Source organism: Bos mutus, chromosome 1 (genome assembly GCF_027580195.1).
Source record: "Bos mutus isolate GX-2022 chromosome 1, NWIPB_WYAK_1.1, whole genome shotgun sequence".
Taxonomy (NCBI): domain Eukaryota; kingdom Metazoa; phylum Chordata; class Mammalia; order Artiodactyla; family Bovidae; genus Bos; species Bos mutus.
Window position 1 is genome coordinate 138,014,328 of NC_091617.1, and position 259,315 is coordinate 138,273,642.

At 40.9% G+C, this 259,315-nt stretch overlaps 5 protein-coding genes and 1 pseudogene across 7 annotated transcripts; 2 read left to right on the forward strand and 4 right to left on the reverse strand.

Annotated features, from left to right (window-relative positions):
* Positions 1-20,447: 20,447 nt before the first annotated feature.
* On the reverse strand, positions 20,448-33,044 carry PSMG1 (proteasome assembly chaperone 1). Its single transcript, XM_005908614.2, has 7 exons — positions 32,867-33,044; positions 31,427-31,533; positions 30,208-30,359; positions 27,960-28,022; positions 25,162-25,360; positions 23,983-24,119; positions 20,448-20,654 (listed from the first exon to the last, which is right to left on the reverse strand). The coding sequence occupies exons 1-7, from the start codon at positions 32,998-33,000 to the stop codon at positions 20,580-20,582; spliced, it is 867 nt and encodes a 288-aa protein (XP_005908676.1). The 5' UTR covers positions 33,001-33,044; the 3' UTR covers positions 20,448-20,579.
* A 479-nt stretch (positions 33,045-33,523) lies between these two features.
* On the reverse strand, positions 33,524-156,380 carry BRWD1 (bromodomain and WD repeat domain containing 1). Of its 2 annotated transcripts, XM_070376321.1 has the most exons (42): positions 156,197-156,380; positions 156,027-156,085; positions 155,860-155,889; positions 155,642-155,701; positions 137,149-137,299; positions 135,010-135,108; positions 134,370-134,530; positions 132,902-133,123; positions 128,610-128,710; positions 120,958-121,028; positions 119,126-119,226; positions 118,288-118,328; positions 116,636-116,734; positions 113,627-113,777; positions 113,269-113,403; positions 109,452-109,580; positions 109,052-109,277; positions 104,542-104,727; positions 98,110-98,293; positions 94,884-94,977; positions 90,214-90,345; positions 87,202-87,296; positions 84,440-84,629; positions 82,363-82,488; positions 82,167-82,274; positions 77,623-77,747; positions 76,891-76,973; positions 75,103-75,214; positions 74,088-74,149; positions 71,671-71,826; positions 71,329-71,449; positions 69,732-69,857; positions 67,317-67,389; positions 66,197-66,238; positions 64,064-64,210; positions 62,982-63,134; positions 56,329-56,495; positions 52,224-52,450; positions 50,694-50,861; positions 48,009-48,902; positions 46,124-47,047; positions 33,525-36,734 (listed from the first exon to the last, which is right to left on the reverse strand). In XM_070376321.1, exons 1-42 carry the CDS (start codon positions 156,243-156,245, stop codon positions 36,343-36,345), a joined length of 6,972 nt encoding a protein of 2,323 aa, XP_070232422.1. In that variant the 5' UTR covers positions 156,246-156,380; the 3' UTR covers positions 33,525-36,342. The 2 variants fall into 2 exon arrangements, with proteins under 2 accessions (XP_070232433.1, XP_070232422.1); XM_070376332.1 differs by lacking the exons at positions 155,860-155,889; positions 156,027-156,085; positions 156,197-156,380 and adding an exon at positions 150,038-150,084 and having other exon boundaries at positions 33,524-36,734.
* Positions 100,927-102,573, forward strand: LOC102264634 (large ribosomal subunit protein uL1 pseudogene; annotated as a pseudogene).
* Positions 156,381-199,601: 43,221 nt separating the features above from the next.
* HMGN1 (high mobility group nucleosome binding domain 1) lies at positions 199,602-206,435 on the reverse strand. Its single transcript, XM_070376359.1, has 6 exons — positions 206,160-206,435; positions 205,797-205,829; positions 205,682-205,711; positions 205,549-205,599; positions 202,456-202,584; positions 199,602-200,750 (listed from the first exon to the last, which is right to left on the reverse strand). The coding sequence occupies exons 1-6, from the start codon at positions 206,418-206,420 to the stop codon at positions 200,703-200,705; spliced, it is 552 nt and encodes a 183-aa protein (XP_070232460.1). The 5' UTR covers positions 206,421-206,435; the 3' UTR covers positions 199,602-200,702.
* Positions 206,436-216,349: 9,914 nt separating this feature from the next.
* LOC102265377 (histone-lysine N-methyltransferase SETMAR) lies at positions 216,350-231,382 on the reverse strand. The gene is made up of 4 exons (XM_070363177.1): positions 231,371-231,382; positions 229,365-229,910; positions 229,056-229,088; positions 216,350-217,464 (listed from the first exon to the last, which is right to left on the reverse strand). Exons 1-4 carry the CDS (start codon positions 231,380-231,382, stop codon positions 216,448-216,450), a joined length of 1,608 nt encoding a protein of 535 aa, XP_070219278.1. The 3' UTR covers positions 216,350-216,447.
* An 8,981-nt stretch (positions 231,383-240,363) lies between these two features.
* Positions 240,364-255,373, forward strand: GET1 (guided entry of tail-anchored proteins factor 1). Of its 2 annotated transcripts, XM_070376370.1 has the most exons (6): positions 240,364-240,547; positions 247,396-247,476; positions 248,385-248,550; positions 249,555-249,622; positions 252,637-252,751; positions 254,468-255,373. In XM_070376370.1, exons 1-6 carry the CDS (start codon positions 240,371-240,373, stop codon positions 254,539-254,541), a joined length of 681 nt encoding a protein of 226 aa, XP_070232471.1. In that variant the 5' UTR covers positions 240,364-240,370; the 3' UTR covers positions 254,542-255,373. The 2 variants fall into 2 exon arrangements, with proteins under 2 accessions (XP_070232471.1, XP_005908682.2); XM_005908620.3 differs by lacking the exon at positions 247,396-247,476 and having other exon boundaries at positions 240,367-240,547.
* Positions 255,374-259,315: the final 3,942 nt, after the last annotated feature.

Sequence of the window (259,315 nt, forward strand, 5' to 3'; positions counted from 1 at the left end):
TACTGTATGTTCTCATCTTCATGGGGTATCAAAAAGGCCAAACCCCCAAAAATAGCAAGTAAAATGGTGGTTTCCAGGGACTGGGGTTGGGAGAAACAGGAAATGTTGGTCAGAGAGTACAAACTCCCAGCTTCAAGGTGAATACACTCCGGGATCAAATCGACACACAGTGACTACAATTAACAATACTGTGCTACATACTTGAAAGTTGCTAAGAAGGTAGATCTCAAGTGTTCTCACTACAAAAGAAAAGTGTCAGGACTTCCCTGGTGGTCAGTGGCTAAGACTTCATGCTCCCACTGCGGAGGCCCGAGGTCCCATCCAGGGACAGAGAACTAGATGCCGCATGCCACAACTAAGACTTGGAGCAGACAGATAGATAGACAGTTTTTTAAAAAGCTTTTTAAGTGTAAGGGGGTCTTCCCTGGTGGTCCAGTGGCTAGTGATCCACCTTCTAGTGTAGGGGGAGTAGGTTCAGTCCCTGATCAGGGACCTAAGATCCCACATGACTCAAGGCCAAAAAACCAAAACAAAAACAGAAGCAATGTTGTAACAAATTCAATAAAGATGTCAAAATTGGTCCACATCAAAAAAAAAAATCTTAAATAAAAGGGTAAGGGGAAAGAGGGGAAAAGGACTTTTTTTAAAAAAACATATAAAAACGTATAATAAGTGAGGAGATAGATGGGTTAGGTAGCCATTTTTGTGGTAATCATTTGCAATATCTACATGTATAAATCACACTGTAACCTTGAACTTGTACATGTTGTATGTCAATGATACCTCAGTAAAGCTGAAGGAAAATAAAAGTAGTGGATGAAAGCTTAAAAGAATATTAAATAAAACATAAGTTTAGTCCAAGGCATTTTTAAAGTCAGATAAGATTGCTAGGGGGACTCTTGGGGCAGAGTTTATTGTTTGACTGAGGTGTTCATGAGAACGTGTCTACTGGGGCTGTAGGTTTAGGATCTGTGTACTTTCTGTACAGAGGAAGTGGGGGCTATTATGGCCACTCAGGCTTCAAGTCTCATTCTTTACACCCAGTGGCTAAAAAAGGACTTTAACTTAAAGTCAGACTTGCACGTGGTGAAAAGGCAGCATCTGTTCTAAGGCCTGAGGTTTTGGATCCTAGACTCTCCCCCCATGTGCCCCTGATATGCCTTACATTACAACTTCTCTGGTGGATCAGATGGTAAAGAATCTGCCTGCAATGCAGGAGACTGGGGTTCAATCCCTGGGTCGGGAAGATCCCCTGGGAAAGTATATGGCTATCCACCCCAGTATTCTTGCCTGGAGAATTCCATGGACTGACGCAAGCTACAGTCCATGGCATCGCAAAGAGTTGGACACGACTGAGGGACTTACATACACACCACATGTCTGGCTTTGCCTAATTAAAATTTTGCCTAATTGAAACAGCTGGATTTGTGTGACAGCTGCATGTGACAATTAGGGACAAACCCTCACACCCCCCCAACCAGGGAGGGGGGGAACACTAAAAGTGAAAAACGAAGGTGAAATTCGCTCAGTCCGCTCGTGTCTGACTCTTTGCAACTCCATAGATTATACGGTCCATGGAATTTTCCAGGCCAGAATACTGGAGTGGGTAGCCTTTTCCTTCTCCAAGGGATCTTCCCAACCAGGGATCAAACCCAGGTCTCCCACATTGCAGGCAGATTCTGTACCAGCTGAGCCACCAGGGAAGCCCAAGAATACTGGAGTGGGTAGCCTATCCCTTCCCCAGGGGACCTTCCCAACCCAGGAATCGAACCAGGGTCTCCTGCACTGCAGACGGATTCTTTACCAACTGAGCTATCAGGGAAGCCCAAAAGTGAAAAATAGACTTTTCTAATAAAGTCAGATTTTAAACACCTATTTATACAAAAATCTTTTTAATGAGATATACATACAAAAAACATTCTAACACACTGACTTTATAAAGTGATTGAAAAGTACATAATTTGTGGATTGGGCAGCTGCGTGCCTTGGTTCTCCTCTCACTTCATGAGCACGAAAAATGAGGTCAGGAAATCCAGAGCCTGAGCTCTACCTGGGAAGTCCTCAGCATCACAGGTGAGCCCCTGGCTGCCTGCTGGCTTCCTCTGTCATCAGCCAGTAGGAGAAAGACCTGCTTTAATTGTCTACAATGAGCCAAGCTCCTAGTACTCCAGATGTGTTGAATGCTCGTAACAATTCTCTAAGGTGAGTGCTAAGCTTACCTTAGTGATGCTCAGCCCCCAGCATCTGAGAGTAGTACTGCAAGTGCCCCGGAGAGCATGGTCCTCCCTCTGTAGGAACTACAATATCAACACATTTAATGAACACCAGCATCAATTGTGCGATAGGTAACTGTCTCCAGGTACCTGTCTGGAGATGTAGGAAAACGCTCAGACAACATGACAAGTACCCTCATGCTTGTGGATGCTTCAAGCCTGCTGCTTTCAACCAGCTAGGAGGGAGACCAGGGGTCTTTGGAACCTGGATGGAGGTGGTGGAGCCCAGAGAGTGGGTGCAAGCACCCTCTTCCTCGTCTGTGTCCTGCCAGAGCCCAGGTTTCCAAAAAAGCAGAAAGATGCCACAGAAAAAGGCTTTTGCACAGGACTAACTAATATTTTGGACGCCATGGACCACCAGGCTCCTCTGTTTCTGGGATTTCCCAGGCAAGAATACTGGAGTGGGTTGCCATTTCCTTCTCCAGGAGATCTTCCTGACCCAGGGATTGAACCCAGGTCTCTGCGTCTCCTGCATTCGCAGGTGGATTCTTTACCGCTGAGTAACCAGGAAAGCTCAACTAAACCCAAGTGTAAATCCTGACTCTGGCACATGCTAGTTGGTGACAGACAAGTTACTTCTCTGATCTGCATTTTTCTCAATCATGAAAATGAGGAAATGCTTACCTTAGAGAAATGTTACGAGGATTCAATACATCTGGAATACCAGGAGCTCAGCTCATTGTAGACAGTTAAAGCAGGTCTTTCTCCTACTGGCTGATGACAGAGGAAGCCAAAAGACAGACACAACCAGCCAGCTTTCCTGAGCGTCCCAAAACCCCTTGGAGATCTTTCTACCCTGGAGACCGCTCCCCTCCAAACCCAGTCCACATCCCTAGAGCAATTCCTGCCTGCCTGCCTGCTTTCTGAAATCCTGGAAATGTTCTGTATTTCCACCGTGCAAAAACCACATGGAGCCACTGAGCCCGGGGGATGTGACCAGAGCGATGGAGGAACTGATCTCTCCAATCCCTTCATTTCACAGTAAAGAGCCACATATGACCAGTGGCTTCTGTGCAGAACGCTAAGTCTTTATAAGCTCCAAGAGACCCACTTAGTTGCTGGAATGGTCAGATGAACTCCAAGTAAGGGTACCCCAGCATTGATTAAGCAGCTCTTGCATCTGACATCTGCATGAATTGCTGGATTCCAGGACTGGGATTACAAACATCAGATAAGTATTTATTTTTGCACTTTCATAAAGAAAGTCGTCCTGATTAGACATAAAACCCAAGCCCTAGTAGAGCCGTTTTGATTCATTGGGTAAGTTTGTCTAAAATATGTTTTGTTTCTCTCTTCATTGTTTCATACCCCACATGTCCACCACACATTTGCACATAAGTGCATGCAAAACCTCACACACTTAGCACTTTGATATCCCAGCCTCCTTCTCCATCTGCTGTTCAGCTGGTGGCCAAGGCAGGGAGCTGGGGTCCTGAAAGTTCCAACCGGGCTCCCCAAGAAAAGCTGGGGAGGGTGTGTTTACTCTGCCTCCTCCTTCAACCCCAGCACCACCTTCCAAGACTGGCCTGGGGCAGAAGGTGCTTCCTGGGAATCAGAGTAACTACAATAAATAGATTTCTAACTTATTTCCATTGTCATCAAAGAAAATACTATATTTGATGCTGTTTAGTTGCTAAGTCGTGTCTTTGTGACCCCATGGACTGTAGCCCACCAGAATCCTCTGTCCATGGTATTTCTCAGGCATGACTGCTGGAGTGGGTTGCCATTTCCTTCTCCAGGGGATCTTCCTGACCCAGTTACCGAACCTGCGTCTCCTGCTTGACAGGCTTTACCACTGAGTCATCTGGGAAGCCCATGATAGTAATCGTTTATTTTGTAAACATCCCCTGTACATTTGAAAACAAAGAGTATTCTGCTGTTGTTGGATGAAGGGTTCTGCAGGTGTCAATTAGGTCAAGGTTTTTGAGAGTGCTGTTACGTTTTCTATTCTTGCTGATTTTACACCTGCTTGTTCTATTGCTGAGAAAGAGTATTAAAACTTTCAACTCTAATTATTGGTATTTCTATTTCTCATTTCAGTTCTGTCAGTTTTTACTTTATGTATTTTGGAGGTCTCTTTTAGGTACAAATAGATTCATAATATTTATTTATTACTGCTGTATGACACTTTCATCGTTATGAAATAGTCTTCTTTGTCTCTAGTAATGTACATTTTCTTAAAGACTCTTTTATCCGGCATTAATAAAAACCACTCCTCTTCCTTATGATTATTGTTTATATGTTTGCATCAGGTACATTTTGTCATCCTCTTACTTCAACCTTTTGGTGTCTTTGAACTTAAAGTGATCTCTTGCAGACAACATCTCTCTCTTTTTCCCAGTTTGACAATTTCTGTCTTTTGCCTGGAATTTTTAGTTCATTCCCATGGTAATGTCCGCCTTTTGCTATTTTTTTTTCCTATTTGTCTCATCTTTCTCTCTCTCTTCTTTCTTTCTTTATTTGGCTGTGCTAGGTTTTAGTTGCGGCTCGTGGGATCTTTGATCTTTGTTTCAGTATGCAGGTTCTTTAGTTTTGGCGTGTGGGCTCCAGTTCTCCAACCAGGGATCAAACTTGGGGTCCCTGCATTGGGAGCATGGAGCCTCAGCCAATGGACCACTGGGGAAGTCCCTTCTCTCTCTTTTTAATGCCTGTTACTATTGCACTATGAAGTTAAACAAACATGTGTTAGTATTTTGTTTTAACTCTTATACTGACTTTTTAGCTGTATTTCTTTGCATTGTTTTGCATTTTATGTAACTTTTACAGTATACATTTTTTATTATCACAATCTATTTCAAGTTAACACTGACTTACTTCAAATACAGTTCATATAGAAATTTTACATTTTTGTAGCTCCATTCCTTTTGTGATGTTTCTGTGCTATTGAGTGTATATATATGTGTGTGTGGTTGTGTGTGTGTGTGTTTATATGTTAAAGCCCAATAAAGTGGAATTAGAGTTTTTGCTTTAGATATTTCTTATTTTAAAGTGAGAGGAATACAGTATACTAACGCATATATATGGAATTTAGAAAGATGGTAACAATAACCCTGTGTACGAGACAGCAAAAGAGACACTGATGTATAGATCAGTCTTATGGACTCTGTGGGAGAGGGAGAGGGAGGGGAGATTTGGGAGAATGGCATTGAAACATGTATAATATCATGTATGAAATGAGTCGCCAGTCCAGGATCGATGCATGTTACTGGATGCTTGGGGCTGGTGCACTGGGATGACCCAGACGGAGGGTATGGGGAGGGAGGAGGGAGGAGGGTTCAAGATGGGGAACACAGGTATACCTGTGGCGGATTCATTTTGATATTTGGCAAAACTAATACAATATTGTAAAGTTTAAAAATTAAAAAAATAAATAAATAGAGAGGAAACAAAGAAACAATTTACATATACATATATTCTTCACATTTCCATTTTGAGTATTCTGTCCTTCTCGTATCTGTGTTACTATCCAGGTTACCATCTGATATTTCTCTTTAGCAGTTCTTTTAGCACAGGTCTGCTAGCAACAAATTCTCTCAGTTTTAATTTTAAAGTTTTTTTTTCTCTCTCTCTCTTAATCTAGAAATGACTTTACTTTTTGTCTTCAGTCTTGAAAGATAGTTTTGTTGGTTAGAGCTTTCTGTTTTCTTTTAGCACTTTGAAAATGTCATTAAGTGGAAAAGGAAAGCACTAAAAAGAATAGGAAGCCACTGTTCTTTCACTGAAAATGCAGTAAATCCACAAAGTATCTTAGGCTGTCAGTGTCTTCTGGCTTTTATTATTTCTATGAAAAGTTAACAATAAATCATATTGTTGTTCCCCATGTATAATGTAAATTTTTCTTTTCCTCTCTTAAAAATTACTTTTTTACTTCTGGCTTTTGGCAGTTTGATCATGAAGTATTTTCTTTTTGTTCTTTGGATCAAATAATTTCCATCATTCTATCAAATTCAGGGATTCTTCCTTCTCACATTTCAAATAAACTCGTGCCATGAATTTTTCATTTCAGTTTAGGGGCTTCCCAGGTGGCACCAGTGACCTGAAATGATTCTTTAATAATCTTGCCAGTTTTGTACTTATTTTCTACAGAGGAAAATCACTTGATTTTCTTTCACCATCATTACCAGAAATAGCTCCAAGATTTTATCCTAAATAGAACAGGAAGTTACTAAAAGGACTCAAGCTACAAAATGATAGAAATCAGCTTTGTATTCTTAAGTGCACATTCTGACTGTTGTATGGGAAATTCGCTGGTGGAAGCAAGTTCCAATCAGGATGTATTTAGGGACAAGTCACAAGAAACACAACACATTCAGCTAAAACAATGAAAGTAATTTTGTTGTTATTGTTCAGTTGGTAAGTTGTGTCTAACTCTTTGTGATCCCATGGGCTGTAGCATGTCAGCTTTCCTATCCTTCACCATATCCTGGAGTTTGCTCAAATTCATGTCCATTGAGTTGGTGATGCCATCCAACCATCTCATCCTCTCACCTCCTCCTCCTGCCCTTCATCTTGCCCAATATCAGGGTCTGTTCCAGTGAGTCATCTCTTCACATCAAGTGACCAAAGTATTGGAGCTTCAGCATCAGTCCTTTCAATGAATATTCAGGGTTGATTTTTCTTTAGGATAGACTGGTTTGGTCTCCTTGCAGTCCAAGGGACTCTCAAGAGTATTCTCCACAGTTCAGAAGCGTCAGTTGTTCAACACTCATTCTTCTTTATGGTCCAACTCTCACATCCGTACATGACTACTGGAAAAACCATAGTTTTGACTATACGGAACTTTGTTGGCAACAAAGTGATTTGTTAGCATATAACCAGAAGTAGGACAATGCAGTTGGAGCCAGATACTCATGATGTCTTTAGAATGGTAGTTCTGTTTCTCTGGGATGCCCCCCTGGTCTGTCTTAAGCAGTCACGGTAGTAAGGTATGTGTCAGGAGCCTCCAGGTTCATATTTCTCCATTTATATCCAAGAAGAAGAATCTTCTCTTTCCTCAGTCATTGAGCCAGAGCACTGGGCTTTTCTCTGGTTGGGTCCATATGCTCACTGCTAGACTAATGACCGTGACCAAAGAGTTCAATGTGCAAATGGCTCTGACTGATCGGGATTGATCCCACCCAGACCACATACCTGGGAATTTCTGGATCTCAGTAGAAAGAGGGGAGGGTTAAGTGGAGGCTGAGGAGGCTCCAGGGTGCCGGAGGGGAGAAGCCCTGGTGCTGTTCTTCATTACCAGTGCACTAGTCAGTGTTGCACGAGTGTTGTTGCTGTTGTTCAGTCACAGGCACGCAAACAGTGTCTGACTGTTTGCGACCCCGTGGACCACAGCCCGCCAGGCTCCTCTGTCCATGAGATTATCTTGGCAGGAATACTGGAGTGGGTTGCCATTTTCTTCTCCAGGGGATCTTCCAAACGTGGAGATCAACCCCCCATTACAAAATCCTGCATTACAGGCAGATTCTTTACCACTGAACCACCAAGGAAGCCCCATTAGTCTGCCCCTTGGGCAGTTATAACAAAACACCACAGACTGGGAGACTTAACAAAAAGTTTATTTTCTCACAGCTCTGGAGACCCGAAGTCCAAGATCAAGGTATCAGCAGGGTGCGTTTCTGTGTGACAAGTCTCCTCAGCTTGTAGATGGCCACCTTCTCCCTGTGTTTGTACACAGCATTCCTCTGGGCTTCCATAGTGGCTCAGATGGTAAAGCATCTGCCTGCAATGCAGGAGACCCAGGTTCAATCCCTGGGTAGAGAAGATCCCCTGGAGAAGGAAATGACAACCCACTCTAGTACTTTTGCCTAAAAAATTCAATGGACAGAGGAGCCTGGTGGGCTACAGTCCATGGGGTCACAAAGAGTGGGTCACAAAAAGTCACTGAGTGACTTCACACTCACATTCACTCATGTGGAAAGAGAGACCTCTAGTGTCTCTTCTTCTTCTCCCAAGGATACCAGTCTTTGTGGGTTAGAGCCCACCTCTATGACCTCAGTTCAGTTCAGTTCAGTTGCTCAGTCATATCCAACTCTTTGCAACCCCATGAATTGCAGCACGCCAGGCCTCCCTGTCCATCACCAATTCCCGGAGTTCACTCAGACTCACGTCCATCGAGTCAGTGATGCCATCCAGCCATCTCATCCTCTGTCGTCCCCTTCTCCTCCTGCCCCTAATCCCTCCCAGCATCAGAGTCTTTTCCATGACCTGGGGAGTTCGACCTCATTTAACCTTAATTATCCTCAGAAACTCAATCTTCAAATACAGTCATATTGAGGGTTAAGGCTTCAGTGTACGAATTTGGGGTTGGTGGAGCAGGGACACAATTCAGTTGATGACATCAAACAAGGAGCAAGGCTTTGGACCACCACTGCTCTCCTCCGCTCTGGCCAGTATCACTGCAGAAGATTCCACATGCCATGGAGCAACTAAGCCGAGTGTGGCAACTTCTGAAGCCATGGGGTCACAAAGACGGGACATAATAGGGCTTGTATCCGCTCTCTCTTTGCCATACAAGGATTCAAGGAGCAGATAGCCATCTTCAAGCCAGAAAAAGAGTCTCACCAGGAACGGAGTCAACCAGCAACATGATGTCAGACTTCCCAGACTCCAGAACTTTAAGAAACAAATGTGTGGGTTTTGCTACCATACAACCCAGCAATATCACTTCTAGGCATACATCATGAGGAAACCAAAACTGAAAAAGACTCATGTACCCCTGCAATATTCATTGCAGCACTATTTACAACATCTATGACATGGAAGCAACCTAGACGTTCATCAACAGATGAATGGATAAAGAAGCTGTGATACATATATACTCAGTTCAGTTCAGCTCAGTCACTCAGTCATGTCCGACTCTTTGCAACCCCATGAATCGCAGCACGCCAGGCCTCCCTGTCCATCACCAACTCCCAGAGTTTACCCAAACTCATGTTCATCGAGTCAGTGATGCCATCCAGCCATTTCATCCTGTCGTCCCCTTCTCCTCCTGCCCCCAATCCCTCCCAGCATCAGGGTCTTTCCCAATGAGTCAACTCTTCGCATGAGGTGGCCAAAGTATTGGAGTTTCAGCTTTAGCATCAGTCCTTCCAATGAACACCCAGGACTGATCTCCTATACTACTCAGCCATAAAAATGCATTTGAGTCAATTCATTAGATGAACCCAGAGCCTAGTATACAGAGTGAAGTAAGTCAGAAAGAGAAAAGCAAATATCATATATTAACACATATATATGGGATTTAGAGACATGGTACTGATGAATCTATCTGCAGGGCAGCAGTGGAGACGCAGATATAGAGAACAGATGTGTGGACAAGGACGGGTGGGGGGCAGGAAGGAAAGGGTGAGATGAATGGAGAGAGTAACATGGATGCATAAACAGTAACATATGTAAATAGATAGCCAATGGAAATTTGCTGTGTCACTTAGGGAACTCAGACTGGGGCTCTGTAAGAACCTAGAGTGGGAAAAAGTGGGAGACGGGAGGGAGGGGACATATGTACACTTATGGCTAATTCATGTTGATATATGGCAGAAATCAAATCAATATTGTAAAGCAATCATCCTACAATTAAAAATGAATAAATATTTTTAAAAATAGTGGTTTTTAAACCACTCGGTCTGTGGTAATTTGTTGTGCAGTCTGAGCTAAGACACTCCTCAACACTCCTCCTCCTGTCCCATACAAACCCAGTCCTCAGGGGACAGAAATGTGCCCCCCCGACAGCTGTCCACCTCTCAGGAGCTTCTATGGCTGGAGACCTCTAAACCCATGGAGTCCATTCTCATTACTCTTGTTAGTAATCAGCTCACCACAAACATGGAGTCACGAGTGCTGAACCACTGCCCTAGGGGAGACATGGGCATGTACACTGTAGATACGCATCTCACACGAATCACAGCCTTTCATCCTCAAAACAACTCATCCAGGCAGATCCTAGTTTCTTTATCTTACAAAAGAGAAAACAAACAAAAGCTTCTGAACAAAGGTTCAGAAGCTTTAAGTGAGTTGCCTGACAGAGAATAGGAGTCAAACCGTGTGTGGCATTCTGAGTTCTAAAATGTGAAGGTGTGAGTCGCTCAGTCGTGTCTGAGTCTTTGCGACCCCATGGACTGTAGCCCACCAGGGTCCTGTGTCCATGGGATTCTCCAGGCAAGAATACTGGAGTGGGTTGCCATTTCCTTCTCCAGAATAAATAATGTGGAGGACCATAACAAACTGTAGAAAATTCTTAAAGAGATGCGAATACCAGACCACCTTACCTGCCTCCTGAGAAATCTGTATGCAGGTCAAGAAGCATCAGTTAGAACCAGACACAGAACCACAGACTGGTTCCAAATTAGGAAAGGAATACATCAAGGCTGTATATTGTCACCCTGCTTATTTAACTTATATGCAGAGTACATCATGAGAAATGCTGGACTGGATGAAACACAAGCTGGAATCAAGATTGCCGAGAGAAATATCAATAGCCTCAGATATGCAGATGACACCACCCATATGGCAGAAAGCAAAGAAGAGAGTGAAAAAGTTGGCTTTAAACTCAACATTCAGAAAACTAAGATCATGGCATCTGGTCCCAACACTTCATGGCAAATAGATGGGGAAACAATGGCAACGGTGACAGATTTTATTTTCTTGAGCTCCATTTCTTGAGTCAGATGGTGACTGCAGCCATGAAATTAAAAGATGCTTGCTCCTTGGAAGAAAAGCTATGAACAACATAGACAGCATATTAAAAAGCAGAGACATTACTTTGCCAAAGAAGGTCTATCTAGTCAAAGCTATGGTTTTTCCAGTAGTCATGTATGGATGTGAGAACTGAACCATAAAGAAGGCTGAACGCTGAAGAATTGATGCTTTTGAACTGTGGTGTTGGAGAAGACTCTTGAGAGTCCCTTGGACTGCAAGGAGATCAAACCAGTCCATCCTAAAGGAAATCAATCCTGAATATTCTTTGGAAGGACTGATGCTGAAGCTGAAACTCCAACACTTTGGCCACCTGATGCAAAGAACTGACTCATTGGAAAAGACCCTAATGCTGAGAAAGATTGAAGTCAGGGGAGAAGGGGACAACAGAGAACAAGATGGTTGGATGGCATCACTGATTCAATGGACATGAGTTTAAGCAAGCTCTGGGAGATGGGGAAGAACAGGGAAGCCTGGCATGCTGCAGTCCACGGGGTCACAAAGAGTCGGACACGACTGAGGGACTCAACAACAAGTCATATAAATAAATATTTTTTTAAAAACATCTAAGCAGGGACTTCCTTGGTGGTTCAGTGGCATATCTCAAAGGTGGAGGCATCCTGGGACCCCCTCCACCTCTCCATGGACAAGCCCAGAAGCCAGCCTGGTTGGGCAGCCCTGAAGGCAGGCTTGGTCTTGGCTGGCCAGCTGGCACACAGCACTAGCAGTCAGGTCTATGGCCTGGCCTAGTGGGTGATGCTGTCTGGATCAGGAGTTGAGGCAGCAGGTGGACGAGCTCCACAAGAGTCCCCCTGGCACTTCAGCAGCACCTGGCTGGGCCCCACCGAGCTTGTTGGAGGAACTGAGTGCCCACCAGACAGACATCCAAATCCTGCTTTGCCGTCCACAGCCCAGTTCGGCTGCCAGGTCTCTGGCTGGTCCCTTCACTAAACACCTGCAGACATCCTCAGTCTGACTGTCTCTAAGCTACAGCACACATGGCCTCTAATTCCCTTTCCTCCAGGACTTGAGTCTCAACCCTTGCTCTGTCGGCCCAGCTGCCAACCCATGTTTTCCAAACCTGCCCAGCAGGAAACAGGTGCCTACAGAGACTGCCGAGTTCAGATCTTGGAGGAGCATAAGGGGAACCAGGTCTGGAGCTAAGAGGCACGGCGCATGAGAGCCTGTGATGGAAACCCGGGGGCAGAGCTGAGAGAGACCGAGACTCAACAGCCTGGCCCCATGTCACCCTGGCCTGGCCAAAGGTTGCCATTCCGTGTCCAGGTGCCTCAGCTGTGGCCAAGATGGAGCCGTTGAGGCCAGGAACCCGGTTCTTCTGGACCGTTTCCCTCCCAATGAGGCTGAATCCAGTCTCCAGTGGGTGCAAGTTTCCCTGTCTGCTGGTGGTTCCAGCCGTGAGGCCCAGAACCTCGTATCTCCAGCCCTGGGCAGGGCAGGATGGGCAGGACTAAATCTGCTCCTTAGCAGAGGAAAGTTCTACTCAACTCATCTGTATTGTAAAAGAGGCTCTTCCTAGGTCTACTTCAAGGATATGAAATCGGGGAGGGATGAATTACAAGTTTGATTAACATATGCTTGCCGGGAGCCACCAAGGGAGATCCCACCCATGACAAAGGTCATGCAGAGAAGACCTTCCCTGGACCTGCTCGAGCATCTACCCGGAAACCAAAATCTGTCTATCTACTGTTTACTATGTTATGCCTTTCAACCACTCTTCTGATATTAGCAGGGGGCTATCCCCGACCACCTTTCTCTGGAGAAAATCGACTTAGGGCTCTAAGTTGATAAGTCTCCTGGGCATGAAAGGAATATTTCTATTCTAACCCCTCTGTTGGCATTCTAGCTTGCTTGACAGGCTTTTCCTTACTCTTACAACTAATGCACATGATTGTTCACAACTTCCCAACCATGAAAGGCATGGGAAGCCTAAACATTCTACAAGTCCTAATGGGCACAGAGTGAAAAACTATTAGAACAGTACTGGTAAAGGGCTTCACTATTGGGCCAATGCTTGCTGCCAAGTTCCCATATCCCTTATCCATTGTGCACCTGGGAGTGCGTTAGTTAATGTAGTTGGAATGTAAGAAAAACAAGTAGTAGCCTTGGTATTAACCACATCAGACCTTTGAGCTAATAAGTTCTTTCTTTGTTGTGACCCACTGCACCTTTGCTCCATGAGAATGTAACTCTGTTTAGTACTTTCTGAGGCTGACACAGATTAGAAATATAAAGAAAAAACACTTCAAGGGAAAACAAGTTTTCTGGTTGATCAACCTTTATCAAAAAAGGGTCATAAAATGTCAACAGGCCTCCAGGCCAGAAGATAATGTACAAAGCATAAGACCCTTGTTTAAGGAAAGACATACAGAAAAAAAAATCCTGGTTTCGATAAGGGCAAAACTGCTGGAATGTTTGGGCTGACTCTGCATGACCTTGCATCTTTCATTTCCCTCTATGTACAAGTCAGGGTATAAAAGCTCCTTTTGAAAATAAAGTTACGGGCCTCACTCACTGAAGCTTGGCCTCTCCCTGTCATTCATTCGCCAATGCCGTTCATGTTGAGGGTATCCCTGGACTCTGCTGAGGCTGGTCCCCAGCATATGCTCTTGTTGTTCAGTCGCTAACTCCTGTCTGACTCTTTGTAACTCTATGGACTGCAGTGCACCAGGGTCCCCTGTCCTCCACCATCTCCCAGAGCTTGCTTAAACTCACATCCATTGAGATGAAAATGACATCCAACCATTTCATCCTCTGTTGGCCCCTTCTGCCCTCAATCTTTCCCAGCATCAGAGTCTTTTCCAAAGAGTCAGCTCCTTCAGATGGCCAAAATATTGAAGCTTCCCCTTCAGCATCAGTCCTTCCAATGAATATTCAGGGTTGATTTCCCTTAGGATGGACTGGTTTGATCTCTTTGCAGTCCAAGGGACTCTCAAGAGTCTTCTCCAGCACTACACTTAAAAAGCATCAATTCTTCAGGGCTTAGCCTTCTTTATGTAGACACTACTATCTATAAAATAGACAACCAACAAGACCTTACTGTATAGCACAGGGAACTAGCTCAATATCTTATAATAACATACATTAGAAACGAACCTGGAAAAGAAAGGATATATGTATACATATAATTGAATCACTTTGCTGTACACCTGAAACTAACACAACAGTTGTAAATCACCTATATTTCAATTTAAAAAATATAGAAAACAAAGCAGGGACTTCCCTGGTGGTCCAGTGGTTAAGAATGCACCTTCCAATGCAGGAGCCTGGGTTCGATCGCTGGTGGGGGAACTAAGGTCCCCTATGCTGTGGGCTGTGTCCAAAAATTTAAAAATGAGACACACATAAAACAAAAGAAGGGGACATGAAATGACAAATAGAACCCTGTCTAGGCAGCGCCACGTACACTATGAGGATTTAAGAAGCATTTGTCCCTGTTCCTCTGGTTAATCACAGTAGCTTCTTTTTAGGAGCTTAAGGAATTAAGGTGAAAGGGGAGTGAACGCATTTCCAAATGGCCCCGAGGATGGACAAAGCAGGAGGTTTTAGTTCATTCTGTTTGCCTTTTTCCTAAATAAGCAAGTCTGGTGTTCCTGGCTGGAAGTTATCTTTTCCCAAAAGAAACAACACTGACCTGGCTTCTTTGGAACCCGTCCCTTCCCTCCCTCTCTCTCGGCTCTACTGGTGTGAAAGCCAGGAGGACTCAGATCAACCAGCAGAGATGTGTTAACAGTAGTGAGCCAGCTTTGCCTTTCATCTCCCTTCCTTTGCTTTTCTGAGGCGCTAATGAAGAGCGACATTGCCATGGGGTTTCACGAATCATAAAATATCACTTGCAGATTATGCTGAAACAAGACTTCTATTTGTCGTCATACCGGAGATTATTTAAGCAGCGTCAGATGGTGCTTTCTTAAATAGGTCACCAGATAGGGGCTGGAGATGGTTTTCATGTTCCAAAATCGTTGTGGCGGCTGTATTTAACAGGAGGGGGTGGACAACAGACTGGATCACCAGCAACAAGATAGACTGACGTCAGATGATTATTTCAAAGAACTGCACAGACGTGGGTGACATGTGTGTGCGTGTGTGCCTGCACATGCGTGCTCGTCATGTCTCTTTCCAATTCCACGAACTGTAGCCTGCCAGGCTCCTCTGTCCATGGGATTTCCCAGGCAAGAATACTGGAATGGGTTGATATTTCCTTCTCCAGGGGATCTTCCTGATCCAGGGATCCAACCCAAGTCTCCTACATCTCTTGCATTAGCAGGCAGATTCTTTACCACTGAGCCACCTGAAGTGTGTAAAATGAGTTCCTCCTTTCATCGGAGGCTCTCGGCCAAGCTGTATTCAATCTGAGTTTTTCTTCAACTCTGATTTATCTGGAGAGTCCCAAGGGGAAATCCAAGCTTCATCATGCATCCCGCTTCCCTAAAAAAAACAGGAATACCAGGCCACTCTGGAGGCAGTCAGTACCCCTCTCTATTTTCATCTTTCTCACACTTTCTCCTCTCTGCCCCCTCCAAGGCCCAAATGAAGGTCACGAGACTTGACTACAACTCTGAGAGGTCTCCATTGCATTGGAAAAAGAGAAATCAGAAAGAGAAGTCATCTGTGTGCATTATGCTGTTTATTTTTCTCCGGAAACCACCACCATACACATTCGTGATCCACTGGTATGAATAAAATCACAAATCCTAAACCTTGAAATAATTACTGATCTGTTGTGTGCATACTAAATTGCTTCAGTCATGTCTGACTCTCTGGACCCTATAGACTCTAGCCCACCAGGCTCTTCTGTCCATGGGGATTCTCCAGGCAAGAATACTGGAGTGGGTTGCCATGCCCTCCTCCAGGGGATCCTCCTGACCCAGGGATCGAACCTGCATTTTTTATGTCTCTTGCATCGGCAGGTGGGTTCTTTACCACTAGCGCCAATGGGGAAGCCCCATTGATCAGTTACTCTTTATTAATCTCTGTGCAAAGTGAGGGAATTCAACCAACCACCACACTGAGAAATCCAAACTCGTTTTCCTTGACATGTCAGCAGCAAGAAACTCAAATAAATAATCCTTCCTGCTTCAAGCACCTTCTTGGTAGGCTTGCAGGAAACCATGGTCTCCCAGCTCCATCCTACCTTACTGGGGCCCTTCTGGGTCTCCTGGGGTTTCCCTGACTGGTGACATGGCAGGGCCCCAGGGCTTGTCCCTTGGTCCCTCATACTCATTGCCTGGTGATCTCACCCCACCCCAAAGCACTAAAATGGTCCCTTTGCAGACAATTCCCATCTTTAGCCACCAGCCAGGACCTGTCTTCCAAGCCCCAGGCTGTGTGTCCAATTCAACATCTCCACCTGAGCATCTAGTTGACACCTCAGACTGACACCCAGAACCACCCTGGACTTCTCTCCTTAACCTACAGGCCTCCCTCTGTTCAACTGTTCACAACACAGACCTGTGGTGCATCCTGGCTTCTATAGCCAAGCTGTTAGCAAATACTATTGGTCAGATTGCTCAGTGGCTGGTGGGGCAGTATAGATACAAGGAGTGAATTTTACTGGGAGAGAAGTGTCACATTTCTGCACTTGTTAAGAGCAGAGATGCTAATTCAAGGCTGTTTGTGGGGCAAATGATCTTGGAAAATGGAGATTGGGTCTCCTGGAGCAAAGCACAGAACTGCTTCTTGTCCAGTGAAATAACATTTCCTACAGAGAAAAGGCAGGGCTTTCCCGGTGGCTCAGAGGGTAAAGAATATGCCTGCAATGCAGGAGATACAGGAGATGTGGGTTCCATCCCTGGATTGGGAAGATCCCCTGGAGGAGGAAATGGCAACCCACTCCAATACTCTTGCCTGAAAAATCCCATGGACTGAGAATATGACTCAGCGACAAAGCATGCACACAGAGAAAAGGCAGGTTTGCTTATCATTCGTCATGGAAGTTCCAGGTTCCTTAAATCCAAGGGTCTTCAGCTATGATGCAGACCCACTGCAAGCAAGTATCTACCTGGATAGTTCTGCCTCAGCCTATTGGGACTTGGGGGATGGAAGGCAGGTGAAACTGACACAGACATGAAGCACAGGCTCCTTGCTTGCTCCAATTAAGTCCTGTCTCTAGCCTGAAGTTTCATGTCTATACCAGGCCTAGGGAGATTGTGGCAGACTTACCTGTCAGTTTTCAAGTCAGCAAAATTCCTTCATGGTTCTTGACACTGTGATGTTACAGAGTGGACTATGATTAGATATATAGAAACAACACAATATTTTTAAGGGTGTTGTATTTCAGGCCATCATATTTCTACTAATCAGAAAGCTACAAAGCTGCTAACAAAGGTCATTTCTTTGAGAGTATGCAAGGAAGCAATGAAAAAGAATGCCTTACGAAAGGACGGTGAATGAGGTGGGAGAAGTTCTGCCAGAGAAGAGAAACAGCCTTGTCATGGAACCCTTCCCTTGAGTAGGCGGCGGATGCCAGGCACTAATTTCAAGACTGGTACAACTAGTGCCTACTGTCTGTTCGGTTTCCCGGTGGCACTAGTGGTGGTAAAGAACCCACGTCCAATGCAGGCAACGTAAGAGACACAGGTTTGATCCCCTGGAGGAGAGCACGGCAACCCATTCCAGTATTCTTGCCTGGAGAATCCCATGGACAGAGGAGCCTAGCAGGCTGCAGCCCACAGGGTTGCACAGAATAGGACACAACTGAAGCAACTTAGCTTGCATGCATTATCTGTGTTCTAGTCTCTGTGTTTTCAAAGAGAAGCCTTTCTTGCATATGTGCTGTCCCTGTCTCACCCTCATGCACCACGTGTGTTGAGAACAGACAACTTGTCTTTTTAGTTTGTTGGTGTCTGTAGAAGGTGCAACTTGTCTTTTTAGTTTGTTGGTGTCTGTAGAAGCTGCAACTTGTCTTTTTAGTTTGTTGGTGTCTGTAGAAGGTGCATCTTGACCTGATCTAGGTCACAAGATTCTGGACTTTGAGCCTAATACAGTAACTGGATGACACAATGGGTGTACAAGGACTGGGATGCATGTATGTTGCACGTGGGAGAGGCATGAGTAATTGTGATCAGAGGGCAGACCCAGGCACATCAATTCTATTGATGGCCCGTTTCTCATACTCCTGCCCCTGCCCCGTCTATACCTCTTGGGGGCGCCCCCTCCCACATACTACCTCTGGATGTGACCATGGGGATTACAGCCAACTTGATGCAGTGACTTGAAAAAGCCCTTGCTAGTTTCTGTCCCCTCTTTTGCTCCTCTGTAATCAGTGGGAAATTCTGAGGCACGTCTCAGCATATATCCTGGCTCCTATTGAGAGTCAATTCCTAGGCATGTTGATAAGAAGTCCAGGGTCCCTGAGGAGGAGAAAGGGGTCTGGGGCCCTCAAGGAGGAGATAGGGGTCTGGAATTCTCAAGGAGCAAAGGACAAATGTTGTGTTTTTTTTCCCCCTACATTTCTTAGGAAGAATTATATAACAATAATGTATCCTGCTTGAGGACATGTTTCTTCTTCCTGAAAACCTCCTGACTAATCATTATCTTAAAATGTGTATTATGGGAGTGGGTCTAGTAAGGTCTTTATAACCTTGAGACATTCTTTTGATTCATGGGGTCGCAAAGAGTCGGACACGACTGAGCGACTGAACTGAACTGAACTGAACTGAATAACCAATTAAAAAGTATAAAATTCCCTTGCTAAGACTAGGGATTGGGGCACTCTCCATCCCCCTCTGATGTCTGTATCAGCTTTCTCTGTCCCTTTTTATACTTTAATAAAACTCTGCTACACAAAAGCTCTTGAGTGATGAAGACTGGTCCCTGGCCCCGAGGCTAAATCTTCTTCGGAGATCACGAATCAGACACCATTCACCGTAAGCTATCATGATGCTGGGGGAACAGGAGTGATGGGTGAAGAAAGCTCAACCACACCAATCGAGGCCATCGCAGGATCAGCCAGGCCCCGGCAACTCATGTCACACACCTGACTATGGATGTGGGAGCCGAGAGACCAGTCAATCAGGGACACTCGCCCAATCAGCAGACTCAAGATTGACAGAGAATGCATTAGGTCTCCAAGTTCAAGTGTGAGTATTAGGCTGTAGTATTATAGCTAGTAAACAGGTAAGTTACCATTTTGTTCTCAACTGCATGGCACTTCAGCTTAAAATTCAATAATCTAGCTTTTTATGTCTTCATTCTTAGCACTGATGGGACTCTTTCAATTTACAGAAAGTCTTTCAAAGTCTGTCTTCATATTGGAAGAAACTGTTGTCATTAATTACTGTCTCTGGTCCAGTCCCTTCTCCAGGAACAGGCCATCTTGCATCATCTTTCCATTCCTGTCCTTCTGCATCAAAGGACATACCTCAGCTTAATTCCCAACGTAACAGCTTTGTTTGTATTAAATACTGTAATATACATGCAATAAATAGTACATGTACTTACGTGATGCTGCTGCTAAGTCGTTTCAGTTGTGTCCAACTCTGTGCGACCCCATAGACGGCAGCCCACCAGGCTCCCCTGTCCCTGGGATTCTCCAGGCAAGAACACTGGAGTGGGTTGCCATTTCCTTCTCCAATGAAAGTGAAAAGTGAAAGTGAAGTCACTCAGTCGTGTCCGACTCTTCACGACCCCATGGACTGCAGCCTACCAGGCTCCTCCGTCCATGGGATTTTCCAGGCAAGAGTACTGGAGTGGGGTGCCATTGCCTTCTCTGGTACTTACGTGACATACTGCCTACTACTGACACACAATCCCAATTTTAATTCTAAGGGTAAATTTTGGTTTCTTTCCACATCTTTTACACAGTTCTTAAATTTTCCTTTCAGCTAGCTTCTTTAGCTCATACATTCTCAATCTCTCAGAAAAATCCAAAGTCCCTGAATTTAAAAACAGCCTGATAGGTATGGTTCTGTCAACTCCACCATTTTAAAATTTATCTTTGTGGATGCAGGTTACAGTTTAATGAATGGTCCTGTGCAGCAGTGTGGCTCCTTGGAACTCATCACCTCCTCACATTCTAATGAGAACATTCTCCCGCAGCCAAGCTGGGGACATCAGTACAACAGCAACACTGCAAATAGCCCAGCAAGTGTGGGGAAAGAAGCTACCGTAAGAGATTACTGAAAGTCATGAAATACAAATTTTCTGGTTTCATTTTGAGCAAGTATATAACTTCGATTTTTATCCATAAAACAAAAAAACTGAAGAACTCACAATATAGAACCTTTCCGCATATTAAGACTCACCAATACCAGATCATCAGCTTTCAGGTATCACATAGAATTTTTGCACCAAAGTATATATTTTGCCATATTAGTAACACTTGTTAGCTGTAGCTTTTTAACAATTTAACTATCTTACCTTAAGATAGTCAAATAAGACAAAACCCCCACCTTGTGGATAAAGAGAACCATTTGGCTTATTTCAGGTGTGAATAGAACCACCATAAACAAGGAACAGAAACTACAATGAATTTAAAATAAGTTTATTCTGTTAACACTCTCATAATACCCCCGTGGAAAAAAGTAACTACAAAACAGGGTACGCTGCTGCCCTTAAAGGAATGGATGGGTGATACACGGCACAAAACCATCTTGGGAATCACGTGTAAATGTTACTCTGAATCTCATTTGTTGTCATCAATTTCTTCAGTATCTCTGTGCTCTGGGGAATGTTCTGGAGGGAGAGAAGTTGTTAACATAGTGAGAATTTAGTCAGAACAAGGCACACGTGCCCAGCCAGCCCTACTACTGACACAGAAGCAGAGAGGAAACCGGAAAGGACAGGCCCCACCTCTCACCGCCTCACCTGATGGACGGGACATCTGGTGGGTCCTCTTCAACCCTGCCTGAAGCTCTCTGACAGGACCCCAGGCCTCCAGGAGTCTTGAGCCCTTTGGTCACCTCTTCCACATGTGCTCAGTCCTCTCTGCACCCCAACCAAGGGTCCTCCCAGTCCCCTCAAACGCACCTGAGCCTGCCCACTTCACGCCACACTGCCTCGCTGGGCATGTCTCCTCCACCGGGACCTGCCCATCCCTTGGGTCCAGCTGAAGGGCTCCTTCCCGTGGAGCCTCTCCTCGGTTGACCTCACCCCCTGCCCACCCTGGCTGGCAGCTGGCACCTGGCACAGCAACCACCTGTGCCACCTCCAGGCCATGGACCACCCAGCACCATGTGGTCCACACAGCAGGGACGCAAGAGAATTCCATCTTGTTCCCAACTTGAACTCCATCTTGTTGACCAAATACCACTTCAAGAACAGAAGCTCTGACCTAAGCCAGGACGACTGTATTCAGTCACTAAGAAGACAGTGCTCTTCAAAAAGCCCCTTCATCCTCCCATAAGTCATCATGTTTACAGCAAGAAATGAAAAGGTAAAGAGAAGTTAACTACATTTCCCCTACAAAGGATGTTTTTAGACACTTAAAGTTGACTTAAACTCTACATGACAAATGGTTTACAAGTCTCAGAACAAGTACAGAATATTCTGGGTCACTGGAGCCCTGAGCACTGACCAGCATCACAGAGCCCGTGCAGCCCCTTCATGGAAGCATCTGGACGGCTCTGCTTCTGGTCCTTCACCACTCTCACCGCAGAGCTGACGGCTGCGAGGCAATTTGCCATAAAAGACGGAATAACTGGCTGACGGTCTGGACTTTGCTGCCGATGAAGGACTCTCATTTGTCACTTAAGTCTCAGCCCTCACAATGGTATGCAAGGTGACAAGGAGACCTGGCGTCTTAAAACAGGGGACTCTGACAACTACGGACACCGACATGATAGAAAACACGGTGACAAAACTCAGGGGACCATATGTGAAACAGACAGCCAGCCGGAATTTGCTGTATGGCTCAGGAAACTCAAACAGGGACTCTGTATCAACCTAGAGGGCTGGGATGGGAGGGAGACGGGAGGGAGGCTCCAAAGGGAGGGGATATATGTATACCTATGGCTGATCCATGTTGAGGTTTGACAGAAAACAAAATTCTGTAAAGCAATTATCCTTCAATAAAAAAAATAATAAATTTAAAAAAAAAAAAAAAAGCCAAGGGGAAGTGTGAAACACGGGAGCATGAAGCCAGATTGCACGCTATACAGAAAAGAGCACATCAGTGCAAAGCCTTTGGTGATCTGCAGGTGCAGAGTCGGGTCCACGCTTCCCACAGAATTTAGAATGTCCACCAATGGACCTGTGAGAACGGGCCAAGAACAGACAGTGCAGAACAGGCTTCACCAGACAATAGCAGGCTCAGGTCACACATCCACATCCCAGGCTTGGAAACTGACACCTGTCTTAATAAAGGGAGAAATTCTGGTGAAAAAGACGAGGTGCAATGCTGAAAGGGAAACAAATCAACAAGCCTATACGTCTGTACTACCTACACACACACTATGTTCACGTGGACGTACAACCGAGCAGACTAGTGCTTAAGTACAACCCCCAGAACCTGTGCTTTGCACAGCACTGCCAGGAGGTAGATACATTTTAAATGTATTCAAGTATTTCGTGCTTCATAATAAAGTCTAAGTTTGTTATTCATTTCTCTTGTTTCACTATGTCCTTTTTAATGTCCCTCTTTTATTTTTTCATTATTTTATCTCTCATGGCAAAACTGCCTCTCAGACAATTCAGTACATGGTGGCAACATCTGCATGAACGAGCTCATGGCCATGATGTCTGTGGTGAAGATGCTTGGGTGGCAGTGCCCAGAGTGAAGACAGTGGCCACGGCCCCTGCCCTCAATGAAGTGGGAAGAGTTGATCAGGTTATCACAGACGCAGGCAATGCCACTAGTTACCACATCCTCAGAAAGGGATGCTAAATACAAAATAACTTGCCTGAGAGGTTATCCATGACTCCAGGTAAGCTGAAAGATATACTTCAATTATACTAAGTTAGGACTTCACTCTTACTAATTCAGTAAATGCCTGAGGGCCTTTGACACATCAGACTCATGACGTACTGGGGCTACCACAAGAGAAAACGCTCCCACGTAGGTGACAGTCTAATTTACGAAACCTATGAAATTAGCTGATGCCAACAGAAATTACAAAGGAAGCTGCCCTACTCCTAATGGCCATCCTAGAATAAAACAAGGCTTTCAACCTGGAACAATGCTGTTATTATCTCATCCCCTTAAAGAAGAAGTTCTTCAACAAGAGTCCATACTGTCAGCACATCTCTTAGGGAGAAGATGGGAGTCCCTAGACTATCTGAAATTACTGGCAAAACCTTTCTGTACATGCGGATATGTATTTTTCTGGGAAAAGAGCCCACAGGTACATCCAAACTTAGAACAGGGAACAGATTTAGCCCATCTAGTCCCAATGCAAAATTAAGTCAATAAACGTTATGATAATTTGATCCATACTATGCTCCAAAATGCCTTCTCAAAAATTATACTTTGCAGGAACTTCCCCGGTGGCACAGTGGATAAAAATCTTAACTGTTAACGCGTGGGACGTGGGTTCAATCCCTGGTCGGGGAAGACCCAACATGCCACGGAGCAAGGAAGCCTGTACACCACAACTATGGAGCCTGCGCTCTAGAGCCCATGTTCCATGACAAGAGAAACCTCAGCAAGGAGGAGCCCGAGCACGGGAACAAACTGCAGTCCCAACTTGCCGCAAGTAGACAAAGCCCATCGACAGCAACAAAGACCCAGCACAGCCGAAAATTAATTAATTAATGTAAAAAAAAAATATTACACCTTCCAAATTAATAAGTTACAGAAACTTCTTGAAGAGTAAAACCATCTTCCCACACAGACATCTGGGATTTAAAGCACTGGCCTATCCTGACAAACATGAACAAAATATTCTTGGGGTTTCAGAAGTGTATCTAGAAGAACATGTGATAATCATATGCAAACTCCCAGACCAGCAGCTTTCTCTTTACTTGGGGTGAAAAAGATCTCTATTTGCTACTTAGGTTTCACATTCAATACCACATTTATGTTCGCTACCAAGCTCATTATTAAGTCAATAAAATAAAGCCTTACCTTAACCAAACACTTTAAACTTTTGGAAGAAAGTACAGGCTTAAAAGCTTCGATTGTGATCAGGTCTAATTTCATCACATCAGTGTAACACAAGTACAGAACTGCAGGGATTCTCCATACTTGACAGTAACTCAGAACTATGAATAGACAAGAACAAAATCACTTAGGTTTTCTGTTACACAATTTTAAAGTGCAACACCTCTACCTCATAAAGGCTGCTTTTAAAATAGTCGTCTCTGTTGCCTCTTTTCATCATTTATAGCCATTTTGAATCAATTATAACGCATATTTTCTTTCAAAGACAATTTACTTTCCTAAGTTATCTTTGCTTTACAAGTAAGATACAAGATTATAATTTTGTTAACTGCACTGAAGTAAATTAAATGCAAATAATAAATATATAATGCATAATATAAAACATTTAGCCATTTGTTCTAATAAACTTAACGTTTAAAGTTTAAAAAAAACTTCTATTTATGAACAAATAAGTGAATTATATAACATATTAACCACTAAAAAGTGAGAATCAAAATTTGATATGTCAGGGTATAATTGGTAGTATGAATAAAAAATAAACTATTAAAGTAACTACCAAAATTCAATATCTGAAGCTTCTATTCTAACAATTAAAACACACTTTGCCAACTTTTCATGCATGAACAAATGACATCTAACACTGGTTTGCAGGATAAGTTATCAATGCTAGAAAGAAATGGCAGCTCTGAGTTAAGAGCTAAGAACTCAGAGCTGCTCTCATACAATGAATGTGTGTCTGCAAAGTTTAAACACTGAAACCAAATATAACATGCATGCGTGCTCAGCTGCTCGTCATGTCTGACTCTTTGTGACCCCATGTACTGCAATCTGCCAGGCTCCTCTGTCTATGGAGATCTAAATGCAAGAATACTGGAGTGGGCTGCCATGCCCTCCTCCAGAGAATCTTCCCCACTCAGGGATCAAACCCACTTCTCCTGTACTGGCAGACAGGTTCTTTACTGCTGAGCCATCAGGGAAGCTACAAAATATAACATACCTGCAACTACGGATACTGAGGACTAACACCAACACACTGGTATCAATCACCATTAACACCTCAAAAAGATCTCTACTTGTCCTAGCAACAACTATGAAAAAAGCAGTAACAAGAATAGAAGTGAATGGCATGAACTGCGATACTACCTGCTGCAGGAAGGTCGTGGACAATATTTGGTTGTTCTAGCAGTGAACAAAAAGGAGGCTCTTTGAAATTCTGAGTTTTTAGAGCTTTCAGGAAAGGAGTATGAAGGCTGCTGGTAGATTCTGAAGTTTTATAGTCAGTAACATGGCGACATGTGAGAATAGTGACTTGCATATTCTTCCTTGGACAAGAGCCAAAAACCTAACACAAAATTGATTTCAAATTAAAATAGATACAGATTTTGTGACAGAACAGAAATATCCCTCAAGCTATTTACCTAACACCATTCATATAACAGTGTATACGTATGCTCTGAAGGGCTGGACGTGTCAATGGAAAACAGAGCCCCCGCTCTGCTATCCCCTCACTGGGGTGGGACTGATCTTAATTCTGTCACTTTCTAGCCAGGTGACCTTCTCCAAGTCACTTCCCCCACCTGTGAACTAAGGACAGAGGGAGGTGTGATCTGAAGTCAGAGAAGACAGGAACAAAGGAGGCAGAGCAGCTGCTATAACAGCCAGGGACACCATCACAGGTAAGGGAGTCACTCAACTACAAGCACCTGTTCATTTACGCCCTCCCCGCCATCCGCCGACGATGCCTGTAGGCGATTTTTTTTGTTTTGTTCCAGTGTTTGTTCAGTTTCTAAGAGCACTACTTGCCATCGGTGTTGAGAACAATGTTACACTGAATGGAAGTGACACCCATTCTTTGCTGGAGAAAGTGACATAATTAAGATCCTACCTCAATGGACATGAGTTTGAGTAAACTCCGGGAGTTGGTGATGGACAGGGAGGCCTGGCATGCTGCGATTCATGGGGTCACAAAGAGTCGGACACGACTGAGCGACTGAACTGAACTGAACTGAACCTCTAAGAACGCTCCATTTAGACTAGTGTTGTATTAGCAACAGGAAGTGGTCCTCTCCTTAATGCATGGAATGATGGGTTCAAGAGCACTGTACTGAGGATGCTTCTAAGAACATCACTTGCAAGTTGCACTCATAACAGTGTTACATCAGTGCAAATGATTCTTAAATTCACCTTTAAGTGTATTTCCTTTATAAATCAAGTTTCAACTGCTCAAGGCCTCAATGTCCACCTAAGTTGGTACTTCATGGATTTCTAAGGACTCTTTCAGCTTTTAAAATCTCTGGTAACATAAGAAAAGGGAAGAGGCTATCTTCAAGGGGAAAAATAAGAGCAGATTTTAGATCTCTGCACCTCTTCTGAAAATATTTTATGAAGAAAAGAAAGAAAATGGCTATTTCAAATAGCAAGAGAACTGAAAATTTTAGGTTATGTGCTGTAAATGATTTGTAAGACTTTTAATTATAGCATAGCTTTATAAATAAACACATAACTTAACATCATATACATTTATAAGCAATGTTCCATTTAAGAAATATAACATTATTCACAAGGCCTGATTTATCATCCTCTCTGAATACTTATGTTTTGGAATACTTTGTTTTGGAAATGCATAACTTTACATTTTCTCAAGTCAGAGAGAGAAAAGCTATTCCACAGTACAAAACATCATACATAAATTAATAATATAAATTAATACAGCAGTTTTCTACTCTTCTGAGATCTATTCAAAGTTATGGACTCTGTCCCTACAAAATACACATAGGGACATAAAATAAAATGATATATACAGCCATCAGAACATTCATAGACCATATCAGAGAATCTCTCCTTTAATCAAAACAGCTACCAAAAATTATAAAGTGCATTTTAAGTATGCCAATCTAGTTTAAAACAGGTGTGCACAAAACTTACTTCTAATGAACTTAATTATATCTATATTTAACTGACATTAAATATATATAATAAATAAATTAAATATATATCTATATTTAGCCTAACTTTTAAACTGAAACATTTATAAGATGTATTGAAAAGGTTTATTTCATTAAAAAATAATACACAACTAAGAAAATTATGATTATTCCCTAAAATTGTTCAGTTCAGTTGCTCAGTCGTGTCTGACTCTTTGCGACCCCATGGACTGCAGCACGCCAGGCCTCCCTGTCCATCACCAACTCCCAGAGTTTATTCAAACTCACGGCCATTGAGTCAGTGACGCCATCCAACCATCTCATCCTCTGTCAGCCCCTTCTCCTCCCGCCTTCAATCTTTTCCAATGAGTCAGTTTTGCGCACCAGGTTGTGAAAATATTGGAGTTTCAGCTTCAGCATCAGTCCTTCCAATGAATCAGTTGAGTTCAGTCACTTAGTCGTGTCCGACTCTTTGCGACACCATGAATATTCAGGACTGACTTCCTTTAGGATGGACTGGTTGGATCTCCTAGTTAAATTCTTCACTGAAAAATTTTTTACTGGGCACATACAATTGCTCTATTCTCGCACAAAATGAAGACTCAGTTGATCCATCCTAATGCTAAGAAATATGGCTGCAGCTCTGGTGTGAGTGGCGGCTTCGCGCCAGCCCCGTGAACCCAGGTTATGAGACCAGTTCACAGAGGCCTCCCACCTCGCGGCCCCGCGTTTCCAGGCAGCCTGGGCACCATGGCTGGTTCTCACCCGTGGCTGTGCCCTGCTCTGCCTCACGTGGGTAACTTGTTCAAAAATGTGTTACATTTTCATGACCCATGATCTTCAGCACATGCTGGTTACATTTGCTTGTGTTCTTTTATTCTTCATGTTCTAAAACTCCTATAATATTTATAAGGGAAAAAGCAAATACTTGCCCTACGTCAACATCTGACTACGCAGGCTTACATGTAAAGACACTGAACCCTGATACAGTAGCAACCCCAGATGAGACTCTCTCACCTTTTCCAGCCACTGATATTGCTGATCTTCGGCCACGTAGCAACTGCACTGGCAGAGCATGACCTGAAATCAAATTCCGTGTTTCCCGTCAGGTCAAGCAAGCGTTACACACACCCCACGCTGTCATCACATATGCATCATGTGAATCCCAAAACAACCCTTGGATAACATTTGGTTTGCTTAATCTTGTACCGGCTTATTCATTTTTCTTTAAAGTTTAAAATTTTAAGGATCAAGCCACTACTGGCAAGTAGTATCAGAAGAAAGTGCACACTGACAGCACAACCGTGAGGGCTGGCCAAGGAGATGCTGAAGATGCTGTCAGTAAACACCACCAGAGTCCTCTTTACAAAACTGGGGAGAACACCAGGCCTGCTGCCCTTCTCGGGGTCACATACTGTGAAGACCAAACTCAAAAAACAACAACAAAAAAACCACAAAAACATCAAGTGCTGTGAGAGTCAAGGGTAACAGTCCAGCCACATCTCAGGCCAGCAGTACGCAAGGATGGGGCTGATGTCTGGAAGGTGGCGGTAGTCTAGAAGCCACGTGCTCAAACTGAAAACCTGCCACACAGAGGTGTCAGAGGGTAAGATGACTGATCATCAATGCTCGTGGAACGATAGTATCCATAAAAATCAACCGTGTCCAAATATTGCCAGAAACATTAACACCTAATGATGCAAGTGGGAAAACATGAAGCACAGGGACCTTGCCAGCAGCCCAGTTAGACTGCAGGGGCCACGGGTTCAATCCCTGGCTGGGGAACTGAGATCCCACATGTAATATAGCACAGCCAAAAAAAAAAATTAAGCACAAGAGGACAAAAAGGGGCCCCAAGGTTAGGGAGAAGAACAAGACTAGATACATAATTAGTTATACACACAGGGTCTGAATAGTCAAGACACCCAACAAACCAATGGTAAACCTAAACACAGTAACAGAAAGTTCTCCTGCTTGACCCCCAAGACGTATTCTACAGCGAAAACTTTCCACTAAGGACCAGATGAAGAACAAGCTTAGTTCCCTTACTATTTATGCCCCATAAATATTGGGTGCTTACAAAAACCCTTACGTAACATTTTAATAACGTTGGATTACATGTTACAGAAACAAACTGTAAATATTATAAAAGCAAATTTTATCATTTTCAAGGCTAGCCTTATAGTACTGCAGTTACTGATGTCTTCTACTGTCTGAGCCCCTGCCCCTGGCCTCCGCTCAAGCGTCCAGCACCAGTGGAAGAGCACTGTCAACAAGCAGGCGGGCAGACAGGCATCAGCCGCGGGGCCGCCTCACCAGCCTAACGCGTCTCCCCAGCTGTGCTGCTTTTCCGGAATGGTCCCAAGGACAGAAGATGTGCTCAGGTGCTCAGTCGTGTCCAACTCTCTGCAACCCTATGTACTGTAGCCCGCCAGGCTCCTCTGTCCATGGGATTTCCCAGACAAGAAGACTGGAGTGGGTAGTCATTTCCTCCTCCAGGGCATCTTCCTGACTCAGGGATCGAACCTGCGTCTCCTGCCTTGTTTACTATGGAGCCACCTGGGAAGCCTAGGACCCAAGAACAGGACTAGGACAAATGCGATCCAATAAAATCACTAGGCGTCAGCTGCAGAGCATGTTTTACAGCTTAACAAATCAGGATGAATTAGGAATTCTCTAGGGGTCCAGCAGTTAAGACTTCACACTTCCACTGCAGGGGGACCAGGTTCCATCCCTGGTCAGGGGGAACCAAGATCCCTCAGGCCATGCAGCAGCACAGCCAAAAAAAAAATCAGGATGAATTAGGCAAGGATGAAAGCTCAGTGTCAACAGAATTGCATTCAGAGTGCATAAAGCACTCATCTGCTCAGTGTCAACTGAGTGTCCAGTCTATAGGAATGGGTTTAAAGCTAAATGCCAGGTAGGTTTAGGGCAACAAAGCAGAACCCCTGCTTCCACAGCGTGTATGCATTTTCCCATTTAGATCTGCCAGCTTAAATCATTTTCTGAATGAGGGCAAGGTTTAAGTATCTAATGTTATGGTTTGTTTCTAAAAAAGTTACTTCAGAATTTCTTCAGAAGTTTACCAACACACCGTATTTGCCACATTGATATTATACAAGCAGAAAAATGATTACTACCACTGCCAACAGGCAGAATCCCTCAGCCCAAAAGTAGATATAAAGGAATGTGGAATTCAAATGAACACTACATAAATGACGCCTAAATAACTCCCACTTATACACACAAGCCAGGCGCCACATACCGAAGGATTCGATTTCAGGTGATAAAACACACAAAAAGCCTCTGTGGGGGACAGGTGTGCAGTGTCCGTTGTCCTACACCATTCATTCCAGAGTTTAGCACAACCGACTTCTTCCCAGGCTCCTGAATTCATGACAAATGATGACAAAAACGCTGTGAAAAACAAGGCACATCGGTTAGTGCTGGGCTCCACAAGTTGTATTTTCTATTCAATAAAAAACAAATTCAGTATCTACGGCTGATTCATATTGTTGTTTGGCAGAAACCAACACAACACGGTAAAGCAATTATCCTCCAATTTAAAATAAATGAATTTTTTAAAATCATAAAAAATAAATAAATTCAAGTTGAGAATCCTAGTGCTAAAGAGCCATTGAGAGCATCAACCTTATACACATCATCATTGTGCAGAAAAAGAAACTGAGGCCTCAAGAAGTTAGAGGCCATGCCCTGAGTTTAGAGGATACTGGAGCCAGGAATCAGGAAGACAGGTTTACTGACAGGTCTCACCAAAGTCTCACACTGTAACAACCTTCTGGAAAATTTTAGGCCAGGTGAACTGTAAATAAGTGAGTCAGCTATTATTTACCATGTACTGTTCTACAGGCACTGCTGCTGCTGCTAAGTCGCTTCAGTCGTGTCCGACTCTGTGCGAAGGCACTAGGGGTACCTTACAGGGCAAGGAATTTTCACTGAGTTCCCCAAGGCTCTCCTCTGGGCCTATGAACTCCCTAAAATGATACAGGTTTGTGTACTTTTGTGTGTGTATTCATTATTCCAGCTGAACTCTGCACTGTTCCGACTTTAATCTATCAAATGAATTCATATATATATAAACCTTATATTGCTAGAGTTCTCCTTATGATTTTAAAGGAGTCAGTTAACTCACAAACATACAAAGACCCACTGTAACAAGGGACTGCTGACCCCCTGGCCAGCTGGGCCACAACAGGCCCAGAAGCCCAAGAAAACCTGGATACTAGAAACGGGGTTTCCTTGAAATCATAAGTTCCTAAAGCCAAGAATATTTCCCTTAAATCTTAGTTTTCAAGTTTCTCAAAAAGCGCCACATGAGCAGGGACGGATTTCATTCAGACAGTTATTCTGCTATAACTTCTTCTAAAAAAGTAATATCCATCTGAAATCTGTTATGATGCAAAGAAGTAACTTCAGCTTCTGCTCTTTCAACAAAGCGTGTAGTCTAATGCACTTCCACTTACCTACTGCATTATTCCCTATTGCAATTATAAACTTGGAGCAAGGATGTTTTTCCAGCAGAGAAACTTCCAACGTTGTTTTTGTCTGTCTTCGAAAGAGCCGCACCTCCCTAACAAGAGAAACAAAAAAATGAAAGAAAAGCAATTTAAATGTTGTTGTTCAGTCACTCAGTTGTGTCTGACTCTTTGTGACCCTATGAACTGTATCCCACCCCAGGCTTTCCTGTACTCCACATAATTTAAATGTAATTAGTATCATACTGTGACAAAAAGGTTACCACAGGTATGATTTTGTATTAAGTAGAATGCAAACTTTAATTCTATAAAGAACATAATTATCATTTTAAGGAAGCAACGGATTCAAGCAACAATAATTCATAGGTAAAACCGTTTGTTGCCCAGTTTATGGAGAACTGTAGCAGAGAGATCAGGCTGTCCAGTTGATCCACAGATCAATCTGTCTTAGCAACCCAAACAGTGGACAACTAGGCATAGTGTGTGGTGAGAAACGGCAAGCACCACCTCTGAGGCTTTCTTGCAGCACAACACTGACCAAGCCTCTTAGAAGGAACTTCCCTTTACAGGAAATGCATGTGACAGACACACACCTGAATAAAGGACACCAAGAGGAAGCAATCAGGCCAGTCCAGAGGGTGGGACATCCCACAGGACAATCGGTCTCTCGAAGCGGGTGAGAGAGTTGGGGGCGGCGAGGAAACTGCTCTAAATGCATGGAAGTTCAAGAGATAAAACGTCTAAATCTAAGGTGTGTGCCTTGCCAGGGTTCTGACTTCCTCAAACCCACTGTAAAATGTCGTGTTTGAGACAACTGGATAACTCTGACCATGGACTGGCTATATTACACTGTATCCAAAAAGTTAATATGTAAGAAAATACCTGTATCTTTTGATACGCATTCTGAAAGCTGTAGAGGTGAAAGGCCACGGAGACTGGGACCCACCAAAGGGTGGAGAGAGATAAAATGTGGCAAAATTTTCCTGTTGAATTTATGTGACTGGAGGGGCTTAACGTGCCATTTTACTGTTTTCTCTAATGTCTATGTGTTTGGAAATAACACTTTTTAAAAAAAGGACATATCCATATGCTGCTGACACACGATGCTAACCAAGAAGTGCGGCGGAGAATACAGTTTTTAAGAGTTGTCTTATATCCATGAACCAAACGCACGACAGACTTCAGGGAGGAAGACAGCCCCGCAGCGCTGGAGAACGGATCACGCCCGCAGGAAACCACCGGCACCAACGCTGAAGGAAGCCTTTGAAGACGGCAGGAGCCGACGCCCCACCGAGCACCGAGCCCGCGGGCCGCCTCCACCCGGCACCCCCGCAGCCGTCTTGACCCCCAAAGCAGGGGGCTTGGGGGAGGGCGGAGTAGCCGCAACCTCAAGGCCTGCGCGTCCGCTCCGATGCCCCAGGACCTCACCTCTTCCGCGCCAGCTGTCGCCGGACCTCCCTATCCTCGGGCGTCTCCCTATTCCCCTCTTCTTCCTCCTCCTCCTCCTCCGTCCCGGCTCGGCACGGCGTCCTCACCACCTCCCCGAAGAACGTGGCCGCCATGCTCTCCCTTACTCTTTCCCAGCCTAACTGCGGTGCCACTGAACCGCGCACGCGCCCCGCGCACGCGCCCGAGAGCACCGCCACCCCCCGCCCCCCGCCTCCACAGCACCGCCACACCCCCTGCACCACCCCCGCGCATGCGCCCCGAGTCCTTGCGGCGGTGCAAATCCAGGACCTTTTTCTTTCGCAGCCCGAGCCCGGTGGGGCCGCCGAAAAATCGGGTGACTGCAGGCTAGAGAGGCGAGCCGGGGGGCGGGGTCTCCCGTCCCCGCAGGTAACGGACCAGGCCGACAAGGGGCTCGACCGCCCCCGGCCCAGTCCTTACAGCTCCGGGAAGAGGCCAGCCCGGTTACCTTTCCTTCCTTAACTCCGTTTCCGTTTTCTTCTCCGTTAGGAGTGACAGGGTGAGCTTTGGTTTATTAAGAACCCGGCCTCAAACCGCGACCGCCCCAGGTAGGTGCCGGCCCGGCCCGGCGCGTCCTCGGGACAGTGGACAGAGGGCGGATGGACGGGCAGGAAAAAATACAGTGCTTCGCGGTGTTGTAAAAATGAGCCTTTACTCTGGCAATAGGAATTCACATTTCAAAAGCTGATGATCTGAAAGATTTCATGAGAATGCAAAAATAGTTGCTTCTTTTTTAAAACTTGGCCATCTCTGGTACAAAATTTCGTTTTAAATAGCCTTTCATTAATAAGAAACGTATGTAATTATTTTTGAATTGGTTCTCGTCTTTCATTATTTAACAGCACTAATCCATGCAGGAGAGAAGTGACACTATACCATAGCTTAAGTGAAAATATACAATATTGCAACGGAAAAAAAATCCATTTACCTACATTCAGTTGTGCTGAAACTAGAGGGCATTTGCTTACATTCTGGAACCCTATCAATAAATAGTCACAAAGTTAAGTACTAATATGGGGTCGGGGAAGCCTCTTGAGATTAGAAAAAAATCACAAATCTGTTGCTAGAAACATTTTGCTTTTAGATGTGGAGAAACTGTCACCAAAAGCATTTTCATAAGATCAGTTATTTAGCAATTTTACACATTACTGCAAAATAATATATTGGGTTTTGAAGCAAAATATGAACATTATAGTATAAACAATAAGACTAGCTATCTAGTTCACACTTAGGAAACTGGCTATGTTAGCAAGCTAGAATAGACAAGATTTTAAGATTACATTAACACTCCTGGGCTACAGTTGGGCACCACTTTGTCTTAGTCCTTTTGTTGAATAAAATCACAGCACTTTTACCAGTAAGATCTTCAATTTGATTTCAATTACATTATGAAGAAGTCACTTGTGGAAAGCTGATTGAAAATCATAAATAGGGTAATGATAGTACATTTAGTTATGATTGAAATTCTGCATACATTTCAGAGATTTTTACAAGAATATTAAATTTTAAACAAATGCTTATTTCATGCAGTTACAATAAATTTAGGCCAAGCACTGAAAAAAAGGCAAGTATATGTTCAAATCAAATACTCAACCAGAAAAGGGATTCCATTATGAAAGAAGGCTGATGGTACAATCTCAAGTGCTAACAGAAATTAACCCCACCAGAGAAAATTATAACTTCAAAATGAAATCTTCACGACACTAAAATGGTCAAAAAACAGCATAAAATACTCTTAACTGAGATTTTTAACATTTTCATTTTATGACATTTGTTGAGGACATAGCATATCCCAATAAGAAATTTCTGTGAAATTAAGTGCAAATATGGGACTGGAAATAGGTTTAAACATTTCATTAAAGATCAAAAATCAAACCCCATGCACCTAAAAATATTTGCAGTTTATTAGGAATTCTTCCCTTTCTCACCTGTACTATTAACAAGTTACTGGTATCAGTATTTCAGATGAAAATATACTACAAACAGAGCAAATACAGACTCTGGCTTATGCTAAGAAAAAGAAAGTGACAACAAAAAGCCTTTTTTTAAAGCAGACATGCAACCACAAGTAAATTTCTCAATAAGACACTTTAGTTGATCTGTGTAACAAAAAAATGCATTACATTGTCTTTTAATGAAAAAGGAACATAAACCCTTAGATTGCTGTATTTTACTTTAGATTTACACATGCAAATCATATATTAATATTCACAGATACTTTTAAATGGGAAAACAACTTGCTTAACAGTTCATTTTTCCAATAGCATGTTGCTATGTTAAAAAGATTTGACAGTGCGTTCATTTAATCTGGTGATTTTAATTTCAACAAATACCTACTCACAAACCTCATTGCAAATAAATTCTTTATAGTATCAAGACCAGATTTTCGAATCCTAATGAAGGATTGATATAGCCCAGACATGCTGCCTTTAAAGTCTGTTGTGATGAGACTCTAATAAATTTGCTCAAAATATTGATAAAGTTCTAACGTTTAAGGTGCTATAAAGAAACAAAAGATGTGACAGTATCATCTAAAAATATGACTGTTTCCATCTTTATACTTTTTATTTTCTAACTCATTAAGACTAAGACCTGCCTCATAGTGAGGCACATTTTTGGCATTTCTATAAATGCTGCTACATGAAAGTAAAAATGAGAAAAAGTTGTGATAGTCACATTCATAACTTTCATATAAAAATATATATTCCCTGAATTCGTCATATCAAGTGGTCATCATTCTGTATGAATTGCAGTATTATAAACAAAATAAGAACATTAATGGACTTTTTCTATTTCCAACACGACTTCAGAACTCATTTATCAACATTCCCGTCATGGAATCCCCAGGCCCTTCTAGTTTATGACTTTTGGGGTTGTGAATTATAGGGCGTGGATCTTAGTATTTGCTTCACTCAAATGTCCAATAGGCTCAGTGGCACTCACTCTTGAAATGTGCCTATTTTTTACCTTATTTCAGTAATGACACCACAGTCATGGTGGTCTGAAATGTTATACTGTTAACATAGAACCCTGAAAATTAGCATCAGGTTGAGATTTTGAAATGTTTTCATCCTTTAAGTTTTTGCTACCGGCCCTGTACACTTCCCATTTTCTTCCTCTAAAGAATCAAGAGATTTCTTCAAGGCCCTTCCTTTCAGAAAAGGAATAATCTCATGACAGGGCCATTTGTCTTTTCTTCCCACCTCCCCAACTACAGGCTCCACAATCTACTTCCTCCTCAGAATTCTCTTGTCATATGCATCCGTACAAGGGCTGACTAGGAGGAAGCCCTCCTCCCACTTTGCTCCACTGGGTTATGGCTTTTAGAAAATCCCTCAGAAGGTGCCAACAAGGGGTTAACAACGTTAGAGCTAGGAGCGGAATGCAACTGCCAGTGGCCCCTGGTTTTCAATTCCACTTCTACATTTTCATAGTCACTACTGTGCTTTTTCTTTCCAGGATCTGAAACGCCTTAAAAGGGGCATTTTTCTATTAATATCTTCTAGCTCCTTTTCACTTTCAGAATTTATGGTTGTATCATCCTCTTTATAAACATTGAGTAATTTTTTCTTAGCCGCAGCAGAAGCATTTCGATGGGGCAGTTTTCTGCTGCTCTTCCTAATCCACACATTTTCTGGTCCTGAAATGGTTTCCTTTAGATTACTCATTATCTTTATTTTATTTGCAGCAACAGTAGCACATCTGCGGGGAACTTTCTCAGGTACCATTTTTGCTTTCAGAGTCTCACTAGGCATTGGCACTGCATCCTTCTGATTATGCACACATGTTCTCATTTTTGTATTGGGTTCTCTGTCTCTAGGAACAGATTCTGAAAAATGAAAGTTCATGTAAATGCAAAAATCTTGTACCACAAGATTTTACTACTACATTCCTCAACAATACATTCCTCGACAGTGTTACTACTCACATTGCTAAATGAAAAACCAATGATCATCATCAATGACACTACACGTTTTTGATGCTGATATAACCTTCCACTTCCTTGTCTACAAATCAAAGTCTTGGACAGAAGTTACAGCCCCTTGCACACTTCACTGTCTCTAAGGATAACTGTCCCTTAAAGCAGCAGACTTGTAAGAATAGGGTTAAGTACCCTTCAGGGTCATAAAGTGAAGTCACTCAGTTGTGTCTGACTCTTTGCGACCCCATGGATGTATAGCCTGCCAGGCTCCTCCGTCATAAAGCCACTCACCAAAAAGCACTTTTTAAAAATCTTAATTTTTACAGTAGAACTTTGTAGGTTTTAAATTTTTGGTATCATTTCTAATACTCATATGTTGAATTACTTTAAAATATTCAATAGGATTTCTGAAATAATTTTCCTAGAACCTAAACAAGGAGGAAATGCCATCATGACTATGACGACACAGCATCAGCCCTACTTTAAGGTTTCAGTTCCAACACGTATTTCCTTTAGTCAAAAAAAAAGTTACATGGGTCGCTAGTAGATAAAAAAAAAAGTATATTGGTTTTATACAACTGAAATGTGGTTTTAATCCTAGATTAGTCTTTTTCAATTTCAGGATTTTATATACTTGAAATGATTAAATCCTAGTTTCACTGCTATTCAGATAGTTTCTGAGCTGGTGTATGTGGGGCACAGAGAGGATCAGGCTGAAGCTTCTAAAAGACACGAACTCTACACACACAAGCAGTTGCTGTAAGGAACTAAGGAAGTAGCGCAGGCCGCTGTCAGAACTTGTTCTAGAAACTGAACCTCCTAAGGGGCAATGGAGAACTTCTTTCAAGGAAGTGTTATTGTAGCTGAGAACCAGAAACTGGGACAGGATCCAGCAGCAAAAAGGTAGGACAGAAAGCACTCTGCAGAGGCTAGTCCTTCACTCAGCCTCAGCCAGCAGTTTCGATGGAGCACAGTGGGGTTGTGCAGAGCCGCCATGTGGTGCTTACTTAGGTGGGCTCAAATCATTTTCATTTTTGCCAACATCTGAAAGCCAGGTTTTCACATTTCAAATACAAACTTAACTAGCACTGTTTCTTGGGCACTAGTATTTCTTGATAAAAATGCACCTTAAGTTCATTAGCCCCTGAATGTCAGGCCTTATCTGTTGGCAATCTTGTCTTGCTGCCATTAAGAGCCAAACTATCTAAGACTGTCTTCAAGGGGCACAAGTCTTGCTGGGGGTGAGCGTGTAGGATGCTATCTCAGGTTTCCACTCAGCATTTGCTAAGGACAGTCTGCAGCCACTGAAATAACCACACATCATCTGGGACTCACTTCCTTTTCACTGCTAAGGATAGAAAATAAGGGTTTTCCCAGCCGTCAGCAGTTACTCTGTAGCAGTGAAACTACAAACTACCAGCCTTCTTCGTTTTTCCTTTGTGAAGGGAGACATTTAACTGTGATCAAGGGCAAATGAGTACAGGTGAAAATGACTTCTGTGGATTGACAAGTTCGTTAACAACAGAGAGGGTGATGAGCTAAGCCTTAAAACCTCAAAATTAACTCTTCAGAGTTTACCTTAAATCTATGACATGCATTTCAAAGATGTGCTTTTGTTTCCTCCAAGACCCACGAAAGTTCTCCCATAGTTGGCTAGGAACTACTTTGCTAAAAGCAATTTCCCACAAATGCTTCAGTCCTTTTTACCAAAATTACATGATTCACTTGTTTTTACAGTGAAAATTCCATTTCTAAAGACATAAGTCACAAGGCATTGCAAAAATGGCATTTTAGCGGGCTGAGCTGCTCAGCAGGGCCCCCCATAAGGCGCCCCCCAACCTTGCCTTGGTTGGGCTCTGGAGTCGCTGCACAGGAAGTTGGGGAGTGAACGGAGGAGAGGCTTAAAAGTGGTATTACCATTTCAAAAAATGTTTTCTTAGGAATTTTAAAATTATAAACTACTGTCCTCAAATCAATCCTAGATTCAGAGTGAATCTTCAGCACATTAAGCAAATGCTAGAATATGCAACAACAGATGAATAGTTTTAAAAAATACATGGTAAAATTAAGGTGAAATTTCTACTTTACAGTAAAATGAGGATATGTTATTATCAGTCAACAAACTGCGTCCATTTGCATGTTGGAAAAATATTAAAAATATACAATTAGTTCATTCCCAACATATCCAGTGGATTTGTATATATAAAATCCTACTACACTAAATTTCTGTGAGACAAAATGATTGAAGCTGCAGCAACTAATTCCTTTTCAGTGTTGTGATGAAAGTACTTATACTGACACCTTAGAAACCTAGTAAGTACCAACTCTTAAGACATTTGTAATCCAAAATAAGGGAAAAGATTCTACAGAAGGAACTGTAACTAGTCTGTAAAATGCTTTAAGGAAAGATGAACTATTAGAGGGGAGAGGATACAGGATTAAGTTGTATTGTATAAGGTATTTCCAACTCGATTAAGCTGAAATCTCTAAAGGGTTAAACCATAACATGGGAATGTCATCAAGATAAAAACAATCTGAGGAACACAGAATGACAGTGTGGGGAATTTTTAAAAAAGTAATACATGTAAGTCAGTGTCAATTTTATTACTGAGAACTTGGTAAATTATCAAGTGCTTTATTCTGAGAAAACTAGTTTTTAGAAATATATAGACAGACTAATTCAGGGTTAGAAGTTCAATATATATTTATTAGGGTATAAGCTTAAAATTTTTGGAGGATACTTCTCTAATGATAATGTGAGTGCCATTTAATACTAACTAACCAGCACAACCCCGCAAGTCGTACCATCCCAGGTGGTCTTTGGTCAGCCATGGGTGTTGGAATGGTCACTGAGTGCTTGAGGCATTGTTGCCTTTCATTAAATGACTCCTTATTTGGGTATAATAAAAACTTCGTTAATACAGTGACAATTTACATCTTTAGTAGGGCTCTGTCACAGTTTATTGAGATGACCACTTTAAAATAGAACTCACAGATCACTATGTATTCTAATATGGTCTGTAGTGAATAGAAATCTGGATGTAGACATGCTAGTTTTGATTCAAAGCAACAATCTCTAGTTTCTGAAGGATTATTCATATTCCAATTATGATACTTTGTAACACAAAATTGTAGTCCTAGATCTGAAGTAAACTTTACATCATTGCTATAGAAGCATAAACAATTGTATTCTTATCAGCATTTAAACTGAGAGAATTAGAAACAAATTTGAGAATGGAAAAATATAAGAAAATGTCTGAGTCAAAGTAAAAATAATATACTGGCCTATTTCATATACTTAAGTACAGACAACTATTGGTCACTATGATTGTGGGTAAATCAAACTCCTATAAAGGGAAAACATTTTAGTTGCAAATAGTAACCTCTCTACAGCAAGCCTCTCATCAGAGCAGACTTTGAGATGGCCTTTTTCTTTTCTTCATCGTCTGACCTTCACTGATAGGCAATGACCAAAACTCTGGAAGCAAATAACATTTACTGATATTCCCCACAGTATAAGTCTCCAAATACCCCATAACCTGGAAGTCTCACTAGAGATGGGCTGTAGAAGAGGGTTTTCTGTAACTCGCAGGGTTTAACATTTTTTTTCAGGGGAGATGGTAACACTGAGAAGTCAATGGTATGGCAGTGTCAGGTCAAGAGACTGTTAAATAATTCTGTAACCTAGGGTTGTTCTCCAGTAGTTTGGTCACTTCTGTGGTTGAATAAATGGCCTTAAGTCTTCAATTCACTCAATGATGGGTACACAGAACCTTGATGTGTTTTGCATCTACAGCTAATCTAGCTCCCTATAATTTTATCTCTAGAAACAATTGATAATCATTTTTAATGATTCTCACATGAGTTGTGATGGCTACTGCAACTTTTTCTAAAAATCTAAAAAACCTATGAAGTATGAATTCAGGGATCTTAATCTGCTTAATTTGTTAGGAGATGGATCATTTCAGACTAATGCAGGCAGGATAAGATGATATCAGAAGTAAATACTGGGTTTTTCAATCTGCTTTATTAGTTTACAAATGAAAAGCAATGGGGCCACCGACAGCTAGAAGGCAGCCCCCTTTCAAGCACGTCTCCCTCCAGGCTGACTCACACCAAATGTGGGAGTCCTGCATTCTGCCTGCAGGAGAAGAGATCACAGATGGACACAGGGTGGAGAGCTGCTTAAATCCAGAGATGAAAGAGTTGCAGGGGGAACTAGATGGTGCAGACCTCACACAATCAACCAGCTAGGCGGCTTGTAGTAGTTAAAAAAAAAAAAGCCTTTACTTGTAATTATAATGACTATTAAATTTGTTATATTTTACTACTTCAGTTAGTTGAATAAAAAACGAGTTCCTAGTTGACAATGCAGATTCTGACGTGGTAATGAGCTAATTTTAAAAAGTTAAAAGTACAGATCTCAAATGGAGGCAGAAAACTAAAGATTTGCATTTTTGACAAGCTCCAGTTAAGTGGTTAGAATTTTACAGGTGAACCAAATAAGTATGGATCAAAACTTAGAAAATAAACTTTAACCTATTAAAAATTAAAAATTTCTTTAACATGTAATCACTAATCGAAAAAGGTTAACAACTTCTAAATAATTTTCCTTGTGGAACCAAGGTAGGCTGGCTGCTGCAGTCCACATAGTCTGTGCCATCTCATTCAATTGTCAGACTGCCTCTTTACAGTCTGAATTTCCACTGAAGATTTTAATAAATGATCAAACTTACCTTAAAGTTAACTTAAAAAACTAAAGTATGACAAGACAATATGCTGTAGCACTTATAATTCAACGAAATAATCAGTCTTTACAAACAGTCTGAAGTTACTTACATGCTGCCAGAGACAGAGCCTGGAGTCTGCAGGACTCCAACGCCGAGCACCCTACCCGCCTCCCTCCATCAAATCCACACACAATCCTTGAACAGACACCAAGTAAGAGCCTTGATTTTTTTTTTTTTAACCAAATTAGCAATGTATTAGAAACCAGTTTGGCTTATGAGTGATTGGTAAAAATTTCTCTTAAATTTGAGAATTCCCATGTATCCTTAGGCAACATCTATAATTTTTTAAAAGTTATAAGATTTTCCTTAAACTGTGAGAAAAGACAACACAGCCCTCATCATTATATTTTTTACATTTCAATCCTTTCCATTAAATTCACAATTTGATAATACTAATCTAGTTGGACTAGATTTTTCCACAATGCTTCATTTTCTTCCCTAGCTTTGACAAATATATTTGGTCTGATCTGTATGTTCCCAAATAGAGACAGTCTTATTCTGTTAGGTTGCAATTTTCTTAGGGTTTCTGCTTTATTATTTCCTGATACCCACAGAAGATGAGAGATATAACTTAAATAATTAACAGACAAAAAGTTCTTCTACAATGAAGGTGCTTTGTTACACTCCATCATACTAGAATAACTGAACTGTAATTTCCATACAATGTATGAACTAAAGGATTTGGTGACAACTACAAGATACCTGATAAGGTAAGTATACTGACTTAATACCAATGAGAAGAATGGAGATGGCATTTCAGCTATAAAAAGGGAAGGCAAAAAGACCTTTTCTAGCCATTTAAATATTACTCAAAAAACAAATACAATTGACTAGAAAGGAAAACCAAAAATACTGTATGTACCTTTAACAATGTTCTTGCAATCTGATATACAAAACTTCTCATTTTTTCCCCCCAGGTAACACAAATTAAATTTGTACTGACAGAAGAGATTAATAAAGTCCTTCCATTTCAGTTCTTAATACCATACAGTGAACTTAATAAATTCTGTGTTCTGATTATTCTAAAGAAAAAAGGCTAGAAGAGGGACAAAGGAACACAGTATGGACCCACGTTACTCTAAATAAAAATTTTACTTAAGAGATCATCAGCCAATGGAGTGTGAAGGATTTAGTGATGTATTTTATTCTTATTTTTGGACAGTAGTACCTTCAGGTGCTAAGTTTATTGGTTTATGTCTCCTTTTTCCATTTACCTAAAACATAAACATAAGTTCTTTCACCCCATTTCTTATTATAAAACTAATTTTCTTTTTAGGTACAACTCAACGATTCTTGGAAGAAACTTTTATGTTGTAACACAGAGGTTGTGAGTAAATAAATGCATCATTCTTTTGAGGATTACTAAACTGACAAAGGATCTAATCCCCTAAAATTAGAAAAAAAAAAAAAGGGCACAAGGGAGAATGATTACCCTAGGAATTATCTGAAAATGGAATAAAGTTTTCCTTTTATTCGGAAGTTACTATACATTGTCAATATACCCTTTTTAAATAAGGAGGAAATGGGTGGGGGGAAGCTTTTTAAACTTCACCTATTTTTATGTTTGAAATCTTTTTGTCTTAATATGCTTGGTAAAATTAATCCTTAAAAGGAATCAAAACTCCAATCTAAATAACCTCAAACCTTTTTTTAAACCATAAATGAATAAAATCATAGGACTCTGGACATACACAACCACAGTAGTCTTTTCTTCTTCATATACATCATTTAGTTACTTCAAGTGCAATGGAAAGCTCTAGCACTTACTTCTGGATCAGTTCACATTCCACTTGTAACCTTTTATCTTTTTTCACAGGAAAAATACAAACTGATCCCAAACTTATTAAAGTACATCTGTGCATTAAATCCCTGCTCATTTTGCAAAAAGAGAAATAGAAAAAAAAAAAAAAGGTCAAACATGTTCTAGTGCTCAGTGTAAACATTTTGAACTATTAATTATTTATTAATTTTCCTTAAGGGTACTTAGAAGTGTGTGTCACATATTCAAAGTTAACCTTAGGAATAGCACCATGACCAAAAAAATCCATAAAAATGATTCTCTCTATAATCCCTTAGTTTTATTTCAGAACTTGAGAAGCTACCATTGTCAACCATGTTTTCAAAGTCACCAGGCCAATTCTTACTTGTTGTGTTTTTGGTTTTTTGTCAGATGAAACAAAAATACTGCTTCTACACACAAGGGTCTAACCATTTTGGACAAAATGAAAAATTAGGAACTGGCTGACCAGCCAATCAATTCAGTCCAAAAGTTAAGAACAGTTCTACTGATGAAGCCTAAATGGTTTAAGTATCATTTTACCAAAAGAACTGATGTATTTATGAATATATTCCATATTTGTTTATGGATTTTTTTGGTACCTTTCTGCAGATGATGGTAAACATGGAGTTATAACCCTGAGAATAGATATAAAACAGAGAAGTTTAAGAAGAGTTAAAATAAATTAATGGATATGACATCTATCACCATTTCTCAAAATTAAGGAAGTAAAGAGCATGCCATTAATTTTTTTCGGGCCACTAGTCAAGGACAATTATCCTGACTCAATCTGTCAACAATATAGTTAACTCGAACTTTGAGAAGGAAAGCATCATACTTTTGAAGTGGTGATAGCTCTCTCAACAACCAAAGGAGAGGCAGGCAGACCACCTATCTTACTTGGTAATGTCTAAGAATATCCTTCCCCTTACACCAGAGTAGAAAGAGAAAGAACCTTCTACCATGTCAACTGGAATAGAGAACCAAGAAATACCAACACTTCAGAACATTCTAACACTGATATCAGAGTCTGATGCTTTTCAATGTCTACCACCTTAAGGATACACAGGAGAGAAAAGGGTTAATTTTGTCTGAAACCAAACACAATTAGGGCCAATAAATAACAAAGGGTGGGGGTACTGTAACACACCCTTTAGCTACAAAATATGTAAACCACTTGAGTCAAGTCCATCTTCAGGCACAAACAAGCTAGGAATGGCCACCTACACTGTTTGGAGTAGCACAGCCTATCAAGTAAAAATATTTGGCTCGAAAATAAGTGTACTATGGTATTTGATGATGTGGCAAAAGTCACGCTTTAAGTGAATTTCAAAATTATTTTCCCACAACAGTTTCTTAGATTTATACTAGAGGTCACTAATAAAGATACTTAGTTGCACCAGCAAAGAATGCTTGGGATTGCACATGGCAGCAGGAGACTAAGAGAGATGGAGAATGACAAGGATTTTCCTATATAAATGAGATTTGCAATTGCACTCTTACCAAAACTCTACAATTTAAGAGATGGGGGAACACTACATATAATTTAAATACTCTTTTAGCCCTGTACACTCTATTAAAGAACACACTTTATCTAAATCTAAGGCACACAAACTCTATTTCACAGAGTAAGACTATGGAAGACCAAGATTTTGGTTAAATTCCATAAATGGAAAACAGGAGATCTTGGAAAGACAAATTATACAATATTTTGTTAGTGCACAATTTAAAAGAAAATGCTAGCTATGGTCTGGCCTTAGAGATTTAAAATATACAATCAAACATTTTAAAAAAAATAATTTACCAGCACTTTATGAATTCAAGTTTATAAAATAAAGTAGATGATATTTTCCTTAAAAATAAAGAGAAAAAGAAGACCCAACAGGACTTGGAAAGAAAAACTGGAAACCATTTCAATGAAAATGATAAAATCTGGTAAAATGCAATCTACTCAAGTAGCCAGGGAAAGAAAAAAAGTGGCAGGTACCTTGCCTACTAATTGTGGTTACCGCCCCTTCCCCAATTGTTATGTCAGTATGAACATAATATTTACGAAGAATCTGTAAACAAAGGTCATGTGAAATTTATACTACAATAGGACTGGAATTAGAAACTACCACCTCTTGACGAATTCTGAAAATAACTGTATGACACTTGCTACCATAAAAGTAATGCTTATTGGTTCTGATAACCAGAATGTCTAGTGTTTAACATATTTCAAACTCTTGCTATGTGTAGTTAAATACTGTCAAAAGTAGGTTAGATCTGCCCCCAAAATGAAGCATATTTTGGCACCTGTGCTGATGCTGCTACAAAGGCAAGCAAGTGCAAATAAAAATAACAGTCATGATTTAGTCACATTCATAACTTTTCATAGAAAAATATAAATATATTCCCTGAATTGTAGGACAAAAAATAATTTCAACAGCCAGCTTTCACTATCAATTCCAGTCCATTCCCTCTTTTAAGTGAACTGGTCTTCCCTCAAGGTCATAAGGTGCAATCATCAAAATCTAACACATTTTCTAAGCTCCTATCATCATCCCCATCATGGTATCTCACGGTCCTTCTACCCTGATTTCTCGTCTTTATTTTTGAGCGTCGAAGAACTCTTTTAGATTTTGCATAGTCCACATCCTCCCAGTCATTATCATCCACATTTAACCTAGGACGTTTGCTCTGTCTTGGTCGTCTCATAGTTTTAGATACATTAGCTGTAAAAGTTTTACCTTTTCTAACTACTTTTGCTTTCCCTTTCGTTTTCCTCTTTTTGGTTTTTGAATCATCTGTACAGTCAGCATCTGATTCAGTGGCAGATCCCAAATCTGAGTCAGATTTGGGGCTAGTGTCTGGTCCACACTTTGAACTCCCTGTTGTTTCGGAAGCTTTCACATTTTCCAATTCAGTTTGCAGTCTCTTCCTTTTTACTTCTGTCTCGGCAGCTTCCTGCGAATCCCGCACCACTTTTGTCTTACTGAAAGGAGCCTTCCCATAGGTCCGGAGCCTCCTGCCGTTCCACCTACGTAGCCCATAGTTCAGTTCCTCTTCAAAGTTATTCTCTGCAGTAGCTTTGTGCACCAAAGTTGACTCAGAAGAACATTTTCTACCTATCTCACCCCGTGGAATATGGCTTTTTGAATCTTCCTCCAAAGACACAATCAAGGCATTCTTTGTTTTAGAAGGTGCAACACTGGTTTTGAGACTCCTGGTATGCCTGTTCTTGTGTCCTGAATTCAACACACCTTCAGAGTCTGAGTCTTCATTTAAAGACTGACTGATACTTTTTGCACTACCTTCTGAGTCGGCATCAAGTGGCTGCCCTTCACAGCCACTCTGTTCGTTTGGCACTTCACAGTTTACATCCCCCTCAGAATTGCTATCTATCTTCTGGGCTGGGGCACATGCAATATGGAGGGGCTTTTTCCTTGCATTTTTGCGCCTGGTGCACATGTGGTCTACACGGCCATCTTCCTCATCACTCATCAGCTTGATCCGACTGGCAGCGGTGGTGGCACACCTCCGAGGCACTCTCAGAAGGCCTGGTCTGGCTCTGGATGCTTTCTTAACCACCTTCGAATTGCTGTCTGAGTCACTGGAACAGACCCTTTTCCTGGCAGCTTTCCTGCTCTGTCCATGATTTTGTGATGCAGAATCTAAAAATCAAGCATACTCTTTTAATCTTTACTAGAAGAGTAAGTCTAAAGGAATTAAATGTTCAACGTTTTAAACAACTTAAGTCCAGCATTTCTTCTAACTTCAAAGGAGGATGGCAGTGAATGATGGCTTTTACTACTTTCGAACAGTGACTTTTTCAGCCTCAGCACCATTCACAAGTGTAACATACGCCCATCAATAACACCCCATGCATTTCTATCTATATACACAAGACACTCAACACTACAGTATTTTATTTACCTGAATACAAACTAGTCTCTTCACCACTGCACTAAGGTATGCAAACTAACCACTGTCAGCCTTCCTGAAACTTAAAAAGTTGCATCACACACTACGTTTAATCTTAGCTTTACATGCCTCCCATTCTAGTATTTTTCTCCATTTACCAGGACAATCTCAATTCAGTGATTTATCTTAACTCTCCATACTCGAGTTATTATCAATAAAATGGACATAATAATAATAGTACTTATCTCATAAAAGATATGAAGACTAAACTGGTTCATAAATAAATGTAAAGCATTTAGAAAAAAAATCCTGATGACAAATAGCTTGGGAACTGTTCTGTGAGCTATTATTATTACTACCTACCACATTCCTTTCAATCACCCTTTTCTTTCCTTCCTCTTCTCAAACTATTATCACCAACAGCTTATAAATGCTGGCCTCTGCTTTTCTTGAACCCATAGCCAATACAATATCCCCATTATCAATATAAGAAGTGAAATCTCTATTAAAAATAGCTTTGGCCAAGGCTGCCTGTTACCTGAGCAAAACTAAATGTACTCAACAACCAGTAACAGTACACACAGAGAGAAAAGATGAATGGAGAATGCATGGCATGGAAAGAAAGCAGGGAGCAAAGTAAAATTTCATGGGGAAAAAAAAATATGCTATAAAAAAAAAAAGCAGTGAACCAAGATTAAATGTTTTGATTACCTTTTATAAAACTATTTGGTTTTTCTTTTGCTTTCTTGTCATCATCTGAATCCAAATCAGTTTCAGATACATGATCTGAAAAACACTGGGATCTGGCAGCAGGTTCACATTCCACATTCCCTGAACTCGGGTTCATTTCCATCTTATGACATCTGTCTTGTCCATCTTCTTTGTCAGACTCAGAGTCCTCTGAATCACTGAAGAGCTTTGCTTTTTTAAGGAAAGGAGCATTCTTGCGACCTGTGCTGTATTTCCTACTGCTGTATTTTCTTGTTTCAGAATTTGCTTTCTCCTCTTCCTCTGAAATGCTTTCTGCCTTGAGTTTCAGCAAAGATGTTGATGGGCCAGCAGTTCTGCTATGTCCATTATCTGAATCATGACTTTTAGAGTCTTCCTCAGAAGACGCTATTTTAAGGAATTTTGTTTTAGAAGTTGCTGGAATTTGGGACTTGTAACCATTAGCATGCCAATTTTTCCGGGCTACCCGTAAATCACTTTCTGACTCTGAATCTCCATTTTCAGTATTCTGGGCAGCAAGAGAGTTGGACAATGGTGATAGTTGATCTTTTAGCTCCTCTTCTTCAAGTTCTGACTTCAAGCTCTGGTCATCCTCAGAATTATGTAATAATTTTTTTCTAGCTACAGCAGAAGCATTGCGGTGGGGCAGCTTACGGCCAGAACAGACACTTTCAGAGGTAGAATTCTCCTCTACATCACTCATTAACTTGATTTTATTGGCAGCCACAGCAGCACACTTTCGTAGCACTTTCCGGTTATTTCCAGCTCTCACTTTTACACTTTCACCAGTCGCCAAAGAATTGTTATCTGAGTCACTTAAATAGACTCTCTTCCTAGTGGCTTTTCTGCCACATCCATTTTCTAAAGAAACTGGACCTAAAAATAAAGTAACAGTTAGATTAGAAAGGCCTTCCTTATTCCAACAATTTTAAATGACTTCATTATTTTAGTACTAATGTTCCTTATTCTTTTAATGTCAAAACAGATTACACCTGTCTAAATTTAAAAGTTTAAAGGGTAGAACAGAAGAGAATCCAGAAATAACCCAAGCACAGATGGTCAATTAATTTAAGACAAAGGAACCAAGAATATAAAATGGAAAAGGACAATCTTGTCAATAAATAGTGTTGGGAAACTAGACAAGTCACATGCAAAATAATGAACTAGACTACTATCTTATACCATAAGATATACTATATCTTATTCTGTATCTTATACAAAATTAACTCAAGGTGGATTAAAGAATATAAAGACCTGAAACCACAAAACTACAAGAAAATATAGGCAGAAAGATCCTTGACATTGGTCTTGGCAATGATTTTTTACATCTGATTCCAAAAGCAAAAGCAATGAAAACAAAAACAAACAAGCAGGACTACATCAAACTAAACCGCTTCTGCACAGTAAAGGAAATCATCAACAAAATGAAATGGCAACCCACTGAAAAGGAGAAAATATTTGCAAAAATATATATTTGATCAGGGGTTAATATCCAGAATATACAGAGAACTCATTCAACTCAACAACCCCCCTGCCAAAAAAAAGATCAATTTAAAAATGGGCAGAGAATCTGAATAGGCATTTTTCCATAGAAGACATACAGATGGCCAACAGGCACGTGAAAAGACACTCAGCATCACTGATTATCAGGAAAATGCAAGTCAAAACCAGAATGAAGTACCACTTCACATCTGTTAGAACAGCTATTATCAGAAAGACAAGAAATAACAAGTGTTGGTGAGGATTTGAAAGAAAAGAAAACCCTTGTGCACTGTTGTTGGGAAAACTGGTGTAGCCACAATAGAAAACAATATGGTTGGTCCTCAAAAATTATATGATCCAACAATTCCAATTCTGGCTGTTTACCCAAAGAAAACAAAAACATGAATTTGAAAAGATACATGCAACCCCAATGCTCACTGCAGCATTATTTACAACAGCCGAGATTTGGAAACAACCTAAGTGTTATTTCCATATGGATGAATGGATAAAGAAGATAACAAGCACACATCTATACAAACAGGAATACTATTCAGCCACAAAAAAGAATGGATTCTTGCCATTTGCGACAACATGGATAGACCTTGAGGGCACTATGCGAAGTGAAATAAGTCAGACAGAAAAACAAATACCCTATGTTTAAGTGGAATCTATACTTATATGTGGAATCTACAAAAACTAAACAAAACATGCGCCACCAGAAAACAGACTGGTGGTTGCCAGGGGGAGGGTGGATAGGGAGTGGGTAAAATGGGTGAATGGAGTCTAAAGGTACAAACTTCCAGTTATAAAATAAATAAATCATGGAGACACAATGTACAACATGGCAAGCAGAGTTAATATGGCACTGCATATTTTAAAGTTGCTAAGAGTATATCTTAAAAAGTCTTCATCACAAGAAAAAAGAGAATTTTCTGACTATGCATGGTGGCACATGGTAACTAAACATTCTGTGGTAATCATTCTGTCAAGTACACAAATGTCAAGTCAATTACACTGTACACCTGAAATTAATATATTTTATGTCAATTATGTCTCAAGAGAAAAAAAGCATAAAGGACATGTAATCATGTGCAGATGCGTCAGGTAAATAAAGCATTCAATATTTATTTAGCCTTTGGGTTCTCTTGACACACATTTCTCCCAGTACATTGAGCCTCTTCTCACCAGTTTTTCTCTGTGCAGCTCTGGTCCTGGTCACCCTGAGGTTGCTGCTCCTGGCTAGCCCACTACGGGAGGAGGAGTCTCGAGCTCTTGGACTCTCCTTGCTTTCCTCAGAACTATTTGAAGCTGAAGATGATGAAGAGGTACCTAAAGAATCTTCCATTTCACTTTCTAAGGAAAATGAAGCATCAACAGTTCATTACATATACACTCCTATCTTTACACAGTAAGCAGTTATTTTGTAACAACAGACTAAAGGCAGATTCTTAAAACACTTAGAAGTGAGTATATTTTTAAAAACTTTCAAAGAATAGCTGATAATATTAAAAGGTACATAATCAGCATTTGAGTTTGTTCTCTTATTTCTGAAAGTAACATATTAATACTGATTTAGATTCAGAAAATAAGTTTATATACTGATATTTTATAAACAAGCTTTCATTAAAATTTTAACAAGCTCCACAATAGTGGGGCTTCTTCCTGCTTCTGTTTTGAAACAAGTATTTCCTATAGAAAAGACAGTCACTTCAAGTCCAATATTTTAGCAGGCTTTCAGGTCTCTCTCTAGCAGTTGTTCCTAACAGCATCTTTGTACCACACATGCTTCCAAGCTCAAGAAAGAGCATTTCAACATGCAACACACACACACAAAGGTAGAAAAGGTGTGAGATGAGTAAGATAGGAAACCAAATTTCCTGTTCCTTCACCCAGCATGTCTATCACAAAACAAATATTCCATCAAAATGAGTGGGAACATATTGTTAAAGGACTAAATCGTGCTCCATAATACAACCCAATTCTATGTCAAAGAAGAAAGTGGCTGATAGAGGAATGTGTATGTGCCAACTTCTGCATTCCACGTCCCATCATGCTGACTGTGTTTCCAGATTCTTCTCTTTCCCCATGTATCACTGTCAAACTCATTCATCCTCCTGAGACAAAATTTGTCATGTGATTCCCTCAAAACAAGGGACCTTATTAAGTACTGTAAGGCTTGCCAGTCTCTAACTAAGGCTGCATTCTACTTGTCTGATCCTACTGTTTTAAATCACAACAGTAACCACTATACTATCATGACAAGTCACCGAAATCACTCAGAACAAACTCAAGTATGTACATAACACAACCTCATTCACAGGATGTTCACAGTCTGTGTCAGCTACAGTTATACCACCAAATGTTAATAAAATAAACAGTATTTTTTAGTTTCCAGTCATCAAGCCTTAAACTTACATGATTTAAAGAAATTTTTCCATGTCAAATTTTGTACACAAAGTATGATATTTATATCACATTATTTAAAACCTGAAGGATTCAAATTTGCTTAAAATGTGGCCACACCATTTGCAAAGAACAGCAATTATCAAATATAATTATTCCATGTGTTACTTATGTCTCTTCTGTTAAATTTTACGTTCCTTGAATATCAAGACCATATCTTACTTCTTTATTCTTTCCTCAAAATCCATAGTAACTAGCAGTGTTATAAACTTGAGTGCTCAACAGGTGAACACATAACATTCCATTTCTCACCAGATAATGTAGAACCATTTGTCAGAGTGACAGGTCTATTTCTTCTCATTCTTTCTGATGATGCTGCTGAATCTGAAGAGTCACCAGAAGTAACACCTGAAGAGACACTAGCAGTTGTCTTGTGGCTTGTGGAGTAAGTTGCCCTACTTGAGGTAGGCTGGATAGGAGAACCTACGAACTCAGAAATTACTTTTGTCTGAGATTTTAAACGCTTCTGCTTGGTATTTCTGGTCAAAGATAGGAAAAATACAAAAACATTGAGCAAAACAGAGGATGTCTAAATAACAGTGTATTATTAAAGAATAACTTTATGATCAAGACACTGAAATATTCATTATTAACATCTTACTCAAGCTTGGGTTACTATTATTTTACTTTAAATTTGACATTGTTTTATTCCAAATTTGAGTAATAAACAGATAGTAACAGTATTATAGAAAATCATACTGAACATCTTAGATTGTTTGGATTAAATGCTAAGAAGAGCCAACATTTATGTAATACAGGCATTCATTCATATTATAAAATTTTTAAAGTTGTATGTGTAATGAAATTTGTGATTTTTTATTTATTATTTTTGGCCACATCACTACCTGTGGGATCTCAGTGTCCTGACTAGTGACTGAACCCAGACCATGGCAGTGAAAGCCTGGAGTCCTAAACACTTGGCCACCAGGGAATTCCATATATTAAAGAATGAGATTCTCAATATGACAATATTCCCTCTAGGCTCATTTTTATATATTCCTAAAGACAGTATAGACTTCCCTGTAGCTCAAATGGTAAAGAATCTGCCTATGATGCAGGAGACCAGGGTTTGATCCCTGGGTTTGCAAGTTCCTCTGGAGAAGGGAATGGCAATCCACTCCAGTACTCTTGCCTGGAGAATTCCATGGACAGAGAAGCCTGGCAGGCTACAGTCCATGGGGTCACAAAGAGTTGGAGATGACTGAGAGACTAACACACACACAAAGACAGTATAAAATCAGGAGAAATCAACAAAACCTGAACAGAAAGAACAGAGAGGCAAAAAACAGATCAAGCTAGCTTTTTTTTGAGACCAATATGTTTACATCTAAGTGCCAATTCACCGTATTTGATTCCTGAGCCATGTATTATGGTGAAAAAAAGATGGAAGTTTAAGACAATCTGACTTTAAATTACAGATCTGAGTAATATTCATGTTTTTTAAAGATAATCCTTTAAAACAAAATGATTTGGTTTTGCTTTCCCTTAAAACAAAAAGATAAAGGTGCTTTTACTTTTAGGAGTATCTAAGGCATCTGAGCTTACAGATAACCACACTCAACTATACTTCAATTTTTTGAAGAAAAAAAAACCCAATAATTATTTTAAGCAGTAACTTTATCATAATCAAGAAAATTCAAGTTTTCAAATGTAAATAGACCGTTTTTAAAGGCAAGCAGTTTTCCAGTTTCCATGTGTTAAATGCAATCTGTCAGTTACAAATGGGAGGACAGATGGCTGCAAAATGTAGTATCTTGATTTCCTTTATTTAAAAAACAAAAGGATTTAAAAAGAAAACTCAAGTTTATTATGTCAAAAATTTAACTTCCACTAATATCAACCATGGGCTTCCCCAGCGGCTCAGTGGTAAAGAATCTGCCTACCAATGCAGGATGCATGGGTTAGATTCCTGGGTCAGAAAGATCCCCTGGAGAAGGAAATGGCAACTCACTCCAGTATTTTTCCCTGGGAAATCCCAGGGACAGAAGAGCCTGGCAGGCTACAATCCATAGGCTCGCAAAGACTCAAGACATGACTGAATAACTAAACATTAACTAGAGACTAATATAAGAAGAAATAATTACATGCTTATACCTATCATAAACTTGACTTTTAACAGGAGACAAGGTGGAGTAGCTCAAGAATGAACACATTCTCTTTTTATCCTATCCTTTATGAATAAAAAATGAATGAAGCCTCAGAAACCATTGGGAGACCATTAAAACACATCAGCATATGTATAATGGGAGCCCCAAAGGGCTTCCCTTGTGGTTCAGTTGGTAAAGAATCTGCCTGTAATGCAGGAGGACCTGGGTTCGATCCCTGGGTTGGGAAGATTCCCTGGAGAAGGGAAAGGCTACCCACTCCAGTATTTTGGCCTGCAGAACTCCATGGACTGTATAGTCCATGGGGTCGCCAAAAGTTGAACATGACTGAGCAACTTTCACTTTCACAGGAGACAAAAGGAGCAGAACAAAAATATTTGAAAACATAATGGCTGAAAATCACCCAAATCTGATGAAAACAGTGCACATCCACAAAGTTACACAAATTTCAAGGATAAATTCAAACCCACACCTACAGTCAGCTGCAAAATGAAGACCAAAAAAAAAAAAAATCTTGAAATCAGCAAGATAAAAACTGCCTGTGTACAATGTAAGGAACCTCAATAAGATTAACAGCTGACTTCTCATCAGAAACACTGGAGGTCAGCAGGCAGTAAGATGACATAGTCAAACTGCTAAAAGAGAAACACTGCCAACTGAGAATTCTATATACAGCAAAACTAGTCTTGATAAAAGTGAAATGAAGACATTCCCAGATAAACAAAGATTAAGGGAATTCATTGCTAGCATGTCTGCCTTACAAGATATAGTAAAGGACTTCATTGACTTCCCTGGTGGTCTGGTGGTTAAGAATCTGCCTGCCAATGCAGGGGACATGGGTTCAATCCCTAGTCCCAGGGAAGATCCCAACATGCCTCGGAGCAACTAAGTCCATGTATCACAACTACTGACCCACATGCTGCCCACACGCTGCAACTACTGACGCCCACATGCTCGAGGGCCTATGCTGCACAACAAGAAGCCACGGCTGTGAGAGGCCATGCACCTCACACGGCCCGTGAGGTGTGAGAAGCCCGTGCACCACAAGAGAGCAGCCACCCCGTGCTGCAACTAGAGGAAGCCCACATGCAACAGGGAAGACACAGCACAGCTCAAAAAATAAATAGGGAAGGCCCTGCTGGTCCAGTGGCTAAGACTCCACGCTCCCAATGTAGGGGGCCAGTTTGATCCCTGGTCAGAGAACTAGATCCCAAGTGCCTCAGTTAGAACCCAAACGAGCACAGCCAAATAAAGAAACATAAATAAGTAATTTTTTAAAGAAATATTAAAGGATTTTAGGTTGAAAAGAAATAAAACCAGAGGGTAACTCAAATCCACGAAAAGAAATAAACGACCAGTGAGAAAGGTAATTACATAGGTAAATATATTGCGTTGACCAAAAAGTTTGTTCTGGTTTATCCATTAAGATGTTACAGAAAATCCTGAATGCATCTTTTGGCCAACCCAATGTAACAGTATAAATAATTTGCTTCTTGTTTTCTTAACTGATTTAAAAGACAACTGCATAAAACAACATATAAAAGTATAAACTGTATGAGAGTTAAGGGCACAAATAAGAAGGGGAAAAGAGCTAAACTGGAACAAAATTCTTAAATCTGTGGGAATGAAATAGTATTAACCTGAAGTAGACTGTTTTCAATTTAGATGCATGATGTAATCCCAAAAACAACCATGAGGAAATCCATCAAGGGTATCAGTGCACATTATAAATGTACACGAAAACAACTAAACACTGAAAAACTCAACTTCCACATTTCAACACTTTAAAATATCTATAAATTTGATATTAATGCAAGCTATAGTCATAAATGACAGAATAATTTACTATAAAAAGAGTAACTCCTGCATTTTATATTTCTTCTCTACAAGTAATCTCTAGTGAAAACATATACATTACATCAAACTGGCACTTTCCCTTACACAATCAAATGCTCAATAGCCATAACTAGTAATCATTTTACCCTCTGCATTAAAAAAAATTCTTATGTGAAAGATAAATAATATTTTGAATAATCCTTAATAAGACTTAATTGATATTTCATTAAATGCTTACAAATTTATGTGATTAAAAATCACCGCAATAGCTCTATATGCAGAGAACTCTTTCAACCTATAAAAAGTGACTATTCTTTTCTGTTCTCTAAAATGATCAAGCATTTCTAGCATAATAAAAATCAAGTATCACAACCTGATTTAAAAACTGCATACAGAGACTACAATAACCAATTCACCTGATACTTTTGTTAGCCTGATTGACACGGTTACAATTTTGTCGTCTCTTAAACCTCTGGCTTCTTCGAAGTTTTTCACTGAATTTTTGACCAATTTTAAAATCAGAGGAGATTTTCTTCATTTTTTCTTCAAATAAGGCAGACAATCTCAATGTCATACTGTAAATCTGCAAGGACATGAAAGCAAAACTAGAACTATAAAATCTTATATTTTTACAAATAAATTTGTAATAATCATTGAGGTACTTGTAATCTATTATATCACTGTTCTAGATAATGGCTGGTCCTTATTTTATCTATTTCCCATCCCTTCCCTTCAAGGACACTGAAGTACCAAATACACACCTCTCTGATAAAAAGAAAGTAATTTTAAATAAATCAACCATCTAGAATCTTGGGTTTAGATCTGTATGTCAGTGGTTCTCAGTTGACTTTTCCCACATCTACATGTACAAACGTCCAAAATGCCTCTTTCTTCTAAAGTTATATAAGAAGTTGATTGGTTTTAAGGTTGCTATTTAGGCAGAAGGGCAGTGTCTCCTTGGGATAAGGGAACATAAGCACTTCCACATCAGTCTCTACTTGAAATCTGAATGCCTCTTATGCCACTTAAGATCTAAATTATTGTTAGAAAGAGATGGCTTGCAGCCAGAAGAAGACATTATGCCCTATAACCTTAATTATGTAAGAAAGATTATGTTATAATAACTTTTATAATTAAAAACATCAAATTTTTAAAAGGACAGCAATGCTACTAACTATTGGCACAGCCTATGTATTTACAGGAAGTACTATGCATTCATCTACAATCATTCCTGAAAATAAAATGTAAAAATATTTAACAAAGTTAAATATCAATCACTCTGGTACATGATGGAGGAAGGTGAAGAGACTAACACTGGAGAACCTTTAAAAAGTGTGTAAAATATGTGACTTTCTCATATTTATATATATATACACATATACTGGAGAAGGCAATGGCACCCCACTCCAGTACTCTTGCCTGGAAAATCCCATGGATGGAGGAGTCTGGTGGGCTGCAGTCCATGGGGTCGCTAAGAGTCAGACACAACTGTTCACTTGCATGCACTGGAGAAGGAAATGGCAACCCACTCCAGTGTTCTTGCCTGGAGAATCCCAGGGACGGGGGAGCCTGGTGGGCTGCCGTCTATGGAGTCGCACAGAGTCAGACACGACTGAGCGACTTCCCTTTCACTTTTCACTTGCATGCATTGGAGAAGGAAATGGCAACCCACTCCAGTGTTCTTGCCTGAAGAATCTCAGGGACGGGGGAGCCTGGTGGGCCGCCGTCTATGGGGTCGTGCAGAGTCGGACACGACTGAGGCGACTTAGCAGCACACATATACAGGTATCCCCCACTTTTAAGAAAGGTTTACTTTCTGCCACTTCATTTTTATAAAAGACCTACTTTATTAGTACCTGTGTTCACTAACTCAAAGAAATTCAAAGACTTTCCCTTTTATGAAAAAAGGTGGAGAGAGAGTTCAGCATCTGTTTGCAACAAGCCATTACAGAGGCACAGCGAACCGCAAACAGCAAGAGCAGTGCCACCAAGCTTCTTCCCAGCAACTACTCTCACCATCTCAGCCATGTGTCACCACAGTTGTGATTTTAGTTTTCAAAGTGACATCCCAAACCAGAGAGATACATTTATTGTGGTTGCTGAGCCTGCACTGACACATCATCACCCATAGTCCATTGACAACATTAGGGTTCATTCCTGATGCTAAATATTCTATGGGCTTTGACAAATTTTCCCTTTCGACAGCCTTCTAGTCGGCAAAGTTTCGGCAGGGAGATCAGCTGATACCCCTTTATGGGGGATCCCTTACTTATGATTCTCTATTTCTCTCTTGCTGTCTTTAAAATTCTTTCTCTATGCTTGACTTTTACCATTTCAACTATGCTATGTCTTGGTGTACATCTATTTGTTTGTGATTCATTTTGTTTGGGCAAGTCGCCACAGTTCTGAACTGTGTCTGTGAGCATCTGAGTTTTATCTTGGTGTATTCTGTGCATCTGTCATTAAGATGTGTCCTAAGGTAACTGGTTCTTCACCTCACACCATTTCCCCTTAAAAAAGATTTCATAGGAATGTTCTACCTTCAAATACAGGAGGAAACCTATACACACACACACACATAATGAGTATATGTGAAATCTGTAATCCCTCTTATCTTTGAAATGATCTTTAACAGTTATTTCTAGTATTTTGTATATATATTCAATTTATTCTTTTCCTTCAAACCTGAACTCTAGTGTAGTCACCAAAGTGACTTTGTTCCTCAATTGTATTAAGTTTGAAACCTTTGAGAATCCTGAGTACCAATTTTTCATATATCTGAAAAATTCAGTAATAATTTTTAATATAAAATAAAATCATCTAACAAAACAAGTGCTAAAATTATCAGTTCAACATGAATATGGGCATGTCTAAAAAACCCCCAGTTATCACTATGCACAGTGGTAAATGATAAAAGACTGGTCAGGAATGTACAAGGATACCTGGTTTCAGCACTGCTACTCAACACTGTACTTAAAATTTTACAAGAGCAATTAGAAAAGAAATAAAAATAACTCAGGCTGGAAAGGTACAAGTAAAACTATATCTATTTGCAGATGAAGTGATCCTATGTATAGAAACTATCCAAGATTCTACAAGAAAGCTATCAGTGCTAATAAATTAATCCACCAAAATTACAAGGTATGAGAACAACACACAAGAATCTGCCACCAACAATGAACAAGTACAAAAGGAAATTAAGAAAGCAACTGCATTTCAAATAGCATCTAAAACAAAAAAAAATATCTGGGAATACATTTCACCAAGGAGTGGGGAAAACTCTCCACTGAAAAGTACAAAACTTTGCTGGAAGACATTAGACCTAAATAAATGGAAAGGGATCTGGCATTAAGAGACAGAAAGACTTAGTAGTGTCAAGACACCAATGCAGTCCAAAGCCATCTACACAATGAATGCAATCCCTATGAAAAATTCAACTTTTTTAAAACAGAAATGGAAAAAGTTAATCCTCACATTAATAACGAATTGCACCCCTGAATTGCCAAAATAATCCTGAAAGAGATCAAAGTAAGAGAACCAAAAGTTCCTTTGTTCCAAAACATTCTACTAAAAGTACAGTAAGCAAAACATTTTAGTACTGACATACAAGACAGAGATAAGAGACAGAGACTCATATGTACAAACCAATGAACAGAACTGAGCTCAGATACAAACCAATCTATCTATCTAGCAAATTGATTTTCAAAAAGGGTACTAGGCCATTTAATAGGGGAAGAACAGTCTCTTCAACAGATTGTGCTGTAATACCCAGATTTCTACACACAGAATAAACTGGACCTCTGTCTCACTCCATACACAAACAGTAACTCAAAATGAATCAACAGCTTAAATATAAGAACTAAACCATAGGAACATATGAGGTCAATCTTTATGACGCTCAACTTGGCAATGGATTTATTTTTTTAACTATTTTGACCACTATTTCCAAACATTTGCCTCTATAAATTACTCTTTGATATACATGTATTCTGCAAGTATTCTTTTCCACAGTTAATTCTGTCTATAAAAAATAATTAAAATTGGAATTAATGAGTTAATTGACACTTATTTTTCAAACTGCTCCGTAACAGTGTCATATACTTATAGGCTGTGTGACCCTAAGCAGCAATGGGTTCTTAAATATGAAACCAAAAGCACAGAAACCAAAGGGAAAAAAAAAATTGATTAATAATTTTAATTTTATCAAAATTAAAAACTTCTGTGCATCAAAGGACATTATCAACAAGTAAAAAGACAACCTATAGAATGAGAGAAAATAACTGGAAAACACTTATCTGATAAGGACTTAATATCCAAAATATATTTTATAATTCTTACAAAAAAATAAATAAAATAAAATTACAACAAAAAGACAAAATTCAAATTAAAAACTGGGAAAAGTACTTGGAATATATATTTTGCCAAAGAAGATAAACAAGTGGTCAATATGCACATGAAAAGATTCAACATCATTAGTGTAGTGACTGTACTTTGTTTTCTGTATTCTTGATGCTCTGGCATTTGAAGCCTTGATCCTGGAGACTGCCCCTCCCAGGGATAATTGATAGCAAAGGACTCTTTCACAGGTATACCTCTGATACAGAAATCAATCAATCTAGAGCTCACAAACCTAACCATCTTCTTTATCAAATTCTCATACACCAAGTGAATAATATTCCCCCTACCCAAATCGGAGAAGGCAATGGCACCCCACTCCAGTACTCTTGCCTGGAAAATCCCATGGATGCAGGAGCCTGGTAGGCTGCAGTCCATGGGGTCGCTAAGAGTCAGACACGACTGAGCAACTTCACTTTCACTCTTCACGTTCATGCATTGGAGAAGGAAATGGCAACCCACTCAGTGTTCTTGCCTGGAGAATCCCAGGGACGGGGGAGCCTGGTGGGCCGCTGTCTAAGGGGTCGCACAGAGTCAGACACAACTGAAGCAACTTAGCAGTAGCAGCTACCCAAATCACCCCAGGCTAAGAGTCAGACATCTAGAGACCACACCTACAAATCAAAGCTCCAATTATTGGTACCAGCCAGAACTAGACTGTTTGCTCTGTTCTGTCTTGCTTTCCTGTGAAAATCCCAAAGTAGGCTCTGTCATGCTCTTTCCATCCCTTCCCTCTGCCAACTCTGCCTCCTGATCAACTTTGGTCCATCCCCAAGTGGCCTGAATGTTGTATCACACTTCTCTTCCTAGGGATCTGTGAGCATAAACTCTCTTCATGACAATTCATATCTGCATGTCTTATCATATCTGATAAAAATAAATTCCAGGTACAATTTTTAATAAGTCAAATACAAATCAAAGCTACAATGAGATAATACCTCACACTCACTACGATGCCTATAATTTTTTTTACAAACACAGAAAATAACAAATTTTGGCAAGTGTGTGGAGAAACTGGAATCCTTATACATTGCCAATGGGAATGCAAAATGGTCTAGTCATTATGGAATACAGTTTGGTGGTTCCTGAAAAATATAGAATTACCCTATGAACCAGAAATTCCAGTCTCAGATATATACCTAAGAAAATTGAGAATGAGAACTCTTACAGATTCTTATATTCCCATATTCACTGCAGCATCAGTTACAACCACCAAAAAGTAGAAAACAATTCAAGTGTCCATCAACAGATTAATGAGCCAAATGTCATACACCCATTCACCCCACAAAATGGAACAAAGTTCCAAAACAGGCAACAACATGGATCAATGTTTAATACACTAAGTGAAATAAGCCAGACACCAAAGACAAATTCTGTATGTTTAATTTGTATAAAATATCTAGAATAGGCAAATTCATAGAGATACAGAATGAATGAGAAGCTATCAAGGTCTGAGGAAAGCAAAGAATGTAGAGTTGGTTGCTTACTGGTTATAGAGTTTCTGTTTGGGGTTATGAAAGAGTTTTGAAAATAACTGATGGCTGATCAACACTATGAATGTAATTTACGTCACTGAATTGTATACTTAAAGGTGGTCAAAATGACAAATTTAATGTTATGTATATGTAACCACAATTTTGAAAATTTGGTCACATAATACACCAAAACTCATTAATTGTGCACTTTAAATGGGTGAGCTATATGATGAATCCTCAAACATGTACTTTAAACAAAAGGGAAAAAAAGACATGAATGAAATTTATTTTCTCTCTGGGAGGAAGTCTCACAAATGGTGAATACTGATGAAAACATAAACTGAGAAAAATGTTAAGACTTGAATGTCAAACTGATCCAATAAGCAACCTGGATATTGAAATGTGAAGGTTCTTAAATTAAGATAAGAATTAATAACACGGGTGGAGTCTGATAATAAGTAATGAGGGGAAGTGAAATTAAGATAAAACAATTAATTAGCAGTAACAGTCACTGATGACAGAGAAAATGCTATAGCATCTAGCAAGCACTTTAATTTAAAAATCTTACTCTCAAAGTATTGCTGTTTTTTTAAATGATCCAGCACACTGACTACAAGGACTTCTGAATATTCACTGAGAATATATATACAACTTTGTGTACTTAGTATACTTCAACAAGTTTTGAAAAACTATCCAACATGTAACGTTTTAACAAAAATTTAGGAGTGTCCACAATGCTGTTCTTAACTAATCAGATGCTCACATGGTTCTTCTTCAGATCCAAATTATTAGTATGCATCAGTAGTCCCATCCCCACCTCAGATTTTCCTTTTCTTACTTGTAATATTCGTCCAACCTCTATAACTAAGTTCCCAAAGTTCCCAATCCACTTTTCAAGATTCCTGTATATAAGAGAACAGACTTTTCTCACTATACATCCAATACAAATCTGTTCACTCTTCACAGATCTCCTCACTGGTACCAATCTTCTTTTGTTTATAAAACTTTAGGAAAGATAAACACTGTCACCAGGAACCAATATTTCCACAGCAGATACTTGGGCTGTGGTGAAAGCTCTATTCTCAAGAGTAGTCTTATTATACTCTGTTCTTTCATGTTTCCACCTCTACCAAACAATAGAAAATCATCATCTACATAGATCACACATATTTTTTTTTATAAACCACTTTTAATTTTACCTTTGATCTTTTGTTTGGTGTATATGCTTTTGCATTGCTAAATATCAAACGGATGTCTTTGCAAAATTCCAAAGGGCTGTCATAGTTTCCCGCTTCTAAAGTTTCCCTTACTGTTCCAAAATCCATTGGAGTATCTATAATGTCTCGGTAATCCTAGATTTTAAAAACAATAGTTAGTTCAAAGATTCAATTCCTGTCTTTAGAAATGTAAAAGTGCATCAAATCTCTAAAACATTTAAAATGACAGAAGAGAAAAAGGTTATAAGATCTTAAAAATCATTAATAACTTTTAAAAAGACATTCAAACATACAGATAAGAAATGTAACAAAATTATATATTTGGAATCAGGATATGAAACTGTTATTTCCTTCTATATACTCTACTATATAATTTCTAAGCTTCCTATAGCAAATTTGTGCTTTCTATCTTTTAAAAAGGTCATTTTTTATTTCCCTGTTAGAAAGTGGAGAGTGACACTTAAAAAAAAAAATCTTTATTTGGCTGAGCCAGGTCTTAGTTGCAGCATGCTGGATCTAGTTCCCTGACCAGGGATTGAACCCAGGCCCCTGCACTGGGAACAGGGAGTATTAGCCAGTGCACCACCAGGGAGCTCCCAAAAGAGACACTTTTAACCAATTCATAGTTTTCCCAAGGTTGGGCCTACTAACCCTCCGATAATGAGGGGTAACATTGGTAACTAAGTCTTACCCAAAGTACAAGGTACAATTTCTTGAATTCTATTAATTCAAGAACCTTTAAAACAACTCTTCCACCGCTGACTTAGTGGTAAGAGACAAAGTTAACCTTAAGCCCAGATGTCACTTTTTGGTTGCTGGGTTGCAAGGGGCAGGCGGTGCTGGTTGTTTACTATTTCTTTTTTTGTGGCTATGCCTTGAGGCTTGTGAGATCTCTCTCAGTATCCCAACCAGAGACTAACCTGGGCCATAGCAGTGAAAGCCTGGAATTCTAAGCATTAGGCCACCAGGGAATTCTAGACATCTTACTTTTTCATTTAAACACCTCTACCCTAATCTCTACACCAATAAGAAAAGCACCAAACATTCAAATAATGACAACTTACTGGATATTCAACCAAATCAACAGGTTGTCTAAATGGTTCAGAATCTTCACATTGAAAAATTAAGTTCACTAGTTCCTTACACTGTTTCTTCCAGTTGTTTTCAACATAATTGGTTGTTTTGATGCTCCTTTTTTTCCAATCATGAACCTAAAAATACATTTATAATATTAAACGCTTTCTCAGCCTTGGAAAAGCTGCACTATGATATGGTATGGTATCATAGTCATAAGTTGCTCAGTTGTGTCCAACTCTTTTGCGACCCCATGGACTATAACCTACCAGGCTCCTCCATCCATGGGATTTTCCAGGCAAGAATACTGGAGTGGGTTGCCATTTCCTTCTCCAGATCTTCCCAATCCAGGGATTGAACCCATGTCTCCCGCATTGTAGGCAGACGCTTTACCATCTGAGCCACCAGGGAATGGTATGGTATAGTAATGGTAAAAATCTAACTGAACTGTTGTCTTCTGTACTATGTCAAAATATGTCATTATACGATTTTCTATCTACTTAGGCAAAAGTCCATTAAAAAAAAAAAAACACAATACTGTCATATCTGTTACTCCAAAAGCACATTTTCATTCTACCACTTATCTCCTAAGTTTAAAAAATGTTTCACAGCATATGAAGTACCCACACTGGATAACACAGTAGGCAGAATCATATCTACATCTTGGTCCCAAAAACCTGCGACTGTGGCCAAAGGGACTCCACAGATATGATTAAAGGAATGGCTTTTGAGATAGGGAGGTGGTCCTGGATTATCAGGGTGGGCCCAATGTAATCATAAGGATCTTCATACAAGGGAGGCAGAATGGTCGGAGGCATACTGGGAGATGCTATGCTGCTGACTTGGAAGATGAAAGAAGGGGGCCATGAGACTACAGAAGCTGGAAAATGCAAGGAAATTACTTCTGCCCCAGTTTCCAGAAAGGAACACAACTATGCTGACACCCTGACTTCAGTCCAGTGAGACCCATGCCAAACTTCTAAGCTACAGAACTACAAGCTATTTTTATTGCTTAAGCCACTAGATTTGTAATTTGCTACGCAATCAAAGCAAACACTAAACAGATAACTAAATCCTTAAGTCTGTTTAAAAGTGAAATTATATGAATATGACAATAATTCAAGTCTTAACTTTTCAATGTTATTTGAGGCAACGTATTATGAAAACTGATGTGACAGAAAGCTTAAATTTAAGCAGCATTTGAATGAAATTTAAAATAAGTTAATATTAAGCATTTTCAATTAATAACCTTTACTTTTAATTAACATGTTACATTAGAACTTTTTAAGAACTGCTGATGACACAATTTTAACTTATCCAAAACTTATTTCTCACTTTATTCTCCCCTACCCCTCCAACAAATTTTCATTTTTTTAAAAGGTCCAGTCACCAAATCCTAGTTTTTCCATTAAAAGGTCTCATCTTCTTCCCTTCCCCTCTGTTCCTAGCCAGCACTATCCTTTTTTTTTTTTTTTTTCAAATGGCCACACAGCACGGTGGCTTGTGGCATCTTGGTTCTCTAACCACAGATCGAATCTGAGCCCTCAGCAGTGAAAGCAGAGTCCTAACCACTGGACCACCAGGGAATTCCCAGCCAGAACTATTCTTGACTAGGTTTCCTAACTTTTACTTAAGATTCTTGCAATGAACTCCTAACTTTAATATATTTAGTACCTATTCTCTTTTCCTTCAAAATCTACCGTTTTGGCTATGAAAGTGACTCTACTATAAATTTAAATGAAATCCTTGGTTTTTAATATCATCATAATCTGCTCCCAATATAAAGGCTACATACAACCACTTGGCTTGCTCCAAAATTCAACCCCTACACTAGCCAGGCCAGTGTTCTCAGTACCCACCGACATGCCATACTTTCCTACTTTCTTAAACCCTATACTGTTTGAATTTCCTCTTCTTACTCTCTCATTCTGAGAACACAGTACAAATCCCAACTCTTCCACTAACCCTACCTAGCCATCCACCTTCCAGTGATTTCTCCCATTTCTCTTATAATACAATATCAGTATCAATATCCCTTTTCAAAGACAACCCCTAAAATCTTACATTGATATTAAATCAGAGAATAAGTCAACAACTAAGGTTAATCACGTGGATTAACTTACTCTCCTTCTTCCAGAAGATGTTTTAGGAAGATCACTATCATCCTAGGAATAAAAATCAGAGCACTGTAAGTGGTAAGATTGTCATTAGACAAGCAATAATCTTAACATAAAGTATATCAAAGACTTTTAAGTTCTACAAGGGTTATAACTTGATAACAGAACCTCAAAAGACAGACTATGACATGATCTTCATGGCACTCAGTTCAAGGAACCGACCCTTATTCTTAATAATCCTTTACATTCCCTAATATAAATATGCACTAATTCCAAAATATAGCTATAACAAGTTGTTCTGTGCACGTCCACAGAGGACATGCACAGGATAAAACTTAGAAACACAGTCTCCCACAGATGCTTAGATTATGTTAAGCTACAGGTTTTATCGCCTAAATCGTGTATTAATCATGTATTAGCATACTCATTTATATTCCAATATTAAATTAACAGGAAAATCAGTGAATCACGATAATAGTTTGTGTGGAAACTGACACCACAGAGAATCCTTCCTCCAACTACATACAACAACTTGATTTTGTATGAAGTGAAATTACACACAATACCATGGATATCTGCTTTGTACTTGCACTTCAACACCATCTTGAGTGAAGGACTTTAGGGCACTTAAAACATAGTAATGTTTATTGATTTTTAATTACAATTAAATCCAACTCTCAGATACTGCCTTTCTTTTTTGGCTGCACTATGTGGTTTGCAGAATCTGAACCCAATCAGGGACTGAACCCAGGCCACGGCAGTAAAAGTGCACAGTCCAACCACTGGACTGCCAGGAAATTTGTTCAAATACTGATTTTACCAAAAGTATTTCCAAGGTACTTTTTATATTACATCTTTCTCTACCAAAACTTTGGAAAGAGAACATGTTCCAAACCTAAATTACTTCCCTAGACATTACTTGTTTATTTAGTATCAATTATTGTCTATTACCTCATTGACCATCTAGATAATTTTAAACTGTAGTTTTATCAAGTGCCCTGTTTTCATAGTTCACTGAACTATAGCAAGAATTGATACAGGTAACCAATGTTTTCTACTTCACTCTTCATTCTAAGTCATCATTTGAAATAAACAAAAGCCATTATAAAATTCACAAACTTCATACCAAATCCTCGGCATTTTGCTCATCATTTTCAGAAGTGTTAGAAAGTTCTGAGATATTTATACAGTCTTGATTCCTAAAAGACAATTTTTTACTTTAATATTATGCAAATATAGTTCTTGTTTCTGAATATTTAAACTACTTTAAGATACAAATCCCCAACTATGGAAACAGCTCCCCAACGATGCACACCCAATTAAAAGCAGCAGAATATCAGGTTTTCACTCTATCCTCTGTGGAAACAATTAATCGTACTAGAATACTGAAAGTAATTTTTTTCAATTAAGTATGTATGGAAATTAAGCTGGTAATCCAGAAGTACTGTAAGTATGGCCTCAACTGGATGAATACACAGATGAGTTTTTCTAAGTTATCACCACTGGTAATATTTGTACAGTGAGTATCAGAAAAATGGCTGATTTGAGATAAAAGACAATAGAAACAAAAAAGGAAGTAGAAACTGAAGCAAATTACATCTTGACCTCACTGTAAACACAGCAGCAAAAGGAAGAATGTTAAAATAGGGAATTTATTCACCAGTTTGGAGCCAGATGTTTAAAATCATGTCAGAATTTAAAAATTATCTTCTCTAATTCATAATTCTTTCAAAGAATTTTTATAACTGTGGGGGAAAGCATATAAGATCATACAGCAAAAATCATATGACATTTTAAAGGAAAGAGGCTAGTATGTCCAAAGTCATCCAGAAAGTTGACTAGAACAGACTAGGTTGGGACTAGGATCTCAATTTGCAGGTCAGTTTTAATCCTACTATTTGAAACTGATTTCCAAATGCCAGAAAGTGTGGACTATTCATACAGACACACTTTCACAGGATACAATCCAAAACAGATTAAAACTCAATCTAATCATGAGAAAATATCAGACGACCCAAATTAAACTACATGCTACACCTGACCTGCCTCTTGAGAAACCTGTATGCAGGTCAGGAAGCAACAGTTAGAACTGGACATGGAACAACAGACTGGTTCCAAATAGGAAAAGGAGTACGTCAAGGCTATATATTGTCACCCTGCTCATTTAACTTATATGCAGAGTACATCATGAGAAACGCTGGGCTGGAAGAAGCACAAGCTGGAATCAAGATTGCCAGGAGAAATATCAATAACCTCAGATATGCAGATGACACCACCCTTACGGCAGAAAGTGAAGAGGAACTTAAAAGCCTCTTGATGAAAGTGAAAGAGGAGAGTGAAAAAGCTGGCTTAAACCTAACATTCAGAAAACGAAGATCATGGCATCTGGTCCCATCAAATAGATGGGGAAACAGTGGGAACAGTGTCAGACTTTTATTTTGGGGGGCTCCAAAATCACTGCAGATGGTGACTACAACCATGAAATTAAAGATACTTACTCCTTGGAAGGAAAGTCATGACCAACCTAGACAGCATATTAAAAAGCAGAGACAGTACTTTTCCAACAAAGTTGCATCTAGTCAAGGCTACGGTTTTTCCAGTAGTCATGTACAGATGTGAGAGTTGGACTATAAAGAAAGCTGAGAGCCAAAGAATTGATGCTTTTGAACTGTGGTGTTGGAGAAGACTCTTTGAGAGTCCCTTGGACTGTAAGCAGATCCAACCAGTCCATCCTAAAGGAGAGATCAGTCCTGGGTGTTCATTGGAAGGACTGATGTTGAAGCTGAAACTCCAATACTTTGGCCACCTCATGCAAAGGGCTGACTCATTTGAAAAGACACTGATCCTGGGAAAGATTGAGGGCAGGAGGAGAAGGGAATGACAGAGGATGAGATGGTTGGATGGCATCACCGACAAGATGGACATGGGTTTGGGTAGACTCCAGGAGTTGGTGATGGACAGGGAAGCCTGGCGTGCTGTGGTTCATGGGGTCGCAGAGTCGGACACGACTGAGCGACTGAACTGAACTGAACTAAATAAGGGTACAACATTCATTAAAAAATGATGATGTAATTAAAGAAAGAAAAGACTAGATTAATGGAGACTAAGAAAGAAAAGTCTAGATGAAAGCAAACTATGAAAACCAAAGAGCGAACGAATGCAGTGGGAATTCTGGATTGGATCCTGTACCAGAAAAAGACACTGATGTAATAACTGATGAAATCCAGATAAATTCTGTACTTTAGTCAATAGTATTGTACCAAGGATAATTTCTTAACACTTCATAAGGACACCACAGCTGTATAAGATGTCAACCTAAGGGGAAAACAGGGCAACTCTCTGTAGTATAAAATTATTTCAAAATTTTAAAGAAAGAGAAAAAATTTGACTGTTCAACTTCTTATTCCTTTACCTAAATTATAACCACAGAAGGAGAAATTTAAAGAAATGTCCTTTAATATAACACATTAAAATGCAACAAATTAAAAACACAATATGCAAAGTAACTTTTCCACAACATCTGTAACATGAGGTCACTTACTTGATAAATTTTAAAAGCTGGTCTGTTATCTTCTTAGCTGATCTTGCAATTACACTCTCAGGTTCATTAAATGTTCTGGCATTGTGTTCTATATATCTGACTTCCCAAACTAACGCAGATAGCCTCCTTCAAAGTAAAAAACAAGGAAGTTAGGGTTTAAAAAATGAAAATACAGAAACCAAGTTAAAAAATCCTGCATGTTAAGCCAGTATGATACAGTAAAATAATGCTGTCAACTTCATCACAGTCATAGCAATTATATTAGAAGCTAAACTGCAGAGAATACATTTAAGGACTGAAAATCTTAACAGATCACTTAATCACATCCAGAAAACCAAAAAAGCAACTCTCCCTTTTCACACTGCCTTTAGGAATGTTTGAAGCTATAGACTCAATGAACAAAATATGTTAAGTACCATCAATCCTAAGAAACTCAATCTGACTACAGACTGACAAAGTAGTTTCTGACTAAACCCACGTTTGCAACACTACAGAGGTAAATTAACACCAACAATACGAACTCAAGAAGTCAATATTTTGTAAAGATAATTTTCCCAAAGTTGCTGAATCATACAGAATAAAATACCATAACCTGCTTAAAAAAAAAAATCATTGAGAATAGGAAATTTTATAGTTTTCAGCACTCTAAAAGCCAGAGACAAAAAGTTGATGATTCCAGCAAATTAATTTTCAAAGGTCAAAGTCTAACTATTAGTTCAGTTGCTCAGTCGTGTCTGACTCTGTGACCCCATGGACTGTAGCACGCCAGGCTTCCCTGTCCATCACCAACTCCCGGAGCTTGCTCAAACCCATGTCCTTCGAGTCGGTGATGCCATCAAACCATCTCATCCTCTGTCGTCCCCTTCTCCTCCTGTCTTCAATCTTTCCCAGCATCAGGGTCTTTTCCAAGGAGTCAGTTCTTCACATCAGGTGGCCAAAGGACTGGAGTTTCAGCTTCAACATCAGTCCTTCCAATGAATATTTAGGACTGATTTCCTTAGGATTGACTGGTTTGATCTCCTTGCATTCCAAAGAACTCTCAAGAGTGTTCTCCAACACCGCAGTTCAAAAGCATCAATTCTTCGACACTCAGCTTGCTTTATGGTCCAACTCTCATGTCCATACAAGATTACTGGAAAAACCATACTTTTGACTGGTATGGTTTGTCAGTAAAGTAATGAATGTCTCTGCTTTTCAATATGCTGTCTAGGTTGGTCACAGCTTTTCTTCCAAGGAGCAAGCATCCTTTAATTTCATGGCTGAAGTCACTATCTGCAGTGATTTTGGAGCCCAAGAAAAATTATTAACTAAATTTTATATTTAAATGGAGCAGCTTTTGTAAGAAAAATAGAATACTAAAGACTAAGGAATGAAACGTTGTTACTTTTCCTTGTCCAGGTTCTATCCATACCTACCCATAGGCATCTAACCCTGTCTTACACACAGGGCCAAGAAATGACTATAATGAAAGAAGAGAATGAAATGGAAAATAATGTTAATCAGCCCCCACTCCAGCACTGTCACTGTCAGCCACTACTACCTCTTTTCACTCTAAATGGTATGGCCCAAATTATCTTTAAAGTAGGTTTCTACTCACCTGTAAAATCGATTCACAAGTCTCATTCGAATGGTGTACAGATCAGTTGGGTAAGCCACTACAGTACAGTACTTCGGATATGTACACAGATCAACCGGACCTGCAAAAGCTGCTGCGATATCTGTAAGAGCAGAAGGAAGAACCTTCATCTAAATTCACGACCTCTATGGGATATTTCTTGACAAATCATTCATAAAACAGAGCTACAATCAACACTGCAGGCTTACCCCAAAAGTAACAAATGGAAATTGTAATAAAAGAACATAATCACATTACTGTTTTAAAATACCTCTATGGAAAAGAAATCGTGAAAATCAAACTTTTTCACCGTAAAAAACTTACCAAGATTCAAAAGTTGATCTATACCACTAATAATTCGTTCACATTCTTCATCTCTTGATTTCTGACCCCATTCACCATCTTGGGGTTTGTAAAGCAATTTCTCCAGCTCATCTGAAGTGACAGAAATACTAGCGCCTAATTCTTCAGGTGGATCAACTATGATTTCATTAAAAAAAAAAAAAAGAAAGAAAGAAAGAAAAAAAAAATCAAACCAGAAACCAAACATACACTATATTTTAAATTCAGTTGCCCAAGTTCATAAACAGGATACTAACCAAAGGAAAAAGAAGCTACTTTGTAGCGGACAAACCTGGCCGACTCCACCTAAATCAAATGATTAAAGTTAACATTCCCAGTAATAGGACAAAATGCTATCAGATGCCTCCTACAGAATGTACTGGGAAAGCCACAACATCACTTCCTCTGACACTCCTGCCAAACATGCGAACTCCAGAATTAATCATGGGGGATATCAGACAAACCCAAACTGAGGGATATTCTACAAAGTGGCCAGTGCTCTTCAAAGGCATCATGGCTGTGAAAGATAATGGGAAAATTCAGGGATCACAGACGAAAGGAAACAGAGAAGACATGGTGATGAAACCCAAGCTGTGAAGAAACATCAGAACTATGGTAAAAACCTGGAAAAGGCCAGGAGGATTAGAACTGTTACAAGGGTATTTCCTGATTTTGATGACTGCACTGCACTTATGGAAGATGCTAACATTTAAGAAAGCTGCTGCTGCTAAGTCGCTTCTTACTGTACTTTTTAAACATTTCATTTTGAAATAATTTCCAGCTCAAGAATACTACAAAAAAGAGTGTGCGCATTTTAAAAAGGAACAAGAGGCAATATAAATATTTAGCGAATAGTTTCTTAAAAATTATTTTAAAAGGAGAAAAATGTCAACAAGCCTGGAAGACAAATGTATCACTCTAATAATCTGATAGGTAAAACAATATTTTATTATTACTTAATGCACATTTCCAAGACTGATAATGAAAATGAGCTTTTCTTCATATACCTCCAAATTTATCTTTCTGCCTATTCATGTTGTTTGACAACTCTTCCAAAGGCTTCTTGGCCTCATGAACATGTAAAATCTTTCTATGTGAGTGCTTTCACTAATTTGGCATTGTTTACAAAGAAGTATCTACAACTGGCTGTTAAAAACACGGGCTGATGCCAGACAGCTTAGAATCCTAACTCCTATCCTTTTCAGAGCTGTGCAACTCAGAACCAGTTACTGGAGACTCTCTTGAGTCCACATTCCTTCACCTGTAAAATTAATAACAGAGCATCACTTCAGAGAAAGATTAAATGAATTGATACACATGAAGTTCTTAGCAACAGAGTAAGACCTCAAAAAGGGTTTATTTTATCTAAAGGGTTTATCAAAAAGGGTTTATCTATATATGCATTATACAATGCAAAATTTCATTTCACATTGCTAAGTATTATTTGTTAAGATACTAAGCTCAAAAGAAAATTTAATGAAGAAGTCACTGGTGACTTTCAAGACATAGTTATTTTTTCAAATTTTTCTGGAAAAACTCCTAATTTCCAAAGTAAAGCAAGACGACAGTTGATGGAGATATGTCAGTGAATAAAACATGGAGGAAAAGGGCTTGGCCCCTAAGGCAGACACAAGAACACCACACAGAGCAAAAGTTTCACGTGTCAATAAGTGGAGGTAGACAGACAAAAGTTTTTGCATGTTTTTATGTTCAGTCAACACTAATACAGAAGAAAGGCCTGACAGAGGAGAGATGGAGACAAGAGATATACAGGGCACCCCTTCAGAAAGTTTAACAGGAGTGAAGTTAATTCAGTAGCTAAAATGTTCAAGAAAATGTAAGGAGAGCTGTTTTAAGGTACAAGACACAAATTCAAACTTGAATGGAGATGGGAAAGTTTCATTGTTGGAGGCAGTGAACTCAGTGTCAATACCGGGTCTGAGAGGAGCTCAAACCAGGGGACAGCAGGCACTGCAGAAGAGGCTGCTGTTGGAACAGACACTTACCTCTGACAGGAAAGGAACAGACAAACCCTAGTAAGACAGGAAAGCTGACATAATGCAAGAGACAGAAAAAAGTCAAATTAGACTTTTCTTTAAACAGGGTACTAAAATAAGGATGAGGAAAAGGAAATGGAGGGTTCATGAACGAGGTCAAGAAGAGATAAATACATAGTTACTTGAGAAATGATAGCTGGTGACTAAGGTACAGTCAGAAACAGGCTGGAAACAGGATAAGAAATAAGGAGCCAGGATACACATAATTCTGTTCACTTATTTACTAAAGCTCACAGTTACCATAATAATTCTAATGTTTCTCAAAGATCACAAATGCACTCTATGTACATGAGTAAGATAAAAATACTGAAAACATATTTTCATCATTTAAAAACTACATACCATTGTCAGGTATTGGTTCCATATCCCATGGGCTAAGTTTTTCAATTTCAGTATTGTCCCACCTGTTAAGACCAAAAAAGTTTGGTTAGCCTTTCACAAAGACAATTTCTGGCTAATAACTAGGTATTCACTATTAGAGTAAACAAATGATAGAAAATGCAAAAATTAACCTCACTGTAGCAATGAAATAAGTATTAACAGTGAGTGTTCTTCAGGATACAGTATAATGCATGCATGCATGCATGCTAAGTTGCTTCAGTCGTGTCCAACTCTGCACGACCCTATGGACAGCAGCCCACCAGGCTCCTCTGTCCACAAGATTCTCCAGGTAAGAATACTGGAGTGGGCTGCCATTTCATTCTCCATATAAAGGTATAAAAATGTATGGCAGCTTCAAAAACAGAACGAAAAATCCTGTGTGGCCTGTACCCAGGGTAAGTGAAGAAAGACAGTGTGAAAGCCTTGAATGCCATGCTTCAGAATGTGGACTGTTTCCACAGCCAATGCAAAGACAGCAAAGACTTTTCCTGAACAAGGGAAATGGAGTAATATGTGCTCTTGAACAGTGAAATGATCCTGCAACACTGGGCTGAGGAAATATTGTGCTCAGTCACTCAGTCATGTCCAACTCTTTGCAACCCCATGGAGTCTGCCAGGCTCCTCTATCCATGGGGATTCTCCAGGCAACAATACTGGAGTGGATTGCCATGACCTTCTCCAGGGGATCTTCCCAACCTAGAGATCACACCCACATCTCCTGTGTCTCCTGCACTGGCAGGTAGATTTTTTTACACTGAGTCAGACCTACACAAAAGGCCCCTGGGAAGCAAGGAGAGCCCCTACCAATGAAGGCACTAGCAACAGAGGCATGCTAGAAAGACTCTACAATGTGAGACTGACATAGTAACAAATTCGATGGTGTTATTTTTATTAACCTGAAACACATCAGTGATTTATATCACAACCTGTCACAATGAACAAATTTTGGGAGGACTATTTTCATTGGCATACAGACCTCACAATGTAACACTGGAAATGACTATCAGGGTACTGTGGCTGATATGGCTCTTGACGTAGCACTGTTCCAAACCACCAAGCATCATCAATGATGGAACGGAACCTGTCACCTGTAAGAGACAACCAAATCTGAGATATCAATTTGCTAATAACATTAACAATTTTAATTTTTACAACACCTATGACACAGATAAATCAAATAATATTTTTATCTAAAAATGAGTCATTCCTCTTGTAGAGAATCAAGGTTAAAAAATTTTTTTAATGGAAAAAAAATTGAAATTTATTGAATTTTTGAAAAAATTTATTAAAAAAAATTTATTGAAACAGAATGGGAACTTATAATTTACACATTATGGGGGTTGAAAAGCAGGAATAGCTAGGAACTATCAAGTTCTTTGGGACCTGGCTGTACAATGTTAACTTCCATATATTCCAGTTGTCTGGTTTTTGTTTTGTTTTTGGTGCCTAGATGTTCTTCTTCAAGAAAACGTTCATCTCCTCGGTCCTCAAAATAATCCTGATTACCTGAGTGGACATTACCATTCAACTAGGCTACCAAGAGAAGTCATAAATTCATTTCAAATAGGGACTCAGGGAATTTATCTAAAATTTACCTATTTGTATTGTCTGTAGAAAAAGGATAAAGAAATTAGAAAAACTAATGAGGTCAAGGCAATGGCACCCCACTCCAGTATTCTTGCCTGGCAAATCCCATGGACGGAGGAGCCTGGTAGCCTGCAGTCCATGGGGTCGCTAGGAGTCAGACACGACTGAGTGAATTCACTTTCACTTTTCACTTTCATGCACTGGAGAAGGAAATAGCAACCCACTCCAGTGTTCTTGCCTGGAGAATCCCAGGGATAGGGGAGCCTGGTGGGCTGCCGTCTATGGGGTCACACAAAGTCAGACACCACTGAAGCGACTTAGCAGCAGCAGCAGCATTTATGAATGTGTACATGAACTGACACAGTGGAGGTAGAACAGAGTATTTCATTAAAACTGATAAAAGGAGAATGAGCTGTTCTAGGTGCCTGAAGTCAACCTAATACATGAGTTCCCCAGAAGCACTGCATACTGAACAGCAATACATGCAAAACTGAAACAGCTATGACAGGTGCTGGCCTAATGACAGTCATCAATTACATCCTGAGGAGATTAATGACCACTTAAGTCTAAGCAAGTCAGCCCACTGGCCTGCTTTAAATGGTCACCGCAAAAACAACATTCAAACCACATTCAAATACCCACATTAAAAGCTAGTGCCTACATTTAGGTGATTTTATTTTCTCTGTCCACCTATATAACTCATGGTTATAAAATATCAATTTTATACAAATTTTTAATTTTTTAAAGGAATAGTTTTCTCAAGTCAATCTATTTAAGTCTAGGTTGATATAGTATCAAAGGCAAGATATTCAGGTATACCAGAACACTATCAGTGTAACAGCTGCATCATTTTTCAACTTTCTTATTGTTTTATATCACAGGTAATTTTATGGATTATACTAGTGTCACATAATAGATGGAGATAATGCAGTGTAGACCAGTCAGAAAGGAAATAAAAGGTCTACTCTAGCCTATAATCAAGGAGTAAGAAATCATTCTTCTGAAATGTCACATATCATACTAATCCCTAAGCAAAATATACTTAGCAGTCATTTATATTTCTTTCCAGATTTTACATTTTTCCATCCTCCATAATAAGCAGCACAACTAAAAAATTCATATCAATGAGAGATTAATTTCTCAGGGTATACATAAAATCCAATAAGAACAGACTTACAAGACTGCCAATTCCTCTGTCTTGCTTCATCATAAAACTGACGCAAGACAAGAAAGTCAATAACATCTGGCATGTCATGGTATCTAAACAAAAATAAAAGATTGTTAAATTTCCTTCATAGCAGGTTATAGTCCAGAACAACAATGTCCAAAGAAAATATAATGGGGCCCATATATGTAGTTTTTAATTTTCGACTAGCCTTATTAAAGTAAAAAGAAACCAGTGAAATTAATTTTAAGTGTATTTTATTTAACTCAATATACCCTAAATATTGATTTACCAAATAATTAATACAAAATAATGAAATATTTTACATTCTCCAAGCCTTCAAAATCCAGTGTGTAAACTTACATCATACTCAATTCAAATTAGCAACAGTTCAAGTTTCCAGCAGCCACATCTGGCTGACAGCTACCATACTGGATGGCACAGGTTTAGAAAATTATTCTAACATTTTCTGAAAACAACTGTAGATGCCATCTCCACTACAGGCCAGAATTCTCTACACATTTAAGTGGCATGGAAAATGCAATCGACACACTCCCGCCTAGTTGCCACTGTAGACCCAGGATTTTTACTTCTATGGGTCCCCTCTATCAGAACTGCAGCTTACACCTGTGCTGTCCACCGTGCTCTACTATTTACCCTGCGGCTGAAAGGAAAGGACATGCTAACCAGGCAGGAGGTAAAATCTAAATTTAAGTAACTCCATTTAAAAAATATAACATGTACCTAATAGAGAAAGATTTGTCCATAAGTTTTCCAGTTGCAGGATCTATAAATGCTAGTTTGAGGCAACAAAGTGTCGGGGGTCCAACCTCATATCGTATTCCAACTATTTTGACCAATTCTTGATCCTGTTAACAGATATTTTAAAAAAGAATTACTAGAGCTAATCAAGGAATATAGTAAAGTTGCAGGATATAAAATCAACACACAGAAATCCCTTGCATTCCTATACACTAATAATGAGAAAACAAAAAGAGAAATTAAGGAAACAATTCCATTCACCATCAAACGAAAAGAATAAAATACTTAGGAATATATCTACCTAAAGAAACTAAAGACCTATATATAGAAAACTATAAAACACTGGTGAAAGAAATCAAAGAGGACACTAACAGATGGAGAAATATACCATGTTCATGGATCAGAAGAATCAATATAGTGAAAATGAGTATATTACCCAAAGCAATTTATAGATTCAATTCAATCCCTATCAAGCTACCAATGGTATTTTTCAGAGCTAGAACAAATAATTTCACAATTTGTATGGAAATACAAAAAACCATGAATAGCCAAAGCAATCTTGAGAAAGAAGAATGGAACTGGAGGAATCAACCTGCCTGACTTCAGGCTCTACTACAAAGCCACAGTCATCAAGACAGTATTTACTGGCACAAAGACAGAAATATAGATCAATGGAACAAAATAGAAAGCCCAGAGATAAACCCACACACCTATGGACACCTTATCTTTGACAAAGGAGGCAAGAATATGCAATGGAGAAAAGACAATCTCTTTAACAAGTGGTGCTGGGAAAACTGGTCAATCACTTGTAAAAGAATGAAACTAGAACACGTTCTAACACCATACACAAAAATAAACTCAAAATGGATTAAAGATCTAAATATAAGACCAGAAACTATAAAACTCTTAGAGGAGAACATAGGCAAAACATGCTCCAACATTAATCACAGCAGGATCCTCTATGACCCACCTCCCAGAATATTGGAAATAAAAGCAAAAATAAACAAATGGGACCTAATTAAAATTAAAAGCTTCTGCACAACAAAGGAAACTATAAGCAAGGTGAAAAGACAGCCTTCAGAATGGGAGAAAATAATAGCAAATGAAGCAACTGACAAACAATTAATCTCAAAAATATACAAGCAACTCCAGCAGCTCAATTCCAGAAAAATAACAACCCAATCAAAAAATGGGCCAAAGAACTAAATAGACATTTCTCCAAAGAAGACATACAGATGGCTAACAAACACATGAAAAGATGCTCAACATCACTCATTATCAGAGAAATACAAATCAAAACCACTATGAGGTACCATTTCACACCAGTCAGAATGCCTGCGATCCAAAAGTCTACAAGCAATAAATGCTGGAGAGGGTGTGGAGAAAAGGAAACCCTCTTACACTGTTGGTGGGAATGCAAACTAGTACAGCCACTATGGAGAACAGTGTGGAGATTCCTTAAAAAACTGAAAATAGAACTGCCTTATGACCCAGCAATCCCACTGCTGGGCATACACACCGAGGAAACCAGAACTGAAAGAGAGACGTGTACCCCAATGTTCACCACAGCACTGTTTATAATAGTCAAGACATGGAAGCAACCTAGATGTCCATCAGAAGATGAATGGATAAGAAAGCTGTGGTACATATACACAATGGAGTATTACTCACTCATTAAAAAGAATATATTTGGATCAGTTCTAATGAGGTGGATGAAACTGGAGCCAAGTATACAGAGTGAAGTAAGCCAGAAAGAAAAACACCAACACAGTATACTAACACATATATATGGAATTCAGAAAGATGGTAACGATAACCCTGTATGCGAGACAGCAAAAAAGACACAGATGTATAGAACAGTCTTTTGGACTCTGTGGGAGAGGGAGAGGGTGGGATGATTTGGGAGAATGGCATTGAAACATGTATAATATAAGAAACGAATCACCAGTCCAGGTTTGATACAGGATACAGGATGCTTGGGGCTGGTGCACTGGGATGACCCAGAGGGATGGTATGGGGAGGGAGGTGGGAGGGGGGTTCAGACTGGGAACACGTGTACACCTGTGGCGGATTCATGTTGATGTATGGCAAAACCAATACAATATTGTAAAGTAATTAGCCTCCAATTAAAATAAATAAATTAAAAAAAAAAAAGGATATACGGTTAAAATAAAACAATTCCTCAAGATGATAATTCTCCACATATTCCCAAATTAAGTCAGCTCACAATTCAGGATTTCAAACCAGACGAGGGATTTAATTTATCATTAATTATAGTCATTTTTTTGCTGTATCTTCACATCTTTTTGAAGGTGTATTTAAACATTTTCTAATGTAAGCAATATGCTAATTTTAGGAAAAAACACAACAAAAGTATAAGGAGGAGGACACAAATCACCCATCAGCTCAGTATCTAAAGACAACCACTGTATACGATCGGAACTTCCTTCTCTTTCTACAGACACATTTTCATTTACATAATTTTGTATTATGCAAATCAAAATATACAAGCATTTGGCTTCCTATTCTTCAAAAATTTGATATTAAATTTCAACCTGATACATTGCCATAAATACTTGTTTATATGAAGATCTACTGTGTGTTGTGAGCTGCTCCAGGCAGTTGGGGTAAGTAAGACAGGCAAAAGGAGAGGTTCCTATTGTGAGAGAGCATCCTACTCATTAATGAGCCTTCTACCAATATCTGCTTCCTTAATGCTAACAGTATGAGATCATTCATCCACTTATTCACTACACAAAATGTTATAGTTATAATATGCCAAAGTGCTAAAAGTACAGTTGATTCTCATTATCTGCAACATTCTTATCATTCTACAGGGCCACTTAAAACAGGCAATCAGTGAGTTCACAGTGAATACTGAACCACTGCTCCTGAAGGAAAAACAAGCTCAGGTTGATACAAGTCACAGCATTTCAGTCACCTAATTAATATAGTATCTTGTGTAATGTGAATCTCCGTGTTAAAAAACCTCCTTTAATATATGTGCTGAGTCATTAACACTGGACTCACGGCCAACAGCACTATGACTCATGTCTCAGTGAAGCTACTCTAACACAGACCTTCTACCTAAGGTACATCATCACTTTCTTGTGTTTAGTTACACAAGACAGTACTTGAGCACTATGTTTGGGGACCATTTTAAACAGCAAGTCAAAAAAAAAAACAAAAAAAAACCAGCAAGTCACCACAAAAAAGCACAACAACGTGAAAAAAATTTAATGTGGCAATGAATAAAATGAAAAGAACACTTATTTACAACATGAGAGCTCAAAAGAAGCTCATCTTGTTCACCTCAGCTAAGAAACATGTTAGGTGGGCAGATCAAATTTTTTGCCAAGCTATGCATGTCTGCAAATGACTAGAAAGCATCTTGAATACTGATTCTGGTGTTACAAATAGTATACAGTGAATAGGCAAGTTGCAAATAAAAATTCACGAAAAATGAGAATCAACTGTCCTCAGGTACACAGTAATAAGTAAAAGAGATATACATTTCAAGGTATCTTAAAGCCAACTGCACAGAAGCAGAGTTTTTTCACCTTCTATAGTTAATGAAAGTATTAAAAAATACGAAGTATAAAAAATAAAAATTACCTATAATACTATTCTACATTTAATCACCACTGACATTTGTATTTATTATGGTTGACCCCATGTCTTTAAAATTTTTTTGTAACTAAAACTGTAATTTCACATCCCATTTTTCCTCTTACTGGTGAAAATGTAACGTTCATGTAACAAATACTTTACAACTTTCAGTTACATGGTGGGCTCTACATAGTAGCCAAATATAGAAACATATTGTGATTTGGTTCCTTCAGTATTGTGGGATATTTGGATTTTTTACTAATTTTTGGCTTTTATAAACAATGATACGGAATTACCTTGCTCATAAATTTGTATGCACTTTTGGTTGTTTCCTAAATTACCAAAAGTAAAATCACTGATTTTAAAGGTGTAAATATTTTCAGTTTTAATTCTAATTACCAAGATGCCTTCTAGGGAGCCTGGACTTGTTTCTTGCACCTTTATCACCAAGTTGAATAACTATTAATAAACCAAAACCTTTGCTGCTACTTGTTAGAACATGGTATTTTTCTTTAAATGTTAAAAATACATATACAAAGTACAGGGAAGCTAAAGTTTTTCCTGTACTTTATTATGCATGTCACTGAAACTTTTTTTACCAATTTTTTTGTTTGTTTGCTTTTTGGAGACTTGCACTTCTTTTGAAAATCTGTCCTGGGTACAAGCATTTTAATATTAATGGTAATATAGTCAAGATACCTTCCAGCATTGGTGGACAATGCTTATTGTCCACCAATAAGCATGTCTTCTGACTAGACCTTAATGCTTAGCAGGTTAACAGCAAAAATGTTTTTAAGGTGGAAATTAATGGAAAGATAGTAATATGGTATGCCTCCAGAGTGTTTCTTAAATGGATTTACAAATAACTACATATATATGTGCTAAATGTTTAAGACTTCATAATGCCATCATCTTACCCTAAGATCCATTTTTCTCCATGGCTCCTTGTTAGGGTTCAGTTCATAAATGTTATTTCTTCTGACAGCCTCAATATAAGCTTCATGACCCTGTCGAAAATATATTACCTACAAAAGGGAAACAGACATTTAAAAATAAAAACCTAAGAGTAATTTAATGATCCATATCCATATTTTCAAACTCTGTAACTCTCACCTCATCACCCATTTGAGGAACAAAAGGAGATTTTCGAAGTGTGGTGTCAGTTATCCAAACTGGAGGATGAAATTCATATAAATGTTCCACGTCTGCAAGCTCTGCCTGAGTCATCCTCCGCAAATTCTGCCAAGGGGAAGAGCACAAAGTTTAATAGGATAGAAAGTGGCGGCATGCACTGTTTAATTGAAAACAAAAGACTTTGGCTGTTTTATAAGCATGTCACCTAATGATTAGTTCCTAACAGCACATATATTTGGTTCATACATACACAAGAACATTATCAGTTGTATAAGCATTGTAGATCTACCAAGCACTTTCTCCTGAATCTCTAACAGATTCTTCACAGCACTCACATTACATCCTATGAAATGGGGCTAATTTCCAACTAAACCCTCTTCAACAACCCTCTTCAACACACTAAGCCTGCTTTGCCAAGACTCCCCAGTGAATTCTACCACAGACTAATTATCTCAGGCAGTCTCCTGTGGATTTGAGGTTTTGAGACTGGTAATTTTACATATGATTTCACTTACATGTGCAATTTAAAAGATGACACAAATGCACTTTCATAAAACAGAAACAGATTCACAGGCGTATAACAGACTTGTGGCTGTCAAGGGGAAGGGAGGTGGTAGAGGAATGTGTTGGGAGTCTGGGGTTGGTAGAGGCAAACTATTATATATAGGATGGATAAACAACAGGTCTACTGTAGAGCACAGAGGACTATATTCAATATTCTGTGATAAAATAGAGATAAAAAAGAGACTGGTAATTTTAAAACAGAACCACAAATTCTGATACTCTTCCTTTCCTCTTTAGCAGGTGGAGCCCAAGTCTCCTCGACTGCAGTGTGGGCTCCAACTCCTTTTAACAAAGAGAAAAAAGCATAAGTAACAATGGGCAACTTCTAAGCCTAGGTCATAAAAGGTTTAGCCCTTGTTTAATTTTTGTTCCACTTGCTCTGGGGACAATCTGCTACCAAGTTAAGAAGACACTCAAGCAGCCCTATGGAGAGATCCATGTGGTGAGGAACTGAAGCCACCAGCCAGCCAATCCATGAACAAGCTTCAAAGATCCACCTCTAGTCAAGACTTCACCACACTGTGACCCACGCCAATACGATGACTGCAACCTCATAAGTCAAAAATCAGCTAATCAGTTTCTAAATTCCTGATTCATTAAAACATGAAATAATACATGTTTGTTGTTTCTAAGATAAGTTCCAAGATGATCTGTTATACAGCAAAAGATAACTAATACAAAGACATAGCATCTTTAAATATTCAACAGGAGCACATGTACTATACGTGTAACGAGGTATAGGGATGTTATAATTAGGAGAAAAGTACTAAGACAGAACATGTCAAATGAAAATGGGAAACATGACAATAGCAGACAAAACAAAAAGGCCCTTAAAATGCCTTTAAGTATATTTCTGGTGTTGAAATTGACAGGAGAAAATAAGAGTTATGGTGGGGTTCTAAGCAAAATAGATCTTTCCCTCTGAAGTTATAGATTCAAAAAGGTGTTAAGTGCCAAGTTCAATTCAGAGCAGATTAGATAGTTTTTATAATAAAGAAATGTTTCCAAAAGTAAGTTTGTATTTTACATTTGACTCCTGATGATATATTATCAATCAAAAAAATAATAATGAAGGCTCCAAATTCCCAAACATACCCAATTTCTAAATATGGACAGAAACTATGAAAGTGTGAAAGTGAAGTCGCTCAGTCGTGTCCTACTCTTTGCGACCCCATGGACTGTAGCCTACCAGGCTTCTCCCTCCATGGGATTCTCCAGGCAAGAATACTGGAGTGGGTTGTCATTTCCTTGTGCTATACTGGCTTTTTTTTTCTGCACTGGGTTTTGAACCTAGGTCTTTCTGCCTCCAAAGTCTGTACTTTTAGCTGCTATACTTTGCAGCAGCCTATATATGTTTTGCATGTGTGCATGCTAAATCACTTCAGTTGTGTCTGACTTTGCAACTCTGTGGAATGTAGCCTGGTGGGAGTCAGAACTCCACCATAAATGAAAGTGTAGATAGATGTTATTTTTAAGGGTATACTTTTCGTACCTCTTTTTTAGGCTTATTTTCTTTCTTTCTCTTTCGTCTCCTTTTTGGAGGAGATAAATTCTCAGCAGACATTTCATCCTCTGAACTGCTGCAAAATCGAGTAATTCGTCGACGAGATGATGTTCGTAAAGGAGGCTGCAGGTGGATGCCTGCGTCAGCTGTCCAATCAGAATACCTAGAAGAAGAGTCACTGGAAAAGGAAAAGTTGTAAGTTGTATGGAACCAGAATCTAAGCCTGAATAGCAAATTAATCTACCTTAAGAGAGACAGAGACAACAGGGAGGAAAGAAAAGATCCTAGGAAGATTCAACTACCCTCACCATCAACAAATACTGACATGACCAAAGATCATGAGAAGAGAAAAATCTTCACTGACACTGGAAATTAGAAAAGGATGTAAGCCTGAGTAAATGTTTTTAAGTATAATTTAGATGAGACCTCAAGAAAGACAACATCAAGAGCCAACTAATAATTTCCCCTTCCAAAAATGAAGTGTAGTTATGAAAACAGTAGAGACCAGAAGAGCAGCACTTCCCCTAAACCGCAGGAAGCTCAGAAATGGACTCGAAATGTTAACTGGAATGACAGATCCATCAGTGAGTATACTGAGAAGCACAAGGAAAGCACAGCCACATCAAACAGAAAGCTATAAGTGGGCACAGCTTCTTGCCAAGAAGGGGATTCTCCCTGATATGAGGAAAGATCCCACAGAGGGACTAGTCTCGGCCTACTCTGGAGCAAAAGCAGTCAAATAGGAAACTCAATCTAGAAAACTAGCCCCTGCCACTGCCAGCTTTAGCAAACACAGAAGAGGATAAAGACCTTCTAACTGGGGCCATCATTACCCAACCACATACCTCCCAGGCTCCATAAAACCCATATCCAAAAGCTATTTACTATAAATGTTATTTCTGCATTATCTTTTACGCTATAAAAAGAGCTGTTTTAAAAATCTTAAGAGCATGTGCTTTGTATAATAAAATTCACGATAAGCTGAATTCAAACATAATGAATACAGAGACAGAAAGGCAACGGTGGTAGTTGCCAGGGTAGGTGGGGTGGAGTGATGAATTGCTGTTCAGTGGGTATATGTCTCAGTACTGCAAGATGAAACGAGCTCTGGAGACTGGGTGCACAACACTGTGAATATACTTAACACTACTCAACTCTACAGTTAAAAACAATTACGACGATCAATTTCATGTTCTGTATATTTCCAATCAAAATTAAATAAAAAAGACTGAGCACCAAAGAATTGATGCCTTCGAACTGTGGTGCTAGAGAAGACTCTTTTGAGAGTCTCTTGGACAGCAAAGAGATCAAACCAGTCCAATCCTAAAGGAAATCAACCCTGAATACTGACTGGAAGGACTGATTCCAATACGTTGGCCACCTGATGTGAAGAGCCGACTCACTGGAGAAGACCCTGATGCTGGGAAAGATTGAAGGCAGCAGGAGAAGGGGGTGACAGAGGATGAGATGGTTGGATGGTATCACTGACTAGATGGACATGAGTTTGATAAAACTCCAGGATGTCCATCACCATCGAAGGACAGGGAAGCCTGGGGTGCTGCAGTCCATGTGGTCACAAAAAGTTGGACACGACTGAGTGACTACAACAAACAAAACTAAACAAGTATTCTAGAAATCACTCCAGCTCCTAAGCATAATGGAATAAAAAGAAGACAAGAAAAGAAGCCAGGGGTATGATATAATAGTCTGTAAAGCAAAGTATCAATGGAAATTAAAATACTGAGTCATATTTAGGAGAGGTAATTTTCTAGACATGGTTACAGAAATAATTACGAAGAGAGAATGACGTCTAGGTTTCTGGTCTGAGCATCTGCCAAGAAAGTTGACATTTATCAAGATGAGGAGCAGATACTAACACCTTAAGTCCCATGAATTTGGATACCAAAACTAAACAAAAGCTAGTATGTATGATAAAATAACGTTTATATTTTAAGACAGGACAAGGAAAATTCAACATAAAATTATCTCTGTGTGACCATTTGGGCCTCCCTCCCTAATGAGCAGTGGGCATCAGCATTATATGTTAGCCAGAGCCACTCAAAGACAGGAGTGCCTGCTCAATAGTAAAGATCATTTTTTCTCCTTTCTTCTGACATTAGCAATTTAACTTCTTAAAAGAATAACCTGCTTTCCCAGCTCTGGAGGAGGTCACAGTACTTAGTGCTCACTTTGTACAAGTTGACCTAGACTATGTATCCTTGGTGAAACTTAAAGAAAACAGCAGTATGTCATCCTGATATACCATCTTTTATCTTGAAAATGCACGTGATTGTGCCTTCAGCTTCCAACAGGCCCAACAGTTCTCAGAGCTTCCTGCGAATCTGCCTCCTGGTTTTAATTGTTAGTTTGGCCTGATTGATTAAAATTCCCTTTTTCTTCTTCTTGATTAATTAACTGAATTTCCATCAACATAGGCAATAACTAATAAAAAATTTAACAGTGATTTTACCATTTAGACTTTGGATATTCCTCTTTATGAATGTAGCCCAAGGCTAAATTGATATTCTGAGTACACATATTTACACTTTGGCTCACATGTTTTATAGTTAAATAAAATACCCAAAATATTTTCTATAGAAACAACTGTTAATCTAGGTTTTTTTCTCCTTTTAAATGTATTAAAAACCTGACAGATGGAAGCTCTTAGATCTTGAATGTCACTCAAGTATGATTCCATTCAAGGTTATGACTAAAACGCTTCAAAGTTTAAAACAAGTAAAAACAGGTACCTTGAACTTTCACTGTCACTTTCACTCCTTCTATCACTTTTCCATTCTTCTTCTTCAGAAGAACAAGAACCTTCACTTTGATCACAAGAAGTCTCCTGATTTGTGGAAGGGAGAAAAATAAAAATCTTAATCTCCTATTTTAAACAACACAAGTCAAGAGAAACCACACAGTCCTTCTAACCAGGTAACAAAATATAATTAGGTAAACTTAAAACAAAAAGCAAGTGTCTTTACTACATCCCTTTTCTTATCAAAGAATTAGGCAAGAGAAAATATCTGTGAGACTTAATGCTACTACTATTAGCAAATAAAAACCTGATATAAGAGACCATTCTCTGAGCAAAGTTAATAAGAAGACAATGTAAACATTCTCAGTGTTTCAGACTCAAGCCAGTGTTAAGACGTGGGCAGTAGCATCTCGTGCACTTTCAGTTCTCTAATGACATATGATGTTGAACACCTTTTAGAATGCTTATGTGCTACCTGTATATCTTCTTTAACAAAGTGCCTGTTAGATCTTTTGTCGATTCTTAAATTCAATTATCTTTTTATTGAATTTTAACAATGCAAGTCCTTTATCAGATATGAGTTTTACAAACATCTCCCAGTCTGTGGCTTGTCTTTTCATTCTCCTAACAGTATTTTTCAGGCTTTTCTATTGTCAGGTTTTTCTTTCATGGATCACGGCCCTGGAATTGTATCTAAAATTCATCACACCCAAGGTCATCTAGATTTTTATTACATGTTATCTTTTAGAAATTTTATAATTTTGTATTACATTTACATTAAGTTTATGATAATTTGGAGTTAATTTTTGTGAAACTGTGTCTAGATTTTTTTCTTTTTCTTTTCCATGTGGCTATCCAGTTGTTCCATACCACTTGTTGAAAAGACTATGCTTTGTCCATTGAGTGGTCTTTGCTCCTCTGTCAAATGCTAATTGAGTCTATTTGTACTGGTCTATTTCTGGGTTTCTTATTTTGTTCCACTGATCTATTTGCCTATTCTTTCACCAGTACCATGCTGTCTTAAAAACTGTAGGTTATTTATACTAAGTCTTAAAGTCAGGTAGTAGCTATCAGTCCTGTCCTTTTGTTGCTCTTCAGTATTCTGTTAGTTATTCTAGGTGGGTTTTTTTTTCCCTCCAAACAAACTTCAGAATCTCTTCGCCAATATCCACAAAATTAACTTGCTGGGACTTTAACTGGGACTGTGTTCATCTATAGATGAAGCTGGGAAGAAATAATACCTTAACAAAGATGTGGAACACAGGAACTTTCATTCACTGGTGATCAGAATATAAAATGTAATTCAACCACTATGGGTAACAGATTGGCAATTTCTTACAGAGCTAAAAAGAAGCTGACCACAGAGGAAAATTAAACTCACATTACTAAAAAGGGGTCAATGTGAAAACGCCACATACTTTTTGATCCAACTATATAACATTTTAGAAAATGTTTATGTTCAAAACAGACTTCTAAAAAAATAACAGTAATAATAAGCTATTAAAATATACTACCTGGAAACCACACATTCTGTGAAAAATTTTACATGTTTTATCTCAGTTAACTCTCAAAACACTTCTGTAAACAAAGGCAGGGTGTTAAGACAAAGCTAACAAAACTTAAGTTTCAGAGGCTTTCAATTTATCTTGTCTATCAAGGCCTTGTGCCTTGTGTCTACTTGTAACTCCTGAGTTCTTTTTCTAAAAGATGTCCCTAAGTTTAACAAGATTCAAACCCCCAAAATCCTGGATCTATCCTGCCTGTGAGTTTTATACTGTCAAGTCACTACCTGCCCACTAACTAAATAACAACTGTGGAAAAAGATGTGAAGAAAACTGGAAACTGCATACATCACTGACTGGGACTATAAAATGCAGCCACTTTGGAAAACAGTCTGGCAATTCCTCAAAAGGTTAACTACAAAGTTACTGTATGACCCAGCAAATTGACTACTAGATATAAACCAAAATGGAAATTTATATCCTAACAAAACCCTGTACATAAATGTTGATAAGCAGCAATATTCGCCAGTCAAAAAGTAGAAGCAGAACTTCCCTGGTGATCTAGTGTTTAAGTATCTGCAGGGGATACCAGTTCAATCCCTGGTGCAGGAAGATTTCACATGCCATGGGGCAACTAAGCCATGCACCTACAGCCTGTGCTCCACAACAAGAGAAGCCAGCACAACAAGAATCCCACACACCACAACGAAGAGTAGTCCCCGCTCTCCCCAACGAGAGAAAGCCTGTGCACAGCAGCAAAGAACCAGTACAGCCAAAACTTAATTTTTTTTTTTTTGAAGTAGAAATAATACAAATGCCCACTAGCTGATGAGTGAGTAAACAAACTGCAGTCTATTCCTATAATAGAATATAGGGCAATGAAAAAGAATGAAGTACTAATCCTGCCCTGGAAGCAATGGAATCAGCCCTGAAAGCATTAAGTGAAAAAAGCCAATCACAAGATCATACTGCATGTGTTTATTAAATGAAATGTCCAGAATACAAAAATTAACAGGAATAGAAAGATTAGTGGCGGCGGCCATCCATGGAAGTACTTGCAAATGGGTATACGGTTTCTTCTTAGGTGATTAAAATATTTTGAAATTAAACAGTGGCGGTGACAGCACAATTTTGTTAATATTCTAAAACCACTGGACATTGTACATGGTATGGTACAAAGGTGTTCAAAATTGTTAGAGAAATTCGAAATGTGAAATTTCATCTTAATCTCTAGAGAATACTATTGTCGTTAGTTTAGTCGCTAAGTCATGTCAGACTTTTTGCGGCCCCATGAACTGTAGCCATTTCCCAGACAAGAATACTGCACTCCAGGGGATCTACCTGAACCAGGGATCAAACCCACAAGAAATAATAATAATGATGATAAAAATAAAAAGTAGAATACTGTATTTTTACATAATTTCAAGGTAGATTCAAAGTAAAGAATTAAGACAAATTATTATTCAAGATAATTTTGTATGTTTTAAAGTTATGAAACTCACATGTCTTATGGAGCTTGAAGATTCATTTCCAGAAGACAACTCAAGCCGTCCAAGATTTCTTCTACCATAATTTGGATATTTACGCCTACATGTCCTCTGTCTAGACTGTGACATAAAAGTCACCGAATCAGACTGAAATACAAATGTGCAGATGAGAATAAACACTTAAGTAAGTACAACCTTCAATAAAATATTAATCATTCTATCAAGTCCCTAAAAGATTTAAGGCAAAAATAATAATAGTAAGTTCAAAAAATAAAATATTCTTGAATGGGTATTTTTGCCACATATTGTTAATCAAAATTGGTTGTTTTTTGCTTTTTTGTTTTTAACTTTTAAGATATTTAGACATGGCTAAATTTAATAAGCACATTAGATCAGCATCTTCCAAACTGCATCATATTAATGCATTTACCATAATAACTACAATCCAAAAAAGAAATTACTTTAAAATATTTATCTTAGAAGTGAAAGTATATATTCCTATATTATGATGCAGTAACCAATCTTAAGAAATATATCACTGTGTGAATGCACGGAGAGAAATATCTGAAATGATCCTTAAATAACAATACAACCTATTTTCAGGTTTTAACTTTTTCGATGATTTGTTGTCAGTACTTTTCAGCTGTGCTTGAATTTTTTTAAATACTTTTTAATTAACAAAATAATTAAATAATATTTTTAAATCAGCCAAGTAAAACAGCTAGACTGAAAGAGCAGCAGCTGGGAGTGAAGTGGGGAGGAGCATGCTATTCCTTAAACACCAAAGTCACATATGTGAAAGCACTCCATGAAAGTATATATTCCAAGAACTGATACACAAATCAATTTTCATGTTAGTGTCATCTGTTTATAACCATGAGGGTGTTTTATTAATATATCCTGGCTGATTTTAAAACAACTGCTTTCCTTAATCTGCCAGTACATTTTTTTTTGTTAAAGGAACAATTCCTACTAATGAATTTCATGACTAAGAATACGTAAATCAGATGGACCAAAAAACTACCACTAAGAACAAGAAAATCTGTCAAAATACAATTTTTAAAAAAAGTTTGAGGGCACTATATACCTAGCAAGTCTATGAAGATTTACAAGACTAATACACACAAAAAAGTTATCAGCAATGTAAAAGAACCCTAGATTTTCACTCTGGAAGAGGAAGCTGAAAGATTTAGCAGATAAGCAAAAAACTGACACACTAAATTCTTGAGTTAAGCTAACAAAAATTGCAATCCAGGGTCTCCTATATATAGGTGAGCACCTCAAGCTTCGGCTGTTAACCCAAAGGACTACAATCTAGACTATAAGTAAACTACAGATTAACAGTAATCCCAAGCAACCAGAAGTCCATCCTTGTCTGGGTTAAGGTGATACAAGCTTGAAAGTTGCCCAAGTAGCCTACGAGAAGCAAATCATACGTGCTCTGGGGAGTAAAAACCATCCGAGGCTTCAAATCATCTCTAACCTCTAACATTCAATGAAAAAACACAGGGAACAGGACTTCCCTGGTGGTCCAGCAGTTAAGAAACCCCCTGCCAATGCAGGGGACACAGGTTCAATCCTTGGTCCAGGAAGATTCCACATGCTGCAGGGCAACTACGGCCGTGCACCACAACTACTTGAAGCACACACTAGAGCCTAGGCTCTGCAGCAAGGGAAACCACAACAATGAGAAGCTTGCACACCACAACTAAAGAGTAGCTCCCACTCACCGCAACCAGAGAAAGCCCATGTGCAGCAATGAAGACCCAGAGCAGTCATAAATAAATTAAAAAAACATAGGCAACAAAGAAAATGTAACTGTAAAAAAAATGAGAAAAAAAAATCAATACTGAATGGAAACGTATCAACAGGGGAGTAAGATACTGAAATACTCAAATGGGTTTTTTAAATAACTAGGGCTGATTTTCAAGGAAATAAATAATGAGAACTTCAGAAAATGGAAAATTCTGAACTGAAAAAAATACAATAACTAAAACTAAGAACACAAATTTAATAGGGGATTACACACAGAGAGCTGCAGAGAACTAAATGGAATATATTCAGTCAGAAAAAAAAATTCAGAACAGCAAGAAACAGCCTAGAAACAAAAGAGATAGAAAATAAGAGACAGAAAGTAAAGAATAAAAACATACTATGCAAACACTAGCCAAAAGAAGGCTAGCACAGCTACAATCCTATAAAAGAATCTGAAGAATAAAGCACTACTACAGATAAATTCATAATGATAAAAGGTTCAATTCAGTAGGAAAAAGGAAAATTCTAAATATGTACACATGTACACACCATATGACATAGCTTCAAACTACATAAAAAACAAGCAGAATCAAAGACATCTACAGTGATATTTTAACACACATCTCACCTTATAGTGATATTTTAACACACATCTCACCTTCCTTATAGAAGAGTTCAATCATTTTGAAACCACATGTAGCATTAACTACTACAGCTGAATATACACATATATGATCCAATAATTTTGCTCCAGTGCATATACTCAAAAGAAATATATACACGGATACCAAGAAATATGTACAAAATGTTCAAAGCAGTATTCCTAAGTTATTATTCATAATATGAAAATAATCCAAATGTCCTTTAAGAACAAATTAAACAGCAACATGCTCATTGTGTGAATACTATCCAGTAATGAAAACAACTGAACTGCAACTACTCACAACAAAGATAAATCTCACAAGGTCAAATGCAAGCCAGATACAAAATATTACATATACATACTGTATGATTCCATTAAGATCAGTGTTTCTTATCCTTTTTCACATTATCATTGCCCTATAAGAAACTTGACTTTCTCATTTGCCCCCTCAAAATTGTTATTACCACAGATACCATGTAAGTATTTATGTACTATGTATGTATCCATGATTTGTATACAAATATATTAAGGTTTAAAGTGTTAGCCTTCTTATCCAACAGTGTTTAAAATAGCTAGAAACAAAAAGTTAATTGAAAACTTTAAGGGCTGCATTTGATTTGTAACTGTTTCTTGAATAAATTTTTGATGTAATTTAATTCAAGTGTAAAATATCAAATTACATACCCAAATTAGAAACTTATGAACATATATGCTGTGCTATGCTTGGTCATTCAGTTGTGTCCGACTCTTTGCAACCCCATGGACTGTAGCCTGCCAGGCTCCTCAGTCCATGGGGATTCTCCAGGCAAGAATACTGGAGTGGGTTGACATGACCTCCTCCAGGGGATCTTCTCAACATAGGGATCAAACTCAGGTATCCCGCATTGCAGGTGGATTCTTTACCGTCTGAGCCAGCAGAGAAGCCCAAGAATATTGGAGTGGGTAGCCTACTCCTTCTCCAGGGGCTCTTCCTGACCTAGGAATTGAACTGGGGTCTCCTGAATTGCAGGCAGATTCTTTACCGTCTGAGCCAGCAGGGAAGCCCAAGAATACTTCCAATAGCACAAGCTACAGTGGGTAGCTTATCCCTTCTCCAGGGGATCTTCCCAACCCAGGAATCACATCGGGGTCTCCTGGATTACAGGCAGATTCTTTAACAGCTGAGCTACCAGGGAAGCCCTCTATGAATATATAATAGCACTGTAATCAAATTTTAAAAAATCTTTCATAACTTATTTTTTCAGCAAAAACAATTGAAAAAAATTGATTTCTTAAAAATTGTAGTTAAATATAACTTTAAAGTTTTTTCAAGAGGAAATACCCTAACTAAAGCTGAAGATATACTCATTCAGATAGTCAACATTTTCTTTGAATTTCTTTTAAATTAAATAATAAGATAGAGACAGCTTTTATTGAATTCTCAAAGCCCAAGTCATAAACAAAGGCACTGTTTATGTGGCAGCATCAAGATAGTGAATGTGGCAGCCAGGCACACAGAGGCCATTTCTCATGATACAGATACAAGACTAAATGATCCACTGAAACAGAATACCTTGCAAACACAACCATGTTTCAACACAGTTTTGTAGCACTTATCTTGCATATATTTTGTGTAAATTTCATTAACTTGCTAATGCTTCATATGTGATAGTTATGAAAATCTAAAATGAGCAATTAAACACTAAGGAATAAGATTTTTCTCAAGTGGGTTTGGGCTTTACATGGTTACATACCTAAGATTTTTTACAGGTATGACATCTAAGATTTTTAATAAATGCATGATTTGGAAAACATCAGAAACAAAGCTAACCAGCATCTTTAGAAGTCAAATAGTTGATTACCTTCAGGTGAAAGGAGAAGTGATTGAGAATGGAAACAAAATGCTTTTGATTGGCTCATAATGTTCTAGTGATTATTAAGAGTGTAATCATTTTTTCTTTTTCTTCTTAGACCACGCCATGAGGCATGCAGGATCTTAGTTTCCCGACCAAGGATTGAACCCAGGCCTCCCAGGCCCTCCACACTGGGAATGGGGAGTCTTAACCACTTAACCACCAGGGAAGTCCTGACAATAATTTCCTAGAATCCTTCAGCACTCTCAGCCATTAGGCTACTTACTGTAAGTTTCAAGCCACTTTTCCTAACAGCTGTACAACTTTATGTCTACCATTTAAAATTCCAAACAGAAGACTAATATTACTAATATTCGCATTGACCAAAAAGAAAACTGTAAGTTTCAGTTCAATTTCTAATTTGTTTATTCCTAAGAAAATGGAATTTAGGTTACCTTTTGTGAGAACTGGAGAGTCTTCCTCTTTCTTCCAATTATATAAAGATTTCTTTCTTGTTCACCTTTCTCTATTCTGAAGTCTTCCAACTTCCTACAAATTTAAGTACCCAGTTATATTAGTTACAGATAAAGGATATATATATAGAAAAAAAAATCAGTACGATTCTGGGAATCATAAATTACTTTTTTAATATGGAAATTCCTAAAGTTACAATAAAACTTAAGTCAAACAGTAGTTTGCAAGGAACTTAATATAAACAATATCTTACAGGCAACTAGGAGGTCCTATTTTTCATATCTAACACACAAATATTCATTTATGTTCTGCTTGGCCCTATGAGGACCAATTTGAACAGAATCTCTCACATTAGCTACTCAAAATGTATCTATGATTTTTCAAAATTGCAATTCTATTCTCTAAAGAAAAAATAAGAGCAGAATCCTCCTCCAAACTTAACACTTCTCATTTTGTAATTTCTGGAAACGAGAACAGCAATGTTACTGGTTCTTCTAATCACCTATATTTCACTCACATGACACACAAGAAAATTCATAATGTTGCTGTGACCAATTTCAGAACAAGGGGTCTTTGGCAATGAAGAACATTTTCCTTCTTCACAACTAGAGGGTTCAAGTAACTAAATGTCTTTTTTATCAGATATGAACGTTGTTGAAAACATGGCTTTATGCCTTGTGTGCTCACTTTAAAATTCCACTAGAAAAGTTTCAAAACTGACTTTGTACCCATGCTCTAAGATATAAGTGAACACTGAAATGAGTATAAGCATAAATGATATAAAGACACAAACTGATTTCCAAGGACATCACTGTTTTCTCAAGACACATCTGCAGCCCACACTCATATGACAGCCAAACATCATCCACAGGGGAGTTCTAAGTCAGACTCCCCTTCACAAGTAATCAATTTCACCAGCAGTATGTGTATTTAAGGAACTACCATAAGGTTTTTCACTTGTAGCCAAATGAAACTCCTACCCTATACCTGTACACCTCCCTTTATTTTGACAGTGAACCACTACACACAATTTATTTTCAATCAATAATAAAGCAAAGGAACATTCTAGATCTTCAAAAGTACCAATTTCAACTGTGCGTGATTCCACACCTATGTGAGGTGGTCAGCTAAGAAAAGTAACATTATGAAAGATCACAATATATATATGTGAGTCACTCATTCATTTAGAATGAACATAATTTCTATTTATTGGATTAAGACAAACTATATACCTGAACTTTAGCCCCAAACAGAACCATGCCAGGTCATGCTAAGTCACTACAGTCATGTCCGACTCTTTGTGACCCCATGGACTGTAGCCCGCCAGGCTCCTCTGTCCATGGGATTCTCCAGCCAAGAATACTGGAGTGGGTTGCCATGCCCTCTTCCAAGGGATCTTTCCAACCCAGGGAATTCTGGGACTTCCCTGGTGGCACAATGAATAAGAGTCCTCCTGCCAATGCAGGGGACACCAGGATTTAACCTCTGGTCCAGGAGAATTCCACATGCCTTGGAGCAAATAAGCCCATGCACCAAAACTGTGGTGCCCTAGAGCCTGTGCTCCGCAACAAGAGGAGCCACTGCAATGAGAAGCCTGCACACCACAACGAGTAGCCCCAACTTGTCACAGCTAGAGAAAGCCTGCACACAGCAAGGAAGATACAGCATCACCAAAAATAAATAAAAATATTTTTAAAAAAAACAAAAGAAATGCTTGTTTAAGGAACTGTTCTTCAGGACTTTCATTTCTGATAACTGTGTGCTTCCCTTGATTTTGACAACAAAAAGTATAGCAAAATGACATGATCATGCAACTCAAGACAAATTTTAAGGCTTAACTATAGCATACTACATACATGGTGGTGATTTTCTGTATTTCTTATCCCAATTTCAGGTTTTGCTTTTCACCAGTTTATTGTATACTTACAAACATTCTTAAATTCACTATATAAAACAGAAGTATCATAAAATACTAATCACTGACTCTTCTGGCTAAACACATGAAAACTTACACAAAATTATCTTCAAGGTATTAGTTATTACAAGACACAAACATGACAGAATGCTGAAAGGTTTTAGATACCAACAAAAATAGTATTTGCTGCCTCCATTTTGATAACTTGAAAATCAGTATAGTACAATTCAGTACAAGGAAAATCCTACCATCCATAATATACTTAGGAGCTATCATTTCTCCCTAAAAGAGAATAGGGCTACTTAAGAAGAAAGCCTGATCCTAGGTCTAGGTAAAGAAATTTACAAAATGAACCTGTAACCCTATCATGCCTGACATCAAAGATGATATGCAAGGGTATTACATCATTTCAAAAGGACTCCAGGGCCAACCTGCAGAAGCTCCTCCTGGCCAGAGATGGATAAACTTAAATATCAATAAGGACATTAGAAACAGCTAATCACAGCAGTGTGATTAATACAGTGAAAATACAAACACACACAAACTGGCCACTCTAGGATAGAAAGGAATAAATTTTTATTTTGAAGGCAAATAAAGCAAAATCAACAAGCATCTATCCTATTTTTTGTATACAAACTTTACTACTAGATGATCAAATTGTAGAAGTGGGTAAATTTTTATTTAGAAGTATCCAAGATAATAAAGAACTCAGAGCTGAAATATCACTTTTATAATCTCTAAAGAATTAATGCATCTAGGGTAGTCAGCATCAACACCTGCTACCACCACAAAAAAAAAAAAAAGGAAATTATGTGCCTTCTGATGGAATTTTACCACTTATGAAATAATCTCACAAAAAACTAAAAATACGACATTTGGAACAACTGGAAATTTGAACACTGGCTATTTGGTTCTATTGAATTGTTTGTTTCTTTTTAAGATATGACAATGGCACTTATGGTTTTAAGATAAGGAATTATCTTCAGAAATTACATACTGATAAACTTTTGGACAAAATGGTAAGTCTGAAACATCCTTCAAAATAATATTGAAGGAAGAAAAGGCAGGTGTTTATGAAGATGAAACAAGATGAGTTATGAAAAAATTTACCACAGTAAAAAGTTAGAGAACAATTTTGACATTTTTCTACCACAATTAAAATATATCCCAATCCATTACTAAAATATATGTATATGATTATTTATACCACTAAAAATTTAACTATGTGTAAATAACCATATAGATATATTTTTATAGATATAAACAATATTAATAGATATCCTAAAACAAACCTAAATATGCCTAGTGGTACCTCTGGGACAACCACTCTTCGCTTCCAAGCCTGCAGGTCACGCTCCGTAGCCATCTGACTGCGCGGAGCATTCTGGTGCATCTGACGGACACCTTCCACTTGTCCACTACGACGCAGACCAATATTTGGAGGAGACTGGATGTCTAAGCTTAGTCTTCTAAAACCTAGGAAAAAATTGTAAAGAATGACTGCAAAACAAACGTCAATCTAATATGCATACACATTCCTCCTAATATGATACAAACCAAAATAAAACGATCTACTGAAAAAACTTTGGAAAAAAGAATTAATGTGACTTAGATAAAAATGTAGAATACAGAACATGATTATTAACATCATTTTCCATTTTTACTAGACTTTCTGAATTTTATGTTACAAGCATTTTCTATAATAATATTATACTTGCAGTCCTAAAATCCTTGCCTTCCTCAAAACTGCAAGCTAAAACATTATCTTTCTGGAAAAATCAGCAATGCAAATACATGTCTCAAACTGTGGTGGCTTGATAATAAGAGCTCTAATAACAAAAATTATTTATGACCTAAAGAGATAATCTAAGCCACTCAGGCAGGCAGCCTGCCAGAGACCATTATTAAAAATTCACAAAAATGTGAAGTGGGGATATGCCAGCAGCACCTGAAATGGAGCTAGGGGAGTGGGTAACAGGGCAATGTGGACAACACTGAGCCCTGAGCCTGCGCAGAGCTGGGCAAGCAGACACAGGAGGTGGCAGGGTAACCTCCCAGGAGCTGGAAGTCACAAAGGATGGAGACTACCCTGAGGGGTTGCAGGGCGGAAGCCCAGGCAAGTACTTGTTTCCTTAAAATACAGGGTGAGCACAGGGAACTCTACTCAATGCTCTGTGGTTACCTAGATGGAAAGAAATTCCAAAGAAGAGGGGATATATCTATATGTATAGGTAATTCACTTTGCTGCACAGGAGAAATTAACACAATGTTGTAAAGCAACTATACTCAAAAAAAATTTTTTTTAAGAAAGTTAAAAAAACAAAAACAAGAGTGAAGAGGACTCTGCTACTAACTGGGGGCGATGTACTTTTTGGCCACCTCTAAAAAGCAGAGACATTATTTTGCCAACAAAGGTCCGTCTAGTCAAGGCTATGGTTTTTCCAGTGGTCATGTACGGATGTGAGAGTTGGACTATAAAGAAAGCTGAGCACCAAAGAATTGATGCTTTTGAACTGTGGTGTTGGAGAAGACTCTTGAGAGTCCCTTGGACTGCAAGGAGATCCAACAGCCCATCCTAAAGGAGATGAGTCCTGGGTGTTCATTGGAAGGACTGATGTTGAAGCTGAAACTCCAATACTTTGGAGTTTGGCCACCTCATGCAAAGAGCTGACTCATTTGAAAAGACCTTGATGCTGGGAAAGATTGAGGGCAGGAGGAGAAAGGGACGACAGAGGATGAGATGGTTGGATGGCATCATCGACTCGATGGACATGGGTTTGGGTGGACTCCGGGAGTTGGTGACGGACAGGGAGGCCTGGTATGCTGTGGTTCATGGGGTCACAAAGAGTCAGACACGACTGAGCGACTGAACTGAACTGAACTGATGCCAAGAGCTGACTCATTTGAAAAGACCCTGATGCTGGGAAAGACTGAAGGCAGGAGGAGAAGGGGACGACAGAGGATGAAGTGGTTGGATGGAATCAACAACTCCATGGAGATGAGTTTGAGTAAACTCCAGGAGTTGGTGAATGGACAGGCAGGCCTGGTGTGCTGTGGTCCATGGGATTGCGAAGAGTCAGACACGACTGAGTGACTGAACTGAACTGAAGGAGGCTATTAAATTTTACTTCAAATATACCAGCTCTCCTTGCCTAGGATAAAATTCAAATATGAGTGAATGCAACTTCTGCACTCTTCGACATACAACATTCTGTTTACCGATCAAATGGGAACCAGTCTGTACTGCACAACATACTATACTTCATCTATTAAAAATGACATTAAGTGAGCCTGCTATTAATCCAAAATTTATATTAAAACATACTGATGTTTAAGAAACAATTTTTGCATTTAGAACTAAAAATAAATTCTAAATTTAACTGCCCAAGTCACAGCATTATTCTCCAACAATTTGAAGAAAACATGCACAGGTTACTTATCTCAGGTTACTTTTCATACTTGCTGTTCAAAGTATGAAAAATAACATGAGTGACCATAAACAGACTAATCACAAAGAATGGTTATTCCACACAGTGGAATACTATGAAGCTATAAAAAGGAATGAAGAAGAGTTCTATGAATGGATAGGAGTGATTTCTAGAATATACTGTACAGGAAAAAAGCAAGGTGTGCAGAGGAATGCATACATATCTTGAGTCACTTGCTCTGATGCACTGAGATAAACACAGCAGCAACTATGCAGTGTGTGTGTGTGTGTGTGTGTGTGTGCGTGCGCGCGCGCGCGTGCGCACTTGTGTTATTTTCGTAGTCGTGTCCGACTCTTTGCAACCCCATAGACTGTAGCCCACCAGGACACTCTGTCCATGGGATTCTCCAGGCGAGAACACTGGAGTGGGTTGCCATTTCCTTTTCCAAAAGGAACTATAGAAAGAAAAGAAAGTGAAGTTGCTCAGTTGTGTCCGACTCTTTGCGACCCCATGGACTGTAGCCTACCAGGCTCCTCCATCCATGGAATTTTCCAGGCAGGAGTACTGGAATGCATTACCATCTCCTTCTCCAGTATTCTTGCCTAAAATGTTGAACCTGAATCCAATTATGAGATAATGAGACACATGTAGGGAACTGAGGAAAAATTGAGGGAAAATCTGTGAAATAACAGGCCTGAACTCTCGTAAGTACCAGCACCATAAGGGAACTGTTCTGCTGCTGCTGCTAAGTCGCTTCAGTCATGTCCGACTCTGTGCGACCCCACAGATGGCAGCCCACCAGGCTCCCCGGTCCCTGGGATTCTCCAGGCAAGAACACTGGAGTGGGTTGCCATTTCCTTCTCCAATGTATGAAAGGGAAAAGTGAAAGTGAAGTCGCTCTGTCATGTCCGACTCTTCGAGACCCCATGGTCTGCAGCCTACCAGGCTCCTCCGTCCATGGGATTTTCCAGGCAAGAGTACTGGAGTGGGGTGCCACTGCCTTATCCAGTTCTAAATTAGGAGAAATAATAATTAAGCACACCAACCAAGGCTTGATTAAATCCTAAAATTTTAAAAAGCCCTGAAGGACAATTTTGGAACAAGTGAGGAAATAGGAAGATTGTACATTAGGTAGCAGTATTTTATAGTTTGTATACTGTACAGTATTATAAAGTTTGTTGACCTATGATCACTATATTATGAACATATAAAAATGCTTCTGGTTCTTGGAAGATACAGAATCATGTCTGAAGGGATAAAGTTCACAGTATCTCCAACTTGCTCTAAAATTTAGGAAAAAATTACCAGAGACAGAAATTATTTCAAGTGTATATGAGAACCATACAAGACTTAGTATCATTTCTGTTTGAGATTAGTAAACTCTCAAAAGTACCCAAAAGTCCATCAAGAGAATGAATGAATAAAATCAGATATAGGCATACAATAGAGTACACAAGTCAAAATTAATCCAATGCAATAACTGATTAATCTTAAAAATACAGCATTCTAATGGCAGAAAACGAAGAGGAACTAAAGAGCCTCTTGACAAGGGTGAAAGAGGACAGTGAAAAGCTTGCTTAAAACTTAACATTCAGCTCTTTTCCGGTTATCGTGGCGTAGGGAACTATGAGCAGCAAAGTCTCCCGCGACACCCTCTACGAGGTGGTGTGGGAAGTCCTGCACAGGAACCAGCGCAAGCGCAGAAGGTTTTTGGAGACGGTGGAGCTTCAGATCAGCCTGAAGAACTATGACCCTCAGAAGGACAAATGCTTCTCAGGCACCATCAGGTTTAAGTCCACTCCCCGCCCCAAGTTCTCCGTGTGTGTCTTGGGGGACCAGCAGCATTGTGATGAGGTCAAGGCTGTGGATATCCCCCACATGGACCTCGAGGCGCTGAAAAAACTCAACAAGAATAAAAAACTGGTCAAGAAGCTGGCCAAGAAATACGATGCCTTTTTGGCTTCAGAGTCTCTGATCAAGCAGATCCCCCAAATCCTGGGCCCAGGCCTAATCAAGGCTGCCAAGTTCCCTTCCTTGATGACCCACAATAAGAACATGGTGGCCAAAGTTGATGAAGTGAAGTCCACAATCAAGTTCCAGATGAAGAAGGTGCTGTGTCTGGCAGTGGCTGTTGGCCACGTGAAGATGACAGATGATGAGCTTGTGTACAATATCCACTAAGCTGTCAACTTCCTGGTGTCATTGCTCACGAAAAATTGGCAGACTGTCAGGGCCTTGCACATTAAGAGCACCATGGGCAAGCCCCAGCGTCTGTACTAAGGCACAGCTTAATAAACCATACTAAACCATCAAAAAAAAAAAAAACAACTCAACATTCAAAAAAGTAAGATCATGGCATCCAGTCCCATCACTTCATGGTAAATAGATGGGAAAACAGTGGAAACAGTGACAGATTTTTTTTTTACCTGGGCTCCAAAATCACTGCAGATGGTGACTGCAGCCATGAAATTAAAAGACGCTTCCTCCCTGGAAGAAAAGCCTGACAAACCAATATAGCATATTAAAAAGCAGAGACATCAATTTGCTAACAAAGGTCTGTCTAGTCGAAGCTATATGGTTTTTCCAGTAGTCAGCTATGAATGTGAGAGTTGGATCACAGAGGCAGAGTGCCGAAGAATTGATGCTTTCAAATTGTGGTCCTGGAGAAAACTCTTGAGAGTCCCTTGGACAGCAAGGAGATCAAACCAGTCAATCCTAAAGGAAATCAACCTTGAAAATTCATTGGAAGGACTGTTCCTGAAGCTGAAGTCCCAATACTTTGGCTACCTGATACAAAGACCCAACTCACTGGAAAAGACCCTGATGCTGGGAAAGATTGAGGGCAGGTGGAGAAGGCGACAACAGAGGATGAGATGGTTGGATAGCATCACCAACTCAATGGACATGAATCGTGAGCAAACTCTGGGAGACAAAGGAGAATAGAGAAGACTGGAGTGCTGTAGTCCCTGGAGTCACAAAGAATCAGACACAAAGTTCCCTTTATAAACCTTTTTATAGTTTCAAAACAAAAGCTTTTTATTAATACATTTAAGAATGTCAAGTTTATTTTTAGAATGCAAAGGAAGGATCAACAGAATTGTCATCTTGGGAGAGGGAAATAGAGCAGGACCACATAAAAGATGTGATTATCATGATTTTTTAAAAAAAGAAAAAGAGCATCTGTGAACCAATGATAAGACTATGTCAATAACAAAATTTGAGAGTTTTGTTGCTGTTGTTAAGTATTTACTTATTTACTTGGCTATACCTGGTCTTAGCTGCAGCATGCAGGATCTAGTTCCCTGACCAGGGATCGAACCCAGGCTCCCTGCACTAAGAGCATGGAATCTCAGTCACTCAACTACCAGGGGTTCCAAGAACAAAGTTTTGATAGACCCGATTCTGTGCTGCTAGAAACCAAAACAACTAAATATATAAAAGAAGTAAAACTTAAAGTATAACGCAATAATTTTAAAGAGAATTAATGAAACTTCTTTAACAGTCATTTCAAATAAAAATCTAAAGCTCTCCGAGTTTTCTGGAGTTCAGTGGTTACAACTCTGTCCTTTCACTGCTGAGGACCTGGGTTTGATTCCTCGCCAGGAAATTAGATCCCATTGGTCATGTGGCCAAAATAATAATAATAAAAAATCTAAAGTCTATTAGATGAAAGAGAGCAAGAGTGAAAGGGCAGAAAGAGCTGAAGAAACTGTTCAGAACAGAGCAGGAGCAATAAGAGATAGGAAATTCTATAGCATTTTATGGACTCAAAAAGAGGTTTTAACTTTCCCAGAGTTCAGTTGCATAACAATCATCCATCTCTTCTAGATTATTTCCATTAGTATAATTATTACCACATTCCAGTATTAAGTACTCTGCCCTGAAATTCACTGCAAGCTTTCTGATTCTACAAGAAACATTAGGGCTCTACTCAACTTTTTAAAAGATTACATAAAAAGGAAACCTAATGTTCCTTCAGAAAACACTTTGTTCTCTAATCTTTTTAACTCAAAACAATTTAATATAATTTTGTAAATACTCTTATTTTAGAGCAAAAAGACTTCAACAGCCTTTCAAAGTACCTGAAATTCAAATGCTCATTTCTTAGTCTTTCAACCTTATACCTAATAAAGCTATCCTCCAGACTTCTGCTCAAAGTTGTAAACGTATACTGCTTAGTATACTGCTTTTATACTGATAAGTTTTTCACACTGGATGCAGGGGACAATGACTTGATTTATTTGTCAATTTCAATCTAGCCATGTTAAGGCAAAATACCTCTGCTATATTTCTTACCTCTTCGGGGTGTTTCTTCCCCATTTGAAAGTCCACTTGGAACAGCCTCCTGACCTGCTCCCATTCTCTGATCTTGCTGCTGCTGCAACTGTCTTATCATTCCATCCAGGACACTGCGCTCTGGGCTTCGTTCACCATTATCATTGGTTTGCAGGCTTATAATTTGTTCTATTACCTCTCCATCACCTGCAAATTCAATGAATGAATATCACATCATAATACATACAAAGATGGAAAAAAAACTTTCAACAATTAAAATTACATTAGAAATTGTCAGAAGACTTGTTTTTCAAAAATAATCATTCAAGATAGCCTTTATTTTCACAACTAATTAAGTTAGAGAAAAGACTCAAAACTAACTTTACGGTACTAATTTCCACAAAAACCTCAACAGAGCTTCTGAAATCTGTCAAATTAAGTAGAGGAAAACACATTTCAGCAAAAATCTTGTTTTTCTGTTTCAGATCAATGCCTCTTATTTACACATTTCATTAAAATCTTATTTCCCAAGGTCTCCGACTATAACAGATCAACAAAGAATCAACTGGACTTCACTGTAAACCTCTGAGTTTTCTATGCAACTCCGTCTCTGATGTAGAGTAAAGCACTGGCATTTCTTTAGTCTTAAGAAATAAAAAAGAGTGAGTAACACCTTTTTGGCCTTCAGCAAATGACCACTCCGAACTCCAGCTATAATTCTTCAGATATAAAATCAGATTTTTTTAAGTGTCTTTGCTTCTTTATTTTTCAAACCACCCTTATGGCAGAAAGTGAAGAGGAACTAAAAAGCCTCTTGATGAAAGTGCAAGTGGAGAGTGAAAAAGTTGGCTTAAAGTTCAACATTCAGAAAACGAAGATCATGGCGTCTGGTCCCATCACTTCATGGGAAATAGATGGGGAAACAGTGGAAACAGTGTCAGACTTTATTTTTTTGGCTCAAAAATCACTGCAGATGGTGACTGCAGCCATGAAATTAAAAGACGCTTACTCCTTGGAAGGAAAGTTATGACCAACCTAGATAGCATATTGAAAAGCAGAGACATTACTTTGCCAACAAAGGTCCGTCTAGTCAAGGCTATGGTTTTTCCTGTGGTCATGTATGGATGTGAGAGTTGGACTGTGAAGAAGGCTGAGCGCCGAAGAATTGATGCTTTTGAACTGTGGTGTTGGAGAAGACTCTTGAGAGTCCCTTGGACTGCAAGGACATCCAACCAGTCCATTCTGAAGATCAGCCCTGGGATTTCTTTGGAAGGAATGATGCTGAAGCTGAAACTCCAGTACTTTGGCCACCTCATGCGAAGAGTTGACTCACTGGAAAAGACTCTGATGCTGGGAGGGATTGGGGGCAGGAGGAGAAGGGGATGACAGAGGATGAGATGGCTGGATGGCATCACTGACTTGATGGACGTTTGATTCTGGGTGAACTCCGGGAGTTGGTGATGGACAGGGAGGCCTGGCGTGCTGCGATTCATGGGGTCGCAAAGAGTCGGACACGACTGAGCAACTGAACTGAACTGAACTGAATACATTTTCAGAGATATTTAATACAGTCATACTTATTGTAAATGGAGAAAAAGTGCTGGATAGTTGTGGAGTCTTGAAACGTACTTAAGACACTAACATTTATATACATAAACAATTCCTTACTTGTCCTCCCACCATAAAATACATCTTTGAACACAGAACACAGACCTTCCAACCACACCAACTTATAAGAAACTTCTAACAAATTGAAATGAATAGGGTATTAGGCAAAAAGACTGCAAAGATACACATGTATACATGCATCCACAGTAACACATGAGAAACTGAAAAATGTCATACTATTTCAGGGAAAAAAAGAATACTTCTATCCTACTACATGAGTTAGATTCCCTTGTATCTCAGATAACATCTCCATTTTACTACGGAAATCAATGAAGAACTTAAAAGAGCTAAACAAAAATCACTGAAGCTTTTTTGATGACTCTTAAAAAAAAAAAAAAAAAAGAGCTAAGAAAGCAGAAGTAGAGCCCTAATCTAAAAGGATAAAAAGACTTTCATTAGAACCAGGAGTAACATAACATTCCTAAGATCACAACATGGAACCAAAGGGAAAAGAGCAGAAAAGGAGACTTCCAATCCTCTCCCCTCTCCCCAGAAACCCATTTAACATTTCTCTCCTGGCCCTGGACTTAGACGTAAGCTTGGCAAACACCATTAGGAATGATACTGGTTTCTATCCGGCATAATGCAACCACTATACAAATATTAAAGAAGGCTTCAATGCTACAGTATTCTTTCACTACAAAATACTACAGCACTGGAAAAAATACAAGAAAGAAGGGCTTTCAAATACTGGATAACTGGGACCCCTGAGAGAAGACAATAGAGTCCAGTCTTTGGATTGCTCCAGGTAACAGCATGGAGGCAATTTCCAAGGTGTAGAACAAGGAGAGGGAACCCAAATACCATCCAGAAATCACAATGAGTTGAGAGACAGAGGTCAGGGTCTGGGAGCAAGCGGGAAGACTAAAATATGCAGATTGGTTAGAATTGAAAAGATATGCCATGATAACACTAATTTTAAAAAAACTGGATTATTTACATTAATATGAAACAGTCTTCAAAACAAGAAATACTCTCCCAAGAATAAACAGGGACATTTCATAATGATGAAAGAATTCACAAAGAGCACAATCTGAAATGTGTATTTACATAATAACAGAATTTTAAAACACATAAAGCAAAAACTGATTGAATCAAAGGAAAAAAAATAAGACAAATCCACAGGATAGTTGGATATGTCAGCACTCCTTAAAACAGCCACAAAATGGGAAAAAGCCAAGTGTTCTCCAGCTACTAGTGAATGGAGAAATAATGGTATATCCATGCAATGGTGCATGATCACTAAAAAAAAAAAAAAAAAAGACTGATATCTGCAACAGGAATGAATCTCAAAAGCACCATGCTAAGTTAAAGAAGCCAGACACAACAGACTACATATTGTATGATTTCAATGATATAAAAATACTTTAAAAGGAAAAATTAAAGTGACAACAGTCATTACAAGAGGCCAGGAGAAGGGAGAGGAATAATTCTACACAGGCTCAGGAGAATTTCTGGGGGCACTGGAAATGCTCTGTATTTGGATTGTGGTGGTGGCTTACATAACTCATTTGAACTGCACACTTAAAAGTGGTGAATTTTGCTGTATGTAAAGTATACTTCAATCAAACTAATAAAAAGAATTTGGAAGAGTAAACATATGGTGATTTACATTAATCTTTAACCTTAAAGTTTTAGCAAATCAATCCTCATCCAAACAAAAGTATCTTTTTAAATTTTATTTTTAATTGGAGGATAATTGCTTTACAATGTTGCATTGTTTTCTGCCATACATCAACATGAATCAAGTCATAGGTATACACATCCCCTCCCTCTTGTACCCCCTACCACCTCCCACTTTATTGCAAAGACGTATCTTTTTTCCTTTGCTTAGTACAAGAATATTAGAGAAAAACACTACACTGCTATGAACAAAAACAAAACAAAGCAAAACACCTCTGCCCTTGGCTAGGACAGGCAAAGGACAAGATGGAACTGGAACCTTCTCTGCCAGAAAGTTAGTGTTCCAGGAATGATGGGGACTTGGGAAAGGACACAAAACTCAGCCTAAAGGGTTTTCACAGCCAAATTCAAGGATAACATGAACAACTTAGTAACAACAGTACTGGATTTTAACTCACTATATAATGATCTGGAAGTCCAGACTAAAACTTAATAAATGAGAGAGTAGTAGATGGTCAGCTAATGGTAAAATGAAAAAGCAATGATAGAAGAGTTAGAAAACCATTTCACAACCTTCAGAACAACTACTGATTCAGGCAAGAATTACCAATGGATCCTGAAAGTTATAGGTAAAATTAGAAAAGGAACAGGTTATTTACACAAGTTACTAAATAATTACAAAGAGGAAAAAACCTTCAGAGTGGAGAACTTTGGCAGATACCCAGTGTTCAAAGTCAACACCACCAATAATTGGATGAAACACAGTCACAGGCATCCTGACATGATACTCCAAGAAGACTACATCATTTATGTTGTGCTCTTCAAAAATGCACAACCTGAACTTAATGACAGCTAAATTTAATGTTCAGTCCCAAATTAAAATCTACACCAGGGAGAGAAAAAAACCTGTAACAGGCATTATTAGAATAACAAAATTTGATTACAGGCTATAATAGTATAAATGTTAAATGTTCTATTTTTGATAACTGTTTATGATTACATAAGAAAACATATTTTTTCTTAGAAAATACATACTTAAGTATTTAGTGGTAAATGGACATGAGGCCCAGAACTTAAGTCTCAAGTGGTTCACAACAATGATATCTATCTAGAGATAGAATAATAAAACAAACATTGCAAAATATTAAGGACTGGTAAATCTGAAAGTACAAGAGTTCTCTGTATTATTACTTACATTTTTCAAATTAAAAAAAAATTTTTTTAAAGGTTTAGCACTTACTTGTTGCCACATAGCCTAGTTGTGGAACCAAATGTTCATCTGCAGAATTTTCTCGGCCAGGCACTAATCGCTGATACTTAGTTGGATGAGGGTTTCCGTCTACATCTACCAAGAACGGTGGAGGCATAAGGTGAGGGGCCTGCTGAGTCTGCTCGTCTAAGACGTAATTATTAGAATCCCTAATCAGCGGTCGATAGTCAGTATGGAAGAACATCTGGTCAGGAATCTAGAAATGGAAAGTTTACAGACTGAAATTTTGAGGATTAAACATGTTAAAGAACATAAATATTAACCAGTTAATTTTATTGGAAAGGATAAAAAATCAAATCAATACATCTAACCTATTTTAAAAACATCCTTCTTAACTATTTACATGCTCTAAGAAAGTATGTAAAATGACCTTTTCATATGGCTTGCTGCATCCAAAACCAAATATCAGAAGGTGACCATGAGAATCTGTACAGGCAAAATGCTGTCCATCCTGTGAAAACTTACAATCAAAGACAGCTCCATGTCCTTGTCCTTCAATCTAGGAAACAAAGATGGAAATTTTTATAACCATTTCTATGTAACACCTTTAGTTATTATATAAAATTCTGATTTAAAAATGAATTTTTCATTAAGCACGTCAATATTTTCATAAAGTAAAATTCACTTTAGATATCACTGGCCTAGAAAAAACCTTGATGGATCTTCTGAGAATTAGTTCTCAAAATGATCAAATGAAGGATCATAAACCAACCCCAAGTGAAGGCTTTCTTTACGTCTTATGAGAGAATGAAACCTCCATAAACTTTCTAATACATAACAAAAATCTATTGATTAATAACTTTGGGAAATGATTAAAGATTAATAAAGTTTGTTATTCATGAATTAAAATCAATACTTTTATGGAGTTTAAGCTTTCCACTTAATGACTAACCACCATGCAAAATTTGTAATGCTGCAAGTGTCTCAAGGGTGCATATGTAAATTCTTACACCTGCAACTACCTTACTTCAGACTGCCACAAATTTCTAAGTGTGTTGTGAATGTTGGGCTTCCCTCATAGTTCAGTTGGTAAAGAATCACCTGCAATGCAGGAGACCCTGGTTCGATTCCTGGGTCAGGAAGATCCCCTGTAGAAGGGAAAGGCTATCCACTCCAGTATTCTGGCCTGGAGAATTCCATGGACTGTATAGTCCATGGGGTGGCAGAGTTAGACACAAATGAACAACTTTCACTTTCATGAATGTTGCCTTAAATAAGTAACTTCTAAACTGCTTTATTCTTGTTACTTTAACTCTAAATTCAATTAGTTTAGTATTAACAATTTATAGTTAGATGAGATGTTTCATTAACTCATTAGTACAGAGCTATGCATACTTGCTGTTTCAGCCTATAAATAATAATTAAAATTCAGGACAAGTTAACCTAAATCGGTACTGGAAAAAGGAATCATCCACCCAAACAAAACAGAAGTATTTATTTTCACTGCCAGAACAAACTCTCATACATACCTAAATACCCACTTGAAAAACAATTCACTTCTGCTATACCACACATGAAAGAGTGCCTTTAACAAAATGGGGGGAAATTAAGGTATTAGGATACTTAGGGACCTGCTGAATAAGATAATGCCCCCCTGACCTGAGACTCTCAGTCCAAGTAAAGCAAAGGCAGGTGGGGAGGCAAGAGCCCTGGGCTGGTCAGGCAAAGTTGGTGGCAGTTACTTTGCTACCACACATGTGCAAATAACCTCAGCAAAAGTTAAGGGTACCTACTAAGAAGGAAGTTTCCGAAGTGGGCAAACCTACCTAAGCAGAGCAAGACACACACCGCGTTTTATCTGCTGTCAGAAGAGTCCTACACAATCATTCCTAATAAAACAAAAATAGCCTGCAAATGTATCTGGAGAACACTTCAATGTCACACGATGTTTGTTGTGTTAGTCACTCAGTCGTGTCCGACTCTTTGCAACCCCACAGACTGTAGCCTACCAGGCTCCTCAGTCCATAGGACTTTCCAGGCAAGCGTACTGGAGTGGGTTGCCATTTCCTTCTCCAGGGGATCTTCCCGACCCAGGGATCAAACCCAGGTCTCCCACATTGTAGGCAGACGCTTTACCGTCTGAGCCACACACTATGTTTACTACTTTTTTAATGAAACTCTGTCTTATTAGCTTAAAACCCAAGAATTAGGAGACTCTCGGGTGATCAGTAAAGGTAAGAATTATTCAGCCTACAAGGTCAATTTCTGGTATCTGACTAGAAATAAAACCACCATTGTCCGTTTGAGACTTTTCAGGTTACTCTTTGGCTTAGTGGTTATTTTAGATTATATTCTGTTTAAAGCCTGAATTAATGTAGTCTTCTGTTTTAACAGATTAATTTTAGGATGTTCCTATTGAGTTTTAAAGGACAATTAAGAAGATGGATGTACCTATGAATTTTAAGGCCAAAGAAAAACTAAAGAAGGCTTATTTGTTTTCCAAGGATTCTGAACAGAGATGTAACATTCAGAGATGCCTAATGATGTACTTTATGCTATTTGAATTGTTTTAGTGCATTTAATGTTAGTAAATAAAACACTTTATTTTGGACAGTTAAACTGTCCAATGTAAGCATACTGAAATTAAAATTTTAAAGGTTAAAAAAAAAAAACAGGAAAAACATGGAACATATGGACGAAGATGGTTTTCAATCAAAAGGTCTAAGAAACACTCATCTGTAGGATGCTACTGTACTGCCTCAAAAATTAATTAGCCTTTGAATTGGGTCTCAATATACATAAAGAGTAATTTCAGAAAACCCATCATGTGTGTGTCTCCAAAGTCTTAACAATATATAAGCCCTTTTATACATTCCCCTCAGAATTTATCCCAAGGAAATAATCAGGGATCTACATAAACAGACATGTATATTCAAACTGTTACTGTTGTGCATGTTTTAGAAACTACTTAAATACTCAACAACAGCAAATTAGCTACATAAGTAACATTCTTCTAAGAAAGGCTGAATTTACCATCAAACATACATTTACAAATTCTTAAAAATATTTTAGGGCTTGAAAAGCATTCTTTACATAAAATGAGAAGGGATTACAAAACTGTGTACAAAAGAGTAAAAACAAACAAAAAACTATGTGTAAGAATGCCAACTAATAATTCTATAAAAATGATGCCATCAGAAAATCTTCAATGGATATTGATACCTGTGAAAGTTTAATGAGGAACCAGACATTTACACAGTCTCTGGAAAAAAATCAGTTTAAAAATTACGAAGAAAAGAAACATTTAAAAAATTAGTGCAAAAACTTGGCAGATGTCACCTTAACCAAATACTTATAATTATCACCATATTAATAGTGGATATATATACATCATTAAATATAAACATCATTAGCCTCCTAATACAATGCATGGAGGGCACAATACAATACAATGCATGGAGGGCACATTATCATTTATTTTTTTAATCAAAAAATATACAGGAGTATTACATCATGAAGAAATACCAGACAAAACAAATATCCTGTAATATTACTTGTCTGTAAAAAGGTAAGATATGCAGAGTGAAGGATTACTGATTTTACAAAAGTGGAAATATGTAACTACTTAATATGATGCACGATCCTGAGTTAGTCCAAGAGGTAAACATAACTATAAATGCATTATTAGGACAATTGACAAATTTTTAATGTAAACCAGATTAGATAATGCTACCTTATCAATGTTAAATTTGCTGATTTTTGGTGACTATATTGCAGCTATGTATAAGAAATTCTAAAAATATGCAATAAGATCATAATCTGGTTTTCAAACATTTGTGTGCAAGAAGAAAAAAGCTGAGGAAACAAAAAACGATGTTTGACTCCTGAGAGGACTTAACTGAATAATATTTTTTACTACAGGTATTTTAATAAGTTTAAATAGTGAAAAAGTATGAATTACCATAATTTTGCCAATTTAAACACAAACAGGGACACATTCACAGACACAAAGCTAAATAAATAAACTTTTAAAATCTTCCCCTCATGTGAATTAGTTGTACAGATTTCACTTACATATGTACATTTGTACATATGACTATCAGATATTTATTAGCCTTAAAGTAGCACCATGATCTCTAGAAATACAAACTGCCAAAAACATGCAGATCGGTTTCGGCTACATCTCCTTATCCAAACATTTGAAACAAGTGCAAACAGGTATAGAGACACACACTCCCCCCACTTACCATATTGAAATAATGTTTCATCTTGGTGCCTTTTGTGATATCCCATATGAATATGCTGCCGTCATGTCCTGCAGATAACATAATTCTGGAATCAAAGGGATGTGTCTCCAAAACAAATACTTCATCAGCATGTCCCTTTATTCAACAAAGTCATATAGTTAAGGAGGGTCTGCAAGTTATAAGTTTAAAATTAAAAGCCCATGTTGTCACAGTATCTAAGGGCTTTTAAAAATGCATTAATGACAGTAATTTATACATTAGTATATATACAAATTTCTATTCATTTGATAATATAAAAGTTTTTTTTTAATTTGTTAAAAAAAAAACTTTATTTGTTGTATGTTATAAAACTACCTACCAACAGGTTATGAAGCAGCTGTCCAGTGTAAGAATTCCACACTTTGAGGACATGATCATTCACAGCTGTGACAACAATGCTATCATTCTGATTCCAAGCTATCATTGTTACTTTGGGTTTCATAAACCTTTCCTCTTCCAAAGATAAATCTCTAAGAAAAAAAATACAACATGTGCAGTGCTATATGTGTAGGAGGCTACACAATCTCTCATAGATACAAAAATAGTAAATAATCTAGCTCACGTCCACACCTTATCCACTTCACAGAGTTTATCACATCTGACCCACAAGAGGTTATCTACAAACAGATGAGGGCAAGATCCCAAGGGGGAAGGGATGATCCAGAAACAGTTCAGGGGCTGAACATGGGCAGACTCCAGAACACCACATTATTCATAAAAGCAAAGCTTTTCTCTACATCTAGGATTCCTTTCTCTTGACTACAAGGCCTATTGGTAATATTTTCAACTACTTGGAAGACAGAAAGAAGGTAATTCACCTTCATGCCCTCAATGTCTAGAAAAGTGCCTGACAGACTTTCAGTATGCTGAACTACCTCTTTACACTTCCCTACAGACTATTCCTACGGCTCCCTTGGCAAGAAGAGTCTTATACACACGTCTGCAATGTTTTGTTGCCTTCATGAAAGCAATATGCAGTTTCTGTGTAAAATACAGCAGTCAGTAATATGGGGGAGGGGGGTGGGGGAGAACCTAGCTGTTTCTGAAGTCATAGAGCACATTCTAAGAAATTATAAAATAGACATGTATTTTAAAGAAAACAGCTACAAGAAGGAATGCTATGTAACAGCTACCTGTGTAAGCACAATGGAACACAAATGACTGAATAATTCTAACTAGATTGGTCAGAGGAAGTGTAACACAAGAGACAAAATGGAATACAAGCTAAGATTCCATGCTTCACCTGAATTTACTAACAGATGTGTTGCATTTCATCAAATAGATCAGCCAAGATCAGAACACTAGAACAAATATATCCATCAATTTATACACACAGAAAACACTGCTTTTCAAGATTTGAAAGAGGTAAAACTTTAAATGAGAAAAGAATATTTCTACCCGGAGGGGAAATACAGGAAGAGTTCTCTCCATGAAGACAATATAGCAACAAGAAAACTAAACAGTTCTCAATCTCATTTAAAAGAATTCTGGACCTCCCTGGTGACGCAATAATAAGGCATCCTCCTGTCAATGCAGGACTTGGGTTCAATCCGAGTCCAGGAGGGTTCCACATGCCATCAGGCAACTAAGGCCCGAGGCAGCCAAATAAAATATTTTTAAAATTTTATTCAAGTTTTTACAATGATGTTCCTATTTTGCCTAATAAAGTACAACTGTTCATACGTGAATACAGTTTCAAATTTTCTTCACTGTTATTCATTCATTATTATTCACTTTCACACTAAAATGCTGAATATCCAAATGTAACATCTTTAAGTAATTGTAAAGATATGTTTGTGAACAGGGATTATCAGATTTCTAGTATGTATTCTTTCCATTCTCTACCACAGGTCATTTCACAAAAATAGTAATATCAAATTTATTTTGAAATCCAATACAACTGTTTGAGCCACAGTGGAGAATGAGTTGATTTCTCCTACTATTACTAAAAATAAAGCAGACATGAAGATTTCTAAACAACAGAATGTGTAACATTTCTCAGAAAAAATGCTAAAAACAGTGATATGCCTACTCTACACCAAGTAGACTGGGCTCGCCTCGCAGCTCACTCAGTAAAGAATCTGCCTGCAAAGCAAGAGACCCAGGTTTAACTCCTCAATCGGGAAGATCCCCTGGAGAAGGAAATGGCAACCCACTCCAGTATTCTTGCTTGGGAAATCCCATGGACAGAGGAGCCTGGCAGGCTAGTCCATGGGGTCACAAGAGTCAGACACAACTTAGCAACTAAACCACCACCACCACACCAAGTTCTGCTAGAAATCTGCATATGATTTTCAATTGCCAATAGTACTTAAAGGCAGATAGTTTCATCTCCCAGATGATGAAACACATTGTGATGGTCTCAAAATGATATAGCTATAAAAAGTGTAAGTGGTATTTGAGCAAAGTTCTGACTCCAAAATGCATATTCTTCCCACCACCTATACAGTCTCCCAGTATGTACAAATCCAAAACCACAATGTATTTGAAATTTATAATATCTATCTTGGGAAATACTGAAATTATCTCAAAGCTGCTCAAAATATGTTTGAGACTCTGGAGTGTTGGGGGAGGGGCACAGTTAAGACAAACTTGCCTTCAGTACCATTTTACAAACCAAAATTTTACCACGTAAAATAAAAATATCACTCCCAATGGAGACCAATTTTTAAAAACAGAAACAATAAAATGTATTTCCTTATTTTTTTTTAAACCAGATATAGCTTTTTAAAATATAACTTTTTAAAGATTCATGTCAGTGTGTGGCAAAACCACTACAATTCTGTAAAGTAATTAGCCTCCAATTAAAATAAATTAATTAAAAAATAAAAAATTCTAGATCTTTACATAAGTAAAAAAAAATAAACTAAAAAAAATAATCCAAAAATCGTATCTTCATTTCTGTTTTCCCGGCTTGTAGGATCTTAGCTCCCTGATCAGGGATTGAACCGATGGCCCCTGCAGGGGAAACCTGGAGTCTTAAACACTGGACTGCCAGAGAGGTCCCATCCTATCTTTAGAAAAATAGAAATTTCTGAAAATCTCCACGTTTGACATACTTGAGTTATTTATATATTTAAAGCAGTAGGTGGTTTTAAATGCAACACCTCAGAGGAAGTCAATGCTTTGAACAATGGAATAAATACAGTGTTCTTTTCTACATAAATCTAAGATTGTAATAGGTTTAAGTATCTGTCAGATATGCAGGAAGGAGCCATTCACTTAGATTGGAGGTGGCTCTAGTTCCTGAACAAAGCGAAAAACCAACCAGAGAGACAGACCAAGTACTCAGGATGCATCTACTTAGAAACAAACCATCTCAACTTACCCTGAGATTCTAGTGGCCATATCTAGTAAGATGCTTCTCCATTCTAACTGTTCAAATCTCCAAATTCGTGCTGTTCCATCTCTGCTACCACTTAAGAACCTTAAAATAGAAGAAACAGATCTACTTACATATATGCTACCAAAGGGTACAGTTAAAACCACAAGCAAAAAAATTTTTAATGTAGCTATCTTGCCTGCAGGTAAATCTACAGGTACAAATTCAAAAAAGACAGGGATTTACGGCCTACCTAAAAGGAGAAAAGGAGCTTCCCTTGTGGCTCATCTGGTAAAGAATCCGCCTGCAATGCAGGAGACCTAAGTTCGATCCCTGAGTTGGGAAGATACCCTGCAGAAGGCAAAGGCTATCCACTCCAGTATTCCGGCCTGGAGAATTCTATGGACTGTTATAGTCCATGGGGTTGTAAAGAGTCAGATATGACTGAGTGACTCACTTTCTAAGCTACCTGGTGGCTCAGATGGTAAAGCGTCTGCCTGCAATGCAGGAGACCCAGGTTCGATCCCTGGGTTGGGAACATCCCCTAGAGAAGGAAATGGCAACCCACTCCAGTACCCTTGCCTGGAAAATTTCACGGACGAAGGAGCCTGGTAGGCTACAGTTCATGGGGTCGCAAAGAGTTGGACACGACTGAGCGACTTCACTTCACACGAAAAGGAGAAAATCTGCTTTACTCTGATTTGCCTGGCCCTACTGTAAAGCACATTTCAAACCCAATCACTACCTTGTCAAATAGTTTTGAAAATATATGTACGTAAGTAATAGGGGGCTGCTGCTGCTGCTAAATCGCATCAGTCATGTCTGACTCTGTGTGACCCCATGGACGGCAGCCCAACAGGCTCCTCTGTACCTGGGATTCTCCAGCAAGAGTATTCTCTTGGAGTGGGTTGCCATTTGGGGAAGCACAATTAAAGATGAATGGGAGAATTAGTAAAAGCAAAAGTGCCATTATAAGCATTTAAACTCTAAACTCAATTTCACACTAGTCACTTATGTATAAATAAATCCCTCACTTAAGTGTTAAAAAGAAGAGGTAAGAGGTACCTGAAAAGACACTGGGGACCACAAAAAAGGATATAATTGAAGGGATAATTTTGTTGCAGATTACATCACAGTAATTGATTAGAAAAGATTTAACTATTCAAATAGGCATCCCTGGGTGGCTCAGCTGGTAAAGAATCTGCCTGCAATGTGGGAGACCTGGGTTCAATCCCTGGGTTGAGAAGATCCCCTGGAGAAGCTAATGGCTACCCACTACAGTATTCTGGTCTGGAGAATTCCATGGACTGTACAGCCCATGGGGCTGCAAAAAGTCAGACACAACTGAGCGACTTTCACTTTCACCCAACTACTCAAATGTAAGAAATTCCATTATCCTTACACCTAATTTTCCTATAAATCAAACAGCCAGCAGTGAACTAAAGAACCACTTTTGATATATGAGGCTGCAAAAACTACAATTCTAAAAACTTAATTTGTTTCCTCCCTGACACAGATGCTTTTCCCTCAATTACTACAGTTACTAACAAGGGCCTGCCATATGATATATACCTGGCAAAGTGACACGTAAGCTACACTAATAGGAAGCAAAACACATTTACCTAAAAACACACTCACAAATACAAACTCACACTTACCGATCACCATTGTTACAAAATTGGATACTATCAACTTTATCCTAAAGAAAAAACCAAACACAAAAGTAATCATCTATATAGTTTATAAACAAAGAAAGAGCCCACCCAGTTTTACAGTTAGAAGCACATTTGGTTTAAAGCAAGAGATCTACACTTTTGCTGCTTAATCCTGTCATTCAAACATATATTGTATGTTTAAGAGCAAAGAACCTAACTACATATCAAATCAGACTAAGACACAGCTTTTATCTCAGAGACAGACACATAGGGTTTAAAAAGAAAAAACAGCCTGCTTCTAAAATTAAACCTGTATTTACAATTAATTACATCTACAAAATTAATATGGATAGAAAGTGATAATAAAGTTTAAGTAGCTGAAAACAAGTCGCATTCACTTTGATGATTATGTGCAAAACAAACAAAAATTTCCTTTAAAGTGATTCTGTTTTTTATCAAATAACTTTACAGAACTTCCTTAAGGAGAAAAAGATGACCTGACTGCTGACCAGTACTCCAGAACACTGAGAGTTACCGATCTTTAGTGCACGTTAATAAAATAGCATTCTAATTCCATGAGCTTGGTTAAGATAAACAGGCCCAATTTGAACCTAATCCACCCAAATCAATTGTCATAATCAAATGTACCTGAAGTAGAAATAACCACTGTAAAGCATTTGCACAGTAAGGTTCTGAGCTTATCAGTATCATCTTTCATCTTTAAATGCAATTCCTCCTCCATTTAAGTTGAAAGTAAAATCAATAACAATCTCCGTTATTGAGACTATATACCAACAGGAATATCATAAGTAAATCTTAATTTTAAAACATGAAGACTTACAGTGTGACTTTCAAGTTCTGCGATTTTTTCAGGTGCTTCAAAACCCAAAAAATACATTCTGATTACATGATCAGTACTACCTGTGGCTAGAAACATACCACCTGAAACAAAAATTTTAAGTTTTAAAAATCCAGTTTGTAACAAATGTCTTAACCAAAGTTCTATATTAAGCTCTCTACGCCAAAAGTAAATTCATCTCAATAGATCCATCTCATTATATAAAGAACTTTTAAAAATTAACATAATATATTGTGATATGATTTTTAGGAAGAAATCTGTTTCTGGCTGAACTCCTAAAAACCCTTAGAATTTCCTAAGTGAAATGATACTGGTATCTTGATGTTCATATAACAAACCCATTTCAATCACACCAGAGTTTATGTTAATGAGGTAACTTTTGAAAAGCATCTATGGAAGAGGAACCAACCACGTGATAGAGGTTGGGAAAGAGGGCTGGGAGACAGTTGAATCCATCCTTATGGCCAATGAGTTAATCAACTGTGCCTGTGTGATTAAGCCCCATAAAAAACCCAAAGGGCAAGACTCGGAGAGGTTCCAGGTGGATGAACAGGAGAAGATTAGAGAAGAATAGCAGGACTGGAGAGTCCTCCTTCCCACAGACTTTATCCTAAGCATCTCCTCCATCTAGCTATTCCTGAATTATGTTCTTTCATAATAAACCAAAAATCCACTGAGTAAAAGGACTGCCGTCAGCTGTTCCAGCAAATTAACTAAATCCAGGGAAGAAGTTGTGGGAGCCTCTGACCTACATACAGCCTGTCAGCAGAAGCAAGGTGACAACCGGGTCTGAGGCTGGGGGTGGGCTGGGAATCTTGTAGGACTGAGCCTTTATCCTGTGCAGTCTTCACACTATTCTCTAGGTAGGCAGTGTCAGAATGGAGTTGAAATGTAGGATGCCAAGCTAGTATCAGAGAACTGTTTGGTGGTATTATAGCGGGGCGGGGGTGGGAGTGGGGTACACATCAGATGAGGCTTAATTTTAAAAAGTTAATTCAATCTGGAAATGTTCATTATCTCCCTCTGTCATACTGGTTGTGATAAGGACTAAGATGCTGCCACTCCAAAAATGCATGAAAACAGGTTCTGCTTTCTAAATACCTTTACACTCCTAAGGAGTTCCTGGTGACTTAGATGGTAAAGAATCTGCCTGCAATGTGGGAGACCTGGGTTCAGTCCCCGGGTCAGGTTCCATCACTGGCTCAGGAAGGTCCTCTGGAGAAGGAAATGGCAACCCACTCCAGTACTCTTGCTTGGAAAATCCAATGGACAGAAGAGCCTGGTGAGCTACAGTCCACAGGATCAGAGAGTCAGACACGACTAAGTGACTAACACACACCTAAACATAGCTATGGTATATGAAGTTCACTTGTTTGCATGTTCAGACTTCTATGGGGGAAAATCTTTGACCTCTCCCCCAAACAAAGGTTATCACACAAGTCCACTGTACAAAAAAGAAAAAGAGGAATAATTTCACAAGATGTGTGCAAAACAAACTTAAACTACCAAAAACCAGCAATTCAAAGAAAATCACAATCTTGGCTTATCATACACATGGGGCACATGGCACAGGAACTGCTCATTTGGACACTTTAAGCATCCTTTTTGCCAGTTCTTATATCCCTGGCTCTGATTACTATGAAAAATCGAAGAAAGTCAGCATGGGGAAGGTAAGGAAAACGCTAATTAACATCACAGGTTAAATGTAATGAAATGAACGTAAGACATTCACCATCTATCTGATAAAAGCCATTAGCCATGTGGTTGCTCAAAAAAACTACAAAACTAAGAAAAAAACACTAAAGGTATCTTACCAACACTAAATGAAGAACACAGCATTTGAACACCTGGTCTAGGCTTTTCAGTGAACTTCAGGGGACGTGGACTAGAAAAGAAGAACATGTTGTTTTAAAATACATGTTAACACAGTTTAACATAGTGGAAGTTTCTATAAGCCTCTTATCCTTATTTCATCAGAGGGCAGACAGAATGAAAACCACAATCACAGAAAATCAACCAAACTATCACATGGACCACAGCCTTGTCTAATTCAACGAAACTATTAGCCATGCCATGTAGGGCCACCCAAAACGGACAGGTCATGGTGGACAGTTCTAACAAAATGTGGTCCACTAGAGAAGGGAATGGCAAACCACTTCAGTATTCTTGCCTTGAGAATGCCAAGAATAGTACGAAAAGGCAAAAAGATGTGACACTGAAAATTGAACGCCCCAGGTCGGTAGGTGCTCAATATGCTGCTGAAGAAGAGTGGAGAAATAACTATAAAAAGAATGAAGACACAGAGTCAAAGCGAAAACAACATGCAGTTGTGGATGTGACTGGTGATGGACATAAAGTCTGATGCTGTAAAGAACAATACTGCATAGGAACCTGGAATGTTAGGTCCATGAATCAAGGTAAACTAGAAGTGGTCAAACAGGAGATGGCAAGAGTGAACATCAACATTTTAGGAATCAGTGAACTAAAATGGACTGGAATGGGCGAATTTAATCAGATGACATTTTATCTCCTATTGTGGGCAAGAATCCCTTAGAAGAAATGGAGTAGTCCTCACAGTCACAACTGAAATGCAGTTCTTGGTTGCAATCTCAAAAATGACAGAATGATCTCTGTTTCCAAGGCAAACCATTCAATATCACAGTAATCCAACTCTTTGCCCCAATCACTAATGTTGAAGAAGCTGAACGATTCTACGACAACCTACAAGATCTTATAAAACAAACACCAAAAGAAGAAGTCCTTTTCATCATAGGGGACTGGAATGCAAAAGTAGGAAGTCAAGAGATACCTGCAGTAACAGGCAAATTTGGTCTGCTAAGTCGCTTCAGTCATGTCCGACTCTGTGCAATCCCATAGACGGCAGCCCACCAGGCTCCCCGGTCCCTGGGATTCTCCAGGCAAGAACACTGGAATGAGTTGCCATTGCCTTCTCCGAAATTTGGTCTAGGAGTACAAAATGAAGCAGGGCAAAGCAAACACCCTCTTTCAACAACACAAGAGACAACTCTACATATGGACATCACCATATGGTTAATACCGAAATCAGACTGATTATATTCTTTGCAGCCAAAGATGGAGAAGCTCTATTGCTTCTCAGCCTTTTGGCTAAGATCAGACACAAAGATGGAGAAACTCTATCTAGTCAGCAAAAACAAGACTGGGAGGTGACAGTGGCTCAGATCATGAACTCCTTATCGCAAAATTCAGACTGAAATTGAAAAATGGAAAACCACTAGACCATTCAGGTATGACCTAAATCAAATCCCTTACAATTACACAGTGTGACAAGTGAAAAATAGATTCAAGGGATTAGATCTGATAAAGCGTCAAGAACTATGGACAGAGGTTCGTGACATTGTACAGGAGGTAGGGATCATGACCACCTCCAAGAAAAAGAAATGCAAAAAAGGCAAAATGGTTGTCTGAGGAGGCCTTACAAACAGCTGAGAGAAGAAGAGAAGCTAAAGGCAAAGGAGAAAAGGAAAGATATACCCATTTGAATGCAAAGTTCCAAAGAACAGCAAGGAGAGAGAAGCCTTCCTCAGTGATCAATGCAAAGAAATAGACGAAAACAATAGAATGGGAAAGACTAGCGATCTCTTCAAGAAAATTAGATATCAAGGGAACATTTCCTGCAAAGATGGACACAATAAAGGAGAGAAATGGTATGGACCTAACAAAAGCAGAAGATATTAAGAAGTGACAAGAATACACAGAAGAACTATATGAAAAAGATCTTAATGATCCCAATAACCACAATGGTGTGATCACTCACCTAGAACCAGATATCCTGGAGTCCAAAGTCAAGTGGGCCTTAGGAAGCATCACTATGAACAAAGCTAGTGGAGGTGATGAAATTCCAGCTGAGCTATTTCAAGTCCTAAAAGATGATGCTGTGAAAGTGCTGTACTCAATACGCCAGCAAATTTAGAAAACTCAGCAGTGGCCACAGGATTGGAAAAGGTCAGTTTTCATTCCAATCTCAAAGAAAGGCAATGCCAAAGATTGCTCAAACTACCGCACAATTGCACTCATCTCACACACTAGCAAAGTAATGCTCAAAATTCTCCAAATGAGGCTTCCAGAGTAAGTGAACCAAGAACTTCCAGATGTTCAAACAGGACTTAGAAAAGGCAGAAGAACCAGCAATGAAATTGCAAGCATCCACTGGGTCACAGAAAAAGCAAGAGTTCCAGAAAAACATCTACTTCTGCTCTATTAACGATGCCGAAGCCTTTGATCTGTGGATCACGACGAACTCTGGAAAATTCTTAAAGAGATGGGAATACCAGATCACCTTTCCTGCCTCCTGAGAAATCTGTACGTAGGTCAAGAAACAATAGTTAGAACTGGGCATGAAACAATGGACTGGTTCCAAACTGGGAAAGGAATACGCCAAGTCTGTATATTGTCACCCTGCTTATTTAACTTCCAAGGAGAGGACATCACACGAAATGCCAGGCTGGACGAAGCACAAGCTGGAATCAATATTGCCGGGAGAAAGATCAATAATCTTAGATATGCAGAGGACACCACCCTTATGGCAGAAAGTGAAGAGGAACTAAAGAGCCTCTTGATCCAAGTGAAAGAGGAGAGTGAAAAAGTTGGCTTAAAACTCATTCAGAAAACGAAGATCATGGCATCCAGTCCCATCACTTCATGGCAAAGAGATGGGGAAACAATGGAAACAGTGATAGATTTTATTTTCTTGGGCTCCAAAATCACTGCAGATAGTGACTGAAGCCGTGAAATTAAAAGACACTTGCTCCTTGGAAGAAAAGCTATGGCCAACCTAGACAGCATAATAAAAAGCAGAGACATCACCTTGCCAACAAAGGTCCACCTAGTCAAAGCTATGATTTTTTTCATAGTCATGTATGGATGTGCGAGTTGGACCACAAAGAAAGCTGAGCACCAAAGAATTGATGCTTTTGAACTGTGGTGGTGGAGAAGACTCTTGAGAGTCCCTTGGACTGCAAGGAGATCAAACCAGGTAATCCTAAAGGAAATCAGTCCTGAATATTCATTGGAAGGACTGATGCTGAAGCTGAAATTCCAATACTTTGGCCATCTGATGTGAAGAACTGACTCACTGGGAAAGACCGTGATGCTGGGAAAGACTGAAGGCAGGAAGAGAAGGGGATGACAGAGGATGAGACAGCTGGATGGCATCACCGTCTCAATGGACATGAGTCTGAGCAAGCTCTGGGAGTTGGTGATGAACAGGGAAGCCTGGCATGCTACAGTCCATGGGGTCACCAAGAGTCGGACACGACTGAGTGAGTGAACTGAACTGAACATACTGGCTTTATGCTGAAATCAAAACTGTGATTCAAACATCTCCCCAAAAACAAAAGCCCACAACCAGAGAGCTTCACAGCTGACTGGAGTAGAGCTAATGCCTATCCTTCTGAAACTCTTTCAAAAAATCGCAAAGGAAGGAACACTCCCAAACTCATTATATGAGTCCACCATCATCATGATACCAAAACCAGACAAAGACATCATAAAAAAAGAAAATTACAAGCCAATATCACTGAACATCAACACAAAAATCCTCAACATTAATTCAAGCAAACAGAATTCAACAACACATTAAAAAGATCATACACCATGATCAAGTCGGGTTTATCCCAGAAATGCAAAGATTCTTCAATAAACACAAATCAATCAATGTGATACACCATATTAAATAACTGAAAGATAAAAACCATATGATAATCTCAACAGATGCAGAAAAAGCTCCTGACAAATTCAAAAGCTTGTTTTGCCCATTTATGGGCATAGAAGGAACCTACCTCAACATAATAAAGGCTATATACAACAAACCCACAGCAAACATTATTCTGAATGGTGAAAAACTGAAAGCATTCCCTCTAAGATCAGGAATAAGACAAGGGTACCCACTTTCACCCGGAAAAGGCAATGGCACCCCACTCCAGTATTCTTGCCTAGAAAGTCCCATGGATGGAGGAGCCTAGTGGGCTGCAGTCCATGGGGTCGCTAAGAGTCAGACACGACTGAGCAACTTCACTTTCACTTTTCACTTTCATGCATTGGAGAAGGAAATGGCAACCCACTCCAGTGTTCTTGCCTGGAGAATCCCAGGGATGGGGGAGCCTGGTGGGCTTCCGTCTATGGGGTCACACAGAGTCGGACACGACTGAGGTGACTTAGCAGCAGCAGCAGCAGCCCACTTTCACCACTATTATTCAACACAGATTTGGAGGTCTTAGCTATGGCAATCACAGAAGAAAAAGAAATAAAAGAAATCCAGATTGGAAAAGAAGCAGCAAAACTCGCACTGTTTGAAGATGACATCATACTATACATATAAAATCCTAAAGATGCTATCATGAAATTACAACAGCTAATCAGTGAATTTAGTAATGTTGCAGGATACAAAATCAATACCTAGAAATCACTTGCATTCCCATATGTTAACAATGAAAAACAACAAAGAGAAATTAAGGAATCAATCCCATTTACCACTGCAACAAAAAGAATAAAATACCTAGGATAAAACTTACCTAAGGAGTCAAAAGACCTGTATACAGAAAATTATGAGACTGATAAAAGAAATCAAAGATGACATTAGCACATGGAGAGATATTCCATGCTCCTAGGCTGAAAGAATCGGTATTGTGAAAATGACTGTACTATCAAATGCAATGTAAAGATTCAATGCAATCCCTATCACGTTATCAAAGGCATCTGTCACAGAATTAGGACAAAAAATTTCACAATTCGTATGAAAACACAAAAGACCCCAAACAGCCAAAGCAATCTTGAGAAAGAACAAGGCAGCTGGAGATATCAACCTTCTTGACTTCAGACTATACTACAAAGCTACAGTCATCTGGACAGCATGATAAAAAACAGAAATGTAGGCCAATGGAACAAGATAGAAAGCCCAGAGATCAACCCATGCACCTATGGGCACCTTTTGACAAAGGAAGCAAGAATATACAGTGGGGCAGATAGTCTCTTCAATAAGTGGTGCTGGGAGAAACAGAGAATGAAGAATTGAAAAATGAAAACACTTCCTAACACCATACACAAAGATAAACTCAAAATGGATTAAAGACCTAAAAGTAACATCAGAAACTATAAAACTCTTAGAGGAAAACATAGGCAGAACACCATATGACATAAATCACAGCAAGATCCTCTATGACTCACCTCCTACAGTAATGGAAATAAAAACAGTAAGTGGGACCTAATTAAACGTAAAAGCTTCTGCACAGCAAAGAAAACTGTTAACAAGGTGAAAAAGACAACCCTCAAAATGGGAGAAAATAATAGCAAATGAAACAACTGACAAAGGATTAATTTCCAAAATACATAAGCAGCTCATTCAACTCAATATCAGATAAACAATCCAGTCAAAAAGTGGGAAAAAGACCTAAACAAACGTTTCTCCAAAGAAGACATACAGATGGCTAATAAACACACGAAAAGATACTCAACATTACTCTAAATTATTAGAGAAATCCAAATCAAAACTACAGTGAAATATCACCTCACACTAGTCAGAATGGCCATCATCAAAAAATCCATAAACAATAAATGCTGGAGAGGGTGTGGAGCAAAGGGAACCCTCTAACACTGTTGGTGGAAATGTCAATTGATACAGCCACTGTGGAAGACAGTATGGAAATTCCTTCAAAAAAAAAAAACTAGGACTAAAACTACCATATGACCCAGCAATTCCACTACTAGGCATATACCCTAAGGAAACCAAAAGTGAAAAAGACACATGTACCCCAATGTTCGTTCACTGCAGCACTATTTACAATAGCTAGGTGATGGAAGTCACAACATAGACTGTCCATCAACAGATGAATAGATAAAGCAGCTGTGGTACATACATACAATGGAATATTACTCAGCCATAAAAAGAAACACATTTGAATGAGTTCTAACAAGGCAGATAAACCTAGATCCTATTATACATATGAGTGAAGTTAAGTCAGAAAGAGAAAAACAAATATCACATATTAATGCATGTAATATGGAATCTAAAAAGATGGTGCTGATGAACCTATATGCAGGGCAGCAATGGAGACACAGACACAGAGAACAGACTTATTGACACAGGCTGGGGAGGAGGTAAGAAGAAGGTGGGATGAATGGAGACAGTAGCATGGAAACATATACACTACCATATGTAAAACAGATAGTCAATGGGAATTTGCTGCATGACTCAGGGAACTCAAACCAGGGCTCTGTAAAACCTAGAGGGGTAAGAAGGGATGGGAGGCAGAAGGGAGGTTCAAGAGGGAGGGGACATATATCCGGCTCATTCATGCTGATGTATGGCAGAAAGTTAAAACAATGTTATAAAGCAATTATTCTTCAATTAAGAATAAATTTTTTAAAAAGATAATGGCTTTAATCTAGCATACATAAATGTTGCCATCTTACTTCTATAGTACCTCTTCGTATACCAAATATTTCCACAAACACTGTTATAGGTGGTGGATGTGAGAGGACTGTCTAACCCCCAAACTTACATGGATCCTAGTACACAGAAAGAGCAAGCCCACTAACCACTGTTCTGTAACTGAGGTGATTAAAGCTCACAGAGTGTAACAGAACCCATTATCAAGGCCGCAGAACAGGCTGTAAAACCACCAGATGATAGCATGCTCTAACAGAAAGAGAGCGCAAGCTGCATATCAAACATTAAATTTTTAGTAGCCACATCATAAGTAAAAAGATAAAATTAGTTTTAATCCATTTAACACAATATATCCAAAATACCACAACAATGTTAATAAAATTTTAATGAGAACTTTAATTGCTTTCATAGTATATCCTTTAACTCTTCCGTAGCATATTGGACACTTATAATACATCTCAATTTGAAAAGTTTTCATCAAAAATACTTGATCTGTACTGAGATTTCATGAAACTTCTAGTTGAAAAACTAATTCACATACTCAAGTTGTTTAAAATACGCTTAAAAGTTCTATAAGTACTGAATCATATCCATTAAAAACTTAATAATTCGATTCCTCAATTGCACCAGCCACAACCAAAGTGCTCAATAGAGATGTGTGGTTAGTGAGTACCACGTTGGGCAGTGTAGGGCTATAATCCAGGTCTGATTCTTAAATAATTCCTGCCTAAATTTCTGCCTATGCATATAATTATATATATTTCTAACATTTTTCAAAATGTTTCACATACTATCACTTTTCAAAAACATGTGACCACTAAGAGAGAACAGCTCTGCCCCTTTAACATACCCAAATATCTAAATGGTACAGTGTAAACAGCAGTCAATAAGGTACATGCACTGTATGTATCAAAAATTACGTTTAAAAGTAAAAAGGCAATCACAATACATAATTTCTCTTTATAATCAGATTTCATTTTTAGACTAAACTGTAACATCACGAAAAAAGAAAAAACTTACTACACAATTACAGTCACTTACCTGAATTTCAGGGATTCTAAATCCCACTGCCAAAAACAAACAGTCCCATCAGCACCAGTGGAGACCATGTATCTTTGCGAGCCTTTGGCCATGGGGCTAAACTAAAAAGGAATAAAAACATTTACACATCAGTTTCCTGAGCTGGCACTAACATTACAGTTTAAGTTTTTCAAAGTTAATTTCAATTGACACTTTGAGTAACACACAGGAAATCCAAAATACAGGTGATGCTATAGTGAGAACTCCTAACCAATAAAAAAAAACAAAACAAAATGAAAGTCTATCTCTAATTTATAAATGTAATGTGATCTCAATAAAAGTTTATTTTGGAAACTAATAAGAACGGTCAGAAAAACTTTCATTAAGAGAAAGTAAAGATCTAGTCCTGTTGATATGAGACCTACCACAAAGCCTCAATAATTAAAACTATGGGGCACAGTACGTACATTATGACAGAAAGACCAACGGAAAACTGTGAAGTCCAAACTGGACCCTAATACACAAGACATACAACAAAGGAGCCATCTCAGTCAGATGGGGAAAAAATGGACCATAAATGCATAAATGGTACAGGACAACTATGCAACAATCTGGGGGAAAATGGATCCATTCTTGAGACTATAAAGCAGGATAAATTCCAAGTGATCAACATTTTAAATATTTAAATAACAAAACCATAGAAGTATTATAACAAAAGAATTATACTGTAACTTCAGAATAGGGTTAACACTTGTGTTTAATAAAGTACCAACTGTGTTACACAAACAAGCTAGAGAAAGGAAGATCCTTTTGGTCCAGAAACATCCAAGACAGCTTAAAAGACACAGAGGGAATTGTAAGGAAAACAAGAAAAACACACTTAGCAAAGGAGTAAGATAAACAAAACTACCAAAGTGAGAGGGAATGTGGTATGTGATAGCAACAGAAAGATCTATACTAACACTGAAGTTACCTTGGAATACATGAGCTCTTATTACTGTCAGTTTAATTCTATATATAATCTAAAACCCTAGAAATGATATTTGTTGCAGGTGGTCAATGTTTATTTCCATTTACCCATACACATTTTCTTTCAATTCTTCATTCCTTCTTATTACTCCAAGCCTGGGATCACATTCCTTCTCTGACTGAAGAATACTATTTCAAATTCCCCTTAGTGCTGTCCCATCAATAAAAAAACTCTGAGTCTGACTGAATATGTGTTTACTGCACTTCAGTGGATTTTCAGTAGGTTCAGAATTCTTGACCTGCAGTCATTTCCTATCAGCACTCTCAGAAAAGCACTCCTTTGTCTATGAACCTCCACTGCTTCTACTGAGAAGCTGGCCATCAGTCTTGCTCCTTTTGTTATTTTCCCCTCTGATTCTTTAAGATTTCTCTTTGTTTTTGGTTTTAAAACTAAATGTGATGTTCAACAGTTGTAGTTTTCTGTATATTTACTCTGTTCAGGAACCTTAGCATTTCTTCAATCTGTGGCTTTATTTCTTTAGTGTATTCTGCAAACTTCTCAGCTATTATCACTACAAACACAGCTTTTGCTTCATTCTCTCCTTCAGGAATTCCAGTTACACGTATGGTACATATATATGTATACACATGTGGAATCTTTTCAGCATTTCCTCTTTATTAACTAACCTATTTTGGTACATTCTAAACTCTTCACTCTGTGCTTCCATCTGTTTATTTTCTCTGGCCTCATTGCTAACTCATTAACTCTCTCTTTGACTTCCTTAGTAGAATTTAGTCTGCTGTTAAAACCATCTACTGAACTACTAAATTCAGTTGTACATGTCAGTTCTCAAATTTCCTTTTTACTAATTCTAGTTCTCTGATGAAATTTCATCAGTAGCTGAATTTACTATGCATGGATATTTCCAAGATATATCCTCCCCAACCCTACAAGTCTGTCAAAATTTCTGCTAAGCTTCTCAGTCACCTATGAAACTGCTGTTGCTAAGTCGCTTTAGTCGTGTCCGATTCTGTGCGACCCCAAAGACGGCAGCCCACCAGGCTCCCCTGTCCCTGGGATTCTCCAGGCAAGAACACTGGAGTGGGTTGCCATTTCCTTCTCCAATGCATGAAAGTGAAAAGTGAAAATGAAGTCGCTCAGTCGTGTCCGACTCTTAGCGACCCCATGGACTGCAGCCTTCCAGGCTCCTCTGTCCATGGGATTTTCCAGACAAGAGTACTAGAGTGGGCTGCCAACTGCTAAATGCCTTCAAATTCAAGGTTCCTCGCTCTGGGCTTTCCATATCTTGGCTACATAATTTCTCACTATGTTAGTACTTTGTGGAATGGAATGGAAATGAAAACAGTGACAGACTTTACTTTCTTGGGCTCCAAAATCACTGCAGATGGTAACTGCAGCCATGAAATTAAGACACTTGCTCCTTGGAAGAAAAGCTATGACCAACCTAGAAAGCATATTAAAAAGCAGAGACATTAACTTTGCCAACAAAGTTGGCATCTAGTCAAAGCTATGGTTTTTCCCGTAGTCATGTATGGATGTGTGAGTTGGACCACAAAGAAAGCTGAGCACCAAAGAATTGATCCTTTTGAAATGTGGTATTGAAGAAGACTCTTGAGAGTCCCTTGGACTGCAAGGAGATCAAACCAGTCAATCCTAAAGAAAATCAGTCCCGAATATTGGACTGATGCTGAAGCTGAAACTCCAATACTTTGGCCACCTGAGGCGAAGAACTGACTTAGAAAAGACTCTGATGCTGGTAAAGATTGAAGGCAGGAGGAGAAGGGGACGACAGAGGATGAGATGGCTGGATGGCATCACCAACTTGACAAATACAACTTTGAGCAAACTCCAGGAGTTGGTGATGAAGAGAAGCCTGGCATGCTGCAGTCCATGAGGTCACAAGGAATCGGACACAACTGAGCAACTGAACTGATTAGTACTCTGGATACTTTTTCACCTTCATCCAACTTTTCTATTAATAGTTTCCACCTAAGCATTATGTCTCTTACTCCTCAACATCTTGATGCTGCTGCTGCTGCTGCTAAGTCGCGTCAGTTGTGTCCGACTCTGTGCAACCACATAGACGGCAGCCCACCAGGCTGCTCCGTCCCTGGAATTCTCCAGGCAAGAACACTGGAGTGGGTTGCCATTTCCTCCTCCAATTGTTACTTGATACTCAAGGTTCTAACTCTAACCCAGTTAGTCTAATACTAACACTATTGAGAATGTAAGCAATCTGTGTTTTAAAGAAAGCCTCCAAGTGACTCTCATACGCATTAAATAAAACTACTACTCCAGATCCAACAACCAACTTACAAGAAACACAAAGAAACACGTTAATCTATTCTACAAGGAAGCAAATGGTACCCAAACTGTGGGAACTTTATAGACCCAATTTCCTCAACAAAGAAACTGCACAAAAATTGGACTAGATGGTGAAACTTGTTGTAAAATTCTTTTAATGTATAGCAACCAATTGTAAGATATTGACTTTGGTTCCTAATTCAAACAAACTAAATAAAATAATGCTATTTATGAAAGAGTCGTGACTGACTCTTTGCGACCCCACAGACTATACAGTCCATGGAATTCTCCAGGCCAGAATACTGGAGTGGGTAGCCTTTCCCTTCTCCGGGGATCTTCCCAACCCAGGGATTGAACCCAGGACTCCCACACTGCAGGCAGATTCTTTACCAGCTGAGCCACCAGGGAAGTCCATTTATGAAACTATTTGAAATTTGAACATCAACAAACAAGTGTGATGATAATGTTTTTGGTTGTGTTTTTAATAAAACACAGTAGACATACTGAAGCATTTACAGATGAAATGATATGAAATCTAGCATTTGCTTTAGGTACAAGGCGAAATAGATGAAGAACTGGCCAGGGATGATGGACACATAAAGGCTCATCGTACTATTTTGTCTACCATCTATACGGTTCAAAAAAATTAATGTCCGCAATAAAGAAAAAAATATAGTTCAGCCAATTTAATCAACTTATCAAAATCCACAAATTTTAAAGGAGAAAAATTATTAACCTGTCACCATGAGTGTATGTATAATTGCCACTCACTCAGTTCAACTGTAAACCTAAAGGAAATAGTAAGTCATCCCAGTAAAGCTCTTAACTACATTAGGTATCTATTACATTACCCTTCCAAGATTCATGGAACTATGATTAATTATATTTTTCCTGATTACTAAATTTAAAATAGATCATGTAATTACTAAACATCTCACTATTTCTCATCTCCAAAGATAATGACCATTTAAATGAAAAGGAGACAGTCCACAAATGTGCACACTAAAGTGGGTTTTACCTGTAAAGATGTAATTGACCCCGTGTGTCCTTGGAGCACAGCAACTGGAGCACAGGTTCTCAGGCACCACACTCTAATTATTTTATCACAGCTCCCTGCAGCAATCATTGTATTCTCATAGTTTACTGCCATATCTGAAATTTCTGCAGAATGACCTCTTAACGTGGACAATAGGCGGCCATTGTGTGTTGACCAAATCTTCACCAAACAATCATCTGAACCCTAAGAAAAAATATACCCCAAGATAAAATGTTAATACAGCAAGTCTTATATTTCATTAAAAAAATACCATCCACTTGTCACACAAATTAAATGTCTATATCTCCTCCTCTCTTTCCAACTGTCGAATACCCTGTAAATTATGAATCTGATGGCCAAGAACACTTACAATGTTTTTTTTCCTTCAAATCAAATAATAAAAAAGATACATTCTTGCAGTTTTCATTTCTATGGCTTAGACCTATTATAAATACTATTTTCTCCAAATTCTCTGCCATGTAATAAGTCCAACTAAAAGTCCAAGGCTCATCCATTTCAGTTAACAAAGTTAAATGTTTGTTTAGTTCACATTAAGTTAAATAACTTGGTAAGTATTAGTTAGGACAGTTCTGTTTCACAATGGCAATTGTGGCAATTCCAAAAACAAAAAATAATGGGACTAAAGCCCTCATTTTAAATAACTAAGCAACAGAATCTCAAATTTATAGTACCATCCAGTATCCATCCATCCAGAAAATATCTGAATATCAACTGTGAATCTCAACAACAGAAAAATGAAATCTAAACTTCTTATCCATCCTAACTTCCCTTAAAACACTGAAAGTGAAGTCGCTCAGTTGTGTCCAACTCTTTGTGACCCCATGGACTGTAGGCCACCAGGCTCCTCCATCCATGGGATTTCCCAGGCCAGAATCCTGGAGTGGGTTGCCATTTCCTTCATCAGGGGATCTTCCCGACCCAGGGATAGAACCTGGGTCTCCTGCATTGCAGGCAGACGCTTTAACCTCTGAGCCACCAGGGAAGCCCAAATTCCAAAAATTTACATGTAGTTTTACAATAATTATAAAATAATCTTTCAGTGTTAATCAATTTCCCCAGATCATGAGTAATCAATGTGAATATGAATCACCTGTAGACATCTGGATTTTGAGGGGAGAGGGTCTTTCTGATTAGGGGATTTTTTGGATTGTTTTTGGTTAATACACACTAGAACCTAATTCAGTAGGTCTAGAATGAGCTGGAGGTGATCCACCAACACCATACAAGGCCTGATTATCTGCTTCAGAATTACAGGGGATACTTAATAAAAATGCAAATAAAAATGCAAAAATGCACAGACCCCACACCAGACCAAGTCAAAATTTCTGAGAAAGGGAAAAGACATATTTAATTAAGCTTTCCTAGATAATCATGAGGCACACGAAAGTGCTCCAGATGATACCAAATTGACTTTAAAATGGTAACTCACTGTAAAGATTCTATGTCCTGTCCTATCAAATGCTACACAGTAAACAGCAGACAGATGTCCGAGAATCCTCCTGTGCATTTTTATGTGCTGATACATAGCTCCTGGAAATGCTGTGCTAAAAGTGGAACACCCTGTGAGCTGTTTTCCTCGATGGATCTCCACTAGGAAATAAAAACATGAAAATGGTTAAGGGGAAGCCAGTATGTGAGAAGCTAAGAAAAACTCCAAAACAATTTCTAGAGGGCCACAAAAATTAACACTTGAGAAATCCTAATGATGAAGTTTCTTCCCAATTCTGTTCTATTATAAGCACTGCTGCTGCTGCTGCTAAGTCGCTTCAGTCATGTCCGACTCTGTGCGACCCCATGGACTGCAGCCTACCAGGCTCCTCCATCCATGGATTTTCCAGGCAAAAGTACTGGAGTGGGGTGCCATTGCCTTCTCCGACTATAAGCACTAGTACAGATTTATTAAATAAGATTGTTCTTCATTACCTTTTATTACTTTTAGTAATAATTTTAGGAAAGCAATTATCTGAAACATTACCAGCACCTCCTTTAAAGTTTTAATACAGCAGTTACAAAATTGGTCAAGAAATTAAGAAATTATTTTGGGCAACTGAAAAGTCAACCTCACTTACCAAGATTTGGTGGGGAACCATAATTCACCGGCATTTCAGGAGGTCTTCCTCTATGAAGAGCAGCAAAGGCAGAGCCCTTCCAAACTGTGTGCCTGCAGTCTTTAAAATGAATTTTAGATACACATAAAATCTTGAAAGTTAACCCCAAGAAAGATTTTATAGAATACTTACGTATATTGTAATAAACTGTTTATTAAAAGGTTTACCAACTAATATACTTTAACAGAAAAGCCCTAGAGGTTTATTAGACTATTTCTGAAGGAAAAAAAAAAATTTAAGACATCTCAGATACAACAACAACAACTAACATTTGTGTAGCACTTTACAATTTACAAAGTGCTTTCCACATACATTATCTCATTGAATCCTCACAACAACCCTGTGAGGTAGGTATTATCGCCAATTTACAAGTGAGGTAACTGAGGCTCAAAGGTTCCAGGACCTTTAAAGAGATCCACTGCAAATACTTGTCAAGATGGACCATAAAACCAAATCTTTTGACTCCAAGTCCTACTCAATGCCAAATGGATTTTTATTTTTCATCACAGAATTACACCATACAATCATTAGTGATAAAGGTCTTACTCGCAACTGATCCAATTTTCCCATAATGGACATTTTTGTAAGGAAATTTTTTTTTCATTTATATGAAAATCCTTGACTTATTTAAATGTTACTGAGTTTAAAATTAATGCTGGCCAATATTACCATGACTTTAATCTCCTTAGTATTGACAAATGGCTTTCCTCTTGTTTTAGGATCATAGACAATCCTTTACACAAGAGCACATGTAGGACCTGTGAGTCTGAACACTTAATTCTGAAGTCCTATCCCTCTTAGCAAATACACAAAGAAAACTGTCTAACCCCCTCTAGAGGAGATAGCAGCAGAGCACAGAGTATGCTGTGCTAGAAATTAGCTTCTGCAGAACTGGAGGAGGAAGGGAAGAAAGGAATTATATAAACCTCCACTGAGCCTCGGGTGCCCCAAACTAACAGGCATATCATGTTTTACAGGAATGAATTCATTACCACTATCATTATCAGTTACAAGGCATCCTCTCATGTCACTAGTACAAACAGAGAAATATAGTCCCTACCCTAGGACAGCTTGCTGAAAAGCTTCTTCTACAGTCTGCCAGTTCTAAAGCAGTGCTCATCACAGAACAACATTGAGCTTGACACAAGTAAAGAAAACAGAAGAAAACAGGCTACCCAAGCAACTACTATATAACAACCTAAAATAGAATAATTACAAGGTGAGTAGAACACAGAAAAAGGAGGAATATGAACAGTTTCCTGATTCGAGCCACAGTGTGGCGTGACTACATAGAGCACTGCAAAACAACTAAAGCTGACAAACCAGTCTGGCATGGAACCAAGAGGAAGGGTTGCTCTTTCTCAGTCAAACTTTATACTGGTGGAGCCATCTAAGAGGCAGCATCACAACAGCAACAGATCTTAAAAATAATCATGAGGGATGAATGTGACGGATACTCAGGATCAGAAGAGCCAACATTCTTGCCCATTAGCGGTTAAGCCACGTTGTATACATAGATTGTATCACATACATATACTCAGTCTAAGTGATTTATACCAAGCTAACAGAAAAACAGCAATTCCAAACATTTTGCTACCACACAATTTCGCAAAAAATTAAATTGGTGGAAAAAGAACCATGCAATTGTACATTTTTGGTACTCATTTTCAAAATGCTACCAAATTTAGAAAATCACTTCCCCTTATAACAAAGGGCTTGCAGAATCTAAATATCAAATGAAATACTTCTAGCATTTAAAGAGTTTATTAGACACATACAATTACATTCAATGAAGTTATAAGTGAGCTACAAAATGGAAAATTAAGAACTCACATTGATAAAACCTCAAACACATCTCAGAATAAATTCAAGCTTTTGAGCTTAACATCTGTACCTTTATCATTTTTTAAATGCAGAAGGACCCATTAAACACTGACGTAATAGAAATCAATGCCTAGGCTAAATGCAGAGAATTTTATAGTCCACAGCATGGTTTTTAGTTACATATCACCTTTCTTCCACAATGCTTACATTACTTCACAATTATAGTAATTATTAAGCTAGTAATACAAAGCAGAACACTTCTTCAAATTAAGGTACCTTTTGCTGTACGTAGCAAAGACTGCCTTCCTGCCCCAAGTAAAGAAGTGACTCTTGAAATGCTGGGTGGGATCTCTTTATCCAGCATGGGACCGATGCGTTGGCAGATTTGCAACAGATGGTCAGGAGCCACATGCTTATTGGACAAGACCTGATTGGAGAGCAAGTTTTGAAAACAACATTTTTTACAAGAGTTTCAAAAAACAAATACTTAGGGACAAGTTTGACGAAATATGTGAGAAACATATACAAAGAAAACTACAAAATGCTGCTCAGACAAATTAAAAAACAAAATAAGCAGTAAATTAATCTACAGATTCAAAGGCATCCCAACCAAAATCCCAGTAGGCTTTTTTTGTTGTCGTTAGAAATTGAAAATTTTATTCTAAAATGTATAGCAAACAGCTTAGAAAAGCCAAAACAGCTTTGAAAAAAAGCAAAGTTGAGAACTAACCACCTGATTTCAGGACCTGTTATATAAGAACTGATTTTTAGCAAAGGTGCAAAAAAGATAAATCTTTTCAAAATTGGTGTCAAAACAAGGGAATATCCATTTGTCTAAATAATTATAATAATAATGAAAGTGAAAGTGTTAGTTGCTCAGTCATGTCCAACTCTTTCCAACCCCAGAGTTTGTAGCCCACCAGGCTCCACTGTTCATGGAATTCTCCAAGCAAGAATACTGTGGTAGCCATTCCCTTCTCCAGGGGATCTTCCCAAACCAGGGATCAAACCTGGGTCTTCGCATTGGAGGCAGATTCTTTACCATCTGAATCACCAGGTAATTAACTTTAATATGTACATGACACCATAAACAAAAATTATCTCAAGATACATCATAGATCTAAATGTTATCATCTAAAACTTTAAAATCTATAAAAGAAAACTTTAGAGAAAAATCTTTATGACCTGACATTAGGCAAAGATTTCTAAAATGACACCAAAAACAAAATCCACAAAAGAACAGATCAATAAAGTATACTTCACCAAAACAACTTCAGTAGGTATTGTTAAGAGGATGAAAAGACAACCATAGGCTGAAAGAAAATACTGGCAAAGTATGTATCTGATAAAGGACTCATATCCAGAATACATAAAGAACTATCAAGACAATAAATTTTTAAAAACCTAATTTTTAAGAATGATTTGACTAGACACCTCACCAAAGAAGACATACAGATGGCAAACAAACACATGAAAAGATGCTCAACATCACTGGTAACAGATGAAATACAAATTAAAACCATAATGAGATATCACTACACATCTACTAAAAAAGCTAAAATCTAAAAAACTGACCAGACCAAGATCACAAGAATGTAGAGAAACTGCTGGTAGAAAGGGAAAACAGTACAATCACTTTGGAAAACAGTGAGGTAGTGTCTTTAATAGTAACACATACCTAACCATTTTATCCAGCTGTAATACTCATAGGTGTTTACACAAGAAAAAAGGAAGCGTATGTTCACATAAAGGTTTGCACATGAATGTTCTTGAACAGCTTTCTTCTCAAGAGCCCGGAAGTAAACACAATTCAAACGTCTATTAACAGGTGAATGACTAGACACATTACTGTGTCTGTACAATGGAATACTACTCAGCAATAAGGAAATTTAGTAACACAAATTAATGGGTGAATCTCAAAATAACTGTGGAAAGAAGCCAGAAAAAGAGCACATCCTATATGATTCCATTTATATAAAACTCCAGAAAATGCAAATTAACTTATAGTTACAGAAAGCAAGTCACAGGTTACTGGGGGCTGGGAGAGCAGCAGGAGGAATTATGAAGAGGAAACCTTTGAGTGTAAGAGGGATGTTCACTATGATGATGGGTTCATGGTGTAACACATCTAAATCTATCACTCAAACATTTTATATGCAGTTTATTCTGTCAATTATATCTAAAAAAAAAAAAAACCTAATGTTACCTGATATAATTTGGCATAAATTTTAACACTTCATCCCATGGGCTCCTCAATCGCATTGAGGAAGTTCTGACAAAACATCACTGTCAGGACTGTCCCAACATTCAAGACACACAGTATCTCTGCTCCCTTCCATTAATACCAAAAATATTCCCCATGCCATTCTGATACCAACAATGCTCCACATTATTTCCAAATTCCTTGAGAAACCCCATTCCAAAAAAATTTGAAACCAAGTTCTATTAATAAATCTCTTTTGGCTCTGAATCATGAATTCAAATGTAAAATAAACTTGGATTCAATATAAAGTTTTTGTTCATAAACCCTGGTGACATCTTTAATTTTCCAACCTGACTTAACGTTTCCCACCATAATAGATGTTCCAAGGCAAAACTCAAAAGATATTATCAGAGCTCAGTCAGACCTCAAAAAAGCATTCACTTTTTTGAGTGCCAAGATATCACTTGGCACTCTGCTGCAAAGTGTCAGTATGTAAAAGTTCAAGAACTGTTGCAGATAATTAGCTCATCATAAGAGTGGAGAGGAAGACAGGAGAACTAGAAGGTAATTCCAACAGGATCAAGAAAATCAAAGATCTAAGACTTTGTCAGTAAAGAAAACCTGAAAACAAAACCCCTATTAAAGCAATTGTATTGAGTGACCTGAACAACATAAGGATTAAATATCCTATGGATTAAATATATAAGATAAATGACTTTGGGAAATGGCAACATGACTTCCATAACGTGGAAAATCACACTTCTCTAATAGTTCTCTTTGAGTTTTCCACTATTTAGGTGGATGTGTGTGTCAGTCTCTCAGTCCCGTCCAGCTACTTGTGATCCCATGGTCTGCAGACCACCAGGCTCCTCTGTCCATGGGATTTTCCAGGCAAGAATACTGGAGTGAGTTGCCATTTCCTTCTCCAAGGAATCTTCCTGACCCAAAAATCAAACCCAGTCTTCTGCATTGCAAGTCGATTCTTTACCTTCTGAGCCACCAGGGTAGCCCATTAGGTACACAGAGAACTCTTAACTATATACACAACCAACTCTATCTGAGTTGAATGGAGACTTGTTTTGAAGATCAGCTATAAAAGCTATGGATAAAAAAAAAACTCTCCAGAGAAAAGGTATGGATAGAAAATTTTAAACAGATTGTTTCCCAGTGGTAGAATCTTATTTTCTCTCAAGTGATATGGAAAGAGAGCTTTACAAACATGCAATAAAAGACTGCCTGTATTGAAGCAGCAATAAAACTGATCATTAAAATAATAGGAAGCTTCAACACAGATAAATGGATCTAGATAAAGTCCTTATAGGAATACAGATTCCATATGACAGCTATTAATTCCCATGAAGAGAATTACAGATTCTCTGCATTTTTTCTGAGGATTCTAATGTAACCAAATCTAAATAATAATAATGATAAAAATCAGAGATCTGGGGTGGGGGGGACATCCTATTCTTGTACAAAATAAGATGTATCTGAAAAATAATATGGTCCTAGTACCAATATAGACCAAAAAAAGAAAAAGAAAAACCAGTCCTGAACTTTAAAAAATATCATTTTGACAAAAATTAATATAAGTAATAAATAGGTAATTTTCCTTTAATATTTTCAAGTCCTAGATAGGAGCATTAGTAACAGTTTCTAACAAGAGCTTCAATCAGTATGTCAGTTATACAAGGCTCTCAGGAGTCAGGCCAGAAGCTAAATCCTTTCAGTGGCCAAACAGCCAATCCCTCGACCCTCTAGTTCACTGTAGCCATATTCAGTTTCAGGAAGTTTATCAGCCACAACCCTAGAATCACTGTGTCATTATCACCAAGTTCTGGTCATAGTGATCATGAGCCCCTTTCAAGCCCTGGGTGGCAGTTACAGAAAGTGGGTGTAGAGTCTAGATAACCTAATTGGAAAATTATGGGGGAAAATAGCTTGTTCTATAAAGTTTGGGATGCTGTAATCTAACCAGGATCTAAAATGAATATTTAATATCTTAAAGATGTACCTGTCTGACCTTTACCTTTCCCTCAAAGTATCTTAAACTACATCTAGAAATTTTGCAATGGAAAATGTGTAAGTGTTAAACTACCATAACTCCTGTAACAATGAAAATTACAGTACAACAATGAAACACAAGAAGTGACAGAAAGCACTGCCTTTTACACAAAATACAAAATTTGGTGTCTTCCTTAAGAAATTCTCCTCAGCTTCTGATGACAGACGTTCTTTATTTAAAATGTGCAAATTTAGTATCAATGGCAAAATATTCCCCTAAGAAATAAGAGGAAAAAAGAGCTTAACAGTATAGACAAAAGACCTACACAGAGAAATGTTCTAGTGCTGGTGTGAGATCTTCATGTAAAAGCACTTTAATGCGTTTTAATTACAGAAAGTTAACTAGCTCTAGCTTCTCAGAGCAATGACTGCTTGCTTACCCAACAGCCATCACCTCCCCACTTCAGCATTACCTCACTTTTCCAGTTTCTTTCATAACCAAGAGACCACATGATCTAGTTCTGGCCAATGAAACTGAGAAGAAATCTCCTGAGGCAAGGGAACATTCCTGGAAAAATTCTCCTCCCTAATAAAATAGTCACAGGAAGAAAGAATTCTTCCCTCCCAGCATTTCTAGGGTATGATGGCAAGAACTGCAAAAAACCATCCAGCAACGTAAAAACTAAGAGTCTGAAGTAAAAAGACCAAAACGGCAAGGCTGCCAAAGAAGAAAGGCAAAGACTGACTCTAGTGACGCCATTAGACCCCTGCATCAATTCTATTTATAGACATTTAAGAAACCATTGTCGATCTTCATTGTTACTTAAGCCACTGCTTCTCAGCAAATGTATTGATCAGATAAGACTATTGTGCCACATGCAATCTCACCAATCCTAACAGCATGTTTCCCAATCTGAGTATCTGTAACAAAGTAACCCACCAACCATCTCAATCAAGCCAGGCTTGCCTAGAAAATGCTATTAATGCTGACTGCTATGTTAAACCGGAGAAGGCAATGGCACCCCACTCCAGTACTCTTGCCTGGAGAATCCCATGGATGGAGGAGCCTGGAAGGCTGCAGTCCATAGGGTCGCTGAGGGTCGGACACAACTGAGCGACTTCACTTTCACTTTTCACTTTCATGCATCGGAGAAGGAAATGGCAACCCACTCTAGTACTCTTGCCTGGAGAATCCCAGGGACAGGGGAGCCTGGTGGGCTTCCGTCTACGGGTCACAAAGAGTCACGACTGAAGTGACTTAGCAGCAGCAGCAGCAGCTATGTTAAACAGAGATACAGCCTTAGCTAACATTTCTATGCAGTTCTATTAATACCATTTTCATCCTCCCTTAGCAAAACAATGATCCCCCTTTCTAGACCATTTCAGCTTTTTCAAATTACAAACTATTCAGGAGAAAAAAAAAATCTAACATTTCTGATATTGTCTGCTTGTTTGGGATAGAACCCTGGCCCTGGCAGTGAAAGTCCTACCCACTGGACTGTCAGGGAATTCCCATAAGATTTCTGATTTTGTTGATAAGAGAGTTCTCTTGCTGTTTCTAGACCTAGCATCAGATCATCTGACAAGAGTAAAATACAGAAAGCAAAATTCTCAGGAATTTTATCCATAAATCAGCTGACTTCTGAAGCATCTTGAGATTTGTGTGCATCAGTCTCCTCTGACTCTGTGCAACCCCATGAACTGTAGCTTGCCAGGCTCCTCTGTCCATGGGATTCTCCAGGCAAGAATACTGGAGCAAGTAGCCAAGCCCTCGTCCAGGAGATCTTCCCAACCCAGGGACTGAACTAGCGTCCCTTAAGTCTCCTGCATTAGCAGGTGGGTTCTTTAACACTAGTGCCAGCAACATCTGGGAAGCCCCATCTTGAGATTTCTGCTATATCAAATCAAAATAACAGAATTTTCTAAGCTGAGTATGACCAAAACATGGATTTATTAAAGTCTGAATTCTATATGGAACTTAATGAAGAGATAAATATTCTCCCCCCCAAAAAACTTCATTTTTTAAAAATGTTTAACAAGATGTAGCATTGGGTTGGCCAAAAAGTTCACTCATTTTCCCAGTTACGATGGATCTAGTAGCACTTAGTTGTCTTACCTTCATTCGAAGTAATTTTGTTAAGATTGTCTTGTGACAGTTGTCATATCAGCATGCATTAAAAAAAAAAAAAACTTACTGAAATTGGTGAATTTTTGTGTAGCCATTTTAAAATTGAAGATAGGGGAAAAAGCAACATTTTCAGCATATTATGCTTTATTATTTCAAGAAAAGTAAAAACCCAACACAAAAGACTTGTGCAGTTTATGGAGAAGGTGCTGTGACTGATCCCAAATGTGTCAAAAGTGGTTTGTGAAGTTTTGTGCTGGAGGTTTCTCACTGGATGATGCTCCATGGTCAGGCAGACCAGCTGAAGTTGATAGCGATCAAAGTGAGACACTGAGAATAATTATACCATGAGGGAGTCAGCCAACATACTGAAAATATCCAAATCAAGACTTCCCCGGTAGCACAGTGGAAAAGAATCTGCCTGCCAATGCAGGGGATATGGCTTTGATCCCTGGTCCAGGAAGATTTCACATGCTGTGGAGCAAGTAAGCCCATGAGCCACAACTTCTGAGCTTGCACTCTAGAGCCTCAACTATTGAACCTGGGTGCCACAACTATTGAAGCCCAAGCACCTAGATCCTGTGCTCTGCAACAAGAAAAGCCACCTCAATAAAAAGCCTGCATACCACAGTGAAGATCAGCCTCCACTCACCACAACTAGAGCAAGTCCTAGAGTAGCAATGAAGACCCAGTACAACCAAAATTAAATAAATAAAAATTTAAAATATCCAAATCAAGTGCTGAAAATCATTTGCACCCAGTTGGTCATGTTCATTGCTTTCATATTTGGGTGCCACAAAAGCTAAGCAAAGAAAACCTTCTTGACTGCATTTCTGCATGCGAATCCCTACTTAAACATATGAAAACCGTTGTTTTTTAAAGCAAATTGTGACAAGCGATGAAAAGCGGATATTTTGCAATCATGTGAAATGGAAGAGATTACGGGGCAAGCAAAATGAACCACCACCAACCTCATCAAAGGCTGGTCTTCACCTAAAGAAGGTGATGCTGTGTAAATGGTGAGACTGGAAGGGAGTCCTCTATTATGAGCTCCTTCCAGAAAACCTAATGATTAGTTCTGATTAGACCAACTGAAAGCAGTATTCAATGAAAAACATCTGGAATTAGACAACAAAAAAATGAATCATCTTCCATCACGATAAAACAAGACCCATGTTTCTTTGATGACCAGACAAAAACTGTTATAGCTTGGCTGGGAAGCTCTGATTGGTCTGCTATATTCAGACACTGCATCTTTGGATGATCTTTTCAAAATTCTCTTAATGAAAAAAAAAAATTCAATTCCCTGGAAGACTATAAAAGGCCCCTGGAATAGTTCTTTGCTCAAAAAGATTAAAAAAAAAAAAATCAAGGAAGATGGAACTATGAAGTTGCCTGAAAAAAGATAGAAGGTAGTGGAACAAAATGGTGACAATGCTCAATAAAGTTCTCAATGAAAACGAAAAACCATGTCTTATTTTTACTTAAAAACCAAAGGCAATTTTTGGCCAAACCAATAAAACAGAAGAGACCGGCACATTTTTTTTTTGGCCACACAGCTTGTAGAATCTTAGTTCCCCAACCAGAGATCCAACCTGTGACCCTTACAGTGAAGCGCAGAGTCCTCATCACTGGACAACCAGGGAACTCCCAATACAGGTGCACTTTTAAACGCATGAATTTTACAAAAGCTACAGCCTACAGAAGATATGAAATAATAAAAGTTCTTGGTCAAATAATTTCAGTCACATGTACATAGTAAAGACCATAGATTTCAACATTAAGGCAAAACATCTCCTAGTCAGTCTGAGCTCATTATTTCACCCAGAAGTCTGTACCTATTTCAAATGATCAAAAGAAATAAAACCTATTCATATTAGCTACATCTTTAAAACAAATTCATAAAATACAATACAAACATAAATCAAGAGTTTACAGAGTCATATAAAAGAAATGTAGTTGATGGAAATTTAAAGGTTCAGCTGCTAAGCCCAGAAATGTCTGAAATACTAGGTAAATGCAATTAAACACTCAAAAGGGAAATATTAATTCCCAAATAAAAAGCCAGAAAGGACCTATGGCTTCACAGCTGTTGGTTAAATTACAGTTCAGAGCCAATTCCCTAGTATGTAATGATCACCTTCATTAAAACAGTACAGAATGCCACAGGAACAGAAAGAGATCATGGAGGAAAGTCAGAAAGAACTTAGAAAATAATGATGACTGTGTTCTCTACAAAGATGACTCAGATGGTACTCGTTAACTGACTGACAAACTGGAAAAGGCTAGACTCAAATATATCATATTAACCAAATGCTAAAATACACTCTACATAAAGACATTAAAAAAGAAATTATAAATGCCATAGGAAAAAATATAAATGGATATATAATACTGCCTTTATAATTTTATTGTACAGAAAGGCTTTAAGGACAACCATAAAGGCAAAATAAAGATTAAGAGATGCAAAATATTAAAAATCTTGAACCACCAAAAGAAAGAAAAACCCCAAAGAAAACTAAAAAGCAACCTGAAAACTGGAAAAAGGAATTCAGAACAAGTGACAGACTAAAGAATAACCTATATATATATATGTGAGTGATATATATTATATATCCATTTATATTTTTTTCTTATATATGGAGAATACTTACAAAACAGTAAGACAGTAGTAGAAAAGCAGATAAAAGATATAAAAAGGCAATTCAAAAAAGATGATTACCAACAGCCAATAAACTCACTTCTTTTAAAAAAATCCTAGACATTTAACTACTGGGTCAGAGATTAGGCAGGTTTTTAAGGCTGACGGTGACCACGCTTTCTTCTGATCTTCACATAGCTGGCTCCTTTTCATCCTTCAGGTCAAATGTTATCCCATCAAAAAAAGGTTTCCCTCACCATTCCTTAAATATCAGGTTCTCCTTTCACCCTCCCTTCCCAATCCCCATCACCAGTCTTAATTTGTATTACAGTAACTGGACTGCTGCTCCTGGTCAGTTACACCCCAAGGGGCCAGCTCCAATAACGTAGGAGCGTTGTCCATCTCCTCCAGACTGGTATCCCCGGAACTCTGAACATTGCAGATACTTATTGATTGCATAAATGCACCACGCATTACTGAATGAACAGTCAACATACAAAGTGCAGCATACAGCCCAAATAAACATAACCTCATCCAAGTTACTTGTCTCTTCCAAGTTCATTTCAAACAGGAAATCATGATATATGTAAGGTAACAGGGTTGCTGAGAAAACTAAGAGAGAAAACGCAAAGGTTAAAGCTCTTCTGTGCAGTACCTGGCAAAAAATGCTTCGAACCTTAACCATGAGTACTATTTTATCCATCAAATTAACAGAGATAAAAAAGGTTATGTGGCTATGAAATCAGTGTATTACTGCATACAATAGTCGAAAGTTTAAACAGGAACAAACCTAAGGAGAACAAATCAAACATTATAAAATATAAACCATTTTGTGAAGTGAAAGTCACTCAGTCATATCTCTTTGTGATCCCATGTACTATACAGTCCATGGAATTATCCAGGCCAGAATACTGGAGTGGGTAGCCTTTCCCTTCTCCAGGGGATCTTCCCAACCCAGGGATCAAACCCAGGTCTCCCACATTGCAGGTGGACTCTCTATCAGCGGAGCCATCAGGGAAGTCAGTAAACCATTTTACTCAATGATTAAATTTCTAGAAATTTATTACAAGGGACAATTATGTACATAGATAAATAAATACATAGATATATAGATCTCAATTTGATATTCACAGAATCACTAATAGAAAAACCTGGAAACCAAACGTCCAAGAAGCAAATAGTTAGGTAAAATTTTCCAGAGAAATGGCAAGGAATTAATTTTTTTTACCCCAGTTTTGTTAGATTATATGCATAAAGAAAAATAAACACTTCTCATTTTAGTGATTTTTTTCATTTTCTCTTTGCTTTTGCATTTTCTAAATATTCTACAATGAAAGTAAGCAAGCTTTAACATTAGGCCAATTTTTAGTCACAGTTCACACAGAAAAGCTAATGAACTAATTACATACCAGTTTGTAAATACCTATAGAAAGGTCACTACCAATATCTTCAAATATTTACATAAAAGTAAGGGCAAATTTTAAGGCTTTAAATTGAGGCTCTACCACAACATCTTTCTCAGGCAAAGGTCTCTCCATCTAGAATCTGGCCTCAAGTAAACCAATGATAATTTAACTAACAGATACCAGAAAAAAGGGGGTCAGGGACTCTCCAGATCCACAGGAAATACGGTTAACAGTTCTAACTCTACATCTAGCTAGTTATGGGAAAGCTGGACAAAGTACTCACTAGGACTTCAGATTCCACATTAACAAAAATAACAAGAGGAAATAATGTATATTTACAATGTACATGTCTAAGTATTTAAAGGTTTTGACTAATTCATTACATTAATAACAGCTAATACTTACACAGTAATTATTATCTGACACTGTTATAAGAACTTTGTATACACTAGCTTATTACACCTCCCAACTAATTCTCACCTTAAAAATGAGAACAAGCTGGGACTTCCCTGGTGGTCCAGAGGCTAAGAATCCGCCTACCAATGCAGGGGACATGGGTTTGATCCCTGGTCTGGGAATATTCCACATGCTTCCAAACAATGAAGCCTGTGCGCAACAACTACTGAGCCTGCATGCCTACAATTCATGTCCTGCAACAAGAGAAGCCACCTCAATGAGAAGCCCAAGCACCACACCAAAGGCCTTATTCAGCAACGAAGACCCAGTGCAACCAAAAATTATTTTTTTTTAGGCGAGAACAAGCTGGATTATCTTTAAAATAACTTTTATCACTATCTCCCCTTCACAGAGCTAAGGAAACAAATCTAAGTTAACTACACCCCAGAAACTGATAAGCCCTTCTGTGAATAGAAAACAAGACTTCAGCTGTTTTCATCCCTAGCAGACAGGCAGGAAGAACTGACACCAACAAGAAAAAGAAAAAATATGCCAAACCTTTAAACAGCTGCCTGCAGACTCGCACAAGTGATGAGAATGCTAAGGAGCTTCCTCAGAGTAAGTGGCACCCACTCCCATTCCCTTCCATAGGCCTTCACCAACTACACAGAGCCAAAAACTGGATGCAGAGCAGCTGGGAGAGAAACCTCCTAAGGGTAGGGATAGTTCAAGGTAGAAAGCCAACGGCTGGACTGGAGAACAAAGAGAACTCTTCATCAAACAAAAAGTAGGCAGCTGGAATATAAAACAGTATACGATCTTACGAAGTCGGAAAGCTGGTAACTGGCCCATAAAGTATGACCTCCCAAGAATCTCACTAGGGCCCAAATTTCAAAATCGGCTGAAAAAGTCTTAATCCCACCCTCAAAAAATGTGAGCCAGTTATTAAATGAATACAATTAAAGTCACACAAAAGGTCAGAGATGATCAGATACAAATTAGATTGACCCAACCCCACACTAATAGTTTGGGGGGTGGGGCGGGGGGTGAGAAGCACATTTTTTTTTTTTTTTTGGACCAGATCTGAAAGCATGTGGGATCTTAGTTCCCCAACCAGGGATCAAACTCTTGCCCTATGCAATGGAAACACAGACTCTTAACCAGTGGACCACCAGGAAAGTCCAAGTACCTTCTTTACGGAGACTGACAGACTAAACTACTCTTAATATAAAAAGGCCCACTATACGTCAAAAGATGATGAAAAACACAACAAAACAAAACATGAGAGGTCAAGAGAGGGAGTGGCCAACAGCAGCAGACCTAGAGCTGGCCAAGATGTTGGAAAACGTTCAGCCATTATCTCCTCAAAATACTTACTCTGCCCCGTGCTTCCATCCTTTCTACATGGGACTTTTAAGCTATTCATTGAACTACTTGATATCCTACAGGTTTAAGAAGCTCAGAGAACCTTTAAGTGCCAAAAAAATCCACCTAGGCACATGTGGTAGGCAGTTTCTGACATGGACTCCAATATCTCCACCTTCTGATACTCACAGACTTGAGTCCCCTCCCCATGAGTAGCTTATTTCTAACCAAAGAGCACTAACACTGGGTAACATATCCATTACTCGCTTACAAAAGAGCGTGACTTCCGTCTTGCCTGCAGGCTACGCCTTGTCAGCTTTCATCTTCCGACAATGCAAGTTGCTAGGTTGGAGAGATTAGTATGCAGCTGAGGGCAGCCAAGAGCCAACCAGGAATCGAGTCAAGGCTCTCAGCCCAACAGTCAACTCCGCGGACTGAACCAGCCAAAAAACATGTGAATGTGGAAGCAGTTCCTTCCACAGTCAAGCCTTCAGTGGAAACGCCAGCTCTGGCCAACACTTTGAGTGCAACCTTGAGACGGAGACAGAGGAATCAGCTCAGTTGTGCCTGGATTTCTGACAAACTGTGAGAGAGTAAATCTGTGGGAATTCCCTGGTGGTCCAGTGGTTAAGACTCAGTGCTTCCAATGCAGGGGGCATGGGTTCCTTCCCTGGTCGGGCAAATAAGATCCCACATTCTGTGTGGCATGGCCAAATAGAAATAAATAAATAGATAAATAAATTAATAAATTTGTGCTGTTTTAATTCACTAAGTTTCAGATAATTTGTTATACAGTGATAATGACTATAGTATATCACATAAACCTTCTGAAAATTAAAGACAAAATGAAAATCTTGAAAAGCAATCATAGTGAAAAACATTATATTGGGACTTCCCTGGTGGTCCAGTGGTTAAGAATTCACCTTACAATGCAGGGGACGCCGGCTCAAATGCCTCAAAGCAACTAAGCCCCGGTGTCACAACTAAGACTCAACACAGCCAAATTAATTAATTAAACACACACACACCTTAAAAGAAGAAACAGTAAGACCGATGGCTTTTCAATACTAATGTGCTGAAAGAAAAAAAACAGAACTAAGCAACCAGAATTTCACAGCTTAAAAAAAAATGCATTTAATAAAATCAAAACAAGTTTTCAAACCAAAAAGGAAAACTAAAATCATTGTCAACAAACTTTCATTAAAAGAAATATCAAAATAAGTTGTGGAGACCAAAGAAAAAAGTAGCACAGCCAAGGCTAAGTGGCTGAGACAGCAGCACCACTACCATAATTTGGCACTAAGCTAGAGAGACTGACTGCCATTGTCCATCCTACTCTGTGGTCATCCATAAGGGTAAAAACCAAGTATCATAAGCCCACATATTAGAGCTCACATAGACTGTATTTTGTTATTTCACAAAACACTACAAATATAAATTAGGTGAAGGGGAAGTCTACACAATATGACTTAAATGTCCCATCAATGTTATCACTCATAAATACTACTGATTACTACTGTGTGCCCAGCACAGCAAAATCATTTTTTTCAGTATTTTTACAACACTTTTTATTGTTATACAGACTAAAGAACTGAGGTAGAGATTAAATAATTCGCCTGAGATTACATGTATCAAAGCTATGGTTTTTACAGTAGTCATGTATGGATGTGAGAGTTGGACCATAAAGAAAGCTGAGCACCGAAGAATTAATGCTTTCGAACTGTAGTGCTGAAAAAGACTCTTGAGAGTCCCTTGGACTGCAAGGAGATCAAGCCAGTCAATCCTAAAGGAAATCAACCCTGAATATTCATTGGAAGGACTGGTGCTGAAGCTCCAATACCTTGGCCACCTGATGCAAAGAGCCTACTCACTGGAAAAGATCATGATGCTGGCAAAGATTGAGGGCAGGAGAAAAAGCAGACAAGAGAGGATGAAATGGTTGGATAGCATCACTCACTCAGTGGACAAGAACTTGAGCAAACTCCAGGAGACACTGGAGGACAGGGAAGGCTGGAATGTTGCAGTTCATGGGGTCGCAAAGAGTCAGACACAACTTAGTAAATGAACAAGAAAATGTAGTAAGCAACTAGAAAGGCAGGATTACAGCCCAAATCTTTAACTTAACACTGTCCTATTGCTAGACTGCAGCTCATCACACTGTTATGATCATTAAGTGTTCCCAAGTGGTATCAATGAAATGCCTACAGGAGGACAGATCTCTACAGTCAAGTACAAAGAAAATGCAGAATCCATATGGAGAGGGAAAAAAAAGGCTGCACTCAGGATAAAGGGTCTTTAGAATCCACAATGAGCAAAAAAAAAAAAAAAAAAAAGTACTGTGACTAGCTGCGATATAGATTTGGAATACACAGTTGTATCATTTTAGTTATTCATTTTTTGGCTGTTTGGCACAGCATACAGGATCTCAGTTGGAACCCGTGACCCCTGCAGTGGAAGCACAGGGTCTTAACCACTGCCAGGGAAGTCCTGGGAGTTTTGTTTCAAATGAGTAAATAGCCTTGCTATAAAAAAAAAAAAAAAAGTTTCAACTTTAGACTCCAATAGAGTCTATCTGGCAGTGCACCTGAATTTCACATCTTGGGTTAGAATTTTCTAACATAACCTGAGTCCTCAATCCAATAAGAAGCTCAAGATGGTTATACCACTCTCCCCTTGATTTGAAGAGTGAATTCCTAAACTGAGAAATATTGACAAATAAGTAGAAGTGAAGAAAAGCAGCAGAGATATATTTGTACAAATCAGTTATTCTGATATACTAACAAATGTACTTACTGAACTATTTTTAATGTTTGAAAGAGTAAAAAGTAATAATCTACTATGATAAATTTAAAATATATTTACAACACTTAAATTATTAGAAAGATTATGCTTAGATCTAAATGTGCCGTATAGAGGCTTCTAAAGATTAAAATCATCATTGTAAATATAGTGTGGAAATCCCTAAGGAAATTTAATTAAGTGGTGTTAATATTTTTTAAGTGGTGTGAAATACTTTAAGATTAAATTCACATGACAAATCAAACACTAATCAGAATGTAAAAATAAACATACTGGTTTCTACATATTACTAGATTTATAAGATTTGTAAATGAACTTAAAGGTTTAAGAAAAATGACTACTTAAAATTCTAATAAAATACTGATTTCAATATAAATAACTCTGTTCTCCTTACACAAAAGGTCTACTCAAACATGACCAAACAAATTAAAAAAAGTTAATGATAATAAACCCCCTAATGATAGTCCACAATTTAAGAATCTTGATTTTTTTTCCCCTGCTTAAGGAAGAGACTGGCCTACAAAAATTGATCTATCATGTCACTCAATTACAAAGTATACCAAATCTCTCTCTCCTTTTCAAATACACCCCTCCTTTACAAACCGTTCCAATTCTCATGCCCAATTCTATACTTGTATTTCATTCTTCCCCTTTACCACCAAAACTCATAAAAATTACATAAAAATTCACAGGCTCAACTGCTAATGCAGAGTTGGTATTGAGAGATAACTAGTTTCAAATTTCCTAAGAAAATACCAAAAATATTCTTGCTTCCAAAGCACAAGCTGGACTAGTAGCACAGTCACAAGTCTAAGATAAACTGCAGCTGTGCAGACAGTGATACTAGAATCACTTGAAAGGCTTTAAAATAATAGTGATGTGCAGTCAGTCCCACCACAAAGACTGATTTAAGTGGTCTGGGGCACAGCCTGGGCAAATTTTACAAAGCTTTCCAGATGGTTGTGATCCAAGAATCAGAACTACTGAGAAAAAGGAATAAACAACATACAGAAACAAACAACATTTATAAGGAATCAGACAAAACCAAAATGTGAAATATTCTACAGAATAACTCAAGTATCTTCAGTAGATCTACAGCACAGGGGGGGTGGAAAAAAACTATGCAAGATAGAAAGATTTCAGATCATTTCAGTGTGACCCATGAACCTTGTCTGAAGCCCAATTCAAGGCATATATTGAAAAATATAGCAAACTGGTAATGAATTTATAATACGGAAACTCGTTACATTGTTATCATTTGTGTATATTTGAATGTGTCCCTGCTAAGTCGCTTCAGTCATGTCTGACTCTTTTTGAACCATAAGGACTGTAGCCTGCCAGGCTCCTCTGTCTGGGATTCTCCAGGCAAGAATACTGGAGCGGGTTGCCATGCCCTCCTCCAGGGGATCTTCCTGACCCAGGGTTCAAACCCACATTGGCAGGAGTGTTCTTCACCACTAGTGCCACCTAGAATACTTTAAAATATGTATTTTTAAAGAGAAAAAGAGTTTGGAGAACTAGAAGCTACTCACATACCCCTGACAAAAGAATAATTCTCCACACAGAAAGCTCACTGTCTACCACTTAGTGCTGAGAAAGGAGGCAGGAGGAAGGTAAAGGAGGCAGAGGCTCCTCACCAGACAAATCACCCAGGCAATGAGAAAGCATATGTCACAGCCACATCACAGGGCACATCACAGAGCAAGATTCCCAATACTTTAAAGCAGAATTTTATTATGTTTTTGGCCACACTGTGCAGCATATGAAGGATCTCAGATGAAGCACAGAGTTTTAACCACTGGACCACCAGGGAAGTCCTGAAAGCAGAATTTTAAGCAGTACTAACAGGAAAAGCCAAAAAATATATGAATCTATTTTTAATGTAACTTTCCCAGTAGTTATAGCATCATGCTTATTTCAAAATGTAAACAACTTTATCCTCAGTAACATAGCTGCACGTCTTATCAATAATGCTTTGCTGGGGAGAGGCGGTTGGAGAGGGTTAGACTGGAGGAAGTTTGGGGTTAGCAGATGCAAACTGGTCATACAGAATGGGTAAACAAGGTCCTACTGTATAGCACAGGGAACTATCTGTATTCTGCAAGAAGCCATAATGGAAAAGAATATGAAAAGGAACGTATATATGTGTGTAACTGAGTCACTTTGCTGTACAGCAGTAATTAACACATTGTATTTCAACCATACTTCACTAAAAAAAAAAAATTTCAAAAATTATGTTTTTCTGCTTCACGGATACACTGTTTGCACCTAGTAACAGGAGTAAAACATCCTTTAAATATTCCCTTTAAGGTTCAAAATGTCAAACTCAAGAAAACATTAAAAACTCTGCCATGATGAAGAATTTTTACAACTCCCTTTCCTGAAAATACTTTGAGTTGGCTTCAAAAAATTCTAGGAAGGGAAATACTAAAACTGGCAATTAAAATAGAGTCTTTTGTTACATTCACCCAGCTTTAAGTGTCAACACTTAACTGTTCAGTATCTATCAAGCATGAAGACTCACAAACACAGAGAACAGACTTGTGGTTGCCAAAGAGGAGGTGGCAGTGGGGGAAGGACAGACCGGGAATTTGGGATTCACAGACGCAAACTGTTGTATCTGGGATGGATAAACAACAAGGTACTTCTGTACAGCACAGGGAACTATAATTAATATCCTGTGACAAACCGTAATGGAAAAGAATATGAAAAAGTATGTACGTATGCGTAACAATCACTTTGCTGTACAGCAGAAATTATCACAAAACTGTAAATTATGTTGTAAATTAACTATACTTCAACAAAGGTTTAAAAAAAACTTTTCATATATAGGTAACAAATCTATTTCTGTTCTTTTATATAATTTAAAAATGGTGATGTTATTCTATATTAACACCTACTTCTACTTGCAGTTGTTAGAACTACAGTAAAAGATCACTCAGCTCTTTTTCCGTCAGCTGTTTTGCACGTACAAGACGCTGAATATGCAACTAACGAAAATCCTTTGTCCTAATACAAGAGTCAGAAAAAAATTTTCCTGAGAAATATTTTATTTCACTAAGGACTAACAAGTGGCTCAAACCAAATCACATACTGTGAGAGCAACTAAGATGACAAAGTACAATGAAAAGAGAACTGTAATCCATGTTACCGGTGCTCCAGCAAGAGAAACTGCATCGTTAGGACCTACATTCAAGTTATATACAGCAAAGAGCAATATTAAAAATTCATAAAAATAAGTTTCCTAAGGCACTACTCTACAAGTGTAGCACAGTTTAGAGCGGCAAAAGTACTGGAGGAGTGGTAGAGTCTCACAGCAGCAAGATTTTTATTACTCTGCTGAGGGAAAAAGAAAGAAAAACGTTCCGAGACTCTCCACCTTTGAGACATGAATGCTTCTATTCCTAGGAACAAGTGGTTGGAGGATCTGGGAGGGGCAAATGGAGGAAGACCAATCAGAGGTCGAGTTACAAGTCGGGATCCGAAGAAACACAAATGAGAGCAGCTCGCTGACTGGGTGGCGTGCCCCCGGCTCTCACCAGACGCACCGCACCTGGGGACCCACCCGGCCACAAACCGCGGCACAGGGTCGCCACCACCTACCCCCGCCGCCCCCGGGGCCGTTTCCTGCCCAAACAAACCAGCCACCCCAAAACAAAACAAAAGCTACGGGGGGAAGTCCCGCCGTCCCCGTGGCTCCCCGGCCGCCTGCCCGCCCCCTCCGAGCGCCGCTCTGTCACTTCGTCCCTCCAGCGGGAGCCCCGAAAAGGGGGCGGGGGGGGGGCGGCGGCGGGCGCTGGGAAACATCGGGATGGAAATGTCAAAAGTCTCACCAATTCCTCGTAGCTCCTGTTGTGCTCGTTGCCCTCCCAGTCCAACCTCTTCGGCAGCAACTGCAAAGACCCGAGACGCACACGACTGACCACCGCGCAGGGCAGGAGGGGTGCGGGGGCGGGGGGCGGCGGGGCAGGGGCGGGGGAGCCGGGGAGCAGGGCGAGCGGCCCCCAGGCAGGGACGGCGGGGGACGCGGAGGACGCCGCCAAGCACAGACCTGATACTGCTCCAGCTCCTGCACCAACACCTGCAGCCGAAGAGACGCGCAATTAGGGGGGCGGGTGCCGCACCCCGGTCCACCCGACGCCCTCCTCCCCACGACCCCGGGCGGCCGCGGGGCCCGGGCTCCCGGAGCGCGGCCACCGCCCGCGGTCCCGCACTCACCTGGGCGGCTCTCCGACATGGGCCGGCTGATAGGTACCGGGCGATGAGGAAGTACAGTTCTGCGGAGAAACGGGGAGACCAGTCAGGAGACCGGGAGACCGCGGCGGCGGGGAGGGGGCCGGGGCCCAGGCGGGGGCGTCGGGGGAGGGCGCGGGCGCCGCGCGTCTTACCCGACTCGATGAGAGGCACCGGGCGTCGGGCGGGCGAGGGCTCCGCCATGGCCGGGCGGGGGCCGGGGCGGGAGCGGGCGAGCAAAGCGTGTAGGCCGCGCCGAGGCCTGACCGGGCCGGCGTCCCTCTACCTCAGGCGCGCCGCCGCCGCCATGCCGTGCGCGCCGCCAGCGCTGACGCCTCCGCGAAGTAGTGCCCCGTGGGAGAAAAAGTAGTTCCTCTGTGCCAGCCGCCTGCGACATAGGACGAACGACGTTTGGGCCCCGCCCGGAAGAGTGAGCCTTCCTCCTTCTCTGCCTCAGGGGACGCAGAGAGGAGGCTGTATGCGCCAGGAGTCGGGCCCCGGGGAGGCGGCGGGTGGGGGAGGGGCGCGCGCGTGGCTGGGATCCCTGCGCGCGGTGAAGCGGCAGCCGGCCATTGTGAGGCGGCGGCCGGGCTGCGCGGCTGGGCTGGCGCCGGGGGCGGAGGTCGGGCGGGGGCAGCACTGGGGGCTGGGTGGGGGTGGGGACAGGTTCCCGCTTTTCCAGCCAGAACTGAGCCGCGAGACGCGGGGCCGCAGGGGCCCAGGAGGGGCGGCGGAGTCTCCGACTTCGGGCTGTCAGAAGAACATCACAGTCAACTGGGGCCAGTACGTTTGCCCCCCGCGAAAGAACGCTGTCTTTGAGGACGCGAACCCCTTAAAACTGAAAAGCGTGCTAGCTGCAAAGAGTAGAACGCTGGCCCGAGAAACTTTGCCCGGAGACGGGAGGAGGAATGCGGGGAAGACAAAGGATGGGAGAACCGGGGGCGGGGAAGGGGGGCTGCCTCGGACACTAACCCTCTACGGTTCGGAGGGTACTGCAAACGTTACGGAGAGTCCACGTTGCTGAGTGCAGTAGGAAGAAGATAGAACCGTGAGACCCCCGCCGCAGTCCTGGGGAAACCCAGAAGGGTGAAAGAAAACGCACTACATGGCAAAGGATGTCGACCTGGCTAGTTGGGGAAGGCAGTCCAGGCCGGCGATGACTTAGCCGGATAGGAAGTGGAGTGGGAGGAAGCGGGCCATAGAAACGCAGCGGCCCACTCCCTTAGACGACACCTGGGGGAGGGGGAAGCCATGCGTACTTAGGATACTCTTGGAAGGCAGTAGTAGGATTTGAGCCTGGGGCAGCGGACGAGGATCCGGAAATTTTCCTTGAGGCTGTGCTAGGATGCGGATTCGTTCACTCCGCCTAGCCAAGGCCCTGTCTGAGCTCTAAAGAAGAACAGCGGGAAGCAAAACACTGCCCTTAAGGAGTTGTTTATTCTACAGTCGCTCAGTCGTGTCCGACTCTGCGACCCTATGGACTGCAGCAAACCAGACTCCCCTGTCCTTTGCTGTCTCCTGGAGTTTGCTCAGATGCATGTGAGTCCGTGATGCTATCTAACCATCGAGAGTGGACACTGAAAATTCCAGTTTCTACTGCTGTAGAGTGACCTTCACAGCATAGAGAAGTTAGGATAGTGGTTTAGATCAGACCCTGGAGTGGGACTAACCCTGGTCCTTGCCGGGCTATTCAGTGTGTGACTTTAAGTAAATCACAACCTCTGAGGCCAGTTTTCTTCACAAGTGAACTGCAAATATTTGTCCCTACTTTATAGGGGAGGATATAACGGGTTAACCTGTGTTCTTAGCATGTAGCAGGCACCATATACGTGCCAGCTTTTATTCACACCACGTGACAAAAGTTTTTATACATGTTTGTGAAGGAATAGTCCAAACGTGTTTGAGCAAGTGCGTCTTGTATCTATTGGTTCAGCAAATACTATGAAGTGATGAGGATAAAGATGAAGGAATAAGCTACAGCTTTGCCATCCCAAATTTCAGTGTCTGTTAGGAGAAAGGGTGCAAAGAATGACTGAGATTTAGGGCAGGGATAGAAGGGAGGTTAACCCACATGTGGGAGGGGGAGAAAAGTGAAAGCATTAGTCACTCAATCCTGTCCGACTCTTTGTGACCCCACGGACAGTAACCCACTAGGCTCCTCTGCCCTTGGAATTCTCCAGGCAAGAATACTGGGGTGGGTTGCCATTCCCTTCTCCACAGGATCCTCCCAACCCAGGGATTGATCCCAGGTCTCCTGTATTGTACCCAGATTCTTTACCCTTTGAGCCACTAGGAGGGGGAGATTTTAGAAAAGTCTTGGTGTGGGAAGGTCCAAAATGTGAATAACATTCCAAGTTTAGGAACTCAAGTTTAGTAAGACTGCTTGGAGTAAGTTTGGAGGTGGGATGGGACTCACTAATTCAAACTTAAAATTAGGGGAGGGGGAGTTGAAACTGGGAGCAAGTAAAGGGTTCTAAACAAGATAGGATTCTTTTTCATCTAGAATGATTTGAGAGTGTTAACACGGGAAACCACTTAGACCCCTAAAATAGGAAACAGTTGAAGTGCAGTCATTATAAGGATAGAAAGAGATGGCTTCAGAAATACCTAAGAGGTTCAGTCATAAGATGAGGTTGAAGTGGAATGAGAGGAAATGTCATAAAAATCTCAAGTTTGAGGCTTAGTAGGGTCAAGGTTGGGAGAAGGCAATGGCACCCCACTCCAGTACTTTTGCCTAGAAAATCCCATGGACAGAGGAGCCTGGTAGGCTGCAGTCCATGGGGTGGCTAGAGTTGGACACGGCTGAGCGACTTCACTTTCACTTTTCGCTTTCATGCATTGGAGAAGGAAATGGCAACCCACTCCAGTGTTCTTGCCTGGAGAATCCCAGGGACGGGGGAGCCTGGTGGGCTGCCGTCTATGGGGTCGCACAGCGTCGGACACGACTGAAGCAACTTAGCAGCAGCAGCAGCAGCAGGGTCAAGGTTGGGCCACCAACTGAGATATGGCACACAGGCGGTAGCTAAATTGTTAAGATGGATAACTGTCCAGAACAGTATGATTATTTGACATTACAGTGCATATATCCCTGTAGGACAGTATGCTCTGATGCTCCAAGATAACCAAAGTTAGCAAATAACAAAAACATTAAGAGAGAATCTCACCTTTCAGAGATGGCCAGGCAGTTGCATATTTTATTTTGTAGCAGTCTCATAAAAGTAAAAGATAGCCCCCAAAACATGTTACAAGAATTTATATCCGGAACACTGGTCACTGTCCAAAACTGCAGTTCTGGTGTGGGCAGCTTGGTAACTGTTATAAGAGGTCAGAGAGATGGCAGGAGTTTGCCGTTGCACAAGCCCTACTGGTTCCTTTACAACTCACTGACGTCTGTGACAAACACCATTCCTAGATTTGAAGTAGAAACGCAAGATTGCTGACAGGAGGCAGAATATCTTCCCCCCTCCAGCTTTCGAGTGACAGAGACCCAGATTTGACTCCCACTTATGCCAGTGAAGTGGAGGAAAGGGGGAAATACTGTCCATCAGCAACTCCATAGTAGGGACTGCTGGAAATGGTCTCCAAACAAGACACGAATCTTGTCTGTCTCTCACACAACTGAATCCACACCATTCCAAATGTACGCCCTTAGGTCTGCTTTGGGGGTAAATGGAAAGAACTTCTGAATGTCAAAGTAATCGAAGGAAAGCAATTATTGAAGAAGTGCTTGGTAAGCAAAGGTTGAAAGATCTCAATGGCTGGTGACATCAGCTGTAACGCTGTCACCCATCTCCACTACAAGGAAACTACTACAACATTTTAGTCCTTGGATGCTTTAGTTCTCCTGAATAAGCGTCTCTGATCTCCACAAAGATCAGGTGCTACTAGTACTCTTACTTCACAGTGACCTCAGCCGAGAAAACAGGCCCAGAGAAACTGAGGAGGGCCCAAGGGCACATAGCTGCGAGCCTGGTGGGACAGTACTACCTTAGACAAAGCACATCCCACAAAGCAGGATGCTTTGTACCCTGGCCACATTGCATGAAAGAGGAAGCCGGGGCCAGAGAGCTTGGACAAAAGCACACAGCTAGTAGGTAAGAGCTGAAACCTGAAAATGCATAAGTGTCTGATCTCACCACAGACAAGTCTGAGCCAGACTCTATTATTCTCGATTTAAGGATAAGGAAACCGAGGCTTAGAAAGTTTAAGAATTTGCCTAAAGGGGCTTCCCTAGTGATCCAGTAGTTAAGACCCCGGGGCCACCAATGCAGGGGGCGTGGGTTTGATCCCTAGTTGGGGGATGAGGGGTACTAAGATCCCAGATGCCATGTGGTATGGCCAAAAGATTAAAAAACTTTAAAAAAGAAGAACTAATTTGTCTTAAAAAGTAAATTGTGATGGGGCCTTCCAAGTCACTGCTTAGGAGCCACAAAGTCATGAAGTGTGAAAAGCACATCTGGAATACGGTGAGCAAAGCAGCCTGTTTCCAACACCTGCCATAGGAGAGTGATCCAAAATGAGGGTCAGAGTAGGTTGCAGTCACTTTTAAGAGTAAAAAGGAGGTCAGTCTGTGAGCAGTGGAGATTATACAAAGAAAATTATTTACATTCTAATTCTAATTTCAATGTGTAAATGCAAATATCTGTGGTTAACTGAATTTAGTTTCAGCTTGTTGTTTTAGCTGCTCAGTTATGTCTGACTTTTTTGCGATCCCATGGACTGTAGCCTGCCAGAGTCCTCTGTCCATGGGATTTCCCAGGCAAGAATAGTGGAGTGGGTTGGCATTTCCTTCTCCAGGGGATCTTTCTGACCCAGGGATTGAACTGTCGCCTCCAACATTGGCAGGCAGATTCTTTACCACTGAGCCACCTGGGAAGCCCTTCGTTTCAACTAGCAGGAACCAGTACTGCAGGGACCATGTCAGCATAGTTCTGAGGAATGTAAAGAGAGTAGAGGACACTGGAACCTCTGAAAGAACAATACCACAAAACTGCATCAGTACATGGAAGTAAATTCAAGTGCACACAAAACCTGGCATCATTTCATTCTTTCAACAAAAGTCGAATTTCCCTAAGGCAGGCCACATGGGGTAAACACTGGCTCCTGAGTTTCTATAAGATAACTTCCCCAGAAGTAGAAGAGTTAATATCTTGAAAGATTTCCAGGAACTTTTGAAAAAAAAAAAAACACGAGTAACTTTGGGATCAGGCCCTAGTCACTAGCAGACCTTGCATCTAATTCCCAAGGCCCCTCCTCCATCTCGGGGCAGTGTCGCCTTTCTCTCAGGACCTCTTCTTCCCTCTTAGTCTAGCCCAGTCAGCTGTCCCTTGAATGCAGCCAGTCCCTGCCTCCCTCAGCAAATTGTTTCCACATATATCTCTTCCCTTTCAGTTCTGCCTCTCCCTTCCCTTTCAGTTCTGCCTCTCCCTTGTCGTTGGCTTCTGTCCCTCATGTTCCCACACTGCAGGCACTGGCCCGTGTCCATCTCCAAGACGTACCAGTTCTTCCTTTGAAGTGTCTCTCAGGGCACTGCGGAAAACAGTGAGGTTGGGCATGACCTTGGGAACATGGGAGCCAGCATCAGAATGTCCCTGTGGTTGAACATGGCTTACTAGTTGAGCAGCTTCTCTGTGGCTCAGCATTTGTTTTTGATTTTTTAATCATCTTTATAATGGGGGTGCCAGCTAATAGATCACACATGTTGAATGTTTCTGTTTCCTGGGCGCTGTGCTAAACCATTGACTGTACCATTTACACTCAGTGTGATAATTGAGGCTACTTATGAGCACTTCCTAATGCCTGTGGAGCTCTTTGAGCAATGCCTCTCTCTCAACATGATGCTATCACATAAAAATGAGTATTCTGTGCTCCATTCCCTCCCAAAGAGGCTCTTCCTTGACTCCCTACCCAATTTCCCACAGCACAACTCTGTGTATTCTATATTCAAGCCTTTCTTGATCCCTAACACCTAAAGTTAAACTCCTGGCATGTTCTGAAAGCTGGGTGGGCTGCCTGGTGCTCTACCCTCTCCCTCCCCACCCCACCCCTACCCCCTGCATCCCCAGGCCAGCTGACTGCACTAACAGTAAACGGCTCTCTTGCCCTTGGGCTTCATCCAGTAGGAGGCCCCCGAGGGAGGTGAGAGAGGCGGGTTTCTATTTTCCCAGCTACCTTCCTGCCAGGCCATAGGTTGGTGGCAGCTGTTGTTCCTCAGCTGGAGGCCACAGTTCTTGAGAAATAGCCCTGTGTCCACACAGCAATTGTCTTGGGGTTTTGATACCCCTGCCCCTTTAGGACTTGGGCTTGTCTTCCCAGTAAGACGAAAGTCCCTGAAGGTGCTTCACCATCCCTTGTGCTAAGTTGCTTCATTCATGTCTGACTCTGCAACCCCATGAACCATAGCCTGCTAGGCTCCTCTGTCCATGGGATTCTCTAGGCAAGAATACTGGAGTGGGTTGCCATGTCCTCCTCCAGGGGATCTTCCCAACCCAGGGATCAAACCCTTGCCTCATGCCTCCTGCTTTGGCAGGCAGGTTCTTTACTACTAGCGACACCTGGGAAGCCCCTTTATTTTTACTGCCCACACTCTTATAAGTAATCATTGTTGTTGTTCAGTCACTAAGTCATATCTGACTCTTTGTGACCCCATGGATTGCAGCATGGCAGGCTCCTCTGTCCTCCAGTATCTCCCAGAATTTGCTCAATCTCCTGTCCATTGAGTCAGTGATGCTATTCAACCATCTCATTCTCTTGTCGTCCCCTTCTCCTGCCCTCAGTCTTTCCCAGCATCAGGGTCTTTTCCAATGAGTCAGTTCTTCACATCAGGTGGCCAAAGTATTGGAGCTTTAGCTGCAGCATCAGTCCTTCCAATTAATGTTCAAGCTTGATTTCCTTTAGGATTGACTGGTTAATAACATCACTACTGCTCCTCCCTTATCCCAATGTGTTATGCGTTCTGTATTCTTCCAGAACTCTGGTAGGTGCTTATTCTCTCCACCATGACTGCTACCCTCAACTGTATCCCCTGGGACGGTCCACAGCACCCCCTGTCCAGCTCTGTCTCCCCTCTGCTTCCAGATTTCTTTCTTGTCTATACACATCTGTCTTCTAGCCTGAAAGTATCCACCTAGACCTCTAAACTCCCTTCACAAAATGTTTCTGAAGTCATTCTGGTTCTGGTTAATCTCTTTTCAGAAATTTTAGAATCATCTGTCTTTACTACCTCACATGCTCATCAGTAAGCCCTGAGGAGCCAACCTTCAGGGTAGATCTCTAATCTTAGCACTTCTCACCCAAATGAGCACAGCAATCTCCTAAATGTCTTCCTCCTCCTGTCTTCATCCTGTTACTGCCCATCCTCAACAGGCCACTGATGGATCTTTAAAACTTGTCAGATGTGTCCTTCTCTAAAAATGCTTCACAGGTTCCCATCTGACTCAAAGGCCAAGGCCCAAGAGGCCCAGAGGAGCTGATCTCACTGGTCTTTCTCTGACCTCTTGACCCACTGTGCTCCCCTCCTTTCACTCTGCTCTGATCATATTGGCCACCTTGTCATGCCAGGCATGCTGCTGCCCCAGGGCCTTTGAACATGCTGTCCTTCTGCCAAGAACCCTCTTCCCCTAGAACACCTCATAGCTCCCTTCCTACCCTCCTTTAAGTTTTCACTCTAGTGTGTGTGCTAAGTTGCTTCAGTCATGTACGACTCTGCGACCCTATGGACTGTAGCCCGCCAGGCTCCTCTCCAGTAGGAATACTGGGGTGGGTTGCCATGCCCTCGTCCAGGGGATCTTCCCTACGTAGGGATCAAACCCACATCTCTTACGTCTCCTTCATTGGCAAACGAGTGCCACCTGTTAGTTTGGCTCTAAATCCATTGATTAAGTCTTGGCTCAGAGACCTTTCCTGAATGCCCTACAAAAAAAAAGTAAAACCTACCCTCACTCTGCATGTCCATTTCCCTTTCTTTCCTCCCTGCATTCTTTTTTTCCTTAGTACTTTTGACCTTCTAACCTACTGTGAAATTTGCCCATCTCTTTTGTTTATTGCCTGACTCTTCTCACTCTGAGGGCAGACAGAGATATATGCCGTCTTGCCCTCTGTAATCTCTCTAGAGCTCCATCAAAGCCTAACGCACGGTAAGCACACAATAAATAGCTGTTGGATGTTTAATGAAAAATTTCTGGAGCAGACAGTTCCTAAAATATGAGATAGTTATGCTCTGAACACTCACTCATAAAGCTTCTGGATGGTGTGGTAGGTAGACCTGGCGACAGCCCACAACAACCTGTTAGCCCTTAACAGACCTGGAGACCTGTCCCGCCCCGGCCTGGCCACAGTGCCACCACAAAGACTAGACCAGCAGAAGTCAAGCCTGGAAGGCTGGGTGTGCCCTGTCCCTCTCCAGAACTACTCCCCACAGTGAGCCCGCAGGAGAAGGACCTCCTGGCTTCTCTCAAAGGCAGGAAGGAAGCCTTTTTGAGAGACCAAGGTGAGTGGAAAGACCATTTTTGAGAGCAGGAACAGAGGCTGCTTTAGGGAGAGGATCAGAGCACTCCATGGGTGGAAGTTCTGTCCTGCCTTTCTCATGGGCGTAGTGTGGCCTCAGCCTCCTCCCTGGCCACACAGTGCGCTATACCCACCGTACCCCCCAGAGACCAGCTGGCTTTACCCCAACTGGTCCACAGCCTCTGGCCTGAGCCCTAACAGCAGAAAGCCCACCCACAGGACCCTCCCCAGCCCCTCCCCCAAGCAGGCACTGCCTTCTGGGTTTCCTCCAAGTTTCACTCCGCAAAGATGAGGAGAGAAAGGAAACTAGCCTCAGGGCCTCCCCAAGATGTGAGCCACCACAGCTCCCCTGAGGGAGGGGAAGGAGGGGAAGCCCAGTAGGCTCAAGAGGAAGTTTGTACAGAGGAAAGGACAAAGGGTGGAGTCTAGGGAAGAAAGGAGCGCTCCAAGGTCCCTGGGTCGCCTGGCTGGGGAACCCTCCCCTCCCAACTAGGGTTGTTGGTTGTTGTTCAGTCACTAAGTCGAGTGGACTCTTTGCGACCCCATGGACTGCAGCCCGCCAGGCTCCTCTGTCCTCCACTATCTCCTGTTTTGTGTTAGTCACTCAGTTGTGTCCAACTCTATGCGACCCCATCGACTGCAGCCCACCAGGCTGCATGGGATTCTCCAGGCAAGAATACTGGAGTGGATTGCCATGCCCTCCTGTAAGGGATCTTCCTGACCCAGGGATTGAACCCCTGCTATCTCCTGGAGTTTGCTCAAATTCATGTCCTTTGAGTCAGTGATGCCATCTAACCATCTCATCTTCATCTGCCCCCTTCTCCTTTTGCCTTCAGTCTATCCCAGCGTCAGTCTTTTCCCAAGAGTTGGCTCTTTGCATTCAATGATCAAAGTAAACAGGAGTCCTTCCAGTGAATATTCAGTGTTGATTTTCTTGAGAATTGACTGGTTTGATCTTGCAGGCAATGGCATGTGTAAGCTAGGTGCCCCAGGCAAGACTGCATATTTTCTTTGATGATGTTTGACACCTAATTGCAGTGATAACATCCCTGTTTACAACCTGAAGAAAGTTTCCTGGTCCCCCTTTTTCACTTATGAGTAAATCTGGCCTAGAGAAGGGTCCAGAAGCCCAGAGTCTAACACAAAATAATCTTAATTTTTAAAAATTACCTGGAGAGGGAAATGGCAACCTACTCCAGTATTCTTGCCTGGAGAATTCCATGGACAGAGGAGACTGGGAGGTGGGCTACAGTCCATGGGGTTGCAAACAGTTGGACTCGACTGAGCACACATGCAGAGAATGCACATATATAATTAATAAGAACTGCTGTATAACACAGGGAACTCTACTCAGTACTCTGTAATGGCCTATGTGGGAAAAGACTCTTTAAAAAAGTAGATATATGTACATGCATAACTGATTCCCTTTGCCATACACCTGAAACTAACACAACATTGTAAATCAACTACACTCCAATAAAAATTTAAAAAAAGAAAATAATAATTAAAGCCACCAAAGGTTTAAGATATGAATGTTGGTTAGTGAGATGAGGGGAATTCCGAGGTGGGGCTAGTGGTAAAGAACCCATCTACCAATGCAGGAGACCTAAGAGACGCAGGTTTGATCCCTAGGTCGAGAAGATCCCCTGAAGGTCATGGCGACCCACCCCAGTATTCTTGCCTAGAGAATCCCATGGACAGAGGAGCTTGGTGGGCTGCACTCCATAGGGTCACAAAGAGTCAGACAAAACTGAAGTGACAGCACACATGCACTGAGATAAGGTGAAGATAATATTAAGAACCCAGAATCTCAAATCTTGTCCTTCAGCCACTTTCTTCCTCAAAGTCTCCAGGGAAAGTCCATGCATGGTGGACACTGCTGCAGGGGTTGCTTTATGAACCCTGAGCCCACCACCTGGTGATCTAGGCTAGATGGCATATAGAATTATTTGTTCAAGCCAAGCAGTCTCAGGAGACTAAGACAAAGTAGCCCCAAAGGGCCCAAGTAGGCATGGTGGTTCCCCATAGTCGGAGTCTGCAGGTGCACCTTGCCTGGAGAGGCCCATCCCCCCAGTACTAGGACTTATGGGCATGGCTCCTGCCCCTCCCCCCAGGCAGATCCTTCTAGCTACTTGAGAGGGAAGACTTGATCAACCTACTCCCCATAGGACCCAGCCTGACCTCTGGAAGAACTGGCCTTTGTAGGGGGTTAGATAGGGCTTCCCTGGTGGCTCGGGGGTAAAGAATCCGACTGCCAATGCAAGGGATAAAGTTTCCATCCCTGGGTTGGGAAGATCCCCTGGAGAAGGAAATGGCAACACACTGCAGTATTCTTGCCTGGAGAATTCCAGGGACAGAGGAGCCTGGAGGGTTACAGTCCAAAGAGTCAGACATGGCTGAACGTCACACACATACACACACACACACACACACACAAGCGCTGGTGTGTTTCCTAGGCTTTTAAGAGGGCAGAGACCAGCACACTGACCAGCCAATGGATTCATGCGAAAGGAGATAACAGAATTAACGCAGTCATAAGTAGTGTTAGAATTATCACAAAGTGGGTATGTTCAATAATCTTGTGAGTAGATTCTCTTTCCAAAACAGCAAATAGAAAGTATAATTTTCCTACAATGAACCTATTAGACAAACTTTGCCACAAATCTACCTCACCAAGGTTATACATTCCACAGAATTTAATTACACATTCCACAGAATTTAATTATAAAGCTCTTAGATCAGATCAGATCAGTTGCTCAGTCGTGTCCGATTCTTTGTGACCCCATGAATCGCAGCACGCCAGGCCTCCCTGTCCATCACCAACTCCTGGAGTTCACTCAGATTCATGTCCATCGAGTCAGTGATGCCATCCAGCCATCTCATCCTCTGTCGTCCCCTTCTCCTCTTGCCCCCAATCCCTCCCAGCATCAGAGTCTTTTCCAGTGAGTCAACTCTTCGCATCAGGTGGCCAAAGTACTGGAGTTTTAGCTTTAGCATCACTCCTTCCAAAGAAATCCCAGGGCTGATCTCCTTCAGAATGGACTGGTTGGATCTCCTTGCAGTCCAAGGGACTATCAAGAGTCTTCTCCAACACGACAGTTCAAAAACATCAATTCTTCAGTGCTCAGCCTTCTTCACAGTCCAACTCTCACATCCATACATGACCACAGGAAAAACCATAGCCTTGACTAGACAGACCTTTGTTGGCAAAGTAATGTCTCTGCTTTTCAGTATGCTATCTAGGTTGGTCAGAACTTTCCTTCCAAGGAGTAAGCGTCTTTTAATTTCATGGCTGCAATCACCATCTGCAGTGATTTTGGAGCCCCCCAAAATAAAGTCTGACACTGTTTCCACTGTTTCCCCATCTATTTCCCATGAAGTGATGGGACCGGATGCCATGATCTTCATTTTCTGAACGTTGAGTTTTAAGCCAACTTTCTCACTCTCCACTTTCACTTTCATCAAGAGGCTTTTGAGTTCCTCTTCACTTTCTGCCATAAGGGTAGTGTCATCTGCATATCTGAGGTTATTGATATTTCTCCCGGCAATCTTGATTCCAGCTTGTGCTTCTTCCAGCCCAGCATTTCTCATGATGTACTCTGCATATAAGTTAAATAAACAGGGTGACAATATACAGCCTTGAAGAACTCCTTTTCCTATTTGGAACCAGTCTGTTGTTCCATGTCCAGTTCTAACTGTTGCTTCCTGATCTGCATACAAATTTCTCAAGAGGCAGATCAGGTGGTCTGGTATTCCCATCTCTTTCAGGATTTTCCACAGTTTATTGTGATCCACACAGTCAAAGGCTTTGGCATAGTCAATAAAGCAGAAACAGATGTTTTTCTGAACTCTCTTGCTTTTTCCATGATCCAGCAGATGTTGGCAATTTGATCTCTGGTTCCTCTGCCTTTTCTAAAACCAGCTTGAACATCAGGAAGTTCACGGTTCACATATTGCTGAAGCCTGGCTTGGAGAATTTTAAGCATTACTTTACTAGCATGTGAGATGAGTGCAATTGTGCGGTAGTTTGAGCATTCTTTGGCATTGCCTGTCTTTGGGTTCAGTAAAGCTCTTACTGGGTTCAATCCCTGTGTTGGGAAGATCCCCTGGAGATAGGAATGGCTACCCACTCCATTATTCTGGCCTGGAGAATTCCATGGACTGTATAGTCCATGGGGTTGCAAAGAGTCAGACAAGACATGACTGAATAACTTTCACTTTACAGAGAGCAGAATGTGACAGAACATCTTGGTCTTTACAGTAAATAATTAACTCAATTTCATGACAAGATCTACTATAAAACATATATTTTCCTTGTACTAGAACTTGGTCCTACATGGTTAATGTTTTGGAATAATTAAGATATAAGTTCTTCAGCTTTCTCTTTTTTCTTTATAAAAAAGAGTAATGGCCAGCCCAGTACTTTGAATTCTCTACAATCTTAAAACTTTTCAAGGATTCTAACTGCATAATTATCTCATTAAGATGATGGGGATGGACTGACCTGTAGGTATAAAGTTTCCCCAGCAGCCAAGAACACAGATCTAAAGTTTGCTAGTTACACAAGGCAGGAGACACACAACCTGCCTGCTTGCTCCCAGCCAAGCACAGCTTTCCAGACCTGCATTCCCTGAGAGAACCCACAACTTGCAAAGATTCCGGTGGGTGGATGAAGCTCTTTTATTTTTTGTCATTCTCCTGATTTTTTTTTTTAAACTTCTGGATCCGCTTTCCCACCTGACACTTCTTGAGGCTTAAATGTCCTGCCACCAAGGACAAAACACCCCAGGATTTTTCTGAGTGCATTCCTTGCATTTTAACACACCATTGATGTACACCTTAACACACCCAAGGGATGTATGTCACAGCCTAAAATAAACAGACCGTCAACAATTGCATCATTTTAAAAGTAAACCAAGACACACATGAAGCAGATACTTTCGTCTGATCTCTCAGCTTCATTCCACAGCTGAACTTTACCTCACTGCCAGTTCCTGGGGCCCAGGGTGTTGGGAGGCTGGGTAAGACAGGCTGCAGAAAAACAGGGAAGTCAGGGACAGGGAGAAGGGGCAGGCTCAGGAATGGGAAGGATACAAATGAAGCCAAATGGTGGTTTCCCCAGTACCCCCTGGGGGAGCGGGGTGTACGCACACCCTATGACCCAGCAGTCTCACTTCTCAGATTACACACAGCAGAGATGTGTGTTTGTGTTCATCAGAAGACACATGCAAATAAGTTCTTGGCAGAACTTACTATCACCCCCAACCGGGAACATCCAAATGTCCATCAGCTGTGGAATTGATAAGAAACACATTTATTCAAAATACTGGGGGACTTCCCTGGTGGTCCAGTGGTTAGGACTCCACCCTTCCACTGCAGGGGGCATCGATTCAATCCCTGGTTGGGGAACTAAGCTGCCATATGCCACAAGGTGTGGCCAACAACAACAACAAAAATAACACACAGACAAAATACGGGTGAACTATACAGATGTGAGTTTATCAGTATTTTGTGACTTCCCTGGTAGCTCAGCTGGTAAAGAATCCGCCTGTAATGCGGGAGGCACCAATTCGATTCCTTGGTCAGGAAGATCCCCTGGAGAAGGGATAGACTACCCACTCCAATATTCTTTCTTGGGCTTCCTTGGTGAGTTAGTAAAGAATCCACCTGCAATGTGGGATACCTGGGTTCAATCCCTGGGTTAGAAAGATCTCCCAGAGGAGGGCATGCAACTCACTCCAGTTTTCTTACCTGGAGAATCCAATGGAGAGAGGAGCCTGGCAGGCTGCAGTCCATGGGGTTGCAGAGAGTTGGACACGATTCAGTGACTAAGCACACACATACAGATATGAAAAGAGATGTTCAACACAAATGACTTATAAGGATTAAGAGAAAGAAATCAGACACAAAAGAGTACATACTATGCAATTCTGTCGATGTGCAGTTCCAAGCCAGGTGAAACGAGTCTGTGGCATTAAAAATTAGGATAGTGGTTGCCTTTGCAGGTAGGGTATGTGAGTGGGGCATGTGGGAACACATGCACATTTCTGTGTGATCTGTTTCTTTTTTTTCTTAATATATATTTTTTATTCAAGTATGGTTGACTCCAGTGTTCTTGCCTGGAGAATCCCAGGGACCGGGGAGCCTGGTGGGCTTCCGTCTATGGGGTCGCACAGAGTCGGACATGACTGAAGCGACTTAGCAGCAGCAGCAGCAGCACAGTTGACTTAGTGCTCTGTTTCTTAATCTATTATGTATTATTCACTTGGTGAAAAGTTCATTCAGCCATAGGCATATGACTTCTCCACTTTTCTAAACACGTTACCTTTGATTAACAGCTTACATCGGAAGAAAAGAAACAAGAAAAAAATTCCATGGTGCCTGTGGTAGTCGGATTAATGACACTCCACAATATCCACATCCTAATGCCCAGAATTTGTGAATACATTGGGATGGCCAAAAATCTCGTTCAGGTTTTCTGTAACATTTTATGGAAAAATTCGACTGAACTTTTTGGCCAACCCAATATTATATTACATGGCAAAAGGGACTTTGCAGATGTGATGTGGTTAAAGGATGTTGTGACTCAGAACCTAACCTAGATTATCCAGGAATGGCAATGCCATCATAATCGTCCCTATACAAAAAAAGCAAGAATCAGAGTCCAAGAGGAGGGACCCAGAGGTTAGAGATGGGCTTTGAAGTTGGAAGCAGGAGCCACAGGCCAAGAAATGTGGGCAGCCTCTAGAAGCTAGGAAAGCCCAGGGGACTTGTTCCCCACCAGCCCTGAGCCTCCTTAGGGAGCACAGCCACCCCCAATACCTTGGTTCTGACCCACTAAAACTCATTTTGATGTCTGACCTCCACAGCTGTAAAATAATAAATAAATAATAACCTACTAAGTTTGTAGTCATTTGTTACAATAGCAGTAGATGCCAGAAGCAACTCCTGTTTTGGCTGTGCTGGGTCTTTGTTGCTACACCTGCGCTTTCACTAGTTGCACTGAGAGAGCTCACTGCAGTGGCTTCTTGTGTTTTGGAGCGAGGGCTCTAGGGTGCTCAGGCTTAGTTGCTCTGTGGCATGTGGGATCTTAGTTCCCTGACCAGGGATCAACCTGCATTGCAAGGCAGGTTTTTAACCACTGGGCCAACAGAGAAGTCCCAGAAGCAACTTTTAAGATCCTAATAATCAACACGAGTAATATAATTAACAATTTGCCAGGTTACATGAAACTAGTTATCATTCAAAAATTCCAGACTCTAGAAAAGATACCTCTCTCTTTCCTCTCAGCTTAATTAGATAATTCTGGAAAGTAGGTTCAGATGTGACTCCAAGCTATTTAAAGATGAGTGATCACATGATTTACATTTGGCCACTTACTTTTTTTTTTTGTTTTGTTTTAAGTTTGGGCTTCTATCAATAGTCAGGATTCCACCAAAGAAGCAAACTGCTGGTTATATAATAAGCATCTGTTGTTCAGTCAATTCAGTCATATCCAACTCTCTGCCTCTCCATGGACTGCAGCACACCAGGCTTCCCTGTCCCTCACCATCTCCCGGAGTTTGCTCAGACTCATGCCTACTGAGTCGATGATGCCATCCAACCATCTCATCCTCTGTCACCCTCTTCTCCTGCTGCCCTCGACCTTTCTCAGCATCAGGGTCTTTTCCAGTGAGTTGGCACTTCCCGTCAGGTGGCCAAAGTATTGGAGCTTCAGCATTAGTCCTTCCAATGAATATTCAGTTTTGATTTCCTTTAGGATTGACTGGTTTGATCTCTGTGCTGTCCAAGGGAACTCTCAAGAGTCTTCTCCAGCACCACAATTCGAAAGCATCAATCTTTTGGTGCTCAGCCTTCTTTACGGTCCAACTCTCACATCTGTACATGACTACTGCAAAAACCATAGCTTTGACTATTAGGACTTTTGTGGGCAAAGTGATGTCTCTGTTTTTTTAACACACTGTTTAGGTTTGTCACAGCTTTTTTCCCAGTGAATAAAGTATTTTACTTTCATGGCTGCAGTCACCATCTGCAGTGATATTGGAGCCAAAAAAAGTAAAGCTTCTGCAATTGCAGAAGCTGGTTAATCACTCTCTGTGAAACTATTGTCTTTCTTACTTAAGATGGCGTCTGGTGTCCACAGGGCAGACAGTCAAGAAGAGAAAAAAAATGGACATAAAGGGTGTGAAAGGAGGACAAACAAACCCATGGAGACAGAAGCCTGTATCGTGTCAGAGCTAGCCTCCAACTCCACATCCTCCAACTCCAACAGGATGTGTGTCCTGTTAGAGAAGGTAAAGCACACTTTGTCACACCTGGAGAATCCAGAAGGAAAAAAGAGTAGCTTGGGAGAGACTGGGCCAGCAGGTAACCTATGCATGTGAACTTCAACAGCACCTTGGTACCCTGCACAGGTCTGCTGGGCGTAAGACTCCACCAGGCTCTGGCTCCACCCCTCCCTTCCCACTTGGATGCAAAATGTCTTTTATAGCCCCACAAGGAACTAAAGAGCCTCTTGATGAAAGTGAAAGAGAATAATGAAAAAGCTGGCATGAAACTCAACATTCAAAAAACTAAGATCATGATATCCGGTCCCATAACTTCACTGCAAACAGAAGGGGGAAAAGTAGAAGCAGTAACAGATTTTATTTTCTCGGGCTCCAAAATCACTGCAGATGGTGACTGCAGCCGTGAATTTAAAAGACGCTTGCTCCTTGAAAGAAAAGCTATGCCAAACCTAGACAGTGTATTAAAAAGCAGAGACATCACTTTGCCCACAAAAGTCCCAATAGTCAAAGCTATGGTTTTTCCAGTAGTAATGTACAGATGTGAGAGCTGGACCATAAAGGAGGCTGAGCACCAAAAAATTGATCTTTTTGAATTGTGCTGGAAAAGACTCTTGAGAGCCCCTTGGACATCATGGAGATCAAACCAATCAATCTTAAAGGAAATCAACCCTGAATATTCATTGGAAGGACTAATGCTGAAGCTGAAACTCCAATACTTTGGCCACCTGATGTGAAGAGCCAACTCATTGGAAAAGATGATGATGCTGGGAAAGACTGAAGGCAAAAGAAGAGGAGCAGCAGAGGATGAGATAGTTGGATGGCGAACTCCGGGAGATGGTGAAGGACAGAGAAGCCTGGCGTGCTGCTCTCCGTGGGGTCTCTAAGAGTTGAACATGACTGAGCAACTGAAAAACAACAACAACCCATCCGAGTGACACACACAGAGGAGAATTCTGGGAATGCAGTTTTGCTCCTTGAGTTGGCCCATTAAAAACTACCATATGGCTGTGCTCTTACAGCCAGCATCCTTGCAGTAAATTCCTTCACTTCATCTGAAAAGTGGAAGCTGTTGTAATTTCACATGGACTTTCATAAGACTTCAAAGAAAGACTATATATTCTAGGTACTCTGCCTAGAATATGACACTCAGATTTCTGTTGAATGGGTTCATTGATCCTGTTGTGAACTTTGATGCTCAAAGAATGTGCTTTCAGTCTAAATGGGTTACTCATAAAAATAATTAGCCCCTTGAAATTGTAAAACAGAATTATTACATGCAAATTTAAGATGAATGATAACATCATAAAACTTTCATCCATTTCTTTACCAAAAAAGCCCAAAATCACAAACAACAGTTCTGCAGTCAGACAATGTGGATTTGACCCTGGACTCCACCTTGTACTTGTCCTGTTAGCAAGTTAGGTGAACATGATGACTGTGGTGTTAGTAACAGAGGAAAGTGGTAGTTCTAACCTCTCGGAGTTGTGATATTAACTTAGAAAGTGTGAGTGCCTGCTTAAAATAGTACCTCGTACATATAAGTGTAAAATAAACTCTTCCCGCCCCACCCCCACTGAATAATAAAAGACTATTTCTGTGGGATTGAAAGCAAAATGATGTGAAAACATTATTTGATCTAGTATTTTATGTTTTTTTTAATTTTATTGGGGTATAACCCAGATAATCATGATGGTGTGATCACTGACCTAGAGCCAGACATCCTGGAATGTGAAGTCAAGTGGGCGCCTTAGAAAGCATCACTATGAACAAAGCTAGTGGAGGTGATAGAATTCCAGTTGAGCTATTCCAAATTCTGAAGATGATGCTGTGAAAGTGCTGCACTCAATATGCCAGCCAATTTGGAAAACTCAGCAGTGGCCACAGGACTGGAAAAGGTCAGTTTTCATTCCAATCCCAAAGAAAGGCAATGCCAAAGAATGCTCAAACTACCACACAATTGCACTCATCTCACACGCTAGTAAAGTAATGCTTAAAATTCTCCAAGCCAGGCTCCAGCAATATGTGAACCATGAACTTCCTGATGTTCAAGCTGGTTTTAGAAAAGGCAGAGGAACCAGAGATCAAATTGCCAACATCTGCTGGATCATGGAAAAAGCAAGAGAGTTCAGAAAAACATCTGTTTCTGCTTTATTGACTATGCCAAAGCCTTTGACTGTGTGGATCACAATAAACTGTGGAAAATCCTGAAAGAGATGGGAATACCAGACCACCTGATCTGCCTCTTGAGAAATTTGTATGCAGATCAGGAAGCAACAGTTAGAACTGGACATGGAACAACAGACTGGTTCCAAATAGGAAAAGGAGTTCTTCAAGGCTGTATATTGTCACCCTGTTTATTTAACTTATATGCAGAGTACATCATGAGAAATGCTGGGCTGGAAGAAGCACAAGCTGGAATCAAGATTGCCGGGAGAAATATCAATAACCTCAGATATGCAGATGACACTACCCTTATGGCAGAAAGTGAAGAGGAACTCAAAAGCCTCTTGATGAAAGTGAAAGTGGAGAGTGAGAAAGTTGGCTTAAAACTCAACGTTCAGAAAATGAAGATCATGGCATCCGGTCCCATCACTTCATGGGAAATAGATGGGGAAACAGTGGAAACAGTGTCAGACTTTATTTTGGGGGGCTCCAAAATCACTGCAGATGGTGATTGCAGCCATGAAATTAAAAGACGCTTACTCCTTGGAAGGAAAGTTCTGACCAAGCTAGATAGCATATTGAAAAGCAGAGACATTACTTTGCCAACAAAGGTTCATCTAGTCAAGGCTATGGTTTTTCCTGTGGTCATGTATGGATATGAGAGTTGGACTGTGAAGAAGGCTGAGCACCGAAGAATTGATGCTTTTGAACTGTGGTGTTGGAGAAGACTCTTGAGAGTCCCTTGGACTGCAAGGAGATCCAACCAGTCCATTCTGAAGATCAGCCCTGGGATTTCTTTGGAAGGAATGATTCTAAAGCTGAAACTCCAGTACTTTGGCCACCTCACGCGAAGAGTTGACTCATTGGAAAAGACTCTGATGCTGGGAGGGATTGGGGGCAAGAGGAGAAGGGGATGACAGAGGATGAGATGGCTGGATGGCATCACTGACTCGATGGACATGAGTCTGAGTGAACTCTGGGAGTCGATGATGGACAGGGAGGCCTGGCATGCTGCGATTCATGGGGTTGCAAAGAGTCGGACACGACTGAGTGACTGATCTGATCCGATCTGAGTGTGTTAATTTCAGGTATACAGCAAAGTGATTCAGTTATGCATATATATATTCATCCTTTTTTAGATTTTTTTCTCATATAGATTATCACAGAATATTGAGTAAAGTTCCCTGTGTTTTTCTTTAAGTATAATTCAATTACAATATTTTATTATTTTCAGCTGTACAGCATAGTGATTTGATATTTTTATGCATTACAAAATGATCACCATGATGTCTAGTTGCCATTTGTCACCATACTAAGATTTTATAATATGATTGAGTATATTCCCTAAGTCATACAGTTGTTATACATTTATTCTGTAACTGGAAGTTTGTACCTCTTAATCTCCTTCATCTATTTCACTCATCCCCCAGGCCCCTAGTCTCTGGCAACCAACTGTTTGTGAGTCTGTTTTGTTACGTGTGTTTGTTTGGTTTTGGGTTGTTTTTTTTTTTTTTTTGAGTTCCACAATAAACATTTGCTCATTGTCATCATCACTTTTTCTAGTGTGTAGAAAACAGCCTGGAAGCTCCTAAATACTACCCTCCATGGTGGAATGTCATTGGTTTTGTTTTATTCTTTGTGCTTTTTTTTGTTTGTTTGGGTCTTCACAATCATCTACAATAAATGTACAGGCTATGTTTGAAACAATTCCCCACCCTCACATAAAAACCGTTGCCTTTTTTTTGTCCCACCCTCTCCTTCCACCCCTTGCCTTTCTTTCACAAGCCCTTTCCTCTGACTCTGTTTACACACTCTTCTCTACATTCTACCTTCTGCTCTTCCACATAGGAAAAAATACATAAAATTAGATCCTTTCTGTGTTCCCAAGATCAACCATGCATCTCACTCTCTCCGTATAGTTTTCTATCATTATCCCATCTGTTAGAATTCTCTTGTTCCTCCTTAGGTGAAGAGTGACAATTTCTGTCTTAATTCCTAACTATTAGGTAAATATTAAATGTATCTTGTGAATAGTTGTACTGTAAAATTCAAATATGATTAGCATAGGGAGAACATTTTCTTCTAGCCAGTAGGAGAGGCACAGCCTGCCAAAATCAACTCTACCTTGTCAACTTTTAACTCAAAGAGCAAATATTTCTCCATGACTACCCTGTAATCTAAATATAGGTTGCTTCAGCAAAAGCATCTGCATTTTAAAAATATTTATTTCAAGATCCCAAATAAACGTAATGTCAAGTTTAACAACATCAAAGCATAACAGTATTTTATTAACCAAGTAATGCTCTTCTTTTACTGTTGTTTTTCATTTTTCCCCTCAAATTTTTATCTTGACAATCACAAGCCTATAGAAAAGTTGAGAGAATGGTACCCAAAATATCTTATATATCCTTCGTGTAGTTCATCAGTTGTTAACTTTTTTCCATATTTGCTTATATTTGTTTAACCTGACCCACGTGAAACAAGTTATACACATCATGACTTTTCATCTCAAATAGTTTCTTGTGTGTCTACTAAGAATAAGGACATTATTCCACATGAGCACAGTACATGATTATACCCAAGTAAATGAACAAAAATCTTTCAAGGTTATCTACTATGCAGTGTATATTCAAATTTCTCCAATTGTCTAAAATTGTCAAGTACAACAGCTTTTTTTTTTTTTCGGATGCAGGATCCAGTCAAGTTTCAGATACTGTATTTGGTTTTATTTCTTTGGTCTCTAGAATTGTTCCTTCCCCAGCCTTCTCCTTTGTGTATGTTTTTACTGAAGAAAAATTGGGAGACCTGGGTTCGATTCCTGCATTGGGAAGATCCCCTGGAGAAGGGAACAGCTACCCACTCCGTATTCTGGCCTTGAGAATTACATGGGCAGAAGAACCTGGCAGGCTATTGTCCATTGTTGCAAAGAATCGGACACGACTGAGCGACTTTCACTTTCATAGTTGATTTAAATATCATGTTAGTTTCAGATGTACAATACAGCGACTCAGTTTTACATATATATACACACACACACACACACACACATATTGTATAATCCTTTTCAGATTCTTTCCATTTTTTCCATTATAGATTGTATTACAAGATATTGAGGGCTTCCCAGATGACACAGCAGGAAAGAATCCGCCTGCCAATGCAGGGGACACAAGAGACACAGGTTTGATCCCTGGGTCAGAAAGATCCCCTGGAGGAGGAAATGGCAACCCACTTCATTGTTCTTACCTGGGAAATCACATGTACAGAGGACCCTGGCAGGCTACAGTTCATGGGGTAGAAGAGGGTAGGAAATGAGTGATATTGAATATAGTTTCCTGTGCTAAACAGTAGGTCTTCGTTGGTTATCTATTGTCCCTCACTTTTTTTTAAGACATTGATTTTTTTTTTACAACAATGTAGGCCATTTGTCTTCAAAATTGTTTCTGAATTTGTCCTACTATTCCTCATGATTAGATTCCAGCCAAACATTTTGGACAAGACTGTCTCGGAGGTGATACCATTTATAGTCATTTTTGTTTGTTTTTTGGCCATGCCACTCAGCATTTGCAGTCTTAGTTCCCCAACCCCTGCCACCTGCAGTGGAAGTGCATAGTCTTAACCACTGGACTGCTGGGGAAGTCCTACCATTTAGTTTTCAGTTCTTCGTAATAGGAGAGGCACTATATCAGTTTGGATGATGTGGGGTAATGCCAGGTTTGATTACTTGTTTTTGTCATATAAATCATGCAATGATTAATTTGCTTGAGATTAAATGTAACTTAAGCTCAGTCGTGTCTGACTCTTTGTGACCCCGTGGACTGTAGAGTCAATGGAATTCGATAGGCCAGAATACTGGAGTGGGTAGCCGTTCCCTTCTCCAGGGGATCTTCCCAACCCAGGGATCGAACCCAGGACTCCCACACTGCAGGTAGATTCTTTATCAGCTGAGCTACCAGGGAAGCCAATTAACATAAATCATGCAATGATTAATTTGAGATTAAATGTAATTTAATTATTATTTTGCTTGTCTCAAGCAATACTTTGAAAATCTTTGTTTTAGTAGATCCACACTGTTTTTCATTTTTTTCAACTGTTACAATCTTTCATAGGGTGGTATATTCAACATTTCACAAGATCTGGGATATCTACTAATATGGACTGAATGTTTGTTTCCCCCCTGCCCAGCATTCCTGTGTTGAAACTCTACCCCCATGTGATGGCCATAGGCGGTGTGGCCTTTGAGAGTCACAGAGGCCTTTTAGGTCACGAGGGTGGAGCCCTCAGGAGTGGGAATACTGTCCTTATACAAGAGACCCCAGAGAGCTCCCTTGCCCCTCTGCCACCTGAGAAGACAACCAAGAGATAGCTGTCTGTGAACCAGGAACTGGACTCTCACCAGACACTGAACCTGCTAGCACTTTCATCTGGACTTTCAGCCTCCAGAACAAATAATTTTGTGTGTAAGCCACCCAGTCTATAGCATTTTGTTACAGCAGCCCAATTGAACTAAGACAACTGGCCCAAATTTTTAACATCTGCAAATCATGTATTTGATAAGGGATTACTATGCAGAATATGTAGAGAACTCCTAAAACCTAACATCAAATAAACTTATGATTAGTCCTAGGGCTTCTTTTTCTTCCTGCCTCTGGGCTATCCAAATAGCTTCTTACATAATGTTACATTATGACATTTGTTTCAGTCCCCTGTGAGAATGTTTCTCTTTTTCTTATGTTTTACCTGATCTATCCCTGCCCCATATTTTAGCTTTCCAGTTTGATTCATGTAAAATAATTTATGTATTAAGTGATGAATCCAGCCCAATATTAAAAGGAACTCCCTGGAACACATCGTCCAACTAAAGAGCTTTTCAGTTGGATATTTAAAACATGTTAGGAGAAGGCAGTGGCACCCCTCTCCAGTACTCTTGCCTGGAAAATCCCACAGACGGAGGAGCCTGGTAGGCTGCAGTCCATGGGGTCGCTAGGAGTCGGACGCGACTGAGCGACTTCCCTTTCACTTTTCACTTCATGCATTGGAGAGGGAAGTGGCAACCCACTCCAGTGTTCTTGCCTGGAGAATCCCAGGGACGGCGGAGCCTGGTGGGCTGCCGTCTATGGGTTCAGAGAGTCGGACACGACTAAAGCGACTTAGCAGCAGGACTCCCTTTGCAATTCAATGATTAGGATTCTACTTTCACTGGCTCGACCTGGGTTCCATTCCTGGTCAGGAAACTAAGATCCTGCAAGTCATGTGGTGCAGCCAAAAAAAAAAGATTAAAAACTAAACAACAACAAAAAATCAACGTTGTCGAAGTTACCCTCCCAATTTTATTCCATGTGTGGCCCCCAGAGGAACCTGTTGGCCTAAACTGTAAGTTTATCCAGCACTGCTTTGGTTTTTAGTTCTAAATAGTTTTACCAGGTACATAGGATTCCTTCCATAGCATACTGTTCAGCTTCCTTGGTTTCAAGCTTTGTAAAAATGCGATCATATCATCTGTAGTTGTATCAGCTGGGATCTCTCTAGAAAACAAACGTCATGGATCAAGTAAAAGATTGTACTGAAGGAGCTACAAGTTGTGGCCTAAGTTGAGGGAAGCAAGAAAGACCATGGTGCACAGTGCAGCCAAAAAAAAAAGAGAGAGAGGGAATGGGTGGACAGAAGCAAATCAATGAAAACATGTCTATACTTGGTGGACATTTTTCTCTCACTCTATACAGTATTGCTTCTTAGGTTCAGCCTTGCTGTGTGTGATGGTGATTCATTCATTTTTCAGATCAGATCAGATTAGATCAGTCGATCGGTTGTGTCCGACTCTTTGCAACCCCGTGAATCCCAGCACACCAGGCCTCCCTGTCCATCCCCAACTCCCGGAGTTCACCCAGACTCACGTCCATCGAGTCAGTGATGCCATCCAGCCATCTCATCCTCTGTCATCCCCTTCTCCTCCTGCCCCCAATCCCTCCCAGCATCAGAGTCTTTTCCAATGAGTCAACACTTTGCATCAGGTGGCCAAAGTACCGGAGTTTCAGCTTTAGCATCATTCCTTCCAAAGAAATCCCAGGGCTGATCTTCAGAATGGACTGGTTGGATCTCCTTGCAGTCCAAGGGACTCTCAAGAGTCTTCTCCAACACCACAGTTCAAAAGCATCAATTCTTCGGCGCTCAGCCTTCTTCTCAGTCCGACTCTCACATCCATACATGACCACAGGAAAAACCATAGCCTTGACTAGATGAACCTTTGTTGGCAAAGTAATGTCTCTGCTTTTCAATATGCTATCTAGGTTGGTCAGAACTTTCCTTCCAAGGAGTAAGCGTCTTTTAATTTCATGGCTGCAGTCACCATCTGTAGTGATTTTGGAGCCCAAAAAATAAAGTCTGACACTGTTTCCACTGTTTCCCCATCTATTTCCCATGAAGTCGTGGGACCGGATGCCATGATCTTCATTTTCTGAATGTTGAGCTTTAAGCCAACTTTTTTACTCTCCACTTTCACCTTCATCAAGAGGCTTTTGAGTTCCTCTTCACTTTCTGCCATAAGGGTGGTGTCATCTGCATATCTGAAGTGATTGATATTTCTCCCGGCAATCTTGATTCCAGCTTGTGCTTCTTCCAGCCCAGCATTTCTCATGATGTACTCTGCATAGAAGTTAAATAATCAGGGTGACAATATACAGCCTTGATGAACTCCTTTTCCTATTTGGAACCAGTCTGTTGTTCCATGTCCAGTTCTAACTGTTGCTTCCTGACCTGCAACAGATTTCTCAAGAGGCAGATCAGGTGGTCTGGTATTCCCATCTCTTTCAGAATTTTCCACAGTTTATTGTGATCCACACAGTCAAAGGCTTTGGCATAGTCAATAAAGCAGAAATAGATGTTTTTCTGGAACTCTCTTGCTTTTTCCATGATCCAGCAGATGTTGGCAATTTGATCTCTGGTTCCTCTGCCTTTTCTAAAACCAGCTTGAACATCAGGAAGCTCATGGTTCACATATTGCTGGAGCCTGGCTTGGAGAATTTTGAGCATTACTTTACTAGCGTGTGAGATGAGTGCAATTGTGCGGTAGTTTGAGCATTCTTTGGCATTGCCTTTCTTTGGGATTGGAATGAAAATTGACCTTTTCCAGTCCTGTGGCCACTGCTGAGTTTTCCAAATTGGCTGGCATATTGAGTGCAGCACTTTCACAGCATCATCTTTCAGGATTTGGAATAGCTCAACTGGAATTCCATCACCTCCACTAGCTTTGTTCGTAGTGATGCTTTCTAAGGCCCACTTGACTTCACATTCCAGAATGTCTGGCTCTAGATCAGGGATCACACCATCATGATTATCTGGGTTGTGAAGATCTTTTTTGCATAGTTCTTCTGTGTATTCTTGCCATCTCTTCTAAGTATCTTCTGCTTCTGTTAGGTCCATACCATTTCTGTTCTTTATCGAGCCCATCTTTGCATGAAATGTTCCCTTGGTATCTCTGATTTTCTTGAAGAGATCCCTAGTCTTTCCCATTCTGTTGTTTTCCTCTATTTCTTTGCATTGGTCGCTGAAGAAGGCTTTCTTATCTCTTCTTGCTATTCTTTGGAACTCTGCATTCACATGTTTATATCTTTCCTTTGCTCCTTTGCTTTTTGCTTCTCTTCTTTTCACAGCTATTTGTAAGGCCTCCCCAGACAGCCGTTTTGCTTTTTTGCATTTCTTTTCTACGGGAATGGTCTTGATCCCTGTCTCCTGTACAATGTCACGAACCTCATTCCATAGTTCATCAGGCACTCTATCAGATCTAGGCCCTTAAATCTATTTCTCACTTCCACTGTATAATCATAAGGGATTTGATTTAGGCCATACCTGAATGGTCTAGTGGTTTTCCCTACTTTCTTCACTTTAAGTCTGAATTTGGCAATAAGGAGTTCATGATCTGAGCCACAGTCAGCTCCTGGTCTTGTTTTTGCTGACTGTATAGAGCTTCTCCATCTTTGACTGCAAAGAATATAATCAATCTGATTTCGGTGTTGACCGTCTGGTGATGTCCATGTGTAGAGTCTTCTCTTGTGTTGTTGGAAGATGGTGTTTGTTATGACCAGTGCATTTTCTTGGCAAAACTCTATTAGTCTTTGCCCTGCTTCATTCCGTATTCCAAGGCCAAATTTGCCTGTTACTCCAGGTGTTTCTTGACTTCCTACTTTTGCATTCCAGTCTCCTATAATTAAACGGACATCTTTTTTGGGTGTTTTAGGAACTGTTTAATATGCTGTTGGATGGATATACTGCCACTTATTAACCCATTCTCTTGTGGATGGATGTCTGGGCTGTTTCTGGAGTTTTATGACTATGGACAATGCAGGCAGCCATGAAGATTACTGGGATGGGGGGGTGGCCAGGGGGTTGCCTACAAACAAGAGTCTCATCAGAGCTGGGAAGAACCCTGGGCTTTTAAAACCTTTTCTGGAGCAGACGTGACTCAGTCACCTCATCTCACACCTCACTGGGATTCATCAGCAAGATGACATTTTTTGCTTTTCATTGTGTTAAAATACACACAACACAGAATTACCACCTTAACCATTTTTAGTGTACAACTCAGTGGCATTAAGTGCATTCACAGGGCTGTTGTTCATAAAAGGAGTAAAGTTGAACAGCTATCTGGCATGATCTTTATGCCAAGATTTTTCCCACGAATTTTACATACATAATATGTTCAATTTTTCACATTTCTTGATTTATCTGTAAGAAAGGTACACACAGTTCTGGGTGGAATTTAGTTAAAAAGAGAATACAAGTTTGGGGGGGGTTATTTATTTATTTATATTTATTTTTGTTTGCAGTGGGTCTTTGCTGCAACATGAAGGCTGCTTTCCAGTTGCCATGTACGGGTTTCTCATTGCGGTGGCTTCTCTTGTTGCAGAGCAAGGGCTCTAAAGCACAGGCTCAGTAGTTGTGGCACACAGGCTTAGTTACCTCGACAAGTGGGATCTTCCTGGACCAGGGATCCAACCCATATCCCCTGCGTTTGCAGGTGGGTTCTTCCTCACTGCACCAGGGAATCCTATATATATTCGTTGATAACTGTATCACTTTGCTGTGCCCCTGAAACTAGCACAACATAGTAAATCAACTATGCTTCAGTTAAAAAACAGGAATGAACAATCCACACATGCAAGAACATGGATGAATGTCAGAAACATTCCTCTGAGTGAAAGCAGCCTGTTATAAGAGTACATGCCACAGGGTCGCATTTCCATGAAGTTCTAGAATTGTTCAGTTGCTAAGTCATGTCTGACTAGGACTGCAGCATGCCAGTCTTCCCTGTCCTTCACTATCTCCCAGAGTTTAATCAAACTCATGTCCATTGAGTCAGTGATGCCTCTGTTTTCTCCTTTTCCTCCTGTCCTCAATCTTTCCCAGCATCAGGGTCTTTTCCAATGAGTTGACTGTTTGCATCAGGTGACCAAAATTTGGGGACTTCAGCTTGAGTATCAGTCCTTGCAATGAATATCCGGAGTTGATTTCCTTTAGGATGGACTGGTTTGATCTCCTTGTTGTCCAGGGGACTCTCAAGAGTCTTCTCCAACACCACAACTCAAAAGCATTGGGCTAACATGGTGGATAAGGTAAGGCTGGGGTGGGAAAAGGGTGGAACAGGAAAACCCATGAGGGGACTTCTGAGTGATGATGATTTTCTGTATCTTCATAGGAGTTTGGGTTACACAGGTGGTTCTCATCAACAGTACACTTGAGAGTTGTACATTTCAGCAGATGAAAATCTAACCTCAAAAGAAAAAAATAGAACCATAAACAAATGTTGAACTCTAATTAAATAATATGCCTGCTTAAGTATTAGGAGGAAGTGTGCTGATGTCTACAACTGACTGTGAAATATGAAAAACACAAGATGAAATTTTGGTTGGAGGGAGGAGGAATGGGTACATGGACAGAAAGTATGTTAGTTGCTCATTCATGTCCAACTCTTTGTGACCCCATGGACTGTAGCCTGTGTCAAGTTCCTCTGTTCATGGAATTCTCCAATCAAGAATACTGGAGTGGGTTGTCATTTTCTCCTCCAGGGGATTTTGCCAACCCAGGGACTGAACCCGGGTCTCCTGCTTTGCAGGAAGATTATTTACCATCTGAGCCACCAGGAAAGCCCCATGGACAAAAAGATATGGAATAAAGCAATTGTAATCAGAACATCAATGTTAAATGGGTGTTCCAGCAGCCAGAGTTAGCTTTTAAAAGTAAAAATGAGGACATTGATCATAAAGCTTTCCCATCACACTTAGACTAATACCCAAACTCTTTCTGTGATCTGGTTCCTATGTACCTATTTCTCCTCAGCCCCTGCTGCTCTTCCTAACAATGATGAAGCCTGCCTTTACTTCCTTGGCTAAACCCAGCTCGTGTCAACCTCAGGGCCTTTGCACTTGCTGTTTAGGGAGGGGTGAAGGACAGAAGGGTGGAGGACAGGGGGTAGAGCCCAGGACTCTAAGAGATGGGCATAGATTTGAGTGACCTTCTTCTCCTTGAATGCTCCAATTTGTCTTTTATACTAATTTATGGACATTCCCTGGTGGCTCAGATGATAAAGAATCTGCCTGCAATGTGGTAGACCTGGGTTCAACCTCTGGGTCAGGAAGATCTCCTGGAGAAGAAAATGGCTACCCACTCCAGCTTTCTTGCCTGGAAAATCCCATGGACAGAGGAGCCTGGCAGGCTACAGTCCATAGGTCTGTATGGAGTCGAATATGACTGAGTGACCGACACTATGGATACTTGAAAATGTCTTTTCAGAACCTTTCATCTGAAATAAACTGTGACAGAGCAGAAGCTGGAGATGTCTGGATTGAAATGCAGAGAGCACACTGCTGTTTAATGATAAACTGTCATGAGGTATACTGTTCCTCCTTCCTGCCAAGGCTGTCTCACCAAGATTAGACTGCAAGATCTTTCAGAAATGTCTTCAACTTATTAGTAAATTGGTGATGATGCTGGAATCCATAACTGCCTATTAGCTGCCACTCAGTGGCAGATATTTTACAGAGAGATGGGAGAAACCCAAATGTCCATAAATGGATTTTAAAAATATGTTATATACCTAAATGGAATCACTCAGTCGTGCCTGACTCTGTGACCCTGGACTGCAGCGCACCAGGTTCCTCTGTCCATGAGATTTTCCAGGCAAGGATACTGGAGTGGGTTGCCATTTCCTTCTCTAGGGAAATGGAATATTATTCAGCCTTAAAAAGACAATTCTGACATATGCCAGAACATGGATGAATTCTGAAGATACTATGCTAAGTGAAAAAAGCCCATCATAAAATGACAAACACTGCATGAATCCACTTACACAAGTACTTATTCAATCCATAGAGACAGTGTTTAATGGATATAGAGTGTTTAATGGGTACAGAGTTTTAATGAGAGAAATGAAAAAGTTCTCAAGATGGATGGTGGTTAGATGAGATCAGTCGCTCAGTCATGTCCGACTCTTTGCAACCCCATGAATCGCAGCATGCCAGGCCTACCTGTCCATCACCAACTCCCGGAGTTCACTGAGACTCACGTCCATCGACTCAGTGATGCCATCCAGCCATCTCATCCTTTGTTGTCCCCTTCTCCTCCTGCCCCCAATCCCTCCCATCATCAGAGTCTTTTCCAGTGACTCAACTCTTTGCATGAGGTGGCCAAAGTACTGGAGTTTCAGCTTTAGCATCATTCCTTCCAAAGAAATCCCAGGGCTGATCTCCTTCAGAATGGACTGGTTGGATCTCCTTGCAGTCCAAGGGACTCTCAAGAGTCTTCTCCAACACCACAGTTCAAAAGAATCAATTCTTCAGCGCTCAGCCTTCTTCACAGTCCAACTCTCACATCCATACATGACCACAGGAAAAACCATAGCTTTGACTAGCCGGACCTATGTTGGCAAAGTAATGTCTCTGCTTTTCAATATGCTATCTAGGTTGGTCAGAACTTTCCTTCCAAGGAGTAAGCTTCTTTTAATTTCATGGCTGCAATCACCATCTGCAGTGATTTTGGAGCCCAGAAAAATAAAGTCTGACACTGTTTCCCCATCTATTTCCCATGAAGTGATGGGACCAGATGCCATGATCTTTGTCTTCTGAATGTTGAGCTTTAAGCCAACTTTTTCACTCTCCTCTTTCATTTTCATCAAGAGGCTTTTTAGTTCCTCTTCACTTTCTGCCATAAGGGTGGTGTCATCTGCATATCTGAGGTGATTGTTATTTCTCCTGGCAATCTTGATTCCAGTTTGTGTTTCTTCCAGTCCAGCATTTCTCATGAGTACTCTGCATATAAGTTAAATAAGCAGGGTGACAATATACAGCCTTGATAAACTCCTTTTCCTATTTGGAGCCAGTCTGTTGTTCCATGTCCAGTTCTAACTGTTGCTTCCTGACCTGCAACAGATTTCTCAAGAGGCAGATCAGGTGGTCTGGTATTCCTATCTCTTTCAGAATTTCCCACAGTTTATTGTGATCCACACAGTCAAAGGCTTTGGCATAGTCAATAAAGCAGAAATAGATGTTTTTCTGGAACTCTCTTGCTTTTTCCATGATCCAGCAGATGTTGGCAATTTGATCTCTGGTTCCTCTGCCTTTTCTAAAACCAGCTTGAACATCAGGAAGATGGTGGTGGTGACTGTATAACAATGAATGCACTTAATGCCAGAAAATGGTATACTTAGAAATGACTGAAATACTTTTGTCTGATTTATGTTGATATTTGACATAAAACAGCAAAATTCTGTAAAGCAATTATCTTGCAATTAAAAAATAATTTTTTAAAAAATTTAAAAATGATTGAAATAGTAAACGTTATTGTTATGCATATTTTACAATTTAAAATATGATTTTTTAAAATTTAAATTTATTTATTTTAATTGGAGGCTAATTACTTTACAATATTGTATTGGTTCTGCCACACATCAACATGAATCCACCACAGGCATACACGTGTTCTCCATCCTGAATCCCCCTCCCACCTCCCTCCCCGTACCATCCCTCCAGGTCATCCCAGTGAACCAGCCCTAAGCATCCTGTAATGAACCTGGACTGGTGATACGTTTCTTATATGATATTATACATGTTTATCAGAAAGCTGTGGTACATACACAATGAAGTATTATTCAGCCATTAAAAAGAATACATTTGAATCAGTTCTCAGTTGAATGAGGTGGGTGAAACTGGAGCCTATTATAGAGTGAAATAAGCCAGAAAGAAAAACACCAATACAGTATACTAACGTACGTGTATGGAATTTAGAAAGATGGTAACGATAACCCTGTATGCGAGACAGCAAAAGAGACACAGATGTATCGAACAGTCTTTTGGACTCTGTGGGAGAGGAGGAGGGTGGGACGATTTGGGGGACAGGCACTGAAAAATATGACTTTTTAAAATTTGTATTTCTTTGTGAATTGTCTTTAAATATTTGTGTTATTTCTATTGATATTTTTCTTTTTCATAGTGACCAAAGAAATTATTTCTATGCTTTGGATTTTAATCCTTTGTTTTATATATATATATAAAATATTTTCTCTCAATCTAACATTTCTCAGATATTTGTTTAAAAAAATCATATAAAAGCCTGAAATGTTATAAGATCAAATATTTAGCATTTTCCTTTATGGCTTCAGATTTATTACTTAACAGAGAAAAGCAGGCCATTGAATAATTATAAAACTATTTTATACTTTCATAGTTTTTCTATATTTAGATTTTAAATCTATCGGAAACTGTGTGTGTGGTGCAAGGTAGAGAATCTAATTTACTAATTTATTGTACCATAAACTAACTGAATTTATAGTTTCCTAAAGGAATGGCCTTTTCATTATAGGGGACTGGAATGCAAAAGTAGGAAGTCAAGAAACACCTGGAGTAACAGGCAAATTTGGCCTTGGAATACGGAATGAAGCAGGGCAAAGACTAATAGAGTTTTGCCAAGAAAATGCACTGGTCATAGCAAACACCATCTTCCAACAACACAAGAGAAGACTCTACACATGGACATCACCAGACGGTCAACACCGAAATCAGATTGATTATATTCTTTGCAGTCAAAGATGGAGAAGCTCTATACAGTCAGCAAAAACAAGACCAGGAGCTGACTGTGGCTCAGATCATGAACTCCTTATTGCCAAATTCAGACTTAAAGTGAAGAAAGTAGGGAAAACCACTAGACCATTCAGGTATGGCCTAAATCAAATCCCTTATGATTATACAGTGGAAGTGAGAAATAGATTTAAGGGCCTAGATCTGATAGATGGAGTGCCTGATGAACTATGGAATGAGGTTCGTGACATTGTACAGGAGACAGGGATCAAGACCATTCCCGTAGAAAAGAAATGCAAAAAAGCAAAACGGCTGTCTGGGGAGGCCTTACAAATAGCTGTGAAAAGAAGAGAAGCAAAAAGCAAAGGAGCAAAGGAAAGATATAAACATGTGAATGCAGAGTTCCAAAGAATAGCAAGAAGAGATAAGAAAGCCTTCTTCAGCGACCAATGCAAAGAAATAGAGGAAAACAACAGAATGGGAAAGACTAGGGATCTCTTCAAGAAAATCAGAGATACCAAGGGAACATTTCATGCAAAGATGGGCTCGATAAAGAACAGAAATGGTATGGACCTAACAGAAGCAGAAGATATTAAGAAGAGGTGGCAAGAATACACAGAACTGTACAAAAAAGATCTTCATGACCCAGATAATCATGATGGTGTGATCACTCATCTAGAGCCAGACATTCTGGAATGTGAAGTCAAGTGGGCCTTAGAAAGCATCACTACGAACAAAGCTAGTGGAGGTGATGGAATTCCAGTTGAGCTATTCCAAATCCTGAAAGATGATGCTGTGAAAGTGCTGCACTCAATATGCCAGCCAATTTGGAAAACTCAGCAGTGGCCACAGGACTGGAAAAGGTCAGTTTTCATTCCAATCCCAAAGAAAGGCAATGCCAAAGAATGCTCAAACTACCGCACAATTGCACTCATCTCACACGCTAGTAAAGTAATGCTCAAAATTCTCCAAGCCAGGCTTCAGCAATATGTGAACCGTGAACTTCCTGATGTTCAAGCTGGTTTTAGAAAAGGCAGAGGAACCAGAGATCAAATTGCCAACATCTGCTGGATCATGGAAAAAGCAAGAGAGTTCCAGAAAAGCATCTATTTCTGCTTTATTGACTATGCCAAAGCCTTTGACTGTGTGGATCACAATAAACTGTGGAAAATTCTGAAAGAGATAGGAATACCAGACCACCTGATCTGCCTCTTGAGAAGTCTGTTGCAGGTCAGGAAGCAACAGTTAGAACTGGACATGGAACAACAGACTGGTTCCAAATAGGAAAAGGAGTTTATCAAGGCTGTATATTGTCACCCTGCTTATTTAACTTATATGCAGAGTACTCATGAGAAATGCTGGACTGGAAGAAACACAAACTGGAATCAAGATTGCCAGGAGAAATAACAATCACCTCAGATATGCAGATGACACCACCCTTATGGCAGAAAGTGAAGAGGAACTAAAAAGCCTCTTGATGAAAATGAAAGAGGAGAGTGAAAAAGTTGGCTTAAAGCTCAACATTCAGAAGACAAAGATCATGGCATCTGGTCCCATCACTTCATGGGAAATAGATGGGGAAACAGTGTCAGACTTTATTTTTCTGGGCTCCAAAATCACTGCAGATGGTGATTGCAGCCATGAAATTAAAAGACACTTACTTCTTGGAAGGAAAGTTATGACCAACCTAGATAGCATATTCAAAAGCAGAGACATTACTTTGCCAACAAAGGTTCGTCTAGTCAAGGCTATAGTTTTTCCTGTGGTCATGTATGGATGTGAGAGTTGGACTGTGAAGAAGGCTGAGCGCCAAAGAATTGATTCTTTTGAATTGTGGTGTTGGAGAAGACTCTTAAGAGTCCCTTGGACTGCAAGGAGATCCAACCAGTCCATTCTGAAGGAGATCAGCCCTGGGATTTCTTTGGAAGGACTGATGCTAAAGCTGAAACTCCAGTACTTTGGCCACCTCATGCGAAGAGTTGAGTCATTGGAAAAGACTCTGATGATGGGAGGGATTGGGGGCAGGAAGAGAAGGGGACGACAGAGGATGAGATGGCTGGATGGCATCACTGAGTCGATGGACGTGAGTCTGGGTGAACTCTGGGAGTTGGTGATGGAGAGGGAGGCCTGGTGTGCTGTGATTCATGGGGTCACAAAGAGTCAGACACGACTGAGCGACTGAACTGAACTGAACTGAAAGGAATGGCCAATTGGACTGAAAATCTTTTCTGAATGGTCTCTTCCTGACTGACTTGAAATGCTATCTTTATCCTGTAGTAAATCTGTTTTGGCCTATTTTGTTTTATTGACTTTTTCTCTATTTCTGCTCCAAAAATCATATGGCTTTTATTGCTGTAGTTTTATAGGAGCTTGTGATATCTGATAGAGCAAGACTTCTCTTATTTATATTTATTATCAAAAAAATTCTTTGCTAATCTCACAATTTTATCTTTTAGATGAACTTTAGACTCAGCTTTCCAATTCCTAATGGAAAATCTACCAATATTCTGATTGGAATTGCATCACATTAAGAGATGTCACCCTTAAATATTGACTCTTTGTAGGAACATTGTGTTCCCCATTTATTCAGATCTTTTACATTAGTCAGTCAAATCTTTTATTTTTCTTCATAGAGAAAAGTGCCCATTTTTAATGCTGGCCAAGACCCATTTTGAATTCCAAAGTTCAGAAGAGCAGTGTGCTCCTTGTCAATGTCAAGTATCCAGGCTTTTTTTATCTGGATATCTAAAGAAAAGTATTTTATTCATATTCAGTTCACTTCAGTTCAGTCGCTCAGTCGTGTCCGACTCTTTGCGACCCCATGAATCGCAGCACACCAGGCCTCCCTCTCCATCACCAACTCCCAGAGTTCACCCAGACTCACGTCCATTGAGTCGGTGATGCCATCCAGCCATCTCATCCTCTGTCACCCCCTTTTCCTCCTGCCCTCAATCCCTCCCAGCATCAGAGTCTTTTCCAGTGAGTCAACTCTTTGCATCAGGTGGCCAAAGTACTGGAGTTTCAGCTTTAGCATCATTCCCTCCAAAGAACACACAGGGCTGATCTCCTTCAGAATGGACTGGTTGGATCTCCTTGCAGTCCAAGGGACTCTTAAGAGTCTTCTCCAACACCACAGTTCAAAAGAATCAATTCTTCTGCACTCAGCTTTCTTCACAGTCCAACTCTCACATCCATACATGACCACAGGAAAAACCATAGCCTTGACTAGACAGACCTTTGTTGACAAAGTAATGTCTCTGCTTTTGAATATGCTGTCTAGGTTGGTCATAATTTTTCTTCCAAGGAGTAAGCGTCTTTTAATTTCATGGCTGCAATCACCATCTGCAGTGATTTTGGAGCCCCCAAAATAAAGTCTGACACTGTTTCCACTGTTTCCCCATCTATTTCCCATGAAGTGATGGGACCAGATGCTATGATCTTCGTCTTCTGAATGTTGAGCTTTAAGCCAACTTTTTCACTCTCCTCTTTCACTTTCATCAAGAGGCTTTTTAGTTCCTCTTCACTTTGTGCCATAAGGGTGGTGTCATCTGCATATCTGAGGTGATTGTTATTTCTCCTGGCAATCTTGATTCCAGTTTGTGCTTCTTCCAGTCCAGCGTTTCTCATGATGTACTCTGCATATAATATTAGCTCAGGTAAATTAGTTGAATGGTAGTGGTAAAGAATCTACCTGCCAATGGAGGAAATCCAAGGGACCCAAGTTTCTATCCCTGGGTTGGGAAGATCCCCTGGAGTAGGAAATGGCAACTGGTTCCAGTATTCTTGCCTGGAGAATTCCATGAACAGAGGAACCTGGCAGGCTACAGTCCATGGGGTCACAGAGAGTCAGACACAACTGAGTGACTGAGCACACACCCATGTCACTCAATATTTAGTTCACTTTGGCTTCAAAGATGAATACGAAGTGAAGCAAGGGGACTTCCACATGGTCCAGGGAAGTCAGGTTTGATCCCTGTTGGGGAACTAAGATTTCACATGCCAAGAAGGAACTAAGCCCATGGGCCACAACTTGAGAGTCCAGGAGCCACAACGGAAGATCCCACGTGATGCAACAAAGATCCTCATGCTGCAACTAAGACCCAAAGCAGCCAAATAAATAAGAAGTGAAGCAGAAAGTGAGAAATCATGCTACAACAGCTAAGACTGTCTTTAAATACATTTCTTGTGAAAGCCCAAGTCAGCACTGGTGGAAATTTTAATCTTGCATATTTTGATAAACAACCATCACCTTATACAGACACATCCAAGCATGCAAGACTTTCAGCTTTTCCTCTCTATAAATCATGCATAACAGATTAGTATATTCAAAATTTTTCATATGTTACTTGAATGTATCATTTGCTTTCATACATTTTTCAACTTGAATTTTCTCTGGGTAACAAAGTTCTTTCCATAAAACCACAAAAACTCCCAAAAAACTGCTTTCCGAGATAAAAAGTAATATTAGCAGAATTTACAGTTAGGAATTACACCTAAAATGCAACAGTAGCCTTTACAGTACGTTAAAGATGTAAGGGAACACTATCGGACTTAACCAATGCCACATTCTAGTGAGTAAACACAGCCAGATCTTATGAGCCGGAGTTCTCATTTATAGCACTCAACTTAAAGTTGGTTCAATCAAATGTATTGTCTAAGGTTTTGCACTGAAAACATATATCGGTGTAAAGGGGAATACGTCTAACAAGAATCTAGGTACTGTAAGCTCTGAGAATCACTGAGGAATAACAACATCAGAAATTTTATTGGCAGGCTTCTCTGGTGGCTCAGCAGTGAAGAACTGGACTGCCAAAGCAGGAGACATGGGATCTATCCCTGGGTCAGGAAGATACCTTAGAGAAGGAAATGGCAACTCACTCCAGTATTTTTACCTGAAAAATCCCATGGACAGATGAGCCTGGAGGGAAACAGTCCATGGGGTGGCAAGGAGTAGGACACGACTTAGTGACTGACCAATAGCGAACAACCATTTTATTGCGTGCTCTGTGCCAGCACTGCTTTAACTCCTTGGACCTTCTGAAATAGGCATTAATATCACTCCAGTTAAGTCCTATTACCAGTCCCTCTCCCCTTCCCTGGTGGGGTCACAGGCTTCTGCAACCAAGGTAGTGCAGCTGCTGTAACCACCCTTGACTCAGACCTGCATTTGTACCACGTTGTCCAGACTCTCTCTTGCCTCCCTGCTCTGTGGTTTCAAGAGCAACTTTCTTACCAATCATGTTCCATTTCTATGCCCTCCCAAAATTTCCAAACACCTTCTTACTTAAAAAAAAAATCCAAGTGGATTCAGTGTCTGATGCTATTATAGGTGGAACTACACCAGATTTTTTTTTTTCTTTTTAAAACAGCAGCAGCTTGTTAAATTGAATCTGCATGAAACCCTGACCAAACATGTAAAACTTCAAAGATAAATGAACAATTTTTACCACCTATGTAAATATTTGCTTCCTGTACATTCTGTTCGTTTCCTATTTATAGGTATTTTTAAAATATCCATCTTTATTTGCTTCAAAATAATAAGGATGGACTAGATTGGTCATGTTGGATGGCTTTGGGGACTGGTTGACTGAAACATGGGGATTTAGTATACTGTACTTACTTCTGAGTATGAGTAATATCATCCCTAATTAAAAAAAACTGTGATGGCCAAATTATGGCACAGCCATACAACGAACTATTAAGCCAATATTAAAACATTTTACAAATAAAACCCAGAGCTTCCCTGGTGGCTCAGTGGCAAAGAATCTGCCTGCCAATTCAAGAGATATGGGTTCAATCCTGATTCAAGAATTTCCACACTCCGCGAAGCAACTAAGCCCATAGGCCACAACTGCTGAGCCTGTGCTCTGCAGCCTAGGAGCTGCAACCACTGAAGCCCAGGCACCCTAGAGCCTATGCTCCGCAATAAGAGAAGTCCCCACAATGAGAGGTCCGAGCACCACAGTAGCCCCTGCTCGCCACCGCTAGAGAAAAGCCCGAGCAGCAACAAAGACCCAGTACAGCCAAAGATAAATTAAAAAAAATTGTAAAGAAAACCCCAAACATATATGAAGAAAATCCAACATGTTGAAAACAATTATTTTTAGCTTCCAGGATTAAATGATTGTATTTTTCAATTTTTAAAAAAAATGTAATCCTAAACAATTATGATCTGAAAACCAACTTGTTACTTTCTGAGCTGCTTCCCATCATCTATTTAAGATTCTTTTTTACCTATTTAAGGTTAATGTTTTCAAACTCTCAGCTGCCTTGCAATTAAGTGATGGAACAACTCTGGATTGTAATAGGCAGATATATACTTAGAATTTATCTGTAGAGATTAATAGAAATCACCCATATTTCAGTTTCACAATGCTTGTTTTAATGGGGAAAATGTCTGGCAAATTACATTCCTGAAATAAAATACTACGCAGTGCTTACAAATGCTATGGAAGAATACTCATTAACCTAGGGAAAAAGTTCACAGTATGGGAGAGACTACAAAACTGGATGTAGAGGGAATACCCTGGCGGTCCAGTGGTAAGGGCTCTGTGTTTTCACTGCCAGGGGCCCAGGTTCTATTCCTGGTTGGGGAAATAAGATCTGTAAGCTGTGTGGCTCAGCCAAAAGCAAAAAATAAAAATGGAAAAAAGGACTTTCCTGGTAGTACTCTGGATAGAAGAATCACTTGGCCAATGCACGGGACAGCAGTTTGATATTTGGTCCGGGAAGGTCCCACATGACTCAGAGCAACTAAGGAGATGCGCCACAACTACCAAGCCCGTGCCCTAGAGCTAATGCTCTGCAACAAGAGAAGCCACCACAATGAGAAGCCAAAGCTCCACAGCTAGAGTATCCCTCACTCTCTGTAACTAGAGAAATCCTTGCTCACAGCAATGAAGACCTAGCACAACCGAAAAAAGAAAACCAAAATGTATGACGCCAATTTTGTAAATTCATATAAGCACAGAAAAGGATCTGAGAAAAACGCATCTTTAAATAGTTGCCTAGAGAGTGATTTATAATTTCAGGTGTTTTTAGCTTGTCTGTTTCCTGCAGTTTTCCCCCCAGTGAGCATGGATTGCTCCTGTACTCGAATTACACACACATACATACATATTTCTCCTCCCTGCACCTGCCAAATCCCCTAATTCCTGTCCCCAACCTCACAGACTTTTGCACATGCTTCCCAACACCCCTACAACTCTTTTCTGGGGCCTCTGTGATTATCATGCATCTCTGCATCACGCACCAGGCTTTGGTCTTTAAATCCTCTAATTGGATTCATCTGAAGGTCAACTCCAACCTCAGTTCAGTTCAGTTCAGTCGCTCAGTCGTGTCCGACTCTTTGTGACCTTTGAGGCCATGCCAGGCCTCCCTGTCCATCACCAACTCCTGGAGTTCACTCAGACTCACGTCCATCGAGTCAGTGATGCCATCCAGCCATCTCATCCTCTGTCGTCCCCTTTTTCTCCTGCCCCCAATCCCTCCCAGCATCAGACAAGCCCAAATACAGGGCTCTTGCTGACTTCCCTAGCTAACAAATCAAACTGTAAGATTTGTCAGTGAAGTGAAAGTCACTCAGTCGTGTCCGACTATTTGTGACCCCATAGACTATACAGTCCATGGAATTCTCCAAGCCAGAATACTGGAGTGGGTAGCCATTCCCTTCTCCAGTTGGGATTTTCCCAACCCAGGGATCAAACCCAGGTCTCCCACACTGCAAGTGGATTCTTTACTAGCTGAGCCACCAGGGAAGGTCTGGTTCTATTTGTCAGCATTATTACTAAACAGTTCTCTTCCTTGTCCTTTGAGGTTTGCTGTACTGATGTCCACTCAACCATTCCTATCACTTGGTTCTCGTTGTTCAGAACTAGTTGTTCAAAGTGTAGGAGATGAAACTTTTCCTGAGTACTGATCCCAGAAAAGATGCCTCAAAGTGGTGTTCTTTTTCCTATTTTTTAATTGAAGGACAGTTGCTTTACAGAATTGGTTTCTGTGAACATCAACACAAATCAGCCATAGGTATACATACCTAAGACATAGTTTTTAAGTAATAGTTTTGACAGCTGAGGGGAACATCCACTTAAGAGTTCACTTTTTAAGAAAATTAATGTCTCTTTAAACGTACTATTATAGCACTGAGTTCAGAATAAGAAAATAGTTGTGACTGTAAACATGTATCATGTTCTTAGGGGTGGGATGGTTGGGTAGTACAATAAAGACTGCCAGATGGGTTACAAGGTTACAACTATTTTCTTTGTTTTTTTAGATACCCCTTAACCTGTGAGAAACAGCTGCTAGAAATTCTGGTACCCAAAAACTGCATAAGTAGCCATTCACACAGCAAAATGTTTCAGCTCCTTTAAATTTGCATATGCACTTTGACCTATTCTATCAAAACTTATAAAGTGTCTGAAGGGAATGGCCATCCACTCCAGTATTTTTGCCTGAACACCCCATGGACAGAGGAGCCTGGCGGGCTACAGTCCATGGGGTCCCAGAGTCAGACATGACTGAGCAACCAAGTTTTATTAGCGTCAGGATCAAGAATTTTCACATTCTCCAAGGGTTGCCAAAGCCCTCTTTTTTTTAAATTTAATTTTTAAACTTTACAATATTGTATTGGTTTTGCCAAATATCGAAATGAATCCACCACAAGTATACATGTGTTCTCCATCCTGAACCCTCCTCCCTCCTCCCTCCCCGTACAATCGCTCTGGGTCGTCCCAGTGCACCAGCCCCAATCATCCAGTATCGTGCATCGAACCTGGACTGGCGACTCGTTTCATACATGATATTATACGTATTTCAATGCCATTCTCCCAAATCATCCCACCCTCTCCCTCTCCCACAGAGTCCAAAAGACTGTTCTATACATCAGTGTCTCTTTTGCTGTCTCGTATACAGGGTTATTGTTACCATCTTTCTAAATTCCATATATATGCATTAGTATACTGTATTGGTGTTTTTCTTTCTGGCTTACTTCACTCTGTATAATAGGCTCCAGTTTCATCCACCTCATTAGAATGGATTCAAATGTATTCTTTTTAATGGCTGAGTCATACTCCATTGTGTATATGTACCACAGCTTTCTTATCCATTCATCTGCTGATGGACATCTAGGTTGCTTCCATGTCCTGGCTGTGATAAACACTGGGGTACACGTGTCTCTTTCAATTCTGGTTTCCTCAGTGTGTATGCCCAGCAGTGGGATTGCTGGATCATAAGGCAGTTCTATTTCCAGATTTCTAAGGACTCTCCACACTGTTCTCCATAGTGGCTGTACTAGTTTGCATTCCCACCAACAGTGTAAGAGGGTTCCCTTTTCTCCACACCCTCTCCAGCATTTATTGCTTGTAGACTTTTGGATCACAGCCATTCTGACTGGTGTGAAATGGTACCTCATAGTGGTTTTGATTTGCATTTCTCTGATAATGAGTGATGTTGAGAATCTTTTCATGTGTTTGTTAGCCATCTGTATGTCTTCTTTGGAGAAATGTCTATTTAGTTCTTTGGCCCATTTTTTATTGGGTCATTTATTTTTCTGGAATTGAGCTGTAGGAGTTGCTTGTATATTTTTGAGATTAGTTGTTTGTCAGTTGCTTCATTTGCTATTATTTTCTCCCATTCTGAAGGCTGTCTTTTCACCTTGCTTATAGTTTCCTTTGTTGTGCAGAAGCTTTTAATTGTAATTAGGTCCCATTTATTTTTGCTTTTATTTCCAATATTCTGGGAGGTGGGTCATAGAGGATCCTGCTGTGATGTATGTCAGAGAGTGTTTTGCCTATGTTCTCCTCTAGGAGTTTTAGTTTCTGGTCTTATGTTTAGATCTTTAATCCATTTTGAGTTTATTTTTGTGTATGGTGTTAGAAAGTGCTCTAGTTTCATTCTTTTACAAGTGGTTGACCAGTTTTCCCAGCACTACTTGTTAAAGAGATTGTCTTTAATCCATTGTATATTCTTGCCTCCTTTGTCAAAGATAAGGTGTCCATATGTGCGTGGATTTCTCTCTGGGCTTTCTATTTTGTTCCATTGATCTGTATTTCTCTTTGTGCCAGTACCATACTATCTTGATGACTGTGCAAAGCCCTCTTTTTGGTACCAGTTCAACCCAAACCAATGTCCTCTGGATTTTTTTCTGTAGTTTCACTTTTTAAGATGCCACATCTTGCCACTCCCTGTGAACTCTGATCTTTTGGGGCCATTCAAATGGCACACAGCCTTTGCAGAGTTCTATGACCCTGTAGGAGTCATTTCTAAAGCACTCATGCATCCTACTCATCAAATCCATATGTGGTGTAACATCAAGTGTAGAGAGCTCTAAACTCTCTTCCATGGCTTCTCCCTCTTCAGTGCTGACCCTTGCAAAGTGCTATCTCTGGCCCCACTTCTGCATTTACCAAATCAGCACAGGTGTCCAGTATTATCTCTGAAGACTATTTAGATGGGAAAACAGGACAATACACATGAAAACAAGTCTTGAAAATATGCACACACACCTAGTTCTAGCTTACTCATTATTTAAAGCTTACTTCATAAGAAAAGTAGTAATTAGGTATTTATTTTGCTTCAGAGAACAAGGCGCTCATTTCCCAAAAAGCCAATTTGGTCACAAAAATATCTGCAAGGTACACTGTAGAAGTATTATAGAAAAAAGTAAGTAAGAACGCACGCGGAAATTCTTTAAAATCTAGGGAACTCCCTGGCGGTCCAAGGGTCAGGACACTTCAGGCTTTCACTCCTGAGAGGGAATGAAGATCCTCCAAGTCACTAAGCCAAAAATAAATATATATATAAAATTTAAACCAGAACTTAATACATGCATTTCATGAAATTCTTTTATAACTGAGATTTTATTGGTTGTTTTGAGGATCACTACACAGACATTTCAATTTGTACACAATTCTTCACATATGTACCAGAAATCTAAAATATCATGTAGTTGTGATTCATAACAGTTATTCCAGTGACTTTCCAGCTTAAAATTTGGAGCAAACTTCCCTTAACAGGATATCAAGTACCAATATCTTCAAATATTGATATGTTGTTACATCATAAGTCCCACTGATTCACAATTTAATATCATATACACTACATACCCAAACTGTCAATCGTTCACAGCACATTAACCAAGTTACTAGGAAAACTGGACTACCACGACCAAAGATGTTATAGTATAGTGCACAAAATTCTGACCAGGAGAGCCAAGATCAAAAAGTGGTTTGCTGTAGGAAATAATTCTACCAAAACGATATGGGAAGAGAAGTAATTTAAAGTGTTCAAGACATTAAATGCACAACTTACTCCAAACTGCCATTTAGTATGCTTTTGTGTTACAGGATATAAAAGCTACCCCCCATCTATGGAATGTTAAGCTGACACCCAAGACAATCAAAGCCTCCCGTATCCAATATCCCACTATTTTCTGGTTGTACCAAAAAATAAACAACCAGCAAATGATTTCACCTCTTAAAAAAAAGCATTTACACTTAAAAAATGGGATGAGGTGGGATTCCCTCCTTTTTAAAAATGTTTCTAGAGCTACTAAAAAACTTGCATTTACAAAATAGTTGATAAAAATATTCCTCTGGATTGTACAAGAAGGGAAACAGGGACCACTGACAGGACTCGGTATGTGGTTATTAATCAGACTTGGCTTCTTTCTCTTCTGCTTCGTCAGAGGCTGGGCTCTGCAAATCAATGAAAAAAAGTGATCAAACATTTGACTCCTGCATCATTGCTATAATCAATGCTATATTTAGCATTTATAATAAGTTTTCCTCATTGTACTATTAAGTCTTAAAAATACATTCAACCCTCAATATTTGTAGATTCTGTACTGGTGAATTCAACAACTCACTACAAGTTATTTGTAAACCCCAAATCAATACTGATGGCATTCCCACGGTCTTGTGCAAATACATAGCAGTAAAACCATGAGTCACCTGACACGCAGTCTCAGCTAACCCTGCTTGTTTCAGCTCTAACGCTGTAAACAAGCATTTATTTCACAGTCTATTTAGTGCTACACGTATCAATTTTTTTTGTCCTCATGGTGGAGAAAATGTTGACTAGACAAGTCTAGTGTTTTTCAAGACTATGTGCAACAAGGCTGTGGTGTACATCTGTGTATATGGAGAAAACCGACAATGGACAGCTTGACTGAAGCACAAGTTATACTGCTGCCTCTCTTGGCCCTGCGTTCTATAATTCCTCAAAAACACGTATTAAGCATGAATGCACATAAGGTTGGGGGCTTCCCTGGTGGCTCAGTGGTAAAGAAGCCACCTGCAAGGCAGAAGATGCAGGAGACTCAGGTTTGATCCCGGGTGAGGAAGATCCCCTGGAGAAGGACACGGCAACCCATTCTAGTATTCTTGCCTGGAGAATGCCATGGACAGAGAAGCCTGGGAGGGTACAGTCCATGGGGTTGCAAAGAGATGGACATGACTGAAGCTACTAAGCACACACGCACTTAAGGTTATGGTTTGATCTGTTGATGGAAATGTTGCAATGAGTGTATTTTGAGACTCTAACCCTGTATTTCCACTACATGCAACTATCCAGTATTTGGAGCAACCTTATAGAATACAACCATCACAGATAATGAGAATCAACTATAGTTTGATAAAAGGGATTAGAAGGTGACATTCTCCCCTTATAATTGTATTAGTTATTTACCACAACCTTGAAACCCACTTATTTTTATAGGTAAAATCTTTTTTTTCAGAGCTTAAAAGGATAGATTGAGGACATCAACCCTTTTAGTTGATCGAAGTTACTACCTAAATCTAGACAAGTGGCTACTTTTAAGAAAAACTTCATTATATAAAAGTTGAGAAAAATGTGAAAAATTAACGGAATGGATTAAAAAAATTTTTAAAGGAACATCCAGAATATTAGAAACTAACAAAGGGAATGTATGTATATCTATGGTTGATTCATGTTGAGGTCTGACAGAAAACAAAATTCTGTAAAGTGATTATCCTTCAATTAAAAAATAAATTTATATTAAAAAAAGAAACTAACAAAATTATTAAGATCTACAGATGGCAATTTGGTTAAAAAAAGACCAGAATGTTTAAACAAAATCCCTACATTATGTAAAGAAGAATAATTTAGTAAAAGAAATCTTTAAAAAAAAATCTAGCAATTAATAAACATATATACAATAAAAATGGTGAATCTGAATGTAAAATTCTGTGTACGATTTCATGTTTACAGTTAAAAAAAAAACCCATTAAAGGTAAAATTTAAAATATTATCTAAATTCATAAAAAATATTCTGCCCACTTGGAGCAAAATACAATCTTTGTTCAATATTATAAAGATTGTCTTATCTGCTACATTATTCACTGTTGAGAGTCAAAATTAAATCACACACACACTCCTGACCTCCTCGTTTTTAGTCTCTCCATTTTCTGCAGGTAAGTCTTCTTTAGTCTCCTGGTTGGCCACTTCCGCCTGTTTTCCCTTTGCTCCTCTTTTCCCTTTTGTTTGCACTTTTTTGTCTGAAGATTTATCCTGTGATAAGAGTAAGAGTATATTTAAGTATCAACTCTGCACTTATCAACATTTTTTGACTTGCTAGGAATTGTCCCTACCATAGCTGCAGTGTTAGTGCTGCCGCTTGCCAGTCTGAGTTACAGGACAGACTTCAAGGTCAGCCCGCAGCAAACAGGACCACATAGCATGCTGAGGTCCTAACAGCACCTGTATACCAAGCCTCACCAGACTCAAGACAATTACATCTAAAGCCTCAGCAACTCCTTCTCCACTGTTCTCTGAAGTTCCAACAGGAAAGAACAGACAAACTGAAGAATTTTTGCAAGGCTCTCTCCCAGCCCCCAACCCTACCCACCCCCAAACTTCTTTTAAGTGGGAACAACAATCAAATTATCAAATAACCACTGTCCCGAGGATTCACCTGAGAAAAGCACCATGTTGTAAGGTCAGATTGATTACCCTGCTCCAGTTAGTCCCTTGATACATAATCAATAGCTAAAAAGATCGAGTTTATAATTTCATTTAGGCATATGAAGTATCTGAAAACACACAGGTATGTGATGATAAAAGACCTTCAAAGGTTATGCCGCTTTAAAATAATATACAACAGTATTTCTGGATTCGATCCACCAGTGGGGAAGGAGAAATCTAACAAATATTTATTTCCTATAAGTAGAGGATGTAGTTAACAGTCAAATTAAGTCAAGTCACCAGTGAGTTGCGTAATACTGACCAATACTTGCATTAAACAGCCACAAAGATACAGAAGACCTTACAACTTTAATGCTAAGGGAGCGGGGGATCAGTGGAATGGATTCTGTGCCAATAGTGGCATTCCATACATGACAGCAAGTCAACCACTAGCAACTGAGTATCTTTAGAATAAACAATAAATCATCTAATAACAAACGTATTTGGGGCAACACTGCTACATATAGACACACCATGAAGTGTCACAACACTTTCTGCATTTAAAAATAATTCTTTAACAATCTGATTGCTTTAGATTTCTCATTAATTTCATAACCGCTATCAGAGCATCATGAAAGTATAAAACCTTAAGTGGATAACAGCCTAGACTGAAATATCACTTTTAACTACTAACAGCCGGAAATCGAGATGAAAGAAAATAAATCTACGCATCTATAGAATGGTAATCAATACACCAAAAGCTTTACCTTCTGTTTAAAGCTTTAAAGTGGATCAATTATGAAGACAATACTACTTTATTAAAATTAAACGGAAGAAAAACTTCTCCCTTTTCCCATCACTTTTCCTTTAGGAAACTGAGCCGACAGGTTTGTTTCTCAAGGAACACGTGAAAACTTACCTGTTGGCCTCTGAAAGGGAAGAAGAAAAACGTTAATTACATCTAATGGCCCCAAATGCAACTGATAGTAAAATTTGATTTTTTTCTTTTTGGCCGCACTGTGCACCGTGTGGAATTTCAGTTCCCTGACCCGGGATCGATCTGGGGTCCCCTGCATTGGGAACTCAAGAGTCTTAACAAACTTACTACTGGGGAAGTCTCTGAACTGTTTTCATTAAAAACAAAATAAAACCCCAAACTTTTAGGACAGATTAAAACAGAGACAGGTAAATAAAAAAGATGTAAAAGAAAACAAGCATAGCATTTTAGCCAATTGGTTTATTGAAAAAGTAAATAATAAAAGACGAGTAGTAATAGTATACTTTACAAGTGGATACTTTCCAACAAGATCTATTTTCCCTGCATTCATGAAGTTTCCCTTTACTGATTTTTCGTATGGAATTCTTCATTTTCAGGTCTGAGAAATTCCAAGTTGGCCTACTACACCTATACCTTCTTTAAATCCACTTTGAAAAGATCACAAAACAACTTTCTATTGGGAAAACGCTGAAATTTTTACACTCAGCTCTGTACAATGTTTAAATAAAGACAAAGGAAAATTTTTTGGTATTATTCGGTATTTAGCTTTCACCTATACTCTTAGGAAAGGGGAGATAACAATGAAGACTGAGGGGAGAGGAGGCTTCTAATAGCAAACTTTCACCTAAGTTTTGAGTTAACAGAAGTTAATCACACCAGGAATTTCCCCTGAAGAACAAAGAAGAGCTTTAGAGGGTGGTATCAATGCTAGATCCAAAGAGTCACAAATGATGTACACATATTTTGCTTTCCCAACTTAGATTTTCAAAATACAAACATCCAACAACTACCCAAACACTCTCCATGTGAATAAAGCAATCAGGAATCTATTCCAGAGCAACACTATTTACGATCATCTTAAAGAATGTCAGGATAAAACAATTTAGAGAACTTTCACATGAACTATACAAAATAATCTTAAAAGAGGAATGTTCTCAGAGAATATAATTTTTGATCTCCCCCTGCACATAAGGTATAATCCCCTACCTTGCTTTGCAAACCTCATATGCAAAAACAGTCCCCATCTCCTGGCTTCAGTCCTAGCTTTTCTGATACTCAGAATAGGAAGGCCAAACATGCAACAGAGAACCAACAGGGAACCATTAACCATAACATACACATTACAAAGAATGAATTACCCTGGTGAGTCAAAGTTATTCAATATTTTCAGTTTCAGAATTTAAATTTCCCAAATTCTGGAGCAGCACTAATGTGATACGTTATACTCTCGTAAGCCAGGATGATGACTACATTCACTGAATTTTTCTCATACTAAAAAAGGCAGTTGGTGATGGACAGGGAAGACTGGCATGTTGCAGTCTATGGGGTCGCAAAGAGTCGGACACCACTGAGCCACTGAACTGCAAAAAGGCACTGTTTATTGAAATTATATAACATAAAACTAAAGTGGTAAATAAAATAACCCTCCGACGACTTTTCGGCAGACTGTGACAACAAACTGTGGTTGATTTGCAGAGTCTCAAAGTTAAGACCTCCGTTGCCAACAGTAACCGTTAGAGACCTGCAACAATTCAAAGACACCATGATCTCTAAAGGCTGAGTCTGAAACCTACCTTTCCCGCCGCCTTTTTTGGCTTCGTTTCCACTTTTGCAGGAGCCGGTTTCTGAAAGACAAAGGTAACACTGAGCTTCTTCCCTAGGTTCGAACCCACGGAAAAGAAAGGTTAGGGAGCTCGCTTTACTTACAGCTGACAACCTCGCCGACCTCCTCTTGGGCTTTGGGAGAAAAAACGAAAATGAGCAAGGAATGCGCGGTGCGGAGCAAACCTAGCCCACCCCCGGGAGCGGAGCGTGTTCTTACCTCCTCCTTCGCCGCCCCCTCGGCGGAGCTGACCTGCGGGAGAAAGAAGAGGGCGAGTGGGCACAGCCCGTGAACAAAAGTGCCCGCGCGCCCCGGGCCTGTCTGAGCGCGAGAACAATGCCCGGCCGCGTGACGTCAGCGGATTCCCGCCGCCGCGTTCGAATCTCGCACCCGGCTCCTCGGGCTGCCGAACGTTCCAGAACGCGGCACGGAGGCCGCCGTGCGCTAGCCCTCCCGCCCGCCGCAAGTTCGGCAGCCTTCCCGGCCCAGCGCTGCAGAGGAAGCGGCGGGCCTGGGCCTCGCGGGGCTCTGGGGACGGCCGGGCGGCGGAGTGGGCGTGTGCGGGACGCGGCCACTGCTCACCTTCCTCTTGGGCATCGTGGCGACGGGGCGGGCGAGAGCCGGGTGCCTGAGGGCCGCGGCGCGCCGAGAGCCTTCGCGAAGCTGAGTAGCCTGACCGCTGCCGCTCCTCCCGCCGCCCGAGCTGCTGGGACCCGCGGCGGGGGTGGTGGGAGAACCGGATGGAACCGGATTGGGAGCCCGCCCCTCCTCCCCCCGCGTCCCCCGGCCGCGGGCTCCCCCTCCCCGCCGGCCGGGCCGCCCCTCGCCCTCGCCCCCGCCCATTGGCTGCGGGGTCCACCGCTCCGCGGCCCGCACCCCGAATAGGTGAGGCCGGCCGTCACTCGACCACTGCGCCCCGCCCCCGCTCTCGGCGCCCCCACCCGCCCGCCGTCTCGCGGGGCCCCAGACCCAGGCGAGGGGGCGGGGCCCCACAGGCCGCTCTCGCCTGACGGTAGTTTGTTTGAAGCCGAGCCGCAAAGTGCGGTCTGCACGCTGATTGGCGGACGCCCGCCACGTGGTCTCCGTGTGCGCCCACCCACAACCCTCCGGGGTACCTGGTCGCCAGCCAGCGCCAGGGAAACCCCGAGGTTAGAGTCCCTTCTCTGTAGGGGCAGTTGGGTCGGAAGGTTTATAGTTCACAGAATGGGAAGGGAGAGACAACGGGTTTAACTACGAACCAATTTTCCCCACCTCAGTCGTTAAGAAAAGCTATCTACTAGGTTTACAGTCTTGCTGGCCTGCGGTCTTAATGCGCAGGCGCGGGATGGAAGGTCGTGGGAAGGAACGTCCGCGCGGGGCGCCACTGCGCAGGCGCGGATCTTTGCGACGGCGCTGGATTCCCAACCAGTATACCCTGGTCGGGTCTTTTCGTATAGCTTTTTAAAAAAAGTTGTCCGTCCCTTGAGGGGCTGGGGGTGCTGGCGGTTCGTCTCAGGAGCTCAGTGGGCGTCTGAGTCCACACCCACCAAGCCGAGGACGCGCGGACCCACTCTCAGATCCCTTGGCCGGCCGATCCTCTCCTGCGCTGAAGTGAAAGGGCAAGAACGCCCACCCAGTTCTTGCTTGTTTTCTAACCACTTCCTGACCCAACTACCTTTCTGAGGTGGAAAAAAAGAGTTTCACGCTGGGAGTCAGCTGGGAACCAGTGAGAGCACGTTACCCAGTTTCTTTACTGAATAAGAAAATTTTGCTTGTAAGGACCACTTGAGTTACTGCAGAAGAAGTTTTTAATCAGAACAGTGTTAACTGGAGTTCATGGAGAGGAAGAAACAGACTGAAAACAGACTGAAAGTCCACCACTGAAGAGCTCCAGATAAACCATGACACTATCACATAGTGGAATAATGAGCTACTGCGAAAAAGAATGAGGCTGCTCTTTGTAGAAATGAATTTTCGAAACCACTAGTCAGACTCTAACTCCTGATCCATAAGTATTGCCTTCCCATCTCATTCAAGAAAGTCTTGGACTGCCCTTGCGGTCCAGTGGTTAAGACTCTGGGATTCCACTGCAGGGCTTGTGGGTTTGATTCTTGGTCCGGAAACTAAGGAGCTTCCCAAATAGTGCAGCGGTAAACAATCATGCCTGCCACTTCAGGAGGTGGGGATTCCTTCCCTGAGTGAGGAAGAGGAAATGGCAACCCACCCCAGTATTCTCGCCTGGAGAATCCCATGGACAGAGGAGCCTGGTGAGCTATATTGTCTATAGGGTCCCAAAGAGTTGGACTCCACTGAGCACACATGCATGCACTGGGAACTAACATTCCCAGATGCATGGGAATGCTTGGCCAAAAAAAGTCTTAAGTTCTTAGAGTGGCTTATATGGTCCTCTGCCAATGGGCCCACTTCAAAAGGTTTTTCCCCTTGGTTCTCATTACCAGTCTCAAATAGGCTGGGCATCACTGTTTCTGGCCTTGTCACTTGCTGTTCCCTCAGCCTGGAATGCTTCCTGTGCTGCTTCAGACCAGTGCCATCTCTTCCTCACCTTCTGTGGGTCTTTCCACAAATGTCACCGTGTCATTGAGACCATTACTGAGCTGTCAGTTTAGGATTGCACCTCCCAATCTCCAGTTCTTGCCACATCTGTTAACTAACTAGCTGCTGCTGCTGCTGCTGCTGCTGCTAAGTCATTTCAGTCATGTCCGACTCTGTTCGATCCCATAGACAGCAGCCCACCAGGCTCCGCCGTCCCTGGGATTCTTCAGGCAATGACACTGGACTCTTGAGAGTCCCTTGGAGTGCAAGCAGATCCAACCAGTCCATTCTGAAGATCAGCCCCGGGATTTCTTTGGAGGGAATGATCCTGAAGCTGGAACTCCAGTAATTTGGCTACCTCGTTCGAAGAGTTGACTCACTGGAAAAGACTCTGATGCTGGGAGGGATTGGGGGCAGGGGAAGAAGGGGACGACAGAGGATGAGATGGCTGGATGGCATCACTGACTGGATGGACCTGAGTCTGAGTGAACTCCAGGAGTTGGTGATGGACAGGGAGGCCTGGCGTGCTGTGATTCATGGGATCGCAAAGAGTCGGACACGACTGAGCGACTGAACTGAACTGAACTGATGCTGAGTATAAAGTTACATGTTCGTTGTATATTTCAGCAAGGTGCCCGGAGAGGTGGTGCGATTGGTTGCTTGTGAGAACAATTGGGGGAGAGGGGAAAATGAAAATTTACCTTTTTCTTTTGGACAAGAACCCTAATTTTTTCTTTTCTTCTTGAGATCTATTCTGGCAATCCTGTCCCCCTTTAATGTAATCTCCCCCTTTTCAGTTCCTTCCACGTCACCTTGCAGTATTTCTTTTATGATTGGTCACATTCCATAATTGCTTTATGTGTTTAGTTATTTGCTGCCTGTCTCCCTTACAAGAGTGGGAGTTCTGTAAAGGTAGGAACCCTGTTAATAATCGTCCCCAGAACCTTAGATGTTTGTTCAGTTAGTAATTCTTTTGGAATTGAAGTATATTTGATTTACAATGTTGTGTTCATTTCAGGTGTATAGAATAGTGATACACACACATATGTAATCTTTTACATATTCTTTTCCCTCACAGGTTGTTACTCGCTCCCACGCCCTGCTCCTGTTTACATTAAAAAATAATAGCGTTGGGACTTCTGGTGGTCCAGAGGCTAACACTCCTGTTCCCAGTGCATGGGGCCCCAGTTCAGTTTCGTGTCAGGGAACTAGATTTCACATGCTGCAACTAAGACCTGGTTCAGGCAAGTAAATATTTATTCTAAAGAATAGCATCAGAGTGTTTCCAAGTTTTGGCACAAACATGTACTGAGCCCCTACCCTCTGCCAGTGGTTGTGATAATCCCTAGGTTCAGATCAGATCAGATCAGTGGCTCAGTCGTGTACAACTCTTTGCAACCCCATGAATCAAAGCACGCCAGGCCTCCCTGTCCATCACCAACTCCCGGAGTTCACCCAGACTCACGTCCATCGACTCAGTGATGCCATCCAGCCATCTCATCCTCCGTCGTCCCCTTCTCCTCTTGCCCCCAATCCCTCCCAGCATCAGAGTCTTTTCCAATGAGTCAACTCTTCGAATCAGGTGGCCAGAGTACTGGAGTTTCAGCTTTAGCATCAGTCCTTCCAAAGAAATCCCAGGGCTGATCTCCTTCAGAATGGACTGGTTGGATCTCCTTGCAGTCCAAGGGACTCTCAAGAGGCTCCTCCAACACCACAGTTCAAAAGCATCAATTCTTCAGCGCTCAGCCTTCTTCACAGTTCAACTCTCACACCCATACATGACCACAGGAAAAACCATAGCCTTGACTAGACGGGCCTTTGTTGGCAAAGTAATGTCTCTGCTTTTGAATATGCTATCTAGGTTGGTCAGAACTTTCCTTCCAAGGAGTAAGCGTCTTTTAATTTCATGGCTACAGTCACCATCTGCAGTGATTTTGGAGCCCAAAAAGTAAAGTCTGACACCGTTTCCAGTTTCCCCATCTATTTCCCATGAAGTGGTGGGACCGGATGCCATGATCTTCGTTTTCTGAATGTTGAGCTTTAAGCCAACTTTTTCACTCTCACTTTCACCTTCATCAAGAGGCTTTTTAGTTCCTCTTCACTTTCTGCCATAAGGGTGGTGTCATCTGCATATCTGAAGTGATTGATATTTCTCCTGGCAATCTTGATTCCAGCTTGTGTATCTTCCAGTCCAGCGTTTCTCATGATGTACTCTGCATATAAATTAAATAAACAGGGTGACGATATACAGCCTTGACGTACTCCTTTTCCTATTTGGAACCAGTCTGTTGTTCCATGTCCAGTTTTAACTGTTGCTTCCTGACCTGCAACAGATTTCTCAAGAGGCAGATCAGGTGGTCTGGTATTCCTATCTCTTTCAGAATTTTCCACAGTTTCTTGTGATCCACACAGTCAAAGGCTTTGGCATAGTCAATAAAGCAGAAATAGATGTTTTTCTGGAACTCTCTTGCTTTTTCCATGATCCAGCAGATGTTGGCAATTTGATCTCTGGTTCCTCTGCCTTTTCTAAAACCAGCTTGAACATCAGGAAGTTCATGGTTCACGTATTGCTGAAGCCTGGCTTGGAGAATTTTGAGCATTACTTTACTAGCGTGTGCGATGAGTGCAATTGTGCGGTAGTTTGAGCATTCTTTGGCATTGCCTTTCTTTGGGATTGGAATGAAAACTGACCTTTTCCAGTCCTGTGGCCACTGCTGAGTTTTCCAAATTTGCTGGCATATTGAGTGCAGCACTTTGACAGCATCATCTTTCAGGATTTGGAATAGCTCAACTGGAATTCCATCACCTCCACTAGCTTTGTTCATAGTGATGCTTTCTAAGGCCCACTTGACTTAATTCCAAGAACGTGGTGGTACTTCAGTGGGGAGAAAAGTATTAATACACAAATTGGCCTGAATTACTAAGTGGAAGAGGAAGCCACTAAGAGACAGAACATCCCAAGGCATATGTTCTTAGCAGAATGAGACAGCCATGCAGAACCCTTAGAGTGGCATGGATGGACACACTGACAGTGGGAAGGGAAAATGCGTGAAAAGAGGCAGAAAAAAGAAGGGCATCCTGCAGAGAGCACTTGACGCCAGGCTAAGAGATCTGGCTGTTGGCCTGGGAGACATTGCAAGGTTTGTTTTTTCTTTTTTTCCCCCTGATGTCCATTTGTGGGATTTTAGTTCTCTGACCAGGGACTGAAACTGGGCCCTTAGCAGTGAGAGCTCATGATTCCTAACCACTGGACCACTAGGGAATCCAACAAGGTCTTAAGGGAATGATGTGCTGAGAGCTCAGCCTCATGAAGGTCTTTCTCCCATGAGAACTGACAATGCACTGGGCCAGAAGTGATGACAGATGGGTGGCCCACAGGTGTTTGCTTTACTTGTGACTTTTCTTAAAGTTGCCAAGACAAGGATGTGGAGCAACTGGAAGACAGTAAGAAAAGTCTTAGTATTTTTTTAAAAAGTAAACAGATACTCTGTGACTCAGTAACTCCACTGCAAAAACATACAAAAAAAAAAAAAAGCTTACATCTGTTCACAAGAAGACATGAAATAGAATTTTCATAACTGAACTATTTTATAAGCCCAACTGGCAGCAACTTAGATGCCTACCAACAAGAGAATGGATAGGTGGAAAAGTATGAGCAATGAGAAACGGCTGCCTGCAACTCCACCCAAGATGAGGCCAAGCACAGTACTGAGAGGCAGGCCAGACACAGTACTGTGTGATCCTGTTCATACAGTACAGAAAGGCAGGCAAAACAAATCCTGTGTGTCAGAAGTCAGGATAGTAATTGAGGTGGGTGGGATGCTAGTGACTGGAAGAGAGCAATGGAGGGCTTCATAAGGGAGCTGGCCATCTTCTATTTAAAAAAAGGTTTTTTCAGTAATTTTGTATCTTGGCCCAACTTAGTTTTTTAATTTTTGGCCGAGTGGCATGTGGGATATTAGTTCCTTGACCAGGAATTGAACCCGGGCCCCATGCAATGGAAGCTTGGAGTCTTAACCACTGGACCATCAGGGAAGTCCCATCTTGTATTTATTTTTTTTAACGTTACACATTAATCTAAAACGTCAAAAGTTTAAAAAGACCAAACATATTGGCAAGGATATGGAAGAACTGGAAGTCCCAAACTCTTCTGGTAAGAATACAACAGGAAACAACCATTTAAGATTATAGTGTGTGCTGATGTGCTTAGTCATGGCTGACTGTAGCCCACCAGGTTCCCCTGTCCATGGCATTTTCCAGGCAAGAATGCTGGAGTGGGTTGCCATTTCCTTCCCTACCATCTTGTATTTCTTGATCTGTGTGTTACTTGTACTGTTGTGTTTGCTTTGTGAACGTTCATGGAGCTGTGCATGTGCACGTCAGCAGTAAAGTTTGTAAAACTTTTTTTTTTTGTAACATGCCCAAATCAGGTAATTTCACCTTCTAATAGGGCGCTTCAGCTTGTCCTGGTCTCCTTTGTGTGTGATTCCACAGCACACTTGACCTTCTAACTTGTAATGAGGCTTCCTTTTTCTAATGTGTCAGGGTCCCAGCCCTGGTGATTTTTCTCACCTGTGTCTTCTACCAAGCCTCTGAAGGCATTTTAGTTTGACCTGCCTGTATGTAAGCATATGTAATTATAGATGCCACTTGTTATATTTCTGTTTATTTTTGGAAGAAATATTTATGTGGCTCAAAATTCCACAAGAGCAAAATGCTTTCCAGAGAAGTCTCCATTCTGCTTCTGTTCCCCCAGAGGTCTGGCTGTCTCAAGGAGCTGCCAGTGCTGCTGCTTCTTGTGGATCCTTCCAGAATGCTTTATGCAAATATAAGTGTATATATAATATATACTTATTTTTCACAGTTTGGCACCTTGCATTTTTCAGTTAATGGAGTTTGTTTCCTATGAGTACTTGTTAAGATTCCTCCTTTTTATTGCTGCATTGAAGTGCACTAAATAGATGTACCAAATGTTTATTATTTTGGGGGGGCCATGTCACGCAGCCTTCGGAATCTTAGTTCCTGAACCAGGGATAACCCTCGCGCCCTGCATTGGAAGCTCAGAGACTTAACCAGTGGATGGCCAGGGAAATCCTTGTACCAAAGATTTTAAAACCAAATTCTCCATTGACCAAACTTTACAAATTGTGCCGTGTTTCGTTCCCGCAAAGGATGTTGCAATGAATAACCACGTACATACACATCATGTGCATACTGTATAAAACAAATGTCCTTACAAGCCCCAGTACGGGCTGAAATGACTATTATAAAGTCCACTTATGCCTTTGCAAACTTAAGGTTGAAATGTTCAACACTTAGCAGTTTTAAATAATTATAAAGCTAGAACTAACTTTTGAGCCTCCCCAAATCTCTACAAAACCAGTAAAATTTAAACCAGTAACATTAACATGAATATGAGTTTTGCTAAAAGCAAATTGCTGCATGCATATGGTATTTGGCCCATATGATCTCTGCGGAGATTGTTCTGGCACCTTGTGTGTGTAATTGACAAGCCATCCTTTATTTGGCCTTCTGTGGTATGACGTGGGCTTCATGTGATATACACTGTTTATGAATTAAAATCATTTCTACAGTTTTATTATTACCCATAAACTGTGGAAAGCTGGTCGCACTTGATGCCAAATATACACACACACCCAAAACAGCACAAAAATAGGTAATGCTTGGTCAAAAGTGGCAATCTATGTTGGGTGATGCAGAATGTCAGATAATCACCTGAACACACAAAGGTCTAAAAATTCCCCAAGAATCCACAGGACTTTTGTATACATTCACGAAAGTATCCTCACCACCACTCTACCCAGGGTCCACGTGACCCACTTTGGAAAATCATGCATTGATTCAGGCTAGTCAGGACGTGCTTGCAGGAATTTTAGAATTACAAGCTTAATGTAGGGCAGAAATGGTGGTGACAGAGAAGGTTCTGAGGGGAACTGAGAAAGAATGGATAAGAGGCAACAGTTTGCCTACCCCTTACCAGGTGGTGTCCTCAACCTAGGGATAGAGTGACCTAGGGATAGACAGGCACAAGAGTTAAATGCCTGTCCTCCTGGGGCTTCTGCTCCAGTGGGAATACCAATAAGGAAAGTAACAAAATTCTTTCCCATGGTGACGGCACCTTGAAGGAAGCAGTGTCCTAATATAGAATGTGCTGGAAGCACACAGAAGGGAGCTGCTGTACATGGGATCGTTCGGGAAGTTCCCAAGGGAGAAAAGGGAAGGGTGAGATGACCTGTACTCTGAGGGATCTGAGGGAGAAGCCTCTGGACAGAGGAAACAGCTCCCACAAAGATCCTGAGGCAGGACCAAGCTTGGTGTCCACGAAGGAGGCAAACATGTTGTGCTTAGGGAAGGCAGCAGCCAGGATGTGAGAGCAGTGGTGGAGCTCTGAGGGCATCTGAAGTCATCAATCTGGACTCCCAAGTGGAGGCTGGGCTGAGAGGTTGGGATGTGAAGTCTGATCGCTGGGAGGAGGCACAGGAGACCAGGAGAGGTTTTAAAGTTGTCTAGGAGAGATTTCTCTGGTGGTTCAGTGTTTGACTCCAGCTCCCAACTCAAGAGGCCCTGGGTTAGATCCCTGGTCAGGGAACCAGATCCCACACCCTGCAACTAAAAATCCCGCCTGCCACAACTGAGACCCAGTGCAGCCAAATAAGTATTTTAAAATGTTAAAGTTATCTAGACAACAAAATGACTAGGATGCTAGCTGTGGGGATGGAAATAAATGGAGGGAGGGTCTGGGACCTATTTTGGTGCGGGTGGCTGACAGGACTCTTCAGTGGATTGGGTGGGTGAGAGATGAGAGTTTTGGTTAGGAGTTACAGAAACCCAGATCAACATGAACAATAAGCAAATAGATTAAATAAGCAAAACCATGACAGTGTTCCACACTGGGGGATTCAGTGGCTTACTGTATTATCACAATCACAGATTCTTTTCTACCCTCTGTCATGCTCTTGACTCCTCCCTCCTAAGCCAGCTTCCCCTTTGGTCCAGAAGTGCAGGTCCAGATGTTACATGCAGATTTATAGCATCCAGGAAAAGCATGTCTCTTTTATCCTAAGCCCTGACTAATTGCCTTTATTACTGGTTGGAACTGTCACATGGAAGGGAGATGGGATATCCTTAGAGAAAATCAAGCCAATCCTGGATTTGGGCATAGGGCCAAGAATGGGAATGGATGCCTGAACAAAAGAAGGGTCGTGTGAGGAAGGACGAAGAGGGGAACGGGCTGATCATCACCTGTGTCTAGTAGGCTGTGTGGTTAGACAGCCACTCGCCAGGCTAGGGACCTAGGAGTTTTGGGGGAAGCAGGTGGGCTTGGTATTGACACACTGAGTGTAAAGGGCTTGGGAAATATCCAGAGTCTGGCAGGTAGTTGGATCTACAGGTTTGGGGCTCTGGGGAAGGACAGAGCTGAAAGAAGTGATGTGCTCTGGGGGCTGAAACCAAACGGATGTAAATAGTCAACCAGGGTTTGGAAAGTGTCACCACACTGAGAACTAAGCATGTCACCAATTGTCCTGATGAAGCCGTTTCAGCAAGTGGTAGGGAGGAACCAGACTCAAGTTAGAGAGTAGAAAGGAAGGTAAGAAGCAGAGTGAGTTTCAAACCCTACTGTGCTGGGCTATACTGTACTGCATCCCAAGAAGCCCAGTCTCGGCCAGTTTGTTCATGTGGTGAAGACTGAATATAAACAAGGGCAGGTGTGAGCCAGCATGCAAAAGAAGGTGAGAGGGAAGACGACGGCCAGAGACTCAAATGCCTCTGTTCACTGCTATGCTGGATATCCAAGCTGCAGAAGGATGAGATGTAAGGGATGCAGAGAACAAAGATATGGGCCCTGATACGGGAGCTCTTGAGGACCACTCTGCTCAATAAGTTGGCCAGAAATGCTGCAACACAAAGAGCCCAAGGATGAACAACCGATATAGATCTTACCATGCAATACTCGTTTCTAGCCTGCTTGCAAACTTTATGGATACACGACTGTATAAATATTTGTTACTAGACAAGATCACTGGCGTTATTATTGTTACAAGCTTTCCTTTCCAGCAGTCCAATGTACTTACTGACTGTTATTTTAAAAAGAACATTAAGCCAGGAGGAACCTGGTCACATTATTCTTTCCTGCTCCCAGTGAAGTATGCCTTTCTAAATATGGAAAGGAAGTGTTTTAATATACTGGGGCTGCTATAACAAAAATGGCATAGACTGGGTGGCTTATAAACAACAAATTGTTTATTTGGTGCAAAAGTAATTGCAGTTTTGGACCATGAATTTTAAATTATTATAACTAGGCTCAAGCACATCTTTATTAGTCAAAATAGGAACCATTACAATCAACACATTTTTGCCAACGAGAAGTAAGTTCATTTATTCCTGTAGCGTAAAAACCCGTGCTTCGGGATTCGACAAACTCTTGGAAAGCATTTTCTGCATCCTGCTGGTTGTGGAAGCGTTTACCCTGCAGAAAGTTGTCGAGATGCTTGAAGAAGTGGTAGTGGGTTGGTAATAGGTCAGGTGAATGTGGCGGATGAGGCAAAACTTCGTAGCCCAATTCATTAAACTTCTGAAGGGCTGGTTGTGCGACATGTGGTCGGGCATTGTCGTGGAGAAGAACTGGGCCCTTTCTGTTGACCAATGCTGGCTGTAGGTGTTGTAGTTTTTGGTGCATCTCATTGATTTGTTGAGCATACTTCTCAGATGTAATGGTTTCACCAGGATTCAGAAAGCTATAGTGGATAAGACCGGCAGCAGACCACCAAACAGTGACCATGATCTTTTTTTGGTACAAGTTCAGAGTTTTCCCTCGATCCAACCTCTGAGCTGGTTGTCGCCGGTTATCAGATAAAATCCACTTTTCGTGGCATGTCACAATCCGATCGAGAAATGGTTCATTTTTGTTGCGTAGAATAAGAGAAGATGACACTTCAAAACGACGATTTTTTTGAATTTCAGTCAGCTCATGAGGCACCCACTTATTGAGCTTTTTTACCTTTCCAATTTGCTTCAAATGCCGAACGACTGTAGAATGGTTGACCTTGAGTTCTTCGGCAATTTTTCGTGTAGTTTTAAGAGGATCGGCATCAATGATTTCTCTTAATTGGTCGTTGTCAACTTCTGATGGCCGTGCACTACGCTCGTCATCTTCAAGGCTCTCATCTCCTTTGCGAAACTTCTTAAACCACCACTGCACTGTACGTTCCTTAGCAGTTCCTGGGCCAAATGCGTTGTTGATGTTGCGAGTTGTCTCTGCTGCTTTACGACCCATTTTGAACTCGAATAAGAAAATCGCTCGAATTTGCTTTTTCTCTAACATCATTTCCATAGTCTAAAGTAAACATAAACAGCAAATAGTAAGTCATTAGGAAAAAAACATACATCAAGAAATGCCCATTAAAGTGATGTATAACAAAACCACATTTAAGAATATACTGCATTATCAAATGGAAAATTTAAAAATGCAAAAACCACAATAACTTTTGCACCCATCAATACAACAGTATTTTTGGATACCATCCACCAATGGGGAAGGAAAAATTTAACAAATATTTAATATTTATTTCCTTTAAGTAGAGAAGGTAGTTAACAGCCAAATTAAGTCAATAATGAGTTTTACAATACTGACCAATACCCACATTAAACAGCTACAAAAACAGATCTCACAACTTCAATGCTAAGATGGGGGAAAAAAATCAGTGGAATGGATTCTGTGCCAATAGTGGCATTTCATACATGATAGCATGACAACAACTAGCAATTCAGTATCTTTAGAATAAATAATAAATTACCTAATAACAAACAGAATTGGGACAACACTGCTACACACACTGACACCATGAAGTGTCACAATTGTTTCTGTATTTAAAAACATTCTTAATCTGATTTCTTTCTGATTTCTCATTAATTTTATAACCACTATCACAGTAACATACAAATGTGAAAACTGAAAATATCCTACACTGGGATAATACCACTTTTAACTAATAGCTAGAAAGCAAGAGTAAACAAAATAAATCTACATGTCTCCATCATGGTATTAAAGACACCAAAACCTTTACCTTCTGTTTAAGCCTTCAAATGGATCAATTACAAAGATGACTAAAGGGAAAAAAGCTCCTTCCTTTCCCCATCATTTTTCCCTTGGAAAAACTAAACCAACAGGTTTGTTTCTCAAGGAACATGTAAAAACTTACCTGTTGGCCTCTCCATGGGAGGAAGAAAAACATTATTTACATCTGATGTCCAAAGCCAAACTGGAAGTAAAATCTTTTTTTCCCCCCACCCTCTTTTGGCGGCTCAGATCATCATGTGGGATCTCAGTTCCTTAACCAGGGAAGGAATCTGGGCTCCCTGCATTGGGAACTTGGAGTCTTAACCACTGGACCACAGGGAAGTCCCTAAACTCTTTTTAGGGACTCTTATTAACAACAACAACAACAAACTTTTAGGGCAGATCAAAATGAAGCCAGGTAAATAAGAAAGATGTAACAGAAAATAGGCATACTATTTCAGCCAACTGGTTTACTGAAAAAGCAAATAGATACATAATAGTAGTAAACTTTTCATGCAGATATTTTGCAACAAGATCTACTATTTTTTCCCCACCTTCATGAAATTTCCCTTTACTGCATTTTTGTACAGAATTCTTACAATTTTTCTGGTCAGAGAAATTCCAAGTTGACATACTATGCCTATACCTTCCCTGGATCCTTTTATAAAAGATCACAAAACAGAAACTTCTTTTGGAAAAACGCTAAAAATTTTACACTCCACTCTGTAGTTGGTTGCCAAGTTGTGTCCAATTCTGTGACCTCACGGACTGCAGCATGCCAGGCCTCCCTGTCCCTCACCATATCCTAGAGTTTGCCTAAGTTCACGTCCATTGAATTAGTAATGCCATACAATCATCTCATCCTATGTCATCCCCTTCTCCTTCTATCTTTCTCAGCATCAGGGTCTTTCCCAGAGAGTAGGCTATTCACATCTGGTGGTGAAAGTACTGGAGCTTCAGCTTCAGTCTTTACAATGAGCATTCAGGGTTGATTTCCTTTAGGATTGACTGGTTTGATCTCCTTGCTGTCCAAGGGACTCTCAAGATTCTTCTCCAGCACTAGAGTTCAAAAGCATCATTTCTTTGATGCTCTGCCTTTTTTATGGTCCAACTATCACATCCATACATTGACTACTGGTTTGACTATACAAACTTTTGTCAGCCAAGCAATGTCTTTGCTTTTTAATACATTGTCTAGGTTTGTCATAGCTTTCCTGCCAAGAAACAATCGTCTTTTAATTTCACGGCTGCAGTTACCATCCACAGTGATTTCAGAGCCCAAGAAGAAGAAATCTGTCACTGTTTGCACCTTTCCCCCTTCTATTTGCCATGAAGTGACGGGACCAGAGATCATGAACTTAGATTTTTAATATTGAATTTAAAGCCGGCTTTTTCACTCCCCTCTTTTCACCCTCATCAAGAGGCTCTTTAGTTCCTCTTCACTTTCTATCATTAGACTGGTATCATCTGTGTATCTGAGGTTGTTGATATTTCTCCCAAAAATCTTGATCCCAGCTTGTAACTCATCCAGCCCAGCACTTCCCATGATGTTCTCTACATATAAATTAAAAAAGCAGAGTGACAATAAACAGCCTTGTCATACTCCTTTCTCAACCCTGAACCAGTCAGTTGTTGCATAAAGGATTCTAACTGTTGCTTCTTGACCGGCATACAGATTTCTCTGGTATTCCCATCTCTTTTAAGAGTTTTCCACAGTTTGTTATGATACACAGTCAAGGGCTTTATGGTAGTCAGTGACACAGAAATAGATATTTTTCTGGAATTACCTTGATTTCTCTATGATCCAGTGAATCCTGGCAATTTGATCTCTGGTTTCTCTACCTTTTCTAAACCCAGCTTGAATATCTGGAAGTTTCAGTTTATGTACTGCTGAAGACTAGCTTAAAGGCTTTTGAGCATAACCTTACTAGCATGGGAAATGAGTACAACTGGCCAGTAGTTTGAACACTCTTTTACTAATGCCCTTCTTGGGAATTGGGATGAATTGACCTTTTCCAGTCTTGTGGCAACTGCTGGGTTTTCCAAATTTGCTAATATATTGAGTGCAGAACTTAAATAGCATCATCACTTAGGATTTTAAATAGCTCTGCTGGAATTCCATCATCTTCACTAGCTTTACTTGAAGCAGTGCTTCCTAAGGCCCACTTGACTTTACACTCCAGAATGTCTGGCTCTGAGTGAGTGACCACACTATCGTGGTTATCTGTGTCATTGAGATAGTTTTTGTACAGTTTTTCTGTGTATTCTTGACATCTCTTCTTGATCTCTTCTGCGTCTATTAGGTCTTTACCGTTTCTGTCCTTTATTGTGCCCTTCTCTGCATGAAATGTTTGATATCTCTAATTTTCTTGAAGAGATTTCTAGTCTTTCCCTTTCTGTTGTTTTCCTCTATTTCTTTGCATTGTTCATTGAAGAAGGCCTTCACGTTGCTCTGGAACTCTGGATTCAGCTGGATAAACCTTTCCCTTTCTCCCTTGCTTTTTGCTTCTCTTCTTTCCTTCATAGGTCAGTGCCTTGTTGTGGAGAAGGAGCTTGCGTAACTCAATGAAGCTATGAGCCACGCCACGCCACGTAGGGCCAGTGAAGAAGGACGGGTCATAGTGGAGAATTCTGACAAAACGTGATCTACTGCAGAAAAGACTGGCAAACCACTCCAGTATTCTGGCCGCGAGAACTCCGTGAACTGTGTAAAAATGCAAAAAAGATATGACACCTAAAGATGAGCCCCCCATGTTGGAACATGTCCAGTATACTACTGGGGAAGAGCAGAGGACAATTACTAATAACTCCAGAAAGAATGAAGAGGCTCAGCCAAAGCAGAAACAATACTCAGTTTTGGACGTATCTGGTGAAGAAAGTAAAATCCAATGCTGTAAAGAAGAGTATTGCATAGGAACATGGAATGTTAAGTCCATGAATCAAGGTAAATTGGACGCAGTCCAATCAAGGTGAATTGGAAGCAGATGGCAAGAGAAAACATCGTCTTAGGAATCAGTGAACTAAAATGGGTGGGAACAGGCAAATTTAATTCAGGTGACTGTTATATCTACTACTGTGGGGAAGAATCCCTTAGAAGAAATGGAGTAGCCCTCACAGTCAACAGAAGAATCAGAAATGCAGTACTTGTGTGCAACCTCAAAAATGACAGAATGATCTCGGTTCCTTTCCAAGAAAAACCATTCAACATCCAAGTCTATGCCCCAACCACAAATGCTGAAGAAGCTGAAATTGACCAGTTCTATGAAGACCTACAAAACCTTCTGGAACTAACACCAAAAAATATCCTTTTCATCACTGGATTGAAATGGAAAGCTAAGGAAGTCAACATGCACCTGGAGTAACAGGCAAGTTTGACCTTGGAGTACAAATGAAGTAAGGCAAAGGCTAACAGAGTTTTGTCAAGAGAATACACAGGTCATTGCAAACACCCATTTCCAATAACATAAGAGACTACTCTACAAATGGATATCACCAGATGGTTAACATTGAAATCAAGTGATTACATTCTTTGCAGTGAAGGATGGAGACGCTCTATACAGTCAGCAAAAACAAGACCAAGTTAACTATGGCTCAGATCATGAGTTCCTTATTGCAAAATTCAGCCTTAAATCGAAGAAAGTAGGGAAAACCCGGAGAAGGCAATGGCACCCCACTCCAGTACTTTTGCCTGGAAAATCCCAAGGACGGAGGAGCCTGGTGGGCTGCAGTCCATGGGGTCGCTAAGAGTCGGATACAACTGAGCAACTTCACTTTCACTTTTCACTTTCATGCACTGGAGAAGGAAATGGCAACCCACTCCAGTGTTCTTGCTTGGAGAATCCCAGGGACGGGGGAGCCTGATGGGCTGCCATCTATGGGGTCGCACAGAGTTGGACACGAATGAAGTGACTTAGTAATAGTAGGCCATTCAGGAAGGACCTAAATCAAATCCCTATGATTATACAGTGGAGATGATGAATAGATTCAAGGGAATAGACTCTGGAAGACAGAGTGCCTGAGGAACTTTGGACAGAAGTTTGTAAAAGTGTACAGGAGGTGGTGACCAAAACCATCCCAAAGAGAGGAAAACAATAGACTGGGAAAGACTAGAGATCTCTTCAAGAAATTAGAGATCTCAAGGAAACATTTCATGCAAGGATGGACACGATAAAGGACAGAAACAGTAAGGATCTAAGAAGCAAAAGAAATTAAAAAGAGGTGGCAAGAATACACAGAAAAACTATGCAAAATAATCCAGATACCCACAATGGTGTGGTCACTCACCTAGAGCCAGACATGCCAGAGTGTGAAGTCAAGTTGGGGTTAGGAAGGCTTACTGCAAAGAAAAGTAGAGGACATGACGAATTGCATTTGAGCTATTTCAAATCCTAAAAGATGATGCTGTTAAAGTGCTGGACCCAGTATGTCATCAAATTTGAGAAACTCAGCAGTGGCCACAGGACTGGAAAAGGTCAGTTTTCATTCCAATCCCAAAGAAGGGCAATGCCAAAGAATGTTCAAACTACTGCATAATTGTGCTCATTTCACATGCTAGCAAGGTAACGATCAAAATCCTTCAAACTAGGCTTCAGCAGTATGTGAACTGAGAACTTCAGATACACAAGGTGGGTTCCAAAAGGCAGAAGAACCAGAGATCAAATTGCCAACATCTGCTGGATCACAGAAAAACAAGGGAATTCCAGAAAAACATTTACTTCTGCTTCATTGACTATGCGAAAGCCTTTGACTGTGTGGATCACAACAAATTGTAGAAAATTCTTAAAAGAAATGCACAGACCAACATAGTTGTCTCCTGAGAAATCTGTATGCAGGTCAAGCATCAACAGTTAGAATGAGACATGGACCAACCCACTGGTTCAAAATTGGGAAAGGAGTATGTCAAAACTGTATATTGTCACTCTGCTTATTTAACTTCTATGCAGAGTACATCATGTGAAATCCTGGGCTGGATGAATCACAAGCTGGAATCAAGATTGCCAGGAGAAATATCAACAACCTCAGATATGCAGATGATACCACTCTAATGGCAGAAAGTGAAGAGAAACTAAAGAGCTCTTGATGAGGACTAAAGAGATGCATGAAGAAGCTGGATTAAAATTCAACATTCAAAAGACTAAGATCATGGCATCTGGTGCCATTTCTTCATGGCAACTAGAAGGGAGAAAAGTGGAAACAGTGACAGATTTTATTTTCTTGGGCTCCAAAATCATTGTGGACAGTGAGTACACTCATGAAACTAAAAGACGCTTGCTCCTTGGAAGAAAAGCTATTACAAAGCTAGACAGAGTATTAAAAAACAGAGACATCACTTTGCTGACAAGGTCCCAAGAGTCAAAGCTATGGTTTTTCCAGTAGTCACGTGCGGATGTCACAGTTAGACCTTAAAGGTGGCTGAGTGCCTAATCCTTTCAAATTGTGGTCTTGGAGAAGACTCTTGAGAGTCCCTTGGACAGCTTCAAACCAGTCAATTCTAATGGAAATCAACCCTGAATATTCATTGGAAGGACTGATGCTGAAGGGGAAGCTCCAATATTTTGGCTGCGTTAGGTGAAAACGCAGCTCACTGGAAAAGATCTTGATGCTGGGAAAGATCAAGGGCGAAGGAGAAGCGGGAAACAGAGGATGAGCTGGTTGGTTAGCATTACCGACTCAACGGACTTAAGTTTGAGTAAATCTAGGAGATAGTGAAGGATGGGGAAGCTTGGTATGCTGCAGTCCACGGGGCCACAAAAAGCAACATGACTTAGCAACAATACACATTACATAAAATAATTTTAAAAGATTGTTGGTCATGTTCTCAAAGGACACACCTCTTGATCTCCCCCTGCATGTAAGGTATGACCCCCTATCTTGCCCTGGGAACATTACTTGCAAAAAGTTACACATTCCCCATTTCCTTGCCTCAGCTCTAGCTTTGCTGATATTGTCATATGAGGAAGTACAAGCATGTAACCAACAGATATACTAACCAAAATGCACACAAAGTAAAGAATGGATTTCTCTGGTAAGTGAAGGTTATGCTTCAGTATTTTCAGCTGTCTTAAATTTCCCAAATTCTGCAGTAGCATTAATCTGATACATTATATTAATATTACCATAAGCCAGGTAAATGACTGTGCCAAGTTGCTTCAGTCATGTCTGACTCATTGCGACCTTATGGACTGTAGCCCACCAGGCTCCTCTGTCCATGGGGTTCTCCTGGAAAGAATACTGGAGTGGGTTGCCATTCCCCTTTCCAGGGGATCTTCCTGACCCAGGGATAGAACCCACATCTCCTGAGGCTCCTGCACAGCAGGGGGATTTTTTACCTTCCCTTGAGCCTCTAGGGAAGCCACAGGACAATGACTACATCTACTGTATTTTACCCAGACCAGAAACAACATTGTTCCAAAGGAACATTTCATGCAAAGATGGGCTCGATAAAGGACAGAAATGGTACGGACCTAACAGAAGCAGAAGATATTATGAAGAGATGGCAAGAATACACAGAAGAACTGTACAAAAAAGATCTTCATGACCCAGATAATCATGATGGTGTGATCACTCATCTAGAGCCAGACATCCTGGAATGTGAAGTCAAGTGGGCCTTAGAAAGCATCACTATGAACAAAGCTAGTGGAGGTGATGGAATTCCAGTTGAGCTATTCCAAATCCTGAAAGATGATGCTGTGAAAGTGCTGCACTCAATATGCCAGCAAATTTGGAAATCTCAGTAGTGGCCACAGGACTGGAAAAGGTCAGTTTTCATTCCAATCCAAAAGAAAGGCAATGCCAAAGAATGCTCAAACTACCGCACAATTGCACTCATTTCACATGCTAGTAAAGTAATGCTCAAAATTCTCCAAGCCAGACTTCAGCAATATGTGAACCGTGAACTTCCTGATGTTCAAGCTGGTTTTAGAAAAGGCAGAGGAACCAGAGATCAAATTGCCAACATCTGTGGATCACAGAAAAAGCAAGAGAGTTCCAGAAAAACATCTATTTCTGCTTTATTGACTATGCCAAAGCCTTTGACTGTGTGGATCACAATCAACTGTGGAAAATTCTGAAAGAGATGGGAATACCAGACCACCTGACCTGCCTCTTAAGAAATCTGTATGCAAGTCAGGAAGCAACAGTTAGAACTGGACATGGAATAACAGACTGGTTCCAAATAGGAAAAGGAGTACGTCAAGGCTGTATACTGTCACCCTGTTTATTTAACTTATATGCAGAGTACATCATGAGAAACGCTGGACTGCAAGAAACACAAGCTGGAATCAAGATTGCCGGGAGAAATATCAATAACCTCAGATATGCAGATGACACCACCCTTATGGCAGAAAGTGCAGAGGAACTAAAAAGCCTCTTGATGAAAGTGAAAGTGAGAGTGAAAAAGTTGGCTTAAAGCTCAACATTCAGAAAACAAAGATCATGGCACCCGGTCCCATCACTTCATGGGAAATAGATGGGGAAACAGTGGAAACAGTGTCAGACTTTATTTTTCTGGGCTCCAAAATCACTGCACATGGTGACTGCAGCCATGAAATTAGAAGATGCTTACTCCTTGGAAGGAAAGTTCTGACCAACCTAGATAGCATATTCAAAAGCAGAAACATTACTTTGCCAACAAAGGTTTGTCTAGTCAAGGCTATAGTTTTTCCTGTGGTCATGTATGGATGTGAAAGTTGGACTGTGAAGAAGGCTAAGCGCCGAAGAATTGATGCTTTTGAACTGTGGTGTTGGAGAAGACTCTTGAGAGTCCCTTGGACTCGTGGCTTGAGATCCAGCCAGTCCATTCTAAAGGAGATCAGCCCTGGGATTTCTTTGGAAGGAATGATACTAAAGCTGAAACTCCAGTACTTTGGCCACCTCACGCGAAGAGTTGACTCACTGTAAAAGACTCTGATGCTGGGAGGGATTGGGGGCAAGAAGAAAGGGGTCGACAGAGGATGAGATGGCTGGGTGGCATCACTGACTTGATGGACGTTAGAGTCTGGGTGAACTCCAGGAGTTGGTGATGGACAGGGAGGCCTGGCGTGCTGCGATTCATGGGGTCACAAAGAGTCGGACACGACTGAGCGACTGATCTGATCTGATCTGATTATAACACAAACTTAAAAGTGGTAAATGAACTCCTACTTTTCAAGAGGTTATGACACCAAACTCTGGTTGGTTTTGAGATACTCATAGTCAAGATGTCAGTGGCCAGAAGTATGCATTAGCAGCACTGGAACATTTTGAAGACACCATGGTCTTTAAAGGTGAGTTTGAAATCTACCTTTCCGGCTGCTGTTTTGGCTTCGTTTCCACTTTTGAAGGAGCAGATTTGTAAAAGGTAAAGTTATTAGGTTGGTGCAAAAGTAACTGTGGTTTTGCACTGTTGGACTTTGCTGTTTGACATAGGGATACATTCTAAAATTAATGAGGTTATGCTATACATGAATGTAATATGCATTTATCGCTTTTTAAACTTTTGTTATGATTTATTACTTGCTATTTATTTTAGATTACAAAAATGATGTTAGAGAAAAAGCAAATTAGAGTGACCTTCTTATTCGAGTTCCAAATGATTGCACACACATTTGGCCCAGGTACTAAGGAAGGTACAGTGCAGTACCGGTTCAGGAAGTTTAGAAAAGGAGACAAGGGACTTGAAGATGAGGAGTGTAGTGGCTGGCCATCAGAAGTTGACAGCTACCAACTGAGAGCAGCATCAAAGGTGATCCTCTTACAACTACACAAAGAGTTGCCCAAGAATTCAACATCAACCATTCTACTGTCATTTGGCATTTGAAGCAAATTGGAAAGGTGAAAAAGCTTAATAAGTGCGTGCCTCATGAACTGACTTCAGATCAAAAGAATTGTGATTTGAAGTGTTGTCTTCTCTCATTCAATGGAACAACATTGAACCATATCTCAATCCAATTATGACGAGCCACAAAAACTAGATTTTTATCCAACAACCGGCAGTGACCAGCTCAGTGGCTGGATCAAAATGAATCCCTGAACTTGTACCAAAAAAGTGTCATGGTCACTGTTCGGTGGTCTGCTGCTAGTCTGATCCACTACAGCTTTCTGAATCCAAGTGCAAGCATTACATCTGAGAAGTATGCTCAGTAAACCGAGATGCACCAAAAACTGCAGCGCCTTCGGCCAGCACTGGTCAACTAAAAGGGCCCAGTTCTTCTCCACAATGCCAGACCATAGATTGCACAACCATGCTTCAGAAGTTTTACGCACTGGGCTACAAAGTTTTGCCTAATTTGCCGCCATATTTACCTACTCTCTTGCCAACCACTTCTTCAAGCGTCTTGACAATTATTTGCACGAAAGCTGCTTCCACAACCAGAATGACTAAGAAAATGGTTTCCAAGAGTTCATGGACTCCCAAATCAGAGTTTTATACACTAAAGGAATAAACAAACATTTCTCATTGGCAACAATCTGTTGATTGTAATGGTTCCTACTTTGATTAGTAAAGATGTTTGAGCCTAGTTATAATGATTTAAAATTCACCTTCTGAAGCCACAGTTACTGTTTGCAAAGACCTAACAACACTGAATTTCTTTCCTGGGTTGAACCCCAAGAAAAAAAGAGGTTAGGGGCCTTGCTTTACTTACAGCTGATAGCTTTGCCAATCTCCTCTTGAGCTTTGGAAGTATATAAAATGAGCCAAATTGCCAATATCCATTGAATCATCGAAAAAGCAAGAGAGTTCCAGAAAAACATCTACTTCTGCTTTATTGACTATGCCAAAGCCTTTGTGGATCACAATAAATTGTGGAAGATTCTGAAAGAGATAGGAATACCAGACCACCTGATCTGCCTCTTGAGAAATTTGTATGCAGGTCAGGAAACAACAGTTAGAACTGGACATGGAACAGACTGGTTCCAAATAAGAAAAGGAGTACGTCAAGGCTGTATATTGTCACCCTGCTTATTTAACTTATATGCACAGTACATCGTGAGAAATGCTGGGCTGGAAGCACAAGCTGGAATCAAGATTGCCGGGAGAAATATCAATCACCTCAGATACGCAGATGACACCACCCTTATGGCAGAAAGTGAAGAAGAACTAAAGAGCCTCTTGATGAAAGTGAAAGAGGAGAGTGAAAAAGTTGGCTTAAAACTCAACATTCAGAAAACAAAGATCATGGCATCCGGTCCCATCACTTCATGGGAAATAGATGGGGAAACAGTGTCAGACTTCATTTTTTTGGGCTCCAAAATCACTGCACATGGTGACTGCAGCCATGAAATTAGAAGACGCTTACTCCTTGGAAGGAAAGTTATGACCAACCTAAATAGCATATTGAAAAGCAGAGACATTACTTTGCCAACAAAGGTTCGTCTAGTCAAGGCTATTGTTTTTCCAGTGGTCATGTATGGATGTGAGAGTTGGACTCTGAAGAAAGCTGAGTGCCGAAGAATTGATGGTTTTGAACTGTGGTGGTGTTGGAGAAGACTCTTCAGAGTCCCTTGGACTGCAAGGAGATCCAACCAGTCCATTCTGAAGGAGATCAGCCCTGGAAGGTGTGATGCTAAAGCTGAAACTCCAGTACTTTGGCCACCTGATGCGAAGAGTTGACTCACTGGAAAAGACTCTGATCCTGGGAGGGATTGCGGGCAAGAGGAGAAGGGGACGACAGAGGATGAGATGGCTAGATGGCATCACTGACTCGATGGACGTGAGTCTGAGTGAACTCCAGGAGCTGGTGATAGACAGGGAGGCCTGGCGTGCTGCGATTCATGGGGTCACAAAGAGTCGGACACGACTGAGCGACTGAACTGAAAATGAGCAAGGAATGTGTGGTATGGTGCAAACCGAGACCACCCCCGGGGAACGGAGCGGGATGGCGTCTTACCTCTTCCTTTACTGACCCCTCCGCGGAGATGACCTGCAGGAGGAAAGAGACGACCAGTGGGCGCAGCTCGCGAACAATACTGCTCTGACGCCCAGCAGCCACGGGCGCGTGACATTAGCGGCCTTCACCGCACCGGTTCGAATAGCCCACCCAAGCTCCTCCGGCCGCCGAAAGTCCCAGAATCGCCCGGCGCCCGCTCAGGTTGGTCCGGCCGCCTTCCCGGCACAGCGCAGCGGGCCTGGGCCTCGCGGGGCTCTGGGGACGGCCGGGCGGCGGAGTGGGCGTGTGCGGGATGCGGCCACTGCTCACCTTCCTCTTGGGCATCGTGGCTACGGGGCGGGCGAGAGCCGGGTGCCTGAGGGCCGCGGCGCGCCGACAGCCTTCGCGAAGCTGAGTAGCCTGACCGCTGCCGCTCCTCCCGCCGCCCGAGCTGCTGGGACCCGCGGCGGGGGTGGTGGGAGAACCGGATGGAACCGGATTGGGAGCCCGCCCCCTCCTCCCCCCGCGTCCCCCGGCCGCGGGCTCCCCCTCCCCGCCGGCCGGGCCGCCCCTCGCCCTCGCCCCCGCCCATTGGCTGCGGGGTCCACCGCTCCGCGGCCCGCACCCCGAGTAGGTGAGACCGGCCGTCACTCGACCACTGCGCCCCGCCCCCGCTCTCGGCGCCCCCACCCGCCCGCGGTCTCGCCGGGCCCCCAGACCCAGGCGAGGGGGCAGGGCCCCACAGGCCGCTCTCCCCTCAGGCCGCTCTCGCCAGACGGTAGTTTGTTTGAAGCCGAGCCGCAGTGTGCCGTCTTGCGCTGATTGGCGGATGCCGGCCACGTGGTCTCCGGGTGCGCCCACCCACAACCCTCCGGGCTACCGGTTGGCAGCCAGCTACAGGGAAGCCCCGAGGAATGAGTCCCTTCTGTGTAGAGTCGGAAGGTTTATAGTTCACAGAATGGGAAGGGAGAGACAACGTGTTTAACTATGAACCAGTTTTTCGCCTCACTCAGTTGTTCAGTCGCTCAGTTGTGTTCGACTCTTTGTGACCTCATGGACAGCAGCACTCAAGAAAAGGTATGACTCAATGAACAAGAGTTTGAACAAACTCCCGGATATGTGGACAGGGAAGCCTGGCGTGCTGCAGTCCATAGGATCGTAAAGAGTCGGACACGACTGAGCGACTGAAGAAGAAAACGTCTCCAGGGTCGGTGGTCTGCGGGAAGCGAGTCTTGGTGCGGGGGCGGGGGGTGGGGGGGGCATCTTGCAAAGTTGGTGCGGGGCGCCACTGCGCAGGCGCGGGTCCTGGCCGTGCTTCCCTGATAGGTTTCTGGGTGGGGTCTTCGTGAGTAGCTTCTTTAAGTCGTGCATTGAGGGACCAAGAGTGCTGGCAGTTCGTCTCAGGAGCTTAGTGGGTTTCTGAGTCTCCCCCCCCCCACACACACACACCCACACCAGGCCCAGGATGCTCACCCTCTCTCAGACCCCACCTGGACCACCGATCCCCTCCTGTGCAGAAGGGAAAGCACATCCACCCAGCTCCTGCCTGTTTTTTTTTTTTTTTTTTTAAACACTTGCTGACCTAAACACCTTTCCGAGGTGGAAAAGAGCTTCAGGCTGGAGGTCAGAGCTGGAATTCCATAACTGGTGAGATCACATCACCCAGTTTCTTTTCTTGCTGTTGTTCACTCGCTGAGTCGTGTCCAATTCTTCGGGACCCCATGGACTGCAGCATGGCCAGCCAGGCTTCCCTGCCCTATGAGTTTGGTCAAACACATGTCCATTGAGTTGATGATGCCATACAACACTTTCATCCTCTGTCACCCACTTCTACTCTCAGTCTTTCCCAGCATGAGGGTTTTTTCTAATAAGTTGGCTCTTTTCAGCAGGTGGCCAGAGTATTGGAGCTTCAGCTTCAGGATCAGTCCTTTCAATGAATATCCAGGGTTGATTTCCTTTTGGATTGACTGGTTTGATCTCCTTGCTGTCCAAGGGACTCTGAAGAGTCTTCTCCAGCACCACAGCTTGAAAGCATCAGTTCTTCAGTGCTCAGCCTTCTCCATGGTCCAACTCTCACATCTGTACATGACTACTGGAAAGCCCATAGCTTTGTCTATATGGATCTTTGTTGGCAAAGTGATGCCTCTGCTTTTTAATATGCTGTCTAGATTTGTCGTAGCTTTTCTTCCAAGAAGCCAGGGTCTTTTAATTTCATGGCTGCAGTCATCATCTGTAGATTCTTTGCTGAATAAGAAACTTTTGTTTAAAAGTACCGCTTGAGAACACAAGAGAACACACTGGAAATATTGGAAATACCCTCTTTGAACAACACAAACCTTTCTACACATGGTCATCACCAGATGGTCAATAGCAAAATGAGATTGATTATTTGCAGTCAAGGATGGAGAAGCTCTATACAGTCAGCAAACACAAGACCTGGCGCTGACTGTGGCTCAGATCATGAGCTCCTTATTGCAAATTTTAGACTTAAATTGAAGAAAGTAGGGAAAACCAGTAAGCCTTTCAGGTATGACCTAAATCAAATCCCTTATGATTATACAGTGGAGGGGATGAATAGAGTCAAGGAATTAGACCTGGTAGACAGAATGCCTGAAGAACATGGACAGATGTTTTTTTGTAACATTATATAGGAGGTGGTGATCAAAACCATCCCAAAGGAAAAGATAGGCAGGAAAGTAAAGAGGTTGAGAAGGTTTTAGAAATAGCTGAGAGAAGAAGAAAAGTGAAAAACAAGAAAGGGAAAAATACACCAAACTGAATGCAGAATTCCAGAAAGTAACAAGGAGAGATAAGAAAGCATTCTTTAGTGAACAATGCAAAGCAATAGAGGAAACCAACCAACAGAATGTGAAAGATGAGATCTCTTCAAGAAAATTGAAAATATCAAGGGAAGATTTCATGCAAAGATGGGCACGATAAAGGACTGAAGGTCTTTTTGTTAAGGACCTAATGAAAGCAGAATAGTTTAAGAAGTTTTGGCAAGGATACAAAGAACTGTACAAAAAAGTCTTAATATCCCGGATAACCATGATGATGTGGCCACTCATCCAGAGCCAGACATCCTAGAGTGTGAAGTCAAGTGGGGCTTAGGAAGCATTACTAGGAACAAAGCTAGAGGAAGTGATAGAATTCCAGCTGAGCTATTTCAAATCCTAAAAGATGATGCTGTGAAAGTGCTCCACTCAATATGCCGCAAATTTAGAAAACTCAGCAAAGGCCAAAGACTGGAAAAGTTCAGTTTTCATTCTAACCCCAAAGAAGGGCAGTCCCAAAGAATTTTCACACTACCATGTAATTGGGCTCCTTCCACATAAACAAGGAGTACAGGAGTACATCAAATACAAAAAAATGATCAAATAAATAACCTTTGGGCTCTTTAAAAAATAAAATATAATGTCAGACCATGCACCAGTTCTTGTACTGGAGGGAAGATGTTACAAAGGACGTTATTTGGTTAACTGACAAAACTGGAACACAAATGGCAGATTAGATAAAATACTGGATCAACGTTTACTTCACTGTAGTTGATAAATGTACTGTGATTATATAAGGGAATATTCTTAGTTGTATATTGAAAGATATAAAGTAAATGATAAAGCATAGGGTAAAATGTTAAATGTTAAAGTAGGTGAATATTAAAAAAAAAGGGTACTGGGTTTTTTGGACACCATTTATATATTTATGTTTGAAATTTTTTTTACTTGTTTATTTTGCTGCATTGGGTCTTAGTTGTGGCATGTGGCACCCATCTTTCCTTACAATGCAGGGGCTCTCTAGTTGTGGCATTCAGGCTGAGTTGCTCTCAAGCGTAAGTAAGTGAAGTATCTCAGTCATGTCCGACTCTTTTTGACCCCATGGACAGTAGCCTGCACCAGGCTCCTCCGTCCATGGGATTTTTCTAGGCAAGAGTACTGGAGTGGGTTGCCATTTCCTTCTCCAGGGAATCTTCCCAACCCAGGGATTGAACCCAGGTCTCCCGCATTGTAGACAGACACTTTACTGTCTGAGCCACCAGGGAAGTCCATGAGGGATCTTAATTCCCTCGCCAGGGATGGAACTGGAGTCCCCTGCATGCTTAGGCAGATTGTTAACCATGGTACCACCAGGGAAGTCCCTGCTATTATTTTAAAATAACTTTTTAGAAGAAAAAGCTCATAACAGTTTTATTTAGAGATGCATTTCTGGACACAGTAAAAGCCTATGAAAAATCGAGGTCTAAATGAGATTTATTGCACTAACAACAGTAAGAAGTTCAATTTTTACCCTACTGAATTTTGCATCAGAATGGCTTAGCATAACAAAGAGAATGGTTCTAGCAATATTTTTCTTAAATAGAGGTGAAATTCACATGACATGAATTAATGCCTTTAAAGCATACAGTCCTATTCAGCCATAACAAAATATCGAAATAATGCCATTTATAGTAACACAGATGGGCCTGCTGCTGCTGCTGCTAAGTCGCTTCAATTGTGTCCGACTCTGCAACCCATAGACGGTAGCCCACCAGGCTCCACCGTCACCGGGATTCTCCAGGCAAGAACACTGGAGTGGGTTGCCATTTCCTTCTAGAGATAGTCATATTGAGTGAGGTAAGTCAGACAGAGAGATAGAAATATCATATGATATTCCTTATATGTGGAATCTAAAAAAATACAAATGAACTTATACAAAACAGAAAGAGTTACAGATGTAGAAAATAAGCTTATGGTTACTGGGGGGAAGGGGAAGGGATAAATCAGAAGATTGGGATGGACATATACAAATTAGTATTAATATTTATAAAGTATCTAACTAATAAGACCTCCTGTATAATACAGGAAACTCTACTTAACCCGCTGTAATGGTCTATGTGATAAAATAATATAAAAATTTAGGTATCAATAGAAATGGTTCTTGACACAAATTGGAAAAAAAGTATACAGTCCATTGTCATTCAGTACATTCATGATGTTGTTCAACCACTATCTAGCAATAACCTCTCTGCCTTGAAAGATATTTAACATTTGCACTTTAAAATTCTGCACAAATGCTTTTTAAAAACTAAGAGTCAACAGTTAAGAAAAAACAACAGCTCAAATTACAATCTGCTACACTTTCCTTTCTAATTAGCTCCTTATACACACATGTGCAGGCACATGCATATACACACAAGAATGCTTGAATATTCAACTATCATAGAATGCAGTTTTTCAAGAGATCCTAATTCATTCATTGTTAGCCATCTTGGACCTAGGACTGGCTGCCAATATACAGACAAGTTGAAGCCTCTGACAGCCACTGAGCAAGATGATGACTATAAGATTTGTGTAAGCAAGGTACCTGCCTGCACTTCATTTGTGCCAGTCAATTACTGAAACAAACACTGCAGATTTTACTTAACTTACTCTGAATATCGATGTTCCCCTAGCTCCCAGTGGAAAGATTGTGGGTCATTTCCTTGGTTCAACCTTGTATGTGATCATCGTCATTATTTAGTACAACCAAGTGGGCAAAGCTAAGAAGAGGTGAATTCAGTTCCCACTAAACTGTTTCTTCTCTTTATTGCTTCTGTTTTCCCTGATTTGGGAATCCCTGAAGCTCATGGCATCTGGTCCCATCACTTCATGGGAAATAGATGGGGAAACAGTGGAAACAGTGTCAGACTTTATTTTTTGGGCTCCAAAATCACTGCAGATGGTGACTGCAGCCATGAAATTAAAAGAAGCTTACTCCTTGGAAGAAAAGTTATGACCAACCTAGATAGCATATTGAAAAGCAGAGATGTTACTTTGCCAACAAAGGTCTGTCTAGTCAAGGCTATGGTTTTTCCTGTGGTCATGTATGGATGTGAGAGTTGGACTGTGAAGAAAGCTGAGCACCGAAGAATTGATGCTTTTGAACTGTGGTATTGGAGAAGACTCTTGAGAGTCCCTAGGATTGCAAGGAGATCCAACCAGTCCATTCTGAAGGAGATCAGCCCTGGGATTTCTTTGGAAGGAATGATACTAAAGCTGAAACTCCAGTACTTTGGCCACCTCATGTGAAGAGTTGACTCATTGGAAAAGACTCTGATGCTGGGAGGGATTGGGGGCAGGAGGAGAAGGGGACGACAGAGGATGAGATGGCTGGATGGCATCACTGACTCGATGGACATGAGTCTGAGTGAACTCCGGGAGTTGGTGATGGACAGGGAGGCCTGGCGTGCTGCGATTCATGGGGTCACAAAGAGTCGGACACGACTGAGCGACTGAACTGAACTGAAGCTATCTCATTTTCACCTTGCAGTTAGTTCAGTGTTGCCTTCTGGGTGTGCCTGTCTTAAGAAGACTCCACAGGTGGGCCGCCCTCAGTCACTGACCCTAAATCACTCAGTTCTGGGCATGTCTCTGCTTCCTGCTGAAGTTCCTCCAAGTATCTGACCAAGATTTGGTCTCTATTAGAAAACTCATTTCTCCAATTGTTGCCGGCCAAAATCTTGGCTTTCTCTACTCACCAAAGCCAAATAAAAAATACAGAGAGAGAGTTTGGAGGAAATAGAAAGGTGGCTTTAATCCTCAGCTGGAGGAGAGGGGAACACAGTAGGTTTATGCCTCAAGAACTGTGCCCCCCTCCCCATTTCCATGAGGAGTCTTGGTGTCGTCAGTCACTAAGCCGTGTCCAACTCTTTGTGGCCCCATGGACTGCAGCATGGTTGGGTTTCCCTGTCCTTCACTATCTCTTGGAGCTTGCTCAAACTCGTGACATTGAGTCAGTGATGCCATCCAACCATCTCATCCTCTGTCATCCCGTTCTCCTTCTGCCCTCCATCTTTCCCAGCATCTGGGTCTTCCAATGAGTCATCTCTTCCCATTAGGTGACCAAAGTGTTGGAGCTTTAGCTTCAGCATCAGGTCCTTTCAATGAATATTCAGGGTTGGTTTCCTCTCTGTATGAGGAGTCTAGGGACTGATATAAGATGAAGGCTCAAAGCCAGGGGTCGGTGATAAGGAGCAAAAGTATTAGGGCCTCATATTCTTCCATTTGCAATGTTTCAAAAACAGTCATTGGCTGGCCTCTGGTAGCCTCTGACAGTCTGGTATCCTGGTAGTTTGATCCATTGTCTTTTGTTTATTGTACTGTGGCCTTCTTTCTGATTTGTAAAAAGAGAAAAGGGGTGGTCTGTGAAGAGAGTGCTGCAAAGGTGAACAACAGCTACAGGTTGTAATTAGCACAGAGTCAAAGGAGAATAGGTGCAAAATGGCTTAAGGGGCAGAACAGACACTTAGTTACAGACAGGCAGAGTCAGGGGGCAGAAAAGCAAACTTAGTTACAGACTACCGATTAGGAACAGTTAAAGTAAAAACTAGGAATGTTTAGGTCTGCTCACTGTTCTCAAGAAAGGGAAAGAAAAACTCATTCCTCTTTTTTCCTTTTCACTGCAACAGTCTCAGTAGTGGTTTAACATTGACATAAAAGCCACTGATATAGGGCAGGAATACACAGAAGAACTATACAAAAAAGATCTTCATGACCAAGATAATCACGATAGTGTGATCACTGACCTAGAGCCAGACATCCTGGAATGTGAAGTCAAGTGGGCCTTAGAAAGCATCACTATGAACAAAGCTAGTGGAGGTGATGGAATTCCAGTTGAGCTATTTCAAATCTTGAAAGATGATGCTGTGAAAGTGCTGCACTCAATATGCCAGCCAATTTGGAAAACTCAGCAGTGGCCACAGGACTGGAAAAGGTCAGTTTTCATTCCAATCCCAAAGAAAGGCAATGCCAAAGAATGCTCAAACTACCACACAATTGCACTCATCTCACACGCTAGTAAAGTAATGCTCAAAATTCTCCAAGCCAGGCTTCAGCAATACGTGAACTGTGAGCTTCCTGATGTTCAAGCTGGTTTTAGAAAAGGCAGAGGAACCAGAGATCAAATTGCCAACATCTGCTGGATTATGGAAAAAGCAAGAGAGTTCCAGAGAAACTTCTATTTCTGCTTTATTGACTATGCCAAAGCCTTTGACTGTGTGGATCACAAGAAACTGTGGAAAATTCTGAAAGAGACAGGAATACCAGACCACCTGACCTGCCTCTTGAGAAACCTATATGCAGGCCAGGAAGCAACAGTTAGAACTGGACATGGAACAGACTGGTTCCAAATAGGAAAAGGAGTACGTCAAGGCTGTGTATTGTCACCCTGCTTATTTAACTTCTATGCAGAGTACATCATGAGAAACGCTGGGCTGGAAGAAGCACAAGCTGGAATCAAGATTGCCGGGAGAAATATCAATCACCTCAGATATGCAGATGACACCACCCTATGGCAGAAAGTGAAGAGGAACTAAAAAGCCTCTTGATGAAAGTAAAAGAGGAGAGTGAAAAAGTTGGCTTAAAGCTCAACATTCAGAAAACGAAGATCATGGCATCTGGTCCCATCACTTCATAGGAAATAGATGGGGAAACAGTGGAAACAGTGTCAGACTTTATTTTTCTGGGCTCCAAAATCACTGCAGATGGTGACTGCAGCCATGAAATTAGAAGACGCTTACTCCTTGGAAGAAAAGTTATGACCAACCTAGATAGCATATTGAAAAGCAGAGATGTTACTTTGCCAACAAAGGTTCGTCTAGTCAAGGCTATGGTTTTTCCTGTGGTCATGTATGGATGTGAGAGTTGGACTGTGAAGAAAGCTGAGCACTGAAGAATTGATGCTTTTGAACTGTGGTGTTGGAGAAGACTCTTGAGAGTCCCTTGGACTGCAAGGAGATCCCACCAGTCCATTCTGAAGGAGATCAGCCCTGTGTGTTCTTTGGAGGGAATGATGCTAAAGCTGAAACTCCAGTACTTTGGCCACCTCATGTGAAGAGTTGACTCATTGGAAAAGACTCTGAGGCTGGGAGGGATTGGGGGCAGGAGGAGAAGGGGATGACAGAGGATGAGATGGCTGGATGGCATCACTGACTCGATGGACGTGAGTCTGAGTGAACTCCGGGAGCTGGTGATGGACAGGGAGGCCTGGCGTGCTGCGATTCATGGGGTCGCAAAGAGTTGGACACGACTGAACGACTGAACTGAACTGCACTGAACTGAACCCCATTCTGTGAAGTGGTATGAAGAGGAATTGTTGTATTATGTCAGAGGTTCCAGTTTTTCTTTTTTTTTGAGGGTCCAATTTTGAAAAAGAAATGGTTTGGTGAAAGCCCCCAGTGGTGATAGTATCTTCTTCCAGTCTTGCTCTGGACTGAAATGCATTTGTGGCATTATCACAATCTTTATTTTCTAAGGGATGGCTGCTTTCTTTTTTTTTAACTTGAAAATAGTGTGATGCTTGGATAGTGTTGTCAGCCTTCAACTGTTGGTGCTTTTTTGTTGTTCAGTAGCTGAGTTATGTCTCTTTTCAACCCTATGGACTGCAGCACACCAGGCTTCCCTGTCCTTCATCTCCTGGAGATTGCTCAAACTCATGTCCATTGAGTTGGTGATGCCATCCAACCATCTCATCCTCTGTCATCCCCTTCTCCTCCTGCCATCCATCTTTCCCAGCATCAGGGCGTTTTCCGATGAGTCAGTTTTTGAATCAGGTGGCCAAAGTATTGGAGCTTCAGCCTCAGCATCAGTCCTGAGAATGAATATTCGTGGTTGATTTCCTTTAGGATTGACTGGTTGATCTCCCTGCTGTCCAAGGGGACTCAAGAGTCTTCTCCAGCACCACAGTTTGAAAGCATCAATTCTTCACCAGTCAGACTTCTTTATGGTCAGACTTCTTTATGGTCAGACTCTGATGTCATCCATCCTCTATGGTCCATCCTGTATGGTCATCCATGACTACTGAAAAAACCATAGCTTTGAATATAGGGCTCTTTGTCTGCAAAGTAATATTTCTGCTTTTTGAGAGCTGCCCAAATAGAGCAATAGGAGAGAGCTGAGTTACTCGAATTGGGTTGCCTTTGAAGACCAGGTACTGCTGGTCTTTTCTCACCACTGTTGTACTGTCCTAGACTGGACACACTCCAGGGTTTTTTTTTTTTAAACCAAATCCTGGGGAGCAGGCAATACTGTCCTCTTCCTCCTGAAAGTGGAGACTGGTTTCGGGGAAATGGACACAGGAGGACCTGCCTTCACTTTTCACAAGGTTGTTGCTGCATCCAGTTCTAAACTTTTAGTGGATAGAGGTAGCCAGGGTGCAGCCTTGGCTGGTCTGGCTTCAGGGTAAGGCTATGGAGAAGAAGCAGGCTCCAAGCCTGTGTTTTGGTAAGCTTAGCCACCTTTCCATGAAAATAATTCACTGTCTCTATTGAACAGTCACATCTCACATGTCTTCTTTAACCAGAAATTTGTAGAACCACAGCTCCTCCATTCATTTGGATTGGAAATTAGTTCTCAGACTCCAGCCAGGCAGAAGAGACAGCTAATCATCTTTTGCTTTATCTACTACACATAAATGGGATTAGGATCCTTTTACTGCAAAAGCGTCATCTTCACCTACATGTGGGTTTGTGCGCAGTCGCTTCAGTCCTGTCTGACTCTCTGCGACCCCATGGATTGTAGCCTGCCAGGCTCCTCTGTCCACGGGATTCTCCAGGCAAGAATACTGGAGTGGGTTGCCATGCGAGGATGGAACCCTGCGTCTCTTGTCTCCTGCATTGTCAGGCGGGTTCTTTACCACCAGCGCCACCTGGGACGCCCTTTTTTATAGGTTGAATGTAACCATGGCCTTTTACGATACTACTTATTTTTCAGGTATGCAGTTTTGTAAATTACTTAGATTTATGGACTTCCCTGGTGGCTTATTCGGTAAATCGTCTGCCTACAGTGTGGAAGACCTGGGTTCGATCTCTGGATCAGGAAGATCCTCTGGAGAAGGAAATGGCAACTCACTTCAGTACTCTTGCCTGGAAAATCCCATGGACGGAGGAGCGTAGTAGGCTACAGTCCATGGGGTCGCAAAGAGTCGGACATGACTGAGCGACTTCACTTCATTTAGTTTTGAAATGTAAAGACTACTTACTGAACTCTACTTGCAAAACGTTTTTACGTTTCCTTGCTACTGTAATGACGGTCACTATTTACGGGACTGTGTCTTTAAAAATACAGTTGCTTAGGAATAAAGCTGAGTCAATTTAAAGAAAGTATTAATTACATAATAACACAGGTAGTTTGCTGATAAAACAAAACTAAAGTCACGGTGGAGGCCGAATTTGGAAAATAGGTTCCGCAGAGATGAAGGAACCGGAGGAAGAGGGCTACGGAAGCCAGGAATGTCAAGAAATTAGAAGAAAAGATGGCCCCGCCTCCCGAAGCGCGGCTCAGTGCGCAGGCGCGGCGGCGCCCCTCTGCGGGTCGCAGTTCTCAATGCGCACGCGCGGCCGTCGGCGTGGTCCCCATGGAGCTGCTTTAGCTGACCCGGCGACGCCGCTAGCTTCCGAGATGAGCGCTGCCGAGGCCGACCGCTGGGCGTGGCTGCTGGTGCTCAGCTTCGTGTTTGGGTGCAATGTGCTCAGGATCCTCCTCCCGTCCTTCTCCTTTTTCGTAAGTGGCTACCTGGCCCTCCAGGGACCGATGGGGTCGCAGCTTTGGTCCTCGGCCAACCTGCGGTAGACATAGGGGTCTCCAGCTGGCCGCCTGAGGGCCGGATTCGGCCTGCTGAGGCGTCTCGGTTGGGCTGTTCTGTGTTCTAAGATGTTTTTGAGTGTGCTAGCGTTTGGGTACAAAGCTTTACCCCTAAATCTGGATTTCTGGATTCTCGGTGAGAAAAAACAAAACATAATAACCTGCCCACACTTGGCCACATTTTCACGTGGCAGCAGTCTTAAGCCTGGAGTGCCCAGTGCCTTTCTGCCGGCCTCCCCCCTCATTTCTGTTATCCTCTGGCCCCTGGGGGCGGAGAGCAGCCTTCGGGTGCTGAGGGCCAGGGCTCGGCAGCCGGGGCTCCGGGAGATCCCGCCTTGTGTGTAGTGTCTATTGTGCCAGGTCCCAAGGGATGGGTCTCAGGGTGCGGGGGCTCCCATTCGTGGGGCGGGAGGGGTTGGAGACAGCATAGACAGAGAATCTCAGTGCTCTTCGTGTTGTTTCCTGTACCCAGAGGAGCCACGGCCACCTCGGAGCACTTTGCGGGGCGTTTTGCCCATCATGAGTACAGTTCCTCGTGTTCAGTCGCCAGGACTGCTGTCACTGTCATCCCATCTTCCTACACCTCCAGGAGGAGGTGTCTGGCCCAGAGTCTAGTAGTTGTACTAAGTCATCCAGCTGGTGACTGATGGCTGGAGATTTGATCTTTGGTTTGTGATCCTCCAAGGTCTGCCCTTCTGGAGCGTGAATATGGATGGGGTTGGGTGGCACATTTGATGGGAGATGTGTTTGGGAGACGTAGGGAGCTGTTCCCCGGGGAAGGGCGCCCTCTGTATGCCCACAGTAGTTCTGAGGAACTGTCTGACTCAGACCCAGACTTCAAAGGTGGGGAGCACCACACTGTAGCAGGATCCGGGGAACTCAGTACTGCTATTCTCTCCAGATATAAATCTGCGGCGGCGGTGATGGTCGGGTGTTTAAAGATAGAGAAGATTTCTACTTCTTTTTCTTTTACTCTACCCTGGAAGAGACCCTGATGCTGGGAAAGATTGAGGGCTGGAGGAGAAGGGGGCGACAGAGGATGAGATGGTTGGATGGCATCACCGATTCGATGGACATGAGTTTGAGCAAGCTCCAAGAGATAGTGAAGGACAGGGAAGCCTGGCATGCTGCAGTCCTTGGGGTCAGAAAGAATTGGTCACGACTGAGCGACTGAACAACAACTGGTATCCACCGAGTGCCTGTTTTATGTAAAACTCTATTCTAGGACCTTACCACCCAAGTGTGTGCTAGTCTTTTGTGACCCCATGGACTATAGCCCACCAAGCTCCTCTGTCTATGGGATTCTCCAGGCAAGAATACTGGAGTGGTGGTAGCCATTTCCTCCTCCAGGGAATCTTCCTGACCCAGGGAACGAACCCGAATCTCTTATGTCGCCTGCTTTGGCGGGTGGGTTCTTTACCACTACCACCACCTTGCCCTGAGGCATGGGGAATTCTGTCTTAATCCCATCCCCCATTCAGAATTTTTCCTGATGCTGCCTTGTCTTTAAGATGGTGTCCCAAGTACTTAGCATTGCATAAAATACCCTTGAAGAGCAGGCCCTTGCCCACTTTTCTTTTCTTTTATTTTTTTTAAAATTGTGGTAAAATATACACAGCATGAAATTGACCACATTAACTATTTTTAGGTACATAGTTCAGTGGCATTGAGTCTATTCACATCGTCGTGCAGCTGTCACCACCATCCATCTCCAGAACATCTGCAGCTTCCAAACAGAGACTGTCTCCCCACTGAACAGGGGGAGTTAGCCCCATGCTGCTTTCCCCAGCGCCTGGCAACCACCAGTTTACTCTCTTGTCTCTCTGAATTTGACTCTTCTAGGCACCTCGTATAAGTGAAATCATATTTTTCTGTCTTATATTTCATGTCCTTTTCTCTCTGGCTTATTTCTTCACTTAGCATAATGTCTTTAGGGTTCATCCCTATTGTAGCCTGTGTTAGGATTTCCTTCTTTTTTAAGGCCAAATAATATTCCATTGTATTTGGAGTAGGAAATGGCAACCCACTTCAGTATCCCTTCATGGAAAGTTCCATGGACAGAGAAGCCTGGTAGGCTATAGTCCATGGGGTCGAAAAGAGTTGGACACGACAGAGCGACCGAGTATGCACTTACGTATATACTGCATTTTGATTTTTACTCATCTTTTGATGGACATTGGGGTTGTTTCCACCTTTTGGCTATTGTGAGTAATGCTGGAACGTTGGTATTATAAGTGTTTGTTTGAATCTGCTTTCACTTCTCTTGGGTAAATATCCAGAAGTAGAATTGCTGGATCATACAGTAATTCTATTTTTATTTTTTTTGAGAAACTGCCATACTGTTTTCCATAGCAGCCACATCATTTAAATTCTCATCATTTCAATTTCTCCACATTCTCTTGTTATTTTTAGGTTATTATTTTTTTCTTTTTGGATAATAGCCATCCTAATGGATGCTGAGTGGCTTATCTTCATTTTCCTAATGATCAGTGATGTTGAATACCATCTCATGTGTTTATTGGCTATCAGTATATGGAAAATGTCTATTCTGATCTGTGGCCTTTTTTCAGGCCATGCCACATGGCTTGTGGGATTTTGGTTCCCTGACTAGGGACTGAACCTGGACCCTCAGCCCTCTCAGTTAGAGGTAGTGAGTTAGATGGTCTAACTGCTGGACCATCAGAATTCCCTGTGGGCCATTTTTCCATGGGGCTTCAGGAGCTGTCCCTGAGAGAAGGGTGCCCTCTGCCGGTGCACCTCCAGAGTAAGGGGCTGTGTTTTCATAGTTGAGTCAGACAGGGCTTCCCTCCTAGTTCAGTTAGTAAAGACTCTGCCTGCGGTGCAGGAGTCCCAGGTTCAATCCCTGGGTCAGGAAGATCCCCTGGAGAAGGAAATGGCTACCCAGTCCAGTATTCTTGCCTGGAAAATCCCATGGACAGAGGAGCCTGGTGGGGTCCTACAGTCCATGGGGTTGCGAAGAGTCAGGCATGACTGAGTGACTAACACTTCAGTTCTTCACTCAGACGGTAAAGAATCTGCCTGCAAAGCAGGAGTCTTGGGTTTGATCCTTGGGTCAGGAAGAGCCCCTGGAGAAAGAAATGGCTACCCACTCCGGTATTCTTGCCTGGAGAATTACATGGACAGAGGAGCCTGGTGAGCTACAGTCCATGGGGTCACAAAGAGTTGGACACAACTGAGAGACTAACACACTAGAAGTTTTTTATATAGTCTGGATATTAACTCCTTATTAAATATATGACTTGCAGGTTTTTCTCTCATTTTGTGTGTTGCCTGGCACACCTACAGAATCACCTAGATTCTCCCGACGTACCCCCATCTCTCTCCGCTTCATGTTGGCTGCTGCTGCTTAGTCACTTCAGTTGTGTTTGACTCTGTGCAACCCTATGGACTGTAGCCTGCTAGGCTCCTCTGTCCATGGGATTCTCCAGGCAAGAATACTGGAGAGGATTGCCATGCCCTCCTCCAGGGGATCTTCCCCACCCAGGGATCAAACCTCATCTTAGAACCACATACAGAACTAATCTCAGTTGTTCAAAGAGGCTGTTGGTTTTGTATTCCTTAGTGAATTGTTCCTGGGCTTCCCAGGTGGCTCAGTGGTAAGGAATCCACCTGCAATGCAGGAGATGTGAGTCATTTTTTAAAATTAATTTATTTTTTAATTGAAGGATAATTGCTTTACAGAATTTTGTTGTTTTCTGTCAAACCTCAACATGAATCAGTCATAGGTATATGTATATATCCCCTCCCTTTTGAACCTCCCTTCCATCTCCCTTCCCATCCCACCCCTCTAAGTTGATACAAAGCCCCTGTTTGAGTTTTCTGAGATAAAACAGCAAATTCCCATTGACTATTTTACATATGATAATGTAAGTTTCCATGTTACTCTCTCCATACATCTCACCCTCTCCTCCCCTCTCCCCATGTCCATAAGTCTGTTCTCTATATCTGTTTCTTCATTGCTGTCCTGCAAATAAATTCTTCAGTACCATTTTTCTAGATTCTATATATTCATTAGTATACAATGTTTCTCTTTCTCTTTCTGACTTACTTCACTCCGTATAATCCACCTCATTAGAACTGACTCAAATGCTTTCCTTTTTATGTCTGAGTAATAGTCCATGGTGTGTATGTACCACAACTTCTTTATCCATTCATCTGTCAATGGACATCTAGGTGGCTTCTATGTTCTAGCTATTGTAAATAGTGCTGCAATGAACAATGGGATACATGTATCTCCTTCAGTTTTGGTTTCCTCAGGGTATATGCCTAGGAGTGGGATTGCTGGGTCATATGGTGGTTTTATTCCTAGTTTTTAAAGGAATCTCCGTACAGTCTTCCATCGTGGCTGTATCAATTTACATTCCCACCAACAGTGCAAGAGTGCTCCCTTCTCTCCACACCCTCTCCAGCATTTATTGTTTGTAGACTTTTTGATGATGGCCATTCTGACCCGTGTGAGGTGATATCTCATTGTAGTTTTGACTTAGATCTCTCTAATAATGAGCGTTGTTGAGCATCTTTTCATGTGTTTGTTAGCCATCTGTATGTCGTCTTTGGAGAAATGTCTGTTTAGGTCTTTCCCCCAGTTTTTGATTGGGTTTGTCTTTCAGGAGATGTGAGTTTAATCCCTGAATCAGGAAGGTCCCCTGGAGATGGAAATGGCAACCCACTCCAGTGTTCTTGCCTGGGAAATCCCATAGATAGAGAAGCCTGGCGGGCTACAGTCCATGAGGTTGAAAAAGAGTAGGACACAACTTAGCGACTAAACAAACACAAAAATAACAGCTATAAATAAGACCTATCATCATCTCCAGCTCCTTCCCCAAGCTTATAGGAAACCTAAGCCCTGTAGCTTCCACATTCTCATAAGAAATTATTGCTGCAGTCTGCACATGCGTGAGGCTTGTGCCTTATTAGATGGCTGTTTGTCATTCAGGTGAAAGATACTGGGTTTGTCCTTGGACCCGGGTCATCCCTTTTGCTGCATCCTACTGCTGTATAGGCTGTCTAATCTCAAGCCAGTTGTTGTCGTTCAGTCGCTAAGTTGTGTCTGACTGTTTTCAGCCCCATGAACTGCAGCACACCAGGCTTCTCTGTCCTTCACCATCTCCTGGAGTTGGCTCAAACTCATGTCCATTGAGTTGATGATGTCATCCAACCATCTCATCCTGTGTTGCTTCCTTCCCCTGCCCTCAGTCTCATCAGTCTTTTCCAGTGAGTTGGCTCTTCGCATCAGGTGCCCAAAGTATTGGAGCTTCAGCGTCAGCATCAGTCCTTCCAATGAATATTCAAAGTTGATTTCCTTTAGGATTGCAGTCCAAGGGACTCTCAAGAGTCTTCTCCAACACCACAGTTCAAAAGCATCAATTCTTTGGCGTTCGGCCTTCTTTATGGTCCAGCTCTCACATCCATACATGACTACTGGAAAAGCCATAGCTTGACTATAAGGACCTTTGTTGGCAAACTGATGTCTCTACTTTTTAATGTGCTTGTCTGGGTTTGTCATAGCTTTCCTTCCAAGGGGCAAGCGTCTTAATTTCATGGCTGCAGTCACCATCTGCAGTGATTTTGGAGCCCAAGAAAATGAAATCTGTCACTGCTTCCTCTTTTCCCCCTTGTTTGTCCTAAAGTGGTGAATCAGTAGGGTATCCGCCACAACAATCAAGATAAAGAATATCTCTGTGACCTCTGAAAGTCCTTTTCCCCACCCAGCAGTTTCTTGGTTTACAAAGTTTAAGCAGCATCTATGAACTCCTTCCTCTTAAGATGATTCTGTGGTTTTTAGAGCTAGTTGGGCACATTCCTGTGTTCTTCTCTAGGGTGGATCTGGCCGGAGTGTATGTCCTTTAGTTAGAGTGTAGGGCAGTGGTCAGTCCAGGGCAGAGTGGACAAGACGAGCAGAGCGGAGCTCTGGCTGCAGGCTCAAGGCCTGCAGGAGGCTTCGCAGTGGTAAACACGGTGTGCTGCGGCGCAGGCGCCCTCTGGCGACCGAAGGGCCTCATTGCTCGGGTGCCGGAAAGCGGCCCTGGTGGGGCGTTGAGGGGAGGGGCGCGTCTGCGCACCTGGAACTGAAGAGTCACCACACTGTGTGCCGGGCAGCGGGCATCGGGGCTAGAGGAACAGACTCAGTTATTGTGCACCTGCTATGTACCAGTACACTGAAATATGTTTATATGTTTTAAAATTTGAAACAAACACAGATGTGCAGAAAAGTTCAGTAGAAAGAACTGGTTTTGTTTCCTGAGCCATTTGAAAGTAAGTTGTGACCCTGAACACCCTCTTTCTCTTTCCATGAGGCTTCAGCGTATAAACAGCGGCCTCGTCCACAGTCCAAACGTTAGGTACTATCCTCCTGTCCCATTCAGGGTTCTCTGTCCTGACGAGGTCCTTCCGAGCAGAAGGACCTTAGTCAGCGTCGTCTGTAGCGCATACTTGTCAGGCCTCTCTAGTCTGGAAGGAGTCTTGGTCCTTCCCTGACTTGTGTGGCTGACGTTCCCGAGGCTCGCAGGGCAGTGGTGTTGCACGATGGCAATCTGCGGACGTCTCTGTCCGATGTTGGCGGGTTTGTCACATGAAGGATGCTGTGTTTCATTACATCTCATCAGGTGCTGTGGGCATGGATTTGGGGATGTACACGCATCACTCCAGGCCAATCCCGAGGGATTCTTAGTGCCCTACAAGGTTGCCCGTGGACCTCTGTGTGCCCCTGTGAGAGTGGTCACCTCTCTCTCCCCTTACTCTCCCAGGACCCTCACTCGTCCTCGTCGGTTTGGCACCACCTGGCAGCCACTGCCATCTGGAGTCTGGGCCACTGGCGTTCCTGGCAGGTGTGTGTGTGTGTGTGTGTGTTGTGGGGTGGTGCCTGGGAAGGGCGTCAGGGGTGGCGAGAGTGGGTCCCCTCCACTATCTGGGCACTAGGAACACCTTGGGGAGGGCGCCTGGGCCAGCTGCTTCCCATGGGGGCCCTGGCTGTGCAGGCATATCCTTTGCAAACATTTATGTCTGTTATTTCCTCTGTGTGTCTGGAAAGTCATGTGTCTCCAATTTTAATCTACCCCTGCAGGACTCATTCTAGTTCTCCACGGATTTTTATTTCTCACTCCCTTTTCTAACGATGAGAACGCTGCTACCATAATCCTTAGTAGGTTTACTTGACTAGCTCAGTGCTTTGTAAATGGTCCTCCGTCTCCAGCACCGCCCCATCTCTCTCTGGGGCTCTGACACCATGATAGGCTGGGTTCCTTCTTCCTGTTGTGTATGCTTATGTATGCCCCCCTCACCTGCTGGGGCTCTGACTCTCATGCCAGGCAGCTCCTCTGTAGGAGCGCTGTCTTCACCAGCCACCACTTCATCCCTGACACCCAGCACCCACTCCTGCTCTGCCCTAATTGAGGACAGAATTGAATTCTTAAGGGCGGGAAGAGGATGTGGGATCCTTGCCACCTGAGTGCAGCTCTGGGGGTGGAATCAGTGTTCACTCTATAATCACAGTTTTACAGTAAAAATGAAGGCTACGTACATTTGTGCTATAGCAGCTGAAGGAAAGGCATAGTTGACAGGGGACTCGCCTGCAAGGAGTCTTTATCTGTGTGGTGATTGTGGGCAGCATGCCCAGCACGTGCAGCGAAGCCAGGCTTTGGAGGTAAAGGGCAGCTCACCCAGGGGCAGGAGGCAGCAAGCTGATGGATGGAGGAGGTGGGGGACAAGACCCTGACCCCGCTGTTTCCTCCCCCAGATGTCCCGGGTGCTGCAGAAGGACGCAGAGCAGGAGTCCCAGATGCGAGCCGAGATCCAGGGCATGAAGCAGGAGCTCTCCACTGTCAACATGATGGACGAGTTCGCCAGATATGCCAGGCTGGAGAGGAAGATCAACAAGATGACGGATAAACTCAAAACTCATGGTACTGTGCTCAGCTGTAAGAAAGCTTTGTAAGAGCTAATTCACAGAGAAGCCTTTATATGAAGCTGGCATAGCATACACCCTTTGAGCTTCAATGTTCTGATGTTGATGGAGAGTTTTAAGTTGTCTGGAAGAGACCTGACAATACTTCTTACTTTCTCCTTAGTGTGCTGGTGAACCTTTGCTTTCTAAACACAGACACCTGGGAATTCCCTGGTGGTCCAGTGGTTAGGACTCTGCACTTTCAGTGCTGGGGGCCCAGGTTCCATCCCTGGTCCAGAAACTAAGATCACGCAAGCCTTGAGGTGTGGCCAAAAAAAATTTTTTTTTAACTGAAAAACAAAACAAAAAAACCCACACAGAAAGCTTTAACATCCTCTTAGATTTCTTCATTCTCTGTAGGCTGATATTCTCAAATTCAACACTTTTCTGAGAGAAGCCCAGGAAAATCTTACAGTGAATTTTCAAGGGCTTTTGTGAACACTCTCTAAAAATTGCCCAGGAGTCTCCTTATCTGAGTGTTGACTTCAGGGTGGGGATTAGGTCTTACTCAGCCACTGTTCCTAACTCTCTCATGGGATGGAGAGGAGGTCAGCCTGTGTGCCAAGAGTGTGCGTGGCTCATAAAACACACCGAGGGAGCTTCCCCAGGCCTGAGACAGACTAGACTGTGGATTAGTGTTCTTTGTGGGCTGGGAAGTCTGGAAAGAAAGTGTAGTTCTGTTGGTTAAGTGCGTTGTAAAATGAATCTCTGATTTAGATGAATAGTTTTAAGAGTTTTTAAAATTAAAGCTTCAGGTCTCATAATCTGTGATTGTATTTTAAATAATGGCATAGTGAGTGATTTTTAAGAAATTCCATTTTATATTTTCTAAGCATGGTGAGCAAATGTTGTATACATAGTTAGAAAATATTTAATGAGAGGAAAAAACATTTCTGTGTTCTTGAATATTTTCTTCATTTTTTTTTTTTTTTTAGGACTGATAGCATTTGTTTTTCCTTTCAGTGAAAGCACGGACAGCTCAATTGGCCAAGATAAAATGGGTTATAAGTGTTGCCTTCTACATATTGCAAGTAAGTGTCCCGTTGTGTCACCTGAGGCCATTGAAGTCCTCCAAAACCGAGTGACCCAGAATCCAGGCCTGGGAATTCAGGCTTTCCCACTTCCAGCTGCCGGCTGCTCCTGCTGGTGTGTGACTCTGAACACTGGCCTTTCTTCCTCTTAGTCTCTTTTAGCTTTTCTCTTTGTTGTTGTTCAGTCACTAAGTTGTGTCTGACTCTTTGCAACCCCATGACTGCAGCATGCCAGGCTTCACTGTCCTTTACTATGTTCCAGAGTTTGCTCAGACTCATGTCCATTGAGTCAGTGATGCCATCCACCCGTCTTATCCTCTTCCGTTCTCCTCCTGCCTTCAGTCTTTTCCAGCACCAGGGTCTTTTCCAGTGAGTCAGGTCTTCACATCAGGTGACCCAGGTATTGGAGTTTCAGCTTTAGCCTCAGTCCTTCTGGTGAATATTCAGGGTTGTTTTCCTTTAACGCTGACTGGTGGTTTGATCTTGCTATCCAAGGACTCTCAAGAGTCTTCTCCAGCACTACAATTACAAAACATCAGTTCTTCAGCCCTGTACCTTCTTTATGGTCCAGCTTTCACATCTGTACCTGACTGCTGGGAAACCATAGCTTTCATTATACAGACCTTTGTCAGCAAAGTGATGCCTCTGCTTTTTAGTATGTTGTCTAGGTTTGTCTTAGCTTTTCTTTTTTTTTTAGCAAGCATCTTTTAATTTCATGGCTGCAGTCACCGTCCACAGTGATTTTAGAGCCCAAGAAAATAAAATCTGTCACTCTTTCCACTTTTTCTGCATGTATTTGCCATGAAGTGATGAGACAAGATGCCATGATCTTAGTTTTTTGAATGTTGAGTTTCAAGCTAGCTTTTTCACTCTCCTCTTTTATCCTCATCAAGAAGCTCTTTAGTTCCTCTTTGCTTTCTGCCATTAGAGTGGTGTCATCTGCATATCTGAGGTTGTTGATATTTCTCCTGGCTACCCCCTCCAGTATTCTTGTCCGGAGAATTCCATGGACAGGGGAGCCTGGAGGGCTACAGGTCATGGTATCTGTAGTCAGACGTGACCGAGCTTTTCTCTTTAAGAATTGTTAAATGTTGGAATTTTTTTAGCACCTGAGGTTCTCTGGAGTTCTTCCATGTTGCAGTTTTGGGAGCCGGGGGGTCAAGTCAGAGAGCATATTATTATTTTTTCATCTTCCTATTTGCTTTTATTTATTTTTTTGTTGGCGGATAATTACTTTACAATGTTGTGGTGGTCTCTGCCATACATCTGCAAATCAGTCATAATTATATACACATATCTTCTTCCTTTGGAGCCTGCCTTCTGCCTCCATTCCGCCCTTTAAGTCATCACAGTGCCTCGCTGGGCTCCCTGTGCTGCACAGCACCTTCTCACTGGCTATCTGTTTTACACATGATGGTCTATGCGTGTCAGTGCTGCTCTCTCTTTTCCACCCTCTTCTTCCCCTGCTGTGTCCACCAGTCCTTTCTCTGAATCTTTTTTTTCTTCTCTGTGATAGGTTCATCAGTACTGTTTTTCTAGATTCTACATACATGCGTTAATATTTGATATTTATTTATTTTTCTCTTTCTGACTTACTTTGTATAACAGGTTCTGGGTTCATCCACCTCACTACAACTGACTCAACTTCGTTCCTTTTTATGGCTGAATAATATTTCATGGTGTGTATGTACCACAGCTTCTTCATCCATTCATCTGTTGATCGACATCTAAGTTGCTTCCATGTCCTGGCTATTGTAAATAGTACTGCAGTGAACATTGGAGTGTGTGTGTGTTTGAACTGTGGTTTCTCCAGGTATATGCCCAGCAGTGGGATTGCTGAGTCACAGGGTGGTTTTATTCCTAGTCTCCATACTGTTCTCCATAGTGGCTATACCAGTTTACATTTGCACCAACAGTGCAGTAGAGTTCCTTTTTCTCTACGTCCTCTCCAGCATTTATTGTCTGTTGCTTCTGTTGTTTAGTCGCCAAGTCGTGTTTAGTGCCAAGTCTTTTGAGACCCCCTGACTGGAGCCCACCAGACTCCTCTGTCCGTGGAATTTTCCAGGCAAGAACACTGGAGTGGGTAGCCATTTCCTTCTCCAGGGGATCTTCTGACTGAGGGATCAGACTTGCATCTCCTGCCTTGACTGGCAGATTCTTTACCATCTGAGCCACCCAGGGAAACCCTTTTGTTTGTAGTTGATATTTATTTAGACATTATATTTTCTAAGGTGGTCAGTGATGTGGCGGTCGCTTGTCCCCGTGTAGATGATGAGTAGCTGTCTCTCCGTCAGGGGACGCCTTATTCTCACCCACGTCCAGCACCACTGCTTCCCAACTTTCTCATCCGGTGGGTTTTTCCTTGTTTCATTTCTCGCCCCTGCTCCTCTCCTTCCACCCTGAGGTTGTGGATGGGTTGCACCGGAGGCTAGAAGCTGCTTTCAGTGATCTCCGAGTGTCAGTGCTGGGAGCCCTGCCCCCACAGTCCCGGTGGTCTGGGTGTGTGAGGACTTTGATCCTGGGGCAGTCACTTTGCTACAAGAGAGGTTTCACAGGGACAGGAGTTGCGAGAGCCGCGCTCTTAGGTCTGGTCACCTGGGTGGCATCTTCAAGACCATGAAGAGGACGGAAGACAGCTGACAGAACGCTGCTGGGAAAAGAGGAGCCGTTGAACATCACAGAGGGCTGCTGCTGCGCTTGGGTTGAGGATGGGAGGAGCAGCTAGTTTTCTCAAGGGTCCGAGAGACATCAGTTTTGTCACAAACGAGGTGTATTTAGCATAAGCTGGCTACTCAGAGGAGTTGCTTAATGGGAAGGGAACACTTACACTGTGGAGACCTTGGATAATGTATCAGCTAATTTAATCGTGTGTGTGGATGGTGAGAACTGGATTGGCTGGGAGTGAGGTCACTGATTGGGAGAGTTTCCTGTTTGTCTTCCTGTTTCCTTGTTTTCCGTGGTGGTGGGTTGTGTGACGGGCAGGGTGTCTCCGTTCACCAGCCGTATCTCCACAGGCCGCCCTGATGGTCTCGCTCATCTGGAAGTATTACTCTGTCCCTGTGGCTGTGGTGCCAAGCAAGTGGATAACTCCCCTGGACCGCCTGGTAGCATTTCCTACGAGAGTCGCAGGTGAGAGGGTTCTGGCAAGCGTGGTAGGGGAGTGTGGCTAAGGCTGATGTGGGGCGTGTGCAGTCAGATGACCTCCCCCTGCCGCCTGGGGTGAATAGTGCTTGTGTCCGCCCCTCCCACGAGGCTTGCAGCGAAGAAGCCAACACCAGGAGAATTTACTTAACTAGTCCCGCATGACCAAACTGTGAACTAGCAGAGCTATAATTCAGCCCAAGCCTGCCTCTGCAGTCCAAGGCCAATATCATGGTCTGATACCTGTTTTTTGAAACACCACTTCTAATTCCCAGATTCAGTGGCTCCTTTTGAATTCATACTATGCTTAGTCCCTCAGCAGCATTTCCTGCTGTTGGCCATTCTTTCACTTTTGAAAGGATTTTGTTCAGATGTTAAATCAGTCCATGTCCTGGGAATTCTCTGGCAGTCCAGTGATTAGGAATTTGTGCTTCCACTGCATGGGGCTCAGGTTCAATCCCTGGCTGGGAAACTAAGATCCTACATGCTGCCTGGCATGGCCAGAAAAAAGAAAAATTAGTGCATGTGTTTGTAGAATGAGTAGGAATATCAGAAAAATTTTTTTTAAAGACTTGGATATCCCTCTTAACAGTGTGGTGTATTTTTTCCGGTCTTCTTTGCTATATATTTTTATACAGTAAAAGTTATTTGGCACATATAATTTTTACCCTTCCTATTATTTAAGCCTTTTCCCACATTGGGCTTCCCTAGTGGCTCAGACAGTAAAGAATCTGCCTGCAATGCGGGAGACCTGGGTTTGATCCCTGGGTTGGGAAGATCTCCTGGAGAAGGGAATGGCCATCCACTCCAGTATTCTGGCCTGGAGAATTCCGTGGACTGTATAGTCCATGGGGTCACAAAGGGTTGGACACGACTGAGTGACATTCACTCTCCCATATCATTAAGTTTCTTCACATTAGCAGACTGAAATGCTGCTGGCTATGCTGAGAGGGCAGCTTACGGGGTTTCTTTATGAAGGACTTGGAGTAGCTGTTCTTCAGTTAGGTGTGTTATCATTTATTACTTTCCCTGCTAAAGGACGTTTGTTTCAGTCCCGGGTAGTTGCTGTGGAGTGGATGCTGTAGGACACGTGCTGCTTGGCCAGTCTCTGGCTGTGATTTGTGGTCACACTGGAGGTGAATTACTACATCAGCTTAGCCAACCCCCTTCCTTCCCCTCCTCTTCCCCCTTTCTGGGTTCAACCAGGAGGGCACGGCCGGTGGTTCTCAGTGGTTCTGAGCCGAGGAGCTAAGAGGCCACCCTTCCAGGCATCTTGTGGCCTGCCGTCCTGTCTCTCAGCATCAGTGGGGCAGGGAAAGCCCGGGGAAACATTGCTCCATGTTTGTAATGCTTTTGTGAGGAGGGAAAGACAAGTGGTCTGAGAGGGAGGTCCTACAGTCAGTTAATAATAATGTCAGTCAGTACGTAAATAATAAATAATACAGTCAGTCATAAATAATGATGCACAGCTCAGGCAGGAAAGAGAAATTCAAATCATTGTTTATTGTTCTGAGTAATTCCTGCAGGTCCGTGAATCGGTAGAAAGCATGATCAGTTTGAACCCACAGAACACAAACTTAGACCTAGCCCAGCATGACTCAGAGAGGACTGGCGTGCTCCGTTTGCCAGAAGTCAAAGGCAGCAGGGGCAGGAAATGTGGGCGGCATTCCTGCATGTTCTCATGTTGAATTTCTTTGTTTTTAGGTGGTGTTGGAATTACCTGTTGGATTTTAGTCTGTAACAAAGTCGTGGCTATTGTGCTTCACCCTTTCAGCTGAAAACGAAGATGAATTTGACTACAGCACTTTCAAGAACAAATTTTCACTTAGGAGGTTGCAAGTCTGACTTATCCTTTTTTTTTTTTAAAGAAACACAAGCCACAGATTAGTTGTTGTTGAACATGTCTGTTCTTGGACTTCATGTTGAGATTCTTAGAAGAATCACGATTTTCTATACTTGTCATGGGCCGTGAAGGTCAGTCTCACACATGTGCACTGGCCACCATGGCACCAGATTTGGGACGAGAAGTGTGTGACATTATGGGCTACATGTTGTTACTTGTGATCGGCACTCGTGACATGTTTTAAAGGTCATCTTGCCAACTGGAAAGTCAGACTTTTCTAGTAACATAAGTGCTTTAAAGAGTTGGAGCTATTTTTAATCCCGATTACCAAGTAGCTTAATTTTAATACCACTACTAGAATTTGAAAATCTGTGTTTTAATTTCATGCAGTAGTACTGGGAGAGTAACACTAATTGACAGTGCTCTTTTCTTCCTCTGTTTCAAGTCATTTGTTGGGCAAACCTTCAGATATTGTCTACGTATTTGAAGCGAATGTTTCATTGCTCTGTTTTATAAATGTATTCATGAACCCATAATGCATTGTTTTATGCTTAAACTGTGTGTTTTATAAAGTATTTCCAATGAAGGGTATTTTTTAAAGCATATAATTTTTATGCTCTGTAGAAAGGAAGAAAGTTAAAAAACAAGCTAGGACCCCTGATTAAATTACTTTGAGTGACTGCTTGTTTGCCCCATCAAGTACAATTCTGCTACGTATTTTTTAAATCACTTTTTTCTAATTAAAATTTTTGCAAGCGCTTGTGTGACTTCGTTCCTTATGGCCACTTTTTGCTACGACTGATCTGTGGTGGGAGCTTGCACCGATGACTAAGTGGAACTCAGCCCTGTAAAGCCAAATACTAGCGTGAGTTTTTGTTTTGTTTTTAAAGTATTTATTTGAATTGAGGTATAATTGTTTTACGATGTTGTGTTAGTTTCTGCTGTACAACAGCATGAGTCAGCTATATGTAGACATATATCCCCTCCTCCTTGAGCCTCCCTCTCACCCGTCTGTCGCAGCCGCCGTCTACGTCATCGCAGAGCACCGAGCTGAGCTCCCTGCGCTTCACAGCAGCTTCCCACTGGCTGTTTTACACGTGCTGGTGTGCGCGTCACTGCTGCTCTTGCAGTCTGTCCCACCCTCTCCTTCCCTGCTGTGTTCACCAGTCCACTGTCTGCACATGTGTCTCTGTTCTGCCCTGTGGAGAGGTTCACCGGTACCGTTTTTCTGGATTCTGTATATATGTGTTAATATGTGGTATTTGTTTTTCTCCTCCTGACTTCATGCTGTATGACAGACTCTAGGTCCATCTGCATCACTGCAGATGACCCAGTTTCTTCCCTTTTTATGGCTGAATACTCATTATATGTGTGTACCACACCTTCTCTATCGCATCCTCTGTCAATGGACTTCTAGGTTGCTTTCATGTAGCACGAATTTTAAAAAATCATGTGTGTATCCTTGTACTCCCTGATGCTGTGATAAGTAAGCTCATTATTATTTCTGCTGATCATGCTATGAAGCGACCAAGAACTGTGTTGCTTCAGTCAGGTATCACCAGAGTGGGTTTCGGGTTCATCTCAGACTCACTCAGCCCCAGGCTGCCCCAGCTCTGGGAGACGATGCAGAACGGGCAAGACAGCCGTGCTTATGGCCAACACCAGTGTCTACCATCCGGTCACCTCACGGTTTATTTCAGCCGCAGGGGATGAGCCCTGACCTCGTCCTCATCAGTGGAGGCAATTACAGCAGCACAAGGAAGCTGTGGGGTCTCGGGCCCCTGGGAAGCCGCATGCCCAGTGTGATTTTATGAGCTGCAGGCATAAATGGCGGGTGACACAGTCCACAGTTGGGTGGCCAGGTACCCACCCCCAGGCCCATCCTGGGATCACTAATCCATGAAAGTCTCCTGAGCTAGATCCTCATTTCTCTACTAAGGATATAGTCTTTCTGCACGCGTTTTGACAGATCTCATTGAGGCTAGAAGAAAAGGTTTATAATTCACAGCTGTTCCCTTTTTTCCACATACATTAATAATAGTTTGTGAAGATTAAATAGGGGGCATTTAAATGTCTCATGTTTCACATCCTTGTGGTTTTTGAAAAGTTTTTTTTTTAATAGTAAATGTGGGACTGAATTCAAAAGATATAAAAAGCTGTGATAAAAGTACATCTTCTAAGCTTCTGCTGTCGCGTCCTCGTTTCCGGAGTTGTCACTGCTACCAGTGTCTTCCGGTGGTATTTCATACCTTGATGAAAATTGATACATGTGCTTTTAAGATAACTTTTTAAAAGTAACACCTAAAAAACTCTCCACAAAAAGTTTTATTTATTTTTTAAAAATCCTAGCTGGAAAGTACAGAAAAGGAACTAGGAAGCGAAGTCTCCCGAGATTCCACAGAACTGGGACTGTGGTGTCATCGTTTGAGCGTTTCCTTTCTTTCTAAAATTTTATGGATAGCTTTAGGTTTTGTGCTCCTATTAAAAATTACTGGATGTGGTTTGTAGCTTCACATGAAAATAGACATCTGTTTGATTTAAAATACGTCTAAAGTGGGAATTCCCTGGAGATCCGGTGGTTAGGATTCTGTGCTTTCACTGCCAGGCCAGGGTTTGTTCCCTGGTGGGCGAACAAAGATCCCACAAGCTGCAGGCCGCAGCCAAAAAAAAAAAAATCTAAAGTTCTCTTCATACCGGTTTGGTTTGCTCTAAATTTATGATAAATCAAGCAGGGGAATCTTTTTATATACAAACCTATAATCATTTTAGTATGTGGTTAATACAGTCTGTTACTGGCACAGGAGGGTGGAATGCTACCTCGGCTAGTTTACTCTTCCCTGACATGGCCAGACTGTTTGGCCGCCCATGATTTTTCTTATACACAGGTCTGTGGGGGCAGTGTGTGTGTGTGTGTGTGTGTGTGCGCATGCAAGTATGTGTGATGCCTCTTCTGTCCAATCTATATTTTGTATGCTGAGTCACTTCAGTCATGTCCGACTCTTTTGCAACCCTATGGACTGTGGCCCGCCAGGCTCCTCTGTCCATGGGATTCTCCGGGCAAGAATACTGGAGAGGGTTGCCATGCTCTCCTCCAGGGGATCTTCTGAACCCCAGGATCGAACCCCCTGTCTCTTATGTCTCCTGTTTATATTTTATTGGACCTTTAAGATTATTTATGAAGCTTTTTCTGACCACTTTAGATGATAGTGATTTCTTTTTTCTTCCCCTCCTTGTCTGAACATCTGAAGTAGCGTCAGTATGACTAACCTGTCAACAAATTTTGTATTGACTTGTGATATCTGCTATTGTGTGTTTTTATTCCTAACGTTTGGTGGTGGCTTAGTCCATAAGTCCTGTCTGACTCTTTTGCGACCCCATGGACTGTAGCCTGCCAGGCTCCTCTGTCCGTGGGATTTTCCAGGCAAGAATACTGGAGTGAGTTGCCATTTCCTTCTCCAGGGGATGTTCCTAACCCAGGGATCGAATCCCAGTCTCCTGCATTGCAGGCAGATTCTTTACCATCTGAGCCAGTAGGGAAGTCTGATTCCTAATGTTTAGGTACTTCTTTTGTGATAAAGGGTTTTCCTTCTGTTGATGCTGTAAGTGCCTTTAGGGCCAGAGGCTGTTGCTTAGGCTTTTTTATACCCCTCCCAGCATGTTGTAAGTCAAAACCCAGGAATATTTAACTTAAAAAAAAAACTCCACCAAATAATGGTTTTCACCTAAGGCCCATGTACACCTTTTCAGGGAGTATTCACAGTTGAGCTGTTACCAATTAGCAGTTAGGGGAGCTTCCTTGGGTGCTGTTCTCTTACAAGTTCATGGTGGAGCCTTTTGGTGGTCTCACCAGATCCACAGCTCTGTGTGTTTGCACCCCAGGTGGATCCTGGGACACACGGCTCGTTTTCTGTCTGCGTTCACTGTTCTTTTCCTTTCGGGGGCGGGGGGTGTTGTGCGCACCATGCTGCTTGTTGGGTCTTAGCTTGTTGGGCCAGGGGTCAAACCTCTGCTCCCTGCAGTGGGAGTGCGGAGTCTTAGCCACTGGCCCTCCAGGGAAGTCCCAGGTTCACCATTGTTTGTGTGTCGGCTTTGCTGCCTGTGTGTTTGGAACGTAAAGTGTACGCATTCCTCTTTCAGTATGGAGAGCACCGACTCTTGCTGTTGAGTCCAACCTTAAGTTGAATGAACGCTGTGTATGCTGCTGATGCTTTAGAGGTTGCTTGTGCTTTTGGTGTCATTCCTAAGACTCCATTGCCAGATCTAAGTTCAAGGTTTATGCCTCTGTTTTCTTTTCAGAGTTTTATAGTTTTAGCTTTTACATTTAGGTCTTTGGTTCATTTTGAGTTAATTTTATATACAGAGTGAGGTAAGGATTCAGTTTTATTCTTTTACATGTGGGTATCGTGTTGTCCAGGCTTCCCTGATGGCTCAGTGGTAAAGAATCCACCTGCCAACATGGGAGACCTGGGTATGATCCAGGAAGATCCCCTGGAGGAGGAAACGGAAACCCACTTCAGTATATTTGCCTGGAAAATTCCCTGGACAGAGGAGCCAATAGTCTACAGTCCATGGGGCCACAAAGAGTTGGACACGACTCAGCAACTGAGAATGCACGCATGCAGCCTGTTGTGCAAGCGCCATTTGTTAAAGAGACTTAAATCAGTGGACTATAAATACATGGATTTGTTTTTTGGACTCAGTTCTATTCC

Excerpts from the sequence above, each read along its gene's own strand:
- PSMG1 (XM_005908614.2), bottom strand. The coding sequence starts at position 33,000 with ATGGCGGCCACGTTCTTCGGGGAGGTGGTGAGGACGCCGTGCCGAGCC. Across the intron at positions 28,023-30,207 it reads ACCTGAAATCGAATCCTTCG|GTCATGCTCTGCCAGTGCAG; the intron begins GTATGTGGCGCC and ends ATTTGATTTCAG. Across the intron at positions 24,120-25,161 it reads CCACGACCTTCCTGCAGCAG|TTCTGAGTTACTGTCAAGTA; the intron begins GTAGTATCGCAG and ends GTCTATTCATAG.
- BRWD1 (XM_070376321.1), bottom strand. The coding sequence starts at position 156,245 with ATGGCGGAGCCCTCGCCCGCCCGACGCCCGGTGCCTCTCATCGAGTCG. Across the intron at positions 116,735-118,287 it reads TTTTGTAACAATGGTGATCG|GTTCTTAAGTGGTAGCAGAG; the intron begins GTAAGTGTGAGT and ends TTCTATTTTAAG. Across the intron at positions 109,278-109,451 it reads GCAGCAAGCCATATGAAAAG|ATTCCTGACCAGATGTTCTT; the intron begins GTCATTTTACAT and ends TTCCATTTCTAG.
- HMGN1 (XM_070376359.1), bottom strand. The coding sequence starts at position 206,420 with ATGGGCGGGGGCGAGGGCGAGGGGCGGCCCGGCCGGCGGGGAGGGGGA. Across the intron at positions 205,830-206,159 it reads CCACGATGCCCAAGAGGAAG|GTCAGCTCCGCCGAGGGGGC; the intron begins GTGAGCAGTGGC and ends TTTCTCCCGCAG. Across the intron at positions 205,600-205,681 it reads GGTCGGCGAGGTTGTCAGCT|AAACCGGCTCCTGCAAAAGT; the intron begins GTAAGTAAAGCG and ends TTTGTCTTTCAG.
- LOC102265377 (XM_070363177.1), bottom strand. Across the intron at positions 229,089-229,364 it reads CCACGATGCCCAAGAGGAAG|GTCATCTCCGCGGAGGGGTC; the intron begins GTGAGCAGTGGC and ends TTCCTCCTGCAG. Across the intron at positions 217,465-229,055 it reads AGGGGTCAGTAAAGGAAGAG|ACTATGGAAATGATGTTAGA; the intron begins GTAAGACGCCAT and ends TGTTTACTTTAG.
- GET1 (XM_070376370.1), top strand. The coding sequence starts at position 240,371 with ATGCGCACGCGCGGCCGTCGGCGTGGTCCCCATGGAGCTGCTTTAGCT. Across the intron at positions 240,548-247,395 it reads TCCCGTCCTTCTCCTTTTTC|GACCCTCACTCGTCCTCGTC; the intron begins GTAAGTGGCTAC and ends TTACTCTCCCAG. Across the intron at positions 252,752-254,467 it reads ATTTCCTACGAGAGTCGCAG|GTGGTGTTGGAATTACCTGT; the intron begins GTGAGAGGGTTC and ends CTTTGTTTTTAG.